This window comes from Hyla sarda, chromosome 2, assembly GCF_029499605.1.
Source record: "Hyla sarda isolate aHylSar1 chromosome 2, aHylSar1.hap1, whole genome shotgun sequence".
NCBI classification, from domain to species: Eukaryota; Metazoa; Chordata; class Amphibia; order Anura; family Hylidae; genus Hyla; species Hyla sarda.
Genome location: NC_079190.1, coordinates 433,595,610 through 433,866,513, shown reverse-complemented (window position 1 = coordinate 433,866,513; position 270,904 = coordinate 433,595,610). Strand labels below are relative to the sequence as shown.

The 270,904-nt window shown below is 43.2% G+C and overlaps 2 protein-coding genes across 3 annotated transcripts; both read right to left on the bottom strand.

Annotated features, from left to right (window-relative positions):
- Positions 1-32,146: 32,146 nt before the first annotated feature.
- On the bottom strand, positions 32,147-150,159 carry GOSR1 (golgi SNAP receptor complex member 1). 2 transcript variants are annotated; one of them, XM_056559126.1, is made up of 10 exons: positions 150,020-150,159; positions 132,554-132,674; positions 126,522-126,609; positions 123,940-124,047; positions 114,618-114,709; positions 109,911-109,985; positions 61,538-61,567; positions 49,053-49,135; positions 37,387-38,887; positions 32,147-37,010 (listed from the first exon to the last, which is right to left on the bottom strand). In XM_056559126.1, exons 1-9 carry the CDS (start codon positions 150,048-150,050, stop codon positions 38,763-38,765), a joined length of 753 nt encoding a protein of 250 aa, XP_056415101.1. In that variant the 5' UTR covers positions 150,051-150,159; the 3' UTR covers positions 32,147-37,010; positions 37,387-38,762. The 2 variants fall into 2 exon arrangements, with proteins under 2 accessions (XP_056415101.1, XP_056415102.1); XM_056559127.1 differs by having other exon boundaries at positions 132,560-132,674.
- A 31,906-nt stretch (positions 150,160-182,065) lies between these two features.
- On the bottom strand, positions 182,066-270,683 carry CPD (carboxypeptidase D). The gene is made up of 21 exons (XM_056559124.1): positions 269,988-270,683; positions 250,704-250,951; positions 226,352-226,494; positions 221,033-221,202; positions 218,383-218,741; positions 216,845-217,036; positions 215,508-215,675; positions 213,322-213,431; positions 205,200-205,302; positions 203,240-203,382; positions 202,986-203,155; positions 200,570-200,887; positions 199,882-200,077; positions 198,661-198,796; positions 198,133-198,282; positions 196,492-196,587; positions 196,346-196,410; positions 192,563-192,694; positions 191,245-191,430; positions 188,553-188,652; positions 182,066-186,173 (listed from the first exon to the last, which is right to left on the bottom strand). Exons 1-21 carry the CDS (start codon positions 270,629-270,631, stop codon positions 185,947-185,949), a joined length of 4,056 nt encoding a protein of 1,351 aa, XP_056415099.1. The 5' UTR covers positions 270,632-270,683; the 3' UTR covers positions 182,066-185,946.
- Positions 270,684-270,904: the final 221 nt, after the last annotated feature.

The following is a 270,904-nucleotide window of genomic DNA, read 5'->3' as shown; positions in this document are numbered from 1 at the left end:
TTCACCACTACAACTCCCAGCTTGCCCTGACATCTATTGGCTGTCAGGGCATGCTGGGAGTTGTAGTATTGAAACAGTTGGAGGCACCCTGTGTAGATAAACTATTAGTTAGTTACATGCGACGCTACGGTGCTAGCCCGTTCCCTCCCCCCCCCCCAGCGCCATACCCTGTTCCCTCCATCACAACCCCCCCCCCACATACCCTGTTCCCTCCATCACAACCCCCCCCCCACATACCCCGTTCCCTCCTTCCTAGGAGGGAGACCCCTAGTGGCCGGATTTCAAATGTAAATTAAACCATTTTAATAAAAAAAATAATAATAATTAAAGTATATTAGAGATATGTTATAGTACATAAGTACTACAACATATCAAAAAATTAAGTTGGTGACAGTGCCTATTTAAAGAACTAAATCCACATCATGAAAGCTAGCTTGTTTTTTAAGAAAAGTTGGGAATCGTGTCTAGGAAAGGTATGAAGCCGATAGTTCTTAAATGCATTAAGAATGTGTGCCATATGTTCAGTCCAAATTATTGATATATATATATATATATATATACACACACACACACATACACGTAAATTTATCTCCCACCGGTGTTAAACCCTGCCCACTTTTCAATAGGAGGCATGAAATTAAAGTATGGCATGTGCCATCATTTTTCTCTTTTCTGCCCTGTAAAAATGATGGAAATACAGTTTAAAATTCATCCCATTGCTTACAATTGAGCTATTTGTACACATCGAGCTTGACAACTCCAAATTCAGTTTCCTAGAACACATTACATCAAAGCTATTTGTCCTAGAAAAATCAAACCTGCATTACACTGAGGGATTCCCAGAAGATGGCTGTCACAATAATGGAGACACATGCATTGTTCTTTTCTTCTTATTGTCTGACTATGGTGGCTCTACAAAGATGTATTGACTCAGACAGCATTATGTAGAGTCTCCTGGTATCATTTTTCTTATTTGCTGAGAGAGCAGAAAGGAGAACATTTATAAGAAATAGTAAATATACCAACATTTCTTTTTCTCTGTTATTGCTTTGTTTTATATAATTTTTTAATTACACGAATCTTTAGCCATTGGCTATCTATGCTCAGTCTCCTGCCGCTGGTCTTTCATATATATATATATATATATATATATATATATATATATAATAAAAATGACTCATTCCTAATTACAAATTAGATTTATTTGCTAACTATGAGCTGTTTGTGTTAAACCAATGGAACAAGAATAACGTAAATAGCTCACTACAATATATTCAACAAATGCCATTTTCATAGAACACAAAATTCCACTTTTAATGACTACTGCAATCTCAGAAATATTCAATCCCCTCCATGACAGACATCTTTAGCATTCAGTAGAGCGCTACTTGCGTTATTACCTGCTGCAAATGTGATGCATAGCCAGACACCAGCTTCTGTCAGAGAATCTTAGCTCATTTCTCATGGGCAATGGCCCCAAGTTCACAAATATTCTTGGATGTGCATACTGTAACCCCCTCTCCTTTGAATCTTACCAAAGATTTTCCAAGAGATTCAAGTCACATGGTGGAATTTCCCGATTCCGGGATACACTTATCTATTGTTTTTGCAGATTAGCTCAGAAATGCTTTGCCAAGCTCATTTTTGAGCAATCCTAATGCCTGCCGGATCGGGAAAATCTGTGGTATGTCCTCCTGGGTATTTGGGTGGACATTCCGCACATTTGCCTAACATGTGAATGTGGCCAAAAGGTATGAAATTTTCTCCTAGGATTTCCTGATGCTTGATACAGAATGTTATTTTATTGGCACACATTATCTATAGTGTTGAGCGGCATAGGCCATATTCGAATTCGCGAATATTCGCGAATATATGGACGAATATTCGTCATTTATTCGCGAATATTCGCATATTCGTTATATCCCCGTTTTATTTTCGCGTATGCGAAAATATGCGCATGCGAAAATCAACATGGGTGGAAATTCGCATATGCGAAAATTAGCATATGCTAATTTTCGCATATGCGGATGTTCGCACGCCAGTCTCACACAGTAGTATTACAGCCTTCTTTACACCACACAAGCTGGAAGCAGAGAGGGGTGATCACTGTGATGTGTACTGTGAAGAAAAAAAAAAAAAAAAAAAAAAAAAAAAATATTCGTAATTACGAATATATAGCGCTATATTCGCGAAATTCGCGAATTCGCGAATATGCGATATTCGCGAATAATATTCGAATTGCGAATATTCGCGAGCAACACTAATTATCTATATTAGTAACTTCATGGTAGAGCTCAGAGGTAGGGGTGCTTCTTTTCCCATCGGTTGGGTACAGATCTAAAGAATGGTTAATTGTAACCACACTGCACTAGGTTTGGCTGGAACCAGAGCACGCTCCATCTTTCTCCATTCTGGAAGGTTCTTAGCTGTGTGTTTGTTTGATGTGTTTGTGTGTGTAATTTCAGTAGCTTTAGGCTGCCACTTATAGCCAACATGCGGCGAATGCCGCAGCTTCCTATTGAACCATTGTCAGCTTTGTCTAAAGGGACCTTTAAACTGTCCCAGGTTGTCTAGTGGGGTGGATCGCAGGGCGACATCCACTGTAGAAGTAGTCAGAGGGCTTACCTCTCCTTCTTTCCCATTTGTGGCTCTGTTATTGATAGAGCCTGTCTGCAGCAGGCTCTATCAATCAAGCACAGAGCACACAGATCAATGCAGTTCTATTAAATTGCATTGATCTGTATGATAAATCTAATGATTCCTCCTATAAAATATTAATAAAGGTTAAATAAAGGTTTAAAAACATACATTAACATTCCATATTAAAGGTCCAAATCACCCCCATTTTCCTATTTTCCATATAAAATGATGTAAACATAATAAAAATTAACATATTTGAAATCACTGGGCATAATTATCAGAACATTATTTATCCCTGCAGTAAATTGCATAAATGTAAAAAAAAATACCAAACCCCAGATTTGCAATTTTTGTATCACATCATATCCCAGAATAATAGAAGTAATTTATAAATCTGTTTAACTTTCTGGCACAAGTTGATTTAAACAAATAAAAATAAAAAGCAAGCAAAAATAACACAAAAAAACATCAAAAATGGTATAAAAAAAAAAAACTTCAGATCTTGGTGCAAAAAATGATGCCGTATATAGAAAAATAAAAAGAGTTATAGGATATGCCATTAACTTCAGGTGGGGGTCCAATTCCCCTGGCACCCCTGCTGATCTCCTGTCTGAAGGTGGAGTGTTACAGTGCCAAGCACAACAATGGGACCTTCAATATTTACCAAGCACAACAATGGGACCTTCAATATTTACCAAGCACAACAATGGGACCTTCAATATTTACCAAGCACAACCATGGGCTCCAATACCAGGCACCACCATATATGTGCCAGTGACTATATCATCAGGGCCATTCACTCCAATATTAAGCACAGCTACTACCAAACCTAAAGAGTCAGATCTCCATCCTTCTGATATTAATGGCTTAAGACCATCCTGAAGACCAGGCACCAGCTGAAATGTTTCTTAGCATAAATAAAAATTACATAACATCCACCAGGAGGTGCGGAAATGAGGCGATTGGGATTTGTCAAGCCCCATTGAATTCTTGATCCTAAAATGTTTCTTAAAATATTTTATAGAATGAAAACCCTGATCTCATATTTCAGCAATTTATCTAGAGTACAGGAAGCGATTTGTTCCCATGGAGAGAGAAAACTCACATTTGCACCACTCCAGAATGTTAATGTCTTATTTAGGTCACAGAATACACTCAGAATACACTATGATTGACAACATAATCTCAGTGAATCTCTATGTATTTAAAGATTTCAGTCAACAGTTTTGAGTTATCAGCTCTAAATAGCCATCAGAAAGGGGAGAGGATGCATACCAATTTGCATGATGACTTTTTAATATTCCAACTACTGGCTCCTAAAGTGTCAAAGAGGTGGATCCTTTTCTATTCCCTGTAATGGGTCTTCCCAACCCCACTTTCCAGCTATAATTGATAGCTGTACTGTGTGTGTTTTTTTTTGACTGGACTCTGGGGTTCAGTGTGCGTAAGGAGGGGATCATGCCTATTTGACCCTCCAGGATCTGGTGGCCAGGACATTTAAAGTTTCCATGGTCATGTAAGCTGCATGACCGAGAGAACACGTATGGATCCTCTCCCCATCCCGATGGCTATTTAGTTCTCACACCATTTTTAATAGCCCAATATTGCTGACAGATTCTCTGTAATAAACAGCGCATCATATATAAGCCCTTATGTCCATAACTCAAGTCCACCAGTAAGACACACGTAAACCAATTTTTAATCCTCCTCAGCAATCTACACCAGTGGTTCCCAAACTTTTTGGGGTCAAAACTTCCTTAGGATTTTTCCAAGGCTCCCTGAAGTCACAACATAAGCCTACCCAACAGTTGCAGCATGAAAATAGATGGGTTGGTAACCTCTGGTTTACACACATGTACTTCCTGGAATGTAATCTTTAGAAAATATATATATATCTCTAAAGACCACCCACATCTAAACCAGATTTTTCTATGATGATATATTTAAGTTTTTAACTAATTTGAGACACTCAGCAGTGAGTAAGTACAGTATGAACTGCACAATAGGATGTGATTTTTAAAGACATCTGTCATCAATATCACCCGCACTAACCTGTCATACAGGCTTGTAGTGCAGGTGATACTGATAAAAAAGATACTTACGGCATCCGGTATTGTCACGCTGTTCTGCCGTTATTGCTCGTTTTCAGGGTATGCAAATCAGGTCTAGGCACTGTGACGTAATCTTTGGCTGGGCAGGTGCTCTGCCCGGCACGTCGATATACATAACCCTCTCCCTGCTCGTGTGGCCATGCTACTGAGCTGTGCATGCGCTGTACAGTAGCATGGCTGCGCAAGCAGGGAGAGGGTTATGCATATGGATGAGCCGGGCAGAGCTCCTACCCGGCCGAAGATTACATCAGAGTGCCCGGAGCTCGGGTCAAAGCTCCACCCATGCCACATGGACATAATTTGCATACCCCGAAAACGAGTGTGGTAGCCAAGTACAGGAGATGTTACCCCGTACCCTTGCTGTCCTGTCAGGCAGCCTCCTTCAGTGTCCCCAGGGCCCCTTGCACCTGTTTCCCCCTGTACATATGCTCTGCAGTGTATTGTATTATAAAATGTGTTGTATCTTTAAGAGTTATGTCATGTGATTGTTACCTAGGATGTTCCAGTGACCAGGTGATCCCAAGGGTGACCTATGGGCTCCCTGCTAGTCTCCCCCATATAAGCCCTGGGTGGCAATAGCTTCTCTCTCTTGGAGCTTCTCTCTCTTGCTTCCTGCTGAGGTCCAGTGCAGTCGCCTAGTGTGTGTGTCCAGAGTGTTAGAGACCTCAAAGTCAAGTCCTGCAGCCACCATCAAGTCAAGTAAGATAAAGTCACAGCTTTATGAGTCAAGTCAGTCCCTGTCATCTGTCAAGTCAGCGTGGTCTGCATTCAGTTATCTAGTACTACTACAAGTCCCAGCAAGCCCTTAAAGGGTAGCTCCCACTAAGTACTATATAATCTAATATGTCCCTAGCTAGTAGTAATCTAGCCCTAACCCCCTACCGGGCTTCAACAATTTTTTAAATCGCTTTAATAGAGCAGATTTAGTGCTTCTAAATCTGCTCTACAAAGCAGGGCAGGAAGCAGCGCTTCCCAACAGGCGCGACGTCACTGACGCCTTGCTGGGCGCTTGCTTCCGCCCTCAGATCGTCTATGCAGCACTCCTGTGCATAGACGATCTGCCAATAGCACTGCAGGCAGCACCGGGGTCTCCTCCTCCCTGTTTAGCTGTGCATGTGCTACCCAGGGAGGAGGAGTAGAGGAGCATCGCCGGCCTGCCGTGCACGATATTACAGCCGAGACCCGGGACCGGTATTATAAGACCTCAGATCAGACTCATCCGTAGGATCAGCGCAGCAATGAGTGCGCGCGCTGCCTCCAGACAGGGTAACGGGGGCGGGCGGGGCCGCGCTCGAGGCCAGTTGAGCTGGCCAATGCGAGCAGCCCCAGCTATCAGCGTGCTCGCTCTCGCCTTTTTAATTGTCGAAATTCTATAGTGACGTCACTGCCGAATGCATTCGGCCACTAGGAGGGCGACCCCTAGTGGCCGAATTTAAAAGTGATTTTAAACTGGTTTAAAATCACTTTTTTTAATTAAAGTATATTAGAGATATGTTGTAGTACTTAAGTACTACAACATATCAATTTTTTGATTTCATGACAGTGCCCATTTAAGGTCTCCACATCACTGTTCTCCGCATCACCTGTTCATAGACTTTACCAACTCTCTACCCTCAGTAAAGCTACCATTGTCCGTAACTTGGCGTCGGAGTCTTTATTGTCCCCGTGCCTAGTCCAGGATCTAGCGGTATACCTTCCGGTGGTTTTAGGTTAAACCACGCCCTGGCGTCACGAATCCAAGGGGTTAATGCCATCTGCCCCAAGGGTAACAACATCTGTCCTCATCGCACCCCGCTACCACACGAGCAATAACGCTGGAACGATGTGACAGTTCTGGACGCCATATTTATCATTTTGAACAGTATCACCTGCACTATAAGCATGTATGACAGGTTAGTGCGGGTGATACTGATGACAGATTTCCTTTAACAATGAGGGTAATAAAGGTGCTGGAGCACAGTCTGAATTAGATCACAGCAATGCATTTTAGGAATTGTAGTCTGCTACCCACAGGGGTGGCTGCTAAAGCCATGCCTTCTTTAGTTGCACTTAGAAGAAGCCAAAGTAAATTGTATATTTTTTATGATGTACCATTTGTGTTATACTGTTGCTCTTCGTGTAATATCCCTGCAGCCTTTCATCTAATTTTTCATCCGAACTCCAGAATACCCAAATTCTTTTGACACATTTGCACTGTTTTTTATATAGTTAATTTGTTTTATGGATTCAAATTAATCGACTTTCTAAAAAGTCTTACTATTTGAAATTATAAGACAAACCTGTCAGAGAGAGTTTCTGTTTTTGCAGTTTAGGGATCGCAGCTTGGAGGGGGTTACACCACAGCTCAAAGTATGGACAAAATGGAGAAAATCCTTGGAGGATAGCACACACAGGATGAAGCTATAGAGAGAAGCAAACAAAAGGCTGTCTACTGGGGAGAACCATGCAAGTTGTATGCAAGTGAGTATATATATTAAACTATTGAGGCTGGAGAAGAGAAACTAAGTAAAAAAAAAAAAAAAGACCTATGGACCTATGGATAGAGTGTTTTTCTATAATGATAATACAAACCAAAAATAAAATATGCTTGTCCAAAGTGTCCATAGCCATTTAAGGGGTATTACACTTCTAGACATCTTACCCCCTATTCGCAGGATAGCGGATAAGTGTCTGATCGCTTGGGGTCCGGCTGCGATCTCCTGCCTGGTAATCTGCATATACAAAGTGATCTCCACTCTGTGCAGGATTACTGGTGACCATAGCCCGAAGCTGTGGCAGACACACCCCCTCCATATTTCTCTATGGGAGATCCGGAGATACGCGAATGCTGTATCTCCGTCTCTCCCATAGACATCAATGTACGGAGCGTGACGACCTAGCACAGCAGCCGGGGTGCCGAGCTGGAGATCGCGGGCGACACATTGGTTGAACCCCCCACAATAAGACATCTTATCCCCTATCCTTTGAATAGGGGATAAGATGTTTTCCTGCTCCTCTACCATCATCACCTTTATCTGCTCCTTACTTTTGGGCAGAGATGAGCTTCTCTTGCTATTACTATACTTTCAGCTACTTTACAGGAAACCAAGGGGGTACACATGGAAGCAAAAAACTGATGAAAAGGTTATTTTTATTATAGAAACCCTGCAAATTACTTTAAACCAGCTGTTAGTAGACTTTCAGGACATAAGAAGATGATTCATAGGATAACCCCTTTAATGGCTACAGCTGGTGCTCAGCTTGTGCGCATATGGAATTTTTACCCATCATTTGCTCCTATTAAAACTCACTCTAAACGTTTCTATGAGTTAAGACCATTTCGGATCATGTAGTTATGTCTCTCTCTTTTCTTTACAACTAAACTGTGCATTACTATGTGCAAATTTACAAAGTCCATCTTCTGGCAACTTGCTATTTACTTCTACCAGTAATAGTAGCTTCACCAGTCCCTAGCACACAGCCACAAATGTCTACATTCATTATTAATTCATTTAAAGGGGTTATTCAGGCAAAAATATATTTATATATATATATATATATATATATATATATATATATATATATATCAACTGGTTCCAGAAAGTTAAACAGATTTGTAAATTACTTCTATTAAAAAATCTTAATCCTTTCAGTACTTATGAGCTTCTGAAGTTAAGGTTGTTCTTTTCTGTCTAAGTAATCTCTGATGACACGTGTCTCGGGAAACGCCCAGTTTAGAAGCAATTTCCCATAGCAAACCTCTTCTAAACTGGGCGGTTCCCGAGACACGTGTCATCAGAGATTACTTAGACAGAAAAGAACAACCTAAACTTCAGAAGCTCATAAGTACTGAAAGGATTAAGATTTTTTAATAGAAGTAATTTACAAATCTGTTTAACTTTCTGGAGCCAGTTAATATATATATAAAAAAAAGTTTTTTCCTGGATAACCCCTTTAATTATGTTTATGTTTTAATTTTTTTTTTAAATTACATTTTTTTTAAATAAGAATTGTCTTTTTTTAAATACAATATGCACCATCCTCCTTGTACTTGTTGCAGAAATTTCTATTCATCTCAATGGGTCTGCTCTGTCAGAAAGCGCATGGACTTTGGCAGCTTTTATTCGCTTAAAAAAACTAAACAGTCACAATAAATCACATCTAGAAGACCCCAGTTTAGGGTGCAAGATGCATCTATTTTAACAACAATAAGAGGAGCCTATTAGTTTGGCAAAAGGGGAAAAGCATGAGCTAGAGCAGTGGTCTTCAACCTGTGGACCTCCAGATGTTGCAAAACTACAACTCCCAGCATGCCCGGACAGCCGTTGGCTGTCCGGGCATGCTGGGAGTTTTAGTTTTGCAACATCTGGAGGTCCGCAGGTTGAAGACTACTGAGCTACAGAATGACCCATATTGTATCTTCTCGTGTGTGGACAAATAAAAGAGGAGATGTGGGCAGAACCTGTCTGTCAGCAGCTACAACATATGTCAATAGGTGGGCCAGAGGAAAGGGTTCTGGACAAAGGTGGGTGACAATGGTGCACGGGAACATGAAGCACCGATGTCACTTGATGAATGTATTCAATGGTTACTTCAGGGCTGCAGCTGCATTTGTTTGAACAAGCACATCCACAAAGCCAGCATTATGAATTCATTGAATATACTATATTGATCTGTGTATTTAAAGGGGTACTCCACTGGCCAGTGTACGGAAGTAAATGTTCCCCTAGACTTGCATTGAAGGGTGTGGCCGTGATGTTACAAGGGGCGTGGCCAACCCCCGCAGCGCTAAAACAGTGTTCAGAACATTTACTTCCAACGCTGGCCAGTGGAGTACCCCTTTAATATGTCCATATAGACAGCCTTGTGAATGTGTGCGTGTAAGCAAACCTTGCATTTTGGAGCCAAAACCAGACTGGGGACCTCATTCTGACAAAAGGTATAATATCTGCTTACTTCTGGCCAACAGTGTACATAACATGAAAGCAGTCCCTAAAGGTCCTTTTACATGGGCCGATTATGGGGCAAATTAGTGGTTGTGGGAATACTCATTCCCAATAACTGGCCTGTGTAAGAGGGTTAGTGATCAGCCAAGAGAACGAGACAGTGTTTGTTCACTGGCTCATTAGATCTTTTTGTGTCTCCAATAAAATCCTTGTTATGGGCCGTACATCACCGTGTAAAAAGAGGATGTGCGGCCGACAATGATTCATTTAAAGCAGTGGTTCTTAACCTGGGTTCGGTGAGTCGGTCTTGCGGGTTCGGCGGAGGTCAAGACACACACCCGACTCCAGGTCCGTCGCAACAGGACAGGCAAACCAAGCAATTGCTTGGGGACCCGAGTTGGCTCGAGGCCCCAAGCAGAGCCGGTGTTTGCCCATCCTGTAGCGACGGGGCAATTACCCCCATCACTATTAACACCCTGCGGCCCCGTGTTAAGTTTAAAAACGTAGGGGCCGCCAGGAGATAGCGCATGCCGGGACATCACTGACGTCCCGTTCGTGCGCCCATAGAAACGAAGGTGCCGAGGACGGGAGGATGGAGAAGGAGGAAGACGCGCGCTGGACAGCTTGGTAAGTGACCAGCGGCACGTCATCTTCGGTGCTCTGACCACCGGTCCCGGGACCTACTGCCATAGCCAGAGCGGTGGTCGGAGCACTGAAGTGGGCAGTACACAGGCATACTCTGTATATGGCTGGAGGCTGTGCGTCTGTGGGGGAACACTGCCTACATAATGTGGGGGAACACTGCCTGCGCCTAATGTGTGGGGGAACACTGCCTGTCTGCCTAATGTGGGGGAACACTGCCTGCGCCTAATGTGTGGGGAAACACTGCCTGCACCTAATGGGTGGGGGAACACTGCCTGCGCCTTATGTGTGGGGGAACACTGCCTGCACCTAATGGGTGGGGGAACACTGCCTGTGCCTAATGTGTGGGGGAACACTGCCTGCGCCTAATGTGTGGGGGAACACTGCCTGCACCTAATGGGTGGGGGAACACTGCCTGTGCCTAATGTGTGGGGGAACACTGCCTGTGCTTAATGTGTGGGGGAACACTGCCTGTGCCTAATGTGTGGGGGAAAACTGCCTGCGCCTAATGTGTCTTAATGGTTTTGTTCTTTAATGGTTTTGTTCATTTTGTGCACCTATGTATAAATATATACTTAAATATATACCTCCTATGTTTTGAATTTGAAAAAATCATATTTTATTTTTCCAATTAAGAGGGGTCCGGTGAATGCGCATATGAAACTGGTGGGGTTCAGTACCTCCAACAAGGTTAAGAACCACTGATTTAAAGGAATGCATGAACAATTCAGCCATGAAAAGGTTAAGTAAATAGACACTGATCACAGAGATTGGTACTTGATATTCTACAACTGGGCTATCAGTATGGAACGTTTTCAAATTTAGGGACATTTTATTTCCTCTATCCCAAAGTTTCATAGCATCATTCTCTGCTGCAGCAGGTGGAAAGATGGTGGGGATAGCCAAGTGTCAGGTTCTTTTCTTCTTGTCTGGAGTCTGAAGTGATGCTTCACCTATCCAAAAGGTGCCTAATTCAAATTTCTCTGAACTGTAAAACCCTTGAAAAACTGATGTATCCGGCCCCAGCACCAGGGAGTGAAGATCAGGGGCAACGATACTGGAGGTTACGGGGGGGGGGGGGGGGGGGTTGAGAGGGGTAAGTATATTTTTTATGTTTACGTTAAGTTAATAGCTTGGCCATGTTTTTAGAAAACATTTTTTTTTTGCCAGACAACCCCTTTAAGGCTGCATTCACATAACGTTTGGTTGCTATGGCTGCTGCATCCCGTATCCCAGCCAGACCGGTGCTGAAACCCATTTACTTTAATGAGACGGCCCGAGTCAGATAGTGACTCTGGTTGGCTAATTTTTGCCCTGTATCCGGTTTTGTGACCAGACTTAAAACTGTGGTATACGTCACTATCTGACTCCGGTCAGCTCATTAAAGTGAATGGGTTTCGGTGCCGGTCCAGCTTGGATACCTGAGCTCCCAGTTTTGCAATTTCCTAGCCGGACCTGGGCCGAAACCCATTCACTTTAATGAGCTGACCGGAGTCAGATTGTGACGTATACCCTGGTTTTAAGTCCGGTCACAAAACCAGATACGGGGCAAAAATGTGCCCACCGGAGCCACTATCTAACTCCGGTTGGCTCATTAAAATAAATGGGTTTCAGCGCCGGTCTGGCTGGGATACGGGAGCCCCCGGTTTTGCAATTTTCCAGCCGGATCCGGCAGTCGCAGCAACCAAACGTAATGTGAATGCAAACTTAGATAGGCCACCAATATTAGATTGGTGGAGGTCCTAGTTCCAGTACCCATGCAGATAACTACATTTTTTGTTACAAAATTCCAACAAAAAGGCTCCAAGGAAAATCAACAACACAGCAACATATGAATGATTCCGTACAATACCGATATAGAGCTACAACCTATTGTTTTGTTTTACAGGAGATAGGTTTTATATAGAGAACATTTTTAATTTCAAACAGATACATTATATATATCTAAAACTATGTGCCACCCTGTAAAGCAAGATAAGTACATATACTGTATATGCATGATATGCATGCAAGCTAAGGATAGACATGCATGATGTCCTGTTACACAAAACTAATTCTAAGAAATGGGTAGTGGAAGACGCATTACTTATTCATGTTTAGTCTATAGATTATAGGCATGACTAAGCAGCAGTAATGATTATAACATAATCTGGCTCCAGGAAAGAAATTTACCAAGAGATAACACATGATGAAGGGACTGTGGCTGCAACCTAAACAGTCAAAAATCTGGGGCTGGCCAAGGTACAAACATGGCAAATGAAGCCAGTGGTACTATATTTCCCCATATTTTGTAGGAAAGAAGCAGCCGGAGCTTGGGCTCAATGAATAATTCACGAAGCAGCCTGATGTGCTGATGAATAATACATGGGTGGGAAATGGCACTTGGTTCTCCTTCCTCCTTCCAAGCATCACCCACTTATTCAGCACAGGATAGGAACATATTTGGCTTTCATGACTACTCTGTTGCATTACTATAACTACGCAGCAAAACAGTGGAAGTATTAAGTCGCTAAGAAGTTGGAAAATGCTTTCTGGTCCAGTCCTTAAATTAAAGATCAATTTTTGCTTTCAATTTAAATTCAAAGGCATTATTGGTGACCTGCACTACATCAGTGGTACAAAGACGCCCTCTGACGAAGCGCAATACCGCGAAACGTACGTTGGGGGGAGGTAAACATGGGTTTCATCTCTGCATTGGGTTTTGTTTTTTTCATATTTTCACTTTATGGTATTTATTCCTTTTTTCACATGTACGTCTGGTATATATGATTTGTACAATGCTGTTGCTTGGTTCAATCCAGATAGATGTAGTGTGTTTGTTTCCATTGGGTTTCTGTGCCATAGTCAACCAATGTTAGGCTATACCCCTGTGTACTTTCCAGTGATGTACATTGATGCCATATTGTTACACATTTTTATCCATTGTTGTGACATAATAAAGATATATCAATAAATAAATTCTATTTATTTGATTGTGTTGTACATTAGCTTTCCTTCATTGGTTTGACTTCATCAGTGGTCTCAAACTGTGTCCCTCCAGATTTTGCAAAACGTCAACTCCCAGCATGCCCGGACAGCCAAGGGCTGTCCGGGCATGCTAGGAGTTGAAGTTTTGCAACATTTTTGTAGTTATGCAACAGCTGGAGGCACATTGGTTGGGAAACACTGAGCTAGATAACAGACTACTGCAGTTGTACCGCAGTGTTTCCGCACCAGTGTACCTTCACCTGTTGCACAACCACAACTCCCAGCAGGCATGGTCTGTCAGTGCATTCTGGGAGTTGTAGTTTTGCAACAGCTGGATGTATACTGGTGCGGAAACACTGTGGTAGTCTGTTACCTAACTCTGGGTTTCCCAATCAGTGTGCATCCAGTTGCTGCAAAACTACAACTCCCAGCATGCCCGGACAGCCGAAGGGCATGCTGGGAGTTGGAGTTGTGCAACAATTGGAGGAGAACAGTTTGGAGACTACTGTGTAGCCCTCCAGATGTTGCAAAACTTCAACTCCAAGCATGCCCAGACTGCCCAGGCATGCTGGGAGTTGTAGTTCATCAACATCTTAAGGGCCAGATGTTGCAGAACTACAACACCCAGCATGCCTGACTGTCTGGTCATGTTGAGAGTTGTAGTTTTGCAACATCTGGAGGGCTACAGCTTGGGCACCACTGTATAGTAGTCTCCAAACTATGCCCTTCCAAAGGTTGCAAAACTACAACTCCCAGCATGCCAAGACTGTCCAGGGCCAGATGTTACAGAACTACAACTCCCAGCATGCATGGACTGTCTGGGTATCCTGAGAGTTGTTGTTTTGCAACATCTGGAAAGGCAAAGTTTGGAGACCACTGCACAGTGGTCTCCAAACTGTGGCCCTCCAGATGTTGTGAGTAAATGAAGAAAAGTAGTCCAGCAGTCCCTTAATTTCACTTTTCTTTGAAAGTACAGAGCACACACCATCCACCTTCACCTGGTCAGCAAACAACGCCTATGGACGCGTTTCGAACGCATGCGCGTTCTTGATCACCACACCACCTGTGTGTTCCTCACCTCCTAAATACCAAGTTCAAGAGGGAGGAGCACCAGCTTCAAGAAGACTTGTATAAAACACCATTCGTGTACTTTAAAACTTCTTACAAAAACAGGTAACTATTAAAACTTACTATTGCATGAAAAAATGAATGAAACAGAGGAAAAACTATGTTGTCAAATTCTGCTCGGTGTATTTTCTGAATCAACCAGTTAAGGTTATATGTGTTCTACACCGACAGCAGAATTGACAGCAATCGCACTGTGTGTACTGGTTCTGAAAAAATCCCTGTGATTTCATTCACGAGAGTTCACTTGATGAAATGTTTTTTAATAATGCAACATTAATTCCTTCCGTATATTCAGACCGTGCGGTATTCTGGTGCGCAGAGTGTACTGCCAGAAGGCCTCACGGTTGAACAATTTTCTTTGTATGTCACCACCTCTTATGGGTTTTTTCACCTTCTCAATGCCATATGCTATGAAATTATTTGTATTTCCATTATGTGCCTGTGCAAAATGTGTGGATGCACCCGATTTATTTCTATTACTTTCCATTTTGACCGCGTCGTATAGGTGCTCGCGGATCCTGATTTTTAAGGGACGTGAAGTGCATCCTACATATTTTAAATTGCAGGCAGTGCATTCAATTGCATACACGACATTTGTCGTATTGCAATTGATGTACTGTTTAATATCATATCTGTGGTTATCTGTACTGTCAGCAAAATCTTTGCAAACCCTGGCAACATTGCATAGTTTGCACCGATTTGCTCCACACTTGAAGAAACCTTTGTTACTTAACCATGTATTCGCACACTGCGTTTCTGAGATGACTAGGCTCGGGGATAGACTATCCTTTAAATTGCTAGCTTTTTTTGGCACTACAGCCACTCCTTGTGCCAAAAGACCTGCCAAGATCTCATCTTCCTTTAAAAGGTGCAGGTTTTTGTGAATTAAACCACGAATGTTTTTGAAATATGGATTGTGTGTGATTGCAAGTACCGGTTTTTGTGTTGTATTATTGCACATTGTTTTCTTTTTATTTGTCACAAGATTTTCTCGATTTTTGTTTTGGACAATTTTCATGGCTCTGTTAAATTGTGTGTGGCTGTAGCCTCTTTTCATGAGCCTGTCCTTTAATTGTTTTGCCTCTTCCTGGAATGTGGAATGTGAAGTACAATTACGTTTCAACCTGGTAAGTTCTCCGACTGGAATGGCTCTTATGGTTTGTGTGGGATGGTTACTATTGGCCCGTAAAATGGTGTTTCCTGATGGAGGTTTGCGATATGTAGAGCTTTGTATTGTCTGTCCTGGTGTGCCTGTGAGTTGTAAATCCAAAAAATTAACTGTGACTAAATCAACATGTTGTGTGAACCTCAAATTGAACTGGTTGTCATTTAAGTATTCCATGTACAGTGGTATGGAAGACATATCTCCTCTCCAAATAAGGAGAAGGTCATCTATGAATCTTCCATACCACTGTACATGGGTGGCAAAGGGATTATGGCTTGAGAAGATGGTGGTCTCCTCCCAATAAGACATGGTGAGGTTAGCCAATGAGGGGGAGTGTCTAGCCCCCATTGACACCCCACTGCACTGAATGTAAAATTGGTTGTCGAAATTGAAAAAGTTATGTGACATTAAAAACCATGTAACTTGTTTAATAAATTCACACAAATCGCTTGTATAGTTGCTGTGACAATCTAGATGGTGTTCTAAGGCTCTCATAGCCACCGGCCAGGGTATGCAAGTATATAACGATACCACATCGCAAGTGAGCCAACACCATCCAGACTGCCACTGCAAATCTCTCAAATTGTGCAATACATCCCTAGAGTCTTGTAGGTACCCCGGCACACGGCGGACAAGTGGCTGAAGCATTTGATCCAGCCAGAGAGATAATCTCTCTAGCAAGGATCCTCGGCTGGATACAATAGGGCGCATCGGGGGTGGCAACACTCCCTTGTGCGTTTTAGGTAAGGTGTACAGGATGGGCATAACAGGAGTATCACCCAGAAGGTACTCTTTTTCTCTCTCACTGAGCACTTTTAAAGCTATTCCCTCACTTAGAAGAATATTTAACTCTTTGGTGAATTTGGCAGTTGGATCTGCACTTAGTTTACCATATATTTGGTCATCAGATAGCATTTTTTGTATCTGTGTTATGTAATCCTTCTTATTCATAACAGTTACCATGCCCCCCTTATCTGACATTCCAGATGTTGCAAAACTACAACTCCCAGCATGCCCAGACAGCCAAAGGCTGTGTGGGAATGCTGGGAGTTTTAGTTTGGCAACTCCTAGAAGGCAGCAGTGAAGATCACGTACCACTGATCTTCACTGCTGCCTCTGCCGATGCCTTCTGCCGGTCCCCCGCCACAATCGCTGGTCCCCCTGCACTCTGGCCCTGCCACCATCTTCCACCTGCTCTGCCCGGACTTCCAGGGGTGGGCAGAGTGGGGATTTCAACTTTAACCCCCCCTCCCCCCCACTCCTGCTCTGCAACTGCCCGGCAAATTGCAGGGGATAGGAGGAGGTGGAACCCCTGCCACCTCACTCCTATTCTCCATGGGGATCAGTGCTGTCACCTCTATTTTCCGGGTGATGGGGTCACTAGATACCCGATCAGCAGCAGATTGTAGAAAGTGAATGTACCTTTATAGATAAAAACCCTTCTATACTCGAGCCTTTTTTTATAGAGAATGTCAGGCTGTGTATTAGGGCCCTTACTTTACTGATAACTACGAAAAGGCTTTAGTTTTCCTTTAATTCAAGTCATTTCAGTTTCATTCACACAATGCAGAACTGATACTGAACTGTTCGACTTGATGTATTGTCCCCAGCAGTAGTACAGTTTGTTCGCTTATTGGGGTTTTCGCTCCCCTTACAGTATGTTCCCACACGCATAATCTGTTGTGGATTTCACGCTGCAGATTTATTATTATTATTATTATTATTATTATTGATTTAATAGCATAAAATCTGCAACAGATTATTTACATGTTAACATGCCCTTAAAGGGGTACTCTGGAAGAGAAATATGTTTTCAAATCAACTAGTGCCAAAAAATTATACGGATTTGTAAATTACTTCTATTTAAAAATATTAGAGGCCAAAAAAGTATTGCAAACATGGATCTTCACAGGCGCATAGACAGCGATGAATTACGTTGAAAAAGTCGTCAAACTCATAGTATTGATTTATTTCAGGCACAAAAAAGCAACGCGTTTCCTGCCCGTAGCAGGCACTTCATCAGGCATGTGTGCATGACTGACCATCTTTGACCAATACGCTATATGGTGTTGTGCCCTTAGTGCAACACTTTCTGGTAAGAGTGACTTTTATTGCACTTATCCATTACCATACAGTATCACACTAGGGGCGTGTGTGCCTTTTTTTCTTTTTGTATTTAAAAATATTAATCCTTCCTGTACTTATCAGCTGCTGTATGCTCCAGATGAAGTTGTGTAGTACTTTCCAGTTTGACCGTGTCATGAACTGTTTAAAGTAGGAGCAAATCCCCATAGCAAACCTCTCCTGCTCTGGACAGTTCCTGACACAGACAGAGGTGTCAGCAGAGAGCACTGTCAGACTGGAAAGAACTACAGAACTTCCTCTGTACTATACAGCAGCTGATAAGTACTGGAAAGAATAAGATTTTTGAATAGAAATAATTTACAAATCTGTATAAGTTTCTGGCACCAGTTGATTTAGAAAATATTTTGCTCCAGTCTACCCTTGAAGAACATTTTTTTTTTTTGCAGATCTGCACAAATAATTCACTGAAATCTGCTTTGCAGATCTGCACAAATAATTCACTGAAATCTGCTTGCACAATTATTAGCCAGTGTAAAAGATCCCTCTGAGACACATTGGGGTGGAGAAATAGTTTAATTATATGACTACTATAACAGGTCCTGACCTATAAGATCACATTATCACTGAGTGATGGTAGTAAGGGGACGAGGAAGCTCATTTTCACTGTAATGACAAAGAGAATAATTATCATCATGAATAAATTACACCGAACAGATGATGGGTGAGTATGATGGATCTCAAGAATCCATGATCACATTTAATGTGTCTGCATTGGAACATCTAATATAAGCTCATATACCTAAAATTACCTTATTACTTGGTGATCACAGAAAGTGATGATGACAGAAATAGAACTGCAGACTGTAATGTTTTTTTAAGTAAAAATTACCAGGAAGCTGAACAGACATCATGAACACAAGTGTGAACAGAGTCTTATGTTATATATATATATATATATATATATATATATATATATATATGAAAAATAAAACAAACAGCATAAATAAAAAGAAAATTCTTATTCAGTCATTCTTCTTCCAGAACTTGGGATGGCAGTCATCTTCCATATACCTGCTCATTGCCTGGTCCCAATATATACTACTGACACTTGCGTAGAATATGAATGATCGATTTAGTGAAGACAGGACATAAAGAGTAACTTAAATGGGTATTCCAGGCAAAACCTTTATATATATATATATATATATATATATATATATATATATATATATCAACTGGCTCCGGAAAGTTAAACAGATTTGTAAATTACTGCTATTAAAAAATCTTAATCCTTCCAATAGTTATTAGCTTCTGAAGTTTTCTGTCTAAATGCTCAGTGATGATGTCACGTCCCGGGAGCTGGGCATGATGGGAGAATATCCCTGTAGGAACTACACAACTCCCGAGACGTGAGTCATCAGAGAGCAGTTAGACAGGAAACAACAACTCAACTTCAGAAGCTAATAACTATTGGAAGGATGAAGATTTTTTAATCAAAGTAATTTACAAATCTGTTTAACTTTCCGGAGCCAGTTGATATATAAAAAAAAGTTTTGGCCTGGAATACCCCTTTAAAGGGAATATGTCACATCTAATCTGCAGTGAGAACAACAGGAGCTCCACCGAGTAGTAACTAGAGATGAGCGAACTTACAGTAAATTCGATTCGTCACAAACTTCTCGGCTCGGCAGTTGATGGCTTTTCCTGCGTAAATTAGTTCAGCCTTCAGGTGCTCCGGTGGGGTGGAAAAGGTGGATACATTCCTAGGAAAGAGTCTCCTAGGACTGTATCCACCTTTTCCAGCCCACCGGAGCACCGGAAAGCTGAACTAATTTATGCAGGATATGTCATCAACTGCCGAGCCGAGAAGTTCGTGACGAATCGAATTTACTGTAAGTTCGCTCATCTCTAGTAGTAACGTAAGAAACCGTGGTGAAATAATTGTTATACAACTTACTTGCTCACCCTGGGTAGTTGTGCAAATTCATACACAACAATGATGTAAGCGTAGGATAATAGTAGGTCGACTGCTGCCCTCCGGTAGATATTTGCAATGTAGGATAAAGCTTCAAAGGAACCCGGCTCAATCGACGCTGAATGACCACAACAGGTGAACGGTTTAAAGGAATTTATTTGAGCAGAATGCAACGCGTTTCGCTGCGCATGCGCAGCGAAACGCGTTGCATTCTGCTCAAATAAATTCCTTTTAACCGTTCACCTGTTGTGGTCATTCAGCGCCGATTGAGCAGGGTTCCTTTATAGCCTTATCCTACACATCTAATCTGCAGGCATCATGCTATAGAACAGGAGGAGCTGAGCGGATTGATATATGGTATACTGATTTGTGGGGAAAGGAAAACGTGTCCTTTAATCATTTAAATTTTCCATTCTTGGCTAAGTAGTCAAGTGGGTGGGGCTAATCAGTGATTGACAGCTATCTGTAAAGGTGTGTATATAAAACAAACAGTCATTAATTAGCACCGCTTACGTGACTCCTAAGTTTATAATGAGCAGAGGTTTACATGATTATATATCAGGTTATCCTGGAATGTTTCAGACAAAACTATACATCAGTCTGCTCAGCTCCTCCTGCTATAATATCAAGCTCGCGCACATGGTGAGCTTGTTGTGCTCATTGCGCGTGCGCCATTACTGTCAGCTCACTAGAGGTCGGTCTCTACCTTCTAAGAGCCTAGTGATATGACAATGATGTGGGAATTCAGCACGGCTTGGAGAGCTCTGCTTTTTAATCAAACAAAGGAGGGTAGGTTAGGAAAGTGGGAAAGGGCGTTACAGGGTGGGGCACCCCAGGACATTGGCCACGCCTCCTTGACATTTCACAATAGAAATATAGAATTTTTTAGGGATATGCAGCCACAGACATGTAAACAACAGGTACCATTAGTATTATTGCACTGATGACATGTCATCACTTTAGTACATGTTTCCCCAGGTGCAGATTCACTTTATTATAAGGCTAGGTTCACATTGTGGAATTTCTGCCAGAGACCAAGCCGGCAGCACTAGGACTGCGTGGACTGCATTGCCGTCTCCATAGATGTCAATGCATTTCTGAGCAGATCTCCCAAAAGATCTACCCAGAAATGCATTGCCGTCTATGGGGAGACGGCAATGCAGTCCGTGCGGTCCTAGTGCCGCCAGCTAAATCTGTGGCAGAAATTCTGCCCAGAAATTACACAATGTGAACCTAGTTTAAAGGTGTATTCACACGGCAGAATTTCTGCTTGAAAAATTCCGCCTCGAACTAAAGCCCATAGACTTCTATGGGATTCCGCACTCCCATTCACACTTCTGAATTTCCACTTGCGGAATTCCACCTCAAATTAGAGCCCATAGACTTCTATGGGATTCCGCACTCCCATTCACACTTCTGAATTTTTGCTTGTGGAATTCCGCTAACGGAATTCCGCAAGCGGGAATTCAGAAGTGTGCATGGGGGTGCGGAATGCCATAGAAGTCTATGGGCTCTAATTTGAGGTGGAATTCCGCAAGTGGAAATTCAGAAGTGTGAATGGGAGTGGGGAATCCCATAGAAGTCTATGGGCTTTAGTCTGAGGCGTAATTCTGCAAGCGGAAAATTCTGCTGTGTGGTACAGAAGGACATTTTGGGACCCCCTCAGCCGTCAGGTGTGGTTCTCACCTCCGTGTTGTGTTTACACGTTTCTAGTTATTAATTACAATACACAGCCAGGAGCAGATCATAGATAGAAGACATATATAAAGAAAAGACTGAGATTTCTCCTCTTTTCAAATCCCTTCCTGACTTCATATTCATTCATTACATATAAAAACCTGAACAGACCCTCAGCAGTGCCTGAAATGGAACAATAATTTATTAGAGTTGGCCTGAGGAATGATTACAATATGAAAAATGATTATTTTTATGTCTATAATATTGCACATTTGAGCGGTATGTGGTATATCTAATGTGCAATCTCATTACAAGGGGTTTTAGTTCTGTTCTGCGTTACTGTATCGCACAATGAGCCGCTGCCGCCTTCAGCTTTCACTCTCGGAAATTCAGTTGCCTACAGGGAATCCCTTCACAACAAAGAATGATTGCAAACGTGGTCTGCATACAACTGCAGTCAGCACAAGTCCAGCCCGGCGATGGCATGCAACCATAATCCTGATTCAGCATGAGAGATATTTTTACATCCCCTTTGCTCCCCCCCCCCCCTTTTCTGCCACCCAGACAAACAACGACAAAACAAGTGCCAATGTCAAACAATGTGAGATAACACTTAAAGGAAATCTGTCAGCTGCAATTCATGTTCCAAACTGCTGACACTGTTAAATAGCTGTTAGAGCAAGAAAACCCATTGTACCTTTCATACATCTGTCTGGGCTTCCATAATATAGAAAAATGCTTTTATTCTCCTGTGCAAAGAGTTAAAAAGGTGTCACCAAGCACCTGAATTGTTGGGGGTTTGACTGCCTCCTCGCTCCCCTTCTATCCCCGTCCTTACTTTATTTACAGTCAGGACATAAGTGAGAGATTTGCAAACAGGACTTGACTTCCAACTGACTGTCAATCAAAAAGGGACAGGGTTTGTCTTTGCCAGTGGACACTCATGGTTGAGTGCCTAGAGCGGAACCTTACAAGGGGGCGCCTTTCCAGTTAGATATTTTGTTGGTAGGAGGAGGGGTGAGTGTTGGTTAAAGTAGTGCTTAGTCTATGTCATCACTAGAGATGAGTGAACTTACAGTAAATTTGATTCGTCACAAACTTCTCGGCTCGGCAGTTGATGACTTTTCCTGCATAAATTAGTTCAGCTTTCAGGTGCTCCCGTGGGCTGGAAAAGGTGGATACAGTCCTAGGAGACTCTTTCCTAGGAATGTATCCACCTTTTCCAGCCCACGGAGCACCTGAAGGTTGAACTAATTTACGCAGGATAAGTCATCAACTGCCGAGTCGAGAAGTTCGTGACGAATCGAATTTACTGTAAGTTCGCTCATCTCTAGTCATCACTTTTTCCAACACTTCCTGAAGTTCCTGGAGGGGTGCGGGATGTAAGTCAGTGTGAAAACGCGCAGGCAGTGTTGACACTGGGAGGAGAGTGGAGAAGGACACTACTCCATCTTCCTTCATACTCACCTGAGTGTGGCCCTATTGATAGAGCAGATAAGCAGCTTACCTGGGTGCTCGGCTGCCTGCTCCACAGACACTGCCACCTACCGACATCTGGAAGAGGTTAATTTGCTGGGACTCCACCTGCACAAGAGAACCTGCCTCCTGCAAACAATTAAACAGCGGCAAGTCCAGTTCCCTCTTGCCATTTATTACCGCATGTACTAGCTGCTGCCATTAGGGAAGCAGAAAAGGAAGGGGAAAAAAAAGGGAGGGGGGTTAGAAAAGAGTTAAATTGTCAAAAAAGGGATTACTCAGTCCTCAGCACACCACCTACTGCAAAATAGCTGTATGTTGGATGTTTGGTCTTTCTAGAAAAAATTATTAACACACAGTTAAATCATAAAACTAACTACCGTATTTTCGCCGTATAAGACGCACTTTTTCTTCCCCAAAACTGGGGGGGAAAAGTTGGTGCGTCTTATAAGGCGAATACACCCCTATTGCGGCGGTCCCTGCGGCCATCAACGGACGGGACACGCGGTTAATACAGGACATCACCGATCGCGGTGATGCCCTGTATTAACCCTTCAGACACGGCGATCAAAGCTGACCGCCGCGTCTGAAGCGAAAATAACACTAACCCGGCTGTTCGGGACCTCCGCGGTGAAATCGCGGCATCCCGAACACCTTACAGGACACCGGGAGGGACCTTACCTGCCTCCTCGGTGTCTGCTCCGTGCCGGGATCCCCTGCATGGCTGTCGCTCTCCTTCGTTGTCATCACGTCATCGCGCACGCTGTCCCGTCATCCAATAGGAGCGGCGTGCGTAGCGACGTCATGGCGGTGACAGAGAGCGAGGATACTGGGCAGCAGAGACATTCCGGAACAACGGGGACACCCCGGGGACGCGGCGACAGCGATGGAGGGCGACATGCAGGGCAGCGGTGACGGGTCCGGAGCGACGGGGACATGTGAGTATAACCTCCTATACCAGTGGTCTTCAACCTGCGGACCTCCAGATGTTGCAAAACTACAACTCCTAGCATGCCCGGACAGCCAACGGCTGTCCGGGCATGCTGGGAGTTGTAGTTTTGCAACATCTGAAGGTCCGCAGGTTGAAGATCACTGTCCTATACTTTACATTGTATTTGGTTCAGAAACTTTATTTTTTAGATTTTTATCCTATAAAATTAGGTGCTTGAATATGAATAGAAAAAATAGTTATGCTGGCAAACTTGTGCAGGCTTAAAGGGGTATTCCAGGAAATGTATTTATTTATTTATTTTTTTTATATCAACTGGCTCCAGAAAGTTAAACAGATTTGTAAATTACTTCTATTAAAAAATAGTAATCCTTTCAATAATTATCAGCTGCTGAAGTTGAGTTCTTGTTTTCTGTCTGGCAACAGTGCTCTCTGCTGACATCTCTGTTTGTCTTGGGAACTGCACAGAGTAGAAGAGGTTTGCTATGGGGATTTGCTTCTAAACTGGACAGTTCCCGAGACAGGTGTCATCAGATAGCACTTAGACAGAAAAGAACCACTCAACTTTATCAGCTTGTAAGTACTGAAAGGATTAAGATTTTTTAATAGAAGTAATTTAAAAATCTGTTTAACTTTCTTGAGCCAGTTGATATATATATATATATATATATATATATATATATATATATATATATATATATTAAGTTACAGGTTTTTGTATCCCATTGCAGTGTAATGCAGAGCTCTCCTTCTGTATGCTTCAAACGGCAGGAAGACGCATCAATACTGATATCCTCAGTGTGAATAGGGTTCAAGTGCTGGTTTCAACAAATATCCTAACCAAACGCGTTTCGAGGTGTATGAAGAAATTATGTACCCCTTCTTCAGTGGTATATGATATAATGACAAAGGGCTAGCTTTTCATATGGTTTGGGAGTCTCACACCTGATTCTTATCTGTACTTTATACAAAACAAGGAGTGGATTGCTCTCCGATCTCTCCCAAAATTCGGGATGGATCAGGTAGAACTACTGATTACTGCTCCAATAGACATTAAATCCTCTACCCAAAAAGTAAATATAGTTGGTACATATCTTAATAAGAAATGATATCTAATAAAGGAGACATTGCTCATCATGTGTTTTCCTAAAAGAGGAGAAGGACAAACATAGAAATAGAGATAAATAAATATATATTGTAGAAGTGTAGAATAGGAAATTATAAAAAAACAAAATATAAATGAAAATAGCAATAAAGATAAAAGGGAAAATGGGGGATAATATAAAAAATAGAAATAAATAAAAATAAAAATGACAGACAGCAGTGAAGTTCTAGGGTCACAGCAGTAGGGTGTCTGGGATGTACTTACGTCATACACCCCGAAACGCGTTGGTTATGATATTTGTTGAAAAAACAGCACTTGAACCCTATTCACACTGAGGATATCAGCATTGATGCGTCTTCCTGCCATGTGAAGCATACAAAAGGAGAGCTCTTAAGCCTGCACAAGTTTGCCATTATAACTATTACTTCTATTCATATTCAAGCAAAGAACTTTTAAACCAACACAGAGCGTGCTCTACACCGCCCGGTCAGTGACCTGCAATCAGCTGACTGCCTACGTCACACGCCACCGGGGAGCTCGCTGGAGAGAGCGGTCATACACAGTGCGAATCCATCACCGCCTCCAGCTAGAGCTGAGGAACAACGGGGAGCGGTGAGTGGCACGCTGTGCCAAAACTATTCATTCACAGGCACCTATTCATCCGTGCTGGGGACACAGCGCTAATACATAACAGAACTGTGATACTGTCTGTGCAGGACTTTGCTACATGTTTCCCTTTTGCAGGACTCTGCCACATATTGTTTGCCTTGCAGGATTCACGGCAAAAGATACCTCGTGTCTATGGAGATATCAAGTAGTGTTGAGCGGCATAGGCCATATTTGAATTCGTGATATTTCGCGAATATATGGACGAATATTCGTCATATATTCGCTAAATTCGCATATTCGTAATATTCGTGTTCTATCTTCGTATGCTAAAATTCGCCCGCCAGTCTCACACAGTAGTATTACAGCCTTCTTTACACCACACAAGCTGGAAGCAGAGAGGGATGATCACTGTCATGTGTACTGTGAAAAAAAAAAAAAAAAGAATATTCATAATTGTGAATATATAGTGCTATATTCGCGAATATTCGCAAATTCGCATTGCGAATATTCGCGAGCAACACTAATATTAAGTGATATTTAGGAATAATTGAGTTGTTTTATACAAACACACCCGTAGGGCCCTGCAGTTTGTGTATACACAATTGTTTTTACACATTGGCCCTCATTTACTATTCTAAACCCGACTTGTTTTGTCGGGTTTTTTTGTCGCATCTTTGTCTGCGCCATGTCGCAGACATCGTGCGCCAGTCTGCGACACGATGCAACATTTTTTCCCGACGGACCCGATGTGGATTCTTCCAAACCCGAAAAAGGGGCGTAACCCGACATTTCTGAGCTTTCCCACGTATTTATTAAGGTTTCCAACCCGAATTTGTTGAATTGTTGTGGATTTTTTCCCGACAGCTCAGAGAAGTTGGAAACCAAAACCAACAAAACCCACGTGCGACAAACAGAATGCGACATAATAATAAATACCAGGGGAAAAAAGCAGTCGGGTAAGAAAGCAACATAGACTTACAACCCGATTTTCTAAGTAAATGAGGGCCAATATGTTTTAGATTAAATTGGTTAGTTTTATGATATTTATGTGTTTAGAATTTTTTTCTAGAAAGACCAAACATCCAACATACAGCTATTTTGCAATAGGTGGTGTGCCGAGGACTGAACAATCCTTTTTTTTGACAATTTAACTATTTCCACACATCTCTTTGGGTGAAAGTTTTCAATTAACCTCGCACATTTATCGCTGTTAAGCTGCACAACCCTATTCTATATTCCAAGACGGGTTTAGAAAAGAGCCAAGTCGTTAGGCGCAATAAAAGAGCCCAACAGGCCCTTAACTGGATGAAGCACAACGGCAATGTGAACTTAGCCTAACCCATCATCACCTTTGACTCCTCATAGCAGCAGGTAGACAGATATCTGCTCTGCCAGAAATTAAAATTAGGGGGATTTATTAAAGGGGTACTCCAGGATATTTTTTTTATTTGACTATGCTACAGGGGCTGTAAAGTTAGTGTAGTTCATAATATAGTGTCTGTACCTGTGTGTCATAATTCTTCTGTAATTTTCACTCCAAAATTACTGTTGTCTCTGGTTTTTTCCAGCTTGCAATGCGGCCGAGACCTGACTCACTAGTCAGCTGATGACAGGGAGCCTGTCTGCTTCAATGGGTGGAGCGATCGCTTGGTGGGAGAGAGATCAATCTTCAACTAATGCAACAGCTGTAGGCACCCTGATTGAAAACCACAGGTCTTTTGAATGGATGCAGCTCAATTTTGTTTCACTGGGTGGGGTGGCTGATGTGTGGGAGGGAGGAAGATGGAATGGTGGTATTTGTAGTCAAAAAAAGAAAAGTCAAACAGGAAATACAAGTTCTCATAAAGCTAGCCACAGTGTTATGGTAATCTCACAACATAGCCATTTAGCCCCAAGACAAGCACAGATCTTTCCTAAGCATGTCGATTACTACCTGCCAGGTACGTACTAAAATCATCTTATGGTGGAGAACCCCTTTAAGATTGGCATATCATACTCCAGTCTTGAAGTGTTACTGTCATCATAAAAGCTTATGACATTGTCATGCAGACAAGTCAAAAGTTTTGATCAGTGCCGAGATCCCCACGATATCTAGATATAGCCGGGTGAAGCCTGCAGCAGCATGCTTCACTTCCCAGCTCGGCACTGAGTCACATTGCAAGTGATGAGCTCCACACAACACAAGCGCCAAGAGTCTAGAAAAGTCCCACATATGACGTGCAGCTCTTTTGCAGCTTTTGAACACCATAAAGTTGGCATAGATCGTTTAATAAATTTCTTCTATTGCGCCCATAAGCTGAACAACATCAGGTAGATATTTCTGAGAAAGGTTCAGCATCAGATCAACCATGTGCTTAAAAGCTGTAGATGTATTTCCCTGGGACAAGGCTTGGCATAACCCCTCATATTTAATTGTACACTGAACCTGCAGCTGCTGCTGGTAATATCTCCATTACAATTATGGCTATTGACTCTTTGTAAGTACAGTCATTTGATAGAGTTGCTCAAAAAAAAACCCCAGCTGATTTTTCTCCTAATGGTCTCTTCAGTGCAACAATCAGATCAGGTTAACTGAAGAAAAGCTCAGATCCAATCTCTGGAGAGAAAGCAGCAATGTCCAGTCATTTACTGAGAAGATGTGAACTCACCTCCACACACATTTAAAGGGACGACTGCTATAACAGACAGAATAGCATACTGGTGGCCAATCCAATACAAAGTGAAATACATTACGTTGATGATCCCTTGACAGACGATACTTTACATTGTCAGTATCACTTGTGTACAGTACAGGCTTAGTAGTTAAAGGAAATCTGTCATCAGTTTCACCTGCACTAACCTATCGGTACACAGGTGGTGCAGGTGACACTGATGACAACCATACATACCTGGTCCCGTTCCGTGCTCTGATTCTCCTGCTATCTTCTTCTATATCTTCCGTCCCGGGGCCGACTTGGAGCATAGGTGGAGGAGCATCCTGACGTAACCGCTTCTGCTTCTCCGAGTCCCGCTGCCAGCAAACAGCAGCGGTGATATCACACAGTTGATGCGGAAGTTCCGAGATGGAAGCTATAGAAGATAGCAGGAGAACCAGAGCACAGGATGGGACCAGGTAAGTATGGTTGTCATCAGTGTCCCCTGCACTGTCAGTTCTGACAAGTTAGTTCAGGTGACACGGATGACAGATTTCCTTTAACAATGTTGCCTGGTATCACTGAGGCTCTGGGTTAGAATTTAATCTTTGGTCAAAATCCTAATGCTATCTCTTCCCCAGGTAAGCAACACACACGTAGACACCAAACAAAGCCTACTCCTTTTATTTTTCTGTGGTTCAATGTATGACTGCATAAATCATGGGGGCTTGAATCCTGCTGAAGCGCCTTACAGTGAAATGTGCGTTGGGATAGGTACACATGGGTCTGACCTTGTATATGGCATACAGCTCCATCTTGCTTTTCCTTATATTTTTTTTTTTTTTTTTCTTCATAATTTTTTATGCCTTTTCCTTCCTGGCTTATAGCATTTGCAGTGCTGTGTCCTTCAACCATTACTTATGTCATCCAGGTTGTATTTTTGTGCATTTTCTTTCATAATACTGTTTATGAGATGATTTTTATACCTTTTGAAGTTTTGAAAATAAAGACAATATTGTTCCATTGTACTTTGTTTATGTATATATTTTGGGGTTCACAAATATCAGTGTAACAATTTACATTTTTCACTCATGATTGTTATACACACCTTGACCCGTCAACCTTAAAAGGAGGTCTCCAGCAAAAGATAACTTTCCCCTTATCCTGTGGATGGGACCCAATGCTGCAGCCGGCATGTGCTCTATTCATTCCTTTGGGAGCGCCGAAAAGACCGGAGTACAGCTCTCCCATAGAAATGGAACACGTGCTGTCTACCGGTAGACGACACACACTCCTCACCAAGGGTGCCGGGTCCCTTTTTAATATATGGTTATTTTCAATATAGATTTATGTAATTTATATCTGGTAGTAGTGTTATAATTTGGGGTGGTTTGGTTCCTTTACACTACACAGATGTGTGTTGGTTATTTCAGAATCATTGCCTGTTTCTTTTGATTGGGGGGCACTCTAAAAGATGCTAATTCCAAATGTTATTTTTATCTTTCTACTCACCTGCATACTAAGGGTATGTTCACATTTCAGAATGTACAAATGGAAAATCTCCGTGTGGACATTCCGGAGACTGCGGGCGCCGGCACAATATGACAGCGCTAGGACCGCACGGAAATTCAGCCGTGTGCACAGCGTAGCAGAATCCCATTGAGTTCAACAAGACTCAGGTGCAGCAGAATCTCCATGCCGAATTTAGCTTCATGCTGTCTGAGAAGCTCAATGCTATGAGGGACGATGTGGTTGCTCTTTTTGATTGTTTGTGGTCCCCCTGAATGTCTTTGTCCTATTGTCCCATTGTTAGGTATACCTTGACTCTGTATTAGTTCTCTAAGCGCTGGCAATTTTGTTCTCTTGAATATATGCTGCTATATATGTAAGATGACATTACACGCCCACTGTCTGTTATCCTGTTCTATTACTTAGTATTTTATTCGGGTTGTGTCCCGAACTGTTTCCTTTTTATGCAATCTTTTGATTCCATAATAAAATGTATATGTTTTTACTAAAATTATTTAATTTATTATACTGCATGGTGAATACTGTAAAAAAAAAAAAAAAAATATTTTACAAGCAAGTAAATAACACAATGCCAGAATTGCTGATTTAATTTTTTTTTTTTTTTTTATATGTATGTAAAAACTGAAACAAAAGCAAACAAAAAGACATGTAACCCAGGGGGTAAAGTCCTGAGAAAAAAAGTGTGGGAACTCACCCAAGATTTCCACTCAAAGGCTGTTAATTGGAACGGTCTTCCTGCTGTGGAAAAAGTACAGGAACTCAGTTCCCATGCGTTCCTACAGGACTTCTGATGTAACCTAAAACAGTACCATTAAAAACCGATAGTTCTCCCACAAAAAAAAAAACAAGCCACCACACAGCTCCTTAAAGGGGTATTCTGGCCAAATAAATCTTATCCGCTATCTAAAGGATAGGGGATAAGATGTCTGATCGCGGGGGCCTGCCACTGTTATCTTCGTGCAGCACCTGGCATTCTAAACAAACGCTGGGTCCCGGCAGGAATGGTTGCGATGTCATGCCCCTTCCCCTGCTTCTCCAGTCTCGGAAACTTCTGTGTTTCCGGGACTGGAGACGTGACGTCACACCCCCTCCCATAGACATGAATGGGGACAAGGGGGCGTGGTGTGACGTCTCCAGTCCCAGAAACACAGACGTTTCCGAGACTGGAGAAGCAGCCCCGCATAGAATGCGGGTGCTGCACATAGATTGCGGGGGGTCCCAGCAGTGGGCCCCCTGCGATCACACATCTTATCCCCTATCCTTTGGAATACCCCTTTAAACTAAAACATGTAGGAGTCTTGGAATGCTTGAGCAGTTTTTTTTTCTTCTATTGTGCAAAAGTAAATTTAGTATTGCTGTAATTGTAATGAGAGTGGGAATAAAGTTATAATATTTTTAAGGGCGAGTTCACACTGCATTTTTTTTTTGTTCCATTTAAAATACATGTTTTATACAATTAAAAACCAGCAAAACCCGCTTTCCATGGGCTTACATTTTAAAAAGAAAAAACGCTTTTTGTTTTTGCTATAAAGAATGATGTGAACCTATCCCTACTGCACAATACTGGGATATAGTGTGAGTGAACAGCTGTAAAATGAGAATTTACTAGCTGAAATATGTTTCTTAAGTGCAGAGTTATGCTTGTAAATAGTTATTATGCCTAATGTGCCCCAGCGGGCATTGGAGGCAGGGAGCCGGCTGGCTTAGCTCCCCTTCCTCATCTATATTAACTCTCCGGCTTGATTGATTATTCAGATTCTTCTCTTTTACATCACTAGGATGTAAGAGCTGGCAGAGAGAGGTGTGCACACTGCTCTCTGTGAAGAGAGCAGACACTGCTGGCTTGCTACACCCGGAAGTCAGTTGTAGAGAGGCTTCACTGGCAGAGAAATGCACTCACCTCCCCCTGCCGGCTATCTCATCCTAAAGACGTGAGAGTGAAGAATCTAAATAATCAAGCTGGGTAGTGAATATGGATAAGGCAGGGGAGGTCAGCCAGCAGGCCTCCAATGTGCGCTGGGGTGCATTGGAAATAAATCGATTTACAAGCATAACTCTGCACATAACCAATGGATTTCAGTGAGTATCCTCTCATTTTACAGCTGTTCACCCACACTATAAACCAAGCGGTTTAGTGCAGATATACTAGCTGTCAGATTCTCTTTTTAATTTTTAAAGCTTGAAAGGGGAAACGAGTAGTTTTTACAGGGAGGTATTCAGGGCCTCACATACAAACTCCATCCTGTGGTATAGAAGAATTTTCAGTAAACTCTGCCTTTATTTTGTAGTGTTGTTCAGTCCAGCCCCCTAGAAGAGTACAACCCCTTCATCAGTTGATGACCATCACCACCAGAAGAATGGTTTAATCTAGCCTTGTTTGGTTTCTTCTAAACTCAGGGACATTGAAGCAAATTCAGAGTGTGTATACACTGCTTATACTTTTTATGGTATTAAAACAGTAAGGTCTCCCACTTCACCAGCTCAATAGGCTCAACACAATGAAGACAAAAAATTACACACATACAGAAACATGTATAACTCTAATTTATTATTAAATTACATAACAAAGCTTTTTTCCTTTATTACAGACAGGATTTGCACATTGGGTGCAAAGATGGGAAAATAATTACAAGAGCAATAAAATATAATTAGTTTCAATGAGCAATTTGTAAAGCAAAATAAGAAAGTGCTATTAAATGGGAAAGATTATATACAGGTGGGTACTTTGGGTTCAGATATCCCTTCATAATGCCAACACTTTACAAGAGGATTGTTGAATAAATTAGTTGTCACATTCGACAGGAGATCACACACATACATGGTATGTCAGTAGAAAGGGATAACTTGGCATTTGTGCCTGGCTACAACCTTTCACTTCAACAGGGACTATTATATAAGTAAAGCTATATTCTAGCTACATTCTTGCAAGTTACTATTTAGTAATCTAATGGTGATTTAGTTAGGATTCAAATGTTGTTGTAATTGTGGTTTCCTAACAAAATTGAAAGAGGCTCCAAGAGAAAGCATAAAATGTAAATTTTCCCCATGTAAGAACCGTTAGGCTATGTTCACACACAGTAATTTAGTCAGCATTTTTAAAGCCAAAACCAGGAGTGGGTGAAAAACACAGAAGCAAATCTTTCCATTAGTTTCTCTCTGCGTCAGATCCAATCCTGGTTTAGACTAAAAAATACTAATCAAAACACTACAAAACAAAAAGTATTACTGACCCATTGGTTCCCTAGTTTCTGATTATCAGCCTTTGGTAAATTTAAGTGGGCAGTTGATTACAAATAGCCAAAATGCAGACCACTTAAATCACCATAAGGATCTATGTTTAGAACACTAGAATCCCAAGAAGTCAGGGTATAGGAGATGTATCAAAGACACTAAAATATGGTCACATTATGGAAACTGGCCAAAAAATCTACTGGCAAGCAAAAACTAAAAGTATGTGGTCTTATTAGAGTATATTTCTATGTATTCATCCACATGACATCATCAAATCTCAATTTTGTGGCTAAATGGTCAGTTTACCTTTAGAAAAGCCTTAGTACTGCCTTAGGGTAGGGTCACATGTGCCCTATTTTGCTGCTGCGTATTATCCTACCCATTCAAGTCAATGGAACGCAGAATCAGCGGCAGAAAATATACAGCAAAATACTGCACGTGACCCTACCCTAAAAAGGTATTCCCTCTCATCTCTATCTCATGTCAAAGTGTGGCTCCACCTTTGTCAGAATTTCTTGGATTGAGGAGCTGTGGCACCGAATTTTCTGTGGTCCCTTCAGTTTTCCCTGCACAGTGGCACCTTGTCATCTACTGTGCATGAGAACTACAGCCGCTGAATCAGTGATGCTCTCTTTCTAAGGTCTAGTGAGGCTCAATAATATGCCATCAGTGTGAAATGGAAATACATTGGTAGAATTTGCACTCATGTCAAAAATTGTATTTGTTAAAATATCAGTGGCAGGCACTAATACAGCATACTTGGTTTACTATGGTTTCCTTCAAAGTCAGTATGTGCATAAGGCAGCATACACTATCTTGAGGAAATTTCTTAAATCATAAATGGGCACAATTTTTTCCTTCTGTTTTGTAAAAATCATAAAACTCTATACACAGCAGCACACTATATGAAATAATGTTTTATGCTATAACTTGCATTCTAAAATTGATGAAGAATCTACTAAACAAGGATTTGTTAATTCCATTCCTATCTGCATGAAAGACTACTGAACCCAGACATTTGGTCACATGCCATCTGAGGTCCCTCAACAATGTCTAAGCTGGGCAGTTGCAATATTAACAGAGTAGTCCAGTTTGGAAAATGTATCCCCTTTCCAAAGGGAAGGGGATGTGTTAGATAGCGGGAGGACCGACCGCTGGGACCGCTCGCCCTTCCCCATGCCCGGACTGTATCGACCAGTGCACGAAGTGGTGGTGGACACTCCCCCTCCTTGCATATCTATGGGAGAGCCGGAGAAGCCTAAGTACAGCACTTTGGCTCTCCCATAGAGATGCATGAAGGGCGGGTGCCGACCCCCGCTTCGTGCATGAAGAGAGCCGGAGCGCCGTGCAGGAGAAAGCTGGGATCCCAATGGTTGGACCCCCACGGACAGACACTTATCCCCTATAATTTGCACACAGGATACATTTTCCTAAACTGGATAACCACTTAGATTTTTGCCTTAACACAGTAGAAATCATTTTATGCCTACACAATCTACCACTAGAAATTCAGCTCAGTGAAATACAGGGGTGATAGTTGGTATGCAATAGGCTCTGTTACAAGGAGGAAGTTCTCATTTAGGTTCATCTGCATGACCAGTATAAATAGGGGCCATTAACTTCTCTAGTGTTACAATCATCCTTAGGCTGCATTTCTTTGAAAGTAATTCTTGCATGAACTATGAAGTAAGACATTGGTATTCATACCAATTCTGAAGCAACTGCAAAATTGGTGATACCCGACATGATATGACTGTCACATGAAAATATTTAATGAAGCAAAGATTGCACCCAACTTAAAAATTATGGGTAGATATATTCTAGTGGCTTGTACACATCAAAAGTTGTCATTTTCCATAATGTAACACACACCACCAGTTAAGAAGCATCTCTGTATTGTAAGAGTTTTTCAAAGCCTATATAGAGATCTGCAGCTCTCAATTTTTGGGAACAGTTTTTTTTTTTTTTTCTTGAACTTCTAATTAAGAATTTAGATAAGCACTACGGGAAGCCAGTAAAAATTTTTTTTTAACTCCCCACAATTCTGGTATTAAAAAATGAACAAAACAAAAAAGAAAAAAAAAACATGGACTTCCCTCCAGTCGCTCCCTTAGTATCTTTGGCATCCTGCTCCCGGCCTCCACTGCAGTCCTCTTACTGCTTCTTGTGGTCAACTAGTCACACTGCAGATCAGCTTATCGCTGGAGGCAGCAATGTCCTGTCTTGGATGCTGATAGGCTGAGTGGCAGTGTAACATATTGAGCCCTGGTCTTCTTCCTTGTGCCGAAGCTTTATATGTCACACTGCCACTCAGCCTATCACACCAGCCGAAGCAGGACATCACTGCGGCTGATGATAAGCTGATCTGCAGTGTGATTAGTGGACCACAAAAAGAAGAAGGGGGTGATCACCACTGCTCCATGCAGAGGTGGTGGTTGCTGCATACATGAGGAGAGCTGGGGCAAAAAGCAGGAGAATGACTTCTTCAAATTCATTGACTGGCAATCTTGGGAAAATGAACTAACAAACAACTGCAAACGTTCTATGAATCTGAATAATCTTAGTGGCTAACGATATCATACACACATGGTTTTAACTGATGTGCATAAAAATAGAAATCTCCACTGGCACTACTGTGGTTGCTAAGGAGTAATGCAGAAATCCTGTACCGAGGTCTAGATCACAGTCACTTGCTTAAGCCCGTGGTGGTGCTCAGCATACCAAAGTCCACACAAATGTAGAAGTGCTTCAATTAGAAAGAAAGTTAGCGGCAGCTCACCAAAAAATTGGTGAGCTGCCGCTAACTTTCATTCTATTTGAAGCACTTCTATTGTTTTAACTGAGATACAGCTAAAATAAAAAAAATGAAGCAACTTTGCTAATGGTCTTGAGTTAAATTCACACATGCACATTACAGGTGTCAGTTCAGTAATATGCTCATGTAAAACAAGTATTTAGGAGGCTTAGAAGGAAGAAGAAAGTCAAAAATGCTGTTTTTGTGGTAGGGCCAAAAAAAGGAAAACATAACAGAATGACTGATTCTTCTTTCATTTGGATCCCCTTCTGTGTTTAGCTAAAGATACTGCCACAAAAAAGTGCATGTGCATTTCCAGCCTAAGGCTGTACTGAATTTACATAGAGAGATCATCATCATACAAAAATCATGCATCATGAAAAAACTCTTTCAAAAACAGGCACACAGGGTTTGTTTGTAGCCTGTAGAAATGGATAGAAATGGGTCTGCATAAGTGCTGTATACATAAAATGGAAGGATGTTTTGAGCAAGACTAACAGCAAAGATGCTTCATATTTTATTTTTAATTAAAAAAATTGCAAAAAAAAAAAAGGTGCCATTTTGAACCACGAAAGGATACTAGGGTACTCTGTAACTTTCACTAGAAAACTAAACATATTGGCCGTTAAGTGGAGAAATTGCTAATAACAATCTAAATCCAGAGGACATCTTTATGGAGTAATCTGAAAGCCAAAGTAAATAGCAAATTGGTTTCTAGAGGAAATTTCTCCATTTCTTTTTTTGTTTATATATATGAGCCTAATAGAAGTTTCACTAAAGTGTCTTACCACCGAAAACTTTTGACGAGTCTCTGTAACATGTCAAAATCTTTTTAAAATGACAGGAACACTTTAAGTTTGGTGACTATGCACATATATAACCACATACCTTCAACAGCTATGTCAAACATAAAACTCATGTATGGATTGCTTGTACAAGAGCTCAGTTTTCACCCAAATGACTAAATAAGACATTCAGCCTAAACACAGCTTATTTAAAGGGGCCGCAATGCGATTTTTATTTTATTTTTACAGAACTAGTGCCACAGCTGCGGATGCACCCACTGTAGTCACAGAGGGACTGCAGAGCGAGCTTCTGACTGTGGCTGTGAAGCTCTGTGTGTACGCTCGTAGCGGAGGATTTCTACAGTGGGGAATCCGCCACTAAGAGTGAACACACAGAGTTACCCGCCTGCAGTCGGGAGCTCGCTCTATTGTCCCTCTGTGGCTGCCATCAGTGCATCCGCACCTGAGTCACTCTGCCCTTTAAGGAAGACCTCCACCTTAGTGCACATTACTGTTTAGCATCTAAAATGTTAAAACCAAATGTACAGTTAAAGGGGTAGTCCAGTGGTGAAAAACTTATCCCCTATCCTAAGGATAGGGGATAAGTTTGAGATCGCGGGGGGTCCGACCGCTGGGGCCCCCTGCGATCTCTCTGTACGGGGCCCCGGCTCTCCGCCGAGATAGCGGGTGTCGACCCCCGCACGAAGCGGCGGCCGACACGCCCCCTCAATACATCTCTATGGCAGAGCCGGAGATTGCCGAAGGCAGTGCTTCGGCTCTGCCATAGAGTTGTATTGAGGGGGCGTGTCGGCCGCCGCCTCGTGCGGAGGTCGACACGCCCCCTTCCCGCCGGCTGTCGGGGCTCCATACAGGAGATCTCGGGGGGCCCCAACGGTCGGACCCCCCGCGATCTGCAACTTATCCCCTATCCTTAGGATAGGGGATAAGTTGCTCACCACTGAATCACCACTGGACTACTCCTTTAACACTTAGTATTATCAATCTGTAGGGGACCCAAAGTCAAACTTCCAATATGGCCTTTCTGCAGCTGATTTTACTACCCTTTGACTTCAATGAGCAGGAAAATTCGAAGCAGCAAGTATGCCGCAAAATATGGCTCGTGTGACCCCACCCTAAAGGGTACCTGGCAAAATAAAATTGCAGGCAGGCTGTCATAGAGTAGGAGTAGCTGAGCAGATTCATATATGTATTTATAAAAAAAAAAAAGATTCAGTACATTTATTAATTTAAATTAAAATGTAATATACATTTTCTTCATTTAAACCTTGGCTCATTCTTCACTTAGAGGTCCAGAGGGCGGTCTTACTCAGTAACTGAGTAAGAGCGCCCTCTGGACTCCTAATAAATTAGGCCCGCCCACTGGACTCCTCTGCCCTCTGGACTCCTAATAAATTAGGACCGCCCACTGGACTCCTAAACCCAAAATGAGCAAAAGTTTAAATTAATAAATTACTAGCTCTCTTATACCTTTTCCCACAAAAACATATATCCATCTGCTCAGCTCATGCTGCCTGCTGATCATATGGCATTTTCAACATGATGGGTTTGCTTTAAATTAACATTGCAATGTTACCCGTTTTCCACCATGAAGATTATTAATATACTTTTTTTTTGTAAATAAAAAGGGTATAGATATATACTTTATATTTTTTTTTTGTGAAGTCTGGTCAAACAAGGACTGTATGGTTACTGTATAAATAACTGAAGCTTGCTACCTCCAGGAACACTAAACCAGACCAACGGTGTGGATACCATTTCAAAACACTTCACCACAAATATGTCAGGTTTCTACAAATTTGCGTGGATATTGGCGACTGATGTTTTTTTCTGCATGCCTTGAAAATGTTATCAGTACATAGTAAATTGGTTATGTACATGTGCCTGGTATACATCTTCATATAACTGAATAAGAATTATTTAAGCTAGTAAAATTGTCCATGAGCCTATCTACACAACCTTACTGATCTGCAATGCCTGCCATACAGTACATTATAACAAATCTTTAGTGGGTTAGTGGTCCTTTAAGGTGCCCGCTCAGCATTTCCTCTCACAGACACCAATAAGCCTTTCACAAATCGGAAAAAATTCAGTATGTACATAGAAGATTAGATGACAATGACTATGTACAGCTACTGGTCTGCAATTTGGATGCTGCCAGTACTATAGCCTGTCAATATAAAATAAAAGTAAAGTATTCCTGTAATATCCCCACTCCCTTATATACACTTGGTGTGTGCAGAACTTCAACTTCCATGTTTTTCTTCCATCCTGATGTAGCTGCTCCTCTGGTTTGTGGCAGAGTCTGTGTCAGTTATTAATGGAAAGCATAAAGTAGCAGCAAGATAGTGCAAATGCCAATAACGGAGCCCAAGATGAGAGAATCCCGGCGCTTCCGCAGGTTAATCCTCTGGATGAGACTGTTCACTGCAGGAAAACGATCTGAGGAGCTGGGTTAAGGACAGCAACGTGAAACAGGCATCAGGTCTGAGACAGAAGGCAAAGTTCACATTCACTTGAATAATGCATACATGTGGCATAAAGAGAAATGAAGGTTCCTACACTGGATGTTTCTGTGAGGCTACATATCTATGTACCATATTTTTCGCCGTATAAGACGCACTTTTTCTTCCCCAAAACTGGGGGGGAAAAGTCGGTGCGTCTTATACGGCGAATACACCCCTATCACGGCGGTCCCTGCGGCCATCAACGGCCGGGACCCGCGGCTAATACAGGACATCACCGATCGCGGTGATGCCCTGTATTAACCCTTCAGACGCAGCGATCAAAGCTGACCGCCGCGTCTGAAGGGAAAGTGACACTAACCCGGCTGTTCAGTCGGGCTGTTCGGGACCGCCGCAATTTCACCGTGGCAGTCCCGAACAGCCCTACTGAATAGCCGGGTTAGTGCTTACAGGACACCGGGAGGGACCTTACCTGCCTCCTCGGTGACTTCTCCGTTTAGGGATCCCCTGTATGGCCGGCGCTCTCCTTCCTAGTCATCACGTCGTCGCGTACGTGCGTCGGCGTGCGTAGCGACGTGATGGCGGCGACGGAGACCAAGGATACCCCGCCGTCAGCAGAGACGTTCCGGAGCGTCGGGGACATGGCGACAGCGATGGAGCGAGATCCAGGGCAGCGGTGACGGGTCCGGAGCGGCGGGGACACCTGAGTATTACCTCCTATGCAGTGGTCTTCAATCTGTGGACCTCCAGATGTTGACAAAACTACAACTCCCAGCATGCCCGGACAGCCAACGGCTGACCGGGCATGCTGGGAGTTGTAGTTTTGCAACATCTGGAGGTCCGCAGGTTGAAGACCACTATTGGGTTCAAAATCTTTATTTTTTTAGATTTTGCACCTATAAATTGGGTGCGTCTTATACGCCGGTGCGTCCTATAGGACGAAAAATACGGCACATTAGTTAAGCATGACAGCAACCCTTTGTTAGTAGTATCTGTGCATGCTAAAAGCAATGGTCTTCAGAACAGACAAGTTAATCCACAGAACTGTCTTCAAAATAGGAATCAGAATACATATTTTATCATTGCTTGTATAGCAAAGCAAAACCTTTTTAAGTCTCCTATTAAATCATGGTAAATGGTATTAAGATGTATATCTGGAGAGGAGTCATACTCATAACAAAAAAAAAAGAGTATTGATCCCCAATCTGATTCTCTCAACCTAGCAGTAAACTTTACCAACATGCCCAGACACCTATAAGCTATCATGGCATGCTGGGTGTTGAAGATAGCATTAGATTAGAAATTACAGATTGATGACCACTACAGTAGAGTATCTGTCTGCCAAAACTTGTAATCACAAGGAAAGAAAAAGAATACTTTTAGATTGTGTTCACATTTTTCTCAAACTGTTGTATTGTTTTTAATGTGTTTTACATGAGAAAACACTGTGTGCAATAAGGCACATTGCAAACCCACAACAATTCATATACCACTTGATGTAAACCCAGTCTTAAATGGGCACTTATTAAAACTAATTATGGTAAAAGATTTCTAGTGTACTTAGTTTAAAAAAATAATAATAAGTTTTCTGTTTTATTTGTGTTTAAAAAAGCAGCCACTAGGTGTCTCCTTGCTTGTCCAGAGCACATTTCTGCCCATCTCTTGCACAGATGATGAACTCCTGCTGGCCTGGCAGAAGCCCCAAATCAGGAAATGCTGTCCGGAGTAATAAGGGAGGGGGGGGGGGGGGGGGGTGCATCCGTAGCCAATCATAGCTCATCTCACACTGAACTGCTCTGGGCTGTGTGTAACATGTGTAACAGTGTGATGGAGGAAGTTCTCCCCTGTATGGCTTCAGATGATGTAACGCCTCTTCCCAGTCTGTGAATTTGACTTAGAATATTCTAGAGTGCCCTAATCATGCACCTTTTTAGTTTTTTGATACACCCCCCCTGTTCCTGAGATATGCAAGTTTATAGTTTGTCTAGCAATTCAGAGAATTGCCAGATGGCATCAAGTACATTTTATTTATGCAAGCGACTATAAGGCAATTTCGAGGGATTATGTAGTCAAGGAATGTAAATGCTTTAAATAAAGGAGTGTGAATGCTTAATACACCTCCCTCCCTTTATAATCCCACCCACAAACTGATATCTATCTACTCCCATTATTAAAATTAAGTTTAAAATGTACCTGTCACTAAATAATCTGTTCTCAACTAACGCAGGCTATGTTCCCTAACTATTCCTAACACTCCTCCTGCCCTTAAAAACAATTTCAGAGCTTTAAAAAGCTGTGTATTATACCTTTCTTCTTGTTCACATCACTGAGGTATGACATCACTGAAGTCTGTTGGGGGACCACTTCTGCCCTCACATCGTTGCAGAACTGTGATGAATAGAAGACCTCAAGCTCTGTGTATGTTTCAGTCTGTATTGCTATCAGTGAGGCTCTCCTGCAGCTTTCAGTCTGTGTGGCTTTCTATGAGAATCTGTGGAGCTTTCACTTTCTGTGCAGCTGTTAATCAAGCTCCGTGCAGAGAAACACTTCCTGAGTTCAGACTTCTACCAGGCTGGGAGGAGACCGAACTCACTGTATTAATTGTGGCAGGAAACAGAACAGAGCCACCTAGTGGCTATTTATTCTATTACATTTTAAACATATTTATGTTGATAATATTAAAAGCAAGTGAATGGGAAAAGGTCTGCTAATTACACAAGGAACACTATATTAAAAGTTTTATTTGGTGACAGGTACTCTTTAAGCTTGTCTGACAATTCCCGGAATTTCTGGAGAACGGAAGGGCATATCAAGAAATTGTAATAAGCATGCGATAAGGCCACCCTAAACTATGTAATGCCTATTGGGTTGGTCACAACCCCCTTTAAAGGGCTTTTACACATTGATGGCCTATCCTCAGATTGTAGATCCCAGGCTCCCCCTGCTGATCAGCAGTTCACCAGAGCAGCACCCCTGGCATATACACAATGATCAGGGCTGGAAAAAGATGGATCAGTTCATTGTAAAGTGGCAGACACTCATTCGTCTGCTGATCTCTTTGTTGAAACTTACTTAAAAATCCTCTTCCCGTGCAGGAGGAGCTTTGTGGCCAACAAATGATGACAGCAGAGGACCACATGAACAATCCTGCGATCATTGCAAAGCAAAACTGACGGCTCTCCTCAGCTGAATGCTTACACCTGCGCCTGGATTAGCCGGCAGTGTTCCCGATTCACAGTAGTAAAGAGAAAGGAAGGAATTTCCAGCGCGGGATCAATGCAACAGGTTCTTTATTGCGGATCACATGGAATACACAGATAGGTGTAACTGTGTATTCCATAAGATCCGCAGTAAAGAACCTGTTGCATTGATCCCGCGCTGGAAATTCCTTCCTATCCTGCGATCATTAGGCCCCAGGTCTGTCATCTTTGTATTTCTGTTTGACACTGGCACTTTTAAAATGTACTTTGCTGCAGCGACGTAGATTTTACGGCGCATCTCCTTAAGGGGTTAAAAAGCCCTTTAAGATGTTCTGTGTATTGCTACAAAACAGTTACCAGCACAAGCTATGCTACAGTATGCACCTCCTCTGAATGTCAGGTGTGGAATTGTGTCTGACATGGATGGGTACAAGAACAAATACAGTGTCAAAGTGGGCACATAACACCACTTACCTAAAATGTCAGCATCATTCTGCACTTGACTTGAAGAGGCTCTTCAGTTTTCCCCCTTTCCTGGGTCCCTATTCATTGTCATGTACATTATATACACATATATATTTGTTTTGCGTGGCCTTTACAATCTATCCATTAGTAAACAACGGACCAAGAACAAATACATTTTCATCCCTCATTAAATATATGAAGGAAAAAATGCAACCATGCTGATGTTCTGCTACAATACTGCTTATCAGCCAACTAGATCTTCCCTTAGAGCAGTGGCAGGGAACTAAAAGGGAACAATGGTGCATTGGAAATAACTTGCTGGTTACTGTTCAGTTCACTTTGCCATTTACAGCCCAGGAGAGGTATCAGGAAGACAGCTGCTGAAATATTAAGCACTTTCCTGGATCTACTCTCATTACATGTTCTGTAGTAATTAAACCTAGGATTCCTAAGTCTCCATTGATCAGTCTGCTCATCTGTCACTATGAAAAAAAAGCAAAAAAAAAAAACATGGTAGCAGAAAGTGATAGCACCACTTATAAAAATATTTAAAGATCTTGGAAAAATATGTCTAATACAGTATTATGATTTTTATACACTAAATAAGTAATTGTTGCCCCTTAAACCAGTATTTAGCTTTGGCCCCTATGGGAACAAATAGTTTTAGTTATGCACGAATAAATCTGTAAGGTAAGATATCTGGATTGTGCCATGTACATCTGTATGGTTGGGGATATTGTTAGCTTAAAAAAAATAATTTTGAAGTTCTTATCTTATGTTTTTATCCTCTATCTTCACAAGCTTGAGGGTATGTTACAGTGCAGATACAATGCAGATTTTCTGCCGTTTATTTCAGAGCAGAAAATGTGCATTGTAATACAGTAGTGTCACTTAAATCCGCAGTGGTAAATCTATAACAAATCTGTATAATTTGGTGTAGATTTTGGTGCAGAAACGCGGATGTCTATTACAATATTATTTATTTATTTTTTAATTTCAATGGTAACCTCTATAAAAGTCTATACAATTACACAGACAGGAATACAATATACTTAAAACATAAAGCATATATTTGAAAAGCAGACGTGAAGTGTGACTACACAGTGTACATTACTCATAAAGAGCACAGACAACCCTTAGAAAGTCATGTTATAGTTGTGGTCAATAACATTCCTGCTGACAATGTGATTTGCCAAATTGCTTACTCTGAATGGAGAACATCTCTCTGAGGAGTTATTTTCCATCCAACATATTTGAGGGATTAAGAGTGAAAGACTGAAAGGGGATTTTAAAGAATCACTTCTATTTGTAAATGAGGAAAATGGTGAAATATAACTTAAGGCATACATTTTATTTTTAAGACTCTCAAGTTTTGTGAACTTAGCCCATGGCCCTAAAATTCTGACACAGTGTGTGACAATTACAGTGGGGCAAAAAAAAGTAGTCAGCCACCAATTGTGCATGTTCTCCCACTTAAAAACATTAGAGGCCTGTAATTTTCATCATAGGTATACCTCAACTATGAGAAACATAATGAGAAAAAAAATCCATAAAATCACTGTCTGATTTTTAAAGAATTTATTTGCAAATTATGGTGGAAAATAAGTATTTGGTCAATAACAAAAGTTCATCTCAATCCTTTGTTATATACCCTTTGTTGGCAATGACAGGGGTCAAACGTTTTCTTAAGTCTTCACAAGGTTTTCACACACTGTTGCTGGTATTTTGGCCCATTCCTCCGTGCAGATCTCCCTTAGAGCAGTGATGTTTTGGGGCTGTCGCTGGGCACACGGACTTTCAACTCCCTCCAAAGGTTTTCTATGGGGTTGAGATCTGGAGACTGGCTAGGCCACTCCAGGACCTTGAAATGCTTCTTATGAAGCCACTCCTTCGTTGCCGGGGTAGTGCGTTTGGGATCATTGTCATGCTGAGAGACCCAGCCACGTTTCATCTTCAATACCCTTGCAGATGGAAGGAGGTTTTCACTCAAAATCTCATGATAAATGGCCCCATTCATTCTTTCCTTTACACAGATCAGTCGTCCTGGTCCCTTAGCAGAAAAACAGCCCCAAAGCATGATGTGTCCACCCCCATGCTTCACAGTAGGTATGGTGTTCTTTGGAAGCAACTCAGCATTCTTTCTCCTCCAAACACAATGACTTGAGTTTTTACCAAAAAGTTCTACTTTGGTTTCATCTGACCATATGACATTCTCCCAATCCTCTTCTGGATCATCCAAATGCTCTCTAGCAAACTTCAGATGGGCCCAGACATATACTGTACTGGCTTAACCCCTTAAGGACTGAGCGTTTTTCCGTTTTTGCACTTTCATTTTTTCCTCCCTACCTTTAAAAAAATCATAACCCTTTCAATTTTGCACCTAAAAATCCATATGATGGATTTTTTGCGCCACCAATTCTACTTTGTAATGACGTCAGTCATTTTATCCAAAAAACTACGGTGAAACGGAAAAAAAAAATCATTGTGCGATAAAATTGAAGAAAAAACGCCATTTTGTAAGTTTTGGAGGCTTCCGTTTCTACGCAGTACATTTTTCACTAAAAATGGCATATTATCTTTATTCTGTAAGTCCATACGATTAAAACGATACCCTACTTATATAGGTTTGATTTTGTCGTACTTCTGGAAAAAAAAAATCATAACTACATGCAGGAAAATGTATACGTTTAAAATTGTCATTCTGACCCCTATAACTTTTTAAATTTCCTGAGTACGGGGTGGAATGAGGGCTCATTTTTTGCGCCGTGATCTGAAGTTTTTAGCGGTACCATTTTTGTATTGATCGGAATTTTTGATAACTTTTTATTCATTTTTTCATGATATAAAAAGTGACAAAAAATACGCTATTTTGGACTTTGGAATTTTTTTGTGCGTACGCCATTGACCGTGCAGTTTAATTAACGATATCTTTTTATAACTCTGACATTTCCGCACGCGGTGATACCACATATGTTTAATTTTTATCTACACAGTTTTTTTTTTTTTTTAAATGGGAAAAGGCGGTGATTCAAACTTTTATTAGGGAAGGGGTTAAATGATCTTTATTCACTTTTTTCTTTCTTTTTGCAATGTTATAGCTCCCATAGGGGGCTATATCACTGCACACACTGATCTTTTACATTGATCAATGGTTTCTCAAAGGAAACCATTGATCAATGATTCTGCCGCTTAACTGCTCATGCCTGGATCTCAGGCACTGAGCAGTCATTCGACGATCGGACACCAGGAGGCAGGTAAGGGGACCCTCCTGCTGTCCTACAGCTGTTCGGGATGCCACAGTGATACCGAACAGCCCCCTGAGCTAACCGGCAACATTTTACTTTCACTTTAGACGCGGCGTTCAACTTTGAACGCCGCTTCTAAAGGGTTAATAGCGCGTGGCACTATTAGCCACGTGCTGTGGCCCCGCGTTATAGAACGGGAGTGGACTCAGGACGTACAGGTACGCCCTGAATCCTTAAGGGGTTAAGCAAGGGGACACATCTGCCACTGCGTGATTTGAGTCCCTGGCAGCGTAGAGTGTTACTGATGGTAGCCTTTGTTACTTTGGTCCCAGCTCTCTGCAGGTCATTCATTAGGTCCCCCCATGTGGTTCTGGGATTTATGCTCATCGTTCTTGTGATCATTTTGACACCACGGGGTGAAATCTTGCGTGGAGCCCCAGATCGAGGGAGATTATCAGTGGTCTTTTATGTCTTACATTTTCTAATAATTGCTCCCACAGTTGATTTCTTCACACCAAGCTGCTTGCCTTTTGTAGACTCAGTCTTCCCAGCCTGCTGCAGGTCTACAATTTTGTTTCTGGTGTCCTTCGACAGCTCTTTGGTCTTGACCATAGTGGAGTTTGGAGTGTGACTGAGGTTGTGGACAGGTATCTTTTATACTGATAAGTTCAAACAGGTGCCACTAATACAGGTAACGAGTGGAGGACAGAGGAGACTCTTAACCCCTTAACGACCAAGGACGTATATTTACGTCCTTGGCTGGCTCCCGCGATATAACGCGGGGTCACGCGGTGACCCCACGTCATATCGGGTCGGTCCCGGCATGTATCTGATGCCGGGTCCCGGGGCTAATAGCGCGCGGCAGAGATTGCGGTGCCGCCCGCTATTAACCCTTTAGACGCGGCGTTCAAAGTTGAACGTCACGTCTAAACCGAAAGTGAAAGCTGCCCGGCTGCTCAGCGGGGCTGATCGGGACTACCGCAGTGAAAATGCGGTGTCCCGATCAGCTGGGACACGAGCAGAGGTCCTCTTACCTGCCTCCGGCGTGTCCCCTCGGCGATTGATTGCTCCAAGCCCGAGATTCAGGCTTGAGCAATTGACCGCCGATAACGCTGATCATTGCAAAGCTATGGCTTTGCAGTGAACAGTGCTGGCAACCAGTGTGTGCAGTGTTATAGGTCCCTATGGGAGCTATAACACTGCAAAAAAAAAAGTGTATAAAAAAAAGTTAAGAAATGTGATTTCACCCTTTCCTTAATAAAAGTTCAAATCACCCCCCTTTTCCCATAAAAGAAAACACCATGTAAATAAAAATAAATATAAAAATATATAATTAATTAAACCGCACGGTCAATGGCGTACGCGCAAAACAATTCCAAAGTCCAAAATAACGTATTTTGGTCGCTTTTTATATCATGAAAAAATGAATAAAAAGCGATCAAAAAGTCTGATCAATTCAAAAATGGTACCTCTAAAAACTCCAGATCACGGCGCAAAAAAATGAGCCCTCATACCGCCACATATGTGGAAAAATAAAAAAGTTATAGGGGTCAGAAGATGACAATTTAAAACGTATACATTTTTCTGCATGTAGTTATGATTTTTTTACAGAAGTACGACAAAATCAAACCTATATAAGTAGGGTATCATTTTAATCGTATGGACCTACAGAATAAAGATAAGGTGTCATTTTTACTGAAAAATGTACTGCGTAGAAACGGAAGCCCCCAAAAGTTACAAAATGGCGTTTTTTCTTCAATTTCATCGCACAATGATTTATTTTCCGTTTCGCCGTAGATTTTTGGGTAAAATGATTGATGTCACTGCAAAGTAGAATTGGTGGCGCAAAAAATAAGCCATCATATGGATTTTTAGGTGCAAAATTGAAAGGGTTATAATTTCTAAAAGGTGGAGGAAAAAACGAAAGTGCAAAAATGGAAAGACTCGTGGTCCTTAAGGGGTTAAAGAAGAAGTTACAGGTCTGTGAGAGCCAGAAATCTTGCTTGTTTGTAGGTGTCCAAATACTTATTTTCCATCATAATTTGCAAATTCTTTAAAAATCATGTGATTTTATGGATTTTTTCTCCCTCATTATGTCTCTCATAGTTAAGGTATACCTATAATGAAAATTACAGGCGCCTCTCTTATCTTTTTAAGTAGGAGAACCTGCACAATTGGTGGCTGACTAAATACTTTTTTGCCCCACTGTACATCGCAAAAAAATGACTTGTCAACTGTGACCAACTCTAGAGCAGGAAAATAGCTTTGGCGACCCCTGACTGTTCCCAAACTGCAGTCAGCATTATTATGTATTGCTTGTAAACATACTTTTTATACATATTTTTCTGGATCATGGTCATATATATCTAGAAGTGTTCCAGTGACATTCCAGGAGAATTGTGGAAGATAGGATGCTATAGAGGTGCTTACTGGCAGATGAGGATTAAAGGGGTACTCCGCACCCCTAGACATCTTATCCCCTATCCAAAGGATAGGGGATAAGATGTCAGATCGCCGGGGTCCCGCTGCTGTGGGCCCCCGGGATCTTGGCTTCTGCACCCACCTGTACGGCTTCCACCTTACACCGGCAACACTGGAGTATTCGGAGCCTGACCACAATGGCGGATGAGCGTGACGTCACAACTCCGCCCCGTGTGATATCACGCCCCGCCCCCTCAATGCAAGTCTATGGGAGGTCCGCCACGCCCCCTCCCATAGACTTGCATTGAGGGGGCGGGGCGGGGCGTGACGTCACACGGGGCAGAGTCGTGACGTCACGCTCGTCCGCCATTGTGGTCAGGCTCCGAAGCCTCCAGCGTTGCCGATGTGAGGTGGAAGCTGTACAGGTGGGTGCAGAAGCCGAGATCCCGGGGGCCCACAGCAGCGGGACTCCGGCGATCTGACATCTTATCCCCTATCCTTTGGATAGGGGATAAGATGTCTAGGGGTGCGGAGTACCCCTTTAAGACTACTACTTCTGGACAAAACAGCATATCAGTGCCCCTAATGCAACACCTAAAGTTGAGAATAATACCATTATACCTCATTATTTACAGCACATATAGCCCCTCTAGCTGTTTTTTTTCTACAGACAGAAGTTAGAAAGGAGAAACTGTAGCAGCTTTGTATTACTGCTTGTGGATATGTCTAATATTGGTAATACCTAAATATTTAGCTGTAAGTGAGTGTTCCACTTTAGTGTAGTAAAGAATTAGCATGCTCATAAGGATACTAGCCAGGGTATTCATCCGGCTCTGTATGGATTTTAATATTCCTCTCTGCGACGTCATGTTTTCCTTTGTAGCCATTGCAATGCTGCAAAGATAAAGAAAGCATTTTATTTCATAATGGAATTTCATTCAGCAAGAAAGAAGCAATTATGTAAAAATCCTTAACTCTCCAGATAGAAAAGGATTTTGCAGTCTGTAATACAAATTTTATCTGAAGTCTGATCTAGAATCAAGAGCAATGTGCAGGGATTTGTCTACTGGCAGACAGAAATGGCCAAGTCTGCAACAAAAACAAACCAAGTAACACCTCTGGAGCCGCACCTACGTTGTACATGGGGGTCTCACAAGTTTACTCTGCTATGTCTATAATTTCAATATAGCAGAAAGCAGCCCCTATTCTTCATCTGACTGTATTCCCTAGGCAGGGCTATTGACCCTTATTCTCAACACAGTTGTGGGTTCCTGAGATAGGACTCACTTTACAAGACATTTATAGAATATTTTGTGGATAAGCCCTAAGTATCTGAGATGTGAATACCACTATAAAGAATAGATCCGTGGTCTGTAGTGAGCACTTGTTCTTGGTTTTATCATATTAAATAATTCTTTCTGCATCCACACTACCTTGTCGCCTTTTCTGTTATTGGTGATGCTGACTGTTGTATCTGCTGTATCACATGCCCTGATCTTTTTCCAGTTGTGAACTAGATGTTTATATTGTTCACATTACATGGGAGCAAAATGATTACTTATTTAAAAAAAAAGATAAGTAATTAAATAAGATTAGATATGCGTTACTCAGTACCTTATCCTGGTCATGTACATGTCATTTTTATGTTTCTAACACCCATACTTCACTAAAAAATAGCATATTACCGCTGCTCAATGTTTTTCTCGTCTGAGGGAAGGGGCGTGTCCATCTCTTCCCTGCACTGTAAAGACTCCTCCCCCCCTCACTCTGCTGACTCATTGCTCTCAGGAGCCTGGCAGCCCTGAGCTGTAATCCTTTCCTCTCTGGTTTTATGCTGTACACACACACACACTGATTTTTGAATATTGCCTGAACGCTTCCACATATTTTGAGTGAATAACTTACATTTTCCTAAATTAGTGCAAAGGTATAGTGCTAAAAGTAGTGTTTTTTTATGCTTAAATTTTCTATCTGTTGCTGTGTCATTCATGTGTATCATCCTTTGCCAGTCCTGTAATGCTGTGACTTGTAGTTTTAGAATAGTTGCAGGTACAGTGTTTGGATAACTATTTTTTTGCAGCAGTGTTGCTACAGCTTTTGCAAAACTACAACTCTCAGCATGCCTTAGACTGTCCAGGCATTCTTGGAGTTGTAGTTTTGTAACAGCTGGAGGCACATGATTGGTAAAACTATTACAGCAGTGTTGCTGCAGTCTGTGTTCCTCCTGCAGCCTTGTCAATCAGCCATCTTGTGTCCATGATCCTTGGACACGCTCATGCTGCTGTGGGACTCAGCAGTGTCCCAGGAGGTATGGGGAACTACCTTTTCAAAGGTAGTTTTCTTTAAAGGAAAACTGTCACCAAGTTCACCAACACTAAATCAAATACACTGGGTTATAATGTGGGTAAAAGGAGTCCATACATGGGTCACTTACTTTATGTTTTCTTGTCGCAGAGATGTCGTCTGCTAAAGTTCCACTGTTTGCCCTTCATTTGCACTCTGAAGGCGGGTCCCCCACCGGCAGCCTTGCTTTGGGTCGGGAGGAAGGGGCCTTAGCCCGCCCCCCCCTAGTTCGCATATTACTTTTTCCCGAGCGCAGTGCATCGAGAGAGCGCTCTGTGAAGTGTAACTGCACATGCGCCGGTCCCTCGTTAAACCGGGAAGTACCTCTTTCTGAAGTCTCTCTACACCCGGAAGTAGCGAGACTTCAGAAAGAGGTACTTCCCGGTTTAACGAGGGACCGGCGCATGTGCAGTTACACTTCACAGAGCGCTCTCTTGATGCACTGCGCTGTGAAGTGTAACTGCACATGCGCCGTGTGCTCTCTCGATGCACTGCACTGTGCAGTATAACTGCGCATGCGCCGGTTTAACAAGGGACCGGCGCATGCGCAGTTATACTGCACAGAGTACTCTTCTGACGTACTGCGCTCAGGGAGAAAATCAATGTGCGAACAAGGGGGGCGGGTTAAGGTTCCTTCCTCCAGGACCCAATGCAAGGCTGCCAGCGGGGGACCCGTCTTCAGAGAGCAAGTGAAGGGCAAACTGCGGAACTTTAGCAAACGACAACTCGCCGACAAGGAAACATAAAAAAGTAAGTGATCCATGTATGGACTCCTGTTCACCCACACTATAACCCAGTGTATTGGGTTTGGTGTGGGTGAACTTGGTGACAGTTTTCCTTTAATAAAATATGATATATATATATTTTTTAAGAATTATATATTAGAAAAATGTATGTATTGCCAAGATGTACAACATATAAAAGTTTTTAGATCTGACAGTGCTCATTTAAAGTCCTAAAAATTTACTATATTCAGCATAGTATTGCACCCCTTATGCTGATTACCTAGGAATACTTAAAACTACTAAGGTTGATCTCACAATAAATACCATAATATAGCATGGTTTTTGGCACTAAGAATTTATAGACAAACTGATATTTCATCAGTGTTTTTTTACTTGCAGGCTGGTAATACTTGCAGCCAAGCTCTTCCACTGTAATAAATGACCTAAATCAAATGTGTTCCTGACTTCTACCACTGGCCAGCAGATATTCTCTCAGCAAATCTCTGCAGCGTCCCTGGACTCATTACAACAGTTATCATTGTAGCCGCACAGGTCTGCCCGGTTTGGATTCAGAGTGATGGCGGCTTATGCAAAGAACTCCCCAGGGACACAATCATAAAACCTCATTAGGAATATATCCTGGGAGTGAGTGCTTTTAACATCAGAAAAGCAGAGCTCAATACGTAAGGAAGGCAAATGCATGTAGCTTTCAAGCCTGTACATTAGGGATGGGAAAAGCTTTACATTCTGCTAAAAAAAAAAAAAAAAAAAAAAAAGTTTTCATCAAAAAGGAATTACTGAAGAAAGGGATGCGGGCTGCGCAATTTGGGAACTAAGCAACACTGGGTAGAATACCTAATAAGCAAAGTCTTAGATAGCAGGAATTCCCATCTGTATGTTGTGCTGAGCAACGTGCGAATAAATTATCCCTGACCATTTAGCATCCTCATTGTCTACACGTTTGGGAATCATCAAACTTTTAGAGTGTTTTAACTCCTTAGCTTAGATCTGGCTGCATCTCTTAAATAGCTGCTAATTATCACTTAGGTGATGTGATAGGAGCGAGATGATTTCTAGAGGGGAAATCGAAATCTCTTTTGCTGACCAATGTAAAAGACTGGCAAACTCATTTATAGGGCACTTATAACCTATCCTTAAGTTAGTGTTAAATGTTACTTTACTGAAGACCACCCACTGATACCTAGTAAGGAGTTCCTAGGTGCACTGCTCCTCCTCACCAGTTCCCCATGTAATGTCTTGGGCTGCACTGCAACCTTGAAAAAGCTGAGACAACATTCATGATGCTAAAACTCAACATCTGGGCAAAGATCACATAAGGCCTCGTTCACATTGCCGTTCACATCCAACCCATTAAGGGTCCCATCAGCTTTTTTTTTTAGCCGATCGGACCCTAAAACTGGTCGGATGCAAATGGCTACTATCGGGTCCCGATGGACTCCATTTACTTGCATGGGGTCCGTCAGTGATCCGGTAATTTTACAGGAATTTAGCGGAGAAAAAAAATGTGTGCACTATTTTTTTTCTCCGCTAAACTCCCGTCCTTCTGGCCTGATTGCAGACGGAAATCCGAACAGCGGAGTCCGTTGACAATGTGAACGAGGCCTAAGAATTGAAAGACCAGCCATCAAACACAGGTACAGACACTATATTATGAACTACACTAACTTTACAGCCCCTGTAGAATAGTCAAAAAAAAATAAAAATACACTTTTGAATACCCCTTTAACATTTTATTGTAATAGTTTGGGCATTTCCGCACAATAATTTATTTTATTAAATTAAATTATGTTTTTTGTTATTTCTAAAATGAAAAAAAAGAGGGTCATTTAATATTTTTATTGGGAGAGGGGCTTATTCACATATATAAATATTTTTTTTTTTAACCTTTTTTTAAGTCCCATAGGGAACTATTAATAGCATTGATCAGTGTAATCTGCATTCTACTGCAATCTATATAATAAATTATATATTGATTCACATATACAAAATGTTTGTATCATAAAGTTGACTTTTTTTTATTTTTTACTTTTTGAAGAAATTGGAGGGCTTTTTTTTACGAAAATTTCAAAATCTGAATTTTTCAAGGACCAGTTCAGTTTTGAAGTGAATTTGAGGGCCATTATGATAGAAATCCCCCATAATGGACCCCATTACGAAAACTGCACAACTCAAAGGATTTGTTAACCCTTTAGGTGTTTCACAGGAATAGCAGCAAAGTGGAGAAGAAAATTCAAAATCTCAATTTTTTACACTAACATGTAAACTATCCCCCCAAAATATGTAAACCAATTCCTCTTTAGTAAGAAAATAGCTCACATGTGAACGCAAAGCGCTCTGCGAGCGTGCAAGAGGGCTCAGAAGGGAGGGAGAGACATTGGGCTTTTGGAGAGCGCATTTTGCTGAAATGGTTTTGTGAGGCATGTCGCATTTAAAAAGCCCCCATGATGCCAGAACAGCAAAAAAAAAAAAAAAAAAAACATGACACTTTATTTGGGAGACTACACCCCTCAAGGAACGTAACAAGGGTTACAGTGAGCCTTAACATCCCACAGGTGATTGACGAACTATCGTTAAATTGGGAAGTGAAAATTTCATTTTCTTTCTCAAGGGGTAATAGGAGAAAATGCCCCTCAAAATTTGTAACCCTATTTCTTCTGAATACATAAATACTACATATGTGGACATAAAGTGCCCTGGGGGCGCTCTAAAATGCTCAGGAGGGAAGGAGCAACATTGGAGAGAGAATTTGGAGAGAGAATGGGGGATTTTGGAGAGAGAATTTTGCTGAAATTGTTTTTGAGGGGCATGTCACATTTAGGAAGCCCCCAGGGTGCCAGGACCGTGGACCCCCCACATGTGACCCCATTTCGGAAACTACACCCATCACAGAATGCAATAAGTGGTGCAGTGAGCATTTACACTCCACTGGCACTTGACAGATCTTTGTGCAAATGAAAAATATGTTCCAAAAATCTGTCAGACATCTGTGGGATGTAAATGCTCACTGCACCCCATATTACATATTGAAAGGGGTGTGGTTTCCAAAATGGGGTCACATGTAGGGATGGTCCACTGTTCTGGCACTATGGGGGCTTTGTAAACACACATGGCCTTCAATTCCAGCCAAATCCTCTCTCCAAAAAAACAAATTTTGCTGCTTCTCTTCTGAGCATTGTAGTGCGCCCGCAGAGCACTGAACATCCACATGGGGTATTTCCTTACTCAGAAGAAATGGTGTTACAACTTTTGGGGGGCTTTTCTCCTATTACCCCTTGTGAAAATGAAAAATTTGGATTAACACCAGCATTTTAGTGAAAGATAAATCTAATTTTACATTTTCACATCCAACTTTAAAAGGGTACTCCGATGGTGCCAGAAAGTTAAACAGATTTGTAAATTACTTCTATAAAAAAAAATCCAGTACTTATTAGCTGCTGAATACTACAGAGGAAACTTTTTTCTTTTTGGAACACAGAGCTCTCTGCTGACATCTCTGTCCATTTTAAAGGAGTACTCCGGTGGACACTTTTCTCATGTTATCCCGTCCGGGCTGCAAAATAAAAGAAAACACACTTTATCTTACCTGCCAACGAGCCCCTGGAGCTCCGGTACAGGTGTTCGGTCCCCGGGCTGTATTCTTCTTACTTCCGGTTAGCCCGGCACGTCACACGGAGCTTCAGCCTATCACTGGCCGAGGCGGGATATCGCTGCGGCCAGTGATAGGCTGAAGCTCCGTGTGACGTGCCCGGCTAACAGGAAGTAAGAAGAATACAGCCCGGGGACCGAACACCTGTACCGGAGCTCCGGGGGCTCGTTGGCAGGTAAGATAAAGTGTGTTTTCTTTTATTTTGCAGCCCGGACGGGAAAACATGAAAAAAGTGTGCACCAGACTACTCCTTTAAGAACTCTCCAGAGTAGGAGAAAATCCCCATAGAAAACATATGCTGCTCTGGACAGTTCCTAAAATGGACAGAGATGTCAGCAGAGAGTGCTGTGGTCATGATGTCAGCAGAGATCTCTGTGTTACAAAAAGAAAATAATTTCCTCTGTAGTATTCAGCAGCTTATAAGTACTGGAAGGATTAAGATTTTTTAGTAGTAGTAATTTACAAATCTGTTTAACTTTCTGGCACCAGTTGATAAAAAAAATAAAAAAAAAAGTTTTTCACTGGATAACCCCTTTAACCCCTTAAGGACCACGGACGTCTGAGTACGTCCCTGCACCCTGGGTCTTAAGGACGAGGGACGTACTCATACGTATCATACTTTATCGAAAATTCGTCAAACACATATGGGGTGTTAAGGCTTACTGCACGCCTTCTTACATTCCCTGAGGGGGTGTAGTTTCCACAGTGGGGTCACATGTGGGTGTTTTTTTTTTAAGTTTATGTCAGAACTGCTTAACTATCAGCCACCCCCTGTGCAAATCACCAATTTAAGCCTCAAATGTACATGGTGCTCCCTCACTCCTTAGCCTTGTAGTGCGCCTGCAGAACACTTTACATCCACATATAGGGTATTTCCGTACTCGGGAAAAATTGTGTTACAAATTTTGGGGGCCTTTATCTCCTTTTTAACCTTTTATGAAAATGAAAAGTAAATGGCAACACCATGATTTTAGAGTTAAAAAAAATTTTTTTTACACTAACATGCTGATGTAGCCCCCAAATTTTCCTTTTCATAAGGGGTAAAAGGAGAAAAAGCCCCCCAAATTTTGTATGCAATTTCTCCCGAGTAGGGAAATACCCCATATGTGGCCCTAAACTGTTGTCTTGAAATATGACAGGGCTCCAGAGTGAGAGAGCGCCATGTGCATCTGAGGCCTAAATGAGGGATTTGAATGGGGACAGACCCCGATGCAAGCGTTACAATTGCCCCTGCCACCAAAAATACCCTACGGCAGTGTTTCCCAAACAGGGTGCCTCCAGCTGTTGCACAACTCCCAGCATGCCGGACAGTCAATGGCTGTCCGGCAATGCTGGGAGTTGTTGTTTTGCAACAGCTGGAAGCTCCGTTTTGGAAACAGTACAGTACAAGTTGTAAAAATTTTTATGGGGGGGGGTGTAACTGTGTGTATATGTATTGTTTTACTCTTTATTTTGTGTAGTGTTTTTAGGGTACAGTCAGGGGGTTCACAGCAAGTTTCCTGCTGGGAGTTTGAGCTGTGGCAGAAAATTAGCTGCAGCTCAATCTTGCAGCAGGTAACTCCCATGTAAACCCCCGCCCGTGTGAAAGTACCCTGTTCATTCACATGGGGGGGGGGGGGGGTGCACAAACGCTCCAGCAGTTGCAAAACTACAACTTCCAGCATGCACTCACAGACCGTGCATGCTGGGAGTTGGAGTTATGCAACAGCTGGAGGCACACTGGTTTGGAAACACTAAGTTAGGTAACAGACAATCCGTTGTTTCCCACCATTGTGCCTCCAGCTGTTGCAAAACGACAACTCCCAGCATGCACTGACAGTCAAAGGGCATGTTGGGAGTTGTAGTTATGCAACAGCTGTAGGAGCAGAGTTTGGAGACCACTGTGTAGTGGTCTCCAAACTGTGGCCCTCAAGAGGTTGCAAAACTTCAACTCTAAGCATACCTAGACTGTCCAGGCATGCTGGGAGTTGTAGTTCGGCAACATCTGAAGGTCCAGATGTTGCAGAACTACAACGCCCAGTATGCCTTGAAACTCTGGGCATGCTGAGAGTTGTAGTTTTGCAACATCTGGAGGGTCACAGTTTGGAGACCACTGCACAGCCTTTGGCTGTCTGAGCATGCTGGGAGTTGTAGTTTTGAAAGTCACTCCCCTTCCCAATCACTCTCCAGCCCGCAGCCCATAGTACACTGCAGCCTCCGCCGACTGGTAAATAACCGCTGCCCCCCCACTGCCATATTGCCCCCTGCTTTGCCCAGACTTGCACACATGGGCAGAGCGGGGGATGTTAACTGTAAACCTCCCCGTTCCTGCCCCTGAGCTGCGATTGGGTCGATCAGTCCTGCCACCTCCCACCAATCCTTCAGGGTTATTGGTGCTGTCTCAGACTGCACCAATCACCCTGATTTTCCGAGTCCTTTGAGTCACCAGAGAACCGATTGGCCGGAAAAGCTGTGATTCGCCGGTCAGAACTGACCAGCGAACCACGGCAATCGACAACAAGGGGGGGTGTCAGGACCCCCCTAGGCGATGTCCTGGGATGGCTGCTGATAGATATCAGCAGTCATCCCATTCCGATCCCCGCCCCATGCGCGTGGTGACCGGAAACACCAAGGCCGTACAGATACGCCCTTGGTCCTTAAGTACCAGGGAGCAAGAAGCATACCTGTATGCCGTTGGTCCCCAACAATTTAATTCAGTGCACATGACAGCATTAGCCAATACCAAGGCCAACACATTCAACCCTTTGTCATGTTCCTAAACAATTTCTGAAAAAAGCAAGGTGCATTATTATGCTGAATAAGGTTCATTAAGGAACATCACTTATATGAAAGATGAAAGGGTGGACATGGTCTGCCACAATGTGAAGGTAGGTAATATTTACATCAGTTCCAGCACTGACAGTGTCCCAGCAGAACATTGTACAGAGCATCACACTGCCTCTGCTAGCTTGTGTTGTTTCCATAGTGCATCCTAGAGCCATCAGACCTGGCCTTCTTCTTCCATTGCTCCATGGTCAATGAAGGCAATTTCAGCAATGGACAGAGGTTAGTTTTTAGCTATGCAGATCCATTCACTGCAAGCTGTGATGCCCTGTGTGTTCTGACACATTTCTTTCATAGTCAGCATATCTTTTAAGCAATCTGTGCTACAGTAGTTCTTCTGACAGGCTAGCCTTCACCCCCTAAGAGCACACATGACCTTTTTGGCTGGTTCACCAGTTGTCCTCCCTTGGACCACTTTTTCAGGGTACTAAACCCTGCATACTGGAAACACCCCCACTATTAGGATGTCGCTCAGATCCTTGCCCATTTTCCTGCCTTTAATATATCAACTTTAAGAACTGACTGTTCACATGCTGTTTAATATATCCCACATCATGAAAGACACCATTGGCACAAGATATAAAGTCAAAGTCACTTCACCTGCCCGTAGTATTAATGTTATGGCTGATCAATGTGTATGTATGTAAAAAATATAAGCTTTATAATCATGTATAAGCTTTATATATTTTTGTATCCAAGTCACTGTCCATATACTAATGTGAGGGTTAACAGACGTGTAATGTAAGACAAAATAACCATAACACTATCACTCCCCATGGATGTAAATGAAATCAGCAATGAATTACCAGTGTCTATGGTGACAAATGATGTACAATGATACTGAACAAAGCAACAGAGGAGGTAATGACCACTTCTGCCCTGTAGGCAATGTCAACAGAGTACAAGAGCCATATACACAACACCACTCACAGTTTTCTTTAGCCCTAAAGCTTATCATCACATTTTTCCACTTTTAATATAAAGAGATTCACTTCAAGAAACTATATATCATTTGTGTCCTTTTCACTCCACTTTTTAAAGGGGTTATCCACCATAAGGTGATTTTAGTACGTACCTGGCAGACAGTAATGGACATGCTTATAAAGGATCTGCGCTTGTCTTGGGGCTAAATGGCTGTGTCATGAGATTACCATAACACTGTGGCTAGCTTTTTGAGAACTTGTATTTCCTGTTTGACTTTTCTTTTTTTGACTACAAATCCTGCAATTCCATTTTCCTCCCTCCCACACGTCAGCCACCCCACCTATTGAAACATAAATGGGCTGCATCCATTCAAAGACCTGTGGTTTTCAATCAGGGTGCCTACAGCTGTTTCATTAGTTGCAGATTGATCTCTCTCCCACCAAGCGATCGCTCCACCCATTGAAGCAGACAGGCTCCCTGTCATCAGCTGACTAGTGAGTCAGGCCTCAGCCGCATTGCACCCTGGGAAAAATCTGAGACAAGAGTCATTTTGTATGATGGTAAAAATAAATAGTGGGGTGAAAATCATAGAAGAATTGAGAAAACAGTAACACACAGGTACAGACACTATATTATGAACTACACTAACTTTACAGCCCCTGTAGCATAGTCAAATAAAACAAAAATTTGGAATACCCCTTTAAGCTGGCAGTCTCTACCTTATGCCAATTTTGATTGCGCAAATTGTATCATATTGTTGGGCCATGTTTGATGAATTAGCAGATTTTTAATGCACTTTTTGCCTGTGGGATTTCACACCAATCAATTGCACAACAATGTAGCTACTTTTAAATGTTGGCTATAATAAACACACTACACTTAAACCACGCCCCTTTCATACTGAAGCCACGCCGATTTGTCAGAAGTGTTGCTCTAGTGATTAAACCCTAGTGATTAAACCCCAAAAATGCAAAAGCCTGTGACTTTCTGTACGAAAAAATTGGCCTACAAGCCTTCATAAATACTTCCTAAGTTACCATACTTTATGGTCCATTTAGCTTAGTTGCCTGGACACCAGTACAGCCAATTCCTCACTTTAAACTTAACTTGTGTTGTCAATCTTGCACCTCAGTTAATGCTAATTATTTAGGCCACATTCAGATATGGCACAAGGTAGGGATCGACCAATATCGATTTTTTAGGGCCGATACCGGTAATCTGTGACCTTTCAGGCCGATAGCCGATAAATTATACCGACATTCTTGTATAAGTTATCGGCTATTCCCCCCTGGCACCGCAGATCAATGATTTAAGGCGGGCGCTTTAAATCAATGAACTGCAGCAGCTTTTGCTGGGCCAGAGACCGCCGCCCGCTTCTCCTCCCCCTGCCTGTCCTGGGGTCCTCCCTAGTCCAACCACCACTGCTTCCCCATTGCCTCCCCCATCCCTGGTTTTATAATTACCTGTTCCCGGGGCTCCCCGCTACTTCTGGCTCCGGCAACATCCTGAGCTGTCACTCTGCACACTGACGGTGACGTCGCGTTGAGGACGCCACTCGTCATTGCGCTGCGCAGCGCGCAGGACGCCTCAGGATGTCGCAGGAGCCAGAAGTAGCGCGGACCCCGGGAACAGGTAATTATAAAACCGGGGATGGGGGAGGCAATGGGGCAGTGGCGGTGGTGGTGGTCTCTGGCCAGGAAGGCGAGGCGGGGCGGGCTGCACTTGCCAATATCGATAAGGTAATTGCCGATACCGATAATGTCCAAAATCGTGAATATCGGCCAAACCGATAATCGGTCGATCCCTAGCACAAGCTGGTCTTAAGTAAAAGCTCACTGGCTTCTGATTCACATACGCCGCAAAGAAGTTATCCAGGATAAGAAAAACAGACCTAATTTGTTCCAAAACAGCACCACATCTGTCCTCAGGTTGTGTTGGTTATTACAACTTCTCTCCATTCACAATGGAACTGAGCTGTACTATCACACACAACCTAAGGACAGTCATGGCTCTTTTTTCTAAAGAAATTAGCTCTTTTTTTTCTAATTCTGAATAACCCCTTTAATAAACCAGGGTCTTTCAGCAGCTTGTGTGTCAAGCTTTGAAATCTACGGTAGCTCAGGGCTAGTGTAGATATACGCTACAATTTATGCAAGCTTTCTAGCGTAAATTAGAGGAAATCCAGTCGTTCTGGGAGGTCACATCCCCTTTCCGTCTATTAAACGAGAGCTGTGGGAAGTTGAAAGAGTAACTTTTGCATAAATGTAGCAGAATAATCTGCATATTTTAGGGATGAGGAGTTTCAAATTGGGATTTGGTACAATGCAACTCAGTAGAGCAAAAGACTCATCTTATTTGTTTCAACTGGAGAAGCGTGACTTTTCTCACCTGAAACTAATTCAAAAAATGATAAATGACTATACGGCACAAAGTTGTGCAAAAGTTGCATGTGCCATTGTGAATGGAAATCACAAGTATTTGTAAAATCCTAACCTTATATGCAATTAGATATAAGCATAGAGTTACTGAAAAATGTCACAGACATTATGAGTAGGGTCACACATAGCGCATCCGCTGCAGATTCTGCATTGAGCAGACACACAGGGCTAACCCGCTGAAGCTGTGTGTGCATTAAGGTTTGGAGGCGGGCCCAATCATGAATGAAGGAAAGCAGTCCCCCAAATGAACGGACCATCAGCCCCAGTGGTCTATCCATTCTCCATGCGGCCTCAAAAACATTGCCAATGTTAGAATAAAAAATACAATAATGCCATTGTGAATGTCAAACATAAATATAAAGGATCATTTCCTTACCTTATGGTTTCTTCTATCAGCCGATCAGAACTGAAAAATAAAGAAAAATTTGGATCAGGCACATTAATCCATTCTTCTAAAGATTTTTTGTAGAGATGAAGTGTAAATTAAGCAAAAATATATTTTCTTATGATCTTACAAAATAAAAATAAAAAAGCATTTTGTTAAAATAACACCATCAATGACAGTCAGTTGACCATGTTGGTTCTCACAGACGTTTACTCTGGTTATGGCATGCTCCAAGCCAAGCAGGATGCTCAAAGTAAACCCATAGAATCTTGGTTATATCAGGGCCTGTCTAGTACACCCAGTAATAGAAGTATTTAGAAGAGCGGGACTAAAGTTCTCCCTGACCATGCAGATAGTTGTCAACTGACCACCCGCCATGTATGGAGCCAGCTCAGCTCCTGTGCTCACTCTTTACATGCCATCTACAATTTTGATGTACATGTACCCAGAAAATCCAGCACCATCGTAATGCATACATTTTGTACTAGGGACACCTTTCTGGTGGAAGGAAATATTTTCCTCACTTAATCACCCATATCCACAGGGGGCCTAAATGAGAGGTGTCATTTAAGGAACACGATCGCCATCTTGACATTTGAAGAACACTTATGGTGGTTGTCCTGCAAAAGTTTTTTTTTTTTTTTTTTCTAAAAACATGGCCAGACTGCCTGCTTGAACAAAAAAAAAAAAAAAACTTTTCTTGCCTCCCTCTGTCCCTGTGGCCTCCAGTATCACTGCTCCCAATCTCCGGGGGTGCTGGAGTGCTGCTCTGCCAATCACTGGTTGAAGTATATGTATGTATAAAAATTATAATAATCATATAGATATTAGAGATCAACTGATATCGATTTTTTTAGGGCAGATACCAATAATCTTGGGAGGTTACGGAAGATAGCTTATACCAGTATTCCAGTATAAGTTATCGGCTATTTATTCCGAACCCCCCCCCCCCCCCCACAAGCTCGTCATTGCGCAGCGCAGCACACAGTGTAACACAGGACGCCGCAGGAGCCAGAAGTAGCGCGGACCCCGGGAACAGGTAATTATAAAACCGTGGATGGGGGAGGCAATGGGGCAGCGGCAGTCTCTGGCTGGGACGGTGGGGGGTTGCGGTGAGGTGGGAGGCAGCGATGTTGTGCAGTGGGGGGGAAGTAATTGCCGATAACGATAAAGTCCAAAATCGTGAATATCGGCTAAACCGATAGTCGGTCGATCCCTAAAATATATCTATATTAAATGTATTATTTTTTTTGTTTTGTTTAAGCAGGTAGCCTGGCCATTTTTTAGAAAAACTGTTTGCTGGTCAACCCCTTTAAAGATGGTTTCAAACAAGATGGTAGCTAGTATAAGGACAGAGTTATCCATCTTTTACAAAGCAGAGTTATCCATCTTTAGCAAATGCAAAGAAATAGTTTGTCCACTATTAGGAAGCCTCATTTACACCACGAAACATGTACAGACGAAATGTAACTTCAAAGATATTGACAAGCGAGAATGGTTTGTTTTATAGGTTCTCCTAGCACCAAGATTGCTGACATCTAATAATCAAATCGTACAGGAACAATGTGATGGGTTCCTACCGCATGAGTGTATTTAAGCTTTCTCCTTGTCAGGCCAGCAGTTGGTAAGCCTTTTCTATGTCATTTGCTATGCAGGAGCCCAATGCAAGGAGTTGAAAGTATGCAGGCAAAAGGCATTACTGAAAGTCATTAAGATTAACCGCAATGGTTCCAGCCATGCCAGGAACAAATCTAATGGATTCTCTTACTCCTCTAAGTAAAGGAATTAACATATGCAGCTGCAACAATAGGGCCGACATACCTCTCACAGTCTGCACTTAACTTTCTTTCAGAAATTTTCCGTAACAATCCACCTAGGAACTAAATCATTAGATATGTTGAGGTTGTAAAGCAGCAGCAGAAGCAATCTGGTAAGTATAAAACACTAATGTAATTTCTCATTCTGTCTTGTACAGAAATGATGTACAAGACAAAAATAATGTGCAGAAATAACATGAACCAGAGTGACTATATATTTTATCCTGCATTGCCAACTGCATCTTTATACACTACTATACAACCTCATACTAGTGTTTTATGGATACTAGCCCTGCTCAGCTCTTTCAGCATAAAATCCAAGTTGTAATGTTCTAAGTAAGAGTCTGCAGGCAGGCTATCAGTTCTCATGGCTTCACTGGACACAACCGTCTGCTAAGTCAATGATGGTGGGCCAGTCAGTGCTCCAGTGTATGGAAGAACATCACAGCAGCAAGTATGGCACCTTCTGGAGCTGAGCTAAGGAAAAATGGACAATTAAGAGATGGAGCCTGAAGAGATGGAGAACTGCTGAAAAATACCTGACATAAGTGAAACGATAGTCACAAATACCTTTATTCCTTCAGCATACCACAACAATACCGTTCTAAAAATTCACCTGAAATAATAGGTACATCTATTAGCTGTATTAAACTGTGTGAAAATCATGAGCTAGAATGGTATGGTGACCATATTGCATTTTAAGCCACTTTACACGAAGCCATACCCCTTTGGCAGACAGAGCGATAAAAGAGCCTAAAACAAATAATAAATGCAATGCACAGTATTCTGGTCCTCCTCTGTGTAACCGCCAGCCTTTTGTAAGTAAGCTGGCCAAAAACCTTCAATAGCTGTTGGCTGAGCGCTCGTATAACCGACAGCCATCTCTCTCGACTACCCCCTAAACATCCCAGTGTTCTCTATGGAGAGGGGATAAGCTGCAGCCAGACAGCTCAGGTGGCAGTTTAAAGGGGCACTCCGCTGCTCAGCGTTTGGAACAAACTGTTCCGAATGATGGAGCCGGGAGCTTGTGACGTCATAGCCACGCCCCCTCATGACGTCCACAGCCTGCCCCCTCAATGCAAGTCTATGGGAGGGGGCGTGACGGCTGTCACGCCCCCTCCCATAGACTTGCATTGAGGGGGCGGGGTGTGATGTCATGAGGGGGCTTTGACGTCAGGAGCTCCCGGCGCCGGCTCTAGTGTTCAGAATAGTTTGTTCCAAACGCTGAGCAGTGGAGTACCCCTTTGAGGGTATGTACACACACTGAGGAAATTCCTCTCTGAATTCTGTGTTTCTTCTGCTTCATGGTAAGTGGGGCAGAAATAAGGCTGTATCACCGCTTATTTTCTGTGAAATTTTCCAAATCAGCACCAAAAATTAAAGATCCATTCACTAATAAGACTTAATGAATTCAGGCAGAAGATTAAAAATGTTCAAGCTTCCTCAGGAATTAATAAAATAGTGAAATATATAGGGGATAAGTTTTTAGATCATGGGGGGTCCAGCGCTGGGCCCCAGTCTGAAGCGGGGGCCTCCACGCCCCGTCCATATCTCTCTATGGGAGAGCAGTTTGGCTATTGCAGGGGCCCCCAGTGCTTGGACCCCCCGTGATAGAGGGATATAGGGATAATGAGTGAGGGTACTTCCACTGTGTGCATACAGCTGAGGAAAACCCACAGTAGTCAATGTAGTCACTACATAGAAAATATGTAGTATGATCATATGCCATCTCTCCCAAAACAATAGGGTTGATAATATCTGTCGGTGGAGAATCGGGAGAGCACCATACACTTTATACCAGTGGTCTTAAACTGTGGCCCTCAAGATGTAGCAAAACTTCAACACCCAGCATGCCTGGACAGACATTGGCTGCAGCCAATGGATGTCCGGGCATGCTGGGAGTTGAAGATTTGCAACATCTTGAGGGGCACAGTTTGAGACCACTGACTTAGACAGTCTTTACTATGATGTGCACGGGCACCACTCAGCCTCTTTGTTCAGAGACTAGGCATGGACCCTAAATTATGGACCTCAATACCAGTCATCTTCAGAGATGTCAGACAATGATGTTAAATGGATTTCCCTTTAAGTGTGGTTGCTTGGGATTTGGAAATGGATAAAAAATGTAATGTAATGTTGCACCCAGTGACAATGTCAAGTAACAACGTTGTCACATCACTAGACACCATGACACTTTAGCCTTTTAATCAAACAGGGTGGAGGGATACTGTTTGCAGACGTCAGAAAACAAGAATTCCAAAGTCGAGTATCTTAGAAAGGTTTTTTGTTGTCAGATAGACAGATATGAGATTGATACAGATAAGATCATATACAACATTGAAAGTGGTAAAGCTTCCTCTGCCTTTATCTTTAACCTGTTGCAATAAAGCAATTTAGCAATTATAGCTCTAAATGGAAAGCCAGTCAGTTTTAAACTCTAATGGAAGGCGTATATTTAACCCTCATTTCCACAGCTGACACATAAATGGACGAACACTTAGGAGGGAGTCTGGGCTAATCTGATTTCTGGTAAAATTCATGCCCGACTCTAGCCTGGTAGCAGCACTGTAGTATTATGGACCATGGCCAGTTATGAAAGAAGATGACAAGAAAGTATTAAAAATATAAGTGTTGACAGGTCAGTGCTTACGGCTTTGTACTTCACAAGATCCAAGGATGCAGCAGATGGCCACAGCTTGGAATTTGTGAGCGCTTGACCTGAAGATCATCAATGCAGCATTTACACAGTTATAAATGTGATATACAAGCTTGGACACCTGGCTTAGTTGTAATGCAGCAAAGAAGGAGGCTCAATTTTTTATTTCATCTATACAAAAGGGGAAAAACTATGGACCTTAGTATAAAAATGCTAGAAATCAGACAAATAAAACTCACTGGAAAAAAATTTTGCAACACTTAAAGGGGTATTACAGGAATTCTTTTTATTTGACTATGCTACAGGGGCTGTAAAGTTAGTGTAGTTCATAATATAATGTTTGTACCTGTGTGTGACGGTTTTCTCACAATTCTTCTGTGATTTTCTCAATATTTATTTTTAACAGCATACAAAATGACTGATTTTTCCCAGCTTGCAATGCGGCCGAGACCTGACTCACTAGTCAGCTGATGACAGGGAGCCTGTCTGCTTCAATGGGTGGAGGGATGAATCTGCAACTAACAGAAGTAGGCACCCTGATTGAAAACCAGAAAACCACAGGTCTTTTGAATGGATGCACCTCATTTATGTTTCAATGGGTGGGGTGGCTGATGTGTGGGAGGGAGGAAAATGGAATTGCGGGATTTGTAGTCAAAAAAGAAAAATCAAACAGAAATACCAGTTCACAAAAAGCTAGCCACAGTGTTATGGTGATCTCACAACATAGCCATTTATAGAGCTGGCCGGTATGACCAAAAATGTGTATCACAGTATTTTTGTAACTTATGGGGGTTCCACAGCATTTCACCCCCCCCCCCAAATCATGTGACCAGCGAGCACTTTTTTGCTCCCCCCCCAATTAATTATCAGCCCAGCGCTGCGCTGTCCCCATCGGGGAACGAATCACATGTCACCCGCAAGCACTGCCCTCCTCGTCCTCCTGTTTGTTGTGGGCCGCTGGCGCTGGAACTCTGTACTGTATGCTATATCCCTATGCCCGGGCTGCAAAAGATAAACAAAGAGAAGCAGAACAGCACCCGAGGGTCACATATGATTAGTATCCAAGTGTGGGGACAGCGCAGTGCTGGGTTGATAATTCATTTATTCCCGAGGGGGAGGGGCCCAACCAGTATTGCGGTAAGGGAAAAATTCATATCGTGCAGGACAAAAATTTCGGTATTCGGTATGAACCGGTATACCGCCCAGCACTAGCCATTTATCCCCAAGACAAGTGCATATCCTTCCTAAGCATGTCCATTACTGTGTGTCAAGTACGTACTAAAATCCCCTTATGGTGGTCAACCCCTTTAAATAATGTAGAAATGCTATCAGCGCACAAGTAAAGGTTAAATATTGGTGAAAAAGACCATGATCCCTAATACATCAAGTAAGAATAAGAACAAACCGGTTCTTTCAGCAGCTCTTTCATAGACATACATAAAAACTACTGTACATAAACCATACTAACAAACCTCATCAATTACACTAAAAACTTCTTTAAAACAATTTTGGAAAATCTTTGGGAGAAATATTTCAACATTTTCTACAAACTCAATTTTGTGCAAAAGTTTGTGACTATTTAACACCAGTCTTGACTATGTTGTTATGGTATCTAAGAAGTCACAGAAGGACAAGATTAGCCCTTTTTCTTTACAGTTGTTCACCACATACTGAAAAATAAATTACACCTAATGACAATACCTAGAAGATGTCCTTTAATTTAGTAAGGAATAGAAAAGCAGGTTGAAGAGGCATTCTATGTTTAATGTTGTGTTAGTACTCTATCTTCCTTTTTACTAAATTACCTATACTATTGACATCCATACATTCTACCTAGCTTGACCGGAAACAAATATATTACTGTGTGTGAACACCGATAAGGGTGGTGACTTGAATTACTGACTGACACATAAGGACAAAGTCACAGCTGGGAAATACTTTGAGCACTGTATGGAGGTCTCGTACATTACACTGGCTGGAAAGCTTAGCACTTCTACGGAAAAAAGGGTCACACCCTATTGATAAAGGGAACGTATATAATAATGCAGACTCAGATGCTGGATTCTAAATGGCAGGTATTTGCTTTTTAGATTAAATTTAAAGGGCATCTGTCACAATGCAGTTCAACCTACAAACAGCATGGTATGGAGCAGAAAAAGCCAAACAGATTGATATATGATTTTATGCGAAAAGTTACTGGATGACTTGTCTGCTCAGTCAGGGCTAGTCATGATGGCAATCCTACTGTTTAACAGCTATATGTGCATAGGTGTACATACAGAAAGAGTTGGCAGAGTTGAGTATACAAATGGTAATCTTTTTTTCACAAAACTATATAGAAACCTGCTCAGCTGCCCCTTCTCTATATCATGCTGCCTACAGATTGGACTGCAAATTCAAAGCAATAGGATTCCTTTAAAAGGTTTTCTTTAATTTTTTTTTTTTGATTGCCTATCCTCAGCATAGGCCATCAACATCGGCAAAGTGTGGCTCCAAAACTCAAACGACTCCGCCCCCGTGTGACATCACGCCCCTCCCTTGCTATGCAAGTCTATAGGAGGGGGCGTGACGGCCGTCATGCCCCCTCCCATAGACTTGCATAGCAAGGGCGGGACGTGATGTCACACAGGGGCAGAGTCGTGGCATCACGATACTCCGACACCGTGGTCGGCACCTGGCAGTTTGTGATCTGGCAGCGCGGTGTGCAGCTCAAAGAGGTGGGTGCCGAATGCAAGATTGCGGGAGTCCCAAGAGGCGGGACTGGTCAGGGATAGGGGATAAGATGTCTTAGGGCCGGAGTAGCCCTTTAAGTTGTGGCATCTGCATACACAGAGCCAGAAGCAGACCGCTCCGTACATTGTGTAGAGCTCATGCTGGGTTCATCCAGAGAAGTAATGTCCAGTGTCAATGGTGTAATAAAACAGAAAATCATAATTAATACAAAATTACAGGATACAACACAGCGTGATAATGCCGCAGCGTTTCGGAGCAACCAAGATCCTAAGTCATGGCATCCTCATGCTGGGTTACTGCAGCTCAGAACCCATTAACCTCCCTTTTTCAATTTTCTCAATCTAGGTTCACAAAACTCCTATACACTATTAATAATTGAAATGCGGGTGACTCTAGAATACAAGATTTATTAGTTAGTAGATTATGGCCACATACTTTTCTTGATATCATTTTTAAAAAGAAAAAACCTGCATTTTCCCCCTTTTTAGTTAAAGGGCATTAAAGGTGTACTCCGGAGCTTAGACATCTTCCACGCCGCACCCCGTTAGAATCAGTCCTCGGAGCGTGTTCGCTCCGGGTCTGATTACTTGCGATCGCGGGGACGGAGCATAGTGACGTCATGGCTCTGCCCTGTGTGACGTCAATGCAAGCCTATGGGAGGGGGTGTGACAGCTCACGACCCTCCAATAGACTTGCATTTAGGGGGCGGAGCGTGATGTCACACGGGGGGCAGAGCCGTGACGTCACTATGCTCCGTCCTCGTGGTCGAGATGGACTCAACCTGAGGGCCTCCAGCAGTTCCGGAAGCCGCTAAAGGTGGGTGCTGCATGGTAGATCCCGGGGGTGCCCAGCGGCAAGACCCCCCGCAATCTGACATCTTATCCTCTATCCTTTGGATAGGGGATAAGATGTCTAGGGGGGAGTACCCCTTTAAAGGGGTACTCCACTGGCCAGCGCTCGGAAGTAAATGTTCCGAACGCTGTTTTCGCTCTGCTGGGGTTGGCTACGCCCCCTTGTGACATACGTCACGCCCCCTCCCATAGACTTGCATTGAGGGGGCATGGCCGTGATGTCACGAGGGGGCTTGGCCTACCCCCGCAGCACGAAAACAGCGTTCGGAAGATTTATTTCCGAACAATAGCCAGTGGAGTACCTCTTTAAAGGGGTTATCCAGGAAAAAACTTTTTTTTTTTTTATATATCAATTGGCTCCAGAAAGTTAAACAGATTTGTAAATTACTTCTATTAAAAAAATCTTAATCCTTTCAGTACTTATGAGCTTCTGAAGTTAAGGTTGTTCTTTTCTATCTAAGTGCTCTCTGATGACACGTGTCTCGGGAACCGCCCAGTTTAGAAGCAAATCCCCATAGCAAACCTCTTCTAAACTGGGCGGTTCCCGAGACACGTGTCATCAGAGAGCACTTAGACAGAAAAGAACAACCTTAACTTCAGAAGCTCATAAGTACTGAAAGGATTAAGATTTTTTAATAGAAGTAATTTACAAATCTGTTTAACTTTCTGGAGCCAGTTGATCTATAAAAAAAAGTTTTTTCCTGGAATACCCCTTTAAGACCCAAGACTACACAAAGTATAAAAACATTTTCTCCCAGCCAAAGCAATGTCCACTGTGTGAGGTACTTAATAGCATTAACAAGAAGGAAACAATCCAAAATTGGAGACAGTGGCCCAATTATCAGCGTTTCATTTGGGGTCATAAACTAATTAAAAGACAGGCTAGCTTTCTGCTCGCTGTGAAGACGTTGGGGAGATTGGTCTTTTCAAAAAAAGATTTGATTCTTTGTTCAGCAAAATGTTCGGGTGAATAGGTTAAAGCACACGCAGTGACAGGGAAATTGCTTCAACTTGCATCAAATGGGTAATTTCTAAGGCAGAAAAGATTGAGGCCTGAAGAAATAATGCTAGATCTCATTTGTCTGCAGTGCTGGAAATCTTCAAGGATAAAAGAAACGCTTGGGAGAGATGAAAGAACTGGGCCTATCCACATCTGGTCTAAGTAAACATGTTTATAATTAGGTGGAAACTCTTGTTCCCTTGAGCTTTTAGCTTCATTAGTACACAGCTCCTTGGGTTCGGAGACAACTCGCAGCACTAATATAGTTTTTTCCTCCTTTCTTTAAAAAAATAAAAAATAAAAAAATTTTGCTCCCAGCCAAGTAAACAAAATATATTTGTTTTCTTAAAACCCTAAAGTGGATTACTAAATATTTATCATACAGTGAGACCAAGGAGTCAAGCAACTGTCATTTTAAAGTGAGATTCTACCTTGTTCTTTTTGTTAAAATATAGTTACAGTCATGGCCGTAAATGTTGGCACCCCTGAAATTTTTCAAGAAAATGTATTATTTCTCGCAGAAAAGGATTGCAGTAACACATGTTTTCCTATACACATGTTTATTCCCATTGTGTGTATTGGAACTAAACCAAAAAAGGGAGGAAAAAAAAGCAAATTGGACATAATGTCACATAAAACTTCCAAAATGGGCTGGACAAAATTATTGGCACCTTTTCAAAATTGTGGAAAAATAAGATTGTTTCAAGCATATGATGCTCCATTAAACTCACCTGGGGCAAGTAACAAGTGTGGGCAATATAAAAATCACACTTGAAAGCAGATATAAAGGAGAGAAGTTCACTTAGTCTTTGCATTGTGTGTGTGTGCCACACTAAGCATGGACAATAGAAAGAGGAGAAGAGAACTGTCTGAGTACTTGAGAACCAAAATTGTGGAAAAATATCAACAATCTTAAAGGAAAACTGTCAGCTTTCTCCCCCTGCACTAACCAGCGGTACTGGCTGGCAGTGCGGGGGACGCTGATCAGTTTCATTCTTACCGTGGATCTGCCGTGCCGTTCGGCCTTAATCTTCTATTTTCTGTATATTCAAATGGGGGTGCTAATTGGCACTCTGACATCAGTGGCGGGCCCAGCGCCACCCAGCTCATGAATATTCCTTCCCTCCCTCCGCCTCTCCCTCTTCTCCCCACTCTGTAACGAAGAGAGAGGGGAGGAATATTCATGAGCTGGGCGGCGCTGCAGCCCGGCACTGACGTCAGAGTGCCAGTTAGTACCTCATTTGAACATACAGAAAATAGAAGATTAAGAACGAACGGCACGGCGGATCCGGGCGCGGTAATTATTAAACTGATCAGGTTAGTGCGGGGAGAGAAAGCTGACAGTTTTCCTTTAAGGTTACAAGTCCATCACCAGAGATCTAGATTTGCCTTTGCCCACAGTGCACAACATTATCAAGAAGTTTGCAACCCATGGCACTGTAGCTAATCTCCCTGGGCATGGACGGAAGAGAAAAATTTATGAAAAGGTGTCAATGCAGGATAGTCCGGATGGTGGATAAGCAGCCCCAAACAAGTTCCAAAGATATTCAAGCTGTCCTGCAGGCTCAGGGAGCATCAGTGTCAGCACGAACTATCTGTCGACATTTAAATGAAATGAAGCGCTATGGCAGGAAACCCAGAAGGACCCCACTGCTGACACAGAGACATAAAAAAGCAAGACTACATTTTGCCAAAATGAACTTGAGTAAGGCTGGGTTCACATAATGTTTTAATCAATACGGGACCGCATACGGCTGGGGGGAGCTAAAACCTTGCGCTCCCGTATGCCTGCCGTATGCCGCCCGTATGTAATTCATTTCAATGAGCCAACCGAAGTGAAACGCCGACCACGGTCGGCTAATTTTTGCCCTGTATGCGGTTTTCCTCCGTGCCTCAAACAGTGGTCACTCCGGTTGGCTCATTGAAATGAATTACATACGGGCGGCAATACGGTCCTGTATTGGTAAAAACGTGATGTGAACCCAGCATAAGCAAAAAAATCCTTCTGGGAAAGCGTCTTTTGGACAGATGAGACCAAGATAGAGCTTTTTGGTAAAGCACATCATTCTACTGTTTACCGAAAACGGAATGAGGCCTTCAAAGAAAAGAACACAATACCTACAGTGAAATATGGTGGAGGTTCAATGATGTTTTGGGATTGTTTTGCTGCCTCTGGCACTGGGTCCCTTGAATGTGTACAAGGCATCATGAAATTTGAGGATTACCAACAGATTTTGGGTCGCACTGTACAGCCCAGTGTCAGAAAGCTGGGTTTGCATCAGAGATCTTGGGTCTTCCAGCAGGACAATGACTCCAAACATATGTCAAAAAGCACCCAGAAAAGGATGGCAACAAAGCGCTGGAGAGTTCTGAAGTGGCCAGCAATGAGTCCAGATCTAAATCCCATTGAACACCTGTGGATAGATCTTAAAATTGCTGTTGGGAAAAGGCGCCTTCCAATAAGAGACCTGGAGCAGTGTGCAAAGGAAGAGTGGTCCAACATTCCGGCTGAGAGGTGTAAGAAGCTTATTGATGGTTATAGGAAGAGACTGATTTCAGTAATTTTTTTCCAAAGGGTGAGCAACCAAATATTAAGTTAAGGGTGCCAATAATTTTGTCCAGCCCATTTTTGGAGTTTGGTGTGACATTATGTCCAATTTTCTTTTTTTCCTCCTTTTTTAGTTTAGTTTCAATACACACAAAGGGAATAAACATGTGTATAGCAAAACATGTGTTACTGCAATCCTTTTCTGTGAGAAATAATTCATTTTCTTGAAAAATTTTAGGGATGCCAACATTTATGGCCATGACTGTATATGCGCACTTACAGAATGTTTGCGAACCCTATGGAATTACCTATATTTCTTAAAAACTAAAAAAAATGGCTCCGATGTTACCTGATCTGTATCTATGTAAATTAAGGTAAATTACACAACTACATCACTTTCATTAAAGGAGTATTCCGGTCAAAGACATCTTATCCCCTATTCAAAGGAAAGGGGATAAGTTGTCTGATCCCCGTTGGGGGGACCCCCCCCCCCCCGTTTTCGGGACTGGAGACATGACGTCACACCACGCCTCCTCCCATAGACATGAATGGAGGTTGTGTGGAGTCACAAGGGGGCGTGGCGTGAAGTCACGACTCCAGTCCCAGAAACACAGAGGTTTCCGAGACTGGAGCAGCAGCCTTGCATAGAATGCAGGTTATGCATGGAGATCGCGGGGTCCCAGCGGCAGGCCCCCTGCAATCAGACATATTATCCCCTATCCTCTGGATAAGGGGATAAGATGTCTTTGGCCAAAAGCAGTTTTTCCTTATGGGTCCCTACTTCTACCTGCTCTAACAGTTCAATACCTTCAAAGGTCAGTACATTAGGGTCTACATTGTGATGTGTTATGTGTTCAATAAGCTTTGGGGAACCAGTCTATGTCCTTATGGACCAGAGATTTTCTTTAAATCCCATAGGCAGGCATCTAACTGCATTATGTATTATCTTCCACATGAGCAGAATACACCAAGTAAAGTGGCAAACTTGGACAAGCCTAATGCTGATGCAGGACTGGTTAGTGTCCCAGTAGGTATGGGGACCCCTAGTGGTGGGATTTTCAGGGGTCCTTTTCTTTATTAAATATTAAAAATGTCCCCCTTTAAGATTCCACATTTCAGTTTCTGTTTATACATCGTACAGACATTACAGTAGTGCCAACCACCTCTCCTTTGATCTGTGAATATCAAGGATAATGTGCTCCTGAACAATGAATAAGCAGAGTCAGAAGGGTTTACTAATTCAGACAGAAAATAGGACAAAATCTATTTATAAACACATCTCTTGCATAACTCTTTTTATTTCATAAAGTTTAACCAATGCTCGAAATGTTAGGGTGCCTTTATATCTAGGATTTGCATATCCAGCAGCTGGATACAGTGGGAGAATTTCAAAACCACCTGCTCCTCAGAATTCTTTGCGAAGAAATGGACAGATCTGTGGACCTGCGGGTGTGTGGAGTGCAATGCTGCCAGGTTAATAATTCACGATCACAGCAGGTCTCAGCAGTGAGAGCCAATGGAATCAACAACTTTTGACATGTTAATGACAGTAATGCTTTGAGGTTGCTCACAGGAATTTCATTGATACAAAGTCTTGTATTTTGTGACCAACACTAAGAGACTAGGACATAGCATGATTCTAATATATTTTAGTTAACAAAGCACTTTTTTCCCCATATAAATGCATTCTTACTGCCACTATTCCTACAGTATTATTACTCTGCTCAAATCCTGCAAAACAACGGACACCAGAGAGACCCCATTCCAGGTCAATAGCAATAGAGCTATGATGCTAGTGTGAACTTAGCCTTAGCTCACATATGGTTAACTACAGGAAGACATCATCACCTATCAAATCTCTCTTGTAAGCTCTCGGCCCCACCTCTTCTGTCTCCATTTGTATACTGCTTCTATCTCTATAGGATCGGGGTATATAATAGTAGTAGAGTCCATACACTGATACTGCAGAGTTATACAACTACCCCTGAAGACTTCAAAAACACCTCACTTGTGATTATAGATAATGTCACTTTCTTTTAATGTCAATATTTCTCTAAAAAAAATTAATTTTAAGGCTGGAATTCTACTGAGGTTTTTTTTTTTTGCAAAAAAGCCGAAAAAAACGCCAATTTTCCCGCACTGCTTTTTTTTAAAATCCTTTTGGAGCTTTACTGCAATTTTGGGCTCAGAGGCTGGTTTTTCATAACGACCAACAAAACCTAGTTTGGCGTTTTTTGCACAGAAATCGTGGCATTATTCCCCCACAGAAGTCTATAGGAGAGCAAAATTGCCAAGAAAAACGCCATGTTGATTTTAACGTTGGTGTTTATTCTTTTTTGGACTTTAGCAATCCAAAAAAGTGATGGAGATACCTTTTTTTAATTAAAATTTAGTGGGTGCCATTAAAAAATTATAATAAAAAAGATACAGTAGTGATGGAAAAAAATTGTATTTAACGAAATGCATATTTTTTATAATGAAAATGTTATTAATTTTTAAACAGAGATCAATTTATGTGGGCGGGCAGGGTACTAAAAATGTAGCAGACAATAATAAAAATGTAGTGTGTGTGTTTTTCACTTTTTTTCTTTATTTTTTAGGTAATACTACTACTCCCAGCATGGAACACACTGTTCCATAATGGGAGTGGTAGTACCTGTACTAATTGACAGATCGCCCCAGGTCCGTTGCGATCCTCCTGTATAATGTATAGATGCGGCCGGCCGCTCTTCTATGGTCCCCTGCACTGCCGTATATATACACCTATTCATATTTCCCGCAGAGAGCTGTGATTGGCCAGATGGTTCAAGCCAATCACAACTCTCTGTGGGAATTATGAATAGGTGTATATATACGTCAGTGATGGGGGCCATAGAAGAGCGGCCGCCCGCATCTATACATTATACAGGAGGATCGGAGCAGGTGTCAGGAGTGACACTTGCTGCTGTCTATTAATGTAGGTACTACAACTACCAGCATGGAGCAGAGTTTGCTCCATGTTGGGAGTAGTAGTACCTGCAGTTAAAGGACAGATCACAGTGGGTATCACTCCCAACACCCGCTGTGATCGCCCTATCTATTGCAGAGATGTAAAACGGCTTTCTCTTGCGCTCCGCATCTCTGCACTATACTCTGGCCAGTGAGAAGTGGAAATTTGTGCCCTGTGCAGACTTGCCTCCACTCCTCAACTCAGCTCTCCGAAGTTAGAGCTGGGGGGAGGGCAGAACAAAGGCAGAGCTGGGGGGAGGGCAGAACAAAGGCAGAGCAGGGGGAAAGAGGATGTACATGCCCCCCTCATCTCCCCTCTCCCTGCTCTGCCTTTGGAGGATGCAGGTCTGCATGGGAGAAAGAAGACAGAGCAGGGGAGAGAGGATGTACATGGTTCCCTAATTCCCCTCCCCTGCTCTACCTGTTTTCACTGAACGGAATAGGAGGATGACAAAGTGCACGGGCTGGGGATGGACTGCAGGGGCTAGGGGATAAATCTCAGTGATGTTAATAGAACATCACTGATTCATATTTCCCTCTGAGAGCTGTGATTGGCTGCAACCATCCGGCCACATTCTGGGCGGAAAATATGAAAGAGTGATATTCTATTCACATCACTGGCCGGAGTATAGAGCAGAGATGCGAGCGCTGTATAGAGCCGCTCCGCATCTCTGCTATATTATGGACGATCGCATCGGGTGTCAGGAGTAACACCCGGGGCGATCTGTCTATTAGTATAGGTACTACTACTCCCATCATGGAACAGTCTGATCCATGCTGGGAGTAGTCGTACTGCCTAAAAAAAAAAAAAATTACAAAAAGTTAAAAAAAAAATGAAACACACAAACACACTTTATTAAAAATTAATAAAAATTTTGTTATAAAAAAAAATGTTGCTGCATCCTTTTTTTTTTTTTTTTTTTTGGTACCCAACAAATTTGGGGCCAAAAAAAGGCAAATTCCACACAAAGGTAAAAAAGCTGAAAAAACGAAAGAAAAAACACCAAAACAAAGGGAAAAACAGTGGCGGTTTTTCTGGCGTTTTTAAGCCTAAGAAAACGCAGGGCAAAAACCTCAGTGGAATTCTAGCCTAAGTTAGAAAAAACTGCAACTTACATAGTTGATAGGGTTGAAAAGAAGACCATCAAGTTCAACCTATAACTTTACTGTGCTGTGCTGATCCAGAGTAAGGCACCCCCCCCCCCCCCCCCTCAATGAAGCAATTGTCAACTGCCCAATAACAGGGAAAAATTCCTTCCCGGCTCAAATATGAGAACGACTCCGTGGATGGAAAAATAAAATAGTTTTGTCTCTTTAAAGGCGGGGAAGAAACTAAAACACATAAAAAAAATGGCTGTGTCCTAAGACTGGTTGGTTTCCTCAAGGGGTTGAATTACACTTTTCAGGTGTTTGGAGGGCTGATCGGGCTTCACAGGGTTCTTATCAGCTAAGATGGCAGATAAAGGGCTGCTCTGAGTCTCTTTGCTTATATGGTCTGACAAGCAGAGTGCCAGAGATAACATGGATCAATGCTACAGCACAGCATTGAACAGTGTCCCCTATGAGAACTTAAAAAAGGTGAACATAATAAAAACAAAAAGGGTTACAAAATATAAATAAGACACCCCTAATAAAGTCAAATCATTCCCTTTTCTCAAAGAGCTATGGTTCTTAGAAGGTGAGGAGCAAAAAACTAATATGCAAAAAAAAAAATTGCTGCATCCTTAAGGGGTTAAAGGAGTAGTCATGTGGAGAAAAAGGTATCCCCTATCCAAAGGATAGGAAATAAGTTTCAGATTGCAGGGGGTCCAAGCGCTTGGGCCCCCCGCGATCTCCTGCATGGAGCCCTGGCTCTCCCCCAGAGCGGCACGTTCCGATCCCCGCCTGAAACAAGGGTCACCACACCCCCTCCATATAGCTCTATGGGAGAGCCGTTCGGCTACCTTCAGCTCTCCCATAGAGCTATATAGAGGGGGCATACAGGAGATCTTGGGGGGCCCCAGTGCTCTGAACCCCAGTGACCCAAAACTTATCCCTTACCCTTTTTTTCTCCACAAGACTACTTTAAATCATAGAGATGCCCTTTTTTTTATACTGAAATTTTTTGACTTTTTTACTAGTCTTTTTTTAAACTGGCACAGTCATTTGCATGTCAGGATATAGCCACATTTGAGTTGAGAGATCTATTTAAAAGATTTGAAAGGCGGGGTGTCTTTGACCATTACTACAGTATGGTTTCATTCATGTAAACAGGATACTAGTAATGTCTGTACATTTGAGCACAACTCTCCAAATTCTTCATATCCGAGTCAGCACATTTTGCTTAAACACATACATTGCATAAAGATGTAAATACATGACTATGACAAAGCTTTTCAACTAGTGGGAAAAAACATATCAATTTCCTACAGCAAAATATAAATTAAACAGCAACTTATGCCAAGGTAATTGACTGCTGTAGTCATAAATCAATGTGTAGTCAGCGTGACAAGAGTACACAAGTTGGTAAAGTATCTGAGCAAAATTATTAAGACTAACAAAATGAAAAACTCTATAACCCGCAGATAAATCCTTAACATTCTGAAGCATCATCAGTTATGAGTGGTGCAGTACAATACTGTCAGCTGCGGTCTGTACAGTCTGTGAGCGGTATAGCAGATGGCTTAGTCGGGAAGAGTTGTCTTTTAGCTTACGACTGTAAGAGGTTGCGCAAACAAAATTGTCTTGTATTGCATGATGAATGTGGCTATGAAATTATATCTTACAGACATGTTAACCCAGGGGTCCTCAAACTTCCAGCGGCGCGTCCCTTCGGTGTTCTGACCACCGATCCTCCGGTCCTGCTATGGCCGGAGCAGTGGTCGGAAAACTGAAATGGGGCAGTACACAGGCATACAGCCTCCAGCCATACTGTATGGCTGGAGGCTGTATGCCTGTGGGGGAAAATACAGCCAACGTAATTTGGGGGACTATACTGCCAGCCTAATGTGGGGGACTATACTGCCAGCCTAATGTGGGGGAACATACTGCCAGCCTAATGTGGGGGAACATACTGCCAGCCTAATGTGGGGGAACATACTGCCAGCCTAATGTGGGGGAACATACTGCCAGCCTAATGTGGGGGACTATATTGCACCTAATGTGGGGGACTATATTGCACCTAATGTGGGGGAACATACTTCCAGCCTAATGTGGGGGAACATACTGCCAGCCTAATGTGGGGGACTATATTGCACCTAATGTGGGGGAACATACTGCCAGCCTAATGTGGGGGACTATATTGCACCTAATGTGGGGGACTATATTGCACCTAATGTGGGGGAACATTCTGCCAGTCCGGCCCTCCAACGGTCTGAGGGACCGTGAACTGGCCCCCTTTTTAAAAAGTTTGAGGGCCCCTGTGATAACCCCTTCCTATTGTGTGCCATGCATGTATAGTGCTGCACTGTGATTGCACTGGGACAGAAGAAAATACTGATCGTGCTATCACAAGGGAGAGGAGTTCCCTGGGCCCCCTAAACACTTGAGCAGATTGTTTTAAAACAGCACAACACATATTATACATTCAAGAACCTAACACACAAACATTAAAGCATAAAAAAAAAAATTATGAACTCACACTGTAAAAAAAATAGTGAAGAATTAGTTGGCTCTCACAATGTGGCCAGGAACACTACAACCTTGTGCATTAACCTTAAGGACCAAGCCCATTTTGGCCTTAAGGACCAGAGCGTTTTTTGCACATCTGACCACTGTCACTTTAAACATTAATAACTCTGGAATGCTTTTAGTTATCATTCTGATTCCGAGATAGTTTTTTCGTGACATATTCTACTTTAACATAGTGGTAAATTTTTGTGGTAACTTGCATCCTTTCCTTGTGAAAAATCCAAATATTTGATGAAAAATGTGAAAATTTAGCATTTTTCTAACTTTGAAGCTCTCTGCTTGTAAGGAAAATGGATATTACAAATTAAAAAAAATTTGATTCACATATACAATATGTCTACTTTATGTTTGCATCATAAAATTGACGAGTTTTTACTTTTGGAAGACACCAGAGGGCTTCAAAGTTCAGTAGCAATTTTCCAATTTTTCACAAAATTTTCAAACGCACAATTTTTCAGGGATCAGTTCAGGTTTGAAGTGGATTTGAAGGGTCTTCATATTAGAAATACCCCACAAATGACCCCATTATAAAAACTACACCCCCCAAAGTATTCAAAATGACATTCAGTCAGCGTTTTAACCCTTTAGGTGTTTCACAGGAATAGCAGCAAAGTGAAGGAGAAAATTCACAATTTTCATTTTGTACACTCGCATGTTCTTGTAGACACAATTTTTGAATTTTTACAAGGGGTAAAAGGAGAAAATGTATACTTATATTTGTAGCCCAATTTCTCTCGACTAAGCACATACCTCATATGTCTATGTAAAGTGTTCGGCGGGCGCAGTAGAGGGCTCAAAAGCGAAGGAGCGACAAGGGGATTTTGGAGAGTACGTTTTTCTGAAATGGTTTTTGGGGGGCATGTTGCATTTAAGAAGCCCCTATGGTGCTAGAACAGCAAAAAACCCTCACATGGCATACCATTTTGGAAACTAGACCCCTTGAGGAACGTAACAAGGAATAAAGTGAGCCTTAACACCCCACAGGTGTTTCACAACTTTTGCATATGTAAAAAAAAAAATATTTTTTCAAGGGTTAATAGAAGAAATACCCCCCAATATTTGTAACCCCTTCTCTTCTGAGTATGGAGGTACCACATAAGTTGACCTGAAGTACACTACGGGCGAACTACAATGCTCAGAAGAGAAGGAGTCATATTTGGCTTTTTGAGAGCAAATTTTGCTCGGGGGGCATGTCGCATTTAGGAAGCCCCTATGGTGCCAGAACAGCAAAAAAAAAAAAACACATGGCATACTATTTTGGAAACTAGACCCCTTGAGGAATGTAACAAGGGGTACAGTGAGCATTTGCCCCCCACTGGTGTCTGACAGATCTTTGGAACAGTGGGCTGTACAAGTTTTCATTTTCACGGACCACTGTTCCAAAGATCCGTCAGACACCTGTGGGGGGTAAATTCTCACTGTACCCCTCATTACATTCCGTGAGGGGTGTCGTTTCCGAAATGGGGTCACATGTGAGGTTTTTGGTTTTATTTGCATTTGTCAAAACCGCTGTAACAATCAGCCACCCCTGTGCAAATCACCTCAAATGTACATGGTGCACTCTCCCTTCTGGGCCTTGTTGTGCGCTCCCAGAGCACTTTGCGCCCACATATGGGGTATCTCCGTAGTCGGGAGAAATTGTGTTACAAATTTTGGGGGGCTTTTTTCCCTTTTACCTCTTGTGAAAATGTAAAGTATAGGGCAACATCAGCATGTTAGTGTAAAAAATTTAATTTTTTTACACTAACATTCTGGTGTAGACCTCCACATTTCCTTTTCATGAAGGGTTAAAGAAGAAAAAGCCCCCCAAACCTTTTAACGCAATTTCTCCCGAGTACGGCGATACCCCATATGTGGCCCTAAACTGTTGCCCTGAAATACGACAGGGCTCCAAAGTGAGAGCGCCATGTGCATTTGAGGCCTAAATTAGGGATTGCACAGGGGTGGACATTGGGAATCACTGGCGTAGAATACCCCTAACAGGGTGCTTCCCGCTGTTGCAAAACTCTCAGCATGCGTGGACAGTCAACGGCTGTCCGGCAATACTGGGAGTTGTTGTTTTTCAACAGCTGGAGGCTCTTCTTTGGAAACAGTGGTGTACCGGACGTTCTTATTGGGGGAGGGGAGGGGGGCTGTGTAGGGGTATGTGTATATGTAGTGTTTTTAACTTTTTATTTTATTTTGTGTTAGTGTAGTGTAGTGTTTTTAGGGTACAATCACACAGGCGGGGGATTACAGCGAGTTTCCCAGCGCAAAATTTGCTGCATCTCAAACTTGCAGCGAGAAACCCACTGTAAAACCCTCGCCCATGTGAATGTACCCTGTACATTCACAGGGGGGGTGCACCAGCTGTTGCAAAACCACAACTCCCAGCATGCATGGTCTGTTAGTGCATGCTGGGAGTTATAGTTTTGCAACAGCTGGAGGCACAGAGGTTAGGAAACACTGAGTTAGAAACAGACAATGTTTCCCAACCAGTGTGTCTCCAGCTGTTGCAAAACTACAACTCCCAGCATGCCCAGACAGCTGAAGGGCATGCTGGGAGTTGTAGTTCGGCAACATCTGAAGGGCCAGATGTTGCTGAACTAAAACTCCCAGCATGCCTGGACAGTCAGTGCATGCTGGGAGTTGTAGTTTTGCAACAGCTGGAAGAGCACAGATTGGAGACCATTATACAATGGTCTCCAAACTGGGGCCCTCCAGATGTTGCAAAACTACAACTCCCAGCATGCCCAGACAGCCAAAGGCTGTCTATCATGCTGGGAGTTGTAGTTTTCAGACTCCTAGAAGCAGCAGTGAAGATCTTCACTGCTGCCTCTGAGAACCCCATATACTTACCTGCCGGTCCCGTCGCTGCTTTATCCACGTGGCCGGTCCCGCGCTGCTCTTCGGTCCTGCCGCTGCTCCAGGTAAGGCCGCGGTCCCCACGTGTTCCCCTCCTATGCCGCAGGTCCCCACCAGGGGATCTGAACTTTCACCCCAGGTCACTGTGATTGGTCCACAGGGAACAATCACAGTGATCGCTGACCAGGACCATCAATGGACGGTCCTGGGGGTGAAGCAGAAGTTGTCCCCTGCTGGAAACAGCGGGACTTCTGCCAGTTAGCTGAATGTAATTTATAAACGTCAGGATGCGCGAACGCACTGCACAACCCGGCGTTTATATATGACATTCTGCGGGAAGGGGTTAAAAGGTGATCAAGTGAAGAGTTGTGTATAGGGCTGCAGCTAATGATTATTTGTAAAATCGATTAGCTGGTTCGATTAATCGGATAAAAAAAGGGGGATTAGGGGACCAGGGAAGGGTTAATGGGAGGAAGTGGGGACTGCATTGTGAAGAGTTAATGGGGAAAAGAGAGGTGAAAGAACCTGAGGGGTTAACAAAGGGTAAGAGTGAAGGGACAGGAACTGAACGGTTAACTTATGAGCCTCGCTGAAGGGGAGGAGGAGCAGTTTACAGACCTTGGCCATGGCAATCCTCCCTGCACCAGGAAGATCTGTCACTGCACAGAGGATGGTGAATGAAGCTTCAGGCCGGACAGGGGGGCTCCTGCGATGTCAGGCCCATAGGCCCTGGCTTAAGGACTACACTCCAGGCTGTGGTCTCTGTGCTGGAGCTAGGCCGCAGATGTTACAGGCCAGCAGCATCTTTACACAGGCACAGGAGGGTAAGGGGAAGACTAACGGGCTAAAATGCATGGAAAGTAGTAAAAATAGTAGGTATACAATGTTGCTAAGCCACACCCACTAAAAACAGATTAACCGATCATGGAAATTGGCGACAACGATTTTCATTTTCAAATTTTATTAATAATATTGAATAATTGCTGCCCTAGATGTGTTATTTATATACATGCTGTAGCATGCCCCACCTGCTGTGCAATGTGTATAGAAATGTCTATGTCCACCTACTGACCTGAGCGCTGGAGGACACACATGCTCAGTCATTGTCTCAACAACCGGATCTTACTCCTATTCCTAAAGTAATGTTCTTCCGTGCACTGAACAGCAGCCTGTTTCAGATAAGGACCCCAACCTATGCAGAAGCTCAGCAATATACAGCATAGAAACATAGAATGTGTCGGCAGATAAGAACCATTTGGCCCATCTAGTCTGCCCAATAATCTGAATACTATGAATAGTCCCTGGCCCTATCATATATGAAGGATAGCCTTATGCTTATCCCATGCAGGCTTAAACTCCTTCACTGTATTTGCAGCGACCACTTCAGCAGGAAGGCTATTCCATGCATCCACTACTCTCTCAGTAAAGTAATACTTCCTGATGTTTCTGCATAAACCTTTACCTCTCTAATTTAAAACTATGTCCTCTTGAGGTAGTTTTTCTCCTCCTTTACCGCATTGATTCCCTTTATGTATATAAAAGTCTCTATCATATCCCCTCTGTCTCCTCTTTTTTCCAAGCTATACATGTTAAGGTCCTTTAACCTTTCCTGGTAAGTTTTATCCTGCAATCCATGTACTAGTTTAGTAGCTCTTCTCTGAACTCTATCTATATCCTTCTGGAGATACGGCCTCCAGTACTGCACACAATACTCCAAGTGAGGTCTCACCAGTGTTCTGTACAGCGGCATGAGCACTTCTCTCTTTCTACTGCTTATACCTCTCCCTATAAATCCAAGCGTTCTGCTAGCGTTTCCTGCTGCTCTATTACATTGTCTTCCTACCTTTAAGTCTTCTGAAATAATTACTCCTAAATCCCTCTCCTCAGATACTGAGGTCAGGACTGTGTCAAATATTCTATATTCTGCCCAAGGGTTTTTACGCCCCAGGTGCATTATCTTGCACTAATCCACATTAAATTTCAGTTGCCAGAGTTCTGACCATTCTAGTTTTCCTAAATCCTTTTCCCTCCAGGATATCTTGGTGTCATGAGCAAAAAGACACACCTTACCATCGAGACCTTTTGCAATATCACTAATGAAGATATTAACCCCTTAAGGACGCAGGGTTTTTCCATTTTCATTTCTTCCTCATCACCTTCTAAAAATCATAACACTTTCAATTTTGCACATAAAATTCCATATAATGGCTTATTTTTTTGTGCCACCAATTCTACTTTGCAGTGACAGTCATTTTAGGAGCAATCTGCAAGTCAGGCCTATGGCTGCCGTATATCGGTTCCTGGTTTTATTTATCTGGCCAGGTAGGTTAGTTGATAGGACCCGCATCACTTGAGAAACCTTGGCGTGGTATGCGGGCTCAAGTGTGTCCTTCATATAAGGATATACTGGCTAATGTCTCAATTTTACATCAGTTTTGAGGTATAGCTAATGTCATTGTTTACATTAACCACAGCAGTGAAACCACATTGTGATCCATAGGTGCGGGTCCTCCACTCCAACGTAGGTGCACAACTGCACTTGGGGTTGGGCACCTTGTATCAACCTTGGATCACATCAATTTCTGTGATTGTGACAGTCATTTTACCCAAAAAATCCACGGCGAAACAGAAAAAAAATTTTGTGCGACAAAATTGAAGAAAAAATGCCATTTTGTAATTTTTGGGGGCTTTCATTTCTACGCAGTGCATTTTTCGGGAAAAATGACACCTTCTCTATATTCTGTAGGTCCATAAGGTTAAAATGATACCCTAATCGTACTTCTGAAAAAAATCATAACTACATGCAGGAAAATTTATATGTTAAAAATTCTCATTTTCTTACCCCTATAACTTTTTTTATTTTTATGCGTACGGGCCGGTATGAGGGCTCGTAATCTGAAGTTTTTATCAGTATCATTTTTGTACGGTATTCATTGGACTTTATTATCGCTTTTTATAAACTATTTCATGATATAAAAAGTGACCAAAAATACGCTATTTTGGACTTTGGAATTTTTTTGCGTGTACGCAATTGACCGTAGGGTGTAATTAACTAGATATTTTTATAATTTGGACATTTCCGCATGCGGCGATACCACATATGTTTATTTTTATTTACACAGTTTTTTTTTTTATGGGAAAAAGGGGGTGATTCAAACTTTTATTAGGGAAGGGGTTAAATGAACTTCATTAACTTTTTTTTTTTGCAGTGTTCTAGCTCCCATAGGGGGCTATAACACTGCACACACTGATCTTTTACACTAATCCCTGCAAAGCCATAGCTTTGCATGGATCAGTGTTATAGGTGGTCGATTGCTCAAGACTGTATCACAGGCTTAGAGCAATCAAACGCCGATCGGATGAGACGGAACATGCCCCTCGCTCACGTGCTAGCTGATCGGGACATCGCGATTTTATCGTGATAGTCCCGATCAGCCCGACTGAGCTGCCGGGAAGCTTTCAGTTTCATTTTAGACGCGGTGATCAACTTTGATTGCGGCGTCTAAAGGGTTAATAGCGCACGGCACAACGATCAGTGCCGCAACCTATTAGCCCAGGGTCCCGGCTATCATTAGCCGCCGGGACCAACCCGGTATGATGCGGGGTCACGGCGTGATCCCGTTTTAAATACCGGTACTGGGCGTAGGGCATATAGGTACGCCCTACGTCCTTAAGAGGTTAAACAAAATTGGTCCCAGTACAGATCCCTGAGGTCCCCACTGGTAACAAGACCTTGCTCTGAATATTCTCTATTGACTACAACCCTCTGTTGTCTGTCACTCAGCCACTGCCTAATCCACTCAACAATATGGGAGTCCAAGCTCAATAACTGCAGTTTATTGATAAGTCTTCTATGTGGGATAATGTCAAAAGCCTTACTAAAATCTAGATATGCAAACTCTATCGACCCTCCACCATCTATTATTTTAGTCACCCAGTCAAAAAAAATCTATTTGTTTGACATGATCTCCCTGAAGTAAACCCATGTTTTTCATCTTGCAATCCATGGGATTTGAGTTGTTCCACAATTCTATCCTTTAGTAGGGTTTCCATTAATTTCCCCACTAGGGATCGACCGATATTGGTTTTTTAGAGCCGATACCGATAATCGTTGGAGGTTAGGGCCGATAGCCGATAACTTATACCGATATTCCGGTATAAGTTATCGGCTATTTATCCCCCCTTGACACCGCTGCAGAGCATTGATTTAAAGCGGGCGTTTTAAATCAATGCACTGCGGTGGCTTTTGCGGTGCCATAGGCCGCCGCCGACACCACCACCCGCTTCTCTCTCCCCCTACCTGTCAGGGTGGTCAGGGCCATCCATCCTCCCTTCCTGTAGTGTCCGGCGCCATTCCGGGTGGAGGGTGCACCGGTCCGGGCTGTCCTTCTCTGGGGGGTCATCTTCTCCACTCCGGGCAGGCTCCGGCCTAGTACGCTGCATAGACGCCGCTGCGCAGTGACGCCCGTGCGCAGTGACGCCCGTGCGCAGCGACGCACCTGACATCACGGCGTAGCGGCGTCTATGCAGCGTACTAGGCCGGAGCCTGCCCGGAGTGGAGAAGAGGACCCCCGGAGAAGAAGGACAGCCCGGACCGGTTCACCCTCCACCCGGAATGGCGTCGGACACTACAGGATGGATGGCCCGGACCACCCCCATTACGGGTAAGTTTAATTAATTTTTTTATTGACTCGGAGGGTGGGGGAGGGGCCCGACCGGTATAGCGGTATGGGCAAAAATCCATACCGGTATACCGCCCAGCACTACGGGGGACAGTCGCGGTGCGGCGGATCGGGGGGGCGGTCGCGGTGCGGTGGGGGCGGTGCGGGGGGCGGGGCATTATCGGCTTATCGGCAAGGTTATTGCCGATAATGCCCAAAATCGTGATTATCGGCCGATAATATCGGCCATACCGATAATCGGTCTATCCCTATTCCCCACTATTAATGTCAGACTTACTGGCCTATAGTTGCTTGATTCATCCCGAATACCTTTCTTGTGAATGGGCACGACATGGTTAAATAAATCTGTTAACAGTTTTGCTAGCTCACCACTATGCTCTTTTAATAATTTTGAGTGTATCCCATCAGGCCCGTGACTTCTTTGTCTTCACTTTAGACAGCAAATGTAGAACCTCATCCTCTGTAAAGACACATGCATCAAATGATTCATTAGTCTTCCTCTCGAATGGAGGTCCCTTTCCTTCTGTAAAAACTGAACAGAAGTATTCATTAAGGCAATCGGCTAGCCCTTTATTCTATTCTACATACCTTCCTTCCTTTGTTTTTTTTTTAAATATAGTTATTCCTTGTTTTAATTTCCTTTTCTCATTTAAATATCTGAAGAATGTCTTATCTTTTCACAGTCTGAGTTACTTTTTCTTCTGCCAGCACTTTAGAAGTTCTTATAACTTGCTTGGCCTCTTTCTGCCTAATCTTGTAGAGTTCCCTATCTTCATTGCTATGTTTTTTTTTGTTTTTTTTTTTATAATTACTAAATGCTAGCTTTTTGCTGAGTACCACAGTGGTCTCTTCCATTTTCTGCTTTTACTGACAAGTCTAATGCAAATTTGTTGCCTTCAATAATGCGTCTTTTAAGTAGCCCCATTTCTCTTTGACTCCATGTAATCCGTTCCAGTCTGATAGGGACTCATTTATGATCAATCTCATTTTTGAAAAGCTGTTTTTTCTAAAATCTAAAACTTTTTTTTATTTTTTGTGTTGTGTGACTCCTTCACTGTTCTTATATTAAACCACACTGACTGGTGATCACTAGATCCCAAGCTTTTGCCTTCAATAACATCATATATCAAATCCCCATTTGTGAATACCAAATCCAAAATGGCCTCCTTCCGGTTTGCCTCCTCAACCACTTGTTGTAGAGATAATCCCAGTAGGGAATTTAGAATATTGTACTCCTGGCAGAACTAGCTATTTTGGTTTTCCGGTTTATATCCGGAAGATTGAAGTCTCCCATAATGATAACTTCTCCTTTCATCGTCATTTTAGCTATTTCCTCAACCAGTAGATCATATAATTCTTTAACTTGGCCAGGTGGTCTATATATCACACCTACACAAGTTACTGTCTGATTACCAAACTGCAACGCAACCCGAACTGACTCTATGTTGGCCTCACTAACTTGTATTTGGTTAGATTTTATGCTATCCTTCACATACAGGGCCACTCCTCCTCCTCTCTTGCCTTCTCTGTCTCTTCTGTATGAAGAGTACGCAGGTATGGTTATGTCCCAGTCATTACTTTTATTAAACCATGTCTCAGTAGCAGCCACTAAATCTACACTCTCAGATGCCGTTACTGACCCAAGTTCATTGATTTTTATTATCTAAACTGTGAGCATTTGTAGATAGGACTCTGTGCTTGTCCTTTCTTAACCTCTGTGCTACTGACATGTTCTGGCATTGTTTCGGGGGGCAATTGGACTCATGGATTTTCACTCTTTTGCCCCCCTCCTAGTTTAAATACTCCTTAGCAAATTCTTGGACTTGTTCACTGAGTACATTCGTTCCTTTGAGAGAAAGATGCAAACCATCTTTTTTGTACAGTTCCTTTCTATTCAAAGTAGAGCTATTATGAGACACAAAGGCAAATCCTTGCTCTTGACACCATTTACTAAGACATAAGTGGAACTCCTTAATGCGCCTCTGCCTATCATTCTGAACATTATGCGCAGGCAGAACTTCAGAAAATTAAACAGTGGATGCAAAATCCTGTACATCGTTACAAAGTGTGATAAAAGATTCCTTCCCCTTTAAAACTTCATTGCAAGCCAGGTAATTTGTCCCTAGATGGACAGGAACATCCACGTACCCTTCCTGCTTTGCTTGCTCAACAATATTAAGAATATGTCTTCTATCTCTTCTAGCAGTAGCACCAGGGAGGCATCTCACAAAACCACTTTCCTTAAAGGGGCATTCCAGGAAAAAAAAATGTTTTTATATATCAACTGGCTCCAGAAAATTAAACAGATTTGTAAATTACTTCTATTTAAAAAATCTTAATCCTTCCAATAGTTATCAGCTGCTGAAGTTGAGTTGTTCTTTTCTGTCTGGCAACAGTGCTCTCTGCTGACATCTCTGCTCGTCTCAGGAACTGCACAGAGTAGAAGAGGTTTGCTATGGGGATTTGCTTCTACTCTGGACAGTTCCCGAGACAGGGGTCATCAGAGAGCACTTAGACGGAAAAGAACAACTCAACTTCAGAAGCTCAGAAGTACTGAAAGGATTAAGATTTTTTTAATAGAAGCAATTTACAAATCTGTTTAACTTTCTGGAGTAAGTTGATTTATAAACAAAAAGTTTTTTCCTGGATAACCCCTTTAAGCTCCACACTTCTTGATTGAATCACCCAGCAACAGCTGCTTCCTTTCAGATTTCACTTTATCTTTTTTGTCCTTGGCTGCAGTCTAGCATACATTAGACATAGGAATCGATGGTTCCTCACCCACTGTGCTTGAGCCAATATCCATGTTGCCCTTACATTCTGAAAGTGCTGCAAATGAATTATGGAGAACCACAGAGTGTGGGACATGTTTTCTATCCGAAACTCTAAGTCTTCCAGAACATACAGTAACCCATCAGCCATTTCTAGGGGTCCTCTGTGGCAGTGGCATTGCAGCAGTCCCAGTCTTAGTTTGTTTTACAGATAATATAAACATCTCAGATTTCAAAAATGCAATTTCCTGCTGCAGTAGGGAGAACTGTCTACAGATCTGACAGCATCCAAACATCCAAAGAGTGGAACATGAAATAAATGCACAACAATTCCTGCACTGAACCAAGTTTGCCATTTTAAAGAGGAGAAAATTTAACCCCTTCAGGACGGAGCCCATTTTGGCCTTAAGGACCGGAGCGTTTTTTGCACATCTGACCACTGTCACTTTAAACTTTAATAACTTTGGAATGCTTTTAGTTATCATTCTGATTCCGAGATTGTTTTTTCGTGACATATTCTACTTTAACATAGTGGTAAATTTTTGTCGATACTTGCATCCTTTTTTGGTGAAAAATCCGTAAATTTGATGAAAAATTAGAAAATTTTGCATTTTTCTAACTTTGAAGCTTTCTGCTTGTAAGGAAAATGGATATTACGAATACATTATTTTTTTTGGTTCACATATACAATATGTCTACTTTATGTTTGCATCATAAAATTGACATGTTTTTACTTTTTGAAGACACCAGAGGGCTTCAACGGTCAGCAGCAATTTTCCGATTTTTCACAAAATTTTCAAACTCAGTATTTTTCAGGGACCATTTCAGGTTTGAAGTGGATTTGAAGGGTCTTCATATTAGAAATACCCCATAAATGACCCCATTATAAAAACTACACCCCCAAAGTATTCAAAATGACATTCAGTAAGTGTTTTAACCCTTTAGGTGTTTCATACGAATAGCAGCAAAGTGAAGGAGAAAATTCACAATCTTTGTTTTTTACACTCACATGTTCTTGTAGACCCAATTTTTGAATTTTTACAAGGGGTAAAAGGAGAAAATTTTTACTTGTATTTGTAGCCCAATTTCTCTCGAGTAAGCACATACCTCATATGTCTATGTAAAGTGTTCGGCGGGAGCAGTAGAGGGCTCAGAAGCGAAGGAGCGACAAGGGGATTTTGGAGAGTACGTTTTTCTGAAATGGTTTTTGGGGGGCATGTTGCATTTAGGAAGCCCTTATGGTGCCAGAACAGCAAAAAAAAAAAAAAAAACACATGGCATACCATTTTGGAAACTAGACCCCTCGGGGAATGTAACATGGGATAAAGTGAACCTTAATACCCCACAGGTGTTTCACGACTTTTGCAAATGTAAAAAAAAAAAAAAAATGTACCTAAAATGCTTGTTTTCCCAAAAATTTTTAATTTTTAAAAAGGGTAATAGCAGAAAATACCCCTAAAAATGTGAAGCCCAATTTCTCCTGATTCAGAAAACACCCCATTATGGGGGTGAAAAGTGCTCTGCTGTCGCACTACAGGTCTCGGAAGAGAAGGAGTCACATTTGGCTTTTTGAAAGCAAATTTTTCTCTGGGGGCATGAGAACATTTAGAAAGCCCCTATGGTGCCAGGACAGCAAAAAAAAAAAAACACATGGCATATCATTTTGGAAACTAGACCCCTCAGGGAACGTAACAAGGGGTTAAGTGAACCTTTATACCCCACAGGTGTTTCACGACTTTTGCATATGTAAAAAAAAAAAATTTTTTTTTTACCTAAAATGCTTGTTTTCCCCAAAATTTTACATTTTTAAAAAGGGTAAAAGCAGAAAATACCCCCCAAAATTTGTAACACAATTTCTCCCGAGTACGGCGATACCCCATATGTGACCCTAAACTGTTGCCTTGAAATACGACAGGGCTCAAAAGTGAGAGCACAATGCGCATTTGAGGCCTAAATTAGGGACTTGCATAGGGGTGGAAATAGGGGAATTCTACGCCAGTGATTCCCAAAAAGGATGCCTCCAGCTGTTGCAAAACTCCCAGCATGCCTGGACAGTCAACGGCTGTCCGACAATACTGGGAGTTGTTTTGCAACAGCTGGAGGCTCCGTTCTGGAAACAGTGGCGTACGACGTTTTTCATTTTTATTGGGGAGGGGAGGGGGGTTGTATAGGGGTATGTGTATATGTAGTGTTTTTACTTTTTATTTTATTTTTTGTGGTAGTGTAGTGTTTTTAGGGTACAGTCACACGGTCGGGGGTTCACAGTAGTTTCTCGCTGGCAGTTTGAGCTGCAGCAGAAAGTTTGCGGCAGCTCAAACTTGCAGCCAGATACTTACTGTAATCCTCCGCCCATGTGAGTGTACCCTGTACGTTCACATGGGGGGGGGACATCCAGCTGTTGCATAACTACAACTCCCAGCATGCCCGTTGGCTGTCGGTGACTGCTGAGAGTTGTAGTTTTGCAACAACTGTAGGCACACTGGTTATGTATCACTGAGTTTGTGACCTAACTCAGTGTTTCACAACCAGTGTGCCTCCAGCTGTTGCAAAACTACAACTCCCAGCATGTACGGTGCATGGTGTACGGTGACTGCTGAGAGTTGTAGTTTGCAACAGCTGGAGGCACACCGGTCGTGAAACACTGAGTTAGGTAAAAAAAAACTCTGAGTTTCACAACCAGTGTGCCTTCAGCTGTTGAAAAACTACAACTCTCAGCAGTCACCGACAGCCAACGGGCATGCTGGGAGTTGTAGTTATGCAACCAGCAGATGCACCACTACAACTCCCAGCATGCACTTTAGCTGTTTGTGCAAGCTGGGAGTTGTAGTTATACAACAGCTGAAGGTACACTTTTCCATAGAAAGAATGTGCCTCCAGCTGTTGCAAAACCATAAGTCCCAGCATGCCCATAAGGGAATGCTGGGAGTTGTGGTGGTCTGCCTCCTGCTGTTGCATAACTACAGCTCCCAGCATGCCCTTTTTGCATGCTGGGAGCTGTTGCTAAGCAACAGCAGGAGGCTGTCACTCACCTCCAACGATTCAGCCGCATGAGGTCGGTCCCGCCGCCGCCGCTGCTCCTGGGGCCCCGATCCCAACATTGACGCCGGGGATCGGGGTCCCCAGCACCCGAGGTGCATGTCCCGCACCTCCTCACGTCCTCCGGAAGAGGGGCGAAGCGGGTGCGGGAGTGACACCCGCAGCAGGCGCCCTGATTGGTCGGCCGGTAATCCGGCCGACGAATCAGGGCGATCGTGAGGTGGCACCAGTGCCACCTCACCCCTGCAGGCTCTGGCTGTTCGGGGCCGTCAGAGACGGCCCCGAACAGCCAGTAATTCCGGGTCACCGGGTCACTGGAGACCCGATTGACCCGGAATCGCCGCAGATCGCTGGACTGAATTGTCCAGCGATCTGCGGCGATCGCCGACATGGGGGGACATAATGACCCCCCCTGGGCGATATGCCGGGATGCCTGCTGAACGATTTCAGCAGGCATCCGGCCCCGGTCCCCAACCGGCTAGCGGTGGGGGCCGGAATTCCCACGGGCGTATGGATACGCCCTCGGTCCTTAAGGACTCGGGATGCAGGGCGTATCCATACGCCCTATGTCCTGAAGAGGTTAAAGCAAACAATTCTTATTTATTTATTTTTTTTAAGTTTGTATCCACATCCAGCCTACCTCCTCCAATATCTCTCCAATGCACTTAAAATAGCAGTACATTGAATATGCAGCTAATGAATTAGGCCAGCTAATGAGTCAATGCCTATATATACTCACTCCCTCATAAGCTCCTCCCCCAACAACAAATGTAGCACCTTAATGAGCTATGCTCATTAGCAAACGCACAATAGCAAACGCCTGAACAAATTCCTTACCTGTTCTCAAGCAGCGGTCAGCAAAAACACAGATGTTGCAGTTGAAAACTCCAAGTCAGTCTCCTGCAATATCTCTCCAATGCACTTAAAATAGCAGCACTTTGAATATGCAGCTAATGAATTAGGATAGCTAATGAGTCTTTGCCTATATATACACACACTCCCTCACAAGCTCCTCCCCCAACAACAAATGCAACGCTTTAATGAGTCATGCTCATTAGCAAATCATTAACAACGCCAAGAGTGGGGAAGGGGTGATACCAAAAAATGCAACAACAAACCCCAGTCACCAAGGTGACGGGGTATAGAACCCCTATTAACTAATAATCCCCCTCCTATAGAATTTTAGGTGTGTTAAAACATAATTTTTATTAATGCTCATTAAAAGGTCCAGAAAATGTATTAAAATAACCAGCACGGCCCCTATAATATCAATTTAACTCTCCTAGATGGAGTTGTATTGTGTATGAACGTCTGCAGTATGTCTTATTGGGGACCATATAACGTTATTAAAACCACACAAGCTATGTCTCTCCTACATGTTTCGTGGTACAAACCTCCTCAGGGGCTATGAGACATACTGAGGACATGGTTGGTACCACGAAACATGTAGGGGACACAGATTGTCTGGTTTTAATAACAGCATATGGTCCCCAATAAGACATACTGCAGACGTTCATACAAAATACTACTCCATCTAGGAGAGTTAAATTGATATTATAGGGACCTTGCTGGTTATTTTAATACATTTTCTGGACCTTTTAATGAGCATTAATAAAAGTGATGTTTTAACAGACCTAAAATTGTATAGGAGGGGGATTATTAGTTAATAGGGGTTCTATACCCCGTCACCTTGGTGACTGGGGTTTGGTGTTGCATGCTCATTAGCAAACGCACAATAGCACAATTCCTTACACGTTCTCAAGCAGCGGTCAACAAAAACACAGATGTTGCAGTTCAAAACTCCAAGTCAGTCTCCTGCAATATCTCTCCAATGCACTTAAAATAGCAGCACTTTGAATATGCAGCTAATGAAAGCTGTTAAGACTGCTTGTGAGTATGCAAGTACCAATCTTCACTGCTTTAGACATAAAAGGTAAGATCATCTATCTAACTGCCGGGAAAGTTACTGGGGACTACATTTATGGCTAACATGCCAGAAGGGAAGGAAACGGACTATGGGGGGGATTTATCAAGACATTTAGAAAGCTTTTTAAATGGCTTTTTTTCTCTATGTTTGTTGCACAAATTGTCTCACATTGGGTCTGTGCGACTTTTTGTGTGACAATTACTTTAGAAACGTTTCCATGATTTTTATCCAATTAGAGCACTCTGTGCAGTGATCACTGATATACTAAGTGCGACTGTTTGCCGAATATCGCAAAATTGTTGCACGATCCCAGAAATAGACGGTTTCTCAGGTCAATTTAGCCCTGCCCTACATTTTCTGTGCGACTTTTGAGGCAGGGTGTATGCGACTTTTCTCACAAAAGTCGCACGTCTAAACAGAATCTGCGTCTTTTTTAGAAGTTGCATCAGCGAAATTTATCTAAACTTGTGCGCTGTTTGATAAATTTGGCACAAGTTCGCAACTATCGCTGCAACTTTTGTGTTCTAAAATAGCTATTTGGGGCAAGGGGATGTCAGAGTGCATGTAAGGCTTTACACTGTTGATCGCACACAGCAGTGTGACGGACGTCGGGGGAGCCCGGGCAAATATCGGGAAAAAATGACTGCTTGTGCCGTCTTTTTCTCCCGCTATTCCTGTCAAAAAACAACAGCGCCCAACAGCCTCCCATAATAGTAAATGGGAGCCGTCAGGACCCGTTGTTGCCTGTTGCTCCCTGTCATGAGAACGGCCATTAAAGTAAAAAAAAGAGAGAGACTTTAACGGTCATTCTTGACAGGCAGCAATGGCAGTGTGAAATTTGGAAATTTAACTCCTTAAGGACCAGGCCCATTTTGGCCTTAAGCACCAGGCCGTTTTTTCCTCCTTACCTTCTAAAAATCATAACTCTTTTATAATTCCATTCACAGACCCATATGAGGGTTTGTTTTTTGCGTCATCAATTTTACTTTGTAATGACATCACTCATTTTACCATAAAATGTACGGTGCAACAAAAAAAAAAAAACTTTTGTGGGGAAATTGAAAAGAAAACCGCAATTTATGAAGTTTTGTTTTCACGCTGTACACTTTATGTTAACCCCTTAAGGACTCAGCCCATTTTGGCCTTAAGGACTCAGACAATTTAATTTTTACGTTTTCATTTTTTCCTCCTCGCCTTCTAAAAATCATAACTCTTTTATATTTTCATCCACAGACTAGTATGAGGGCTTGTTTTTTGCGCGACCAGTTGTCCTTTGTAATGACATCACTCATTATATCATAAAATGTATGGCGCAACCAAAAAACACTATTTTTGTGGGAAAATTAAAACGAAAAACGCAATTTTGCTAATTTTGGAAGGTTTCGTTTTCACGCCGTACAATTTATGGTAAAAATGACGTGTGTTCTTTATTCTGAGGGTCAATACGATTAAAATGATACCCATTATTATATACTTTTCTATTATTGTTGCGCTTAAAAAAAATCACAAACTTTTTAACCAAATTAGTACGTTTATAATCCCTTTATTTTGATGGCCTCTAACTTTTTTATTTTTCCGTATAAGCGGCGGTATGGGGGCTCATTTTTTGCGCCATGATCTGTACTTTTTTTTGATACCACATTTGCATGTAAAAAACTTAATAAATTATTTATAATTTTTTTTTTAATAAAATGTAATAAAAAAGTAGGAATTTTGGACTTTTTTTTTTCCGTTCACCGTACGGGATCATTAACATTTTATTTTAATAGTTCGGACATTTACGCACGCGCTGATACCAAATATGTCTATAAAAAAAATGTTTTACGCTTTTTGGGGGTAAAATAGGAAAAACCGGACGTTTTACTTTTTTATTGGGGGAGGGGATTTTTCACTTTTTTTTACTTTTACTTTTACATTTTTTTTTACACTTGAATAGTCCCCATAGGGGACTATTCATAGCAATACCATGATTGCTAATACTGATCTGTTCTATGTATAGGACATAGAACAGATCAGTGTTATCGGTCATCTCCTGCTCTGGTCTGCTCGATCACAGACCAGAGCAGGAGACGCCGGGAGCCGGACGGAGGAAGGAGAGGGGACCTCCGTGCGGCATTATGAATGATCGGATCCCCGCAGCAGCTCTGCGGGCGATCCGATCATTCATTCAAATCGCGCACTGCCGCAGATGCCGGGATCTGTATTGATCCCGGCACCTGAGGGGTTAATGGCAGACGCTCGCGAGATCGCGGGCGTCGGCCATTGCCGGCGGGTCCCTGGCTGCGATCAGCAGCCGGGATCAGCCGCGCATTACACGGGCATCGCTCCGATGCCCGCGGTTATGCACAGGACGTAAATGTACGCCCTGGTGCGTTAAGTACCACCTCACCAGGACGTACATTTACGTCCTGCGTCCTTAAGGGGTTAAACCACACTAATACTGTTCAGTGCTATGCGTAATGTTATAGGTCATCTTCTGCTCTGGTCTGCTCGATCTCAGACCAGAGCTAAAGACCCCAGGAGACGGCGGGAGGCAGGTGAGGGACCTCCGGCAGCCATGCTGGATGATCGGATCTGTATTGATCACAGCATCTGAGGGCTTAATGGCGGACAATTACTGGCGGGTCCCTGGCTGCTGATGGCCGGTCCAATGCTCGCGGTCAACAAGGAGTGTAAATGTATGTCATGGTGTGTTAAGTACCACGGCACCATGACGTACATTTACGTCCACTATCGTTAAGGGGTTAAGAAAGAAAGGGCTCTGTTACTTGCATCAGTAAAAGAGCACTGATCTTGGCGATTCAGCCACTGTCAAAAGCAATCTGACATGGACTTAATAAACTTAAATTGTTTTCACTGTATATCATTCGCTCATATGCAACTAGCACTTTATTCCTCGTACTTAAGTAAATTTTAAAGTGTCAGCTCTGGAAACTACACAATCTCTAAAGCCAACAGGATTTAGGTCGTGTGATCATTTTTCTTCATTAGGAATGGTTCTCCTATATAAATCATGCATATTGGCTTGTCAGTTTATAAGGAGAATGTATTAGGGGAATGCTGGAAATAGACTTGGGTAATATAAAGAGACAAGCGCTTTCTGAGTTGCAGATGAGCTGTGCAAATTGTCTGATTTGTCATTGAAGCTGAAACACAGCAGTAGGGAAAGTGGATTGAAACTGCATGTATAGCCTGAACTAATAGGGGACTTGTCAGTGCGTCAAGAAAATTGGGAATAGAGTGAATATAAGATAATACAGTCAGTAGAATTTCCCAGGATGAGTAGCAGTGACATTTACTTTATATTTATATTGTAAGTGATATGATATGAATTAACATCTACTGATCGCAAATGGAAGATAACTAAGGGCAAAAGTAAAACTATTTTGTGTTCCTGATAAGGGAACATTCACATCATGATTTCCCCTTATGTTCAGGGTATATGCCAGCTTCGTGTCTCGTATACTGTGGCATTCTGGCAGTGACTCCTATCTCTTTTATGGTCCAAACTTGTAATTTACTACATGTGGGCATTTATTGAGTGGGACTTAAAAGTGCAGCAGACTGTGTTGAGTCCAGCAAGATCAACATATAACATAGTAACTAGATGATTACATTTGTATTATTAATGTGCTAGTACACCACACACACACACACACACACACACACACACACACACACCGGTATACATCGGCATGCCTTTTTTTGACAGGATTCCGACATATACCCGGAATGTAAGGGAAATCGTGAAGTGAATGCCTCCTATGGGTATGTGCTTTTTTTCAGGCTGAATCTGATACATACTCTTTCTCTAATTCAGTCTGAATCTGACTCCTAATGGTATTAATAGGATTTCAGCAACCACGTTAACACATTTGAGCATGTAAATTTCTGATGCTAATCCAAATTTTCGAGGACTTGTCAATTCTTAATTCTTAAGGCAGAAGCAGTATAGAAAGAACCCATTGAACTCAATAGAACGTTGGATTTCTGCTCTAAATTGTCTGCTTTTGTCCCAAATTCCACTCCAAATTCTATTTAATTTTGCTTCAATTTAGCATGGAACAGAAAGAGGAATTCTTTTGTCATCATTTTCTTCTGTATAAACAAGGCCTTAGGTGTAATCTTGGTGTATTCTAGAAGCTCAGAGGAGGTAGAGGCAAAATGTAATGAACAAGTGGAGCAATAGAAAAGAAGAAACTCACGAAGACCCGGTCTAAGTTGCGGTGCAAGGTATTCTTTATTCAGGTGCGGGCAAAACCAAGCTGGACGCCAGGAACGCCGGTGTTACAGGTAAGCTTTCACGCCACTGACTGGGCGCTTCTTCAGACCACACCTCTTCTGACACCTGACCCAGGTATATACACCTTTATGGTCACGTGACGGAAGGGGGTGTTAACATAGATAGTTAAAAACAAAACCGGTACACAGACATGCTAAAAACAATACAAAACCACTATGCAAAATATTAAATGAACACGCTCATATCTAGCCTGTCATTCAGACCAAGGCTACCTTGGGCGTCGGTCCTTAAAATCCAACATCCTTCTTTTTGAAGGACGAGCCTCTTGATGTTCGCCCCAGCTGCAGGGTAGATTCTTTCAATGCCAAAGAATTTCATGGCCGTGATGTCACTATTGTGGTAATCACGCATATGTGCAATCAGTCGGGGCGATCCTTTGCCCATCCTGATTGAATTGGCATGTTCTCTAAAACGTACATTTATTGCACGGGTAGTGCAACCAATGTAGAATCTATTGCAGCTGCAGCGTACACAATAGACAACGTTCTTCGTTCTGCAACATATGAAGTCCCTGCAAATGATCTCTACACCTCCCATATTAATGTATTTATCCGAGCAAAAAAAACTACACCAATTGCAGCTGCCGCAACAAAAATTCCCTTTTGGCCTTTCTGCATTTAACCAATTTAGTACTGGGGGAATTACTTTTAAGGGCGCTACTTACGATTATATTGCTAAGATTCCTACATTTTTTTAAGGTAATAAGTGGGGGATTTTTAGTGAACTCCTGCAGGTCAGGATCATTTTGTATTAGTCCCCAGTTTTCTTTAATAGCTTTTTTAATTTTATGGGCTACCGGGCTGTAGGTGAAAGCGAAACTTCGCTTCCGCCCTAAACAATGAGAATGACATGAATTTAAGATTCACGTGGAAGGTAGGGGATCCCGATCTAGAGTTCCTTGACGTCAAAGTCAGCATTAAGGACGGCGGGGTCACCACCCAGGGGTACCGCAAACCCACAGCCTGCAACACGCTGCTCCACTTTGGAAGTTACCACCCGGAGCATGTGAAAAGGGCTGTCCCCTATGGACAGTTCCTGCGACTAAAGAGGATAAATACCCGGGTGGAGGACTTCGAGAGGCAGGCCAGCGATTTGCATGCGAGGCTCCTTAGCAGGGGCTACCCCAATAAGGTATTAAATATGGCCTTGGCTAAGGCCAGAACAATACCAAGAGAGACACTACTTAAAGGAAAAAAGTCATCTCCACATACAGTAAAAAATCGAAATCGGTTCTCCTTCGCTTTCACCTACAGCCCGGTAGCCCATAAAATTAAAAAAGCTATTAAAGAAAACTGGGGACTTCTACAAAATGATACTGACCTGCAGGAGTTCACTAAAAATCCCCCACTTATTACCTTAAAAAAAATGTAGGAATCTTAGCAATATAATCGTAAGTAGCGCCCTTAAAAGTAATTCCCCCAGTACTAACTGGTTAAATGCAGAAAGGCCAAAAGGGAATTTTTGTTGCGGCAGCTGCAATTGGTGTAGGTTTTTTGCTCAGATAAATACATTAATGTGGGAGGTGTAGACATCATTTGCAGGGACTTCATATGTTGCAGAACGAAGAACGTTGTCTATTGTGTACGCTGCAGCTGCAATAGATTCTACATTGGTTGCACTACCTGTGCAATAAATGTACGTTTTAGAGAACATGCCAATTCAATCAGGATGGGCAAAGGATCGCCACGACTGATTGCATATATGCGTGATTACCACAATAGTGACATCACGGCCATGAAATTCTTTGGCATTGAAAGAATCTACCCTGCAGCTGGGTAGAACATCAAGAGGCTCGTCCTTCAAAAAGAAGGACGTTGGATTTTAAGGACCGACGCCCAAGGTAGCCTTGGCCTGAATGATAGGCTAGATATGAGCGTGTTCATTTAACCTCTTCAGGACACAGGGCGTATGGATACGCCCTGCATTCCGAGTCCTTAAGGACCGAGGGCGTATCCATACCGCTAGCCGGTCCCCACCGCTAGCCGGTTGGGGACCGGAGCCAGATTCCTGCTGAAATCATTCAGCAGGAACCCTTGCGCATCGCCAGGGGGGTCCTGAGACCCCCCCCCCCCCCCCATGTCGGCGATCGGAGAAAATCGCATGTCAATTCAAACATGCGATTTTCTCCAATTTCGGGCTGATCGGGTCTCTGGTGACCCGATCACCAGGAAAATAGGGCTGATCGGAGCTGTCAGCAACAGCCCCGATCAGCTTAAAGGATAGGAGTGAGGTCGCAAAGCTGCGATCTCCTCCTATCCCCTGGCATTAGTCAGAACAAAGTTCTGACCAATGGCAGCGCAGGACAGGGGGTTGCCATGGCAACCCCCGTTCTGCCCGCCCCTGGATGTCGAGGAGCTCTGGGAAGAAGATGGAGGCCGTACCTGCAGGAGAAGATGCCTGGGGTCCCGGGATCTTCGCTGGAGACTGCTGGATACTTGCTCAGGTAGGGAATCGACAGTGGGAGGGGGGAATTGAAAGTGAAAGTAAAACAATCTTTACTGTGGCAACCACTAGGGGGGCCAAACTGCAACTCCCAGCATGCTGGGAGTTGTAGTTTTGCAACATCTGGAGGGTCACAGTTTGGAGACCACTGTTACAGTGGTGCCCAAACAGTAGCCCCCCAGATGTTGCCAAACTACAACTCTCAGCATGCTTCGACTGCCCAGGCATGCTGGGAGTTGTAGTTCTGTAACATCTGTCCCTTCAGATTTAGCAATTTTCATGAAATTTTCGAAAATTGCTGCTCTACTTTGAAGCACCAATTTTCAAAGAGCTAAAGTATGTCCATTTTATGATGCCAACATAAAGTGGACATATTGTATTTGTGAAGAAAAATAAAATTTATTTGGAATATCCATTTTCCTTACAAGTAGAGAGCTTCAAAGTTAGAAAAATGCAAAATTTTCAAAATTTTCATGAAATTTGAGGAATTTTCACCAAAAAAGGATGCAATTAACGCCGAAAATTTACCACCAAAATAAAGTAGAATATGTAACGAAAAAACAATCTCAGAATCAGAATATTCGGTAAAAGCATTTTCGCGTTATTAATTCGTAAAGTGACGATGGTCATAATTGCGAAAAAGGGCTCAGTCCTTAAGGTGAAAAAGGGCTGCGTCCTTAAGGGGTTAATATTTTGCATAGTGGTTTTGTATTGTTTTTAGCATGTCTGTGTACCGGTTTTGTTTTTAACTATCTATGTTAACACCCCCTTCCGTCACGTGACCATAGAGGTGTATATACCTGCGTCAGGTGTCAGAAGAGGTGTGGTCTGAAGAAGCGCCCAGTCAGTGGCGTGAAAGCTTACCTGTAACACCGGCGTTCCTGGCGTCCAGCTTGGTTTTACCAGCACCTGAATAAAGAATACCTTGCACCGCAACTGAGACCGGGTCTTCGTGAGTGCTCCCCTTATTTCTTCTTTTCCATTGCTCCACTTGTTTATTGGTTTAAGCTGTCCGGGAAGGGGTTAGAGCACCGAAGATTGGTGACTGGTGCACCGCTTGCAGTGAACCACTCTAGAGGACTGCATATATCTGCCCTCATCTTCCTATGTGCCATTGCTAGGCTGAATAAGGTAGTACCGATCGCTGTATCTATATTCTGCTGCTATGCCAAAATGTAACCTATCCCAGCCACTATGACAAAGACTGTGACAATATACAGGGCTGTAGGGCTTGTAAGTCAATCCCAACATTATTATCATGGTTATAGCCCTAAAAATTCCACACCCAGAAAAAACTCTATTCCCATTCTTACCTCAAAGAAACTACTGGGAGACATCAAGCTACTATATCTGATATACTAATGCCTAGTCAATGTAGAAAATCTACTGTGAGTTTTGCTACCATTCACTTTAATGGGTCCCTCGGCAATCTGCCACTATTGCAGATTTTCCACTGACCTATTAAAGATAAAAGAAATCTGTCATCAGTATCACCCGCACTAACCTGTCATACAGGCTTGTAGTGCTGGTGATACTGATTAAAACTACAGTATACTTACAGTGTCCTGATCTGTCCAGCCTTCCACCATTATTCAGCTTTTTCTTCATATGTAAATGAGGTCCTTGGGGCATGGGCGGAGCTACAGCCACCCCTACATCATCTTACGCCGGGCGGGCACTCCACCCGCCTCTTCCATATGCATAATCCCCCTCCCTGCTCGCGCGCCAGGTTTACCCTACAGCGCATGCGCAGCTTCACTCAGGCCTTAGTTCCGCCCATGCCCCAAGGACCTCACATATGAAGAAAAAGAGAAATAATGGTGGAACGGCTGGACGGTTCAGTATATGGTAAGTATCGTTTTGATCAGTATCACCCGCACTACAAGCCTGTATGACAGGTTAGTGCGGGTAATACTGATGATAGATTTTTTTTTTTAATGGTGACAAAACCTGCAGCAGGTTTTCTGCTGCAAGCAATGAACATGCCCTCAAAGTGTACTTGTCAATTAAAAAAACCAGTGTGAAGAGTGCCGAAGCTACTGCGCACTTCTCCCTGCTGGTTTTGCTGAACAGTTTTTCTAAATGACAGGTACACTTTAACGTTCACACGTATGCAGATTTGATGCACAGGATTTTCTGCTGCAGATCTCCATGTAAACTAAATGACTGAGCACAACTTCTAATCTGCAGTTACAAATCCTGCGCATCAAATCGGTGCAGGATCCTGTAAGTGTGAACGTACGCTAAGCCTGTTGATCTGATTAAAAAATACAACTCAATCTGCAATACTGACACCCATACAGTGACAGAAGACATTATTTTATTAACACTGCAAAATGAATATGCTATAATTATGTTATTATTGACAAGTTCCAACTAAATAATATGGCCACAGCACTTCTTCACAGGGGAGATATTAAATTAATATGTTACATTCTGAGAACAGTGTTCATAAAAAAAAATCAGCAGCCCCCATAACACCCACAGTCACATATTGTCCCTGGAAAAGTGAAAGCCATAGACCTGCATAACACTAACACCTAAAACTGACAAATTGGACAGCCTTTATTGCCTTAGCCTCCATTTACACTACCATCAGGGACATTTATTGCCTTCAGTTCCACTAGATTTCACAGAGTAAAAAAGTGCAGCTTCCAGGCAAAATAATAGACATCACAACCAAACCCATAATAGGCCAATGGGGTCTGTCAGGCACTGATGTTGTCTGTTCTTCCACAGTTCCAGCACTGCCATTGTAGTATCCATAGCAATGGAAAATAAGATGGAGCTGTCAATATAGCCTAAGGCACAGCATTGACAATATGAACATTAGGGATCGACCGATATCTCGTTTTTTTAGGGACGATAGTCGATAACTTATACCGATATTCCGGTATAAGTTATCGGCTATTTACCCCCCGCAACACCGCTGCAGATCATTGATTTAAAGCGGGCGCTTTAAATCAATGAACTGCAGTTGCTTTTGCAGTGCCATAGACCGCCGCCGCCACCCGCTACTCTCCCCCTGCCTGTCCAGGGGTCCTGAGTCCTATCACCGCCACCGCTCCCCCCACCTCCGCACCGCACCCCCCACCGCCCCATTGCCTCGCCCATCCCCGGTTTTATAATTACCTGTTCCCGGGGCCCGCAGTTCACTCTACATCTGGCTCCGGTGGCTCCTCCTGAGCTGTCACTGTGCGCACTGATTGTGACGTTGCGTCACTCGTCATTGCGCACAGCGTAAAGCAGGACGCAGCAGGAGCCAGAAGTAGCGTGGACCCCGGGTCCTGGGAACAGGTAATTCTAAAACCGGGGATGGGGGAGGCAATGGGGCCGCGGCGGTGCGGTGGGGGGTGCGACGCGGCGGGTCGGGGGGGGGGGCTGGTTTACTGTCGCGGTGCGGGCGGTGCAAGGTAATTGCCGATACCGATAATGCCCAAAATCGTGATTATCGGCCGATAATATCGGCCAAACCGATAATCGGTCGATCCCTAATGAACATAGAAACTTTGCTCATAGCAGCTTCAAGGATTCCCAGCTATATGGTTTATCAACTACTGAAACATTCTTTAGTAATGGGCTGAACAGAATTGGTTATACATTGATATAGGATTCCTTTTGATAAAGCCTACATTACCATATCTCCTACTCTAAACAAGATGGTACAAAGTAATATTGGCCCAGGCAGTGACTCAGCAAGAAAGTGCAACCACTGCTCACGATCCACTTCATCTACTTCAAATTAACAATCTACATTTGAATTACTTGGATGGTCTCAGAGCATTCCTGGCTGAATTGGAAACTGCTGAATTCATGTCTATAGGTAGTGAATGGTTGCAACGTTCTGACACATACACAGTGCCCTCTGATGGTAACAAGAGAAAACTGCAAATATTTTATATTAAAGGCATTATCCAGGCACCTGAAAAAGTTTATATTTGGCTTGGGGGTGGCATGAATAAAAAAAAAAAAGAAGATACTCACCTACCCTGCAGCTTCTGCTGTTATGTCATCCATTCTTCCTACTTCCGACACAGACCAGTCTTAGCAGTGAAGGCCTGTTCAGTCAATCATTGAGTGAGACAGGACACTGCAGCTGAGCAGACAGCAGTATATACTGTATATCACACACATACATTTGCTGAAGTATACAACAAACATACGTTCAAAGCTGCAAACGTTTTTTTTCTCATATGTATTAACACCTTAAGGACCTTGTCAATTTTTGTTCACGTACTTTCGCATGTTTTCGTCCTTGAATAGCCATAACTTTTACTTTTTCATCAGCACACCCAAATAAAGGACTAATTGTACTTTTAATGACTTCCTTCATTTTCCATAACATATGCTTCAAAACTGAAAAAAATCCTATTCATGCTGGTAATTGTGCATTCAAACTTGAACCTAATCGTTTTTATCATGTTTTACTACTTAAAAGAAAAAATTGTAAACTTTACAAAATATATCTAAAATTTTAAATTGCCATTTTTCTGCAAAACATATTTTTCCATTTAAAGGGGTATTTTGGTATTGATCAGACTTTTATCAGACTCCATTTTTTATGGGATATAATGTTATAAAAAATGCAAGGTGATTTAAACTTTTAAGATGAAAGGGGTTAAAGTATTTGTGTTAACCTTTATTAGATTTTTTACTACACTTTATTGGCCCCCTTAGGGGACTTTTATGAGGAATCATTAGATTCCTCACAAAGATCAATGCAATTCTATTGAACTGCAGTGATCTATGTGCTCTGCACTTGACTGAGAGCCTGCTGCAGACAGGCTCTATCCATTGCAGAGCCACAGACAACATGGAAGGAGGGGTAAGCCCTCTTGCTACCTCAATAGTGGCATTAACAGTGGAGCACACAGCCAGGTTTTATTTCCTTTTTGAGTTTTCCCTTTCTCCTCTCTCTTTCAAAGACATAACACGTATTTTGAGGGGGAGGATGTTTTGTTTTAATAAAGTGCTCTTTACAGTAAAAGAGACATGTAATCTTTAATCTATAAGTCAATACGATTACAATGAAGCCCATGTTTACATGCTTATCTATTATTGTACTTAATGAAAATAAAGTACCGTATATACTCGAGTATAAGCCGACCCGAGTATAAGCCGAGACCCCTAATTTCAACCCAAAATCCCAGGAAAAGTTATTGACTCGAGTATAAGCCTAGGGTGGGAAATACATCATCCCCCCCTGTCATCATCCAGACCCGTCATTAACATCCTCATCATCATCACCGCCTGTCATCATCCAGACCCTCATCATCATCACCTGTCATCATCCCCTTGTCATCATCCCACACATCCCCCCTTCATCGTCCCCTTGTCATCATCCCCACCCCCCTTCATCATCCCACACCCCCCCCCTTCATCATCCTCTTGTCATCATCCGTCCTCAGTGGTCTTCAACCTGCGGACCTCCAGAGGTTTCAAAACTACAACTCCCAGCAAGCCCGGGCAGCCATTGGCTGTCCGGGCTTGCTGGGAGTTGTAGTTTTGAAACCTCCCGAGGTCCGCAGGTTGAAGACCACTGCGGCCTTCGACATCATCCAGCCCCCTCTCACCCCCCTTTAGTTCTGTACAGTACTCACCTCCGCTCGGCGCTGGTCCGGTGCTGCAGGACTGTCCGGAGAGGAGGTGGTCCGGTGGGATAGTGGTTCCGGGCTGCTATCTTCACCGGGGAGGCCTCTTATCTGCGCTTCGGGCCCAGAATAGAGGCGTTGCCTTGACAATGACGCAGAAGTACGTTGGCAATGAACGTACCTCTGCGTCGTTGTCAAGGCAACGTGACTATTCTGGAGCCGGGCCCGAAGCGCTTAGAAGAGGCCTCCCCGGTGAAGATAGCAGCCCGGAACCACTATCCCACCGGACCACCTCCTCTCCAGACAGTCCTGCAGCACCGGACCAGCGCCGAGCGGAGGTGAGTACTGTACAGAACTAAAGGGGGGTGAGAGGGGGCTGGATGATGTCGAAGGCCGCAGTGGTCTTCAACCTGCGGACCTCCGGAGGTTTCAAAACTACAACTCCCAGCAAGCCCGGGTGTAGTTTTGAAACCTCTGGAGGTCCGCAGGTTGAAGACCACTGCGGGTGGAGAGTTCACTCGAGTATAAGCCGAGGGGGGTGTTTTCAGCACGAAAAATCGTGCTGAAAAACTCGGCTTATACTCGAGTATATACGGTATAAATATTTAAAAATATAAAAAATTGTCTTATTCGGATTGTCGTATTCTTTTTTTATTTATTCGTATACAGGGCTGTATGAGGGCTATTTTTTTTGAGCTGTGATTTATAGTTTTCATCTGTACCATTTTTGTTTTGATGCGACTTTTTGACACTTTTTATAATTTTTTTTTTCTGACATATGATGTGACCAAAAATCAGCAATTCTGGAATTTAGTTTAGATTTCAGCATTTATTTTATTTTTTTTCATAACAGTAAACTGAAAAAAATGTTTAACATAAAAATTTGATGTAAACAATAGGATATTTACTGATAACAGATTGCATTTTCTATGATTCTGTTTAAGGATTACAATACATGGGTTTGTACGATTAATGTATTTGTAGCCAACAAAATTAGGGTGAAGAGATGAATGATAAGATATTGACCACATACACAGTGGAACTTTGGGCACAGACAGGGGCCACTCTGTTTAAACCCTCAAACTGCTCACATGTGATGTGCAGACTATGGAGTGTACAGGCTGCAATGAGTGCTCTGTGCTTTCGCAGTTACTACACTATAGGTTTTTCACAGAAAATGCTATCTAGATCAATACACCTAGTTGGTACGGTTGGTATACTACAAATAACCCCTCACAAAATGTCAGCAGATTCAGACAGTGGTTAGAGCAACTTTTATTTTGGGAATGGATCTCACAAAAAATTTCATATTGTACTGACAGCCAGAAAGAGTTCGGAAATTCAGGAAGGAATTTTCTCAGTGGATCCATGCCGTTCTAAAATTAATCAGGAATCGGTGCCTTTGTACACTGCAATTTGCCACAGACAGACGCCCCATTGCATTGACACCCAGATTCTGCCAGAAAATGCCACCAGAAACCAATTGGTGGAACTTCAGACACATGAACTGTGCAGTGGACCTCCCATTGAAAACATTGAGAGGCTGCTGCAAGCAGAATCTGCACATAATTTCCTTGTAGAGATTCCACATGTACTCAGAGTGAAGAGGACAATACTGAATACTGTAAATCACTCTCTATTGTTGACGAAAGGAGCTTCATTCAGGGTCTACAGTACAGCATGTAACATAAAAATAAAATCGAGCCGTCCTCATCCAATGTCCAAAGGAGCAACTCATCCAGGCCCATGCAATACTGCACTGCAGTAATACAGGGGTTTTACCAGTCCAATGCCCAAGCTGTCTGCCCTGCATCTTTCAAGCAATCATGCATACCGCAGATCGGCAGTAGCATTGTATTTTTTGATGAGGATTAAAGTTATAACGGCCCAGGAAAGACTACTCTATAAAAATATTGTGACCTAAGCCCACTGCCATTTAGAGAACCACTGTATAATATTGTAAGTGGTTCTAAATTTAAAATCATTGAGCTGAAACCATTGAATATTCCAAAGAGCAATTTGGTGAACTATCACAGTTACGATAAAGCGTCATAACTACCACCTCAAAGCTAAAGAAAAGTCTAATAGTGTTTGTTACATCAAAATAAATGACCTCCCCTCCTACAGACACCCACCTGAAAATCAAAGAATATAACATTTTACAAATTCTATATTTAGAATATGCTGCTCCCTCAATAACAGAAAACAGCATCCAAAAAATTATAGCGATAGGGGTTTCTATAGGGTAAGTGATAAGCAACAAAGAGGCTGCACAATCTTGATGACCTATTGCTTTCAAGGAAGTCCCTATTCTTGTAATGAAGTCTATTCTTAAATTTGCTGAATGTGTGTTTTGCTATAAAGAATGAACTCCGCATGCATTGCTGCTGGATCAGCCTATTGGCTATTAGGTCTTTGTGGAGAGCAATTAGGCCAAATCTATACCGGACACATTAACTCCAAAGGTCTCAGCACTGACAGAACAGAGACAGCCATTTCATCTTACCTTCTGAGGTGCTCATGTTCTTTCAGGAACAGCTCTGTCCTCCTGTTGTTCACACCAGAGCCTGTTTTGTAAGATCTGTAAAATGTAGAAAACACTCAAGTATTTTGTTTATACAGCTCTACTAACATCCAGCCAATTGATATCATTACATGACAGAACAAGAAAAGATGGTCTCCATAAGTGTACAACCAATTCCTTTCACTCAGAAAGTTACACTTCACCTATTCATGCTGTAGTGCCAGAGGCATATTTATTGTATTGTGCCACAAAGGAAGCTACAGAAATCCTATTAGTATCAGCTAAGAAAGAAGAACTATCCAACAACTGAATTCTGAAGCCCGTAGAGACTTATCAATGAGCCGAGTAACATGCCCAACTAATGAAGTATATACAACAGGACTGGGGGAGAGAAATAAAACTGCCTGCGACAAAAATCTAGTGCAACTACAAACATCAGTGGTCGCCTACTACAGTGTTCCCCAACCGCCGGGCCGCAAACCGGTACCGGTCCGTGGATCAAAGGGTAGGGCCGCCCGAAGAACTTTAAATAATTTCACTGTAGCGGCCGAGCCCGCCCATTGTGTGACAATAGCGAATGAAAATTCGCTATTTTTACACTGATCCTCCTCCTGGCCAATCGATACCATGTCAGATACCTGCAGTGCTGCTCTCCTGTTCTCCCAATCGCATCATTGCGTCCTATGGAGGAGCATGTGACACACACGTCACTCCTCCTCCCCTTCGCAGAGTGACGTGTATGACACATGCTCCTCCATAGGATGCCATGATGAGGACAGGAGAACAGGGCAGAGGAGCGCCAGCACCCGAGGACAGCCGCAGGTGGTGAGCTGTTTACAAGAGGAGGGGGGGGGGGGGGGGGCTGCTGTCTATAAACTGTGGACCTCCAGATGCTGCAAAACTACAACTCCTAGCATGCTGTCAGTTGTAGTTTTTCAACAGCTGGAGGTCCACAGTTTGGAGACCACTGATCTAGCAGCAGAGTGAGTGCTGTCTATAAGGGGGGCCCTGCTGTCTATAAGTGGGGGGCCTGCTGTCTATAAGAGGGGGGCCTGCTGTCTATATAAGAGGGGGGGGGGGGGGCTGCTGTCTATATAAGTGTGGGGGGAGGGCTGCTATCTATATAAAACAAGCGGGCCACGGAAAAATGATCAAATGTTTGCCAGTCAGCGGCGATAAAAAGGTTGGGGAGCACTGGCCTACTAGACAGTGGAAAAGCACTCCTCTGGCAAGTAAAATCGTCCTGTTAACACAACACAGGTGAACCATGTAGTACGTACGGTTGCACTATGAAGCCATAATAGACTCCTATTGCCAGCATCACAATGCTGTGTTAGTTGGCACATAAATGTGTATAAAAAGGACCCTTGTGCCAATACAAAGTGAATGTAATGAAGGTTTTTGCATGAGACTTTTCCCCTAGAAATAGAACCAATGTTTGTACAGCAGACATGTCTACAGCTTAGGCTGCTTTCACACTATAAAAATTCATCCGTTACAAACGTCCGTTAGAAAAACCCTGATAAACGGCCGTTAAAGAATCCCATTAAAGTCTATGGGATTTTTTTGATTATCCTTAATGACCCGTTATAGTCCGTCATGAGTAAGGGCCGTTAGTTGTGACGGAAGAAATAACGGCACATGCACTAATTTTTCTTCCGTCACAAGAAACGGGTAAATTAACGGCCTTTATTTTTAACATTGAAGTCTATGGCTGATGGATAAGCCTTTATGTCATCCGTTTGCACACAGTTTATTATATCCGTTATTACTTCTGACCATGCTCAGAAGAGGTGACATCAGCAGACTCCTGCAGTGCTGAGGGTGGACTACTACTCCCATCATGGAGCAGACTTGTTTCCATGATGGGAGTAGTAATTCCCCAGCTGCAGGAGTCTGCAGACAGCTTTGGAGGCTAGCTTAGTGTTTGTACTACAACCCCCATCATGGAACATAGTCTGTTCCATGATGGGGGTTGTAGTACAGGGGTTGAGGGATTGATCGCACCGGGTTTCACTTCTGAGACCCGATGCAATCAAAAGTTATTAAGCAGGGGAGCGGGCGGCATGCTCCGCAACCCTGCGATGTATCAGTGTGTTTAACTTCCATTTTTGAATCCCCTGCGGGAAGCCCTGAATGACCGATCAGGGCTCTCAGCGAGAGATTGAAAAATGAACTTTGAGAGTAGCAGGGGCCAAAGAGCACTGTGGGGGGCAAGATATATAGTGCTGCAGAGGGGGGGGGGCAGACATATAGCCTATATATCTTGCCCCCCCCCGAGCAGCCAGCGCATTAGATATGACACCGGCCTGCGCATTAAATATATACCCCCGCAGCGCATGTATATGTGCCCTCGCAGCTCTTCTATATACACATGCCCCTACCGTCGTATGAATGAAAGATATTTCTATTAGCAGTGCATATTGCCAGCTCCCGACACTATGCGCTGCTAATAGAAATACCTTTCATTCATATAGCAGCAGGTGTATATGTATATAGAAGCACTGGGGGGGCAGATAACGCTATATGTCTGCCCCCCACAGCTCTTCTATATACATATACCCCTGCCGCCGTATGAATGAAAAGTATTTCTGTTAGTAGCACATAGTGCCGGGAGACGACTCTATGCACTGCTAATAGAAATACTTTTCATTCATATGGCGGCAGGGGTATATGTATATAGAAGAGCTGTGGGGGGCAGACATATAGCGTTATCTACCCCCCCCCCCCCCCCCCCCAGTGCTTCTACATACATATACCCCTGCTGCTATATGAATGAAAGGTATTTCTATTAGCAGCGCATAGTGCCGGGAGCCAACTCTATACGCTGCTAACAGAAATACTTTTCATACGGCGGTAGGGGCATGTGTATATAGGAGAGCTGCGAGGGCACATATACATGCGCTGTGGGTGTATATATTTAATGCGCCAGCGGGTATATATTTAATGCGCAGGCGGCGGTCATATTTAATGTGCTGCTGGGGGGCTAGATATATAGGCTATATATCTGTCCCCCCTGCAGCACTATATATCTTGCCCCCCCCCCCCCCCACAGTGCTCTTTGGCCCCTGCTACTCTCAAAGTTCATTTTTCAATCTCTCGCTGAGAGCCCTGATCGGCCATTCAGGGCTTCCCACGGGGGATTCAAAAATGAGAGTTAAACACACTGATCTGATACATCGCAGGGTTGCGGAGCATGCCGCCCGCTCCCCTGCTTAATAACTTTTGATCGCATCGGGTCTCAGAAATGAAACCTGGTGCGATCAATCCCTCAGCCCCTGTACTACAACCCCCATCATCAGAGTCTGTTCCATGATGGGGGTAGTAGTACAAGCACTAATGTAGCCTCCCCAGCTGTCTGCAGACTCCTGCAGCCAGGGAATTTCTACTCCCATCATGGAAACAAGTCTGTTCCATGATGGGAGCAGGAGTAGTCCCGGCTGTTGGAGTCTGTAGGCAGAAGTGTTTGGCCATAAATGAATATTTATTCAGCCGTTAGCACCCTTTATTTCATCCGTTATTAAACGTCCGTTTTTACACAGAAAACGGACATTTAATAATGGATGAATGCTCATAGTGTGAAAGCAGCCTTAGCTCCCATTAACTGGAACCCTTTAGGCTGCCTATACCCAAAAGTTGGCCAAATTAAAGTAAATTTGTCGTCTTTTTACTTATTAGAGCATTGTTTAATTTTGTAAAAAGTTTTTATTTTCTGGCTAATTTTTTAAAATCTACTTTTTGGAACATTATTATGGGGGTTGCCATCTAACCTGGGCTGTTTTTAATAGTGTTTAAAGACATGCTTTACAGCAAGCATAATGGGCATAGACACAATAGTCTGGAAAAGACCCTATTGATTTGTATGGCAAAGGTTTGTAGGCATGCTCTGTTGTAAGTGCGAGGAATACTACTACTGCTACTATAGCTACTGCAAAAATCCTATCTTATGTATACACTGGTGTCACTTTTCACTGTTCTCCTGTTTATGTTCATAAGGAAAAGTTGAAGGAAAAAAAAACATCAAAAATTCTTTGATCACACATTGCCTTTCAATTGGCATTAAACAGACAGTGGTAATAAAAATTAAGATTTTTAAACAGAAGTCATTTACAAGTCTGTTTAACTTTCTGGTACCAGTTTATTTACAACAAAAAAAATGTTCTCCACCGGAGTACCCCTTTAAGGCAAAAACTGTATCCTGATTGCGGTTTTCTTGGGCTATAATGTTGCATGAGATTCACACAGATATACTGCCCCCCAAGCATGATTGCAGTTCTACCTTTAAATGAGTTCTGCCAAGGTGTCTGCTGTTAGGTATTTTTTCCAGTCAACAACTACAGAATTGTGACCGAGGTGCCAAACAGAAACAAAATACATCTTAACGATTTTTACAGTGTTTTAGAAATGAATGGGTTTGGTCATGAAGAGAAGTAACCTCCTGGTCTACTAGTGGTTAAGTTACCATACATATACAGTCTAAAAATAATACCATAAACTACAGAGACTTCCTGTGATGCTTCTTTGCTGAATAGGACCATATTGCTGTGTAGAAAGCAGTTCTAAAATAACATAAAAGGAATCTGGAATGTGCTATACTATCAGAGCTATAAATCTTTGAAAAGAAAGCAGCACTCAGCACTGACCACTCAAGCCATCTGCTGAGACTCTCTAACATCATTTGCGACTTACTCAATATCCTTCCGCACTGATCCCATGAGGTCTTCTCTTTCTCGAATAGTCTGGAAATTCGCTTTTGTTTTGTGGAATTCATGTGTGTAATCCTGTAAAACAACAATCCATCTATTAATAAATGGACTGCATTAAAGTTATTAGCAAGTGTACACACACACACACAGATTAATATGTAATAAGGTATAACGATAACTAGAAAGCAGAGCATAGCAGGCATTGTTACATTGTTCGAACCCACATTTGGTTTTTCACAAAGGAGAGTTATCAGATACTTGAACACTGAACACTGGAGCAATGAAAAATCCATAACCCATATATGAGTTCTAGAGGGCACTGTTAATTGGGAAAACTTTACATATGAACTTTACATATGTGAAAGGGCATATCCTATACTACTTTCTGCCACTAGATGTCCTCCTTCTGATTTAAGTTATTGCTTGTCATGCAGCTCTATGCCGCTTGTCTCAATCCCTGGCTGTGCAGAGACAAAACTCATGGTGTGGTTGGGACTAGCAGGTCTCTGGGAACGCTCCCGGTTTGATAATCAGCTTGCTGTGTGAGACAGGTGCGTGGTCACGGAGCCTCAGTGCGGCATAGAGCCTCATGCAAAGAGGATGGAAGGCAAAGCTGCAGTGTAGTGAAGAGAAATACAGCCATATTTGTTTTCATTCTCTGCTACCACCAGACTGGAGTGAGTTTCTTAAATGTGTATGGGCATGATCAGCTAAATATTTTGAATAAAAAGCTATAAAAAATATCACGCAAAATATTTTTACATGGGTTATCTACCTCTATGAATATATAGGTAGAGATAGAGAAATAGAGACAAATAGATACAATGTTCAGATGAGCTTGCTACATGCATCATATTTTTGCACATCTGACCACTGTCACTTTATGCATTAATAACTCTGGGATGCTTTTACTTTTCATTCTGATTCTGAGAATGTTTTTTCATGACATATTCTACTTTATGTCAGTGGTAAATTTTCGTCTATTCTTGCATCATTTCTTGGTGAAAAATTCCAAAATGTCATGAAAAATTAGAAAATGTAGCAATTTTTTTTACTTTGAAATTCTCTGCTTATAAGGAAAATGGACATTCCAAATAAATTATATATTGATTCATATATACAATATGTCTACTTTGTATTTGCATCAAAAAGTTGACATGTTTTTACTTTTGGAAGACATCAGAGGGCTTCAAAGTTTAGGTGTTTCACAGGAATAGCAGCAAAGTGAAGGACAAAATTTAAAATCTTCATTTTTTACACTCGCATGCTCTTGTAGACCCAGTTTTTGAAATTTTACAAGGGGTAAAAGGAGAAAAAGCCTCCCAAAATTTGTAACTCAATTTCTCTCGAGTAAGGAAATACCTCATATGTGGATGTAAATTGCTCTGTGGGGGCATTAGAGGGTTCAGAAGGGAAAGAGTGACAATGGGATTTTGGAGAGTGAATTTGCCGAAATGTCGCATTTAGGAAGCCCCTATGGTGCCAGAACAGCAAAAAAAAAAAAAAAAACATATGGCCCACTATTTGAGAAACTACACCCCTCAAGGAACGTAACAAGGGGTACAGTGAGCCTTAACACCCCACAGGTGTTTGACGACTTTTCGGTAAAGTCGGATGTGTAAATGAAAACATTTGTTCCCCACTATAATGCAGTTTTTCCCCAAATTTACCATTTTTACAAGAGGTAGGAAGAAGAAAATGCCCCCCAAAATTTGTAAAGCAATACCCAATATGAGGATGTAAAGTGCTTTGCGGGCACACTACAATGCTCAGAAGAGAAGGAGTGCCACTGAGCTTTTGGAGAGAGAATTTGTTTGGAATGGAAGTCGGGGGGCCATGTGAGTTTACAAAGCCCCCGTGGTGCCAGAACAGTGGACATGTGACCCCATTTTGGAAACTACACCCCTCGCAGAATTTAATAATAACATTTTTCATTTTCACAGACCACTGTTCCAAAAATCTGTCAGAGACCTGTGCGGTGTAAATGCTAACTGCACCCCTTATTACATTCCATGAGGGGTGTAGTTTCCAAAATGGGGTCACATGTAGGGGGGGTCCACTGTTCTGGCACCATGGGGGCTTTGTAAACACACATGGCCTTCAATTTCAGACACATTCTCTCTCCAAAAGCCCAATGGTGCTCCTCCTCTTCTGAGCATTGTAGTGCACCCGCAGAGCACTTTACATCCACATATGGGGTATTTCCATACTCCAAATTTTGGGGGGCTTTTTTTCCCCTACTTTTCCAATTAAAGTTGGATTTTTTGCAAATCCAACTTTAACCAAAATTCGGCAAACACCTGTAGGGTGTTAAAGGGGTTATCCAGGAAAAAACTTTTTTTTTTATATATATCAACTGGCTCCAGAAAGTTAAACAGATTTGTAAATTACTTCTATTAAAAAATCTTAATCCTTTCTGTGTAAGTGCTATCTGATAACAATTGTCCTGGGAACCGCCCAGTTTAGAAGCAAATCCCCATAGCAAACCTCTTCTACTCTGTGCAGTTCCTGTGACAAGCAGAGATGTCAGCAGAGAGCACTGTTGCCAGACAGAAAACAACAACTCAACTTCAGCTGCTTATAATTATTGAAAGGACTAAGATTTTTTAATAGAAGTAATTTGCAAATCTGTTTAACTTTCTGGAGCCAGTTGATATAAAAAAAAAAAAAAAAAGGTTCCCTGGAATACCCCTTTAAGGCTTACTAAACCCCTTGTTACGTTCCGTGAGGGGTGTAGTTTCCAAAATGGGATCACATGTGGGTATTTTTTTTGCGTTTATGTCAGAACCGCTGTAAAATCAGCCACACCTGTGCAAATCACCAATTTAGGCCTCAATTGTACATAGTGCGCTCTCACTCCTGAGCCCTGTTGTGCACCCGCAGAGCATTTTACGTCCACATATTTCCGTACTCAGGAGAAATTGCGTTACAGATTTTGGGGGACTTTTTTTTCTTTTTACCTCTTGTGAAAATGAAAAGTATGGGGCAACACCAGCTTGTTAGTGTAAAAAACTTATTTTTTTTACATTAACATCCTGGTGTAGACCCCAACTTTTCCTATTCATAAGGGGTAAAAGGAGAAAAAGTCCCCCAAAATGTGTTAGGCAACCTCTCCCGAGTACGGAAATACCCCATATGTCGCCCTAAACTGTTGCCTTGAAATACGATAGGGCTCTGAAGTCAGAGAGCGCCATGCACATTTGAGGCCTAAATTAGGGATTTGCATAGGGAAGTACTCAGGTGCAAGAATTACACTTGCCTCCGATACCAAAAAATACCCTACGGCAGTGGTCCCCAAACAGGGCGCCTCCAGCTGTTGCAAAACTCCCAGCATGCCTCAATGGCTGTCCGGCAATACTGGTAGTTTTGCAACAGCTGGAGGCTCCGTTTTGAGAACAGTGGCATACAAGACATTTTTTTTTTTTAGGGGGGGGGGTTTAACTGTGTAGGGGAGTGTGCATATGTAATGTTTTACTTTTTATTTGGTGTAGTGTAGTGTTTTTGGGGTACATTCACACAGGCGAGGGTTTACAGCGAGTTCCCGCTGGAAGTTTGAGCTGCAGCGGAAAATTTGCCACAGCTCAAACTTGGCGGCAAACCTCCAGCTTTGGCAAAATTACAACTCTCAGCATGCCCTTTGGCTGTCAGTGCATGCTGGGAGTTGTATTTTTCAACAGCTGGAGGCACACTGGTTGCGAATCACTGAGTTAGGTAACAAACTGTTTTGCAACCAGTGTGCCAGCTGTTGCAAAACTACTCATTGTGCATTGACAGCCCATCGTGCATTGACAGCCGAAGGGCATGCTGGGAGCTGTAGTTATGCAACAGTTGAAGGCACACAATACTTCTCCCAGCGTGCCCTTTGGCTGTCCGTGAATGCTGGTTGCTGCAGTTATGCAACAACTGGAGGCACACTTTTTCAGAGAAAGAAAGTGCCTCCAACTGTTGCATAACTCCCAGCATGCAAAAACTGCCAAAGAGCATGCTGGGAGTGGTAGTTTTGCAACCAGCTGTTGCAAAACTACAACTCCCAGCATGCCCTTTGGCTGTTCATGCTGGGAGTTGTTGCTTAGCAACAGCAGGAGGCGAACAACTCACCTCCTGCTGTATCCTGCCGCCTGGGATCTCCGCTGATCCCGCCGACTCCAGGGACCCTCCACATCGATGCCATGTAAGGGACCCCCGACTCGCCCGATCGCCGCCCGATCACCTCCTAGCAGGTTCGGTGATTGATCAGTCGTCCCAACCTATCAATCACGTGATCGTGAGGTGGCACCTGTACCACCTCACTCCTGCTGGTAAAGGGTGATAGGTGGCGTCTTGGACACCAACTATCACCCTTTTTTCCGGGTCACTGGAGACCCGATTGACCTGGAATGACCGCTAATCGCCAGTCTGAATTGACCAGCGATGGCCGACATGGGGAGTCTTCACGGGGTGCCTGCTGAACGATTTCAGCAGGCATCCCAGTCCGGTGCCCGCCCGTCGAGCGGCTGGGTGCGGAATTCCCTTAAGTACCAGGGAGCCAGGGCGTACCTGTACGCCCTGTGCCCTTAAGTGGTTAACTGAATCTAGGAAGACATATATACCTATATATATGTATATATATACACATATATATAAGAATATAGGAAACATAGATATCAAAATATAATTTTACCAACACACCCTGCATCTCTTCCTTCACCGACAGATACTGCAAGTCCTGTGCCATCTGTGCAAGGTGTAACCTCGGATGGACTGAGAGGGTACACAGAAAACACCTGGCAAAACCCTTGTACCCATTCCAAAGAATTCACATTGGCCACATCCAGATGCCAAAGAGTGGCAGGTTTAAATAAGCCTTGGTGATCGTGGACATGTTCTCAGGGTGGCCAGAAGCCTATCCAGTGACCAATATGATGGCAAAAACAACAGCAAAGAAACTACAAAGAGAGGTGGTGTGCAGATTCGGGGTCCAATAGGTGATTGAAAGTGACCAAGGACCAGCCTTCACCACCAATATGACCAAAGAAGTGTGGCAGGCACTGGGAGTGGACTTGGTTTTTCACACACCCTATCATCCTCAGAGCAGTGGGAAAGTGGAAAGACTAAATGGAACCCTGAAAAGCAGGATGCTGAAAATGGCCCAAGAAATTGGAATGCCCTGGCCTGATAGTCTGCCCATTGCCCTGTATAGTGTTAGGTTCACACCAAGGGGGGGGGGGGGGGGGGGGAACACTCCCTGTCCCCCTATGAAATCCTGTTCGGTTGTGCCCCTAGACTTGGTTGCTACTTCATCCAACAACTCCAATCTAATGTTTTGACAAAATATGTGACTTCACTGACAGGCGAGTTAACTAAAATACATGCCCGAATATTTTCTTCTATTCCAGATCCAGAGGCTGACACAGGGACGCACAGTGTGCTCCCGGGCGACTAGGTCCTGGTGTAAAAGTTTGTGAGAAAACACTCCCTTGAACCTAGATACAACGGCCCATACCAGATCTTGATGACGACCGCTACATCTGTCAAGCTAGATGGCAAGAGCACTTGGATCCATGCCTCCCTTTGTAAGAAGACAACCGCTGCGGTTGAAGTGGATCCTTTTTGTAATCTTTGGGGTGTTGGGGATGGCTAAACCCCAACGGGTACTTATTGGCTCCCAGATTGGTACCGGACAGGTTTCTATAACTCAGGAGGGATGACATCCTATATAGGGGGCAAGATCACCTTTTGGTATAACTCATCCAATACAGAAACAGTCACCTATATGTTAAATTACTGCAGTATAGTTGCCTGTGAGGCTGATGCAGGATGGCAATGCCTTACCTACAATTACAATCCAGAGTCAATATACTGGGGTAGCTTCAGTTGTTGGGGAGCAATGGGGTGGAACACCAGAAAAAGCTGGGGATATAGACCGGCTAGTGCTAAAAATAAGAGAGACAAGAAAGGGAGATCCCTACTCACTAGAATGCATATACGGAAGAACGGTCACTGTAACCCTAAAGCAAGACAAGGGAATAGGCTGACCCTTACACTGACCATTAAGAACCCACATCCCAGGGATGGGGGAACTTACATATTGGGAGATTATGTGTGGGGATACAGGGGTGCACTACAGGGAAATTTCACCTGAGGGTCATGCATAATTCAAATGAGTGGAAAAGATTAACCCCTTAAGGACACATGACGTACTGGAACGTCATGTGTCCGCTCCCGATCTATAACACGGGGCCACGGCGTGGCCCCGTGTCATATCGGGTCGGGCGCGGCCTCTAACAACGGCTGGGACCCATGGCTAATAGCGCGCAGCATTGATCGCGGTGCTGCGCGCTATTAACCCTTTAGACGCTGCGTTCAAAGTTGAACGCCGCGTCTAAAGTGAAAGTATGCCGGTTAGCTCAGTGGGCTGTTCGGGATAGCCGCGGCAAAATCGCGGCATCCCGAACAGCTTACAGGACAGCAGGAGGGTCCCTACCGGCCTCCTCGCTGTCCGATCGCCGAATGACTGCTCAGTGCCTGAGATCCAGGCATGAGCAGTCAAGCGGCAGAATCATCAATCACTGGTTTCCTATGAGAAACCAGTGATCAATGTAAAAGATCAGTGTGTGCAGTGTTATAGGTCCCTATGGGAGCTATAACACTGGAAAAAAAAAAGTGAATAAAGATCATTTAACCCCTTCCCTATTAAAAGTTTGAATCACCCCCCTTTTCCCATAAAAAACAAAACAAAAAAACAGTGTAAATAAAAATAAACATATATGGTATCACCGCCTGCGGAAATGTCCGAATTATAAAAATATATCGTTAATTAAACCGCACGGTCAATGGCGTACGCGACAAAAAATTCCAAAGTCCAAAATAGTGCATTTTTGGTCACTTTTTAGATCATGAAAAAATGAATAAAAAGAGATCAATAAGTCCTATCAATGCAAAAATGGTACCGCTAAAAACTTCAGATCACGGCGCAAAAAATTAGCCCTCATACCGCCCCATACGCGCAAAAATAAAAAAGTTATAGGGTCAGAAGATGACAATTTTAAACGTATTCATTTTCCTGCATGTAGTTATGATATTTTCCAGAAGTACAACAAAATCAAACCTATATAAGTAGGGTATCATTTTTACCGAAAAATTTACTATGTAGAAACGGAAGCCTCCAAAACAGTGTTTTTTTCAATTTTGTCTCACAATGATTTTTTTTTCAGTTTCGCCGTAGATTTTTGGGCAAAATGACTGATGTCATTACAAAGTAGAATTGGTGGCAAAAAAAATAAGCCATCATATGGATTTTTAGGTGCAAAATTGAAAGAGTTATGATTTTTTAGAGGCAAGGAGGAAAAAACGAAAATACAAAAACGGAAAAACCCTCGGTCCTTAAGGGGTTAAACTCACAAAAGCCTACGACCAAAGCTCCAAAACCGTTATCCCCCCATATCCAACCCTTTGAAAGTATGGTGGCCAAAAAATGAGTACCCCATAACCACAGAGACCCTCAACCCAAGAGAGGGAATCACAATTTACGAAGGGGATTACACTTGCTATGTGTAGGAACAGTAAAGGCAGATTCCTGGGCAACTTTACAAAAGGCTAATGTTTTTATTCAGTAAGCTGACAGGCCCCCAGTTTCAAAATCAAGTACAGTCTTTAGGGGACATCTATTGGATCTGTGGGGACACGAAAATAAGAACTAGACTAGAAAGTGACTGGGTAGGAGAGTGTGCCCTGGCCAAGGTGATCATGCCCATACATATTATCCCCGATAGAAAGGATCAAGAAAGACTAGAGAATCATTCATTCAGAAGGAAGAGGTCTACATGTATACATAGATGCCATAGGAGTCCAGAGGGGGGTGGCCAATGAATTTAAAGCCCGGGACCAAGTAACAGCAGGATCTGAATCATTCATAATGCCCCTGGTCAATATTAACAAAAATATGGACTTGATCAATTAGATCTATTACAAACAACAGAGATTTGTCAACTATACTTGGGATGCACTCCAAGGCCTAGCAGACCAATTTGGACCTACCTCCACCATGACCTTCCAAAATAAAATGGCCCTTTATATGGTCCTGGCAGAGAATGGTGGAGCCTGTAAAATGATAGGGAGACCTGCTGTACCTATTTCCCTGATAATACCAGTCCAAATGGGAAAGTTACAAAGGCTATTAACAAATTGGAAGACTTATCGGTAGAACTGAAAAAGAACTCTGGCATAAATGATCCTTGGGATCAGTACTTTTGGTGGGTTAGCGGGTGGAAGAGCATCCTAACCCAGATAGGGATCACCATCGTCATTATCTTGATAATCCTGAGCATAGTTATCTGTTGTGTATTACCCTGCTTAAAGAAACTCTATGAAAAGACAGTAGAGATCAGTTTACCTGCCTTACTCAATACAGATACTCCTGATGACTATAAGTCATACTCTCCATTACAAAGTTTACCGGTCAACTACAAACGTATAGGCTCTTAGGGAAAGCATCTGACCTCTTCATGTGTCTAATGTGCAGCACAAATAGTTCCAGGGCACATAAGGACAGATGAGTTAGGCACATGTTAAGGCACATGTAAAATAGTCATTTTAAGGGGGGGAACTGTAATGGACTCATATGTACTACTTTAAACTATATATATATATATATATATATATAGTCTATTTTTTCCTAAACTGTATATCCTTGCTGCGCTGAACTGTTCCCTCCTCCTCCACCTGCTTGCTCCCTCCCTCCATCGAGCATCAAAGATGGCATCCTGGATTGGAATGTGGCAAAGATAAGAAATACATAGAAGGAGTTTTAACCAATTAGCATACAGTAGTCTCTTCGTCAGTAATAAAAGAAAGTATCATCCAACTGTCAGCTTGCCAGTGTTTGGTCTTTCTGGCGACGTGCACCGCTTCTGATAAAACTAATCAGGAAGGGGGCAGGATCTTTACTGGGTACAACCAGGATCTATTTCAGTTTAATCACCAATCTAACTCGGTTATATCCAGCCTTTTACTGATTTCATCCAACTTTCACTCTGGTGGTATTACCATGTGATGAAGTTATCCTCTATCCAAAGGTCAGGGGATAACAAGCTAAATGGTAGCCTTCTGACTGCTGGTACCCCCACCAATCCACCAAAATTACCCCTGGAATAAATGGTGCACAATGTGTGTGTGGTAGTCCATTTATTTTTTATGGGGGGTGCTGAACACTGTGGACAGGAGTGGTGCTGTTTTTGGAAGACAGCAACTTTGTTTTTTAAAACCTGCACAATCCCTTTAACAAATTTGTTATTGGTTGCCAGCATGTCACTGGTTCTGTAACTTACCTGCAGTATATCTCTGTGTCTCTGCAATGTGTGCATTAGTGCTGCATTTATTGATGTCACACCAGCTGTGCTGCTGTACTCTGCCATTTTGTCATTCACCCCAGTAAGCTGAAAAAATAAAAGACAAAATTAATAGAAAGTTTGCAACAAACAGTAAATCAATTTACTAAAATGTTCTCCTCTGTGCTGTTCTAAGACTATGTATGGTTTTATTTATTTATCTATCGCATTCTGGCAATCTGCAGCATTTTCTGAGTTATTCTAGCTTTAACTGCTAATGGTCATCTTTAAGGTAAAGTAAGCTTACAACATGACGTATTCAATCGTATAAAGGCTGAAAGTCCATGTTTTTATTTGTGTACGTTACATTTCAAAAACATAAGTACCTATTACGTATTGTCCAGTTTACCTGGCTTTGCCCATATTTATAAGCAATGTTCTTGGTTAAATAAAAAGTTTTCTAAAACTTTAATAATTATGACCTATTTCTTAAGCTAGGCCACCAACAACACATTCGTGAGGGCCTGACTTCCAGCATCAATGCAGACCATCTGATTAAAGAAACCATGTATTCTTCATTGCTTGCCAGGCACAGCGCAGTAGCTTTAATAGAAAATTGTTCCTGGTATAGCTGTTCGGCGTATTCACTTGAAGGATGTAGGGCCGGGGTCTCAAATTCAAATTATCTGGGGGCACTGGAGGTAGAGGCTGAGTGAGGCTGGGCCGCATGCGCCCCTCACATATAATGCCCCTATCATGGGTTCCTCACATATAATGCCCCCATAATGCGCCCCTCACATATAATGCACTCATCGTGCACCCCTCATATATAATGCCCCCATCATGCACCCCTCACATATAATGCCCCCATCATGCACCCCTCACATATAATGCCCTTATCGTGCGCCCCTCACATATAATGCCCTTATCGTGCGCCCCTCATAAATAATGCCCCCATCATGCGCCCCTCATATATAATGCCCTATTGTGTGCCCCTCATATATAATGCCCCCATCATGCACCCCTCACATATAATGCCCTATCGTGTGCCCCTCACATATAATGCCCTATTGTGTGCCCCTCACATATAATGCCCTATTGTGTGCCCCTCACATATAATGCCCCCATCATGCACCCCTCACATATAATGCCCACATCATGCGCCCCTCACATATAATGCCCCCATCATGCACCCCTCACATATAATGCCCACATCGTGTGCCCCTCACATATAATGCCCTATTGTGTGCCCCTCACATATAATGCCCTATTGTGTGCCCCTCACATATAATGCCCCCATCATGCACCCCTCACATATAATGCCCACATCATGCGCCCCTCACATATAATGCCCCCATCATGCGCCCCTCACATATAATGCCCCCATCATGTGCCCCTCACAAATAATGCCCCCATCATGCACCCCTCATATATAATGCCCCCTGTGCTGTGCCCCTCCCATATAATGCTCCTGTCATGTGCTCCTCACATATAATGCCCCCTGTACTGTCCCCTCAGTGGGCACTATATGTGAGGGGCACAACACAAGGGGCATTATATGTGAGGAGCACAGCACAGGGGGCTCCACATGTCATGTGCTCTTCACATATAATGCCCCCTGTGCTTTGCCCCTCACATTAAATATTCCCTTTTCTCTGCCCCACCCCCCTCCTCCTCCTGTACGATATAGTGCCCCCTGGGCCCTGAGCATACTCGTCTTACTTACAGTATGCGAGACACAGGAGCGGGATCTCCAGGCGCCGGTGCGATTATGTGACGCCATCGCGCCAGGCTGCCATGGATCGCATCCCCGCGGCTCACACACTATGTACTCACAGCATGTGAGGAAGGTAAGTGAATGAAGGACCGGGAGCTTACAGCTTACACTCCACCATGCTAGAGTACACCTCCCCCTTGCTACGCCACTGTGCTGCGGGCTGCAACATTTTGTTCCACGGGCTTGAGACCCCTGATGTAGGGGTTTAATTTGAGTCCCCTTAGGGCAGGGTCACAGAGGACGTTTCTGCAGCACATTTCACTAAGCGGATGCGCCAACGGCAGTCACAGGAGATTTCTACAGCGGGAAATCTGTCACTCAGCGTTCTCACTTGTGACTGCAGTCAACGTATTTCATGCTTCTGATGTGCCCTGTGTGACCCTAACTTTAAACAGAATTTATAAAAAAGAGGTCAAAGACATCATGGCATAAATTAGCTGGCAAGTGCAATTCCTGTACTCTGAAATCTGTACAGTGTCTCCAGATGCTTGGGCTAGAATTGTAATGATAATGATCACTTTCAAAAACTTTAGACATACCGTGAGTTTTGATCAGTGGGGTGCCGAGATGCTGCCCAATTGTTATACAGGCAGAAATACTCAGTTGAGCGCTGTATACTGCATGTTATAAGTTTTATTTACAAATGGAAGTCAGAAAGTGATGTTTGCCACCATATGGAATACAGCTGTCTACAACACAGCAATACATTCTGGTGCATGCTTTGGAGGATTTTCATGGCATATATATGCTGACATAAACCCCAACTCTGAACAGAGACTTAATTCACACAGATCATGTAAAATACCTTTGTAAGGAGTTGTTCAATTTCAACAGCCATGGTTTCAAACATGTGATCCTGACTCGATCCATTTAGGAGTGGCGTTGTATCAGAACTGTAGGTATAAAAGCATGATTTCACATGGTCAGTCTTCTTGGTTCATAGAAAGATGGCTATATTTTCAGAAAACGGTATGCATATAATATCTTCCCCTAAAAAATCCAGTTAGGCATATTGGAAAGTAAATCTGACATCGGGACAAATAGTTATATAAAGCTACTTTCTATGCACCAGCACATCATACATATTGTAAAACTTACAAGACAGTCATACATAAGAAAAAAGCATATCATAACATATATTAGTGCTCTTAACTGTCTACATGTTTTAATGGATTCTTGATATTACTCTACATAAGTAAAGTAAATTAAGTCAAACTGTTCATAGAATATACATTAAATTGCTTAATCAAATATGCAACTTAATGCATGTAACATCTATACAGAGAAATGTACGGATCTCTTGGCCAGCCAGAGAGTGGAGCGCAATGCAATCTGCTGAGACCCGGTGCGATCAACAACTTTGGACAGGTTAAAAGTTGTTTATTAAGGCTAAGAATACATTAACCATTAGCAGAACTGCTGAATTTTCTTCCAGCTTCTCTGAAAATACATACAGTTAAATACAGTAGCACCAAAGTCGATGAGATGTGAATTTTATACACGTGCAGCATAACATTTTCACACAGAAATTCACCTGCTTTGGATTTTTAAGTTTGCATTGTGTCAGTTTTTGAAACAGAGAGGAAAAAAAAAAAAATACAAAAAAAAATTATTTTGCTTTAAGTTTGAAGTGCGGTAGAAAAAGACCGCCCCACAATGGAATCGCAGGGAAGTTGAAGCAGGAAAGTTTACCTGCCCGAGACCACAACTCATTAAGGCCCAAATAACAAGAAGAGCCGACCAAAAAAAGAAGGCACGCCACAGCATACTAGGATAGTGTCAAAGACAAGGAGACTAATCAGACATAGACCCCAGCAGTCTGAGCGGACCAAAGCAACATCCCGTCAGGGATGGAGGGGAAACAAAAGGGAAGGTAACTCCAGAAGACTGTAGTGTCATTGGAGCACAGCTGACACCGACCAAGGGAAGGAGGAACAAACCCCTCCATGGAGATTGCACTGAGGGAGGAGGAGAGCAATAGCAGGACCCAAACAACAGACGGTTCTAGACCGGCTGTCCCCGAGCCATACAAGATAGCATGAACTCCTCCAACAGAGCGCCAAGGCTGCATAAGCAGCAGTAGATTACCAAGAAACAGGAAGAGAGCCAGGCTGCAAAAGTGCGCAGATCAGTTGATTGCTCTCAGCAAAAAACAAAGGCCCAGCCAGGTACCGCACCTATATAGAGAAGGGGAAAACAAGGGGTGGTCACGATGAAAACCAGGCCCAGACCATGCCCAGCTACCTGATCCCTGTACCCCATGTGGAAAGGGGCTGGTCAAATGTGCCAGGCACTATAGGAGCAGGGAAATGTCGCCCAAAGGCAAGGGGGCAAAGTTTTGGGTGGATGTAGTCCCCAGGAACCCTGCAGCAACATATCGAGGAATGGAGGAGCGAATTTGTGTCCCCAGAGAGATCGGAAATCTGGACACTGATGCTGGGCAAAGATACAAAGATGTGCCAGAACACCCCCTTGATAGGTGACCGGCAGACCTAACAGAGCATTCTTAGCTTCTGCCAGGAATGCAAAAAACTCTTGCAAGGGCACCCAACCAGTGTCTTGCCTCGGTAGGGAGGGACTGGAATTCGGCCGTGGGCATGACAGGCACAGCATGGCACTCAGTGTTAGGGGAGAACAGTCACCGAATATATCCTCAACAATTTCCAAGGGATCGTGCAGAAAATAGATACGCCAGAGGCATACCTCAACTGTCAATGTACAGGGCGACTGAAGGAATAAAGCGGCCCCCAATACAGTCCCAAGAAAAGGAACCCTTCAGATATTAAACTGATAAAAACAGATGTGACAGACCAAGGCCGTAATAGTGCTTGGTTGCCACAAGGGGAAGCCCACAACAATCAATGAAAAAAATCCAGGGTGCCAAATAACACCAAATGGTCTGAGAGACCAGCAGTGTTTTTTATTTTTCAGTTTTTTAATTTATTTTTATCTAACTTTGACAGATAGTGCAGCCCTACAAGCAAGGAGGGCAAGCTGGAAGAACACCGCCCCGGGAGCCAGCCTCGTCCAGTAAGGAGTACAGGGGGAGCCAGGGAACTTGTAAAAACATGTGGCCGTCCCCTCCATTACCCAGCCGCATTCCTCGCTCATCAGGGAAGCGCCCGTCCACGTGGCACCGAAGCAGTAAGCGGGCCGGTGCCCGCACTGTGGAGTGGTTGGCTATGTGGGAGCAGAGACCCATGCCTGCAGCTGAAAGTCTCCAGTCAGCCTAATAAATAAAAACCAGGACACAGCGCCTGGCAACACAAAAAAGGTAGCAAGCAGGCTGGTTACGTATAGGTGTCCCAAATGAAGAGCGACCGAGAAATGGGCTGTTTCCTTAAGTGGTTAAAGGGGTTATCGGGGATTAAAAAAAACTGCAGATTTCCTCCAACATTCATTCGATTTCATCCAGGACCACACCTGTCCTCCGGTTATGTGTGGTATTGCAGCTCAGTTCCTCTGAAGTAAATGAAGCCAAGTTATAATACACCACACAACCTGAGGACAGGCATGGTGCTGTTTTTCTAAGAGTTAGCTCTCTTTTTCCATTTCCGGATAACCTATGGAAAAGCTTCTTTGGTCCCTCAATGGTCTTTGTACACCTGGCCTTCTAACATATGATGTAGTCACATCTGACGATACACCATTGCTGAGGGCCAAGTATAGAGACCAACTGGAGGACCAAAGAAGACTGTACAGAGACCAGCTGGAGGACAAAAAAAGTATGAGACCAGCAGGGGACCATGGAATTGTTGCCATAGGAGTGCCAGTATAGGAGTATAGTGCTGATTATTTTTTCTTTACACTATTATCTATTTCCCACAGCCAAAGCATTAAGAAAATCTGTTCGATTTGGTGCAAATGTACTACTATAAAATTCCTTGGTGAATCGCTGTGGAAACATTTCTGGTATGTGTGAACACTCGCTCAGTGCGCTGGCTCCTAGTCTGCGCCAACCACTAGGTTTGTATTTGCCGATGAAGGGATAAATTGTGGGGTTACACATTTGGTAGAAAAAAAAATGACATACCAGGAGCACTCTCCCTAGGGTAATATTGTGGGTACTGGTAGTAGAAACATGTGATGCAGCAAAACTCTTGGAATCGTTTAAGCTGGTAATATTTCAGCTGATTTAGAAAGATAATATGAAGTGGCATGACACCTCCTAACCATTCTTGTGCAGGATTGTGCATTGTTGTGGAGGTGGCTGCTCTGCAGAGATTCATGGGTTATAGCACTAGTTTGAACTTTCATACGTGCTTATGCTCATGAGCTCACACCGACAGTATGACCCCCAACTGCATAGAAAGGTCAAAATGCTGCTATAATTCATAAGTCAAATGAAATCTCAGGAGATTGGCTGTTAGCACTAAGAGAATGATAAGGAGTGTTAAAAGCCAAGTGTAAGTGTCAGGTACCTTATTATATGAGACATAAATTTGCAGTTAGTTTGTATTTTCTTACCAAACTTCTCAATTACAGCATCAGCTTGAACTTTCAGCAAATCAGATGGTGCTTAAAAGGGGTACTCTGCTCCTAGACATCTTATCCCCCATCCAAAGGATAGGGGATAAAGTGTCTGATCGCGGAGGTCCCGCTGCTGGGGATCCCCGCGATCTCCCTGCTGCATTCGTCTAGAGTGTTGGGTGCAGCGCCGAGGCTCGTGACGTCACAGCCACGCCCCGCTTGTGATGTAACGGCCACGCCGCCTCAAAGCAAGTCTATGGGAGGGGCCATCATGCCCCCTCCCATAGACTTGCATTGAGGGTGATAGGTAGTGACACCACAAGCAGGGCGCAGCCATTCCGCCCTGCATCGCCAGTCAACTGGCACAGAGCGAAGTTTGCTCCGTGCATCAGATTTCTGGGGTGCCACAGCCAAGATCGTGGGGGTCCCCAGCGGCGGGACCCCTGCGATTAGACATCTTATCCCTTATTCTTTGGATAGGGGATAAGATGTCTAGAGGCGGAGTACCCCTTTAAGTTAGTGAGCTCAAATTGACAATGCAACCCTGATGTGCATGAAATTTCAAGCTTTAGGGTACGTTCACACATACAAGATCCTGCGCAGATTTGATGCGCAGGATTTGTAACTGCAGATTAGAAGCTGTGCTCAGTCATTTAGTTTACATTGAGATCTGCAGCAGAAAATCCTGTGCATCAAATCTGCGTACGTGGGAACGAACCCTTAAAGGGAACCTTTTAAGGCTATGTTTACACGCCAGAATTTCCATATGGAAATCTGCACAGAGATTCTGCAACAGTAGAGCCCATTGATTTCAATGTGATTCTTCTGCGCTGTTTATAGCAGAATTTCCGCGCCGGAAACATGTGGCGCAGAAATTCAAATTCAAGTGTCCGCAGTAAGAATAGACATGTCTATTCTTTCTGCGGACAACGCGCAGAATGCATTGCTGTCTATGAAGAGCACATTCTTCAGTAGTCTTCGTGCCAGCATGTTATGCAGTCACTCTACTGTCAGGGGCAAAAAAATTTTTTCCAGCGGACAACGCGTGGAATGTATTGCCATCCGCTGTCAGGGGCAATGTCCACACAGAGATTTTCCTTGCGGACATTGCCATGTAAACATAGCCTAACACTAAAATGTAGTTCAAACTGCAGAAAATATGTTATGGAACAGGAGGAACAGAGCAGGCTGATATATAGTTTTATATAAAGAGATTCAGTACAATTTCTCAATCTATGTACAGCTCTGCTTATTTTGAGACAAGTTGGCAGCCCTACTGATAAGTGTGCATTAGGGCTACACAGTTTAGGAAACAAATGGTTACAAAACTGTTACATTTACATAGTCCCATGTATCATGTTCCTCTTACCTCATCCACATCATGCTGGCTATGCATCCACCACCTCACCTTAGCCCAATATTAGCATTACCTGTATGGGCCTGGATTAAAGGGGTAGTCCAGTGGTGAAAAACATATCCCCTATCCTAAGGATAGGGGATAAGTTTCAGATCGCTGGGGGGTCTGACCGCTGGCCAGATAGTGCGTGTTGACCATCGCACAAAGTGGCGGCCGACTTGCCCCCTCAATACAACTCTATGGCAGAGCCGGAGATTGCCGAAGGCAGCACTCAGGCTCTGCCATAGAGTTGTATTGAGGGGGAGTGTCATCCGCCGCTTTGTGCGGGGGTCAACACGCCCCCTTCCCGCGGGCTGTCAGGGTCCTGTACAGGAGATCGCAGTGGGCCCCTGCGGTCGGACCCCCCCCCCCCCCTCCCCGCGATCTGAAACTTATCCCCTAGGATAGGGGATACGTTTTTCACCACTGGATATTTCCTTTAATATTGATTTCATGATTCTGACTAAAATTACAATCATTCTTAACTTAAAGGGCAAACAGTTCCCAACCCTAACTAGCTATTGTTGATCATTAGTTAGAATGGAGAAGATCATATTAGAAGAACACTGGGGGAGATTTATCAAAACCTGTCTAGAGGAAAAGCTGCTGAGTTGCCCATAATAACCAATCAAAATGCGTCTCATTTCGGGAATTTGCTACGGGCAACTCAGCAACATTTCCTCTGGACAGGTTCTGATAAATCTCCCCCACTGCTGCTTTTCTTCTTCTTCAAAAACAGCCCCACTACTGTCCACAGATGTGTGGTATTGCAACCCAGCTCCATTGAAGTGAATGGGACTGAGCTGCAGTACTACACACAACCAGTGACCAACCTGTTTTTCTAATACTGGTCAACAGTGGCAATTATCATTATAATTGTGACAATAACTGGCCAGTGTAAATAAAACACTAGGAATTTAAGTCAATAGAAAACCAGATCTAAAGGAAACTAGAAATAAATCAGATAGTACCTATACCTGTCGCGTCTTCCCTCTCTGGAGTTACTGTGGGAGTAGCTTGTGCAGAGTTTGCTAAAAGAAACTAATTTGAGATCTAATTCATTTTCCAGTTGTCTGGCCTGCTTCCTCAGATCTGTGAATGGTAAAAAAAAGAAGAAAAAAGTTACAACACTTCATGAACAGAGCTCTTTAAGGGGGTTTTAAGGTCTGAAAACAAATGTATATATTGTCAGGGGTCATGTGGAATTGTAGTAGCATGTGACTGCTGAGACCTGTGATTGGCTGCAGCGCCATGTGCCGAGTGTATGGAGACATCATTAGGGCATTCCACAAGAGCGCAGTGGAGCTGGATTGGCAGCGAATGAAGGGGTAAGTATGTTTTTTTTCCTCTCCTAAACCCTGCCCCATGGCAATTTTTGCCTCTCCTGGAAAAACCCCCAGAAAATTTACAGGGATTCTTGACTTTAGAATTTTTCCCCCACCTTTTACACATAAAAAATAGACACTGGCATGTGGCAATTCTAGAATCGCATCAGATACACCATCACCAGGTGGCCAATGCACCCAGAAATTTGCCAAAAGACCAATGTTTAAGTATTTATCAATTTCTTTAAAATCTACAGTATTTTGTTGATTCCTGTAATAAGGTACAATAAAGCTCTAGCACACTGCAACCACGTTCCTATCAGAGATGTACGTCAGTAAAAATACCTAATGTATACCTCTGTCTGTATAATACATATTGCTCATTGACTGCTACTACAATAAAATGTATACTTGTTAACCAGGGAAAAGCCATACTGAAGAATCCAGGGGAACCAGCTGATACATAGAGAAGAGATGGCAAACTCATGATCATGCCTTTCCTGGAAACAAGCATCAAGTCCAGAACATTAGGGTACGGTCACACATAACTTTAATAATACCTGCTTGCGAATATTCCAACGTAGAATTCCGCAAGCGTAATTTTCACAGCAGAAAGTCTGCAAGTGGATTATGTTCCAATAAAATTGATTTCAATGGGTAGTAACTTTATCCGCTTGTGGATTTTCCATTTGCAGAATTCAGCAGTGGAAAATCCGCAATCCAAATTTCCGTAGCGGATAAGTTACGTGTGACCGTACCCTTAGGAGGCAAACATGGGTCATTTAAAAACACTCCCAAAAACACGTTAGAGAACCCTACAATTGGAAACAACTTAATCCCTCCTGCCAGCCGCACCACTCCCCAGTGTTGTACATTTCATTTTTATAACTTGCAATTCAAATACCCCGTCTGGAGCCCTTAATGGCTGGCACTAGGGCTGCACAATATATCGCAATCCGCAGTCGAATTGCGATAATTGCGGATTGCGATATATCGATTTTGTCCGTCGCTAAATTTTGCGATTATGTAGTACTCATTCCGGAGAGGCTGGGCCGCTCATGTAAAACCCTGCAGCCGCCGATCCTGGCTCCAGTCCCGGAGGTGGTTGTATGCTCAGCCTCCGTGCAGCGCTGCCCGGCTCCTCCGGCTTTATAATTATTTTGTCCATTGATCCTTGAGCTCCACGTATATATTATTTTAGTTTATTTTCCTCACTCCTAGGGTAGGGAGTGTTGGTAAAATTATAATTTGATGCTGTAATTTTTTGACATTTTGGGCTGTAATCTAATTTTGGGTATGAGGAACATCCACTTGTGTCGATACATGTGCATTAAATCTGTCTGCTAATCAACACGGCTGGAGTTGACTGATCACAGGAAGAATCTATCCTAACAAATTATTTGTGGTACGCTTGGATTAGGTGGAATCTGTAGAAGTGAGCCTGATCGACTTTCATAATGCCGGACATCACAGATCCGGGTAATGTTCGACATTAACTCTTTAGACACCGCGATGAACGTTGATCACAGTGTCTAAAATGCTGAAAACAATTGAAGGTAGGTCAGTGAGGCTGAGCCCTCTCCCATAGACTTGCATTGAGGGGGCCGGGGTTTGATGTCACGAGGGGGCGGGGCTGTGATGTCATGATCCTCCGGCCCTTGAATCGCCCCTCATGAGGCACGGAGCGAAGTTCGCTTCATGCAAAAGATGACAGGGGGTGCTGCAGGAGAGATCGCGGGGGGTCCCTTGCGGCAGGACCTCCGCGATCAGACATCTTATCCCCTATCCTTTGAATAGGGGATAAGATGTTCTAGGGGTGGAGTACCCCTTTAAGGGAAGTCACATATTCCCAGTGCTGCCTCCCAGTCATTGAACAGAAAATTTGGGGGGTGACTATATGAAATAAGGGGATTGGACATGAAATGGAGGGGGGGGGGGGAATTAACCATTTGTTATTTGATATTATATCGCATCCGCATATCGAAATCGCAATATTAACCTCCAAAATCGCACATTTTTCTCATATTGTGGAGCCCTAGCTGTGGCTATTCAGGTCTCCCAGTGGTGTTTACAAAATTCTACACTGGGGATTGTATATTTTTATAGAGATGGCAGGCCGGGCAATGCTGCCCGCTTCCCCGGCAGGAGCCGTCTCTCCCACTACAGCTCCCATCAGGGAAAGTGTCTGACTTATATTTTTCCGGACTGAGGAATGCAGAATTTCAGCAGCAGAATTCTACATGTGAAAATTCTGCTGTGTGAGTGAACTTGCGGAATCCCATTAAAGTTAACGGGCAATAAATTCACGTGGAATTCCGCATGGATTTTCCGCCGTGTAAATGGGGCCTTAGGGTAAGGTCCCACGTACCGCAAGCGGAAGTTCTGAAGTGCGAATGGGAGTGCGGAATACGATAGAAGTCTATTGGCTTTAATTTGAGGCGGAATTCTGCAAGCGGAAATTCTGCTATGTGAATAGACCCTTAGAATCGCCCACCTGGATACTATTATAGAAACAGAGAAGATTATTGGCATGAAATAAGACCACCTGGTCCATCTAGTCTGCCCTTACCTTATTCCTTTTTTATTTTAATCTTAGGATACACATTTTTATCTCATATTTTCTCATGTTGCTTCTAATCCTCCCCCCAATTTAAGAACACTTTCCTCCTCAACCTCATTCAAGCCTTTAACATATTTAAAAGGTTTTTATCGTGTTTACTTTGTCTTTGTTCCTCCAAACTATACGGTTTCACTTAAAAGTAATACACTTGCATTTTTGCTTTCATATTAAAAGTCCCGGCCTCTTTGCAGGTCTAATGATGAAAACTGACCGGTAATACAGACACAAACAGCACAAGTGTCCTTAAATTCTTTAGGCTGTTCCTGATTTTAGGTCTTAGAACCTTCCACAATTTTTGTGGACTGTCTTTGGATCCATTCTATACGAGCAGACTGAAGGCACAGACCAGATAATAGAGGAAGAGCCCTGTGCGATCACAATACTTGGCTGCCCCACGTTCCATTAGGATAAATTGGGCAGATTTGTTGCAGAGATTTATGACTGTCCCATTCATCTGAATGAAGCTTGCAGAAAACCATGCACTAGTTGCAGAAAAAAAACTTAGGTGGATAAATGTGATTTTTAGTTGCAGAAATTTTCCCACAAATCTACCACTTGTAAATTCACCATTATTCAGCAGAAAGAAAATCTCATGACAGCTTGTTTCCCCTTCCGGCTCCTTAAAGGGGTACTCCGGTAGAAAACAATTGTTTTAAAAATTAACTAGTGCCAGAAAGTTATGCAGATTTGTAAATTACTTCTATTTAAAAATCTTAATCCTTCCAGTACTTATCAGCTGCTGTGTGCTCCACAGGAAGTTGCGTAGTTCTTTCCAGTCTGACCACAGTGCTCTCTGCTGACACCTCTGTCCAGAGCAGGAGCAAATCCCCATAGCAAACCTCTCCTGCTCTGGACAGTTCCTGACATGGACAGAGGTGTCAGCAGAGAGCACTGTGGTCAGACTGGAAAGAACTACACAACTTCCTCTGTGATATTCAGCAGCTGATAAGTACTGGAAGGATTAAGATTTTTAAATAGAAGTAATTTACAAATCTGTTTACCTTTCTGGCACCAGTTGGTTTAAAAAAAATAAAAAATAAAAAATAAACATATTCCACCGGAGTACCCCTTTAAGATAACACCAATACCTGTTAGATATAGGAAACAATGTAACATAAAACCAAAGGTTAAAGGGGTACTCCGGTGGAAATTTTTTTTTCTTCTGGTGCCTGAAAGCTACATAGGTTTGTAAATTACTTCTACACAGGAAGTTGTGTAGTTCTTTTCTGTCCGACCACAGTGCTCTCTGCTGACACTCTTTTTTTATTATAAAAGTACAAAACTTATACAAAAACACAAAACAAGCTTAACCAGCTATAACATAAATAAGAAATACACTGGTACCAAAGAACAAAAACAAAACCCTGCCTAACCGGCCAGCCCAGCTTTACAAAAACCTAAAATATGCCAACCCACCTAACCGAACCACACTCACACACATAACAAAAATGAACAAAAAAAAAAAAAAAAATAGCGCTTGGCTTATCAAAATATGAAAATAAAATTTAGCACTACCTGGCTACAACTCAAAATCATCCATATTCGGGAAACACAAAAAAAAAAAAAAAAAAAAAAAAAAAAAAAAATTATAAATTAAAATTAAAATACAAAAGCACAACTTGGCTTTGCAAAATATAAACATAAACATAAAATTTAGCACTACCTGGCTACAAAAAAAAAAAAAAAAAAAAAAAAATTTTTAATAAAATAAACAACGTAACAACATGAGAAAATCAAGTAAACCACGTAACATAATAACTGGTCCGACTGCCATGACTACTGTAATGCTGTAATATAGAAACAAAATGAAAACAATATATAAACAATATACATACAAAATCACATGAACATAATAATATAGTATTTAACTAAAAATAAATATATATACACTAAAGAAAACCTACAAAAACAATAGAAAACCCTACCAAAATCCCTACACTAAAACTGTACCCTCTCCCACACCACCCCTCCTGCACATGGGTCAGAGTCCATACCGTTCGTACACAAAGTCCTGTCCCTAACTGACCCATGTCAGGTCCCCAAAAGAAAAGCAAACACCACCACCCACAAATACACCCTCCCCACCTAGCACTCCTCCCAACCAACTTACACACAGACTTATACATACTAACATATACACACTAAACCAAAGCTACCTTTGGCCCAAGTTTGGTCGCCTGTAAGCCCTTCATACCATATCAGCTTAAAACAAAACAAAAAGCTAGCGTGTGCATGCATTAGCCCACCACCAGGAAGAAGGATGGCAGACTTGATACATCAAAATAATTTTAAACTCTTTCCCTAACTCCCCCCTACAATTTTCCCTAATTCTATCCCTCCATTAAAACTGACCCTGCTCTCACCCTATCACTATCCCTATAACACTGCCCCTAACCAAAATAAAGGTACTCTACCTAAAAAGGTCTAGTACCTAGGGCACATCAAAAGAAAAACCTCTCCACAGGAGAGAAGCCCTACTGGCACCAAGACTGCCATACTCCAAAGACCTAATCTTCCCGAGGTCACCGGTGATGTTCCTACAGACCTCCACCTCGGAGAGGATTTTCTGTTGGGTCGACACTAAACACCGTGCGTTCCACGTGTAGTACCTAACCACTAAACTAACTAAGAATAAAGTGCCCCGATCTCGGCCACCCAGGTTCCTGAATGCCCCATAAGCCCACTCCGGATAGGTTAGGCCGGCAAGTTGACTCCAGCCGATGGAAGCGCCCACCCTGTTGTAAACCCCTATATTAAAGGGACAATGAAGCAGGAAGTGGTCCATGCTTTCCAGCGTGTCCCCGCACTCTTCTCGGGGACATCCCCAGTCATCAGAGTTCCTGCACTTCAGGTTGTCCCTTACATATAGCTTCCCCTGAAAGCAGCGCCAGGCCAAGTCCCAAAACTTCTGGGGGATCCTTTTCATGTTTAAAAGGTACAACCCCACCCTCAGATCCCGACCTGGGCAGTCCCTGAGCGCCAGAGGCTTCTGGAAATGGGTCAACAGAACCCGTTTGTCAAGGAACTGCCTTGACTGGGTCCTGATCTCCCACACTCCCAGACCCCACCGACGTATCGCCTTCAGAGTCAGGGTAGCATAAGCCGGAAGATATCCATGGGGCGTGCGGAGGTCCTTCACTCGCCCTCCTCTCTCCCATTCCTGGAAGAAAGGCCGAAACCATTCCCTGCAGGAGAGTACCCACGGAGGAGCCCTCTCTTTCCAGAGGTTTGCGATGTTAGCTTTCAAGAAGGTGTTCGTAAAGAACACCACAGGGTTTACCATAGATAAACCCCCTAGTCTCCTCGTGTGGTACGTAACCTCCCTCCTGACTAGGTTCATCCTGTTCCCCCATAACAGTTGGAAAAACAGGCTGTAGATCCTAGTGTAGTAAGCCTCTGGCAAGATACATACGCTGCCCAGATAGATAAACAAGGGGAGCAGGTACGATTTGATCAGGTGTACCCTTTCCCTGAGGGTCATAGACCAACCCTTCCATTGGTCCACCTTCTGAGCGGCATCCTGGAGCTTACCATCCCAGTTTTTGGTGGGATAATCATCCTGGCCGAATGTGATGCCTAAGACTTTTGCTGATTCTTGGGGCCCTGGAAGGGTGTCCGGGAGATCAAACGTGGGATCCCCCCCTCCCAGCCAGAGACTCTCACACTTATCCCGGTTGATCTTAGACCCGGATGCCTCCGAGTAGCGGTCCACCTCCGACATCACCACATCGACCTCCTCCTGTGAGGAGACGAAAATAGTGACATCGTCAGCGTACGCCACCACTCTCTGGGTGACATCCAGCTCCGCCAGACTCATCCCGACTCCCGCCAACGGCCCACAATCTACCCTCCGGACGAAGGGATCGATTGCAAACACGTATAAAAGCGGGCTCAAAGGACAACCCTGACGGACTCCGGACCCCACCTCAAAAGAGCGGCCAGACCAACCGTTCACCAGCGGGAAACTCTCTGCCCCTGCATACAAGATCTTAAGCCAATTAACAAAAGTACTCGGTAAGCCATATCTCAGGAGGACGGACCAGAGGTACTCGTGGTTCACCCGATCAAACGCCTTGGCCTGATCCAGGGACAGCAAGTACCCCTTCCAGAAACCCGCACTACTCCGCTCCACTGCCTCCCTGACACCAAGGACAGCACTTAAGGTGCTTCGGCCTGGAACAGAGCAGTGCTGAGTCCCCGAAAGGAGCCGGGGTGCAAACTTCACCAGCCGATTAAACAGTATCTTGGCCAGAAGCTTCCTGTCCGTATTGAGAAGAGCTATGGGCCTCCAATTCTCAATTCGGCTGGGATCTTTACCCTTTGAGAGAAGAATCAGGGCTGACCTCCTCATTGACTTCGGCAGAGTGCCCGAGGAGAGACACTCATTGAATACCTCAGTCAAGAGGGGAGCTAAAGACTCCTTAAAGGTCCTGTACCACTCGGATGTTAAGCCATCCGGACCTGGCGACTTCTTAGGGGCAAGCCCCTCGATCGCCAGTCTCACTTCCTCTTCCCTGATTTCTTCTGCCAAAACAACAAGAGAGGGGTCTACCCCTGGCTCAGGAATGGTTTCAGCCAGGAAAGCCGACATCCTGTCTCGATCTAGATCCTTCCTTCCCAAGAGGTGCGAGTAGAAGGATCTGACGACCTCCAAGATCCCTGATCTGGACCGATTCAGAGATCCCGTACTATCAATCAGTCCTGAAATGACTTTACTACTCACTGACATCTTACAGTTTCTGTAAGGGTCGGGCGAGCGGTACTTCCCGAAATCCCTCTCAAAAACCAAAGATGCGTGCCTATCGTACTGACACCTCATCAGCAAGGACTTCACTCTGGAGATATCCTCTCGGCTACCTCCAGTCGAGACGAGAAGCTCGAGTTTCCTCCTCAGACCCTGATACAAGCGATACCTGTTCAGGGACCTGAGGCTCGAGAGCTGGCGGAAGAACCCCGCAACCCGCTTCTTGAATATCTCCCACCACTCTGACTTACTACTACAAAGATCCAGTAAAGGTACCTGACTCTGAAGAAAATCCTCAAAGGACTGTCTTACCTCCGCTTCCTCCAGGAGGGACGAATTCAGCTTCCAATAACCTTTTCCCATCCGGGGGGTCTCTGAAACATTCAGGGAAAACAAAATCATACAGTGATCGGAGAACTCCACCTCAACCACGGACACTGCGGAAGAGACGGCTTCCTCCTTCAAATAAAACCTATCTATTCTAGACCTGCGACTACCTTGATGATAGGTGAAACCCGCGTGGCCCGAGGGGCTCCGGATGTGGGCATCCTCTAGGCGAGCTTCTCTAGTTATGCTAATCAGTGCCACACTATCGCAAGTCAGCGGACCATTGGAGCCTCTCCTATCTTGGGACCTCGTGACATTATTGAAGTCCCCTCCAAAGATCACCTGCCGACTCGTAAAAAGAAAGGGCTTAATCCTCATAAAGAGATCTTTACGGCCCCGCTTAGTTTGCGGGGCGTAGATGTTAATGAGTCGGAGCTCTTGTCCCTTCATGAAGACATCTAAGATCAGGCACCTCCCCATTTCTAATTCAATAACCCGTCGGCATTCAACAGGAGCGGTAAAAAGGACCGCCACCCCACTATACGACTCAGCCGCAAGAGACCAGTGGGAGGGGCCGCGCCTCCACTCTCTCCTGGCTTTTACCAGGGAGGCTAGATCTGACAACCTGGTCTCCTGCAGATACAAAATGTCGGCTTCAACACGGCCGAGAAAATCAAAGGCTGCAAATCTAGCCGTATCCGACTTTATGCTGGCACAATTAATAGATGCCAGCGTCAATGGGGTGAGTGCCGCCATACAGGGTGATTGAATTAGATGGCCTCACCATTTATTTCTTTTTCCCCTTCTTTTTAGCCCCCTCATCCCCCGAAGACGACGAAAGGGCAGGACCACTCTTACATCTTTTTTTAGACTCCGATTGGTCCATAAGGTCCCCGTGTCCGTCCGGCACCGGTCTAGCCCTGCCCTCTGAGGAAGGTGCCTCGACAGGACAGGGCCCAGTTCCCCCCAGAGGCTCTTTCTCCCGAGGCACCCCGCCCTCACCTTCCCCCTCCAAGGAGGGGGAGGAGATGGTATCGAGGACGAGGTACCGGTTTGACAGGTCAATCAGAGGGGGGGCAGCCAGGCTTCCGCTTTGGACCTGGCCCGTAGTACCAGGAGCTTCAGAGGGCTCTGACCTCTTCTTTCTCCCTTTCCTTTTGCCCTTTTCTTTCTTTTTGGGCCTCACCCCACTTTCCTCATCCACACTTTCATAGTGGGAGGAATCGGAAGGGTCGGCCATATTGCTTTCCTCTCTGTGAAGTCTCCTGATCTCCTCATCCAGCACATTCTCCACCAGGGCTTCAGCAGTTACAGGGCCAGCTTCAGGAGCAGGGACTGAAGCTACCCCCGCCACCTGGGCACTCTCCAGCTCCCTACTCCTTCTACGATTTTCCTCCCGCCTTAGTTTGGCAGGGCCCTTTTTCCTCCTCACTAGCCCTGTTGCGCCCCCATCCCTGCCCGTACCCTCCCCAGCCGAGGCAACGTCACAGCTCTCCTCAGCTGGAGCGGCCGCCGCATGGGCGAAGGCGCTAGGACAACGGCTGAAAGGGTGTCCGAGGACACCACACAGGTGGCACCGGATCTGCCGACAGGATGCGGCCAGATGACCCACCCCACCACACAAAGCGCAGACCTGCACAGTACAGGCTGCGCTAAAGTGGGTGGGGCTGCCACACCTGTGACAGACCTTAGGCTGCCCCTGGTAGAAGACCTGGATCCTATCACGTCCAAGGAAGGCGGCTGACGGAATGTGGGCAACCGTACTCCCTGAATGCTTGAGTTTGACGGAAAACGTCCAGGCCCCGGACCAGATCCCGTGCTCATCCAAGTTTTTCTTGGGCATGTCCGTCACATCCCCATACCGTCCGAGCCAGGTCATGATATCATAACAAGAAAGTGACTCGTTACGGGTCAAAACGGTCACCTTCTTGACAGCATTCTGACGGGAAATCGCCTTTACGGCGAACTCCCGCCAGCCGGGCTCGTTTTTTGCCACTTCGTAGTTCGACCAGAAGAGTTCAAGACCCTCCGGCCGAACGAAACTGACATCAAACTCAGACGAACCATAGGGGTGAATCAGAGCAAAGATGTCATTCGCCCTGAATTCCATCTGGAGGAGGAGCTCAACCACTTTAGCGCGAGGCGGGCACACATCCTTGCCCCTCCAAATCAGACGGACCACGTTCCTACGGTTATTGTCCTGCCCGGGTGTCGGGAGGGACCAGACCACCTCCCCATTCTGCTCTCGGAATGCCCCCAAACCGTGCCTCTCTATCCAGAAAGACAGGTCGACCTCACCCCTTCCCTCTACCTCGATTGACCTGTCGCCCCTACGTAGAGCCTCCAGGAGGCGCTGCTGCAAGTGACCCCCGGGGCCGGATGGAGAGGGGGACCCCCCGGCAGCGACATGAGCATAGCTCCTAGGAGCAGTCACTACCGGGGGGGCAGCCGAACCAGACCCAGACTCAGACCCAGGACCACCATTCACACCACTACACCCACCAACATTCACACCACAATTCTCATCATCCATACCAGACTTTGTATTCATACCACCACTACTCCCACCATTATTCACTCCACTAACACTCCCACATGCACTCTTCTCATTCACAACACTACCACACCCATCATCCTCACCCCCTACACTCGCGTTGTGCCTAACATATCCTGGGCTGGCTGGGACTTGTAGTACTGCCGGTTTTAACAGAGTCTTTTTCGCTGGCTTTGCTGTTGCTGGGGTCGACTCTGATGGCTCCTCCTCCATGGGCGATGTTACTGCCTGAGCCTGGGGCTGCCCCTCCGAGCGCACCCCAGCTCCTCCCACAACGCCATCACCATGTCTTCCCGACTGCACGGGCTCTGAGGCTGGCACTGGCACTCGGACACTCCCCCCCCTCACAGGAGAGTGCCCCGCAGCACCCACAGAACACACAGACCGACCGTTTTCCACTCCCGATGCCCGGACACTCCCCCCCCTCACAGAGGAGTGCCCTGCAGCGCCGGTAATGTCCACGGCACTCGGGGGACCGCCCCCCAAGCACACAGACATATCACTTATCTGGACACTCCCCCCCCTCACAGGGAAGTGCCCCTCAGTGCCAGCAACACCTGGGGAACCGCTCCCCAAACAAACAGTAGCATAGCTTGCCCCTGGTGCCTGGACACGCCCCCCGCCACCCTGGGGCGCTCCCGCAGCACCAGGGCTGCTCACCTTAAGCCCAATAGGACTTGCTGGCTCTATAGCGTCCTCTGCCGTCTTGGACGCCATGCTGTACCCCCCTTTCTGGCCCCGCTTCACCACAGAAACGGGGACTGGCAGTTTGGGGGGCCCAGCAGTCTGAACCAACTTTACAGCTGGCCCAGACTGCTGGAAAGGACGAAACACATAAGTCACAGTCTCCTGAACCTTCTGCCTTTTCTTCCTTTTCTTTACTAGATCATCTTTACCGAGATCCTCACCAAAGGTAAAATCCTCCATACGGGTAGGGGACTCCTGCTGTATAATGGCTTGCAGCAAACCCCCACTGGCCAGCTCCTCCTCACCGCTCTCCTCTGTCTCCCCATCACTGGAGGGTAGCGCCACCTGGGCTGGCTCAGGGTAGCTATCTTGGGGGGGCTGGGGCTCACACACACTAGGGGTGGCATCCATTTCACTTCCCACAGCCGACTCTCCGCCATCTTCCTCCCCTCCTTCCTCCTCACTGCTCTCCTGAGGGCAGCATGCACCATACTTCCTTTCCTTGAATCTCTCCTCATTAACCAGTTTTTCTTTTAGGAATCCTGCCCCCTCAGAGATTTTTCTTTTGGCCTCCTCCACCTCCGCCACCTCTATCTTCAGAGCCCGCACCTGGGCAGTGAACTTCTGCCTCTTACCTGTAGGGCCCTGGTCAGCCTGGTAGCGGGCAAATCTCAGGTCCTCTCTCAGAGTCCTCAGCTTCCTGCCCAGCTCTTCGTACTCCGCCATCTTTGCTTGTATCCTTGAGCCATATGTCGCCAATGACTCCCTTGGTCCCCGTGCCCCCCATTGCTGGGGTTCCGGGGTAACAGAAGGACCGCTGGTCTTTGCTGATGCCTTATGTCCCTCTGATCCGGTCAGGGGAGTGGGCTCCACATTTCTGCGGGCCCTGCTGGAACGTCTCACCCCGACCTTGAATCCGGCTGTAGACACTTTCTTCCCCCCTCTCGCCAGCCGGGAATGAGAGGTAGAAGCCCGAGGCTCCATGCAGGAAAGCCCTCCCAAGGAGCCTGCCACGCTCCTGGGAAAGCCCGATGTAAAAACCTGCTTCTCTGCCTGGAAGTCTGGAGAGCAAATGGAGCCACACCCGACAGCTGCACACACTGAAACCACAGGATGTGCTCTCTGCTGACATCTCCGTCTGTGTCAGCAACTGTCCAGAGCAGGAGCAAATCCCCATAGCAAACCTCTCCTGCTCCATGGACAGTTCCTGACATGGACAGAGGTGTCAGCGGAGAGCACTGTAGTCAGACTGAAAAGGGCCATACAACTTCCTCTATAGTATACAGCAGCTGATAAGTACTGGAAGGATTAAGATTTTTAAATAGAAGTAATTCACAAATCTGTTAAACTTTTTGACACCAGCTGATTTAAAAAAAAAAAGTGTTTTCCACCAGAGAACCACTTTAAAGGGCTTATCCTGGAACAAAAACACAGATTTTTTTTTTATTTTTTTTTTTTTTAAACAGCACCACCTCTGTCCTCAGGTTGTGTGTGGTATTTCAGCCCAGAGTCAAATGGAGGTAAAGTTGTAATACCAAAAACAACTTGAGGACAGGGTAGGTGCTGTTTTTGAAAGAAAATAACTTTTTGTTTTCATCCCTGGATTTCATCACACGTCTGAATTCCGTGCAGAATTCTACATAGAGATTCCTCACCAGATGTTTCAGGCATGGAAATTCTGATACTGTTATCCGCAGAAAGAATGAACCTGTCCATTCTTTCTGCGGACTCCATTGTTGTCTAGGAGATGGCAGATTCCCATGCGGTCTTAGCACTGGCAGGTTATGACGGCACCCACAGCATGCACGGATTTTCTGTGCAGACATTCTGTGGTGTAAACATGAAATATGACGTGAAATAGGAGGCAAAAAGACAAGGTGAACACACAGAAACAGATGAGGGGGTCATTTGGAAAAAGGGTTCTTGTTAGTTAAAAGGGGATCTAGGAGGAAGAGGATGTATATGCCCACCATGTTCTCCAGGTTTGTGCAAAGGGTTTTAGGTTTCATGTATCAAGGCAGCTAGTTTAACCTACTAATTGTTGTTTCCAGGTTTTAAGTAAATAAGGCTGGGTTCACATCACGTATTTTGCAACACAGTTTCCGTATCAGGTTCCAAGAAAAAAACTTTCGGTGTCAAAAACCGGATGGAACCGTACGCACATATGGTTCTGTACAATTCCCATTGACTCCCTTGTTAAAAAAAAACGTATATGGTTTACATGCGGTTTTTCACCCGGACCAAAACCGTGGTAGGCTATGGGAAAAAAAAAACGGACAAAACCATAAAAGATGCAAAATGGAAACAACCGGATGCATCTTTTGGCATACTGTTTTCAATGGAGAGTCAATGTATACGGTTTTCAATACGGTTCCGCACGGTTTTTCACATTGAAAACGTATACAGGAACTGTATTGGAAAAACGTGGTGTGAACCCTGCCTAAAGCTTAAAGGGGTACTTTACCCCTAGACATCGTATCCCCTATTCAAAGGATAAGGCCCTGCCGCTGGGACCCCCGCAATCATGGCTGCAGCACCCCAGACATCCCGTGCAAGGAGCGAACTTCGCTCCGTGCCGGATGACTGGCGATGCAGGGTGGAGACTTGTGACGTCACGGCCACGCCCCCTCAATGCCAGTAAATGGGAGGGGACTTGACATCCATGACATGACGAGCCTCCGGCGCTGCACCTGGGGCTCTAAACGAATGCGAGGTGCAGCAGGAAGATCGCAGGGGTCCCCAGCGGCAGGATCCCTGCGATCAGACATCTTATCCCCTATCCTGAAATTCAACATTCTAAACCCTTCTCTTCCCCGACATCTGTGGAGGAGAGTCAGGAGGCCCCAATACACTTTAGGCAGTTGGCCTGCTGCTCCAAAAGGTGGAGGGTAGAGAAGACCTTTGACTTATGTGTATTGTCACACAAAAAAAAAAAAAGATAATCATTGGCTGAGGTGTGCCACTGCAGGGTGTTGAGTGGAGATCAAAAGTCAGTGATCAATAAAGACCGGGCCCCATCTGACTGACAACAGCAGAGGATTGGGTAGTTGAGTATGTTTATTTATTTTTTCTTTTGTTTCGTTTTTTTCCTTTATCTAAGCCTGGCAACTTTTTAAAGGGCAAAAGGAACAACATGCCAAACAACCACTTCAATTCCTCACCATTTCGAGACATTTGCTTACTGTCAGTGAATGGATGAACTTGTCCTGATCATGTCTTGCTCACCTTCTCTTATTTCAGGAAACAGCTTGGCCTATTGAGTCCCGCACCTGCCGAGTGTCTCAAAAACAAGTGGACAGGTTTCTAGCACAAATCTAATAAGGTTATGTTTATAAAGTGTCAGGGCTCCAGCGAGGGGCTTCTGCGACAGATTCCTTATAAAACATTGATCTCCAAAACTGTGGAACTCCAGCTACTATAAAACTACAACTCTCAGCATGCCCGGACAGCCAACGGCTGTCCGGGCATGCTGGGAGTTGTAGTTTTGCAACATCTGGAGATCCACAGTTTGGAGACCACTGTTTTTAAAGGGGTACTCCGGTGAAAACCTTTTTTCTTTTAAATCAACTGGTGGCAGAAAGTTAAACATATTTGTAAATTACTTATATTAAAAAATCTTAATCCTTCCTGTACTTATTAGCTGCTGAGTACTACAGAGGAAATTCTTTTCTTTTTGGAATGCTCTCTGATGACATCACGAGCACAGTTCTCTCTGCTGATGTTATTATAATAATAATAATAACGCTTTATTTATTGTTTTCCTTAGTGGGATTTGAATCCAAGACCCCAGCACTGCAAGGCAGCAGTGCTAACCACTGAGCCACCATGCTGCCCTTAGCATACATCTGCTATGCATGGTTGCTAAAATGGACAGAGATGTCAGCAGAGAGAACATGATGTCATCAGTGTTCCAAAAAGAAAGGAATTTCCTCTGTAGCATTCAGCAGCTAATAAGTACTGGAAGGATTAAGATTTTTTAATAGAAGTCATTTACAAATATGTTTAACTTTCTGCCACCAGTTGATTTAAAAGAAAAAAGGTTTTCACCGGAGTAACCCTTTAACCCCTTAAGGACGCAGGACGTAAATGTACGTCCTGGTGAGGTGGTACTTAACGCACCAGGACGTACATTTACGTCCTAAGCATAACCGCGGGCATCGGAGCGATGCCCGTGTCATGCGCGACTGATCCCGGCTGCTGATCGCAGCCAGGGACCCGCCGGCAATGGCCGACGCCCGCGATCTCGCGGGCGTCCGCCATTAACCCCTCAGGTGCCGGGATCAATACAGATCCCGGCATCTGCGGCAGTTCGCGATTAAAATGAACGATCGGATCGCCCGCAGCGCTGCTGCGGGGATCCGATCATTCATAACGCCGCACGGAGGTCCCCTCACCTTCCTCCGTGCGGCTCCCGGCGTCTCCTGCTCTGGTCTGTGATCGAGCAGACCAGAGCAGAAGATCGCCGAAAACACTGATCTGTTCTATGTCCTATACATAGAACAGATCAGTATTAGCAATCATGGTATTGCTATGAATAGTCCCCTATGGGGACTATTCAAGTGTAAAAAAAAATGTAAAAGTAAAAGTAAAAAAAAAGTGAAAAATCCCCTCCCCCAATAAAAAAGTAAAACGTCCGTTTTTTCCTATTTTACCCCCAAAAAGCGTAAAAAACATTTTTTATAGACATATTTGGTATCGCCGCGTGCGTAAATGTCCGAACTATTAAAATAAAATGTTAATGATCCCGTACGGTGAACGGCGTGAACGAAAAAATTTTTTAAAAGTCCAAAATTCCTACTTTTTTAATACATTTTATAAAAAAAAAAAATTATAAAAAATGTATTAAAAGTTTTTTATATACAAATGTGGTATCAAAAAAAAGTACAGATCATGGCGCAAAAAATGAGCCCCCATACCGCCGCTTATACGGAAAAATAAAAAAGTTATAGGTCATCAAAATAAAGGGATTATAAACGTACTAATTTGGTCAAAAAGTTTGTGATTTTTTTTAAGCGCAACAATAATATAAAAGTATATAATAATGGGTATCATTTTAATCGTATTGATCCTAAGAATAAAGAACACACGTCATTTTTACCAGAAATTGTACGGCGTGAAAACAAAACCTTCCAAAATTAGCAAAATTGCGTTTTTCGTTTTAATTTCCCCACAAAAATAGTGTTTTTTGGTTGCGCCATACATTTTATGATATAATGAGTGATGTCATTACAAAGGACAACTGGTCGCGCAAAAAACAAGCCCTCATACTAGTCTGTGGATGGAAATATAAAAGAGTTATGATTTTTAGAAGGCGAGGAGGAAAAAATGAAAACGTAAAAATTAAATTGTCTGAGTCCTTAAGGCCAAAATGGGCTGAGTCCTTAAGGGGTTAAATACCAGACAGTTAGTCAAATGATCAGACAATGCCAGAAACCTAATGGAACCCTATTAATACCAATGGGGTCTGTCAGGCGCAGTTGGTGTCCTGCAGATCCATCAGTTGTGTTTTTATTCACTCTTCTTCTCCAATGACAAAGCAGATGAATGGAAGCAAACGATGCAGATGTGAACCTATCCCAATGCTTTCATTCCTTGATGGCAAGCAGAGATCTTGACCCCATCAGGAAGTTAAACAGATCTGAACAAGATTTACATAAAGACCCCCTATGATACGGCGGCGTGCTCTTTCGGTATGTCATCCCAAACAATAACTAGAGTCATACGTCAGATACCAGACGCGACAAATACGCCCCGAGACGCTTTTTATTGGATGGATGAGATGAAGGCTTCAATGGCCACCACCATACCCCATATTACATCCTCCTATGTGACACATCCAGATCATCGTGTATCATGGGTAGTATGACATGTAGCAGTTGTACATTGAGATACTCAGGGTCTGTATTACAGTCTATTGAGAACAGACTGATGGGGGGACAGTGAGTCAGGCCTCTAGCACATACAGAACATGTACTGTGGCTTCTCTGGTAATAAAGGGGTGTTTCACCTGCATATTAGACATATAACAGACATGTAATAGGAAAGTCTTCCAGACTGAGGCTTATTACAATACACTGAAGGGTGATATCCCTCACCGGCTCAGCCAGCAGTAAGCAGTGTCCCCCCACATACAGCCCCCGGTATATCAGGTGCTCTCTGCCTCTAGGCTCCGGTTCTCACCTTCCCAGTAGTTACTGCTTCCCGCCGCCATCTTTGTTGTCCAACGTCACCCAGTCCGGCGAGTCAGTGATAGAGATGAGAGAGATTGGCTAGAAAGACGCTATGACGAGCCAAAGAATTTCCCCACTCGGCGGCTGTGAGACAGCGACACCTGCTGACAGAAAACAGATGATGCTGTTTTGTTTCCAGGGTGATGAGGAGAATCCTGTACATTGTACATTGAATTAGTTACCACAATTCTGGTCTATGTATCAGACAGGGTCATAACAGTCCAATGGTAATCTGTTCATTGTGTTAGATAAAAGACCACATTGTCTAGTCTGCTCTTATATAACTCCCTGTTTATTTTAATGGCGGAGATATCATTATTATTATAATTATTATGATATTTTTCATGATATGATTGATTATGTGCTATTCATTATGAAGCATAAATAACGTTAACCTCTAATCAGCTCAATTACAACAATACCAAAGGTATGATTTTTATTTATCTGCTTTACCATGATAAATCAATATATTTTCTTATTTTAGTGTATTTATTTTATGCCGCTGCATTCATTATATTATTTTTCCACCAACAGCTATTTTTTTAAATCTAAGAACCAAGGAACGTGCTCTCGAATCACCCAAAGTGCAAGAAAAAGTGCAAACGTGTTACACTAAAAAAAACGTGCAGAAAGGATGCGGTCTATCGCAAGCCCTTCTCCTATAGGAGAGAGGCCCCCCCCCCCAAAAAACCTTACCCTTCGCCTTTGGACCAAAAGGTACCTGCAAAGTTCCAGGTTTGATATCCCTTTTCACCGAAGCTACTAAAGGACCACAAATGCTCCTGGCATCCCCCTTGGCGTTAGCCAAGGTATCTGCCTGCAGAACCGTAAAGGGCTACCGCACCAAGAAGGGCTACCGCATCCTAATAATCCTGTGAATACACCACACGTAAAAAGTGACAAAAAAGGAAATAAATAAGTGAATGTGTGCAGGTATACTGCCCGGACATCTGGCCGGATATATAAAAATTTCACTGATCTTAGCCAGAAGGCCGGGAATCAAGAGGTGAGTGCCACAAGGTGAAGAGTTCATGGTGCCAGTGCTTCCACTCAGTGAGCCAATCCTCCCAGAGGTCATTGATTAAGCGCAGGTGCGCGATATGATTCGTCGACTGAGCATTGCTATATGACCTGACCTGAATAAACACACCCGCAGACAACCTGAGTGCCTCCGTTTTCTTTGTTCTGAATTGTGGGTCTTGTCCTCTCGAAGAGCATCGGCACTAGCGGAGGATCCGTGAGTAGTAGTGGCATTTGTGACTTTATTCCAATACTTTACCCAGTGGCAGTGCCAGCTCTGGACTTTACTTTCATTTTGGAATACTCCCAGTGAGTTTCGGCACCTCAGGATCACCACTCCCCAAGACACTAAAGTACCTCGGCTCTAGACCCTCTTAGCCTCATGGCGAGACCCGGAGGAAACAGGTCACATCAGGGCAGCCGTCAAGCTGATTCCTCAGAACCAGCCCCGAAATGCCCTGGTACACCAGTCCCCTCCATGCAGCACCCATCCCCAACAGCTCCACACCAACTTGAAACTGATTAGAACAGATACTACACTTGATCTTAGCCTTTAGCCAAAAGGCAGAGAAGTGAGCCTACAGAGCTATGTCACAGCTTAACTTTTGTGTAACGAGATATAGATTTTATTGATGCCATTTAGGAGTTACTCCGGTTCTCCCACACTCCAAAAAAACATACTGAGAGGTGAATTGACATTGTCAGCCCCAAAGGGGATAGACACTGATTTGAGTAATGAAGAGACACAGTGGGAAAAGTTGGTTCTAGAAATTCAGAATTATTATGGTTGTTATTATTATAAGTTACCATATGTACTTTAACTAGTCACAAGTGGCTTTTGAAACTATAATTTCTCTGAAATTCTTGAGCATCTCAGTACAAATAATCAGGGATGTGCAAAGACATTTTGTGGGGCAGGGGCTTAAATGTAAAAAGCACTTTTCCAATGACATAACAAGAAATTTGGGGACCTCCCTGCGAGACCTATCCAGGGGGCCCCTAAGCTCCTCCCACACAAGGTATGTAACACCCATAACAATATACTCCACCCATACCAAATTGCTCCAACTGTACTAATATGACCAGCCCATTGCCATTTTCTATGCCCATACTGTCATTGTCACCTTCTACACACACTGCTACCCCTCAGGCACCCCTAGCTGATGGCCTCCTGTCTGCCAAGTACGAAAGTCTGTGAGGTCCAACAACAAGCTAAGTGTCAGTGTAATACTGTATGTATGTATATATATATATATATATATATATATATATATATATATATATACAGATGTACTGCAATATAGCATAACAGGGGGGAAAAAAGCCATTGGCTCCTCACCCTGTCAATCACTCACAAGAGGCCGAACCTTCCTCTGCGCTCCCGCGCACAAGTGACATCATCAGACTCATAAGCGCAGAGGAATGAAGAGGCCTGAGGGAGCTGCTGGAGCTGACGGGGAAGAAAGAAGAGCCACAGGAGGTAAGTATGCTGGGTGGGGGCAGGGTGGGTTTACTGCTGCCTATCTAAGGCTGCTTTCACACTATAAAATTCAGAGAAGTTATTTTGTGACGGAAGATAGTAACGGAAGAAATAGTGCATGCACTAATTCTTCTGTTCATTCTCCCGCCACAAAATAACGTCTGTTATTAATAATGGACTATTACGGATTAAAACGGATAATGTAAAAATCCCATAGACTATAATGGGATTTTCTAACTCATGTTTAACCTCTTAAGGACCCAGCCATTTTACACCTTAGGACCCAGCCATTTTTTGAACATCTGACCACTGTCACTTGAAACATTAATAACTCTGGCATGCTTTCAGTTATCATTCTGATTCCGAGATAGTTTTTTCGTGACATATTCTACTTTAACATAGAGGTAAAAAAATTGTAACTTGCATCCTTTCTTGGTGAAAAATGTGAAAATTTTATGAAAAATTTGAAAATTTTATGAAAAATTAGAAAATTTTGCATTTTTCTAACTTTGAAGCTCTCTGCTTGTAAGGAAAATGGATATTCAAAATATTTTTATTTTTTTTTCACATATACAAAATGTCTACTTTATGTTTGCATCATAAAATTGACAAGTTTTTACTTTTGGAAGACACCAGAGGGCTTCAAAGTTCAGCAGCAATTTTCCAATTTTTCACAAAATTTCCAAACTCACTATTTTTCAGGGACCAGTTCAGGTTTGAAGTGGATTTGAAGGGTCTTCATCTTAGAAATACCCCACAAATGACCCCATTATAAAAACTGCACTCCCCAAAGTATTCAAAATGATATTCGGTCAGCCTTTTAACCCTTTAGGTGTTTCACAGGAATAGCAGGAAAGTGAAGGAGAAAATTCACAATCTTCCTTTTTTACACTCGCATGTTCTTGTAGACCCAATTTTTGAATTTTTACGAGGGGTAAAAGGAGAAAATGTATGCTTATATTTGTAGCCCAATTTCTCTCGAGTAAGCAGATACCTCATATGTCTATGTAAAGTATTCGGCGGGCGCAGTAGAGGGCTCAGAACCGAAGGAGCGACAAGGGGATTTTGGAGAGTACGTTTTTCTGAAATGGTTTTTGGGGGGCATGTTGCATTTAGGAAGCCCCTATGGTGCCAGAACAGCAAAAAAAAAACACATGCCATACCATTTTGGAAACAAGACCCCATGAGGAACGTAACAAGGAATTAAGTGAGCCTTAATACCCCACATGTGTTTCACCACTTTTGCATATGTAAAAAAATAAAATAAAATTTCACTAAAATGTGTGTTTCCCCCCAAATTTCACATTTTGCAAGGGTTAATAGCAGAAAATACCCCCCAAAATTTGTAACCCCGTCTCTTCTGAGTATGAAGGTACCCCATAAGTTGGCCTGCAGTACACTACGGGCGAACTACAATGCTCAGAAGAGAAGGAGTCATATTTGGCTTTTTGAGAGCAAATTTTGCTCGGGGCATGTCGCATTTAGGAAGCCCCTATGGTGCCAGGAGAGAAAAAAAAAACACATGGCATACCATTTTGGAAACTAGACCCCTTGAGGAACGTAACAAGGAATAAAGTGAGCCTTAATACCCCACAGGGGTTTCACGACTTTTGCATACGTAAAAAAAAAAAAAATCACTAAAATGGGTGTTTCCCCCCAAATTTCACATTTTTGCAAGGGTTAATAGCAAAAAATACCCCCCAAAATTTGAAACCCCATCTCTTCTGAGTATGGAGGAACCCCATAAGTTGACCTGAAGTGCACTACGGGCGAACTACAATGCTCAGAAGAGAACGAGTCATATTTGGCTTTTTGAGAGCAAATTTTGCTCGGGGGGGCATGTCGCATTTAGGAAGCTCCTATGGGGCCAGAACAGCAAAAAAAAAAAACACATGGCATACCATTTTGGAAACTAGACCCCTTGAGGAACGTAACAAGGGGTACAGTGAGCATTTACCCCCACTGGTGTCTTTCAGATCTTTGGAACAGTGGGCTGTACAACATTTTTTATTTGCACAGCCCACTGTTCCAAAGATCTGTCAGACACCAGTGGGGTGTAAATTCTCACTGCACCCCTCATTAGATTCCGTGAGGGGTGTAGTTTCCGAAATGGGGTCACATGTGGGGTTTTTTTTTTTTTGCGTTTGTCAAAACCGCTGTAACAATCAGCCACCCCTGTGCAAATCACCTCAAATGTACATGGCGCACTCTCCCTTCTGGGCCTTGTTGTGCGCCCCCAGAGCACTTTGCGCCCACATATGGGGTATCTCCGTAGTTGAGAGAAATTGCATTACAAATTTTGGGGGGCTTTTTCCCCTTTTACCTCTTGTCAAAATGAAAAGTATAGGGCAACAGCAGCATGTTAGTGTAAACAATTTATTTTTTTACACTAACATGCTGGTGTAGACCCCACCTTGTTATAAGGGGTGAAAGGAGAAAAAGACCCCAAAATTTGTTAGGCAATTTCTCCCGAGTACGGCGATACCCCATATGTGACCCTAAACTGTTGCCTTGAAATACAACAGGGCTCCAAAGTGAGAGCGCCATGCGCATTTGAGGCCTGAATTAGGGATTTGCATAGGGGTGGACATAGGGGTATTCTACGCCAGTGATTCCCAAACAGGTTGCCTCCAGCTGTTGCAAAACTCCCAGCATGCCTGGACAGTCAACGGCTGGGAGTTGTTGTTTTGCAACAGCTGGAGGCTCCATTTTGGAAACAGTGGCGTACCAGACGTTTTTCATTTTTATTGGGGAGGGGGGCTGTGTAGGGGTATGTGTATATGTAGTGTTTTTTACTTTTTATTTTATTTTGTGTTAGTGTAGTGTAGTGTAGTGTTTTTAGTGTACAGTCACATGGGCGGGGGGTTACAGCCAGTTTCCCGCTGCGAGTTTGAGCTGCCGTGCAAAATTTGCTGCATCGCAAACTTGCAGCCTGATACTCACTGTAAGCCCCTGCCCATGTGAATGTACCCTGTACAAAACCCTGTTGCAAAACTACAACTCCCAGCATGCACAGTCTATCAGTGCATGCTGGTAGTTATAGTTTTGGAACAGCTGGAGGCACACGGGTTGGGAAACACTGAGTTAGGAAACAGACAATGTTTCCCAACCAGTGTGCCTCCAGTTGTTGCAAAACCACTACTCCCAAACATTCTCAGGCATGCTGGAAGTAGCAGTTCGGCAACATCTTTATAGCCAGATGTTGCCCAACTACAACTCCCAGCATGCTTGGAGTTGTAGTTTTGCAACACCTGGAGGACTACAGTTTGCAGACCACTAATACAGTGGTTCCCAATCTGTGCCCTTCCAGATGTTGCAAAACTACAACTCCCAGGATGCCAAAACTGTCCAGGCATGCTGGGAGTTGTAGTTCTGCAACATCTGAAGGGCCAGATGTTACAGAACTACAACTCCCAGCATGCCTGGACAGTAAGGGCATGCTGAGGATGTGTAGTTTTGCAACATCTGGAAGGGCACAGTGGTCCCAAAACTGTGGACCTCCAGATGTTGCAAAACTGCAACTCCCAGCATGCCCAGACGCCAAGGGCTGTCTGGGCATGCTGGGAGTTGTAGTTTACAGGGTCCCATTACAGCAATGCATGTTGCTTTACGGCGACGTGCATTGCTGTAAAGGGCCCGACCGCGGCTGAAGATCAACTTACCTGCCGCCGCCGCCGTCTTCATCGCTGGGATCCGGGTCTTCAGGGACGAAGTAAGTACCGGGGCCGGGCCCCAGCACTCCCCCGTCCCCCGCCGCGTCCTCCGGTCTTCCTCCCGTCCTCTCCGGACTTCCAGGGGCCGGGCAGGACGGGAGGAAGTAACCGCCCCCCCTGCGATTGGTCGGTTAACTAACCGACGGATTGCAGGGGATCGGAGGAGGTGGCAGGCTTGCCACCTCGCTCCTATACTTCAGCATGGTCCTGGCTGTCTGTGACAGCCAGGATCATGCAAAATTACCGCGTGGTCGGGTCCCAGAGACCCCATCAGCCCAGTATCGCCGCAGATCGCAAGGGCGATTTCCCTTGCGATTTGTGGCGATCGCCGACATGGGGGGCCTACATGGCCCCCCTCGGCGTTTGCCCTGAATGCCTGCTGAAGCATTTCAGCAGGCATCCAGTTCCGATCTCTGCCCGGCGCGCGGCAGAGACCGGAAAACGCCAGGGCGTATGGATACGCCCTGGGTCCTTAAGGCCCAGGGTGTGAGGGCGTATCCATACGCCCTGGGTCCTTAAGAGGTTAATGGCCGATTTTCAGGGTTTACATAACGGAATATCAAACGGATCTTTAAAACGGATTAATTTTATAGTGTGAAAGCAGCCTTATGTGGGGGAACTGCTGCCTACCTAATGTGGGGGAACTGCTGCCTATCTAATGTGGGGGAACTGCTGCCTATCTAATGTGGGGGAACTGCTGCCTATCTAATGTGGGGAAACTGCTACCTACCTACTGTGGGGGACTTCTGCTATCTTCCTAATGTGGGGGACTTCTGCTGCCTTGCTAATGTGGGGGACTATCTACTACATTCCTGCTTTGCTAATATGGGGAATAACTTCCAAGCTAAAATGGGGTTTATCTTTTACCTGCATAGCTTGCATGGGGGTTTTTATGCACCTGGGGGACATTACCTTTTCTGTCCGCCAACACAAAATACTAGACTCTGGATCCACCATAGCACTCACAGGTGATGTCTTCTCTGAGTTGTTCTTTTTTCCTTTTTTTTCTTTATCTGGCTCAGACAGCCATGAAGTCTTCTTCCAGCCATGACTTGATTCAGAATCTGCCAGACAACAAACATGTGCTGGCTTTGCACTTTTCAAGCACATTCCCCACCTTTCTTCCAACCCGTAGTGCCCAAAATAATGCCTCCTTGGTGCCCTGCATAGTATGAGTAGGTAAGTGTGTAGGGGGAAGGGTAAGGGGATGTGGTGGTGCTGGTCCGGTAGTTCTCCCTCGTTAGTTAGAAGGCCCCAGTAGGTAGGAGATTTTGCCCCTATTAGGTAGATGCTGTTAGTAGGTAGCTAGGTAATTCCCCCCTAAAAGCCCCCAGCAGGTAGGTAGATAGTAGGTATGAAAATCCCCCCTCCTTATTAGGTAGATGCCCCCCAGGGGGGGGGGATATTGAACCCCCCCCCCTGTCAGCTAAAAAACCCCAGTATGTAGATAATCCCCCCAATTAGGTAGAAACTCCCAAAATGTATGTAGGTAGGTAATCCCTCCTCCCCAAATTAGGTAAAAGCCTCCAGCATATAGGTAGGTAATGCCCTTATCCCCCAAGAAGCTAAAAGCATGTAGGTAGGTAATCCCCCCTTCATTACCCCCTGTGACATTTCACCCCCACCCCCCTTAATCCCCCTCATGCCATATCAATCCCACCCACCAGCCTGTGTCTGTGCAGCTTGTGTTTTACAAGGTAGAAGAACATCATCGGCAGAGCAGGGAGAGGGTGTAATGCAGAAGAGTAAACAGATGCACCATGTGGACCAAAGTGCCGGTGTTGTATCAAATATCTGAACCCATCAAAAAGCTGTTAACTGGTACTAAGCATGGGCACACACACCCCGATCGCTGCTGAGGTCCAGAAAAATGATAGATGTCACAAGCAAGCGATTGCAGAGCCATTCTGCTCATCGCAAAGTGCTGCTGGTGACACAACACCGGTGAGGGGTATGTGCAGTGTTTACCTGTGAGGGGTGGCACTTTCTTTAAGGAGACACCTGGCGAGTCACCAACCCCTTCCCATGTATCCATCAGCACTTTTGAGGCCTTTACACAAAATCAAATAAACTTCAGGGATACAAATCTGTCCAGTTAGGAAGCATAGGCTCCCATCTTTATCATACTCACAAGAAGGTTTGCCATGTCTCCCAGCTTTAAAGCAGACAGGCCTCATCCCCCCATGTTCCTGGTCTATCTGCAGTTCCCTATGCTGCCTGTAGGGGGTAAGCTCTGTTTCACCATCTTAATGGGTCAGAACACACCCAAAATAGGTCCCAGCCAAACTTTGCTTTGCATTCTGCCATTCCTCCCAACTGCCCTTTTTCTACCTGCTTGTAGGGCATGTGCACACTCCCTTCCTAATTCCTGAAGGGCCAGTGTACATACCCAAAAGTTGATCTTTTGCAACCGTGCAACCCCCCAGCAAGTTTCCTATGTGAGTCACTAGAAAAGGACTCGTGTACGGAACTTGCTGTGGTTGCTTTGGCAACTGTACCACCCAGCATCAACTGCCTCTCTCTGCACTAAATTGTGCAGATCGCGCAGGAGAGCAGCTTTGAACACTTAAAAAAAAAAACTCAAGTAAACAAAAAGAATTGTCGTCCAGCACTCGGGATGCGATTAAGAGAAGTATTCTTTATTCCAGACTCATGGAACAATGGTCACAAACAGAGAAAAGCATCTGACGCGTTTCGCACAGAGCGTGCTTAATCGTAGACTAGCTTTACAACTTAACACACAAGTTAAAATACGTATAGAAAAGGTCACATGACCCATTACGTCATTAATCAAATACAAGGCAATATGGAAAATCTGGAAAAGAAGGAATAAACAGATCTATATATATAAAACTCAATGTGAGTGTGTATGTGTGTGTATATGTATGTGTGTATGTTCCAGCATCACGTCCAAACGGCTAAAGATATTAACATAAAACTTGGCACACATGTTACTTATATGTCAACAACAAACATAGGATAGGTGATTTAAAGGGGTATTCCAGGAAAAACTTTTTTATATATATATATCAACTGTCTCCAGAAAGTTAAACTGATTTGTAAATTACTTCTATTAAAAAATCTTAATCCTTTCAGTACTTATGAGATTCTGAAGTCAAGGTTGTTCTTTTCTGTATAAGTCCTCTCTGATGACACCTGTCTCGGGAACCGCCCAGTTTAGAAGCAAATCCCCATAGCAAACCAGTTCTAAGCTAGGCGTTTCTCGAGACAGGTGTCATCAGAGAGGACTTAAACAGAAAAGAACAACCTTGACTTCAGAAGCTCATAAGTACTGAAAGGATTAAGATTTTTTGATAGAAGTAATTTACAAATCTGTTTAACTTTCTGGAGTCAGTAGATATATAAAAAAAAAAATGTTTTTCCTGGCATACCCCTTTAACCTCTTAAGGATGCAGGGCGTATGGATACGCCCTGCATCCCGAGTCCTTAAGGACGCAGGGCGTATCCATACGCCCGTGGGAATTCCGGTCCCCACCGCTAGCCGGTTGGGGACCGGAGCCGGATGCCTGCTGAAATCTTTCAGCAGGCATCCCGGCATATCGCCCAGGGGGGTCATTATGCCCCCCCATGTCGGCGATCGCCACAGATCTCTGACGGCCCCGAACAGCCAGAGCCTGCAGGGGTGAGGTGGCACTGGTGCCACCTCACGATCGCCCTGATTCGTCGGCCGGATTACCGGCCGACCAATCAGGGCGCCTGCTGCGGGTGTCACTCCCGCACCCGCTCCGCCCCTCTTCCGGAGGGCGTGAGCGGGTGCGGGAAGACGACCCCGGGTGCTGGGGACCCCGATCCCCGGCGTTAATGTTGGGATCGGGGCCCCAGGAGCGACGGCGGCGGCGTGGGACAGCCTGCGATGGAGCAGCAGCAGGAGGTGAGTTACAGCCTCCTGCTGTTGCTTAGCAACAGCTCCCAGCATGCAAAAAGGGCATGCTGGGAGCTGTAGTTATGCAACAGCAGGAGGCAGACCACCACAACTCCCAGCATTCCCTTATGGGCATGCTGGGACTTATGGTTTTGCAACAGCTGGAGGCACATTTTTTCTATGGAAAAGTGTACCTTCAGCTGTTGTATAACTACAACTCCCAGCTTGCACAAACAGCTAAAGTGCATGCTGGGAGTTGTAGTGGTGCATCTGCTGGTTGCATATCACAACTCCCAGCATGCCCGTTGGCTGTCGGTGACTGCTGAGAGTTGTAGTTTTGCAACAGCTGAAGGCACACTGGTTGTGAAACTTAGTTTTTTTTTTACCTAACTCATTGTTTCACGACCGGTGTGCCTCCAGCTGTTGCAAACTACAACTCCCAGCAGTCACCTTACACGATGCACCGTACATGCTGGGAGTTGTAGTTTTGCAACAGCTGGTCGCACACTGGTTTTGAAACACTGAGTAAGGTCACAAACTCCGTGATACATAACCAGTGTGCCTACAGCTGTTGCAAAACTAAAACTCTCAGCATGTACAGTCTCTCAGCGCATGCTGGGAGTTGTAGTTTTGCAACAGCTGGATGTCCCCCCCAATGTGAACGTACAGGGTACACTCACATGGGCGGAGGATTACAGTAGGTATCGGGCTGCAAGTTTGAGCTGCAGCAAATTTTCTGCAACAGCTCAAACTGCCAGCGAGAAACTACTGTGAACCCCCCGCCCGTGCGACTGTACCCTAAAAACACTACACTACACTAACACAAAAAATAAAATAAAAAGTAAAAAACACTACATATACATATACCTCTATACAGCCCCCCTCCCCTCCCCAATAAAAATGAAAAACGTCTGGTACGCCACGGTTTCCAAAACGGAGCCTCCAGCTGTTGCAAAACAACAACTCCCAGTATTGTCGGACAGCCGTTGACTGTCCAGGAATGCTGGGAGTTTTGCAACAGCTGGAGGCACCCTGTTTGGGAATCACTGGCGTAGAATACCCCTATGTCCACCCCTATGCAATCCCTAATTTAGGCCTCAAATGCGCATGGCGCTCTCACTTTGGAGCCCTGTCGTATTTCAAGGCAACAGTTAAGGGTCACATATGGGGTATCGCCGTACTCGGGAGAAATTGGGCTTCAAATTTTGGGGGGTATTTTCTGCTTTAACCCTTTGTATAAATGTAAATTTTTTGGGAAACCAAGCATTTTAGGTAAATTTTTTTATTTTTTTTTACATATGCAAAAGTCGTGAAACACCTGTAGGGTATTAAGGTTCACTTAACCCCTTGTTACATTCCCCGATGGCTCTAGTTTCCAAAATGGTATGCCATGTGGGGTTTTTTTGCGGTCCTGGCACCATAGGGGCTTCCTAAATGCGGCATGCCCCCAGAGCAAAATTTGCTTTCAAAAAGCCAAATGTGACTCCTTCTCTTCTGAGACCTGTAGTGCGCCAACAGAGCACTTTTCACCCCCATATGGGGTGTTTTCTGAATCGGGAGAAATTGGGCTTCAAATTTTGGGGGGTATTTTCTGCTTTAACCCTTTGTATAAATGTAAATTTTTTGGGAAACCAAGCATTTTAGGTAAATTTTTTTATTTTTTTTTACATATGCAAAAGTCGTGAAACACCTGTAGGGTATTAAGGTTCACTTTACCCCTTGTTACGTTCCCCGAGGGGTCTAGTTTCCAAAATGGTATGCCATGTGGGTTTTTTTTGCTGTCCTGGCACCATAGGGGCTTCCTAAATGCGGCATGCCCCCAGAGCAAAATTTCCTTCAAAAAAGCCAAATGTGACTCCTTCTCTTCTGAGACCTGTAGTGCGCCAGCAGAGCACTTTTCACCCCCATATGGGGTGTTTTCTGAATCGGGAGAAATTGGGCTTCAAATTTTGGGGGGTATTTTCTGCTATTACCCTTTTTAAAAATGTAAAACTTTAGAGAAACCAAGCATTTTAGGTAAAAAAAATATATATTTTTTTTACATATGCAAAAGTCGTGAATCACCTGTGGGGTATTAAGGTTCACATTACCCCTTGTTACGTTCCCCGAGGGGTCTAGTTTCCAAAATGGTATGCCATGTGTTTTTTTTTGCTGTTCTGGCACCATAGGGGCTTCCTAAAGGTGACATGCCCCCCAAAAACCATTTGACGCTCCTTCCCTTCTGAGCCCTCTACTGCGCCCGCCGAACAATTAACATAGACATATGAGGTATGTCCTTACTCGAGAGAAATTGGGTTTCAAATACAAGTAAAAATTTTCTCCTTTTTACCCCTTGCAAAAATTCAAAAATTGGGTCTACAAGAACATGCGAGTGTAAAAAATGAAGATTGTGAATTTTCTCCTTCACTTTGCTGCTATTCCTGTGAAACCCGTAAAGGGATAAAACGCTTACTGAATGTCATTTTGAATACTTTCGGGGGTGCAGTTTTTATAATGGGGTAATTTATGGGGTATTTCTAATATGAAGACCCTTCAAATCCACTTCAAACCTGAACTGGTCCCTGAAAAAAAGCGAGTTTCAAAATTTTGTGAAAAATTGGAAAATTGCTGCGGAACTTTGAAGCCCTCTGGTGTCTTCCAAAAGTAAAAACTCATCAATTTTATGATGCAAATATAAAGTAGACATATTGTATAAGTGAATAAAAAAATAATTATTTGGAATATCCATTTTCCTTATAAGCAGAGAGCTTCAAAGTTAGAAAAATGCAAAATTTTCAAATTTTTCATCAAATTTTGGGATTTTTCACCAAGAAAGGGTGCAAGTTACCAAAAAATTTTACCACTACGTTAAAGTAGAATATGTCACGAAAAAATAATCTCGGAATCAGAATGATAACTAAAAGCATTCCAGAGTTATTAATGTTTAAAGTGACAGTGGTCAGATTTGCAAAAAATGGCCGAGTCCTTAAGGTGAAAAAGGGCTCAGTCCTTAAGGGGTTAACCCTTTCCCACCCCCATTTTCCAGGGTCGGGGTTTTTGTTTAAAGTCCCGTACAAGTCTATGGGAAATATATGTTACTGCATAACTTCCAAACGGCTGGAGATATTTCGATAATACTTGGTCACATGTTACTTATATGTCCACCTAAAATATAGGATAGTTGATTTAACCCTTAACTACCCCATTTGTGAGGGTTGGTTGCTTTGTTTAAAGTCCCATGCAAATCAATGGGAAATGTATGTTCCCACATAACTTCCGTACGGCTGGAGATATTTTAATACCTGGTACACATATTACGGGTTGGGATATGAGGACGGGATAAGAGGTCGGGATAGGAGAACGGGATATGAGGATGAGATAGGAGGTCGGGATAGGAGGTTGAGATATGAGGAAGGGATAGGAGGTCGGGATAGGAGGAAGGGATAGGAGGTCAGGATAGGAGGAAGGGATAGGAGGTCGGGATAGGAGGACGGGATAGGAGGTCGGGATAGGAGGTAGAGATAGGAGGACGGGATAGGAGGACGGGATAGGAGGACAGGATAGGAGGAAGGGATAGGAGGATGGGATAGGAGGACGGGATAGGAGGACGGGATAGGAGGTCGGGATAGGAGGACGGGATAGGAGGATGGGATAGGTGGTCGGGATAGGTGGACGGGATAGGTAGACAGCATAGGTGGATGGGATAGGAGGACGGGATAGGAGGTCGGGATATGGCAACAATATACGAGGACGGGATAAGAAGTCAAAAGCTTCCTCCTTTGTTTATTTTCTTCCCCAACAAGGATGAGGAAGGAAAAACCGGGTAACGCCAGGTACTCAGCTAGTCTATATATAAAAGTGGAGATGGTCTCTGTGTCCTGATGGGTGGCTCCCCTGGTTCGATGTCCACAATATTCTGTTCTCCATTCACACTGCTATGCAAATTCAAGTGCTTCCAATGACATACTTTCCGGTATTCCTTCACCAAGGTTAACAAACCGGATAAGGGAATACTCAAAAGAGCAAACCCTCCTTACTTGTATTAAGTGTATCACACTCAGTTGCTGTGGATTCAATCGCATTATTCTTCCTTTCATGTTGCTACAGGTAACCACCCACAGACTTCAGAAATCACCTCCAACCTCCAGAAACAGCACTTTATGCTTTCATGATTCATCTGAAAATCAAGAGAAGACATAGGGGGAATGAATGCATGTGCAGAAACCTACATGTGTACATAAACAGATCAATAGATAAACCTATAATATGTTATTAAAAACCAAGATATAACACATTCTGTAAGGAAATTAGATTTAAACAATATATATGATAAAATCATTTATGCGCAAGTTACAGTGAGGTCTAATCTTTTATTAAGGCCCCTAGGCTGCCTGGTTTCCAGCATGAGCATCCAATACGTTTCCCTATTGTACAATTTTCTTCTGAGGTCATCGCCTCTGGGGCCAAGCCTAACTTTTTCTATCCCCAAGACTTTTTAGTGTCTGAGGTCACCCGCGTGGGCATCTCTAAAATGCCTAGACAGCATAGAGATTCCAACTGCGTTGTTCCCCACATCAGACACATGTTTCCTAAATCTGGTCTTCAACGAATTACTAGTGCAGCCTACATATTGAACACTGCATGCCACACAGGGAGCCACATACACCACATATTTGGAATTGCAATTTATGTAGTCTCCTATTTTGTGGGTGGCACCTGTGTGGCATGAAGTGACTTCTTTTGAAACGCCCATGTAACTGCAGATGAGGCATATAGTATGGCCACACTTCCAATTACCGGCCTCTTTTAACCATGTACGATTCGATTTCTTAATTTCACTACCTAGAAAGAGGCTTGGAAATATAGTGGACCCTATCGTAGGACCTCTTTTAGATACCGTGGAAATTCCACCTGCTACAATTTCTCTCAAGACATTGTCCTATTTCTAATACTGGAATGTATTTCCTAATAATTCTTGTAATTCGTTTGAACTGTGTGCTATAAGGTGTAACAAAAAAAGGTTTCCTATTGTTGGGATTGTTCATATTTTTATTTTGGTTTATGTTTAACCCTTTATCTCCCTTGGTAACAGGGCCCATATTTGCAGTTGCATCGGTCTGACCTATGCACGGGTCGGTCTGTTGATCAGCGGAGTACCTCATGAGTTCTGTCCTATCAATGGCATCCCCTATATTTTTAGCTTTCTTCAAGACGCCATCTGAGTACCCCCTATTTTTAAATCTATGTACTAGTTCTTCGGTTGCCATCTGTAATGGATTAGTACAGTTTCTTTTAATACGGCACATCTCTCCAAATGGTATATTATTTAGTACATGTTTCGGATGGCACGATGATGCCATTAATACTGAATTAGTCGCTGTTTCTTTTGTATAGGGGGATATCTCAATTCCGGCTGGACCACCACTAATATTAATATCAAGGAAGTTAACTTCCGATCCTCCAAAATGATAAGTAAAGCCAAGATTGAGATTATTATTACTGATATACTTGACAAAATCATGAAAGCGGTTCTCTGTATTTTTCCATACAATCAATAGATCGTCGATAAAACATCCGACCCAGTGGATATCTTTACTGAAGGGGTTGTTCGCATTGAAAATGTACTGTTGCTCCCAATGATGCTCTCAGTAGGTATAAGTGAGGAAAGGGCTGTTCCAACAAACAAGTGCTCTGAAACGCCTCTAGGTGTTTTAAAGTTATATTACACCACCGATACCTATTGAGCACGTACTCACCTGAGGACTTTTAAACCAGCTCCGAATGCAGCCAAAGATCTTTGTTTAATCAGCCGTACTATCCTGATCCGGTATCCAGGCAGTCTTGCCGATTGCCTGTGACGTCACACGCCATAGGACACCACGAGGTCTGCATCCAGAAGCTGCCTGTTACCATCTACTAGCGAGCACCTTGGGAGCGGCATAATTCCAATTTCATCTTGGTCTGTGGCAGGCAGACCGCCGTGGTAACGCATGCCAGCGTTGTACACCACCCAAGCATTGCGGACCTCACCTATTGTCCTAAGGAGATCACGGCCGAGCTATCCATTAGGCTGGTAACTATATTTTTATTATATCATTTGCCATATCAGGAATTAATCCAAAGTATGGGACATTCCATCACTGTCTGGACTATTAGATACCGGATTATCAGAAAATGTCATCTACCTCATAAAACAGTATTAGATATCGATGTTTATTATACAGTGTTACAATTTATGGTCTTATAACATCTATATCACCCCTTACAAGGGCCCTGTGCTATAAGGTTTATTATTGCATATATTATTGTATTTTAATAAATTTTTATATTATTTTGTATCACATAATTGAAGCACGATCTCAATTCATATTTAACCAGATCTAATTCATGTATCAGTTTTTTGATGCTAGTTTTGAGGGGTTGGAATTTGTTTAATTCCTTCTAATTTACAAATCTGTTTAACTTTCTGGAGCCAGTTGATCTAAAAAAAAAAAAAAATAGTTTTTTCCTGGAATACCCCTTTAAATCACCTTATGGTGGAAAACTCCTTTAAGCCCAACTGTAATGCCAGAGAAAGGGGTTAAAACCTACAAGGCTATAAACAGACACAATGTTTGGTGTTTTCTGGCATGAAAGAATTACCCCCTCAAGATTCTCCCCCATGATTTAGTTTTTGGGACATATTTGATTCTTGCCAAGTTTTACAGTTTTTTTTTTATTTTTTGGTGCAGACTTAAAAATGTAACCACACTTCTTTTTTCTGAAGCCACACCCTGCTGAGAAAACAAGCAACCAAACAAACAGCATCAACATGTGGCTATGGTGTTTCATGTTTACCTATTGACTCTCAGCTATTATCTGGCCACAGGGTATTTAAACCAAAAATAATGCTGTGTGGTGAATATGGCTCTTTTGGGGGGCGTTTTTTTTTCTTCTTTCTTTTAATTAGCTTTATCAGCCTTATTATTTAGACCAAGATGTGGGCCAAATGCTGACCAAAACACTTTGTGTGAACCCAGCCTAACATTTGGGACAAGAAAATAATCTGTGTAGCATTTTGTGGACTGTAGTCTTACCTTGTAGAATTTTGTTTGAGTTTTTATGCACAATTATCTATAGTCCTTACCCCCTTTGTAATAACTCACTCCGTAACAAGCACTATCTGGGTTCCCCATCATGTCATATATGAGGTACGGTCTACATTCCCCTCGGTGGACATTCCTGGCACAGTTTATTGTCTGCATCCTGTTTGCTTTCTGAATGGCCACATACGGAAAAATATTTCAAGATTGTAAATGGCAGGTTATATTTTTTCCTTAACATCTTCCAGGTTATGATCTTGTCCTGTAGTAATAGTGTTGAACATGCAATGGTAAATGAGTATATTTGGGAGAGCCATAATCTACTGCTAAGGTGTATACAGAATTGTAGCTTGTTTTATGAATCCAGTCAATAGAATTTGTGCTGAGGCCAGTTAAATTGTTATATGTAACAATACAGTAGATAACTCTAGTAAACTCCCATTTTTTTCAGATTTTTCCTTAGATTTTATAAAGTCTAGTAATTCACACTTTCATAGATTTGCCTTAAAAGGGGTCACCAAATTTTATAAAAACAAAAAAACAAACAAATTATAGCCTGATAATGGTGTAAAATAATAAAATACCCTATACTCACCTTGCAAAATACGATGTGCTCTGGTCCACCCCCAGTACCCCTGTTTACCCCGACCACATGCTCTATTGATGATGTTCCAAACCCACTGCATTGATGCTGCAGTGTGTTTAGAATGTGATTGGTAGGGCAGGGAAAACACATCACATGGGGAAGTAAATAGAGGGTTCGGGGTGGACCAGAGGGGCAGGGCTGGACATTGCAAGACAATGGAGGTCACCTGTGACATCTGGGTGTGGTTCTTAGCTCTGCTACCTGTATATCTGTATATCTGCTGCCTATATAAGTTAGTAGCAGTGATCAGTTCAATGTCTGTAAAAGGTTATACCTTAGCTGGCACCTCCTGCTTACTGGCTACCTGCTTTATTGATCTTTGGATTTTCCCTTGACTCATCTCTTGCTCTGCGTTTCTGTACTCTGCTATTTCCGACCTTGGCTAGACTGACATTGAATTAACTGCGTGTGTGTGTCTTAGTGTATCTCTGTTAGTTTGTGTGCCTCCAGCTGTTTCCCGACTCCTCCTGTTTTTGTGTTTTATTATTTTGACGATGCTGCCCTAGCACTTAGCAGGGAGGGTTTGTCCTTGTGGTTGTCAATACGTCATTTAGGGCGGATAGGCAATAGATAGCAACAGTGGCTGTGGGGCTTCACTGTTCCCTACCCATATGTGACAGAAATTCTATTGTTTCAACAAGGTTTATAATGCATTGTATTTAGTCTGTGGGCCTAGGGCAGCACAAGTTGTATATACAGCCCTGGGAGGAGGATACACATGGCAGCTCAAAGTATGATATTGCATTTTGCCCCTTTGGCAGTTTCCATGGGGGTGTTCTATTATGAATTTTGTTGGGTATCAAAAAATAAAAAATACAGTAGGGATTGAAAAATTGTAGGGACTGAATTTTATATTCTTTTTCATTTTCAAGCAGGGAACCATTTATGTGAGCGGGCACACGGACTGAAAAATCCACCCGACAATATTAAAAATGGCTAAGAGGTCCATGTAATTTTTTAATTAAAATGTATTCTTCTATTTTTAGTTAACTTTTTTTCATTAATAAGTAATTTAATGATGTAAATAAAACCTTTTATTCATTTAACGTAAAATCAGTTTAGTGTGCTAAGTTTTTTAAAGGGGTATTCCAGGCTTAACTAACTTTTTACTATCCTGCCCATTATGATGAATTATGCTACTTTTATTTGCTATACCGGTGTGCCGTCGCTCGTATTCTTTTATGGTCCCCCCAGGTCTAGCGTTTCCGTTTAGGTTCCGATGACGTTCGTCTCAGAATCCTTTGCGGTTCGAGGTGGCAGCTGGTATACGGGACTTGGCTATTTCTTGTATTTCCTCACAAGTCAGCCCCCTGATGACGTTTGCGGTCCCTCTGTACATCCTGACGTGCCGGCGTCCTGTGATCTCGGCAATACAGGCACATCATTACGTACATCAGAATGAGGGAACGGCAGCATATCATTACATACAGATGGACCGCAAACGTCATCAGAGCGATATAGCAAGTAAATGTACAACTAGCATAATTCATCATAATGGGCAGGATAGATAAAAGTTAGTTATGCCCGGAATACCCCTGTAAACTATATGTCTGCACATTATTTTGTTCCTACTACTACTCCCAGCATGGAACAGAGTGTGCGCTATGTTGGGAGCAGTAGTACCTGCCCTAAGGGACAGATTGCACTGGGTCTCACACTTGAGACCTATTGCGATCGCCACTTATATCCCTGAGATGCAGGTGGTACTCAGCACCGCTCCGTATCTCTGCTCTGTACTCCGGCCGACCAGTGATGTGAGTAGAACTTCACATCACTCATTCTTATTTGCTGCTCAGAGCAGTTATTTGCCGGCACGTGGCTTTTTTTTTTCACTCCCATAAACTTCTATGGGAGAAAACTGCTTACATTTTCCCGAAAAAACTTCAAAGTCTCAGCATGAGATCGTTTTTTTTTCAAAAACTGCCATGGAGCCTAAAATTGCAAAAAACAAAAAACAAAAAAAACAAAAAAAACGCCAGGATTAAAGGGGTACTCCGGCACAAAACATCTTATCCCCTATCAAAAGGATAGGGGATAAGATGTTAGATCACGGGGACCTCTGATCTCCTGCGCCGCTCCATGCCGGATGACTGGCGACTACAGCCGCCGCATTCCCTCCATTCTGGTCTATGGGAGGAGGCATGACGGCTACGTACTGGCAGTCACGCCCCCTCCCATAGACATGAATGGAGGGAAAGTGGCGTGACACTGTGTTCCGGAAGCCGCTGCTGACGGCCAGGGGATCGCGAGGGTCCCCAGCGGCAGGATCCCCACAATCTAACATCTTATCCCCTATCCTTTTGATAGGGGATAAGATGTTTCCCACCGGAGTACCCCTTTAAGGATAAAAAAAATACAAAATAAAAAAAATCACCAAACTGAAAAACACCAAGTGGACATGGTATTTTGCAGTTCCCTAGTGACTTGCAGCTAATATCTGGTCGCAGTAGAGCGGCAGAATGGCCGTTTTTTTTTGTTTTTTTTTAAACCTAGTCTATGAAATGCTTTTCATAAATATTGATAGCCTTTAAATTTCAAGATACACTGAGGGGACATTCTTTATCCTATCAATTGCATCCCTTATTTAATTTTTTAAATCTTTTATTTTTTTTAACATAATTCAAATTTTTAAGATGAATAAAAATTATATTATTTTTAATTTTTTCTTGTTTTTTATATTTACCTCTATACATATTTTTTTTTTTGAACTTTTACCACACATGGATGTGATTTTTAGAATGACATCTTGGTATTGTCCATCTATGATGTGGCCCATTTCTGGATCCATTACCACAGACAAATAATGTGACAGGCATTTAACACACAATCCATACTTGTTAACCTCTCATCAGACTATAGTAAGCATATATGGTGAAGAGCTCCAGCATCATTAGTCATTATTAGAAGTAGATAAGAAGGCATGATATATATTAAGGGAAAGACAAAGCTTGGTTTATATGGTCGATAATCTCATTTATGCATCAGCACATTCTGCACAGCGCTACATTGATCTAAATGTCAGACTGGCCACACAAGAGGAACCTCCACTGCAGCAGAGGACTGTGGGTACAATGTTTTATTTCTGAATTGTCCATACAATTTGCTATCAATATACTGGATGGAAAGATTTTCTAACTTTAAAGGGGAACTCCAGTGGGAAAAAAAAGGTTTTCAAATCAACTGGTGAAAGAAAGTTAAACAGATTTGTAAATCACTTCTATTAAAAAAAATCTTAACCCTTCTTGTACTTATCAGTTGCTGTATACTACAGATATACTACGATGAAATTTGTGAAGTTCTTTTCTGTCTGACAACAGTGCTCTCTACTGACACCGCGGTCCGTGTCAGGAACTGACTATAGCAGGAGAGGTTTTCTATGGGGATATGATTCTAATCTGGACAGTTCCTGACACGGACAGGGGTGTCAGCAGAGAGCACTGTTGTCAGACAGAAAAGAAATGCACACATTTCTCTGTTGTATACAGCAGTTAATAAGTTATGGAAGGATTAAGATTTTTTAATAGAAGTTATTTACAAATCTGTTTAACTTTCAGGCACCAGTTGATTTTAAAACATTTGTTTTCTACTTGTTTTTACCGGAGTTCCCCTTTAAACCCTTTTATTGATGGTAATTCTCATCTACAAAATGTTTTCCTATAACAAAAAGGACCAATTAGTTTTTCTACAAGAACAGTCTGTAAATTTTTACATGACATATATCATTATGCTGTAGCAGTGTAATGTATGGTAACCTCATCTTTTAAAGGGGTACTCTGGCCCTGAGACATCTTATACCCTATCTAAAGGATAGGTGATAAGACGTTTCACTGCGGGTGTCCCGCCGCTGGGGACCCCAGCAATCTTGTATTCGCCACCCACCTGTTTGAGCTGCATGCCACGGTGCCAGCTTACAAACAGCCGGTTGGTGACCACGGGGCCGGAGTATCGTGATGTCACGACTCCTCCCCCCGTGTGACATCATCCCCGGCCCCTGCTATGCAAGTCTGTGGGAGGGGGCGTGACGTCCGTCACGCCCCCTCCCATAGACTTGCATAGCGGGGGGTGACGTCACGATACTCCGGCCCCGTGGTCACCACCCGGCTGTTTGTGAGCTGGCACCGCGGCTGCAGCTGAAACAGGTGGTTGGCGAATACAAGATTGCGGGGGTCCCCAGCGGCGATTTTTTTTTCTTGTATAGTGCAGTATAGGTTATTATTATTATTAGAGGATATTGTGGCGGTTCTTATGTATGCATTGTGTTTACCTGTTTTAGCTGATCGGACATGCATTGTTTTTAGCCATACTGATTCCAATCCCATCATTGAAATGATGTCCTTATGCTGCCTACATTTCCCATGAGTCCTCTGGCTGTGCAGATAGAGGGTGTGGAGTCTCATCCCTGCACCTGATCATTAATCACCTGGCTAGACTCCAGCAGCCAACAGCCTAAGCTGCGGAGACTCTGCTGAAACTTGTGAGTGGGTCGGGGTCAGCTCACATCAGGGGAGATTTATCAAAACCTGTCCAGAGGAAACGTTGCTGGGTTGCCCATAGCAACCAATCAGATTGATTCTTTCATTTTGCAGAGGCCTTGTTAAAAAGGAAAGAAGCGATCTGATTGGTTGCTATGGGCAACCCAGCAACGTTTCCTCTGGACAGGTTTTGATAAATCTCCCCAATCATGTGCAGTTTTAAAGCATTTTCTTATTAAAAGTGCGTTTTTAAAGATAAATATTTCCATGAGGTGAAAGTCATTTGCCCTATAAGAACAACTGAGGAGTTTTATGAAGATTTGATGTCTTCAGGCTATGTCCACGTGTTGCCTTTTCACTGCATTTTTGTAACGTTTTACATATTTTTGACTGTGTTTTTGTGGGATTTTCAAAATTGCTGAATAATTATGTGTTTTTTTTTACAGCAATTTGTGCAATTGCAGTAAAACCGAGCCATTTCCTGTGATTTTAGGAAAATGACAGCAAAAATGCAAATGCGTGTGAACACAGCTTTAGGGGAGGTGTATAACTACTATATATTCTGATCCCATAGAGATAGCAGCAGCAGTGCACAGATAGTTGGGTGGGAAGGGTTTTGTAAGCAGCCAGAAGGGACCTGATAGGTTATGATGTCATCATGTAGTTCACAGAAAGTCAGCTGACCCAGGACAGACCACTTCCTCTGACACCTTGTAATTACTGTAATTTCCTGTGGGTCAGGCTGGTGATCACACAACCCAATTACAGTAAAGAAATGCATGGGTGTGGCTGTGCTGCAATTAAATAGATAATACTGTAGAATCTCCCAATAGCGGACACTCACAGGGGGGAAAAAAAAAACTGTCCGCTATTGAGAGATGTCCCCAATTGGAAAAAAAAAAGTATTTAATATTACAGCAGAATCTCTCAGTGCCATTTAATCCCCTCTTATCACCCCCCTTTACCATTTCATCCTCCCCCATGCTATTTTATTCACCCTCTTGATCCCTCCAATGCCACTTCATTCCTCCCCCCCTTGTGACACTTTATTCTGCCTATGCCAAATCATCCCTCCTTACCCCATGTGACATAATTTTCCCTTGATCCCCCCCCCTGTACCATTTAATTCCCCCTTTACTACCCTCTGTGCAAATTCATGACCCCCCTCTTTACCAACCTTTGTGCCATTTCATTCCCTTTATGCCTCTGGGCCTGATAATCCCCCCTCACCCCTTGTACCACATCACTTTTCCCCCTTCCCTCCTCCTGTTGTTATTCTCACCTTCTTCTGTGAAGAATGTGAGCAGCAGCGGGTGCCAGCTGTGACGAGAGACTCTTCTGACGTCACTCCTCAGTGCCCACAGCCAACACTGCTTTCAGTAAGTGCAGCGCAGAGGATGCCCAGAGATCGTCAAACCCGCTGGGGGCCCCTAACCCTGAGCCCACTGGCCAGGTATGAAGAACAACAAGGGGAGGAGGGAAGGGGAAAAGTGATGTAGCATAAGAGGTAAAAGCAAATTATTTAAATCAGAGGGAAAAAAGTGGCAATGGGGGGGGGGGGGGTGGCTAAAGAGGGGGTGGTGAATTTGAACAGAGGGTAATAAAAGGGAAATGAAAGGGCACGGGGGGGAGGGGGAGTCTGCATCCACTATTGGGAGTGTCCCCTATTCCGAGGGTGCAAATACATTAAGCCTTCTGGGGGACTCTTTCTGGGCCAGTATGCGTTACCCCTCTGATGCCACAATCTATATATATAAATCTCAATGGGGCACATTTATCAATGTTTATGTGAGGTAGTAAAGATTTTACCCGTTTGTTAGTTGTATTATTTGCACAGTTGCTCAAAATTTACCAAAAAGTCGCACGGGACTTGATAAATGTTGCTCAATTATAGAAACCAGTGGGCAGCAGAGATTGGTTTAAGCTTTGTGCTCTGGCATCTGACACCTTTGTACGTGTCCTATTAGGTGGTGTAGGTTTGCGCAAAATTTTTTTTTTATATGCACAAATAATAAATACAGCTCCACTGCAAAAAGTACCAAAAATTGCACACAAAAAATTGCGCCAAAAATGCAATTGCGCAAAATTTGCCAGGACCTTTCGAACATTGAAGTCGAGTAAGGCAATGATAAATGTCCCCCATTGTGTGTATGTGTGTATGTCCCAGCATCACTTCCGTGAAACTTGGCACACATGTTACTAATATGTCAACAACAAACATAGGATTGGTGATTTAACCCTTACCCACCTCTATTTGCGAGGGCAATACAAGTCTATGGGAAATGTATGTTCCAGCATAACTTTCTTATGGCTGGAGATATTTCGATAATACTTGGTACACATATTACTTATATGTCAAATAAAAATATACGGTAGTTAAATTAACCCTAGCCTACCCCCTTATGTGAAGGATGGGGTTTTTGTTTCATGTCCCATGCAAGTATATGGGACTTCCGGTACCTTACACCACAAGCTCCTCTCTGCATCTCGTGGTGAATGTGTTAGTCCGGCTTGCAAGCCACACCCTCCATGCATGCCACGCCCCATCTCACAAAGACACACCCACCCTTTAAGCAACACTCCTTTTATTTTCCATCCTTTATGTGCATCGCTTTGGCTTTCACATCACGCCCACTCCCACAAAACCACATCCCCTTCTATTTTCATCTTACAATATCTTTATCACAACTCAGCCCCACCTGAGGTCGGGATATGCAGACAAGATATGAGGACGGGATATGAAGAGGGGATATGTTGACGGCATAGGAGGTCAAAAGCTTCCTCCTTTGTTGCTTTTCCTCCCCATCAAGGATTAGAAAGGAAATCCGGGCAACCCTGGGTACTCATCTAGTTTAATCTAAATTCTCTAATTTGGTAGGATGCTGTGTCACAGTTCTGAACCATTTTAAAGTGCTTTGGTAAGGTCTTGAGTGACTTAATTTGCCAGACATCTTTTACCGCAAATATGTCTCTTCCATGAACTCTTCCAAGTTCTGGCTCATAATTCTCCTGTTAAACCTATGTACATTTTGCAACAGCCACAAGTGGTGCAGTATATGGCATAACTACTGCTACTAGAGGCATACTGACGTATTGTGTATTCATATTGCCCATCTGCTGAGGCAAAATGTGGGGGCTCGCACAATATTAGGGCAGATTTGGTAATCGCCACCTGGGAAGCATCCTACTCTGGGGCCTTTTGAACCAGCTGGATTGGGTGCCTTAGCAGTGTAGTGGCTTTTAACCAGGGTATCTTTTAAATTTTTATTTCTTCTGGCTGTTATCTGTACTTGTTCAGATATTTGGGGTTTCATATGGGGATATGTCTGGAGTATTCCCCAATGTTTTTGTATAGTGGCCATGAGTGTCTCCCACTGACTAGAAATAAATCTGACTGTGTTAGCTGTCACTATATTCTGTTTGGTACCTTTCAAGAGATCTTTCCCTTTTTTGTGGAGTGTGCCCTCTTACATGTGGTTAATGCTTCTTTTGCTTTATCCTCTCCAAGAAACAAGATGTTATATCATCACATTGTAGTTTAAAGTCCTCCTCTAAGAAGCAGATACTCCGCCACTCTTAGAAATTGACCTATGGGTACAGCCCAAGTAGGTAAGCCCGTGTGTGTGGATGTTACATGTAAGAGGAAATTTGTTGCTGTTGCCTTTCAAAATATGTATGTTGACAAAGATCTGTTTTTCCTTCTTCAGTTGCATATCCAAGAAGGCTATACATTAATGAGTACTAGTATAGGTAAGCCTCACAATGATGGTATTCTGGTTCAAATCGGTCATGAAGTTTCCAAATGAGATGCCAGCCCCGCCCACACAAATAGTATATATTCTATGTACCTGATCCAACACTGCACATGGTCAGCCCCCTGCACTCCTCCACATTGAAACAAGCCTTTTACCAGTAACCTAGGAAGTGGTTTTCATATGGGCACAGGTGGCTCCCATGGCAGTGCCCCATTTTTGCAAATAGAAGTGATTTTTAAAACGTACAAAAAAATGATGTACTCCAGTAAATAATCAAGTGGCAGGTGGCATGATGGACACATGTATATAGTGACACCACATCTGCCATCACTATGTGCATGTCCAGTTCCATAAAAATTATATTGGTTCTACCCAGGACGTCTGTTGTGACTTTCATGAATGACGATAAGCACTCAAACAATGGTTGTAAATAATAATCAGTGAATTTGTAGATTGGGTCACACAGACTATCGATCCCAGACACGAGTGGATACGCTGGTGGGTTGAGGGAATTTTTTATGCACCTTAAGAATCACATAAAATGTGGGTACCTGTGGATAGGTGGGCATAAGTTTCTCTCAAATTTTTTTTTTTCTTTTTTAGGAATTATTCTTTTCTGACATTCATGCCTATTAGGTAGCTGCTCATCTTACCAGGGTAGTTGATTGGCATAGACATGGCTCTACCAAATTAAGGGTCTCTGGAGAATCTACATTATATCGTAACACTTTCATTGCTGCCCTGTGGATATCCTCTGAACAAAGATCTCACTCCCCACAATTTCCACCACACTATGAATTTGCAATGTAACTTTTACTCACTTATCCCTTTGTCCCTCCATTCTCTACCCAATCTTAAAGAATCATCTATTCTCTCCTAGAATGTCCAACCAATGCTCCAGAGTCAGGAAACTCAGTGCAGTTGAGTTGGTATAAATAAACCAAAGACTGACTGTATCTTATCAGAGGCCTGGGAGCCATGTTCACTGGGGTTATGGAAAGATGTTCAACTGCATCTCTTCCTTTATTTCCAACCCTCTTTCTCCCGTTCTAATGCTGACTATTTAGGCTCAGGGTTATCCAGATAGGGAGAAGGATTTGGATGTTTTCCTTTCTGACACTCAAAAAGAGAAAATTCTGTTTAGCACATGGCTTCCCTATTTCAAGTCATCTCCAGGAGGCGGGGTACAAGATAGTGTCTAGATGGTATAGGGTTCCAGTTAGACTACACTACATGTTCCACTTGGTCTCTTCATTCTGCTGCTGTAGCTGTAGCACCGAAGGTACCACTCTCCATATTTTTTGGAAGTAAGCACTTGTCCTCTTACTTTACGAATTACCAGATTCCCTTTTCCCACCTCTATTTACTCCATCACAACTACATTCTGTTTAAAGACATATTGGAAGTCTTGGTTTCCACCAGACACAATTACTTAGAATTGAGGCCAAAAAGTTAAACTTTGGTTTCATCAGACTAAAGACTCTTGTTTCTCACAGTTAGGTGTTCCAGGCAAGAACAAGCTGAGAGACAAGCATCATGCAGCTACAAGGATGGCCCCTTTAACTTTCATTATGAGTCTGACCTGGTCACATGACAGAACTAGGAGAGGACATGCAAAGCGTGCACTTTTCCAGGCTCATTCTCATGATCGGTTGGGGTTTGAAAAAAAACAAAAAAAAATTCTGCATTTCAGACTCACTCCTGTTTTTTCTAAAAATGCTTACCAAAATAAACTCCAAAACAAGGACCAAATACAGACCAACATACTATGCTTGAATCCAGATCTCTAAGTTATCTGCTTAACCCCTTAAGGACCAGGCCAATTTTCGCATTAGGACCAGAGCGTTTTTTGCACATCTGATCACTGTCATTTTAAGCATTAATAACTCTGGGATGCTTTTACCTTTCATTCTGATTCCAAGATTGTTTTTTCGTGACATATATACTTGCATCATTTCATGGTGAAAAATAGAAAATTTGATGAAAAAATTTGCATGTTTCTAACTTTGAAGCTCTCTGCTTGTAAGGAAAATGAATATTCCAAATAAATTATATATTGATTCACATATACACTATATCTACTTTATGTTTGCATCATAAAGTTGACATGTTTTTACTTTTGGAAGACATCAGAGGGCTTCAAAGTTCAGCAGCAATTTTCCAAATTTTCAAAATCTGAATTTTTATAGGACCAGTTCAGTTTTGAAGTGGATTTGAAGGGCGTTTATATTAGAAATACCCCATAAATGACCCCATTATAAAAACTGCACCCCTCAATGTATTCAAAATGACATTCAGAAAGTGTGTTAACCCTTAATGAATAACAGCAAAATAAAGGAGTAAATTCAAAATCTTCATTTTTTACACTTGCATGTTCTTGTAGACCCAGTTTTTTTTATTTTTACAAGAGGTAAAAGGAGAAAGCCTCAAAATCTGTAACCCAATTTCTCTCGAGTAAGGAAATCCCTCATATGTGTATGTCAAGTGTTCGGCGGACGCAGGCAGTAGAGGGCTCAGAAGGGAAGGCGCGAGTGGGATTTTGGAGAGTGAGTTTTTCTGAAATGATTTTTGGGAGGCATGTCACATTTAGGAAGCCCCTATGGTGCCAGAAAAGCAGAAACCCCCCCCACATGGCATACCATTTTGGAAACTACACCCCTCAAAGCACGTAACAAGGGGTCAAGTGAGCCTTAACACCCTACAGGTGTTTGATGACTTTTCGTTAAAGTCGAATGTGTAAATGAAAAAAAAAACTTTTTCACTTAAGTGCAATTTTCCCCCCCCAAATTTACCATTTTTATAAAGGGTAATGGGAGAAAATACCCCCCAAAATTTGTAACCCCATCTCTTCTGAGTATGGAAATACCCCATGTTAGGATGTAAAATGCTCTGCGGGCAAACTACAAAGCTCAGAAGAGAAGGAGTCACATTTGTCTTTCGGAAAGTAAATTTTGCTGAAATGGTTTTTGGGGGGCATGTCGCATTTAAGAAGCCCCTATGGTGCCAGAACAGCAAAAAAAAAAAAAAACACATGGCATTCTATTTTGGAAACTACACCCCTCAAGGAACGTAACAAGGGGGTATAGTGAGCCTTAACACCTCACAAGTATTTCCCGACTTTTTGTTAAAGTTGGATGTGTAAATGAAAAAAAAAAATTTCAGTAAAATGCTTGGTTTTCCCCAATTTTTCATTTTTACAAGGGGTAATAGGAGAAAATTACCCCCAAAATTTGTAACCCCATTTCTTCTGAGTATGGAAATACCCCATGTGGGGACATAAAGTGCTCTGCTGACGCACTACAATGCTTAGAAGAGGAGGAGCACCATTGAGCTTTTGGAAACGGAATTTGTTTGGAATGGAAGTCAGGGGCCAAGTGCGTTTACAAAGCCCCCAGTGGTGCTAGAACAGTGGACCCCCCACATGTGACCCCATTTTAGAAACTACACCCCTCACGGGTTGTAATAAGGGGTGCAGTGAGTATTTACACCCCACTGGCGTTTGACAGATCTTTGGAACAGTGGGCTGAGCAAATGAAAAATTACATTTTCACGGACCACTGTTTCAAAAATCTGTCAGACACCTGTGGGGCGTAAATGCTCACTGTACCCCTTATTACATTACGTGAGGGGTGTAGTTTCCAAAATGGGGTCCCATGTGGGAGGGGTACATTGTTCTGGCACTATGGGGGCTTTTTTAAACACACGTGGCCTTCAATTCCGGACAAATTTTCTCTTCAAAATCCCAATGGCGCTCCTTCTCTTCTGAGCATTGTAGTTCGCCCGCAGAGCAATTTACATCAACATATGGGGTATGTTCTTACTCCTATTTTCCCTTGTGAAAATGAAAAATTTATGGTAACACCAGCATTTTAGTGACTCTTTTTTTCCCATCCAACTTTAATGAAAATTTGTCAAACACCTATTGGGTGTTAAGGCTCACTATACCCCTTGTTACGTTCCGTGAGGGGTGTAGTTTCCAAAATGTGGTCACACCTGGGTATTAATTTTTTTGCGTGTATGTCAGAACCGCTGTAAAATCCGCCACCCCTGTGCAAATCCCCAATTTAGGCCTCAAATGTACATAGTGCGCTCTTACTCCTGAGTCTTGTTGTGCACCCGCAGAGCATTTTACGTTCACATATGGGGTATTTCCTTACTCAGGAGAAATTGCGTTACAAATTTTGGTGGTCTTTTTTTCCTTTTTGCCCCTGTGAACATAAAAAGTAAAGGGCAACACCAGCATGTTGGTGTAAATTTTTTTTTTTTTTACACTAACAGGCTGGTGTAGACCCCAACTTTTCCTTTTCATAAGGGGTAAAAGGAGAAAAAGCCCCCCAAAATATGTAGTGTAATTTCTCCCGAGTACGGAAGTACCCCATATGTGGCCCTAAACTGTTTCCTTGAAATAGGGCTCTGAAGTGAGAGAGCGCCATGCGCATTTGAGGACTATATTAGGGATTGCATAGGGGTGGACATAGGGGTATTCTACGCCAGCGATTCCCAAACATGGTGCCTCCAGCTGTTGCCAAACTCCCAGCATGCCTGGACAGTCAGCGGCTGTCCGGAAATGCTGTGAGTTGTTGTTTTGCAACAGCTGGAGGCTCCGTTTTGGAAACACTGCTGTACGTTTTTCATTTTTGACAGTGTAAGGGGGTGTATATGTAGTGTTTTACCCTTTATTATGTGTTTTTAGGGTACATTTGCACTGGCGGTGGTTTACAGTGAGTTTACCGCTAGGAGTTTGCGCTGCGGCGAAAAATTAGCCGCAGCTCATACTTGAAGCAGGAAACTTACTGTAAACCTGCCCGTGTGGATGTACCCTGTACATTCACATGTGGGGGGGCAAACCTCCAGTTGTTTCAAAACTACAACTCCCAGCATGTACTGACAGACCGTGCATGCTGGGAGTTGTACTTTTGCAACAGCTGGAGGCACACTGGTTGGAAAACCTTCAGTTAGGTTCCGTTACTTAACTCAGTATTTTCCAACAAGTGTGCCTCCAGCTGTTGCAAAACTACAACTCCCAGCATGAACTGATGGCCGAAGTGCATGCTGGGAGATGTAGTTATGCAACAGCTGGAGGTACACAACTACAACTCCCAGCATGCCGAGACAGCTGTTTGCTGTTTGGGCATGCTGGGATTTGCAGTTTTGCAACATCTGGAGGGCTACAGTTTGAGACCACTGCACAGTGTTCTCCAAACTGTGGCCCTCCAGATGTTGCAAAACTACAAATCCCAGCATGCCCACACAGCAAATAGCTGTCTGGGCATGCTGGGAGTTGTAGTTTTGCAACATCTACAGTTGAGACCACTGTATAGTGGTCTCAAACTGTAGCCCTCCAGATGTTGCTAGGCAACTCACTGGCTTCCGTAGGATCCAGCCGCACAACATTGCCGCTCCGCCGCTCTCAAACACCGATCGTCACCCGCAAGGTAAGTGGACTTAGTCGCCGGTCCCCTTCGGTTTCGCCGTTCTGCCCCGCCTATTGTGGGTGGGCAGAACAGGTGAACCGAAAGTTAACCCCCCCTCCCCCGATCGGCTATTGGTCGTCGCGTCTATACTACCAATAGCAGGGATAGGAGGGGTGGCACCCCTGCCACCTCACTCCTATCCCTTCAGGGGGATCGTAGGTGTCTTGGACAACTGTGATCCCCCTTATTTTCCGGGTCACCATAGACCCGTATGACCCAGAATAGCCACAAATCACAAGTGTGAATTCACACCACCGGGCTTTTGCCGATATTGATCGATATCAGCAGCCACCCCGGTCCGGTCCCCGCCCAGCGCGCGGTGGGGATAAAAATTACCACGGGCGTACAGGTACGCTCTTGGACCTTTTGTACCAGAGAGCAAAGGCATACAGGTACGCCCTTGGTCCTTAACAGGTTAATAAATGTGGCAATATGTTAGCAAGTTGTCTAAATAAAAGGATACAAAAAACAGTGATTTTTTTTGGTTTCTTTTCAAATATTTAGTTACATTAATTGCAATAAATAAACATGACTTCTGCAGACATGAGAGATTTCAGCTATAATAGTGTTATAATGGCAGTAAAGGAAAAGCAAACGAAGTTAAAATAGCTGAATGAGTCTTGTACATAAATGCAGCTTGTATTTATTTCCACAAAAGTATGACAAGATTAACAAAAAAAAAAATCAAGTGAAAATTTCCATTTCCATGTAGAATGCACTATTAACAGGCACAGGTGCAATACACAACACAATGTTGTACCAGTTTAGCAACAGTATGCAAGTTTAACATCCAATAACAACATAATGATGGTTCTTAAAGCAAATCAAAGCCTTTTTATCAATGAAATCAAGGGAACCCCTTTTTCCGTGGTCAAGCGTTGCAGCAATGTTACATTATAGTATTTTGCAAATGCTGCACCTGCTTCAACAAGGCACTTCGGGAATTACTACATGTCAATATAGCATGGGAGGAAATGCAAGTAAAGGTCCAGAGTGCCTCATTGAGATAAGCACATAATACTGCATGGCCTTGGTATGTAATGTTAAAATATACAAAATGGATTTGGTGGCTGTTGCGCATATTACATAGAGGCCAGAGAAAGCAACATTCTACAAGGGATGTGGTACTTTTGTCAAGCATAGGTTCACCTTTAGTAAATGTGCACTGATATATTAGGAAACTACACAAACAGCAGTTCTCTAATATATTTTTATAAGGGTAGGGGGTCACACATAGCGCATCCGCTGCCATCAGTCACAGAGCGACGGCAGAGTAAGCTCCCTGTTTCTCTGTGTGTCTGCTCATAGTGGCGGATTTTCCACCGGCAGACATGAGCTTAGTCACAGAGCTACCCTGCTGCAGTCGAAGGCTTGCTCGACTGCCGGCAGCGCATCCGCATCATCAAATACGCTGCGGATGCACTGTGTGTGACCCTACCCTAAAGGGGAAATACAGTTCACGTCACATTGGAGTTTGCTGATTTCTAGACATGATTCTATAGAGGGCTTACATACATGCCTTTTACACTGATAAAAGGATCAGATAAATCAACAACAGTTTGCTTCCACTAGTAGAAATCTCTAAGCAGTGCTGAATGGGTGTGAGAACTCTTGTAAAAATAAATGGCAAACTTAGATCAGAAACTTCTATGTGATGATCTGATATAAATATGAGAAGATCCATAGATCACCAACTGGATTTCCCCTTTAAGTGTAGCAATGAATTTCCAAATCATAATTACTTTTCACAATAATAAATTAATGTCCTAAAGAGTGGGCAGAACCACTACATGTAAAAAATGAAATCACAATATCCACAAGCAATTTTGGAGAAGGGAAAATTACTGCATGAGTTATAATGTGAATCTAAAGCCACTTTCACATGTCTGCACTCTGTATTCGTATGTGCAAACCAAAAGCAGAAGTGGGTCCAAAACTTGGAAAAATTGCAAATGGTTCCATTACATATTCTCTCTCTGTTTGGTTTAACTCCTGGTTATGGCTAGCAAATAACTGATGCAAAATACTGACCAAAATACTGCTGTGTGAAAGTGGCCTAAGGCTGGATGTAAAGCAGCAAAATGTGGTAAGGCAGTAAATTTGGCAGCAATATGTAAGAGTATATTTAATTGGCCATTCCTGGCACTACAGAAAACTTTTGACATATCATAGAAACAAAAGTTTTCATTGGCTGGGTCTGGGGGGCTGAAACCCCCAACAAATGGTAGAATGAATAGGACAAAGTACATTATAGCGCTGTTTCTCTCTTTTGTGCATGAACTCTATAGTTGGTCTATACAGCCCGTACACATCTGGGGACAGCTCAATCGCTTCTCCCAGTTATCAACGCCTGGACCATCACCGATGAAAACTTTTGGAATGTCTCCATGACACATCAAAAATCTGAAATATGAAACTGTCCACAACAAAAGCAGGTGAACAGATTTATGCAGACAAGGCAAAACCTGCACAAATGTGTACTTTGGGTAATTTCAGGCAGAATAGTCACTAAAGCATGAATTGCTCCTGGTATCAGACTTCCAGTGATTTCAATGGGATTTCTATGGCCATGTTCACACATAGTAATTTCAGCACATTTCTGATGCTAATCCGAATCCTGCTGGAAGAATTGACATCTCGATTCTTGAGGCAGAAACAGCAAGGAAAGATCCCATTGAAGTCAATAGGAATTTGTTTTTCCGCTCTAAATCTGCAACATTCATTACTTCTATTAAAAAATCTTAATCCTTCCAATAGTTATTAGCTTCTGAAGTTGAGTTGTTGTTTTCTGTCTAACTGCTCTCTGATGACTCACGTCACGGGAGCTGTGCAGTTCCTATGGGGATATTCTCCCATCATGCACAGCTCCCGGGACGTGACATCATCATTGAGCAGTTAGACAGAAAACTTCAGAAGCTAATAACTATTGGAAGGATTAAGATTTTTTAATAGAAGTAATTTACAAATCTGTTTAACTTTCCAGAGCCAGTTGAGATATATATACACACACACATATATATAAAAACAAAGCTTTTGCCTGGAATACCCCTTTAATGTCAGAATGGAGCGGAAAGCAGGTTTGGAAACAATTTCCGAAAGTTTACTTTTCCTAGTCATTTTCTTCTCTGTGCAAAAGAGGAAATCAGGTTCAAATAACCTCATACGTGAGAACATTACATTGACGGAGTCTGATCCAGGACCTCCACCAATTTCCTAGATTTATCTACTCCCCTTTGGCAGAACTCAGATTACAGATACTGAAGATCCAACAACAGTCTGAGCAAAATAATCTGCTATTAATCTGAATAGTTGTTTGCTTAGAATTTTGTCAGATTTTCAATAACAAATCCATCAAAGAGCCAAAGTGGTCCAAAGAGATCTTTACTTTTGAAAACCATTGGAGATACCAGGTCAGAAATACCCAGTATGGTCATACATTTATCATGACATATGAAAAGATCATTTCCAATAAAAAGGCCAGACCATGTTCTATATGAGTAGAATATTTTGTGATCCACCAAAATCAATGCTAGTGCTTTATTTAGCACAATCTAGGTGAAAAGGTTTGTTGAAGTGTTCTGTCTTACTGCAATGTTACGTGGTGGATTAAAAAGCAAGCATCATAGAAATTTGGAAATGTGCTTATTGCCCCATAGCAGAAATGGCCAAAGATTAGAAAATAAACACTTGCTGACCAGTCAGCAGCCTATAGACAAGATGGCCGTCTACTGTACCTAGAACGTCACCTCCATTATTGTAGTGTCTAGAAAAGAACAGTAAATTACAAACACTCTTTGTTCCAGAACCCCATTTCAAAAAAACCTTGAGAACCTAAACCATCTCCGACTATTATAAAACTGTTCTCAGGTAAAACATTCATTTTTTTTCTCCCAATGGCAGAAATGAAATCTGGTCAATACAAAATCCCCATCAGTTTCCAAATACAACAAACTGACAACAAGTTCCCCCAAAAGTCAGACTGTTCTTATGTTGAGACATCATAGAATAGAAAGTAGTATAGCGGCTCGGTGAAGCACCTTGCCAAGTATTGCAATAAATCCTAACCCCTCCACGAGGGCCACGGTGTGGTAAAAACGTGCAGCTGGTAAGGCTTCTGAAGCAATCCGCTGTAGTTGTCATCCTATATTGTCACATTGTTTTCCTAGCAGACAATGGGGTCCAGACATACACAACACACATTAATGTTGTAAAAACGAAAGAGCACTTAACACAAAAAGTAGTTCGGGAAAAGGTCAATGGCAAATGTGCAGAACAAACTGCAGGACATTGCTGCGGCCAATCTAGGAATTGTTTAAGAGTGTAGTGATCTTCTTATCCTGTCTGGAGCAATGTGTCCTGGCTGCAGTGTCGTTTTAATGTTTGCTGGTATATAGAGTCTCTTCCTCTGTGTCGGTTTCATCCTGGAATTCATTACTTAGCAGGGATTTCTTAGATCCAGCAGACATCAGGCGAATTTCATCCTCATAGTCATCATTGTGCTGCCTCAACCGGTGGAATCCATCTTTGTGTCTATTGGACTTGATGGAGCAAACACACCAAATGATGCAGGCTGTCAGAAGTAGAGCAGTCATGGTGGCTCCTGAAAATAAACCATGGAAAAGGTCATTTAATAGAAAGGTTAAAGGGGTACTCTGCTAGAATTTTTTTTTTTTTTGTAATCAACTGGTGCCAGAAAGTTTAACAGATTTGCAACTTACTTCTATTAAAAAAAATCTTAATCCTTCCAATACTTATCAGCTGATGTATACCACAGAGAAAGTTATTTTCTTTTTGAACTTCCTTTCTGTCGGACCACAGTGCTCTCTACTGACACCTCTGTCCATTTTAGGAACTGTCCAGAGTAGGAGCAAATCCCCATAACAAACCTATTCTGTTCTGGACAGTTCTTGACATTGAAAACAGTGCTCTCTGCTGACACCTCTGTCCGACAGAAAGGAAATAAAAAAAAATTAATTAAAAAAAAGGAGAACTTACTGTGGATTATACAGCAGCTGATAAGTACTGGAAGGACTAAGATTTTTAAATAGAAGTAACTTACAAATCTGTTTAGCTTTCTTACACCAGTTGATAAAAAAAAAAAAAATTCCGGTGGAATACCCCTTTAAAGAATATTTACAAGCATTTTATCAGCAAGCAGGAAGAAAAAGGGCCACAGGGTGCAGAGTTTGGTGAATCAATGGTCGTCCTACTTCCCCTCTATGTTCTTTCAATAGGTTTCGTCCATGGCACAAGGAGAAGGGAAAGGATTTACCAATAATTCCTTATAGGATGTCTCCCCACTTCTTTTTGCCATGCTCTAAAGGTGCATTCACACAGGAGACCATATGTTTTGGATTTGTGTGTGTCTACAGTGTGTTACATTGTAAGAAATCTCATTCACTCACTATGGAAAACAAATCCACAGAATTTGCATGGAAATTGACCTGTGGTGTAGATTTTAAAACTGCACCATGTCAATTATGTTGCGGAAGAATCTGCAGTGATTCCATCCTGTGTGAAAGCACAATAAAGTACAGGAGAAGTGATGTGAATGGGTTTTACATACAAGGCTCAACAAGGATTGGCATGATATTCCAACCTAAATGGGCACCGTTTCAAACAACTTCCCTCCATTTAATAGCCAATGGGCGACATTTATCATTGTCTTTAGACTTTTTTGTGTCTAGAAAAGATTTATTTGCGCCTTTTCTGTGCCTTTTGGTTTACACATTTCTGCTGATTTTGAGTTTCAATCCACTGATTTTGGTAATACACGTGATATGGAAGGGTTTTATGAACTACACCTTTTTCATGAAAAGGCGCATAAAAGGTGCAAAGCCACTGAAAAGTCTCTAAAACTACACCAGCCCAGACTTAGCTTAGCTTTTGGGTGTATGTCAAGAGAGAAATTTCAGAAAATGTAACCTGCACAAAATTTATGAAATGCTCTGCGACCATTTAATAACCATTTAATAAATCAGACTAAGGAATTTCCGCCGGAATTTTCGCTTTGAAATTTCCGGCAGAAATTCCGCTTACTATAATGCATAGTGTAGTGAATGGTTTTCCGTTCACAAATTCACACTTCGGAATTTGCGAAGCGGAAAATCCGGATGAAAAATCCGCTAGAAAATTTCCGCCTGAAGAAAGGGGTTGCTCTTCCTTCAGGCAGAAATCCTAGTGGAACACATTGCAGTCTATAGGAGACTGCAGTGTCCGCGCGGTCCTAGCGCCGACTAATTCAGTCTGTGCAGACGGAACTCGGAATCTCCGGGCGGAAATTTTCTGCCCGGAGATTCCGTAGTCTGAACTTAGCCTAAGTCTTGGCCACTAGGTGTCATCCTTCTCTAGCATCTGCCGTCTACCTGTGGAAATCCGTCTCTAATAAAACTAGATTAGGACAAAACACAGGATGTAGGGGAGTGAGTCTGAGAAAGCCTGGACTGTGTGCTTGCAAGCTGAGTCAGTCTGTTTGCTAAAGATGATCCACACTGTTCCTCAAAGGCAAATCATGGATTTCCTCTCATCATACATTAAGTTAAGGGTAGCTGTCCCATGAGTAAATACCAGCGTACCTATTGCTGTATGTCCACATGGTTACATTGTAATCTCCCCCTCCTAGCTACTCAACAGCAGTTGTACTTCATGTAACCCCTTTCCTTGATTTTCTTTCTGCTCACATAACACCTTGCAAAGCCAGTGCATCAGTAACCACTCCTCCACCCACATGTGCTCTGTGTGTATATCACTGCAAGCCCCCCCGGCAAATATCCAAGCTCTGGTCTATCCCCTGAAATTGAGAGAACGAGAAATGCACTGTAGATAGGACTCTCAGGGGGCTTAAAAACAGCAGTGCGAGAACTAAAATCATCTCATCACCACTCTGAAGGGTTAAGCGAACAAGCAGGGTAGAAGGGTATTTAAATTTGTTGTTATAAATGACAGGTACACTTTAACAAGAGAAAAAAAAATTCCACACCTGCAATAGTTACAACCAACTCTCTGGGTAGCCCAAATATACGATTATCCATGACGAAGATTATTTCTACAAGGCTGGCTGCATCGTGCCGAACATGAACCTAAAGAAAAAAAGAAAAACAGCAATACATGAAACCAAACTACAAGGTGTAAACAGTCAAAGGACGGGTAAGTTATTCTCTGCACCAGTGGAGAGTGGCAAAATTGTGAAACTTGTTTCAGCAAAAAATGTTGCTCAAACTTACTTCGTGCAAAACCGCAGACACAGGGAATGATAAATCCTCACCTTCCCAAAAAGTCTATATGTGGAAATATAATACTGGCTGAAGAAAATGAAAATCACAAACTTAGATCTACAGCACCCAAACTCTAAGCCACTCTCTGCATACAAGTGGAATGGAACTATATTGTTGCTGAAAAAACTACAGTGATCCCTCAACTTACAATGGCCTCAACATACAATAGTTTCAACATACAATGGTCTTTTCTGGACCATTGTAACTTGAAACCAGACTCAACATACAATGTACAGACAGTCCAGATCTGTGATACCTGTCACAACTGGGAGAACTGACCAATCAGAATGGGCATTCACTGGTAAGACCCCTGTATTACTGAAGTGCATGCACTGAATTCCTGTCTAGTTGCGCCCCCTACAGTACAGGGAGGAACTACAAGTTCTGTACTACTCCTTACCTGTACCAGGGTTAGCTGCTCCTTTGGACACCAAGTAAGGGTGGCTCCATTTTGGACACTGTGTGTACTGTATAGGACCCTGAAGAAGCTCCTGTCCTCTACATAAACCATTGTTTCCCAACCAGGGTGTCTCCAGCTGTTGCAAAACTACAACTCCCAGCATGCCCGGACAGCCGTTGGCTGTCCGGGCATGCTGGGAGTTGTAGTTTTGCAATAGCTGGAGGCACCCTGGTTGGGAAACACTGACATAGACAGTGATTACAGCTCCCAGCAGATCTTTCTTACTTATATATGTAAGGATTTGCTTTATCTATATTAGTTATCTACTTATTTTTCTTTAATTCTCACTTATTCCTTTTATTCGGATGACATTTTGGGGGCTTCAGAACCAATTACCAGGTTTCCATATAGTTATGGTCTCAACATACAATGGTTTCAATATACAATGGAACCAATTAATATTGTAACTTGAGGCACCACTGTATATATATTTTACTGGTATGGCAGAAGGCAAAAGCTTGCAGCTTTTTATTGCATTTCTCCTGTTGCTATAATTTTGAACGGAAACATTTCTAGCAAAAATTCTCCCCTGGATGCTAATTTTCTTTAAAACCCCCAAAATTGCAGAAAAGATCCACACTGTATGTTTATACATGTAGTTTTTGTGGGGTAGTAATGGTGTAGATATTAGCCATGTTGCAGTTCTATCACATCAAAACACAAGTGAACACAGCCTAAGGTGACAATGTTTACCACGGGTGCCTAGGGAAAACAGAGTTTAAACACTTCCCAAGCAAACAGTTTTAGTACATCCAGTTCTGAAAGCTATAAAGTCTTCTCGTTTAGTAACTCAAATAATTTGTGTGTCATTTTTTTATGCGACACATCAGTCGCTGAACCACAGCTGTCGAGCCCCCCCCCCCCTCATAGACATGAATGGAGGGGGTCTGGCCGCTGGGATAGGGGATAAGATGTCAGATTGCCGGGGTCCCGCTGCTGGGGACCCCGGGGATCGCTGCTGCAGCACCCCGCCATCATTACCGCGCAGAGCGAGATCGCTCTGCACGTAATGACGGGCAATACAGGGGCCGGAGCATCGTTACGCTCCACCCCTCGTGACGTCACGGACCGCCCCCTTCAATACAAGTCTATGGGAGGGGGCGTGCCCCCTGCCATAGACTTGCATTAAGGGGACGGGCCGTGATGTCATGAGGGGCGGAGCCATGACGTCACGCTGCTCCGGCCCCTGTATCGCCCGTCATTACGCAGAGCGAACTCGCTCTGCGCAGTAATGATGGCGGGGTGCCGCAGCGGCGATCCCCGGGGTCCCCAGCAGCAGGACCGCGGCGATCTGACATCTTATCCCCTATCCTTTGGATAGGGGATAAGATGCCAGGGGCGGAGTACCCCTTTAAGGGTGTAGGATGGCATGTAAAAGCAGCCTAAGGGTGGATTCCCACATGGTGTATTTTGCTGCGTATTTGGTGCTGCGTATTTTCCTACCCATTGACTTCAACAGGGAAAATAAAATACACAGCAGCAAATACGCAGCAAATACGCCGTGTGGGAACGTACCCTAAAAGTTGAGAGAAACAGAGGTTAGATAAACAGATTTTACAGCTTTTAGTTCACTTCCAAGTTAAAGGGGTATCCCTATCTGAACATTTATGGCATATACACAGGATATTCTTATGTCTTATAGGTGCAGGTCCCTGAGGTGGGGCTAGAATCTTAAGAGCAAGGGCTTCTTGACCCCCTTTCAGCCTGGTTGTAGCCGCTGGAGGTACTTTAAAAAGCAGAGCAGAGATACCTCTTTTATGCCATTTGCGTAACACCTTATTGACTCTTGATGCTAAAACAGTGAATCAGAACTTGGATCTCAATATAGGTGCGGGTCCAAGGGATAGAACGCTCATCTAGCAGTCATTTAAAGCATATCTACAGATATGCCATAAATGTCCATGATAGCAAAGTAACCACATATAGAAATTTAATACCTGTGTGTGCTGCTGCTGGAATCCCTCAGCAATGGCATTAATGTTATGGAAACCTGGAGCAAGTAGAACGTGGAAATATCCTCCCTCCTTGGTGAACACTTTCACTCCCTCGTTGAATATAATTGTTGCTTTAGGGACAGGTTTTCCCTTTTCATCCTTTACAATGCCATGCACACCTTTATGGACCTGAAAGGATAAAAACAATTGTGAGTAGGTTCCTCATATTATCCGTATGCAGTCTCACCTGAGGGATGCTGCTGCTGCATGGCTGGTACTACACCCTCTAATATGACAACCAAGGAATAAGGAGACAAATTCATTGGCATAATAAATGCATCACAAATCAAAGTTAAACAGAGATCAGAAAAAAAATAAAGAAGAAATACTGCAATACAATAGGTCAGTGCTGAAAGAAAAAAATTGATGAACACACACTTGCATGCTAAGAATGCAGCAGCCTATTGTCGAAGAAAAGGTGAGCAGAGCTAGCTGTATTCAGTTTCTATCACTTATTGATGGAAACTTTTAAATCCTCCTTCTATTACACGTTCAATTTCCATTTACGTTACCGCCGGCTCTCATTACATTCCCTTAACCCTTGGATGTGCAGAGTCTTAAACTCCGCACACTGCAATACAGAATTTTCTGAGATTGATAACCAGCAAAAAATTACATGTATTTATATCAGAGTCCGAACAGCTACAGAAAACGTAAAATAACAAATCAACAGAATATAAAATCCCCTGATTAAGATAGCTACAAAAAAGAAATGAAGGGAAAGCAGCTAAAGGAATTTTCCGATCTTATGAATTAATGAAATGTTGCTAGCATATGCCATCACTTTAGAATAAGAGGATGCACAATCACTAGGACTCCAAGGATCGTGATATCACCCAGGAGTGCAGGGAACTGCAGCCAACCCTATTCAGTTGAATGGCGTCATGCTATGGTTCCTAGCACAGTTATGTGGCTGGAAGTGTGGTGAAGGGAAAGAAGAGTAAAAAACGAGACGCAGTGTTAAACCAATGCTACGTCACCTATTTTGTCAAAATCCGTCCTAGAGGTCAGACACCAACTGATAACCATCACTTTATGAGATGGGAAGACCCTGTTAAACACAAGTATGACTTCTGACCCTTTATATCTGCTAATACGTTTGACATATTTTCCATAATTCTAACCAAATGAACCAAATCTAACCAAATTAAAAAATACCACATTATAGGTAACAAGCATTATTAGGAGTGATGAAGTATCCAATATAATGCAGATTATTTCAGGAAAATGGAAACAAGTGAATCTAGCTCTCCACACTTACCTCTACCAACATGGCAAGAAGTGCTTTTTTATTCTCAGTCCACAGGGACTTCAGCTGCCCAGCACTAGGAAACAAGCAGCAACTTGTGTAGACTGTGATCTCTGGGCAATGACCATGAGTTACACTGAAATCCTGCAACCAAAAAGTGTAACACTTACTAAAAAAGAAAAACAAGATGAGTCAATTGGCCCACATTTCAGATACTGAGAGGTGGTAATGATGTACCAGTTTTCAACCTTAGTACAATGGTAAACATATTTTTTTAAAGGTAAACACATATCACAAAATTATATAGAAGGAAATTCCAATATTTAGATTTTTCTAGAGCATTTAAAAGGAAACCTGTTATCAGACTAATGCTTCCCAAACCATGTGTAACATAAAACAGGAGCAAGTTTCCACTTAACAAGTCTATAATTCATTCTAAAACGCTGCAGTGCTTCAAAGAAATCTGTTTAAAAACCATCTGGGAACGGGGCTCTCATAGATCTCTGGGAACGGGGCTCTCATAGATCTCTGGGAACGGGGCTCTCATAGATCTCTGGGAACGGGGCTCTCATAGATCTCTGGGAACGGGGCTCTCATAGATCTCTGGGAACGGGGCTCTCATAGATCTCTGGGAACGGGGCTCTCATAGATCTCTGGGAACGGGGCTCTCATAGATCTCTGGGAACGGGGCTCTCATAGATCTCTGGGAACGGGGCTCTCATAGATCTCTGGGAACGGGGCTCTCATAGATCTCTGGGAACGGGGCTCTCATAGATCTCTGGGAACGGGGCTCTCATAGATCTCTGGGAATGGGGCTCTCATAGATCTCTGGGAATGGGGCTCTCATAGATCTCTGGGAACGGGGCTCTCATAGATCTCTGGGAACGGGGCTCTCATAGATCTCTGGGAACGGGGCTCTCGTAGATCTCTGGGAATGGGGCTCTCATAGATCTCTGGGAACGGGGCTCTTATAGATCTCTGGGAATGGGGCTCTTATAGATCTCTGGGAATGGGGCTCTCATAGATCTCTGGGAACGGGGCTCTCATAGATCTCTTCCCATTTGTGTTTAGGAAGAGATCTGTCAAGCTTAAGGGAGCAGGAGGAAGCTGGCTTGGACGGCCCTGGTGACTTTTTACCCAATTCGCAGAAAGCATTTAAACTATAATTTCGGTAAAATAAAAGGAGCCTGCCACTTTCATGACAAGTTCCTTTATGGGCTGTGTTCAAAGAGGTACCCCACTGCAAAACATTTTCTTTTAAATCAACTGGTTCCAGAAAGTTAAACAGATTTGTAAATTACTTCTATTAAAAAATCCCAATTCTTCTAGTACTAATCAGCTGCTGTTTAATAGACAGTAAATTCTTTTCTTTTTGAATTTTCTTTCTGTCTGACCACAGTGCTCTCTGCTGACACCTCTATCCATTTTAGGAACTGTCCAGAGTAGGAGCAAATCCCCATAGCAAATCTCTCCTGCTCTGGACAGTTCCTGACATGGACAGAGGTGTCGGCATAGAGCACTTGTGGTCAGATAGAATGGAAATTCAAAAAGAAAAGAACTTCCTGTCTATTATACAGTAGCTGATAAGTACTGGAAGGATTGGGATTTTTTAATATAAGTAATTTACAAATCTGTTTAACTTTCTGGCACCAGTTGATTTAAAAGAAAAGATTTTCCAGTGGAGTACCCCTTTAATGAACGGTGCTGCCACAATTCTACTGCTATAGTCCAAAATTGTGCCAAAATCATATTTTTTACCTCTTATGGTGATTATGCAAAATTGCTGTAAAATTGTGCAATTTCAAGAAACTCCTGAAAATAGCTGTAAAATTGCAGCGGCTACGCTAATTATATGTCACGTGTGAACATAAACTTAAAAGTGGCTCTTCAGCAAACAGGGCAGATGCAACTCCGTTGCGTTCACTATTTAAAGGTCTGTCCAGACACGCACTCTAATGAATCTGACTTGCAGCATGAAAACATGCTGGGCAACTATCAAAAGCCCAGCAAGCATTATGCACAGGGATTAAAGGAGAACTCCAGAATTGAAAAATTGTCCTCCATACTGCCGGCAGTAAAAAAATATAGATATACATACCTTCCTTAGCTCCCCCGGGGCCTCCGTTAACCGGCTTCGGCCTCCGCCGCGATCCACTTCCTGGTTGCCGGTGGTCGGCCCGTTACACTGCCACTCAGCCTATCGCCAGCCGAGTCGGGACTTCGCTGCGGCCGGTGATTGGCTGAGTGCAGTATGATTCGCCGGCCACCGGCAACCAGGAAGAGGATCGCGGTGGAGACCAGAGCGGGTTACCAGAGGCACCGGGGGAGCAAAGGAAGGTATGTACATCTTTATTTTTTTTTCTGCCAGCAGTATGGAGGACAATTTTTCTATTCTGGAGTTCTCCTTTAATTAGATTAGGATGTGTGCATGATAAGCACAAGGCATTGGGCAGTTACCCTAGCAACTGGACCAGCCAGCATTAAGTTTTATTTCACCAGGTCTAAAGCCACATTGGGCAGGAGAGCATGCCTGGACAATCCCTTTAAATGAAATCTGAAATTGTAAATTGTTCCGGTCTCTATGTGTTAGATCAAGTACAGATGATACTGTTATTTTATCTGCTTTTATTCATTACCTGTTAACCCCTTAACAACCACGGACATAAATGTACGTCCTGGTGCGGTGGTACTTAGCGCACCAGGACGTACATTTACGTCCTTTGTATGATTGGAGCTGTGCTCGCGTCATACACTGCAGGTCCCAGCTGCTAGCAGCAGCTGGGGACCAGCCGGTAATGGCAGACATCCGCTATCGCGTGGATGTCCGCCATTAACACCTCAGATGTCATGATCAGTACAGATCACGGCATCTGCGGTAGTGCGCATGTTAAAATAGATGATCGAATCGCCCGCAGCGCTGCTGTGGGGATCGAATCATCTGTAATTGCGGACGGAGGTCCCTCACCTGCCTCCGTCCGTCTCCTGGCGTCTTCTGCTCTGGTCTGAGATCGAGCAGACCAGAGCAAGAGATCGCCGATAATACTGATCAGTGCTATGTCCTATGCATAGCACTGAACAGTATTAACAATCAATAGATAGTGATTACAATAGATAGTCCCCTATGGGGACATAAAAAGTGTAAAAAAAAAAAAAAAAGTGAAAAATCCCCTCCCCAAAATCCCCTCCCCAGTTTTTCCCCATTTTACCCCCAAAAAGCTTAATATATATTTTTTATAAACATACTCTGTATCGCCACGTGTGTAAATGTCCTAACTTACAAAATATAATGTTAGTTAAGCCGTACAGTGAACGGCGTAAACCAGAAAAAAAAAAATGCTGCTTTGTTTGTCACATTTTATTCTAAAAAAAAAAAATGAATAAAAATGATCTAAAACTTTTATATATGCAAATGTGGTATCTAGCCATGGGTATCATTTTAATCATATTGACCCAGAGACAAAATAACACGTCATTTTTACCGTAAAGTGTACAGTGCGAAAATGAAACCCTCCAAAATGTGCAAAATTGTGGTTTTCATTTAAATTTTCTCCCTAAAAAAATAATTTTTTGGGCTCGCCGTACATTTTATGGAAAAATGAGGGGTTTCATTACAAAGTACAATTGGCCACGCAAAAAACAAGCCCTTATATGGGTCTGTAGATGGAAATAAAAAAAAAAAAGAGTTAGGAATTTTAGAAGGCGTGGAGGAAAAAACGAAAACGCAAAAATAAAATTGGCCTGCTCCTTAAGGTTAAATTGGTTCTTAAGGGGTTAAACCATGCTGTTAAGCGTTACCTTCATGCTGCCTTGGTGTCCACTCCATTCAGCACCACTAATCACTCCTCCAGGAATATGCTCTTCTAGAAGTACATGGGACAATAAATTAAATCTCCAAAATACTTTAACACGAGTAAGGAAAGGCTTAATTAAGTCATACTAACCAGACTTGTTAGGGCACCCTGGGTGTCCTAGATGAATTGTAGGGTGGTTATTTGCATATACGGAAGCCAAATGTTTCAGCGTGTCTTTATTCTCCACTGTTAATAAAAACAATCAACTGAATGGGACTGGAACAAAAAGCATACTGGAAAGACTCTATAATGTTAAAGGAGTACTCTGGTGCAGACTACTCCTGCTCTGTCCTGCAAAAAAAATTTTAATAAACCATCACTCACTTTCCTGGGTTCCCGTGGAGCGCCACTACAGCCGATCGGTCCTCCGGTCCATCTTCTTCATACAAAAATAGTAGAGAGTCGGCACTCCTATAAGTGGTGGTGCACGTGGACCAAGGGTGCAAATAGTAGGTAGAAGAAATCCTAGTGAGTGCCGGGATTTCTTCTACCTACAATCTTCTTCATACTTCCGTGTGAACGAAGAGTCACATGGCGCTCAGCCTATTATGGGAAGAGGCTGAATATTGCGGCGGCCGGCGATAGGCTGAGCGCCATGTGACGCTTCATTCACACGGAAGTATGAAGAAGATGGACTGGAGGACCGATCAGCTGTAGTGGCGCTCTGCGGGAACCCAGGAAGGTGAGTGATTGTTTATTTTGATTTTTTTTTGCAGCCGGGCAGGACGGAGCAGGAGTAGTCTGCTCCAGAGTACTCCTTTAAGTCTTGAAGACACCAATAAAAAGTCATAAAAGTAAACCATAACAGAAATCACAGAGTTTAGTATTAAATGAGCACTGTCAGATACAAAATGTTGTTATATGTTGTATTGGCAAGACATTAACCTTTCTAATATACTTCATAAGAAATTTTTATTTCCTTTCTATAGAAATCATGGCTTATAAAATCATGGCTTTGTCCAAGATTAAAGGGGTATTCCAGGAAAAGGACTCCTCTGTGCTCCCTCCTGTCTGATGGCACTCCTCTGTGCTCCCTCCTGTCTCATGGCACTCCTCTGTGCTCCCTCCTGTCTCATGGCACTCCTCTGTGCTCCCTCCTGTCTGATGGCACTCCTCTGTGCTCCCTCCTGTCTGATGGCACTCCTCTGTGCTCCCTCCTGTCTGATGGCACTCCTCTGTGCTCCCTCCTGTCTGATGGCACTCCTCTGTGCTCCCTCCTGTCTGATGGCACTCCTCTGTGCTCCCTCCTGTCTGATGGGACTCCTCTGTGCTCCCTCCTGTCTGATGGGACTCCTCTATGCTCTCTCCTGTCTGATGGCACTCCTCTGTGCTCTCTCCTGTCTGATAGCACTCCTCTGTGCTCCCTCCTGTCTGATAGGACTCCTCTGTGCTCTCTCCTGTCTGATAGGACTTCTCTGTGCTCTCTCCTGTCTGATAGGACTCCTCTGTGCTCTTTCCTGTCTGATAGGACTTCTCTGTGCTCTCTGTCTGATAGCACTCCTCTGTGCTCTCTCCTGTCTGATGGGACTCCTCTGTGCTCTCTTCTGTCTGATAGGAGAAGTGCTAGCCCACTCTCAAGGAAATAACATTTTCTTATGAAGTATATTAGAAAGGTTAATGTTTTGCCAAGATATACAACATATAAAAAGTTTTTGAATCTTACAGTGCCCATTTAAGTGATGGTGTATTTTGGAGACTTTCCACAAGATTGCGATAAGCTGCCCACCTCACCTGTGTGTACTGGGTTATCATATGGGTATGTAACCAGCAGAGAGCCCCCATCTAAAACAACAGAGAGCGTGAAATCTTGCTTCAAGATTAAACTATCAATAATGACATTTGTCTCCTTTTCCCTTTCTCCAACAGGTCCAGAAGAGTTACCTAGGAGAGGAGAACAAAAAAAATAAAAAATAAATCTACTTAAACATTACAATATTAACAGACAGACTAACATACAGATTTTATGTTTTTTCCTCCATATTGTCTCTAATATTGTAAATCTAAATAAGTATAGATTAAATGTGTCCTGGTCATCCAAATGTGGTTAATATGGAGTGGAAAGAGATGGCCACATTGCTAGTCTTACTATAGGGAGCGTACAAAATTCAAGACATGACCTTGTGAAGTCTTCCACTGCTTATATTCAGTAATACAGATGTGTCGGCAATTACACCGTTTTTCCATAAATACCTTTCTAGTCACACTAAAAATAATACAGACATGATAATGCATCATCAGGAAGAAAAGAGAGTGCCTTACTGATAAAGTCTGTGTCCAGATCCTTGCCATTGGCATTGGACTGACCTATCTTGGAGGTACAATCCTTCTCGGTTGCTTTTTCTCGTCCGTCTGGGTTGACCAATGGCACAATTACAATTCTTGTTCGGTCAATAAGCTGAAAAATATAGTAAAGACGAAAGAATCTATTAACATGATAATATGTGCAACAAATAAACTCATGCACTCTGAACTATTTTGTATGATCTGAAAACAGCCCTTGTTCACGTCATTTAATAAATATTTTTATGTTCCCTCTTCTGTACATGTTTTATATTCATACTCCCCCTCATGCGAGAACACACTCAGATCTCCATCATAACTGGCCCAAACTATCACCGCGCATGTAGCTGCTATGTGCAGAGTATGAATATTCAGGTGGTGTAAATAAAGGAACAACTGGAAGGAAGAGCCAGGGCACTTCAGGTTCCGAAGAGCCTCACTTACATCTTGAGATTTTAAACAATATATCGGAAATAGTGGCACCTAGATGGACACTATTTTAATCCACATGATCTACACTAACACTGAGTACCAGCCCCGCAGGTTAGTGTGGGTGACACTGCTGACAGATTTCCTTTAAAGGAGTATTCTGTGATATGAAAACGTATCCCCTATCCTAAGGATAGGTGATAAGTTCCAGATCATGGAGGGTCTGACCACTGGCCACCTGGCGATCTTGCATACAGTTCCCTCGGCTCTTTGCAGAAATAGCGCGTTTCAACCACCGCATTTCTATGGCAGAGACAGAGACTGCCGAATGCAGCGCTCCTGCTCTCCCATAGAGATGTATTGAGGGGGCGTCGGCTGCCATGTCATGAAGTGGTCGGACAAGCTCCCTTGCCACTGTCTGCCGTGGCCACGTACGGGAGATCACGGGGGGTCCGACCTCTGGAAACAAACTTAGGATAGGGGATATGATTTCTTTTCCCGGAGTACTCCTTTAAATTACTGGAGACATTCACTACCGGACAAGTAGAATTTTCTAAGGTATCTCCCATTTTAAGTACAAAATTGCAGAATGGTGCCCAACATTCAGGTCAGGTCACAGCGAAGACCTTTAAATTATATCAGGCTTATACATTGGCTACTGCTGCTTGCCATAAACATACAACTATATTGTAGTAAATGGCTCCCCAATGAGTTGCCTAGGAGCCACATGTGGCTCCTGCAGGCCCAAGCCACGCATCTCATAGACCTCACCTTTGTAACTGCAGTGTTCTTTTTATAATTCAAGCAGAGGAATTCTGCAAAAGTCAAGAGCAGCTCTGTGCCAACTGGTGCATTTCCATGAACTCCAGCAACAAATCTAATTTTTGGCTTTTCTGGCTCAGAAATGTTTGGTTTATTTGAGATTTCCAAAGACCATATGTAGCGGTACTCAACACTCTGTCCCAACCTGTGAAAAGAAAGCAAAGAAAAAAAATATATTTTTAATTTTGACAGGCAAAGCGATTACTTCCAGCCAAGCTTGATGCTGATGTTAACAATTTATCAAAAGATTAGTGCAAACTTTACATCTAAAGTTTTACTGTATAAAACAACAACCTATACATATTTCCAGCACTGCAGCTTTAGCATGTATCTTCTACAGACATTTCTGGACTACCAGTTCATGATGCACATATTAATTTATATTGATTTTAGTCTATCAGGACTATGATGCTTTACAGAACAAACAAAACTCACAGCAGAATTCCCTTAAAAAGTGTTACTATCTAAACTTTTGAAATGTCAAATTTATTCCCATAAAAAAGGGTATGAAAACAATGGGATGAGTGTGCTTGTATGTTGGTTGGGGTTTGGTGCAGTAACATGGGTGATGGGGACTCTGAACACACCCTTAATGTCCACATGCTTTTCTAGAAGAAAACAGAAACATGAGCAATACCTGTTCAGTTTAGTAATGTTTGGGTAGTTCAGATTCAGTCCCCGTAGTGATTCAGAGAGGTCATGATAAGGTCTATAGCGGTATAGATCTATATCACTTGAAGTTGACAGGAGAAGGTGCTCAGGACCATTCTCAGCTGAAAGATCTTTGATCAGGGTCTCAAATTCCTGTGTGTTGGGATCTGTTTTTTCTGGCTCTACCACCAACACTTTGCCTTTATCTTCTTTGTGTAGATCTGCGCCAGAACGAACAAGTGTGAAATTTGTCACCACCGCATCTCCTTCTGTCACGTTGACCATTTTTGTCACAGGAACATAGCTTTGAAAAGAGAAAAAGAAAAGAAAATAGGATGACAACACAGTTTGAGAGAATCCAGTTTTCCTACAACAGCTTGATGAATGCACGGTATACCAGATAGGATGGTGTAAGCTGCTAGTTCACGGGCGGGGGGTGAAAATTTATGATGGTATAATATTATATATACATATATACACAGCAACAGGAGAATACAGCAGCACACTGCTTGCACAAAGACATAGATAAAACATGAGTATATAGATAAAACATGAAAAGCTATACAGCTGTAGTGCAATAAATAAAAATATGAAACTATGAAGTTATGAGTTACTTTGGCGGCCAAATAGCGTGGACAATAGTTTGGAATCAATAGTGCTGGCCAACTTATTCTTTGGTTATATATATATATATGCGCCAGTTTTGGAAACCTGTCACCCGTCTTCTGCTCCCCAAGTTGCAGCAAGCATCAAACAGGAGCACGGAGTGCAATCCAGACACACTACGATTTATTATGAAACGTTTGGGCATTTTTAGAGAAATCCTAGTTGAAAGGAAAAAACGTCAGGACCAGGTAAGTAGTCACGGGGGGTGGGGGGGGGGGGGGCGGTCCCTGCGGCTTCTCGCTACCAAAGTATAGAGTAGTCACTGGGATACGTCTCAATGACTTGTTACCAGGGTTCCGGCAGTTTTATTTTTTTTTTAACTAGGATTTCTCTGAAATGCACACGTTTTAGCAGCATAAAAAACAGATGACATGTTTAAGGTGCACTATTTTGCCTACACTTTTTGATAAGCCGCATATCCAATACCAGTCTTTAATAAATTCTATAAAGATTAACAGTAAATCTACTGAAGCTTAAACCATATGTAGTGGGCAATGGCTGCATACATTTGCCTGTAAATCTGCAGTAGTATTCTGCAGCCATTAGCTGCCATATTTGGGCATGGTTTTGTCTACATCTGCCACACACAGCTTGGAAACCTGGCCTAAAAGGCATATTTCTCAGTCCTTCTGTTCTCTTTATTTATGGCTAAAGCTACCAAAGGGACAATGGCAGGAAATTTACATGTCTCATACTTGCATTGAACTATTACTAAGTATGAGTTGTCAATGGAATCTGGTAATACAGTGGTCCCTCAACATACGATGGTAATCCGTTCCAAATGAACCATCGTTTGTTGAAACCATCGTATGTTGAGGGATCCGTGCAATGTAAAGTATAGGACAGTGGTCTACAACCTGCGGACCTCCAGATGTTGCAAAACTACAACACTCAGCATGCCCGGACAGCCAACGGCTGTCCGGGCATGCTGGGAGTTGTAGTTTTGCAACATCTGGAGGTCCGCAGGTTGTAGACCACTGGTATTGGAGGTTATACTGTCCCCACCGCTCTGGACCATCACCGCTCGTCACCGCTGCCCTGGATGTCGCCTTCCATCGCTGTCGCCGTGTCCCCGACGCTCCGGAAAGGCCTCTTCTTCCCCGGCATCCTCGCTCTCCGTTGCCGCCATCACGTCGCTACGCACGCCGCTCCTATTGGATGACGGGACGGCGTGCGCAGTGACGCGATGACTACGATGGAGATCGCCGACGATGCAGGGGATCTCGAAGAGGAAGCACCGGAGCCCCGAGGACAGGTAAGTGATAGTCAGCGGAGCACCGTAAACGGCTATCCTCCGGTGGCAGCTGAAGCAGTCTGCGCTGCTGGATAGCCGTTTATGCGATGGCCCCGACATACAAAAGCATCATATGTTGATGCTGCCTTCAACATGTGTCGGGGCCATCGTAGGTGGGGGGGGGGGTTACTGTAAATATATCTGATGGTCTGTATAAGACCCATGTAAATGTGTTTCCATGTCGGCTCCTGAAATGATGGGCACACTAGCACCTATGCTTCAGCATTGTTTGAAGATGATGGTGGAGTCTAATAGAGCTGTAGAATTATAGCAGTGCATTTCTGATCTATGCAAGCATGTGTTTTTGGAGCTTTTGCTAAATGCTGTAGTGCTGGTGTGTACTCCATGGATCCAATCATGTGCCAGTGCATCAGATGATTGTGTCAGCAACAGTAAGAGAATCTGGCCTGACTGTTACACAGAGAACTGTAGTGATATGTACCCTCTTGCAGAAGCTGTGACTTTATACATTCCTGGGACCAGCAATCTCCAGTAATCCCCATCCTTGTCCGAGGTCACCAGATGATTAATGTCCGCTACACTGATTGTTGCATTGAAAATGCCTCTTCCATCTGTGGCATCAAGCACAAATCCTTTAATTCCCTTGTGTACCTAAGAATAAAAAAATAAATAAAGTCAGAGTTAGTGTTTCACACCTAAGACAAAGTGATAAAAGGCCTGTCAGCGCCAACTTACCTGCTCAATGAACTCCAGCAAGGACCTGTGGTTACTTTCCCAGTAGGCGGGAAGTTCTGCAGCCATAGGATACTTCACACATCCCAACTCAATAGTCACTTCAAAACAGTTTGTATTAAGATAGTTCCAGTCCTGCATTCCCCCTAAGTGTTAAACCAGGAGAACATTATAGTCAATCTCCATACCTTCACAGATATACATTGACAATTTTTAAAGGAGAACTTTATTTTTAAGAATTAAAAACATTTCCACTGAATGAGAGCTAATGGGGGAGAGTTCTAACAACTGGTGGAGAGGAAAAGTTTACCAGCTGCCCATAGCAACCAATCAGATCACTTCTTAAATATTTAAAAATGTATCCAAAAATAAAAGAAGTGATCATATTGGTTGCTGTGAGCACCTGGTCAACCTTTTTCTCTGAACAGGTTCCACCAATGTTACTATATTAACCCCTTAACGACGCAGGACGTATATTTACGTCCTGCGCCGGCTCCCGCAATATGAAGCGGGATCACGCTCATCAACGGCTGGGACCCGCGGCTAATACCACACATCGCCGATCACGGCGATGTGCGGTATTAATCCTTTAGAAGCGGCGGTCAAAGCTGACCGCCGCTTCTAAAGTGAAAATGACCCGGCCGCTCAGTCGGGCTGTTCGGGACCGCCGCGGTGAAATCGCGGCGTCCCGAACAGCTTACAGGACACCGGGTGGCCCCTTACCTGCCTCCTCGGTGTCCGATCGGCGAATGACTGCTCCGTGCCTGAGATCCAGGCAGGAGCAGTCAAGTGCCGATAACACTGATCACAGGCGTGTTAATACACGCCTGTGATCTGTGTAAAAGATCAGTGTGTGCAGTGTTATAGGTCCCTATGGGACCTATAACACTGCAAAAAAAAAAAAGTTTAAAAAAAGTGTTAATAAAGGTCATTTAACCCATTCCCTAATAAAAGTTTGAATCACCCCCATTTCCCATAAAAAAAAAAAAACTGTAAAAAAAAAAAAAAAATAAACATATATGGTATCACCGCGTGCGTAAATGTCCGAACTATAAAAATATATCATTAATTAAACCGCACGGTCAATGGTGTACGCGCAAAAAAATTCCAAAATCTAAAAAAGCGCATTTTGGTCACTTTTTATACCATTAAAAAATGAATAAAAAGTGATCAAAAAGTCCGATCAAAACAAAAATCATACCGATAAAAACTTCAGATCACGGCGCAAAAAATGAGTCCTCATACCGCCCTGTACGTGGAAAAATAAAAAAGTTATAGGGGTCAGAAGATGACCTTTTTAAACGTATAAATTTTCCTGCATGTAGTTATGATTTTTTCCAGAAGTGCGACAAAATCAAACCTATATAAGTAGGGTATCATTTTAACTGTATGGACCTACAGAATAATAATAAGGTGTCATTTTCACCGAAATATGCACTGCGTAGAAACGGAAGCCCCCAAAAGTTACAAAATGGCGTTTTTTTTCCGATTTTGTAGCACAATGATTTTTTTTTCCGTTTCGCTGTGCATTTTTGGGTAAAATGACTAATGTCACTGCAAAGTAGAATTGGCGACGCAAAAAATAAGCCATAATATGGATTTTTAGGTGGAAAATTGAAAGGGTTATGATTTTTAAAAGGTAAGGAGGAAAAAACAAAAGTGCAAAAACGGAAAAACCCTGAGTCCTTAAGGGGTTAATGAACATACATCTACCGAGGAGGGATCAAGGAGTACCCCTTAGAAATACATCTTCTTTAGCTTGTTCATAAACATACTCTACACCAGTGTTTCCCAACCAGGGTGCCACCAGCTGCTGCAAAACTACAATTCCCAGCATGCCCGGACAGCTAACAGCTGTTCGGGCATACTGGGAGTTGTAGTTTTGCAACAGCTGGAGGCACCCTGGTTGGGAAACACTGGTCTACACTCTATACAAAACTATATGCCATAAATTATATTTTACCTGGAACGTTATACCAGTTTGCGCCATTGGTGATTCCCTGAGGAAAATTCTCATTAGGATAGATCTCCTTACAAGGACTGCCGGTAAACATCTTCGTATTTTCCTATAAATGCATAAAGAAAGTGTCTGGTTTAGAAAATCCATTTCAAATGAATAACGTGGCGCCCCATTCAGCACCCTCATCTGTTATGCAGAATGAAGAAGAGCAACAAGTGTCTAAGGATTTATTTTCCCTATTGGAGCAAATTTCAACAAAACTTGAACAAATTATATCATATGGACTCAATTTTTGCCACAAGGTGGTGCTATACTACAGTAGTATACTACTACTGGCCTGTGAATTTTTATTTTATTTATTTATTTATTTTTTTACAGATACTGTAATTACAGATACTGTTCATGAGTAGAAAAGACACGCCGACACTACTACACAAACTGAATCAAGTCCATGCACTCCTAGGTACACACTGCAGACTCCTGTGAATATTCCACTTGTGCTTAATCCACATAAGAACAACATATGTAATCCAACATGGAGAAAGATAAGATGGTACTAACCAGCGTGGAATTAGGATCACTTTATTACTTCATGCAGTAAGATCACAGATGGATCAATGGCAGACCTCGAGGTCACTATTAAGCGCAGATGAGCAAATCAGTCTGTGGGCTATTGATCCATCTGTGATCTGACTCCATGAAGTAATTAAAGGGGTACTCCCCTGGAAAATGTTTTTTTTTTTTTTAAATCAACTGGTGCCAGAAAGTTAAACAGATTTGTAAATTTCTTCTTTTTAAAAATCTTAATCCTTCCAGTACTTGACAGCTGCTGTATGCTCCACAGGAAGTTATTTTCTTTTTGAATTTCCTTTCTATCTGACTATGGTGCTCTCTGTTGACACCTCTGTCCATTTTAGGAACTGTCCGCAGAAGAGTAGGTTTGCTAGGGGGATTTGCTCCTGCTCTGGACAGATCTTGACATGTGAGAGCACTGTGGTCAGACAGAAAGGAAATTCAATACAAAAGGAACTTCCTGTTGAGCATACAGCAATTAGAAGAAATAATTTACAAATCTGTTTTATTTTATTTTTTTCCAAATCAACTGGTGCCAGAAAGTTAAACGTTTTCCAGTGGAGTACCCCTTTAAGTAATCCTAATTCCATGCTTGTTAGTGTCATCTACTTCTCTTTGTTGGGTTTACAGCATGCATGCAAGCTGTGTTAACCTATCATTTTTGAAAACTGAAAAGCGCTTAAAAAGGAGAAGTCTCATACCTGGAAGTACAGAATAACATATCCCCTACCTGCAGGATAGGGGATAAGTTTAGATTCGCAGTGGGTCCCCAGCTCTCCCCCAGAGCGGCAAATCATGACCCCCACCCAAAGCGGGGGTCCCCACGCTCCCTCCATGCATCTTTATGGGAGAGCGGTTCGGCAGTCTTTAGCTCTCCCTTAGAGATATATGGAAGGAGGGGGGGGGGGGGGTGATCGTAACGCGCCGCTCTGGGGGAGAGCTGGGGCCCCAGCGGTTGGTACTCCTGCGATCTAAAACTTATCCCCTATCCTGCAGATAGGGAATACATTTCTCTGTACTTCCAGGTATGAGATTCTCCTTTATAGGAGTACCTGTCATGATCTTATTAAATGTTATAATCCTCCCAGTCTCTGGTGACCCGATCACACGGAAAATAGGGCTGATCGGAGTTGTCAGCAACAGCCCCGATCAGCCTAAGGGATAGGAGTGAGGTCGCAGAGCTGGGATCTCCTCCTATCCCCTGCCATTAGTCAGAATGGAGTTCTGACCAATGGCAGCGCAGGACAGGGGGTTGCCATGGCAACCCCCCATTCTGCCCGCCCCTGGATGTCGAGGGGATGTGGGAAGAAGATGGAGGCCGTACCTGCAGGAGAAGATGCCTGGGGACCTGGGATCTTCGCTGGAGCCTGCTGGATACTTGCTCAGGTAGGGAATCGAAGGGGGGGAGGGAAGTGAAAGTAAAACAATCTTTACTGTGGCAACCACTAGGAAGGCCAAACTGCAACTCCCAGCATGCCCAGACAGCCAAAGGCTGGGCATGCTGGGAGTTGTAGTTTTGCAACATCTGGAGGGTCACAGTTTGGACCTGTTACAGTGGTGCCCAAACGGTAGCCCTCCAGATGTTGCCAAACTACAACTCTCAGCATGCCTCGACTGCCCAGGCATGCTGGGAGTTGTAGTCCTGTAACATATGTCCCTTCATATTTAGCAATTTCCATGAAATTTTTGAAAATTGCTGCTCTACTTTGAAGCCCTCAAATTTTTTCAAAAAGCAAAAATATGTCCATTTTATGATGCCAACAAAGTAGACATATTGTATTTGTGAAGAAAAATAAAATTTATTTGGAATATCCATTTTCCTTACAAGTAGAGAGCTTCAAAGTTAGAAAAATGCTAAATTTTCAAAATTTTCATGAAATTTTGAGATTTTTCACCAAAAAAGGATGCAAGTAACGCCGAAAATTTACCACCAAAATAAAGAAGAATATTTCACGAAAAAACAATCTCAGACTCAGAATATTCGGTAAAAGCCTTTTCGCGTTAATTCGTCAAGTGACGGTGGTCAGAATTGCGAAAAAGGGCTCAGTCCTTAAGGTGAAAAAGGGCTGCGTCCTTAAGGGGTTAAGCGTGAGGCACGTGGCCAAAAAAAAAAAAAAAAAATACCTGGTGACACCCATGTTGGCTCGCAGAGAAAGGTTGGAGTACGGCTACTGCTGTGCAAGGATTCAGGTTTGTGTCTACATATATCTGTATGTGTGTATAGATGTGTATTTAGGTGTGAATACATAATATAATGTCTGTATGTCTGAACCTTTAGATATCAAGAAGCCTGATAAGAAAAAAAAGAAGCATTTTTGTCTAATAAGATTACAAAGTTTCTTGTATTCACTTGCACTATTGATCCATGCAAACTTTGTTTAAAAAAAAGTGCTTATTTACCTTTCACATGTTGCTTTTTACACCAACTGTTTTCATAATTTGTGATCCCTTTATGTATGAACTTGCCTTACTGGCATTATTCCTGTAACATATGCTGTCAGCTGAATACACTTGCTTAAATGAGTACTCCAGGATAGAATAATGTATACCATATGCTAAGAATCAACACAAACGAATGTCCAGCACCAAGTATGCGGATAAAATCTTTTCGTTTATTGAATTCCACAGGACAAACAGGTGCAGTTAGTCTTTCTAGAAAGACTAACTGTGCCTGTTTGTCCTGTGGAATTCAATAAACGAAAAGATTTTATCCGCATACTTGGTGCTGGACATTCGTTTGTGTTGGATCTGCTGGAGAAGCCGGGGCGGTGTCGGCGGGTCCGTGACACAGGTGTGCGCTGTATTCCTTTTGGAAGTTCTATATCAGGGGTCTCCAAACTGCGGCCCTCCAGATGTTGCAAAACTACAACTCCCAGCATGCCCGGACAGCCAAAGGCTGTCCGGGCATGCTGGGAATTGTAGTTTTGCAACATCTGGAGGGCCGCAGTTTGGAGACCTCTGTTCTATATGCTAAGAATAGGGGATAAGTGTCAGACTGCGGAGAGGCCAACTGCTGGGACCCTCATCTCTTCTCCTGAATGGGGCATGTCGACCGCTGCATGAAGCTGTGGCCGACATGCCATCCCAATGCACCTCTATGGAAGAGCCGAAGCACTGCTCTCCCTGGCTCCCCTGTATCTCTGGCTCTTCCATAGAGCTGCATGGAGGGGGAGTGTAGGCCACAGTTGTGTGTAGTGGTCGACAAGGCTTTTTTCTGGGGCGCTGTACAAGACATAGCAGTGGTCCCAGCGGTTGAACCCCCCCACCACCATCTGACACTTATCCCCTATCCTTAGGAAAAGTGACACATTTTCCATCACAGAGTACCGCTTCGCTAAGGGGTTATGCAGTCCTAATAAAGTTGGCCAGATTCACTCATTCAGCCAGTTTACACACAAAGCTTCTGTCATTTTCAGTAGCCAAAAAACCCTGTATAGGGTTTAGTACAGTGCATAAGTTTTAGGCAGGTGCGAAAAAAATGCTGCAAAGACTGACAACCTGATTTGATTTGCACAAGATTTTAATTATGTAGAAGGACAATGATCGCAAACATGCAGCTAATGTCCTTAACTATCTTGAATGTTAAAAAAAGAAGAACGAGTCCTAGGAAAACCAATATGGCCCCCACAGAGCCATGATATGTCAACATCATCAAGTCTGTCTGGGATTTCATGTAGAAGCCTACATCCACGCAAGACCGGGAAGAGTGGTTGCTGTTTTAACCCCTTGCCTCAAAACGCTGTTTATAAACGGTGCTGCGGCACGGGAAGGTTATGAAGCGAGCTCAGGAGCTGAGTTCGCATCATACCCGCACGGTACCGGCTGCTATCAGCAGTCAGGACCCGTGGCTAATGCCGGACATCGCCGTTCAGACAGTCATTAACTCTTTAGACGCAGCGATCAAAGTTGATCGCCGTGTCTAAAGTGAAAGTGAAAGCTTCCCGGCAGCTCAGTCAGGCTGATCAGGACCATCGCGGTAAAATCGCAATGTCCCAATCAGCTAGGACGCATCAGGAGGATGCCTTACCTGCCTCCTGCACGTCCGATCGGTCACTGATTGCTCAAGCCTGGATTTAAGGCTTGGATCACTGAACCACTGATAACACTGATCAATGCATTGCAATGGAATGGCATTGTTCAGTGTATTGAGTCAATGTACTGCATGTTATAGTCCCCTATGGGGGCTATAACATTGCAAAAAAGAAAGTGGGAAAAAAAAAAAGTTAATAAAGATGATTTAACCCCTTCCCTGATAAAAATCTGAATCACCCATTTTTTCCCATAAATGTAAATAAAAACAAAAAGTGTAAATAAAAACAAAATATATGTTGTATCGCCGCGTGCGTAAATGTCCAAACTATAAAAATATATACCGTATTTATCGGCGTATAACACGCACTTTTTAGGCTAAAATTTTTAGGCTAAAGTCTGTGTGCGTGTTATACGCCGATACACCCCCAGGAAAGGCAGGGGGAGAGAGGCCGTCGCTGCCCGCTTCTCTCCCCCTGCCTTTCCTGGGGTCTAGAGCGCTGCTGTCGGCCCTTTTCACCCCCTGGTTATCTGGGCCTCCGTCGTGCGTCTCCAGGCCTCCGTCGTGCGTCCCCGGCGTCATTGCTATGCGCTGAACGGCGCGGCGCATGACGTCAGAGCGCCGCGCCGTGCATAGCAACGACGCTGGGGACGCACGACGGAGGCCTGGAGCAGCGCGGACCGGACTCAGGTAATTATGCCACCGGGGATGGGGGGAGGCAACGGGGCAGCGGCGCCGGCAATGGGTGCCGCTGCCCCTTCTCTCCCCCTGGCTATCGGCGCCGGCACCGATAGTCAGGGGGACAGAACGGGCAGCGGTGCTGATAACCAGGGGGTGAAAAGGGCCGACAGCAGCGCTCTAGACCCCAGGAAAGGCAGGGGGAGAGAAGCGGGCAGCGACGGCCTCTCTCCCCCTGCCTTTCCTGGGGGTATATCGGGGTATACACGCGCACACATGCACCCTCATTTTTTCATGGATATTTGGGTAAAAAACTTTTTTTACCCAAATATCCTTGGTAAAATGAGGGTGCGTGTTATAGGCCGGTGCGTGGTATACCCCGATAAATACGGTAGTTAATAAAAATGAATAAAAAGCAATCAAAAAGTCAGATCAAAAAAAAATTGTACAGATAAAAACTTTAGATCACGGCACAAAAAAATGATAGGGGTCAGAAGATGACAATTTTAAATGTATAAATTTTCCTGCATGTTATGATTTTTTTTCAGAAGTACGACAAAATAAAACCTATATAAGTAGGGTATCATTTTAATTGTATGGACCTACAGAATAAAGATAAGGTGCTGCATAGAAACGGAAGACCCCACAAGTTACAAAATGGCGTTTTTTCTTTTATTTTGTCGCACAATTATTATTTTTTTCCCGTTTCGCCGTAGATTTTTGGGTAAAATGATTGATGTCATTACAAAGTAGAATTGGTGGTGCAAAAAATAAGCCATCATATGGATTTCTAGGTGCAAAATTTAAAGGTTATGATTTTTAAAAGGTAGAGGGAGATCAAAACCTGTCCAAAGGAAAAGTTGCTGAGTTGCCCATAGCATCAGATCGCTTCTTTCATTTTTGAAAAGGTCTCAGAAAAATTGAATAAAACAATCTGATTGGTTGCTCTGGGCAACTTTTCCTCTAGACAGGTTTTGATAAATCTCCCCCTAAGAGTGGTTACACCAAATATTGATTTGTTCATTCACTTTTAATTTTGTCAATTGATAAATAACCTAACTAAAACTTTTGCACAGCCCTGCGAAATCAAGGCAGTCTTTGGTAAAAATGTTGACATGTAATAAGTTTAGATCTCACCGGGTCTCAGTCCTGAGACCCACTTCAATCGCAGGTCATAACCCACTGAAGTGCGTAGCAGTGAGTTTCGCTCCCCTCAGTCACTCAAACCAGACTCCTTTACCACAAACTATATATAATGAAGTGAATGATACGGACGCGGCCGCCGTACAGGTAGTCAAGCATTCTGCTGAGCACTTCAGTGGGTTAGATCTAAGACCCGATGAGATATAAACTTATGACATGTCTGGATCACATGTCAAAAGTTTTTACAAATGACAGTAATGTTAGAAGTATATCGTCACAATAGGATCCCTTTCCTATCATAGGATGCATAAGGTGTGGAGGAGTGCAGAAAGATGGCTGCAGGTGGTGCTGCACGTGTAGAATGTAAGGCAGATAATAGCTTCACAGTAGAAAGAATAACGGAGCACTCGCCCAGTAAGCTGCTTGCCACGGATCATGGAAATTAAAGACATGGAACAAGCATGAAGATGTCTCAGGGGACTAGACACCTAACGGTGCGATACGGTCAGTGGCCCGAAATCTGAACTCCCCCCATTTCCATCCAACACCTCCCTGCTCGACCACTGACGTGCCATGATCTGAGAAGCTCCAAGGCAAAAAGCTGACCGGGTGAGTGCTCCGTTATTCTTTCTACTATAAAGCTAATGTTTGAAGTATCCTTAAAATTATAGACTTGTGTGCTGAAGAATTTCAGGAGTACAATGTTTCTGTATATTATTGCCAAGGACTGGGGAGGAGATGTCAAATATTAGCTTTGGATTACAATCAAATAAACACAGAGAAAACTTTTTATATAACACAATCGCTGCCAGCATCTCTACAGTATACTATAGGTACAAATGATAAAATCACGCCTGAGCTCTAATTCCTGGTAGGGGTGTATGAGCCTGGACTCCCAAAATGCAGGTGCCACTTAGGCATGTTCATAACTGCATTTACAATACAAGCCAAAACACTGCCAGGTCCATAGCATGCCAGTCCCCCAACAGTAACAGTGAATTAATATGGGGTCCCATTAGTTTCCTGGGAGAGGTCTAATTTTAATGCTGTTTGTGATACTTTGTCTCCAGTCACAAATTATGGAGCCTCAGATAAAGATGTAAACAAAAATTGACTAGTAATCTGAAAACTTACATGATCCTTGATCAGTTCCAACAAAATCAAAGCTTTTGCATTACAAGCTGTTGGCGATTTCCAGTTACAGAAGTCTAGAGAGAATTAGTGGGGGCACTAGTCTCTACGACTATATTAAAGGGGTAGTCTGGCATTATAAATTTTTTCCCCTTTCCAAAGGATAGGGGATAAGATGTATGATCGCAGGGGTCCCGCCACTGGGGACCCCTGCGATCTCTGTCCAGCCCCTAGCAATGCCGGGGGCTGCACAGACATCGTGAGGGTCCTCAGCGGCGGGACCCCTGCAATCATAGATCTTATCCCCTATCCTTTAGACAGGGGATAAGATTTACAAAGCCGGACTACCCCTTTAAAGTGGATATTTCCTTTAAGTGTTTTTTTTTTTTTTTATAAAAGAAAGCTCAAAACAAGTGACCCTGCGAGAAGAAAAGCGTAGAATTTATCAAGAAGGTCATAATGAGACGTGTTATTGATTACAGGCAGGTATAACCCAGACAGACGCTCCCAGGGCAACGTGCCTACTAATGGTAGAGGCAGAACATTGTGCTTTGTTGCTTTATAGCTCACCTTGGAATAGGAAAGAGCCAGCTGCTGGAACACGGCATCATCTGGGGATTTACTGTACATAGACAAGCCTTTTTCATCATCATCATACGGATAATTAACCACAAGGGAACCTGCAGACACAAGTCAATGCTGTTAGAAAAGACACAAGCTGCCAACATGTACAAAGAGAACCTGCATACACAGATGTGCATTACAATCTGTCCCAGTAAAAGGCCTAAATAAAATTTGAAGACCTGCTAACTGCTAACAGGATTCTCTCTATGGTCTTCTATAAAGCCTTGTGTCAAGCACCACCTTTGGTCCTGTACTAGGCATAACCTAAGGCAAATGTTTTACCTGGAATTTTCCTTTAATATCACTTACATAAATTCCAATTGTATGCAGAACATTTAGAAAAATGTAGAGGGTGTAGCATCAGAGCAGTATAAACATCCATTGTTCAATGCATATTAAAATCAATATAAAAGTCACCATATTGGTTTTTCCCTAGTCACTGAGGTATTTTGAGCCCTTACAACTTTTAGTCGTAATGTGCAGTATGTATGCAGGATGTCCCTCTTGCTACAGAGCAACATGGGTCAGGTGATGATCAGTGTGAGGGATGCACTGTAATCTGTTTTGCAGTATGCACAGACCCTGATCAAGTTTCAAGGGCAGTTCAGAGAGTGCTACTATGTTAGATTTCTCATTGATGCACTCATTTCCGAAGGTAAGTCATGGTCCCAACTAGAAGCCACAAAAAAAAACAGGTTGAAATTAAGCTCACATGTGGGGTCACGTGTGCTCTGCCAACTTAATACTATGGGATGCGCAAAAATAGTTGCACATGCAAAAGCAAGCACCTTCCCCTAAACTATAAATAGTGATACAATCACTAACTACTGCTGTTCAAAGAGGACTCGTCGACTCACTTGACAGGTCTGATTTAATGAATACTGCCCAAAATATTATATTGGTGCACATTTTATAAGGAACACAGCTGTTCCTCTAGCTATTTAAAGAGTACCTGTCACCAAATAAAACTTTTAATATAGTGTTCCTTGTGTAATTAGCAGACACTTTCCCATTCACTTGCTTTTAAAATTATCAACACAAATATGTTTAAAATGTAATAGAAAAAATGGCCACTAGGTGGCTCAGTCCTGTTCCCTGCTGCAAATACAGTGAGTTTAATCTCCTATCGACCTGGCAGGAGTCCAAACTCTGCACTGAGCTTGATTGACAGCTGCACAGAGCCTTACTGAAAGCTGCACAGACTGAAATCTGCAGAGCCTGAGGTCTTCTATTCATCACAGCGCTTTAAAGATGTGAGGGCGGAAGTTGGCCCCCAGCAGGCTTCAGTGATGTCATACATGCTGGGAAACGCCCACTTTCTCCTGCTGGGAGACTGCACTATGAGAGCAAGAAGAACGGTAAGATACAGAGCTTTTTAGGAGTTAGGAGTAGTTAGGGAACATAGCCTGAGTTAGTTTAGAAAAGTTTATTTGGTGACAGGTACTTTTTAACCTGGTAATGTATGGATAAAGTGAGAACAGGATGTTACAAATTCCCTGACATCAATCAATTTATTGCTACATTTCCATTTCACAATGTACAGTTTAACAAAAACACACTCCAGCATTGATGTTTCATCAGTCGGCCATAAACACACATGCTAAAATTGCCATCAGGTCATCTTTAGGCAATTCTCTAACAAGTAAACATGAATTCAACCATGGTCCAGCCACAACAAGCCTATTTTATAAAGCATAAAAAAGGCAAATCCACATACACAGCAATTACGTAATACACCAACATACGTTAAAGCAAGAACAAGCATTAAAACTTCCAGGCAAAGGAGCAAGAAGCAGCCCAATCACATAAGTACCTGTACCATGACTGAAGGGAAATACACAGAAGAATACATGTATACAAGTAGAATATTTTGTACAAATAATGTACACTCATGACATACGTCGTAGGTAAACTCCCACAGTCTAGTGATCACTTACATAGCTAGCTGGTAATGGAATATAATACACTAACACAAAAGAGAAAAATGCCGATGTAGATTCTACATAATTCCAATTCAGACAATTCCAAGGTGAAGTGAAGAATTTACTATTTGGTTCTTCAGATGAGTAATTCTTTGAAAGTTTATGTTATAGGACAGAAGTCACAATGAATACGTGAAATGAATAACATACCTCCATGGAGATTAGCAGACAGAACAAATGGGTAGGTTTTCAGCCAGCTCATTACAGCCAATGTCTCAAGTTGCGGAGGGTCGGTGATTTGGAAGAACTGGTCAGGGAAATTACGATTAAGATCATAATTGTTGCTGTTGTTTCTGCCAACTACTCCATCACGGTCCCCTGCACAGAGACGAGAAGGTGAACATGTAAATAATGTCTTCTATAGTAATCTGGGAAGGTTAAGCAACAACCACTGCTAGAAAAGGATTCAAATATATGTGATGTGAAACCTCTACTGATATAGCTAATAACGTCATTTCTTTCTATACACATCCAAAAAAAAGGCCTTATGCTGTTTATTGGTTTTAATCACTTGCAGGTTGCTTATGGCATTCATTTTACTATGCCACAAAATAGAGGGAAGTCTTGACTTACCAAAGTTTTTTTTTACACTTTATCTTGCTAAGAGAGAGAGAGATGGATAAGGTATGAGGATAGATAAATAGATGCAAAACCAAAGAGTAGGCAGCACAACGAGGGTATAGATATAAACAAATTGCGGGGTGCAAATAGAGAAACAGTCCCAGTCGCAGACTGTATATACAGATCCAAACAAGCAAAAGTCCAGCAGCACACCCAGGAGTAGTGAGGTAAAACACAAAGGTGCTTTATTCACCCATGTCATGAATAAAACATTTCAACGGTATCACACAGTCTTTATAAAGCATGCTTGATAAATACTGTGTGATACAGTTGAAACGTTGTGTCCGTGACATGGGTCAATAAAGCACATTTGTGTTTTACCTCACTACACCTCGGTGTGCTGCTGGACTTTTGCTTGTTTAGTTAAATAGATGGATAGATAGAGTAAGAGACAGAACTAAAATTGAATATCTAGGATTGGTCTTGGTGTCTGTAGAGGGAATGTCTCATTAAGACCTGTGATTACAGCAGCCTCAGCACTGAAACAAAGCAGGCAATCCCTCTCCCCTCCTCCACAGTGTGAGGGGAGGGGGATGTGGCAAATGTAATGTGAGATTGCAGCTGCAGCCCCACTGGAATTTATACATGGCAGACATTAAACAAAGTTCAAAACATTTACTTCCGAATGCTGGCCATTGGAGTACCCCTTTAATAACTTCATGTTCGTGAATTAGGAAGTTTGATTTATTGCAAAAAAACTGCTGAGCTTTGGAAGCTTGATGTTGGTTATTAAAGCTCTAAGAGCACAGTAAACTTTTTATTTTTCACTGGAGATATGCTTTAAAAAGTCTCCAAAGTAAATAAGAGACATATATCCCATGTGTGCAGTAAACGGTCTATTTTTCAAAGTATAAGAAAATATTTACCTTCTAGTGCCTTCTCATAGCCATCTGGATTCATTGAGGGCATAATGTGTATCCTGGTAGTGTTCACCAATCGTGTGACTTCTGGGTCAGTTCCATAGTTCTTGCACAGATATTCAATGAGGTTCAAAAGCAGCTCTCTTCCTACAACTTCATTACCGTGCATGTTCCCAATGTACTTGAACTCTGGTTCTCCTGCAATGAGGTCAAGATTAGGAATAAAAGACATACAAGGCTGACCAGGACCAATGCAAGAGATAGATTTATCAGAATGACAATTTTGTGTGATAAAATAAACCTAAACCACAGACCTATCAATCAAACCAACATACCATATGTGGTTGTTCAGCATCTGAAACTCCCGATCATTTAGTGATAAGTACTCAGTCACCTTTCTACTAAAGAGGGAATAGATGCCTGGAGCCCCTATGGTGTCACAGCTGACAGGCCCCCCCTTTTCTTAATATTTTGCGTGAAAACGTCCATAGACATGTCAAAAGTTGCCAATCGCTCAGTGTCTTACTGCTGAGACCTGCTGCGATCATGAGTTTTTAATCAGGGAAGGGGTGGCGTTGAGAGTGGTCAATTTTTCTGCATAGAAGTCTATGCAGAGAAGTGTACGACTATCTCGTCTGGCTGGGGGGCAGAGCCCAATGCAGCCTACTTCCCCAACTAATAACTCCCGATCGCAGTGGGTCTCAGCAGTAAGACATTGGGCAATCGGCAACTTTTGACATATCTGATTGAAGTGTCAAAAGTCGTTTTTAACCCCTTGGGGACCGAGCCCATTCTGAAATTTTGCATTTCTATAACTTTGAAGCTCTCTGCTTGTAAGGAAAACAGACAATTCAAATAAATAACTAGCGACACATAAGAAAAAAACAGCGCACTCACCACAGTAGATGAACTTCTCTTAAAACGTCCAAGACGAGGCATAGGAAGCCGAACACAGGTACAGGTGTGCGGGTCCGCCTCGCGCTCTCTCGCGCTTCACAGGCCCCTAAAGGGGCCTGTGAAGCGCGAGAGAGCGCGAGGCGGACCCGCTAGCCCGAGAGCGTCTCTGTTTGTACCGTCCCCCCACACACCTGTGTTCGGCTTCCTATGCAGCGTCTTGGATGATCTGCAATAAAGACGTTTTAAGAGAAGTTCATCTACTGTGGTGAGTGCGCTGGTTTTTTCTTATATGTTTCGCTAGTTACAATTGGACTTTACTTCACCGGCTGACACCACCTAAGAACTGATATACACAGGACATGCTGTTATAGTTACCGCTGCACACATGCTACAGGGTTCCAATAGACTATATTAGAGCGGTTGTGCCCAACCTCCTATATAGACTGAACCAAATAAATTATATATTGATTCATATATAAAATATGTCTACTTTATGTTGGCATCATAGAGTTGACATGTTTTTACTTTTTGAAGACATTAGAGGGCTTCAAAGTTCACCCATATGCCCGTGGTCCCCAACAGGTTAATGACAGACATACTTTAACCCTTACCCCTACCAACCCACACAGTTGACATACGTAACATACCTGGCTCATGAACATGTGGGTTATCCGATATTGCCATCACATAAAGCTCTCGTGACTCCACAGACTTGCCAATGGAGTAGAGATGTGTGATGCTGGCGTAATCGCTATTGTACCTCCTCAGGAATATCTCCATGTCAGAATGGTGGTGATGGCGGAAATCCTGGGGCTGGACTGGTTTGTGGGCTGGAGGGACATTCTCAGGTTTAACAGTCACTGGAGGCTCAGTGGTTGGCAGTGGGGCAGTAGTAATATCCAGTGTATCATCTGGTAAAACGGAGACTGAAGGGTTGAGCTGAAAATCAAGCTCAGTAGCAGGTCCTTCTTTTACTTCCACCTGAATAATAGTTTGTGGCAGGTATCTAGATAAAGAGACCAGTGGTCACAGTCAGTAATCGCATTGTGTACATGAGATATCAAGTATGATCGACAGCCCTTCTGAAATAGAGACTGGCACCCAATACTACACACTACCTGATATTTATTGGTTATTTAGTACAGTTTCTGGACTAATTGTAATACAGGGTGGGCCATTTATATGGATACACCTTAATAAATGGGAATGGTTGGTGATATTAACTTCCTATTTGTGGCACATTAGTCTATGTAAGGGGGGAAACTTTTCAAGATGGGTGGTGACCATGGCGGCCATTTTGAAGTTCGGACATTTTTAATCCAACTTTTGCTTTTTCAATAGGAAGAAGGTCATGTGACACATCAAACTTATTGGGAGTTTCACAAAAAACAATGATGTGCTTGGTTTTAACGCAACTTTCTTCTTTCATGAGTTATTTACAAGTTTCTGACCACTTATAAAATGTGTTCAATGTGCTGCCCATTGTGTTGGATTGTCAATGCAACCCTCTTCTCCCACTCTTCACACACTGATAGCAACACCGCAGGAGAAATGCTAGCACAGGCTTCCAGTATCCGTAGTTTCAGGTGCTGCACATCTCGTATCTTCACAGCATAGACAATTGCCTTCAGATGACCCCAAAGATAAAAGTCTAAGGGGGTCAGATCGGGAGACCTTGGGGGCCATTCAACTGGATATGCTAAATTGCTACATAATGATGTGTTTCCCTCTTTATGCACTGAAGCTGGCACGTTCCCTGAGTTTTTCCACCACATTTTGGGTGTCAGGTCCGAGCATTCCTAGATGAACAGTGTCCTGGAAAGTGGATTGGTCATCGTGGGCCAGTTGAATAGCCCCCAAGGTCTCCCGATCTGACCCCCTTAGACTTTTATCTTTGGGGTCATCTGAAGGCAATTGTCTATGCTGTGAAGATACGAGATGTGCAGCACCTGAAACTACGGATACTGGAAGCCTGTGCTAGCATTTCTCCTGCGGTGTTGCTATCAGTGTGTGAAGAGTGGGAGAAGAGGGTTGCATTGACAATCCAACACAATGGGCAGCACATTGAACAAATTTTATAAGTGGTCAGAAACTTGTAAATAACTCATGAAAGAATAAAGTTACGTTAAAACCAAGCACATCATTGTTTTTCTTGTGAAATTCCCAATAAGTTTGATGTGTCACATGACCCTCTTCCTATTGAAAAAACAAAAGTTGGATTCAAAATGGCCGCCTTCAAAATGGCCGCCATGGTCACCACCCATCTTGAAAAGTTTCCCCCCTCACATATACTAATGTGCCACAAATAGGAAGTTAATATCACCAACCATTCCCATTTTATTAAGGTGTATCCATATAAATGGCCCACCCTGTATATAGGGGAACTGCCAATAAGCAAGATTACTTTTTAGTAACAAAGTTAGTGGGCACAAGATGAAGTGAAGGGAAAAGGGGTATGAATTTAGTCTAATAGAAAAAAAAAGATCATATACTGGTGACTTCCTAGGACAGACTTTTTACTGCTTTGCCCAAAAACAAACCATAATAATGGGTAAAATAGCTTTAAATACATGACATTTTCTCTGTGACTGTAAATAGCAATGAAATCAGCAATTCTTGTATGGGGCAAACCATGCAGTTGCTATACTTAGAGCGAGAGGGTCCAGTACTGCTTGGACCTTTGATAGTAAGTATCAAATACCAGTGCAGGGTATCATTTTCCTTAGAAACAACATTCTTAAAGAATTACTGTGAAATATATAAATGTTTTACATGTCGTACAGACATGGCAAATGTTTAGATCGTGGTGATCATGAGTGATAAACAAGTGTTAGTAGAGCACGTCACTCCACAGCTGGTCAATCCGACTGATATGTTCCATAGACTATAATGAAGTGCATCAGCAATAACTTATGATCACAGCGGGTGTCAGGATTAAGACCCAGTGAAATCTAAACATGTAATGCTTTAAAATGGGTTATCCCAAGATAAGGGTGGGTTTGCACTACGTTTTCACTGCATGGCTGATGGATCCAGTTTGGGACAGCGAAAACCGGGCGCTTCCCGTATCCCAGCCGGCTGGGATACGGGAGCACCCGGTATTCGCTCCCCCCCGACCTGATTCGGCAGCTGTACAGTGAAAAAGCAGTGTGAACGCACCCTTACAAGTTATTCCAATCCACAGGATGAGGGGATAACTAGCTTATCGGTAGAGGGGCTATTTTGATCTTTGCTATGGGTACCCTTTTTATCTCTATACATCACTGTGTATGATCTCCACTGATCATGTTTACTTACCCCATTACTGAAGCTGTGATGTTATAAATCCCCGGGGCTAACAATCTCTGGAAGTTGCCCACCTTCCCAGTAGTGATGTTATGGTTAATTCCTGATACTGATATAGTTGCATTCTCAATCCCTTTCTGGGTAACAGAGTCTCTTACAAAACCATTGGCACCAATATGAACCTATAAACAAAGGAGGGGACACACATTATAATTATAGACATAATTCTACATGACAGCACAAGCATCATGGTATAAAGTGCTTGAGACAAATTAGAGGTTTCCTCATATGGGTGTATAGTCCTAAAATGATGCACTTTATCTTCCAACAATATTACCCAGAATAATAAATCTTAAACGCAGTGTATATAAGCAGTGATCTTTATAGCTTATGTTAACTTTATAACATCGTTTTAACTTCTGCCTATAGAATGTATCTACATAAAAAGTTGAGACACCTTGTATAAACATTACCTGTATTGTACTGATTGTAAGAATCTCCCAGCACTACTTTCTGGCTCAATGTTTGCACACTGTTTATTCTATTATTATTTTAAAAGAAGCACACTGGGAAATTATAGTGTGCCTTTATAGAGCAGCATAGTCTATCATCATAAAATAGTATACACTTTTTCAAGAAGCATTTGACTTTGCAGGGAGAGGGTGGAGAGTCTCATCATTGCAGTTCCCCTAATGAGATCACCTAGTGATCTATGCAAAAAACTACCAAGCAGAAACCTGGCCTTACTGTGAGGATACAAGTCCTCACAGTAAGGCCAGGTTTCTGCTTGGTAGTTTTTTTGCATAGATCACTAGGTGATCTCATTAGGGGAACTGCAATGATGAGACTCTCCACCCTCTCCCTGCAAAGTCACCCTCTCTGTGCTACTTCTGCTGTTGCATGTTTGGTGCAGTTTCAGCATATAATAAATGAATAAAATAAAAAACAAACATGAATTTTCAGTTTATTTCAGTGTTCAATGCACCCTCAACAGTGGTGGAAAGATCTCCGATGGAAAGCTAACTATGCAGTGAGCCTTGGCTTCTCTACTTGTCAGAGAAGAGAAGGAACAGGGATATAATTCTCAGCCGCTCACACAAGCAGAAGAATTGGCACCTGCACAGTAATTGTCATCTGATCTGCTTAACAAGGATGTGAATTGTGTGCTACAATATGGGAGAAGGACATAGGAGTCAACAGCTGTGGTGTGTCTCTTGGCCACAAGATGCATTGGAGCTGATGGATTACAAAAGCTAACAAGATAAGGGAACGTTCAATAAGGGTTAACATTTTAACATGTTATACCTACATTAAAACTAATTGGATCTGATTTATGATTGGTAGGGGTCACACCCCCACCAATCAATTACTTGTCACCTTTCTTGTGGTGTGATTCATGGGATAACTCTCTTAAATACTGACACTGTAGAGTCTGTACTAAGCTAAGCTTAAGCCATTACTTGTTTACTATTTGCTTGTTTCCAATACCATTCGGGAGAACTGTGAATTTTGCTTTGGACTTCACACACTGTAAGTTACTCAACATTTTTTATATAAATTAGAGTATATCCATATACAAAAACTGTCAAATGCTGATAAGCTGAACATGTGATTTACCAATAAATTTCTAATCTATATGGGACCAAAATATAACAGACAGGATGTTATATATTTAATGATCATTAATAGTTTGTATTCCTTATGGGTAGCAGTAGGCACTTTAAGGGTCACTCTATATTTGCTAACACTAGCTGTTATTTCATCTAAGTGTTTAAAAAAAAAATCATGTGTGTTCGGGCTGGGCGGTATACCGGTTCATACCAAATACAGAATTTTTTGGGCTGCACAATATGAATTTTCCCTCATACCGCAATACCGGTTGGGCCCCTCCCCCTCAGGAATGTATTATCAGCCTAGCGCAGTGCTGTCAAGCACTGCCCTCCTCCTCTTTGTTAGAGGCCGCCGGGTGCTGGAACTCTCTGTACGCCAGTGGTCTCCAACCTGCGGACCTCCAGCTTTTGCAAAACTACAATTCCCAGCATGCCCGGACAGCCAACGGCTGTTCGGGCATGCTGGGAGTTGTAGTTTTGCAACAGCTGGAGGTCCGCAGGTTTGAGACCACTGCTGTACGCTGTATCCCTATGCCCGGGCTGCAAAAGATACAGAAAATAAACTTTTAACTCACCCACCACGGCCGCACGCTGGGGATGGGGGAGGACAGCGATGCCCCGCCCCAGCCAGTGATAGGCTGAGCCCACTGTCATGTAAGAAGCCGGACACATGATTGTGGCAGGGTGGGAGTGTTGGGGGGGGATCAGAACAGCGCTGGCGGGTCACATGATTTGGGGGTGTGTGAAAATACCGTTATATACCGTGGAACCGCTGCAAGTTAAAAAAAATACAGTGATACACATATTTGGTCATACCGCTCAGCCCTAATGTGTTCGTTGTTCTCCCCCCCCCCCCTGTGGGCATTGGTGTCGCGGCGGTGGTGGTCGCCGCCCGGTGCTGCAACATTTTTTGCTAGGGACGTCAGGGACCCACTCTGGATAGGTGGCCTTGACGTGGCGAGTGGGCTTGTACTTTTTGATCAAAAATGTATACTAACAACCTGTTAGTTTTTGATATTATGCTGAGAAGCAATCAGATCATTATACAAGATTGTAGATGTGCACCATGCCTGTTTTTCTACCCGATTTCACAGCCCTAATGTGTGTCATGATGATCACTCAATTCCTTAAAGGGACACGCATCTCGAAACCATCTCGTGCTGTTAAAAAGAATTGCCCTTTATTTTTTAATTTGATTTGCAGATGTGAATGTCCAGTCACATCTACATAGTGGAGTCGAAAATGAGAGAACAGCTAAGATTTCTTGTTTATTTGTTCGTTGGATCTTGTTTTTTCTTAAAAAGTTTTGTGGTTTCCTTTTACAGTCTGGAAACATACTTTATAGGTACATTATTATGTATTTTCCTAACCTTTTTAGAAAGACTAGAATTACAATCAATTCCATAATAACAAGAGAGGCACAGGAGGCCCCAGAAACTTTTTCCAGTCATAACAGAACAGTCACAAATACCATCAATGTGTTTCTGCACAAATACTACAAGACTGGATAAAGTAATGAGGCACCGGATATCACTGACAGGAAGAAGCCCATGACACAATGCAAACTTCCCCAAGTGCTGACTTGAAGGAAAGGTTCTTACTGGCATGCATGCAAGTGTTCCTTCATGACCTAATGGACGCAGACTAGAAATGTCTAAAATAAGACGTCACCATTCTTGAGATCAAAGTTTAGTCTGCTGTACACAGGACCACTCACCCCAGCACAGGAAAGAATATGCAGAGGAATACAAAATATGAATGTATCTACTTTGGAACTTTATCTTGGTAGGTATAGGCAAATAGCATAATACCGTATATGCTCGAGTATAAGCAGAGTTTTTCAGCACGACTTTTCGAGCTGAAAACTCCCCCCCTCGGCTTATACTCGAGTGAACAAAAAAAAAAAAGTTTCTGGCTTAGCTGTGAGGGGAGGGTCCCGGCTGTCCATCTCCACCTGTCAATCCCTTCTCAGTGGTCTTCAACCTGCAGACTTCCAGATGTTGCAAAACTACAACTCCCACCATGCCCGGACAGCCACCGGCTGTCCGGGCATGCTGGGAGTTGTAGTTTTGAAACATCTGGAGGTCCGCAGGCTGAAGACCACTGCGGCCTTCGTCATCATCCAGACCTCCCTTTTGTTTTCTACTCACCTCCCCTCAGTGGGAAGGAAGGGTGAGCTGGTCCGGGCCGTCTATCTTCGACCACCTATGCTGCAGGGACCGTCCGGTGGGGAGGGTTAGTTGTTCCGGGCTGTCCATCTTCACTGGCAGGCTCTCTTCTCCGCTCCGGGCCGGCCCCGAACTAGTGACACTGCCTTGACACCACCGCGCAGGGATGTTCATGCACAGGGACGTCACAGATGTCTGATGCGCACGGATGTCCCTGCATGTCGTCGTTAAGGCAACGTCACTAGTCCGGGGCCGGAGCGGAGAAGAGGGCCTCCTGGTGAAGATGGACATTCCGGAACAACTAACCCTCCCCACCGGACGGTCCCTGCAGCATAGGTGGTAGAATATGGATGGCCCGGACCAGCTCACCCTTCCTTCCCACCAAGGGGAGGCGAGTAGAAAACAAAAGGGGGGTCTGAATGATGACGAAGGCCGCAGTGGTCTTCAACCTGCGGACCTACAGATGTTTCAAAACTACCACTCCCAGCATGCTGGGAGTTGTAGTTTTGCAACATCTGGAGGTCCGCAGGTTGAAGACCACTGAAAAGGGATTGACAGGCGATGATGATGAAAGGGGGGGGGGGGGATGATGACAGGGTGATGATGACAGTGTGTTAATGACGGGGGTCTGGATGATGACAGGGGGGGGGGGGGGGTGTATTTCCCACCCTAGGCTTAGAGTCAAGTCAATAACTTTTCCTTGATTTTTGGGGTGAAATTAGGGGCCTCGGCTTATTTTTGGGACGGCTTATATTAGAGTATACACGGTAAGTATGTCAGAGACTGTTCCAGTTTAAATACAGGACTTCTCTTGCTCTCAGTCTTTCCTAAAGCCCAATGATTAGCTGTCTCCAGCACCTCTGCTCTGGGCTCGTCTGAAAAAACCTGGAGTAGCCCAGGAAGCAGATTGAAAGGCTCCACTAAAAAGCCTGGATTTCCTTCCATAAAAATTTACTAAAGATTTACCAGAAAATCCTAGCAAGCTAAATCTGGCCAGAGATTTAATTATCTCCTGGATTCCCTGTAACTAACTCAGCTTCTCCTGGATGAGATATGGGCTTCATGGAACCTGGTGTCCAAGTACCACAGGTACCTTGGAGAAATACAGCGATCCCAGACCCCCACTACTGTCACTGTCTAAAACTACACATTATATGCTACTCATGTAATCAATATTAGATTGGTGAGGGGTCAGACTGTAAAGTGCTGGAACTTCTCCAATGCTTACTCATGTATTGGTACTAGCAGGTGCTGTACTCTTTATAGTGGCTAAGCTACTGCAGCTATGTCCCATTCATACGTAGACTCTGGTTTATAAGGTGGATATGGTAAACACTTGCATTATGGTGGATATAAAAACAGATATAAAAAATAAATAAAAAGGCCAGACTAGTCTAACCTCTCTACAAGCAAAAATGTATTGGAAGAATATTTAGTTAGAAAGGTTGATTGAGGGACCATTATAATTGTCTGCAACCAATATAACTAAACACTGATATGCTGTAGGGTAAAAGAAAGAAAATACATTTAAAAGAGTAATAAGAATGGGTTACCATTTCCATAAACTTGAGAAGCGACTCTCTGTTATTGTCCCATTCCTGGGGCAGTTCAGATGCTGGTGGGTACTTGCAACAAGACAGCTCAAATGTGACTTCCAGGCAGTTTCCCCATACATAGTTATAATCTTGCATCCCACCTGCAGAGGGCAGAAAACATGAAATAGAGCTTAATGTACAGTATCACACAGTTGTATATTTTATATATACAGATCTGAATGTACATGCCATCATATACATCTTTGTCACCTTCAACCAAAAGTTTTAACTTTAAATATTGACTGCTTTGTTGCTAGGAGAATTTTTTTAAAAACTTTTTTAGACCATTTTGATTTGCATGTTCCATTACATGGCACACCTACAACCTAAAAGGAGACGCATGACAAGACAATAAAACAGTAGGACACAGACCTTCACAGCCATATTAAACAACAGAACTAATAATTTGTATTTTGTCCATTATTACATAAGATTAAAAAATGGCCAACCTACAATCATATGGTTAGGAACACCCAAATGTAATAGCACTACCCACTGCTATACAATTATGTAAGTACACCAACAAAACCAGTAGAATCTGTAGACACTTTAAAATGGTACCTGTCATATTGCCCCAGAGGAAGGATAGATAGAGATATATATATATATATATATATAGCTTCAAGGCAATCTCGTAGCCTGTGACTTGCTCCCAGACTGCCTAGACCAGAGGAAAAATTTCCAGAAGTCCCACGCAATTCCGGAAATTAGTCCTTTGATCCAGTGTCCATTTCGGTGAAAGTCTTCTGCATCAAGATTTCCTGAGAGCATTCAGCATATCCTGCCGCTGGAGCGACATACAGGTACCCTTTAGGACAGTTTAGGTTTCCCCTTGCAATGAGTCTTGTGATCACTGCAGTAGTACAAGTCTCATATCTATAGTTACTGGCATACCCAGACTATAAAGTTAGAACAGCATGTATTTTAGAAATAAGCCATTTCAGACAATACAGAAAACAAAACTGCGCAAAAAGAAAGGAGTGGTCCTAAAAAAGGTAAAATCTACACTTGTCAACAATATTGGAAAGCTTTGCAATCCAGCTCACCTCTCTGCTCGGCTGCATGAAAGTAACCACCAGCACAAGATTCACAAAAATACTAAGGAGCTTTATTAAAGCGTACCTGTCGTTTCAAAAGATCTTCATAAACCTGCCTGGTTTTGTTAGATTTCCCCTTCAGAGTGGTGACAAGATGATTTTAGTGCTTCAACAGCCGCTATTAAGCCCATAAAGAGTCCCCGCCATAGTGCTCAGCTATTTCTCATACTCTCCATTTCAGGGGATGGGTTGACTGTACTGGGGGAAGATTTACACAGTACAGTACAGGTTATGTGGATAGGAGAAGGGGCTACTGATGCACTAGATTTGCAAGGTGCCGTGTGAGCAGAAATGCAAGAAACAGCAGCATCAATGAAGGGGTTACCTTAGCTTCTGGTGAAATCCTAAAGGAAGGGGAAAGTTACACTGTAGCACTGTGGATCAACTTCAGCAGGTAGACTGTCTTCGCTTGCAGGCACTCAGCCCAAACTTTCTCAGGCTCTCTTTCTTCTCCTGGACATAGCAGATGTTAAGCCAAGCCCCCCACATTCACACACACACACACACACACTTCTGGTGGTTTGCCCCAAGTCTCTACTGGGGCTGCAATCTGCTGTCCACTGTATGTTTCTAAGAAGGGTAACAGCTAGTATGTTGTACCGTTTTTCTGGGGATAAAGTGTAATTTTGGTTAATGAAGGGATTTACTGCCTAAGCTTACAGGCACTCAGCCCAACCTTTCTCAGGCTCTCTTCCTTTCCTGTACATGGCAGATGTTAAGTCGAGTCTCGCGCACACACACACACTTCTTGAGTTTTGCCCTAAGTCTCTCTACAGAGTCTGCAATCTGCTATCCACTGCAGGTTTCTAAGAAGGGGGACATCTAGAATTGTGTGTTGTTTTTCTGGGGACAAGGCCTAATTTTGGTAAATGAAGTAATTTATAAATAAGTTACCAATACATAGGCTATAAAATAGAAAGGACAGTGACCATTCATAAAAAACAAAAAAACAAATAAGAAAAAACACAGCCATACTCACCTGCCCTGATCCCACGCAGCTTACATTCTGATGCAGCTAGGTGGGGTGTCATCAGTGACTGGCTGAGGGGGTATTTTCTGCACTGAAGATACTGAGGATGTGGGGAGTGCGACTTTCCGATGATACGGATCCACATTTTGGGGCTATATAAAATGGCTAGTGATAGCTTTTTTGAACAAAACTATTGGATTTACAGTAGATTATTAACGCCAGTGAAATTCAGCCCTAAAAAAAGAAATTCACTTGCCCACCTCTGATTTTTCAGAAGCAGCATCATCCGACTCCTTTACTAATAAAAGTGTACAAGTAGATCTAAATTCCCAGGGTTCTGTACAGACAACAGAAAATGTATATGAATCATTCTCCTGGTCTGGAAAAAGAAATGTATCTTTAAAAGGACACCATAGATATTAAAAAAGGAAAATAGTATAGGTTTCTGAACACAGCCTTAGATGGCATCATTCGGTTCATCAGAAAGCCTTCAGTCCTTAAACTAGCACAGCGCATGTTATTTTAGAAGAAGACGAGTAAACAAGCAGTTATAGTACTAGGTACCAAAGATGCTACCGTTCCCAAATAATAGGATAGGTTGAAAATCGAACATGTGGGATCCTTTTATTTCCTGATGCATGTGAACTGTAGTATCTTCTGGACAGTCATAAGGACTGATATTTCAGGGTGATAAGGGATGCTCTGAGACCACGTTGCAGTATCTCACATAGAATCAGGTTACCGACACTATAATCTTTAGTTAATCTTACTTCCTAAGGCCTGCACATTTTTCCTCAATAAACCCTTTCATTTCTATGTACATATACTTGTATTTTTATGCTCCAACCACCCGTGACAATGTCCAATAGATTTGCATAAACAGCTGTTTGGCTTCCACAGAGAATACTATTGTTGCCTCCAAACAAAGGGCAATTGTTAATGGAAATTATCAACAAACTGGGAAACTGCATACAAAGCCACGAATCAATGGCGATCTATTCTAGCCACAGAAGAATCTGCAGTCAGAAACAACGGTACGCTTAGGTAAAGTTTACATGTGGTGCCACCATTATCTAGGGCAGAGCTGTGACTGCAAATATCGTTTTCGGCAGTGAACAAGGCGAGGCCACTTCGTCACTATAACAGATGAATAGATGTAACACTGAACAGTAAAACTGCCAAAATAAATATTGGCAGCAACGTGGTGTTGGCCTGTGCTCTTTATTACGTCTGGAAAAAATTAAATATCCTGTCTCCGTATAAAGAGAGAGAGAGAAAAAAAAAAGGCTTTAATTTACCAGGTAAGCCAGGGCACATTGGTGGGCGACATGCATAAACATTGTGGAATATGACTCCGTATTTACTTATCTAACGCAGATGGGCAATGGGCAAAAACCTAACACAGATGACATCAACTATGGACACAACTCTTCAACCACACCTTGTATATGTTCAGCAGGATCGAGCTAAACAACTTGCGTCGCACCTTAGGATGCTACATCAGGACTTCATGACGCCTGTTCCCCAATTCAGCATAGCATCCGACAGTTATGTCAGGGCTATGGATCTCAGGCATGGAGAAGTCAATCACCGATCAGACGCACCGGAGGCAGGTAAGGGACCCTCCTGCTGCGTCTTAGCTGATCAGGACACCACAGTTTTACCGTAGTGTTCCCAATCAGCCCGACTGAGCTGCCGGGATGCAATTTTTTCCCACTTTAGACGCGGCGATCAACTTTGATCGCCACATCTAAAGGGTTGATAGCGTGTGGCACTGATCGTTGTGCCGCGCGCTATTTAGCCCAGGCATGATGTTATAGACCGGGACGGGCGCAGGGCGTACAGGTACACCCTGCGTCCTTGAGAGGTTTATAAAGACAAAGACCTCTGAAAATCCCACTACTAGGGTTCACCATACCTACTGGGACACTAACCAGTCCTGCAGCAGTATCAGGCTTGTCCATGAGTCATGGACAAGAGATGAGTCATGGACAAGGCTGCATGAGCAGAGACACCAATCACCACCACAAGGAGGGACACGCCACCCTTCCCTGAGAGGATTTCTAACACTGTGAGCTAATGAAGATAGGGATTTTTAAAAAATAAATATACTGTAGTTGATAGATGCATAAAAAGTAGATGTACATGGTCAGGATTAGGTAACATTTCTATATATTTTTTGGGGGATCTGACAGGTATGCTTTAACTATTCAGTAGTCCTTGATTTTCTGACTGTTACACAATACCAAATACACAAGATTTATTGAGACACATGTGCCTTTTCTTAAACTCAGCCGGACATCATTTTAGTGATCTCATTTAGATTGAGGTGAGCAAAGTTGTGCTGCACAGCAATCATGGCACAAACACCCTGAATAATATTAGTCTTTGGCGCCTGGTACGGAAACCTGTGTATTAAAGTTAATCAGTGATTAGGGCGGTGCGATCTTATAAGCCCTCACACTTAGCTCATGGTGCAGAGTATGCTTGTGTGCAGTCCAGGGCTGTTTAAGACCATGACTCCTGATTACTGTCACAGACAAAGAGCAGATTAACAGCGCCCAATAATTTTGATTATATACCCTTGAAGCCAATACACTCAGTCAATCCCAATATGATTATTGCATTACTTAGGAACCAAATCCATCTGCATTTGACAGGTTTCCACATATTTGCTTCATATATTTTTGGCAGACTACCCCTTCCCCCTATCCAGTGACTGCACAATGCCTATTTAGCTTAATATATATGGGGTTGTGTTTACACTGTAGTAGGAGATACAGTACTTCCTTTTGTCTGTTAATTATATAGATGGTCTATTGACTTGGCTAGCTTCTTGCTATTCAGTTTTAAGCTTCGAAAGGGCCAACTGCTTGACAAGATTATGAGGTCCAGTTGGGGGTCCAAATTGTCCTAAAACTAGGATTCTGGTCTGGTGAAAAGGATAAAGCCTTTAAAATAATCACTGTCCTTAAACTTTGCATAAATCAATAATACATTATTGTTGTTAGAGAAAAAAAAAAGCCACCACGTCTCTCCCCTTTCTAAACCTTTTGCAGTGATCACTGACTCTCAGTTCACTAACAAAAACCTATTTTGAGATGGATTAACACCTGAGGGATCAGCTCACGTGCTGCTCATAGAAATCTATGAAGAGCGGAGGGGAGGAGAAAGAGGAGACGCTGTGAGAAAGAGGCACATACAAATGCTGCAGGCACTAGTGAAGTGTTTTACCCCAATGATTGTTTTACAGAAACACTGTCCATTATTGCTCTATAATATCATCCATGCTGCTGCTGAGGACAAGTCCACCACATGCATTAAAGGGGTACTTCTGTGGTGGGGTGTTAAAAAAAATTAAATAAATAAAATAAAAAATACCCTTTTGCTGGAGTACCCATTCAAACCACTTTAACAAAGCTTGCAGTATCTCTGTCTGTGCCCATCACTCTGAACCCCCCCCCCCCCCCTCCTTATTAATCTTCTCTTTCCTCTCTACAGACTGCTATGGACAGCAGGTCACCTGAACCCCTCAGGGATCTGGTTAACCCCTCTCTTCTATGCAGACAGATTTTAAAAGTGAACTAAGGGAGAATAATCGGAACACTGAAATGTATGCTGAGAAACACTACCAAACTCCATTGCATAGAATCTGATCTAAAAAGAGAACTGCTCATATGACGAGTCCAAAATTCTAAAAAGGCAGAAACACTATAAAAGTGTTAATTTTCCTGAGCTAGACAAACAATTTTCATGCTAAAATAAATATGCAAAGAGACAATATTCAAACAAGGTAAACAGAAAAAAGGTGACCTTTGCACATATCCACCCATTATGTACACCCCGGGAACAATCTGCTATAACATTTCACGCAGTTATCGCGGATAAACAAAAGTTGCTACATTGCTATTTACCACGTAAAAATGACTTCTAGATAACAGAAAGATCAGATAAAGCCTCTGCAGCTAGTCAGGGAGTCCGTACTGCTGAGACGTACGTACTCCTGCTGCATGTGGGAGGATGAGAATGGTGAGAAGACATTGTACAAGAAAACTTCAACAAGAGGCAAGATTAAGCAACACAACACTGATTTATACCAGGTATTAGATATGTGAATGGCACAGATAAAGCAGAAACCACAACATTATAAGGTCAACTAGTCTGTTAAAGGGGTACTCCGGTGAAAATTTTATTTTTATTTATTTTTTTATCAACTGGTGCCAAAAAGTTAAAACAGATTTGTAAATTACATCTAGAGATGAGCAAACTTACAGTAAATTCGATTCGTCATGAACTTCTCGGCTCGGCAGTTGATGACTTTACTGGCATAAATTAATTCAGCTTTCAGGTGTTCCGGTGGGCTGGAAAAGATGGATACAGTCCTAGGAAAGACTCTCCTAGGACTGTATCCACCTTTTCCAGCCCACCGGAGCACCGGAAAGCTGAACTCATTTATGCAGGAAAAGTCAGCAACTGCCGAGCCGAGAAGTTCGTGACGAATCGAATTTACTGTAAGTTCGCTCATCTCTAATTACATCTATTAAAAATCCTTAATCCGTTCAGTACTTATTAGCAGCTCTACACTACAAAGGAAATTCTTTTATTTTTGTATTTCTTTTCTGTCACAACCACAGTGCTCTCTGCTGACACCTCTGTCCATTTTATGAAGTGTCCAGAGCAGCATACGTTTGCGATGGGGATTTTCTCCTGCTCTGGACAGTTCCTGACATGGACAGAGGTGTCAGCAGAGAGCACTGTGGTCCTGACAGAAGAAATCCAAAAAGAAACATTTCCTCTGTAGTATACAGCCACTAATAAGTACTGGAAGGATTAAGATTTTTTTTAAATAGAAGTAATTTACAAATCTGTTTAACTTTCTGGCACCAGTTGATAAAAAAAATTAATAAATAAAATAAAGTTTTCAACCAGAATACCCCTTTTATTAAGACGCAGGTCAGATTCAAATCTTACCGACCTATGGCTCTCCAACACATGCACCTATTTTGGCCTGTTTAAATTTTTGTCCAATTTTTTCTTCAATGGAAAATCGTGGTTCACCACAATTTATCGTCCCGATTAAAAAAACAGATTTAAATCCTATGGTGTTTCTTTTTTCTTTACTGTCAATGTAAATCGTACTGAATCAGGTCACTATATATTCTAAGATAAAAGTAAAAAAGGGAACAAGATATGGACAGACTAGATTGACCAGGTGGTCTTTTTCTGTCAACAATTTTCCATGTTTCTAGTTTTTATTTTTAACTATTTTTATTGTAGAGGTGCACGGCATACATAACTCAAGCAATGATGTACTGTATACAAAATATTGTTCAAATAAAGCAGATTATCACTTGGCTATTTTACAAACAAAACAAGAACATTGGGTTGTATTCCCGAACACACCTAATGTGGTCACACAAACTGTCAGTAACTATTTAAAACCTAACATTTAAGTATTCTAAAAAATAAAATAAAAAACGTACAACATACGTTATTATTATTATAATAATATATAAGCATTTACAGTGATACACGAGGATTCCACAGTTCAGACTCCAGGGACTGTTCTGATTAGAGATGAGCGAACTTACAGTAAATTCGATTCGTCATGAACTTCTCGGCTCGGCAGTTGATAACTTATCCTGCATAAATTAGTTCAGCCTTCAGGTGCTCCCGTGGGCTGGAAAAGGTGGATACAGTCCTAGGAGACTCTTTCCTAGGAATGTATCCACCTTTTCCAGCCCACGGGAGCACCTGAAGGCTGAACTAATTTATGCAGGATAAGTCATCAACTGCCGAGCCGAGAAGTTCGTGACGAATCGAATTTACTGTAAGTTCGCTCATCTCTAGTTCTGATGTCTAAGCCTAGACCAATGTTTCACAACCAGGGTGCCTCCAGGTGTTGCTAAACTACAAATCCCAGCATGCCTGGACAGCCTTCGGCTGTCCAGGCATGCTGGGAGTTGTAGTTTCGCAACACCTGGAGGCACCCTGGTTGGGAAAAACTGCTTCCTTCATAATGTACGTGGGCAGAGGCTAGTAACATTTATTAGCCGGCCTATACATTTTGCAATATAGTTCCAGACCACAAAGACCCAGTGCTTAATGCACTCTGAACTTGAAATGAGAGGTGCTGCCCTTACGAAAAAAATCTCTATGATAGCACAATGCACATGATACTTTGGGGGCATCAGCTTTATGGGTGTGGGCTGTTTCCTGGCAAAAAAACCCCCATTTGTATGGATGCCTGTCTGCAGATATCTGCTGTCAGGAGAAGCAAGAAGCCGAGTGTTGTATTCTGCCTGGTCCTTCATGCTGGGGGGGGGGGGGGGGGGATAAGCATTGCAGAGGCATCCTGCACACACCTATAACCTTTAGGGTGCGTTCCCACCTGACGTATACGCAGTGTATTTTACGCTGCATGAAAATTTATGGCAGCAGCAGGAAATACGCTGCGTATTCCTCGCTCACTATACACACAGGGCTTTCCGGTGTACTGAAGAAAACTGTTCCCTGAAGAGAAATGTTCCCAAGCAGCTGATGAGAAATGCTGAGTACTATTGGTTGTTGGGGGAGGGGATGGTGCAGTCTCGCTCTGCTCACTATGTTGCAGATAGGGAACATTTCTCTTCAGCCACAGGGAACGATTCTCTAAAGCTCTCAGGGCAGGGGAACGATTCTCTACAGCCTCCCTCCCTGCAGCTCTCAGAGCAAAGGAACAAAATCCACATGATTTAGCATTTCTGCGATGTGTGGCCATACCCTTAGGGCAGCGGTCTCTAAATTGTTGACCTCCAGCTGTACAATTCCTAGCATGTCCAGACAGCGTTTTCTGTCTGGACATGCTGGGAGTTGTAGTTTTGCAACATCTGGGGACCCACAGTTTACAGATCACTCACTGTGCATAGCTCCTTTAACTGTGGCCATCCACATCTTGCAAAACTACAACTCCCAGCATGCCCAAACAGCAATTTTGCAATATTTGGAGAGCTGCTGTTTGGAGATCACTGTGCAGTGATCTCTAAACTGTGGCCCTCTAGATCTTGCAAAACTACAACTCCCAGCATGCTCATACAGCAGTTTGCTGTCTGGGCATGCTGGGATTTGTAGTTTGGCAACATCTGGAGGGCCACAGTTTGGAGATCTCTGTGCGGTGGTTTCTAAAGCTGTTGCCAAACTACAACTGTCCGGGAATGCTGGGAGTTTTAGTTTGGCAACAGCTGGGGGTACCCTGGTTTGGAAACACTGCTGTAGTGTCTAACAAGAAGCCTGATAATTTACATAGAGATTAGAATGCAATCCAGAGGTAGCAAAAGCTATAGTCACAGCCTGGTAGTAGACAACATAAAAAGGGGGGGGGGGGGGGGATCATTTATAGTTAAATCTAGAACTGGACTTGAAAGGTTTTTGCCCAAATCAAAAGTTGTATATCTATGGTATATGCTTGTGTTGTGTATTTTTTTTTTTTTAAGTATAATCTATGGAACCATTGAGATCAGGGGTTGTACTATAAGTTGTTTCTTGTTAATAAGAAATAAACCACTTTGAATATATATGTTATAAGGATATTTCAGGGTTGGTTGGGTGCAAGAAATAGAAATTGGATATTGCCCTAAGGAAAGGGTAACAACTATAGGTGCATGCATCATTTATTTAAATTAAGGAGTAAGAATTTAACTACAGATTAAGGTATTATTACTAACTTATAAAACACTGGTAAAGCAATGATGGGGCGAAGGTATGTGGGGAAGGAAAGATGGAAAGGAGGACAGTGCTAGGAGATCAGGTGTAGGAATTGAAACCAAGGAAAAGGAGAAGGGGGAGGGAGCGGTTGGAGGAAGTATGGAGAAATTTCTGTCTCCAACTGGGAAAAAGAAGCAACAGGAGGATAAAGGTAGAGCTAGAAGAGGAGGGAATCCTCAGAAAACAGAGCTCTAATGAATCCCTAACCGAGGTGCAGGAGAACCTAGGAGAAGTAAAGGTGGATATATCCTTGATTAGAGAAGATATGAAAAAAATGAGAGAAAGAGTGGGAGAAGTAGAAGAAGATAGGCAAAGTTGAGGGGGTGGTAAGAAAATCAGAAGAGGAGATTATAGTGCTTAAAAAAAACCTGCCAACAGATGATAGATAAGGTGAGGGATTTAGAGGACAGGAGTAGACGGGCAAACAGAGTGGTTGGAATCCCAGAAAAAATGGAAGGGGAGGACTGTGGGAAATTTATGGAGAAATGGTTAAGAGAAAGGTTTGGAGGAGAAGGGAGATTGGAGACAATGGTGATAGAGCACAGAATTTTTGTCTTCTGCAGATAGGGACTATATAACAAGAATGGCGAGAACAAATGTAGAGACAGTGATGGAAGGTAGTAAGGTGGGAATATTTCAGGATTTTTCAAAAGAAACACCAGATAGCAAGGATGAATTTCTTACAATTAAAAAAAAGATTAAGGGCGGCAGAAATAAAATATTCTTTGATATTTCTAGCCAAACTGAGAATAGAATATAAAAATCAGACTTTTTTTTTCATGACTCCAGAAGAAGCATCAGAATGGCTGGACAGTGAAGCGATTAAATAAATGTTCCTCTATTGTAGGTTATTATTGTAGTAAATTTGAAATGGTGTGGTTAGGCGGAAGTTAGGCTTAGTAGAGAGGAGCGCAACCCGGAAGGGAAGAGCGTACCAAGAGGGGGGGAGGATTATGGCACTGGTGGAGGGTTATGTTTTTTTTTTTTTGTTTATAGATGGTGAATATATTAGTTTGGAATGTTAGGGGACTATCCGAAAGAATAAAGAGAGCTGCAGTGTTCAAAGTAATAGTCAAACATCTACCTGGGGTGGTCTGCCTTCTGGAAACTCATTTAAACAAGGAAAAGATAGGGATGTTGAATCATACGTAAATATCTATGTCATATCACTCAATCTATTCGAATTATGCAAGAGGAGTAAGCGTAATGATACATGAGGGTGTACAACTGGAAATATTGGAGAATAGAATTGATAGAGAAGGAAGGTACATATTTTTGTTGGTAGAATGGGAAGGGAAAAAGATGATCTGGGCCTTCGTGTATATTCCTCCCCCCTTTAATTTTGAAGTTTTGCTGAAATTGTATAAATTTACGAATGATATGGGGAATGTCCCCGTGTTAATCATGGGAGATTACAATGCAGTTATTCAGGAGGAGGTAGATAGATGGAGAAAGAATGAAAATAAGGGAAGAATACACAATTTGGGATTGGGGAAAATTTTGTATGAAATGGGGTGGAGGGATATATGGAGGGCCCAGAATCCAGACAAAGATGTATTCATGTTTTAATAAATCTAAAACTTTGTCTAGAATGGATATGGTGATTGGATCACAAGATATGATCAAGGAGGTGAAAGAAGTTAGGTATGAGCCTAGAAGCATCTCAGACCATTCACCAATGCTGATAAAGATGTATGGTAATAGAAGAAAACAGTAAAGAAGGCTTTGTGTTAGCCCATACTGGTTGGAGATATGGGGGGAGGAACCAGACATGGTGGGAAAGAATTCAGAATTTTTTCGGATAAATGAAGGAACGGCCTCAGTTAACATGGTCTGGGATGCGGCGAAGGCCTATATAAGGGGACTGATGATAGAAAGAATGGCCAGAGTAAGAAAGAAAGGAAGAAGAGGAGGATATGAAAAGGTGGAAAGAACTAGCGGAAATCCAATATAGGAATACAAGATCAATAGAGGACAAAGATAAGTGGGTAAAGGAATATCAAAATAGGATTGAGAACCAGGCTATTAAAACAATGAATAGTGTATATAGACAGAGATATTTTGAAGGAGGTAGACCAGGAAAGTTTCTGGCTAAAATGGTCGAGGACAATGCATCAAAAACAGAAATAAAGGCAATAAGAGATAAGCAAGGGAGAATAAAGAATGAACAAAAGGAAATTATAGAGGTTTTTCTAGAGTATTATAGCGAATGATATAAAACACAAGGAGAAATAGATGGTTCAGAAGTGGGGGGATATATATCGGAGTGTGGTCTCACAAAAATAACGAATACAATGAGGGAAGGATTAGGAGCAGAAATTAGTGAAGAAGAGATAAAAACAGTTATAAAAATAAGCCTCAAAAGCCAAAGCAGTAGGCCCAGATGGGCTTCCGTATGAGCTTTATAAAATATTTGGAAAGGTATTAATTCCGAAATTAGTGGCGCTATTTAATGACATTTTTAGAAGTGGGCAATTGCCTGAGTCCATGAATAAAGCAATAATTATTCTGATCTTAAAACCAGGAAAAGACGTAGCGGATCCGGGGTCATACAGGCAAATTTCTTTGTTGAATGCAGATACAAAAATTTTGGTCAAAGTACTGGCTAATAGATTGGCCGGTGTGACCTCGAATCTAATAGGAAAAGATCAGTGTGGATTCAGGCAAGGGTTTAGTACGGCAGATAATATAAGGAGGCTGTTTGCAAATATACAAGAGGTAAAGGAGGGCCACTCCATCTTGTCCCTTGATGCAGTCAAGGCTTTCGACAGAGTGGAGTGGCCCTATTTATGGAAGGTATTAGAAAGCTTTGGATTAGGAGAGAAATTTTTAAGATGGATACAAATTTTGTATAAAAATCCAATGGCGGGGTGGTGGTAAATGGTGAAGAGACAGAGGGATTTCCTCTTACTAGAGGAACGAGGCAGGGTTGTCCTCTCTCCCCCTACATGTTCTCCCTGTATATAGAACCACTTGCAATCAAGATAAGGAAAATGAAGGAGAGGAAGGGGTTTGGGTGTCGGGGGAGAGAGGACAAGATCTCATTGTTTGCGGATGACATTCTGATGTATGTCTCCAACACAAATGATACAATAGACAAAATAATAACAACAGTGGAAAGTTTTGGTAAACTATCAGGTCTTCAGGTAAATTGGGAAAAAACAGTGCTGCTTCCGTTGGAAGGCGGAATAGAGTACAGTAAGGTTGGGGTTCTAAAAGAACAGGAATCCTTTCGATATTTGGGTATTATGATCTCGAAAGATGTAAAAAGATTATATAAAATTAAACATAGATCCAGTGCTGCAAAAAATAAGGGCTAAATTTAAGATTTGGTGTGGACTCCCACTGAATACGGTGGACAGAATTAGTCTAATAAAAATGAAAACCTTACCACAATTGCAATATGTTCTATTAAATAGTCCAATATGGTTGGGGGAGAGAGTTTAAAAAAATAGAATCCTTGCTGAAAGATTTAATTTGGAAGGGGAGAAGACCGAGGATAAAGTTGCAATACTTAGTTAAGGAAGAGAATAGTGGAGGATTGTCAGTCCCGGATTTTAGAACATATTTTTGGGCTGCGCAATTGACTATGGACTATTTGAAAAGAGCAGTTAGGAGCAGGGGGGAAAATGTCAAAGTATATGGGAATGGTTAGAAGGAGGACAATTAAGCACTGGGGAAAAGGTAGGACAAACTTTATTAGAGTTGGCACAGAAAATATGGGAAAAAATAAAAAACATAGAAGCACAGAAGAGGGCGACACGATATACACCAATATTTGAGAATAAAAAATTGGAAGAAATTACTAAAACACAAAACAAAAGAATTTTGGTACAAGTATAATATACGATTTATGGCAAAAATATGGGAGGAAAAGGGGAAGATGAAAAATGTTAATACTTGAAGGCCTGTGGTCAGCCCGATACCTCTGCTCCTTGATAGGCGGAGTGGAGTTGAGGTTTTCTTTTTTTTCTCCCCCCCCCCCTTCCCTAGATATTGGTAGGACCTCAGGTAAAGTGAGCATTGAATTTGTTGACCCTCTCCCTCGGGGGGGTAGGTAGGTTGGAGAATGGAGGGGAGGTTTTTTTTTTTATATTGGGAGAAAGCAGTGTGAAATGAATTAATAAATAACCTCATAAACCTCAACACCAAAAAAGGGGGGGGGGGAGGAAAGAATGGAGGTGTTTGGGAAGTTGGAAACGGGCACTCCTAAGGAGTTACATATAGGGGGTCGGACAATAACTTGTTTGTTTAATCTAATAATAAATGTGTTAATACTGTGCAAAAGATCTCTTATAATGTTTCAGTCTGTTCACAGCAGCTTTATGGGGATGGTGTTATTAACATGTCTGGTTTCCTAGCATGTAGGTTTCTTTTTTACAGTGAGGATGCGTTCCCACATGGCGTATACACAGCGTATTTCACGCTGCGCAAAATTTACAGCAGCCGTGGGAAATACGCTACGTATTGGTCGCTCACTATACACACAGGGCTTTCCGGCGGCAGCCCTATGCGTGTAGTGAGTTTTGGAGGCGGGGGCTGTGTGCTGGCGTGAATGTGATGCGCGGCTCCGCCTCTAAAACTCACTGCACACACAGGGCTGCAGCCGGTGTAATGAAGAAAACTGTTCCCTGAAGAGAAATGTTCCCAAGCAGCTGATGAGAAATGCTGAGTCAGCAATGTCACTGTGATTGGCTGAGGCGCACACACCCGCCCCATACTATTGGTTGTTATTGGGGGAGGGGATGGTGCCGTCTCGCTCTGCTCACTATGTTGCAGATAGGGAACATTTCTCTTCAGCCACAGGGAACGATTCTCTACAGCCTCCCTCCCTGAAGCTTTCAGTGCAGGGGAACAAAATCCACATGATTTAGCGTTCTACGATGTGTGGCCATACCCTTAGGGCAGTGGTCTCTAAATTGTTGACCTCCAGCTGTTGTAAAACTACAGTTCCCAGCAGGTCCAGACAGCATTTTCTGTCTGGGCATGTTGGCAGTTGTAGTTTTGCAACATCTGGGGACCCACAGTTTGCAGATCACTGCGCATAGCTCCCTTAACTGTGGCCATCCACATCTTGCAAAACTACAACTCCCAGCATGCCCACACAGTAGTTTGCTGTGTGGGCATGCTGGGATTTGTAGTTTGGCAACATCTGGAGGGCCACAGTTTGGAGATTTCTGTGCGGTGGTTTCTAAACCGTGGCCCTCTAAATCTTGCAAAACTACAACTCCCAGCATTTAGAACAGCAAACAGCTGTCTCGCCATGCTGGAAGTTGTAGTTGTGTACCCCCATCTGTTGCATAACTACATCTCCCAGCATGCCCTTCGGCGATCAGTACATGCTTGGAGTTGTAGTTTAGCAACAGCTGGAGGCACCCTGGTTGGGAAACACTGCACTACAGATTTGAACATTCCATTTCCATATCTTCTATGCTTCTACAGACCTGATACCCACACCCACACCCACACCCACCGCCCCCCTCCCCCCCCCCCCCACCAATTTACTTTTCATTTCACCTCCTCCTGTTTATTGTGTTATGATATCGTTTGATTAAAATGTTGAAATAAAACAGTTAAAAAAAAAAAAAAGTTCTGAAAGCCGGAGAAGCATACTGAAACATGAGACTCCTGGGATTATTTAAGTTGGTGGTTTCATCGTAAAAGTTAGGATTGTCGCTCAGTTGGTGAGATTCGTATTACCATGAAGCCCCCTTGATCTCCATTTCGCACATCAAACAGGACTAAGCTTTTGTTGCTGGCGAGGCCACTGTACAAGGCTGACTGATTCTCAATATGATCCAATTTTTTCTTCTACTATTCTGACTTCTAAAGGATTTCAGGTATTCTAAAGATAAAACTTAGAGATTGGAACTGTAACCAATAGGCATAACATTTGCCTTGTAGAAAAGAAAATCTGCTCTTACAGACCAACTAAGTCACAGAGGCCCCTTCGGGTTATTTTCACAGGTTGGCCGCATGCCCTTTAGTCCAAAACCACACATTTTAGAGCAAGTTGAGGTGGTTTTGCAATGTGTTTTGACTGCAGGCTTTTACAGGCGTTTGCATGTGGGGAAAAAAAAAAAAAAAAAAGGGGGGGGGGGGGACTAAAGCACAACTGCATTCACAGTAAAATGCATTGAGATTCCCTGCATAATACACTACCAGCCTGTGAGCCTATAAGAACCTGATGCCAAAGATACTACACGAAATGCAGCCTCTACTTATATTTTTCAGCTTCGAGAGGGACTTTGAGAATGCAGACAGGTGAGTAGTAAAGATCACTGTGATTTTATTGTGTGTTCTCCGATATGAGGCCTGGATATTGCAGACCTGAGGGATGATGGGGATTCAGCCAAGGTTCACAGCTTCCCCATGGGCAGGAGAAATTCTCTACATGACATGACTGCTGTCCAAGAGTTGCCTCATCAGGACTCTATAGTTTAATATCAGCTACAGCCAAACCTACTGTGAGGCTAGGTTCACACTACGTTTTGTCCCATACGGGACCGCATACAGCAGGGGGAGCTGAAAACTTGCGCTCCCGTATGGGGGTCCCGTATGGAATTCATTTCAATGAGCTGACCGGAGTGAAACACTGACTCCGGTCGGCTCATTTTTGCCCCATATGCGGTTTTTCACCGCACCTAAAATCGTTGTCGACCACGATTTTAGGTGCGGTGGGAAAACCGCTTACGGGGCAAATACGAGCCGACCGTAGTCAGTGTTTCACTCCGGTCAGCTCATTGAAATGAATTACATACGGGACCCCATACGGGAGCGCAAGTTTTCAGCTCACCCTGCCGTATGCGGTCCCGTATGGGACAAAGCGTAGTGTGAACCCAGCCTGAGCAAAGTCTCCCACAGTGTATATACACTTACATCCTTCTAGTGCATAGATGTATACTGCTACAGGCATGATACTTATACAGGTCTTACTTATAAGATACTTATAAGATGCCTAGGGGCAGAGTACCCCTTTAAGTACTGTATATACCTCATCCTTTTAACAGACAAGGCGGCATCTCAGTAAAGCCCCTCCATAGACAATCTCCCCCATAGTGTTTACACAGGTGCTTACTTTAGGGTATATGTATAGGATCAATGTAACTGAATGGTTGAACACAGCATCAAACCTGCAGTAGATCCTGTACGTGTGAATGTACCCTACAGGGGATTCCCCACCATCACTCGCTGTCCATTCACAGTTGATTAGTGCCTAATCATTTAGGACCCAAATCAATCATGGAAACAGGAGTCTATGTCCCCCTTTTAATATAGCGAAAGACAAAAAAACCTGTTGTCACTCCTTTCCACAAGAAGATAGTGGAGCTTAGTGCACATCTATTTTTGTCAGGCCCATCGAGTGGCATGGAGAAACACGGTACACGTCTACCACCCCACAATTTAAACAAGAGACACTGGACCTACGTTCTCATCATTCCTGGGGATACACAGGTAGGGCTTCTAGCGATCAGATCCCCTGCAGAAAGGTGATGAATGCTGTTTGTTGGAAAACCCCTTTAATATAGCGGTAAAAAGGAATAATTCAGGCACATTTAAAGGCAAATCTTGTTTTGAGTAAAAACAGGAAAATAAACAAGTGCTCACAGGACATAATATCAAGCTGAACGCCAAGGGAATAGGGATCACATTTTGAACGCATATTCTACCATGAAGTGGGCACAACATATGTTCGCTATTTCACCCTAAAATCGCAAGAAAAGGTCAAAAAGACGACCCAGGAAACTATATCCTCCAATATTCTAACCCACCTGAATTGCACAACCCTGACAACATATCCACAATGTTCTTAGTCTTACATTTCATAAGCCAACTCCACTTTTAATTAAGTTATGGATCAGGTTACAGTCACAACTAAAAGTATACGGTTTCACCCAGGCATAGATTCTGGCTGTGAATAGGTCATTGTATTTACCTACACTCAAAAGCAACTGCTACTAATGTAGAAACAGCTTTCTGCTTCATGTTGCAAGCCCAAAAGATCATGTAAAACTCCAAAAAAAGGTACAAATGCCAGGGGTCACAACCCTAGCTAAGAGGAACATACCATATACAATAAAGAAATAAACAATGAAAAAAATGTTAATGTTTAAAGCTTAATTTAACCCAATAAATACGTTTTTATAAAAATAAATGTTCCAGAGATCTTCCTCTTAGTTTTAAAGTGAAAGCACCATGTAGTATACCCATAATAGTTATAGGTCAGAAGTTTTGATTATTAGGTGTCCAGGTGCGGACAACCCCACAAATCACTAAAATAAGTGGCCACAGGCCCTCTGCTGTGCCCTTTCCTTTCTTTTTGGCATTGTGCAGATAGTGGCACAAACAGTGTGTGTATTTATAGGAAGACTATGAAGCCAGCACTTCTGTCTGCATCTTTGCGAATGATGGGGGTCCCAACATACAGACCCCCACTAATCAATACTCGTCGCTGTAAGGACAGGAAACAGAGGTTTAAAAAGGGCCCATTTTTCCTTACACACTCCAGTGCCCTCTAAATTACTACCGGATGTGCGATCCAACAAACCCAACAACAAATTTATAAGGTGGGAGTAACGGTGGTGCCATCATGAGGGATTAGTGGAAACCAAATTAACGGTAGAAAATAATTCCTCTGAACTTTAGGCCAAAGGAACAGTCCCTGTTGGCCAGCACGTCCCCTCTGTAGTGACAGATGACTGAATGAAGACTCGTTCATGTGGCTGCCCGGCAGAGCCGATCCTGGGATGTGTCCACTTTTAAATCTCTGTTTCCTGTCCTTAGAGTGATGGGGGACACCCTCCATCATAGGGACGACATGAAGAGGGATGCAGGGGAAATACCATCAGCCTACCTGATAATGATGGTTTCTGTGAAACTCTACCGCTTTTCATAGCTCAATAATATTGGGTAGGCTGATGGTATGTCCTGTAGTCCATGGTTATCTCTACATCAATCTGCTGACAGGTTCCCTATACTTGACTAAAGACTTTAGATTAAGAATCCAGTTATTCCAGGAGTCAAATGCAATGGGTAGTCCAATATCAGCAAGCAAGGCTGTATGAACAGTCAAGCAATTTTCTGTTATACTGTATCCATTTTATACAGTTTCAAGAGATCACCATGTGGAAAAAGAATTGTAACTTTCATTGTTCTTCTGGCCATGTGATGGTCACTTCTAACAATGACAGTACAGTTATCAGAGCTCCTCTTATACCAAGCAGTTAGGTACCCCCTTAGTGCAAGGACTTATAGTAACTGGAATTTTTTAATACATTTTTTTAACTAGAGATGAAAAACTTTTAAATAAGACAGCATGTCTGTCTTCTCTACTGTTTTTAATACTTCTATTCACCATACAGAAACAATATCGGAGACTATTCTCTGTAATTCCTCCTGGAAATTTATGAACAAACTGACAACTATGTGTTATGGTGCATTCTCATCGCATTTTTGTTTGTTTAAAAAAAAAAAAAATTCTAAGGAATAAACCTATATGTTAACAGATTCTTCTGTATACCGTCTTCTGCCCACAATAAAAAAAAAAATTGTGTAGCTGACTGACTACATTTTAGCAAAATTAAATGTAACAGAAACCATGAAATGGAGACAGAAATGCAGTGTGAACGCATCCTTACGGTTCCATTTGAGAAGGGGTTGTGTCCCTACATAGTCTGTTGATGGATATTACCAAAACAGTACAGGACGGGTTTGCAACATGCAAATATATAATAATGATTAACAAGTGGGGAGACAGTCTGCAGTGACTTCACGGACAAGTCCTACAGGACGTCACGTAAAGGATATCCTGGTTCACTATCATGAGTCACACAATTTTCACTTAATCATCTCTTTCAGCTATACAAAGTACACACAGGCAGACACACAAGTATTGCTTCAGATCAGCAAGGGCAGTGGTATACAGTGTCTACAGAAAATACATTACCGCCAGATGGAGAAACATCATGTATAACAAAAAAATGTAAAGTCACTAAAACATTGATATGCGCACCATTCATTAACAAAAACAGTTATCTGGATTTATTTTTATAGATACATTTAGGGCACACTTAAAATACTACAAATGTCTGTCTTGACCCTGAATTGACAAATACCCCAAACTTAGTTCTTTACAGTGGGAATCAAAAGTTTTGGCACCCCAGGTAAAAAATGTTGTCCATGTGCATAAAGAAGCCAAGGAAAGATGGAAAAATCTCCAAAAGGCATCAAATTACAGATTAGACATTCTTATAATAGGTCAACAAAAGTTAGATTTTATTTCCATCATGTACACTTTCAAAATAACAGAAAACAAAATAATTGCGTCTGAAAAAGTTTGGGCACCCTGCAGAATTTATAGCATGCACTGCCCCCTTTGCAAAGCTGAGACCTGCCAGTGTCATGGATTGTTCTCACTCATCATCTGGGAAGGCCAGGTGATGTCAATCTCAAAGGTTTTAAATGCCCAGACTCATCTGACCTTGCCCCAACAATCAGCACCATGGGTTCTTCTAAGCAGTAGTCTAGAAATCTGAAACTGAAAATAGTTGACGCTCACAAAGCTGGAGAAGGCTATAAGAAGATAGCAAAACGTTTTCAGATGTCAATATCCTCTAATCGAAATGTAATTAAGAAATGGCAGTCATCAGGAACAGTGGAAGTTAAAGCAAGATCTGGAAGACCAAGAAAAATATCAGACAGAACAGCTCGCAGGATTGTGAGAAAAACTATTCAAAACCCACGTTTGACTGCACAATCCCTCCAGAAAGATCTGGCAGACACTGGAGTTGTGGTACACTATTCCACTATAAAGAGATACTTGTACAAATATGGTCTTCATGGAAGACCTCTTCTACATCCTCACCACAAAAATCAGCGTTTGAACTTTGCAAATGAACATATAGACAAGCCTGATGCATTTTGGAAACAAGTTCTGTGGACCGATGAGGTTTAAATTGAACTTTTTGGCCGTAATGAGCAAAGGTACATTTGGAGAAGAAGGGGAACAGAATTTAATGAAAAGAACCTCTGTCCAACTGTTAACCCCTTAAGGACTCAGCCCATTTTGGCCTTAAGGACTCAGACAATTTAATTTTTACGTTTTCATTTTTTCCTCCTCGCCTTCTAAAAATCATAACTCTTTTATATTTTCATCCACAGACTAGTATGAGGGCTTGTTTTTTGCGCGACCAGTTGTCCTTTGTAATGACATCACTCATTATATCATAAAATGTATGCCGCAACCAAAAAACACTATTTTTGTGGGGAAATTAAAAAGAAAAACTCAATTTTGCTAATGGAAGGTTTCGTTTTCACGCCGTACAATTTATGGTAAAAATGACGTGTGTTCTTTATTCTGAGGGTCAATACGATTAAAATGATACCCATTATTATATACTTTTATATTATTGTTGCGCTTAAAAAAATCACAAACTTTTTAACCAAATTAGTACGTTTATAATCCCTTTATTTTGATGACCTATAACTTTTTTATTTTTCCGTATAAGCGGCGGTATGGGGGCTCATTTTTTGCGCCATGATCTGTACTTTTTTTTGATACCACATTTGCATATAAAAAACTTTTAATACATTTTTTATAATTTTTTTTTAAATAAAATGTATTAAAAAAGTAGGAATTTTGGACTTTTAAAATTTTTTTCCGTTCACGCCGTTCACTGTACGGGATCATTAACATTTTATTTTAATAGTTCGGACATTTACGCACGCGGCGATACCAAATATGTCTATAAAAAATGTTTTTTACGCTTTTTGGGGGTAAAATAGGAAAAAACGGACGTTTTACTTTTTTATTGGGGGAGGGGATTTTTCACTTTTTTTTTACTTTTACTTTTACATTTTTTTAAATTTTTTTTTACACTTGAATAGTCCCCATAGGGGACTATTCATAGCAATACCATGATTGCTAATACTGATCTGTTCTATGTATAGGACATAGAACAGATCAGTATTATCGGTCATCTTCTGCTCTGGTCTGCTCGATCACAGACCAGGAGACGCCGGGAGCCGCACGGAGGAAGGTGAGGGGACCTCCGTGCGGCGCTATGAATGATTGGATCCCCGCAGCAGCGCTGCGGGCGATCCGATCGTTCATTTTAATCGCGAACTGCCGCAGATGCCGGGATCTGTATTAATCCCGGCACCTGAGGGGTTAATGGCGGACGCCCGCGAGATCGCGGGCGTCGGCCATTGCCGGCGGGTCCCTGGCTGCGATCAGCAGCCGGGATCAGCCGCGCATGACACGGGCATCGCTCCGATGCCCGCGGTTATGCACAGGACGTAAATGTACGTCCTGGTGCGTTAAGTACCACCTCACCAGGACGTACATTTACGTCCTGCGTCCTTAAGGGGTTAAGCATGGGGGTGGATCAATCATACTTTGGGGTTGTATTGCAGCCAGTGGCACAGGGAACATCTCACGAGTAGAAGGAAAAATGGATTCAATAAAAATTCTGCAAATTTTGAATGCTAACTTGATGCCATCTGTGAAAAAGCAGAAGTTAAAAAGAGAGGATGGCTTCTACAAATGTATAATGATCCTAAACACACCTCGAAATCCATGGGGAATTACATCAAGAGGCGTAAACTGAAGGTTTTGCCATGGCCTTTACAATCTCCTGACCTTAACATAATTGAAAATCTATGGATAGACCTTAAAAAAGCAGTGCGTGACAGACAGCCCAGAAATCTCAAAGAACTGGAAGACTTTTGTGAGTGAGGAAGAATGCCGTCATTACGTGCAGAGCGAACTCGCTCTGTGCTGTAATGATAGCGCAGTGCCGCAGCGGGGATCCCGGGTATCCCCAGCAGCGGGACCATGGCGATCTGACATCTTATCCCCTATCCTTTGGATAGGGGATAAGATGTCTAGGGGCGGAGTACCCCTTTAACTCTGCAGGAAGCCCAAACTTTTGCAGACGCCATTTTTTGTTTTCTGTTATTTTGAAAGTGTAAAATGATGGAAGTAAAATCTACCTTTGTTGACATATCATAAGAATGTCTAATCTGTAATTTGATGCCTTTTAAAGATTTTTCCATCTTTCCTTGGCTTCTTTATGCCCATTAATACAAATTTTTACCTGGGGTGCCCAAACTTTTGATCCCCACTGTACATCATTATACATAACATACCACATAAGAGAAAACATGGTTAATGCAGCACATAATGCTTTAATAGGGAATCTGTCAGCTCTATTTTCTGCGAGGAGCTGCAGACACATTGGATAGCTGTTAGGGTATAAAACCAAACTGTACCTTTCTTAGAGGGGATGGGGGTGGCCAAGATTATAAAAATCACATTTTGGATATCAAGCTAAGTGTCAAGAATGTGGAGCAGAACTGCTCAAGTGCCACAGCCTGGCACACCTACTCGCTTGTCCTTCCCTCTTTGACTGAAGTACAGGCTTATGTATGTCAACAAGGGGCTGAGAGGTGTGGGTGACTGAGGAGACATGACAGGCTGTGACAATTAAAGGACATGTCCGGTGCTCACTTTTCTTATTGTATCCGTTCCAGGCGGCAAAAAAATAAAAAATAAATAAAAAAAAAATAAAAAAAAAATAAAGCTCTCTCTTGCCTGCCTACACTCCCCCAGTGCTCCGGTACAGGCGTTCAGTCCCCGGGCTGTATTCTTCTTACTTCCTGTTAGCCCGGCACATCACGTCACACGGAGCTTCAGCCTATCACTGGCCGAGGCGGGACATCGCTGCGGCCGGTGATAGGTTGAAGCTCCGTGTGGCGTGCCGGGCTAACAGGAAGTAAGAAGAATACTGCCCGGGGACCGAACACCTGTACTGAAGCACCGGGGGAGCCTAGGCAGGTAAGAGAAAATGTGTTTTCTTTTATTTTTCAGCCCGGAACGGATAAAATAAGAAAAGTGAGCACCGGACATCTCCTTTAAGGAGTTCTGCTCCCTTCTTGACACTTGGCTGTAGAAAGGGGATAAGATAGTTTTCACCAGACAATCTCTTTAATTTAACTTGGAACACATTTTTATAGGGGAAGCTGTCAGAAACACTTCAAATCCCTGATATTGCAGGATATTAAACGGTTCAACAAAACAAAATGTGTCGGGTCCAGTTCACCAGGTGTTAAGACCCCATACACTTTAGAAAAAAAGTCAGGCAAACCTACCCACTTCAGCAGAACCAGTCGATCAGAACCTGACAAATCTCCCAAAGCTGATGTCAGAAGAGAGAAGGGTTAGTATGTTTAATTTGAACTGCCTGACCCTATTTTCTGAGAGAAAATGCACCATTAGAGCTGTCTGGCAGCAGCTTACTTCTTCTCTCTCCAAGTTGAACATTTACGTGTATGGGGAAATTTGTAGAGATTGCAGTTGGCCATATGAACATTTGGCCGACAGCTATCTTAAGTGTACAGCCACCTTATCTGTGCCAACCAGCTTTTATAGGGCCATTATTGTCCTGTTTCTCCCCACTACATTACACTATTCTGAAATAGATTTAATCCGGGCACATACCTTGCACGTCATACCAGTGAGCTCCATTCGTAATCCCATCTGGAAAAAACTCATCTTCTTCACCCTTGCACTTTGGGTGACCAGTCTTCATTATTGGGTGGTTAGATGCATAAGCCTTGGCCAGGTACTGAAACACTTTGTCATCTGAAGACTTGCTGTAGAATCCTGTTTCCATGTGACTGCTAGAATCATCATAAGGATAACTGGCTACAACAGAGCCACCATGAAGGTTACCAGAAAGAACAAACCTGAGAGGCAAGGCAAAAAATAAAAGTTAAAGCCCATTAATAAACATAAACAATTTACATGTACTTCAAAGGGCTGTCGCTTCACAAAAAAAATACTTTCAAAATCTGCCACCAAAGTGCCCCAGTTGTATTCCCAGTACCCTGTCAAACAGCTTAAAGAGGTTCTTCAGTGGGAAGGTTTTTTGTTTTTCTTTTAACAACTTTACTTCCTTTTAAAAGGGTACTCCACTGCTCAGTGTTTTGAACAAACTGTTCCGAACGCTGGAGTCGGGAGCTTGTGACGTCATAGCCCCGCCCCCTCAATGCAAGTCTATGGGAGGGGGCGTGAAAGCCGTCAAGTCCCCTCCCATAGACTTCCATTGAGGGGGTGGGGCGTGAAATCATGAGGGGGCAGGGCTATGATGTCACGAGCTCCCGGCTCCAGCGTTCGGAACAGTTTGTTCCAAACGTGAGCAGCGGAGAACCCCTTTAAGTGTATATTTAAAAAAATAAATAATAATAATAATAATAAAATAAGTTATTCTTACCTCCAGCACACCAGCGGTGCCTCCGGTGTCTCACTGCGGTCCACAGCTGTGCTCTTCTTTCTTTCAGGAATTGTGATGCCAGGGCCCGCAGTGCCACACTGCCCCTCAGCCAATTACTGGCCGAGGTGGGACATCGCTGTGGCCAGTAATTAGCCGAAGGCAGTGTGACATTACAGGCCATGATGGCATTCTGGGCGTCACGATTTCTTAGAGGAAGAAGCGCGCAGCCGGGGACCAGAGCGAGACATCAGAGGCACCGCTGGATGCAAGTAAAACATGCTGTCATTTTTATACAAAAAAATAAATAAAAAAATAAAAAGAACTCGCTGGGTAACCCCTTTAATTTGCAGAGGAAAGTTACATTCAGCCGACAGGTTTCCTTGCAGCTACAGGGGAAATGTTGTGGTATGCAAGCAATTCAGATGAATGGTTCAGACAGTCCTCCCTCTCTATGATGTGGATATGCCCTATGGATAGGGACTGGGGCTGTCATTATGAGACAACCCTATGGGCTAGTTTTACATGGGTGAATTACAGTCACAAGTCCTGGCCTGACCACTGGTTGATGACCCACAATGCTGGTTTGGGTTATTAGACCTGCAGTAAGGCCGGGACTTAGGTTAGTAACACGCCAGTGTGAAACCAGGGTTAAAAGGATTTTCTCTAAAAAAAAAATACCCATAAAATAACAGTAAAATATGATGATCAGCCACAAAGTAGCATTACATTTATGGGGAAACTACTCCAAAATGGCAGAACAACAAGAAGATTTCCTACATCTTGTCTAATGCTAAGAGATTCCAGTGATGGGCAGACATATCACCTGTTTTTGCTGATAAGACATATTTGCAAGCCCTCAATGAGGTGCACACATATCCTTTATACCCATTTGTAAGTACATTTAAAGTAAAGCAGGCAAAGATGCAGTAAAGGTAACAATACAGATCACAATCCAGTCACTACTGCTTAAATCCCTGTGAAATTTCTGCAACGGGTTAGTGGTTACCCCACACAATGTTATATACCATAGGTCAGTGGTCTTCAACCTGCGGACCTCCAGTTGTTGCAAAACTACAACTCCCAGCATGCCCGGACAGCCGTTGGCTGTCCGGGCATGCTGGGAGTTGTAGTTTTGCAACATCTGGAGGTCCGCAGGATGAAGACCACTGCCATAGGTCATATTGTTTTCCTGCATTATTATAAGTTATTACTACTATACCAAATTTGACATTTAATGTTGGCTTACAATGAGTGAAAAGAAAATGACAATTATTTTTTTTTTTCCAGGTAAAACCGATCAACTGGTTTTACAGCTTTGTTCTAGACTCCTAAGAAAATGCTAAAGGCAAAGTAAGATCACAAGATACCTGCAGGAAAAACAGACTGAAGCTTTCTGACATAAGAAACCATTTCACTTCCAAACATGCTTAGGTCTATTAGGAGTAGTTACAGGATCCCCACATTTATCCAATGATAAGAGGGCAAGTTGGGGATTTCGAAGCAAAAAAATCCATTGCCAATAACTTGATAAGTGCTATCCTGACACATGTATTCTGTAATTTACTGCAGACCACAAATCCCTTATGTCTGAACACATCCCAATAAAGAATTTTAAACTACTACTATCTATAATATAGAAAACTCCTTTAAATACAACCTATCCAATCCAAATACTAATTTCTATTAATGACAGATGTTGGGGGAATGTCTTAACACTGGAAACTTAAATGGGCACTGTAGGAATCAAAAATGTTTATATATTGTACATAGGTTGTATTCTGTCTATGGGCAGAATACCCCTTTATAATATACCATATTTTTCACCGTATAAGACACACTTTTTCTTCCCCAAAACTGGGGGGGGGTGGGGAAAGTTGGTGCGTCTTATACGGTGAATACACCCCTATCGCGGCGGTCCCTGCGGCCATCAACGGCCGGGACCCGCGGCTAATACAGGACATCACTGATCGCGGTGATGCCCTGTATTAACCCTTCAGACGCGGCGATCAAAGCTGACCGCCGAACGTCTGAAGGGAAAGGGACACTAACCCGGCTGTTCAGTGCTTACAGGACACCGGGAGGGACCTTACCTGCCTCCTCGGTGTCTTCTCCGTTCAGGTATCCCCTGTATGGCCGGCGCTCTCCTTCCTCGTCATCACGTCGTCGCGTACGTGCGTTGGCGTGCGTAACGACGTGATGACGGCGACGGAGAGCGAGGATACCCGGCCGTCAGCAGAGACGTTCCAGAGCAACGGGGAAACTGCGACAGCGATGAAGCGACATCCAGGGCAGCGGTGACGGGTCCGGAGCAGCGGGGACACGTGAGTATTACCTCCTATGCAGTGGTCTTCAATCTGCGGACCTCCAGATGTTGCAAAACTACAACTCCCAGCATGCCCGGACAGCCAACGGCTGTCCGGGCATGCTGGGAGTTGTAGTTTTGCAACATCTGGAGGTCCGCAGGTTAAAGACCATGATTGGGTTAAAAATCTTTAAGATTTTGCACCTATAAATTGGGTGCGTCTTATACACCGGTGCGTCCTATAGGGCGAAAAAATACGGTACTTTTTTTAATCTTCTGTTTGTAAAAATCATGGCTTATGAAAATAAAAAAAAATAATAACACTAGGGGTCCTCATACCATCAAGAATATGGTCCTGTCCAGCCTAATCTTTGTCCCAGCTGAAGCATAGGGCAGGAAAAAGTTTAGTAAGTGAGGGTGGGACTAAACACAAATCTGTGCTCACTCCTGTACTGTCTCTCAGGCTCCTGTCTGAAAACAGAGAGGATGGGGTTACAGAGCAGACTGCAGTAATAAAATGAAGAGACCCAGCACAGCACAGCAGACTCAGGGCACAAGTGAATGCATGGTGAGTAAGAGCAGACTCCGTGCTTGCCTCAGACACAACTCTTTCTGAGCAGTGGATGTCAGAATCAGTAAGCAGCAGTACAGAAGGATTTGTGAGCTAAATACAGAAGCTAGACAGAAAATAAAATGTGTATCTATGTTACTCACTAGGTTTTACCTGTGTTTTTTTTTCTGTGATCCTGTGAAAGGTACACTTTAGCCCCCTTAAGGACCAAGCTTTTTTTCCATTTCTGCACTTTTGTGTTTTCCTCCTTACATTTTAAAAATCACAACCCTTTCAATTTTGCACCTAAAAATCCATATGATGGCTTTATTTTTTTTTGCACCACCAATTCTACTTTGTAATGACATCAGTCATGTTACCCAAAAATCTACACAGAAGCGAAAAAAATAAAAAAATAAAACCATTGTGCGACATAATTGAAGAAAAAAAAAACGTCATCTTGTACATTTTGGGGGCTTCCGTTTTTACGCAGTACATTTTTTGGTAAAAATGACACCTTCTCTTTATTCTGCAGGTCCATACGAATAAAAATAATACCCTATTATATACATTTGATTTTGTCGTACTTCTGTAAAAAATCATAACTACATGCAGGAAAATTAATACGTTTAATATTGTCCTCTTCTGACCCCTATATCTTATTTTTCCACGTACAGGGCGGTATGAGGGCTCATTTTTTTTGCGCCGTGATCTGAACTTTTTATCGGTAGCATTTTTGTTTTCATCAGACTTTTTTAATGCTTTTTATTCATTTTGACCGGTGACCAAAACGCTATTTTAGAAAAATTTTTGCGCGTACGCCATTGACCATGCGGTTTAATTAAGATATATTTTTATAGTTCGGATATTTACTCATGTGGCAATACCACATATGTTTATTTTTATTTACAGTTTTTTTTTAAAATGGGAAAAGGGAGGGTGATTCAAATTTTTATTAGGGAAGGGGTTAAATCACATTTATTAACTATTTCATTTTACATGCAGTGTTCTAGCCCCCTCTAGGGGCTATAACATTGCATATACTGATTGCAGGCACTGTTCAATGCATTGCCATAGGACTGCATTGATCAGCGTTTTCTGCGCTTGATTGCTCAAGCCTAGATTTCAGGCTTGGAGCATTCAAACGCTGTTTGGACAGCCTGGAACAAGGTTAGGCACCTCCTGGTGTCCTCTCAGCTGTTCGGGGTGCCGAGGTTTCAACGCGGCGGTCCCGAACTGCTCCGCTGAGCTATCCGGTATGGATTTCTCCCATTTTAGATGCTGCGATCAACTTTGTTTGCAGCATCTAAAGGATTAATACCGGACATCAGCCCGATCGGCGATGTCCGGTATTAGCCGCAGGTCCTGGTTGCTGACAGCAACCCGGGACCCAGCAGTTACGAAGTGCGCTCAGCTTCTCAGCGCGCTTCACAGATCGGGAGCCAGCCACGGACGTAAATATACATCCGTGGTTGTTAAGGTGTTAAAGCGAAACTGACAGCTGGTTCACCCATACTAATTCCAATACACAGGGTTATTGTGAGGGTGAACCATATTAAAATGAGGTATAACTTACGCAGATCCGGTATCTGGTTCTGGCATTGCTATTATGTTAATTGCCGGCTACGCACAATGAAGCTGGGACCCAGCATACTCCGCATCCCTGCGCCTCTATGCCGTGTCCCAGCACCATTGTGCAAAGCCGACAATCAACATATCATTGCCAGCGGATAATGTGTCCATCTCTGGAAATACACAACAGATCTGGATAAGTTATACCTCATTTTTATCTGGTTCACAAACACTATGACCCTGCGCATTGGGTTTACATTGAACCGGCTGTCAGTTTCCATTTAAAGGGAATCCGTAATCTCTGTTTCAGCGTACAGTAGCAAACACTCTTGGATAGGCATGTTTACATGCTTAAAAAATAAAATAAAAAAAATAAAAGAAAAAAGAATTTTTTTCGACCAAGTTGGTGGAATGTTATAGGGCAGATGAATTAAAATTTTGGGTGCGAAAAATGGAACAAATTTTAAAAAAGCATATGGAAGCTAAGAATTCCAGAAGCAAGCAGAAATGTCCAATCGTTACAGCTCTCTTCCTGAATCAGCATGGCTCGGGCTCGATTCTGAGGATAAACATACTTTAAGGCAATAATCAGCTGTGTCAAAAAATTGTCTTATTTACCTTAGGACATAAAAGCAATCTGTACCTTTTCTGGAGCAGATGGTGGTTGCCAAACCTATAAAATCACCTCTTTATTACTCAGCCAGGAGTCAGGGAGGTAGAGCGGAGATGCTCAAGTGCCAGAACCTGGCAGACCCCCTCATCAGCCCCCACCTTCCAGCCCCTCCCTGATTGACATTACAACTCTGTACACCAGTGAGGAACCATGCCAGGCTATGACACTTCAACAGATTGGCTCCACCTCCTTGACATTTGGTCTAAGTACTGGAAGGGTAAAGATTTTTTTTTATTGAAGTCATTTACAAATCTGTTTAACTTTCTGGCACCAGATGATATATAATTTTTTTTTTTTTTTTTTTTTTTTTTTTTTTATGTTTTCCACCAGAGTACCCCTTCAATAAGCTATCGTTCCATTGCACTACCCACAAGTTTCTGTAAAAATATTTCATTAGCAGGTATCATGAGTAACTTCATGTCTCCTTATGGGAACAAGAAATGTGGCAATAAAATAAAATAAAAATAATTTTTAAACATTGCTTGCAACTTTCTTCCTCATTCAGGCACACCAAAGTTTCTTGGCTGTGATTTCACTACATATACAGGCCGCTACATGTCACTGCTGTCACGCCCATAGACTTGCATTGAGGGCGCGTGGCCATGACATGGCGTGGCCGACCCCCGCAGCACGAAAACAGAATTAGGAACATTTAGTTCCATGCTGGCAAGTGGAGTACCCCTTTAAGAATGAAGTGGATTTGAGATTATTCACAATATATTGGGCCAGGTGTGTGACCTCTGTTGCAATGAAGGCAAGGGCATCTATGGGTTATAAAAATACTAAAGTGCTTTGGATACGGTCATATAGTAACCGAATATTGTTGGCATATGTTATGTAGTAATACTACCACATTTCTATTACCCTAACCTTATGCCTAGCTCTGTTCAATCTCCATCAGTTGTTCTGCACTTAGTGACACCAGAGCACAGACCCGCCTCACTAGATTTACTTTTCAATACAAAGAACATTTTTGGCAATTACAGGAATCCAGTCCCTGCCCAACTCTAATCCATCGCCTGAGTTTGCAGTTTTTGGGGAACATTTCTATTTCTAGATTACATCAGTTTGTTGCAGCCTTTCAGTCATTTTTTTTAATCGCCTTAAAGTTGTTGTCCAAAAACGTGACTTTTTCTTCCAAAAACAGTGTCACCCCTGTTTACAGGTTGTGTTTGCTATTCTAGCTGAGCTTCAATCACTTCAATGGAGCCAAGCTTCAATACAAGACAAGCCATAGACCGGTGTGGTGCCCTTTCTGGTCAATGGCGGAGATTTACCAAAATCTGTCCAGAGGATAAGTTGCTGAGTTGCCCATAGAAACCAATCAGATTGTTTCTTTCATTTTTCAGAAAAGAAAGAAGCGAGCTGATTGGTTGCTATAGGAAACTCAGCAACTTTTCCCCTGTACAGATTTTGATAAATCTCCCCCAATTTCTTTAACCCTAGAGGACATATGACATACATGTACATTGTAGTATACAGTGCCACTCGGCTGAGCGCAACCTAGTACAGGGCAGTGTATCTGTTAGTTTGGAGCAGTGTTTCCCAACCAGGGTGCCTCCAGCTGTTGCAAATCTACAAAGGCTGTCCGGGCATGCTGGGAGTTGTAGTTTTGCAACAGCTGTAGGCACCCTGGTTGGGAAACACTGGTTTGGAGCCTACTGCTCCCTAGCATATATCACCAGACTTTGGATCCTCCAGGATGTAGCTCCCATTGGCCTGGCCGAGTCTATGTTTCACACTGCCCTTTTCTGAGAGACCAAGCCTTCTCCTCACAGAGGTCTCATGTGGCTTCTAACAAGCATCAAATGTAGATAGAGTAGAAGCTGCTCTTCTTAAAAGGGTGCTCAGGTGGAATTCTAATTTTTTTTAAAATCAACTGGTGCCAGAAAATTAAACATATTTGTAAATTACTTCTATTTAAAAAAACTTAATCCTTCCAGTACTTATCAGCTGCTGTAGGCTCCAGAGGAAGTTGTGTAGTTATTTCCTGTCTGATCACGGTGCTCTCTGCTGACACCTCTGTCCATGTCAGGAACTGTCCAGAGCAGGAGAAGTTTGCTATGGAAATTTGCTCCTACTCTGGACAGTTCCTGACATGGACAGAGGTGTCAGCAGAGAGCACTGTGGTCAGACAGAAAAGAACAATTCTACTTCCTCTAGCGCATACAGCAACTGATAATCTTTCCAGTACTTGAGATATTTTTAATAGAAGTAATTTACAAATCTGTGTAACTTTCTGAAGCCAACTGATATGAAAAGAGTTTTCCACCGGAGTACCCTTTTAACTCCAACATCCAGCTCCTGTATTTGGGGTACTCTGCTGCTCAGCATTTGGCACAAACTGTTCCGAACGCTGGAGCCGGGAGCTCGTGACGTCCTAGCCCCGCCCCCTCAATGCAAGTCTATGGGAGGGGGCATGACAGCAGTCACCATAGACTTGCATTGAGGGGGCGGGGTGTGACGTCACAAGCTCCCTGTGCCGGTTCCAGCGTTCGGTACAGTTTGTTCCAAACACTGAGCAGCGGAGTACCCCTTTAACAGCAGAAAAACCTATTTTCCCATTTTCTACACGCAGCCATGCTGTCATAACACATGGAAATTTATAGATGTTTTCTTAGAAAAAAATAAAATAAATCAGGAGCATAATGAGTGTAGAGGCAGCTGCCTATAGAAACAACAGGAATACAGGATTTAATATAATGAGCAATAGATAAGAGATAACATCACTGAAATAACATAGCTGTGAGTTTATCACTATATGATAGCATCAGCAACTAATGAAAAACAAAGACTGACTCAGTTAATGTCACAGGACTGACAGTCCTTAACCCCTTAGGGACCAGAGCATTCTTTGCACATCTGACCACTGTCACTTTAAGCATTAATAACTCTGGAATGCTTTTACTTTTCCTTCTGATTCCGAGATTGAAACGTAACAAGGGGTACAGTGAGCCTTATCACCGGTGTTTGACGACTTTTTGTTAAAGTTGGATGTGTAAATAAAAAAAAAATAAAAAAAATTTTTCACTAAAGTGCCCCCAAAAGAAATTACCCCCAAAATTTGGAAATACCCCATGTGTGGACATTAAGTGCTCTGCTGGCGAACTACAATGCTCAGAAGAGAAGGAGCACCATTGAGCTTTTGGAGAGAGAATTTGTTTGGAATGGTAGTCAGGGGCCATGTGCGTTTGCAAAGCCCCCCGTGTTGCCAGAACAGTGGACCCCGCCAAATGTGACAACATTTTGGAACCTGCACCCCTCACAGAATTTAATAAGGGCTGCAGTGAGTATTTACACTCCACTAGCTTTTTACAGATCTTAAAATTACATTTTTCATTTTCATGGACCACTGTTCCAAAAATCTGTCAGACACCTATGGGGCGTAAATGCTCACTGTACCCCTTATTACATTACGTGAGGGGTGTAGTTTCCAAAATGGGGTCACATGAAGGGGGGGGGGCATTGTTCTGGCAGTATGGGGGCTTAGTAAACACATGTGGCCTTCAATTCCGGACAACTTTTCTTTTCAAAAGCCCAATGGCGCTCCTTATCTCCTGAGCATTGTAGTTCGCCCGCAGAGCACTTTACATCCCCATATGGGGTATATTCTTACTCAGAAATGGGGTTACAAATTTTGGGGGGCTGTTTTCCTATTTTCCCTTGTGGAAATGAAAAATTTTGGGTAACAGCAGCATTTTACTGAAAAATGTTTCTTCATTTTACCATCCAACTTTAATGACCAGGCCAATTTTATTTTTGCATTTTCGTTTTTTCCTCCTCGCCTTCTAAAATCCATAACTCTTTCATATTTCCATCTACAGACCCCTATATGGGCTTGTTTTTTGCGTGACCAATTGTACTTTGTAATGAACCCTCATTTTACCATAAAATGTACGGTGAATCCCAAATATTATTTAAAGGAGGAAATTTTAATGAAAACCACAATTTTGCACATTCTGGAGGGTTTCGTCTTCACACTGTACAATTTACGGTAAAAATTACCCAGTTAAAATGATACCCTACTTATATAGGTTTGATTTTGTCGTACTTCAGAAATAAAATCATAACGACATGCAGGAAAAAAAAAATTGCATCTTCTGACCCCTATAACTTTTTTATTTTTCCGCGTACGGGCTGGTATGAGGACTCATTTTTTTGCGCCGTGATCTGAAGTTTTTATCGGTACCATTTTTGTATTGATCGGACTTTTTGATCGCTTTTTATTCATTTTTTCATTATATAAAGTGGCCAAAAATACGCTAGTTTGGACTTTGGAATTGTTTGGCGCGTACGCCATTGACCGTGCGGTTTAATTAACAATATATTTTTATAACTCGGACATTTCCGCATGTGGCGATACCACACAGTTTGTATTTTTTATGGGAAAAGGGGGGTGATGCAAACTTTTATTAGGGAAAGGGTTAAATGACCTTTATTCACTTTTTTTTGCAGTGTGATAGCTCCCATAGTGACCTATAACACTGCACACACTGATCTTTTACATTGTTCCCTGCAAAGCCATAGCTTGCGTGCTAGCTGATCGGGATGTCACGATTTTATCGCGATAGTCTCGATCAGCCCGACTGAGCTGCCGGGAAGCTTTCACTTTCATTGTAGACGCGCCAATCAATTTTGATCGCCGCGTCTAAAGGGTTAATAGTGCGCGGCACAACAATCGGTGCCGAACGCTATTAGCCCAGGGTCCCGGCTATCATTAGCTGCCGGGACCGATCCGGTATGACCCCGTTTTAAATACCGGGACTAGGCGTAGGGCGTACAGGTACGCCCTACGTCCTTAAGAGGTTAAAGGGGTACTCCGGCCTTGTTATGTTTTATTTTCAACCTTATGCCCTCTCCTGCCTGTTTTACTTACCCTACAGTTGTCTGACGTGTTGCGGTGTGTTTGCGTGTCTATTGCGTTTATTTTCGCGTTACACCCGAGTTGTATATTCTCCCCTTCTTCCGGTGTTTTTGCGTGAGTAAACTTCCTTTCCCATGAGCGTTTGCGGGCACATCACGTGTTTTGGGTGCTATTGTAGGGGAGCGTTATTATGCTTTGTTGGGCTGGGCTTTCCCTCCCTTCCCTATGCTTTTGTTGCCGCCCTACCTTCCACTTACCATGTTTTCCCCGCCCCGAATCCGCCCTTTTGTTTTAATTTTCCCAGTGTGCATGTGTGTGGGACCTTGCCTGCAACCTAACCTGTTTGCGCTTGCGTTCCAGCTACAATGGCCAATCACCTTTGCAGCAGCAAGACTAAAACGCGAGCGAATAAACATCTGCAGAAACAGCTGAAGCCAACTAGATCATTTACAAATATTATAGCCGAACATTAAGCGCATGCGCAAAGTGAAAACATGACGTCGGCAGCGCTGTGGTGCAACCAAACATCACAGTAACAGCGAAGCATCACAGAGGAGAATAGACGCCCATCACATGACACTAAGAATACAGATGATTGAACAGGAAAGAACAAATGAGGAGCCTCGAAACATAGAAAGGCACAACCCAACAAGGAGGAACTAAGGAAAACTCAATGAATATTCAAACAAGGGGGGCGGCAAGGAGGAGACCCAGAGGATGCAAAGTGTGAGGTCACGAACGCAATATGGCCGCCGAACGGAGAAAAAAAACGGGGTCGTGAGCAAGGCTAAACCTGCAAAACTACAATACTTCCGCCAAGGAAAAAAGGTAAGATTGCACAGAAACTGTAAGGCATACCCACAACGAAAACAGCACATAAATGAAGCACAACCACATACACAACATACTACAAAAACACTCCAGCGCCGGAGTACCCCTTTAAGGATGCAGGGTGTACCTGTACACTGAGTCCGCTCCCTTTCTATAACGCGGGGCCACGGCGTTTCCCTGCATCACAGCAGGTGGGGCCAGGCCTCTAACAATGGCCGGGACCCGTGGCTAATAGTGTGAGGCACTGATCACAGTGCCGCGCGCTATTAACCCTTTAGACGCGGCGTTCAAAGTTGATCACCACGTCTAAAGTGAAAGTAAACTACTCCCGGCTAGCTCAGTGGGCTGTTCGGGACCAACGCGGTGAAATCGCAGCATCCCGAACAGCTGGCAGACACATGGAGGGTCCTTACCTTCCTCCTGCGTCGCCGAATGACTGCTCCGTGCCTAAGATCCAGGCATGAGCAGTCAAGCGGCAGTATCCTATGGGATAACAATGATCAATGTAAAAGATCAGTGTGTGCAGTGACTTCTATGGGGGCGATAACATTGCAAAAAAACGTTAAAAAACAAAACAAAAAATTATTATTTAACCCCCTCCCCTAATAAAAGTTTGAAACACCCCCCTTTTCCCATAAAAAAAAAAAGTGTAAATAAAAATATGTGGTATTGCCGCGTGCGGAAATGTCCGAATTATAAAAATCTATTGTTAATTAAACTGCACGGTCAATGGCGTCCGCGCAAAAATAAGTCCAAAATATCGTATTTTTGGTCACTTTTTATATCATGAAAAAATTAATAAGAAGCAATCGAAAAGTCCAATCAAAACAAAAATGGTACTGCTAAAAACTTCAGATCAGGGCGCAAAAAATTAGCCCTCATAGCACCCCATACGCGGAAAAATAAAAAAGTTATACGGGTCAGAAAATGACAATTTTAAACTAATTAATTTTCCTGCATGTAGTTATGATTTTTTTTCCAGAAGTACGACAAAATCAAACCTATATAAGTACATAGTTACATAGTTACATAGTTAGTACGGTCGAAAAAAGACATATGTCCATCAAGTTCAACCAGGGTATTAAGGGGTAGGGGGTGTGGCGCGATATTGGGGAAGGGATGAGATTTATCATTTTAACCGAATGGACCTACAGAATAAAGATAATGGCCCAGATTTATCAAACCGTGTGAGAGAAAAAGTGGAGTGATTTTTCTACAGCGACCAATCCCAGCTCAGCTAATGAGCTCTGGTAAAGTGAAAGCTGATCTGTGATTGGTCGCTGTGGGAAAATCACTCCAGTTTTTCTCTCACACAGTTTGATGAATCTCTGTTAGAGGGGTAGTCCAGTGGTGAAAAACTTATCCCCTATCCTAAGGATAGGGGATAAGTTTGAGATCGCGGGGGGTCCAACCGCTGGGGCCCCCTGCGATCTCTCTGTACGGGGGCCAGGCTCTCCGGCCAGATAGCGACTGTCGACCCCCGCACGAAGCGTCGGCCGACATGCCCCCTCAATACATCTCTATAGCAGAGCCGGAGATTGCCGAAGGCAGCGCTCCGGCTCTGCCATAGAGTTGTATTGAGGGGGCGTGTTGGCCGCCGCTTCGTGCGGAGGTCGACACGCCCCCTTCCCACGGGCTGTCGGGGCTCTGTACAGGAGATCGCAGGGGGCCCCAGCAGTCGGACCCCCTGTGATCTGCAACTTATCCCCTATCCTTAGGATAGGGGATAAGTTGTTCACCACTGAGTTACCACTGGACTACACCTTTAATGTGTAATTTTTACCGAAAAATGTACTGTGTAGAAACGGAAGCCCCCAAAAGTTACAAAATGGCGTTCTTCAATTTTGTCGCACAACTCATTTTTTTTTTTACTGTTTCGCCGTACATTTTTGGGTAAAATGACTGAGGTCATTAAAGTAGAATTGGTGGAGCAAAAAATAAGCAATCATATGGATTTTTAGGTGCAAAAATGAAATTATGATTTTTAAAAGGCGAGGAGGAAAAAAATTAAAGTGCAAAAACAGAAAAACCCTGAGTCCTTAAGGGGCTAAAGGTACAATTGGTCTTGTAAAAAACAAGTCCTCATATGGGTCTGCAGATGAAAAGGTTAGAGTTATGGTTCTTAAAAGGCAAAAATTTTAATTCGCTGTGTACGTGTCACCAGGTGTATACTACCCTGTTTGCGGGCAGCACGATGCAGTGACCGACAGGAATACAGACAGGAGGAATAAAGCAGACAGTACATACAGACAGGAGGAATACAGCAGACAGTACATACAGAAGACAGTACATACAGACAGGAGGAATACAGCAGACAGTACATACAGACAGGAGGAATACAGCAGACAGTACATACAGACAGGAGGAATACAGCAGACAGTACATACAGACAGGAGGAATACAGCAGACAGTACATACAGACAGGAGGAATACAGCAGACAGTACATACAGCAGACAGTACATACAGCAGACAGTACATACAGACAGTACATACAGACAGGAGGAATACAGCAGCCAGTACATACAGACAGGAGGAATACAGCAGCCAGTACATACAGACAGGAGGAATAAAGCAGACAGTACATACAGACAGGAATACAGCAGACAGTACATACAGACATGAGGAATACAGCAGACAGTACATACAGACAGGAGGAATACAGCAGCCAGTACATACAGACAGGAGGAATACAGCAGCCAGTACATACAGACAGGAGGAATACAGCAGACAGTACATACAGACATGAGGAATACAGCAGACAGTACATACAGACATGAGGAATACAGCAGACAGTACATACAGACAGGAGGAATACAGCAGACAGTACATACAGACAGTACATACAGCAGACAGTACATACAGTACATACAGCAGACAGTACATACAGACAGGAGGAATACAGCAGCCAGTACATACAGACAGGAGGAATACAGCAGCCAGTACATACAGACAGGAGGAATACAGCAGCCAGTACATACAGACATGAGGAATACAGCAGCCAGTACATACAGACAGGAGGAATACAGCAGCCAGTACATACAGACAGGAGGAATACAGCAGCCAGTACATACAGACAGGAGGAATACAGCAGCCAGTACATACAGACAGGAGGAATACAGCAGACAGTACATACAGACATGAGGAATACAGCAGACAGTACATACAGACATGAGGAATACAGCAGACAGTACATACAGACATGAGGAATACAGCAGACAGTACATACAGACAGGAGGAATACAGCAGACAGTACATACAGACAGGAGGAATACAGCAGACAGTACATACAGACAGTACATACAGCAGACAGTACATACAGTACATACAGCAGCCAGTACATACAGACAGGAGGAATACAGCAGCCAGTACATACAGACAGGAGGAATACAGCAGCCAGTACATACAGACAGGAGGAATACAGCAGCCAGTACATACAGACAGGAGGAATACAGCAGCCAGTACATACAGACAGGAGGAATACAGCAGCCAGTACATACAGACAGGAGGAATACAGCAGCCAGTACATACAGACAGGAATACAGCAGACAGTACATACAGACAGTACATACAGCAGACAGTACATACAGACAGGAGGAATACAGCAGACAGTACATACAGCAGACAGTACAGACAGTACATACAGCAGACAGTACATACAGACAGGAGGAATACAGCAGACAGTACATACAGACAGGAGGAATACAGCAGACAGTACATACAGACAGTACATACAGCAGACAGTACATACAGCAGACAGTACATACAGCAGACAGTACAGACAGTACATACAGCAGACAGTACATACAGACAGGAGGAATACAGCAGACAGTACATACAGACAGTACATACAGCAGACAGTACATACAGACAGGAATACAGCAGACAGTACATACAGACAGTACATACAGCAGACAGTACATACAGACAGTACATACAGCAGACAGTACATACAGACAGGAATACAGCAGACAGTACATACAGACAGTACATACAGCAGACAGTACATACAGTACATACAGCAGACAGTACATACAGACAGGAGGAATACAGCAGCCAGTACATACAGACAGGAGGAATACAGCAGCCAGTACATACAGACAGGAGGAATACAGCAGCCAGTACATACAGACATGAGGAATACAGCAGCCAGTACATACAGACAGGAGGAATACAGCAGCCAGTACATACAGACAGGAGGAATACAGCAGCCAGTACATACAGACAGGAGGAATACAGCAGCCAGTACATACAGACAGGAGGAATACAGCAGACAGTACATACAGACATGAGGAATACAGCAGACAGTACATACAGACATGAGGAATACAGCAGACAGTACATACAGACAGGAGGAATACAGCAGACAGTACATACAGACAGGAGGAATACAGCAGACAGTACATACAGACAGTACATACAGCAGCCAGTACATACAGTACATACAGCAGCCAGTACATACAGACAGGAGGAATACAGCAGCCAGTACATACAGACAGGAGGAATACAGCAGCCAGTACATACAGACAGGAGGAATACAGCAGCCAGTACATACAGACAGGAGGAATACAGCAGCCAGTACATACAGACAGGAGGAATACAGCAGCCAGTACATACAGACAGGAGGAATACAGCAGCCAGTACATACAGACAGGAATACAGCAGACAGTACATACAGACAGTACATACAGCAGACAGTACATACAGACAGGAGGAATACAGCAGACAGTACATACAGCAGACAGTACAGACAGTACATACAGCAGACAGTACATACAGACAGGAGGAATACAGCAGACAGTACATACAGACAGGAGGAATACAGCAGACAGTACATACAGACAGTACATACAGCAGACAGTACATACAGCAGACAGTACAGACAGTACATACAGCAGACAGTACATACAGACAGGAGGAATACAGCAGACAGTACATACAGACAGTACATACAGCAGACAGTACATACAGACAGGAATACAGCAGACAGTACATACAGACAGTACATACAGCAGACAGTACATACAGACAGGAATACAGCAGACAGTACAGACAGTACATACAGCAGACAGTACATACAGACAGGAGGAATACAGCAGACAGTACATACAGACAGTACATACAGCAGACAGTACATACAGACAGGAGGAATACAGCAGACAGTACATACAGACAGGAGGAATACAGCAGACAGTACATACAGACAGGAGGAATACAGCAGACAGTACATACAGACAGGAGGAATACAGCAGACAGTACATACAGACAGGAGGAATACAGCAGCCAGTACATACAGACAGGAGGAATACAGCAGCCAGTACATACAGACAGGAGGAATACAGCAGACAGTACATACAGACAGGAGGAATACAGCAGACAGTACATACAGACAGGAGGAATACAGCAGACAGTACATACAGCAGACAGTACATACAGCAGACAGTACATACAGACAGTACATACAGACAGGAGGAATACAGCAGCCAGTACATACAGACAGGAGGAATACAGCAGCCAGTACATACAGACAGTACATACAGCAGACAGTACATACAGACAGGAATACAGCAGACAGTACATACAGACAGTACATACAGCAGACAGTACATACAGACAGGAATACAGCAGACAGTACAGACAGTACATACAGCAGACAGTACATACAGACAGGAGGAATACAGCAGACAGTACATACAGACAGTACATACAGCAGACAGTACATACAGACAGGAGGAATACAGCAGACAGTACATACAGACAGGAGGAATACAGCAGACAGTACATACAGACAGGAGGAATACAGCAGACAGTACATACAGACAGGAGGAATACAGCAGACAGTACATACAGACAGGAGGAATACAGCAGACAGTACATACAGACAGGAGGAATACAGCAGACAGTACATACAGACAGGAGGAATACAGCAGACAGTACATACAGACAGGAATACTACCACTGTCTTAACGAATATGCTTTGGTTTTAGAGAACTCTGCTTATAGGTACGTTCACACAGGACTGAAATGCTGCAGATTTGGTGTTGATTTTTCCTACTGACTTCAATAGGGAAGTCAAAATGTGCAACTAATCTGGAGTATAGCTTAGGGTGCCCTGATCACACACCTTTTACAGTTTATTAATACACCCTTCCATTCTTCAGATATGTGGGATTTTAGTGCAGCAATGCCCACAGCGGCACATACCCCCTAGTGCAGCAATGCTCACAGCGGCACATACCCAATAGTGCAGCAATGGCCACAGCGGCACATACCCAATAGTGCAGCAATGGCCACAGCGGCACATACCCAATAGTGCAGCAATGGCCACAGCGGCACATACCCAATAGTGCAGCAATGGCCACAGGGGCACATACCCAATAGTGCAGCAATGGCCACAGGGGCACATACCCAATAGTGCAGCAATGGCCACAGCGGCACATACCCAATAGTGCAGCAATGGCCACAGCGGCACATACCCAATAGTGCAGCAATGGCCACAGCGGCACATACCCAATAGTGCAGCAATGGCCACAGCGGCACATACCCAATAGTGCAGCAATGCCCACAGCGGCACATACCCAGTAGTGCAGCAATGGCCACAGCGGCACATACCCAATAGTGCAGCAATGGCCACAGCGGCACATACCCAGTAGTGCAGCAATGGCCACAGCGGCACATACCCAGTAGTGCAGCAATGGCCACAGCGGCACACACCCAATAGTGCAGCAATACCCACAGCGGCACATACCCCCCTAGAGCAGCAATACCCACAGCGTCACATACCCCCTTAGAGCAGCAATACCCACAGCGTCACATACCCCCCCCCCCCCCTAGAGCAGCAATGCCCACAGCGTCACATACCCCCTTAGAGCAGCAATACCCACAGCGTCACATACCCCCTAGAGCAGAAATGCCCACAGCGTCACATACCCACTTAGAGCAGCAATACCCACAGCGTCACATACCCCCTAGAGCAGCAATGCCCACAGCGTCACATACCCCCTAGAGCAGCAATGCCCACAGCGTCACATACCCCCTTAGAGCAGCAATGCCCACAGCGTCACATACCCCCTTAGAGCAGCAATACCCACAGCGTCACATACCCCCTAGAGCAGAAATGCCCACAGCGTCACATACCCACTTAGAGCAGCAATACCCACAGCGTCACATACCCCCTAGAGCAGAAATGCCCACAGCGTCACATACCCACTTAGAGCAGCAATACCCACAGCGTCACATACCCCCTAGAGCAGCAATGCCCACAGCAGCACATACCCCCCTAGAGCAGCAATGCCCACAGCGGCATGTACACCCCTAGAGCAGTGGTGTCCAAACTGTGGCCCTCCAGATGTTGCAAAACTACAATTGGGAGTTGTAGTTTTGCAACATCTGGAGGGCCACAGTTTGGACACCACTGCCCTAGAGCAGCAATGCCCACAGCAGCACATACCCCCTAGAGCAGCAATGACCACAGCGGCGTGTACACCCCTAGAGCAGTTATGTCCAAACTGTGGCCCTCTAGATGTTGCAAAACTACAACTCCCAGCATGCCCGGACAGCCAACGGATGTCCAGGTATGTTGGGAGTTGTAGTTTTGCAACATCTGGAGGGCCACAGTTTGGACACCACTGCCCTAGAGCAGCAATGCCCTCTTTAGCTGCAGAACTCCTTGAAGCACCACTGCTCATACCCCTGCCAGGTGCCCCCTGTCCTCCTCACCTGTTCTCCTGGATCCACTTCATCATGGCCAGCACCTCGGGCACCTGCTGTGGATCAGGCGGCTGCTTGTTGGAGAACTGGTCCGGGAAGTTGCGGTTGAGGTCCAGGTTCCTGGCATTCTCCCGGCCGCCCTTCTGGCCCTGGCAGTCGCCCTCCTGTGCCCTCTTGAAGCCGTCCGGGTTGAGGCTGGGCACGATGTAGATGTCGGTGGTGTTGAGGAGGCGGGTGACGCGCTGGTCCCGGCCATAGTTCTCCAGCAGATACTGCAGCAGGTAGACGAGCACCTGCCGGGACACCGTCTCATCCCCGTGCATGTTCCCCACGTACTTAAACTGCGGCCGGTCAGGGGGAGCCTGGTCCGGGTCAGCGGTCACCCTCATGAGCCACAGCTCCCGCTCCTCCACCGACATGCCCAGGCTGGAGAGTCGGCACAGCTCCGGGTATGCCTGTGCCAGGGAGTGTAGCCGCTCACTCAGCTCCTTGTGGTTATAGTAGTGGCTGTAGGTCTCCGGGCTCTCCTCCATCGCCTTCTTAATATGTGCCGAGCTAACTAGCGCCAAGAATACGAGAAAGAGGGAACACAACGGGAGACCCCGTCCGGGAGCCGCCATCCTGCCCCAGCCACACTGAACAGCTGCCATCATCCTGTCACCCCCACTTCCTGCCTGCTCCTAGCAACCAACCCACTCGCTTAGAGACACTCTTTCCGGTTTTCTGCCCCACTTCCGGTGGGACTGACAGACTTTGCTTAGATTTCTTTCTCGCATTCTTTTATGCCCCACTTCCGGTTTTTCGCGTGATTTTACAGACTGATGTCCCCTTCTGTGACACGTGATAGAGACAAACACTTAGGCACGCTTTGACTCTAAAATACGCCCCTAGGAGGCTGATAACCAATAGTAACTATGGGGCGTGGC

What these genes read in the sequence shown, in the direction of transcription:
- GOSR1 (XM_056559126.1), bottom strand. Translation starts at nt 150,050, where the DNA reads ATGGCGGCGGGAAGCAGTAACTACTGGGAAG. An exon ending in AAGCAGTAACTACTGGGAAG is followed by an intron (nt 132,675 to 150,019) that starts GTGAGAACCGGA and finishes TACCATTCACAG; the next exon opens with ATCTGAGGAAGCAGGCCAGA. An exon ending in CCGGATGAATACCCTGGCTA is followed by an intron (nt 38,888 to 49,052) that starts GTATCCTTATGA and finishes CCAGCTCCTCAG; the next exon opens with ATCGTTTTCCTGCAGTGAAC.
- CPD (XM_056559124.1), bottom strand. Translation starts at nt 270,631, where the DNA reads ATGATGGCAGCTGTTCAGTGTGGCTGGGGCAGGATGGCGGCTCCCGGA. An exon ending in TCACTGGTATGACGTGCAAG is followed by an intron (nt 226,495 to 250,703) that starts GTATGTGCCCGG and finishes TGCCCTCTGCAG; the next exon opens with GTGGGATGCAAGATTATAAC. An exon ending in TCCAGCAGCAGCACACACAG is followed by an intron (nt 188,653 to 191,244) that starts GTATTAAATTTC and finishes TTTTTTCTTTAG; the next exon opens with GTTCATGTTCGGCACGATGC.